At 39.2% G+C, this 252,129-nt stretch overlaps 21 protein-coding genes across 28 annotated transcripts; 6 read left to right on the top strand and 15 right to left on the bottom strand.

The window, feature by feature from the left end:
• The first annotated feature begins 2,408 nt into the window (after nt 1-2,408).
• plvapb (plasmalemma vesicle associated protein b) lies at nt 2,409-5,496 on the top strand. The gene is made up of 5 exons (XM_072660931.1): nt 2,409-2,972; nt 3,081-3,156; nt 3,285-3,931; nt 4,051-4,132; nt 4,790-5,496. The coding sequence occupies exons 1-4, from the start codon at nt 2,586-2,588 to the stop codon at nt 4,105-4,107; spliced, it is 1,167 nt and encodes a 388-aa protein (XP_072517032.1). The 5' UTR covers nt 2,409-2,585; the 3' UTR covers nt 4,108-4,132; nt 4,790-5,496.
• Nucleotides 5,497-7,695: 2,199 nt separating this feature from the next.
• Nucleotides 7,696-21,619, bottom strand: gtpbp3 (GTP binding protein 3, mitochondrial). Its single transcript, XM_072660169.1, has 9 exons — nt 21,361-21,619; nt 21,015-21,274; nt 19,711-19,797; nt 19,221-19,423; nt 15,640-15,712; nt 12,890-13,033; nt 10,662-10,827; nt 8,511-8,819; nt 7,696-8,183 (listed from the first exon to the last, which is right to left on the bottom strand). Exons 1-9 carry the CDS (start codon nt 21,408-21,410, stop codon nt 7,952-7,954), a joined length of 1,524 nt encoding a protein of 507 aa, XP_072516270.1. The 5' UTR covers nt 21,411-21,619; the 3' UTR covers nt 7,696-7,951.
• A 4,115-nt stretch (nt 21,620-25,734) lies between these two features.
• On the top strand, nt 25,735-53,452 carry ano8b (anoctamin 8b). Of its 3 annotated transcripts, none has more exons than XM_072660456.1 (17): nt 25,735-26,231; nt 35,798-35,908; nt 36,868-37,000; nt 39,029-39,167; nt 39,437-39,533; nt 39,747-39,863; nt 40,065-40,192; nt 40,986-41,147; nt 41,274-41,426; nt 42,476-42,602; nt 43,858-43,913; nt 44,316-44,390; nt 46,950-47,693; nt 48,326-48,517; nt 48,608-48,739; nt 48,897-49,007; nt 49,138-53,452. In XM_072660456.1, exons 1-17 carry the CDS (start codon nt 26,099-26,101, stop codon nt 49,855-49,857), a joined length of 3,330 nt encoding a protein of 1,109 aa, XP_072516557.1. In that variant the 5' UTR covers nt 25,735-26,098; the 3' UTR covers nt 49,858-53,452. The 3 variants fall into 3 exon arrangements, with proteins under 3 accessions (XP_072516557.1, XP_072516556.1, XP_072516558.1); XM_072660455.1 differs by having other exon boundaries at nt 49,135-53,452; XM_072660457.1 differs by lacking the exon at nt 25,735-26,231 and adding an exon at nt 26,647-27,027 and having other exon boundaries at nt 49,135-53,452.
• A 1,060-nt stretch (nt 53,453-54,512) lies between these two features.
• On the top strand, nt 54,513-60,964 carry dda1 (DET1 and DDB1 associated 1). Its single transcript, XM_072660167.1, has 5 exons — nt 54,513-54,866; nt 56,161-56,241; nt 58,182-58,233; nt 58,387-58,448; nt 58,932-60,964. The coding sequence occupies exons 1-5, from the start codon at nt 54,858-54,860 to the stop codon at nt 59,034-59,036; spliced, it is 309 nt and encodes a 102-aa protein (XP_072516268.1). The 5' UTR covers nt 54,513-54,857; the 3' UTR covers nt 59,037-60,964.
• Nucleotides 60,965-65,477: 4,513 nt separating this feature from the next.
• abhd8b (abhydrolase domain containing 8b) lies at nt 65,478-68,664 on the top strand. Its single transcript, XM_072659984.1, has 4 exons — nt 65,478-66,175; nt 67,193-67,363; nt 67,478-67,694; nt 68,374-68,664. The coding sequence occupies exons 1-4, from the start codon at nt 65,478-65,480 to the stop codon at nt 68,662-68,664; spliced, it is 1,377 nt and encodes a 458-aa protein (XP_072516085.1).
• A 979-nt stretch (nt 68,665-69,643) lies between these two features.
• rps15 (ribosomal protein S15) lies at nt 69,644-71,803 on the bottom strand. The gene is made up of 4 exons (XM_072659985.1): nt 71,745-71,803; nt 70,942-71,027; nt 70,368-70,602; nt 69,644-69,794 (listed from the first exon to the last, which is right to left on the bottom strand). The coding sequence occupies exons 1-4, from the start codon at nt 71,745-71,747 to the stop codon at nt 69,681-69,683; spliced, it is 438 nt and encodes a 145-aa protein (XP_072516086.1). The 5' UTR covers nt 71,748-71,803; the 3' UTR covers nt 69,644-69,680.
• Nucleotides 71,804-73,919: 2,116 nt separating this feature from the next.
• On the bottom strand, nt 73,920-87,250 carry dazap1 (DAZ associated protein 1). Of its 2 annotated transcripts, XM_072661197.1 has the most exons (13): nt 87,108-87,250; nt 86,268-86,308; nt 85,636-85,802; nt 85,416-85,481; nt 85,075-85,182; nt 84,785-84,833; nt 81,539-81,621; nt 78,648-78,801; nt 78,297-78,326; nt 77,817-77,969; nt 77,431-77,598; nt 75,602-75,691; nt 73,920-74,670 (listed from the first exon to the last, which is right to left on the bottom strand). In XM_072661197.1, exons 1-13 carry the CDS (start codon nt 87,173-87,175, stop codon nt 74,498-74,500), a joined length of 1,350 nt encoding a protein of 449 aa, XP_072517298.1. In that variant the 5' UTR covers nt 87,176-87,250; the 3' UTR covers nt 73,920-74,497. The 2 variants fall into 2 exon arrangements, with proteins under 2 accessions (XP_072517298.1, XP_072517297.1); XM_072661196.1 differs by lacking the exon at nt 75,602-75,691 and having other exon boundaries at nt 73,921-74,670.
• Nucleotides 87,251-90,761: 3,511 nt separating this feature from the next.
• Nucleotides 90,762-94,351, top strand: gamt (guanidinoacetate N-methyltransferase). The gene is made up of 6 exons (XM_072660453.1): nt 90,762-91,176; nt 92,056-92,201; nt 92,839-92,902; nt 93,012-93,079; nt 93,259-93,369; nt 93,700-94,351. Exons 1-6 carry the CDS (start codon nt 91,002-91,004, stop codon nt 93,838-93,840), a joined length of 705 nt encoding a protein of 234 aa, XP_072516554.1. The 5' UTR covers nt 90,762-91,001; the 3' UTR covers nt 93,841-94,351.
• A 1,496-nt stretch (nt 94,352-95,847) lies between these two features.
• ndufs7 (NADH:ubiquinone oxidoreductase core subunit S7) lies at nt 95,848-99,842 on the bottom strand. Its single transcript, XM_072660260.1, has 8 exons — nt 99,771-99,842; nt 98,302-98,338; nt 98,079-98,147; nt 97,111-97,228; nt 96,845-97,024; nt 96,665-96,711; nt 96,361-96,449; nt 95,848-96,111 (listed from the first exon to the last, which is right to left on the bottom strand). The coding sequence occupies exons 1-8, from the start codon at nt 99,802-99,804 to the stop codon at nt 96,014-96,016; spliced, it is 672 nt and encodes a 223-aa protein (XP_072516361.1). The 5' UTR covers nt 99,805-99,842; the 3' UTR covers nt 95,848-96,013.
• Nucleotides 99,843-100,963: 1,121 nt separating this feature from the next.
• On the bottom strand, nt 100,964-105,896 carry ctdspl3 (CTD (carboxy-terminal domain, RNA polymerase II, polypeptide A) small phosphatase like 3). The gene is made up of 11 exons (XM_072660535.1): nt 105,639-105,896; nt 104,345-104,465; nt 104,014-104,130; nt 103,596-103,704; nt 103,349-103,466; nt 103,029-103,115; nt 102,818-102,880; nt 102,535-102,614; nt 102,319-102,445; nt 102,105-102,200; nt 100,964-101,707 (listed from the first exon to the last, which is right to left on the bottom strand). The coding sequence occupies exons 1-11, from the start codon at nt 105,753-105,755 to the stop codon at nt 101,642-101,644; spliced, it is 1,101 nt and encodes a 366-aa protein (XP_072516636.1). The 5' UTR covers nt 105,756-105,896; the 3' UTR covers nt 100,964-101,641.
• Nucleotides 105,897-108,869: 2,973 nt separating this feature from the next.
• On the bottom strand, nt 108,870-146,955 carry arid3a (AT-rich interactive domain 3A). The gene is made up of 9 exons (XM_072660743.1): nt 146,704-146,955; nt 131,985-132,637; nt 131,483-131,771; nt 119,728-119,800; nt 117,512-117,695; nt 116,385-116,626; nt 115,756-116,058; nt 113,378-113,467; nt 108,870-113,211 (listed from the first exon to the last, which is right to left on the bottom strand). The coding sequence occupies exons 2-9, from the start codon at nt 132,326-132,328 to the stop codon at nt 113,078-113,080; spliced, it is 1,659 nt and encodes a 552-aa protein (XP_072516844.1). The 5' UTR covers nt 132,329-132,637; nt 146,704-146,955; the 3' UTR covers nt 108,870-113,077.
• A 1,654-nt stretch (nt 146,956-148,609) lies between these two features.
• LOC140537690 (G-protein coupled receptor 54-like) lies at nt 148,610-152,195 on the bottom strand. The gene is made up of 5 exons (XM_072659865.1): nt 151,787-152,195; nt 151,378-151,502; nt 150,800-150,935; nt 149,893-150,131; nt 148,610-149,338 (listed from the first exon to the last, which is right to left on the bottom strand). Exons 1-5 carry the CDS (start codon nt 151,986-151,988, stop codon nt 148,991-148,993), a joined length of 1,050 nt encoding a protein of 349 aa, XP_072515966.1. The 5' UTR covers nt 151,989-152,195; the 3' UTR covers nt 148,610-148,990.
• Nucleotides 152,196-153,723: 1,528 nt separating this feature from the next.
• Nucleotides 153,724-161,378, bottom strand: r3hdm4 (R3H domain containing 4). The gene is made up of 8 exons (XM_072660607.1): nt 161,162-161,378; nt 159,767-159,921; nt 159,493-159,611; nt 159,302-159,416; nt 159,060-159,145; nt 157,938-158,023; nt 157,326-157,381; nt 153,724-156,645 (listed from the first exon to the last, which is right to left on the bottom strand). Exons 1-8 carry the CDS (start codon nt 161,200-161,202, stop codon nt 156,542-156,544), a joined length of 762 nt encoding a protein of 253 aa, XP_072516708.1. The 5' UTR covers nt 161,203-161,378; the 3' UTR covers nt 153,724-156,541.
• Nucleotides 161,379-162,926: 1,548 nt separating this feature from the next.
• abca7 (ATP-binding cassette, sub-family A (ABC1), member 7) lies at nt 162,927-193,519 on the bottom strand. 3 transcript variants are annotated; one of them, XM_072660954.1, is made up of 50 exons: nt 193,432-193,519; nt 191,018-191,145; nt 190,827-190,920; nt 189,452-189,593; nt 188,797-188,918; nt 187,718-187,836; nt 187,413-187,607; nt 186,384-186,476; nt 185,409-185,643; nt 184,815-184,954; nt 183,966-184,082; nt 183,619-183,816; nt 183,205-183,410; nt 182,933-183,109; nt 181,274-181,496; nt 180,737-180,958; nt 180,241-180,445; nt 179,851-179,964; nt 178,762-178,933; nt 178,522-178,653; nt 178,117-178,256; nt 177,888-178,025; nt 177,455-177,663; nt 177,303-177,360; nt 176,913-177,115; nt 176,387-176,501; nt 175,588-175,611; nt 174,581-174,726; nt 174,256-174,380; nt 172,459-172,551; nt 172,170-172,365; nt 170,989-171,083; nt 170,869-170,901; nt 170,680-170,785; nt 170,454-170,528; nt 170,189-170,358; nt 169,442-169,619; nt 169,230-169,345; nt 168,863-169,007; nt 168,168-168,291; nt 167,811-167,940; nt 167,495-167,621; nt 167,253-167,315; nt 166,563-166,669; nt 166,292-166,433; nt 166,003-166,137; nt 165,749-165,852; nt 165,509-165,601; nt 165,107-165,350; nt 162,927-165,007 (listed from the first exon to the last, which is right to left on the bottom strand). In XM_072660954.1, exons 2-50 carry the CDS (start codon nt 191,081-191,083, stop codon nt 164,573-164,575), a joined length of 7,041 nt encoding a protein of 2,346 aa, XP_072517055.1. In that variant the 5' UTR covers nt 191,084-191,145; nt 193,432-193,519; the 3' UTR covers nt 162,927-164,572. The 3 variants fall into 3 exon arrangements, with proteins under 3 accessions (XP_072517055.1, XP_072517056.1, XP_072517057.1); XM_072660955.1 differs by lacking the exon at nt 193,432-193,519 and adding an exon at nt 191,871-191,941; XM_072660956.1 differs by lacking the exon at nt 175,588-175,611.
• A 1,033-nt stretch (nt 193,520-194,552) lies between these two features.
• On the bottom strand, nt 194,553-202,238 carry LOC140537820 (amyloid-beta A4 precursor protein-binding family A member 1). Its single transcript, XM_072660079.1, has 11 exons — nt 201,957-202,238; nt 199,069-200,255; nt 198,929-198,965; nt 197,578-197,723; nt 197,220-197,306; nt 196,867-197,043; nt 196,537-196,716; nt 195,989-196,201; nt 195,597-195,716; nt 195,356-195,496; nt 194,553-195,173 (listed from the first exon to the last, which is right to left on the bottom strand). The coding sequence occupies exons 2-11, from the start codon at nt 200,146-200,148 to the stop codon at nt 195,102-195,104; spliced, it is 2,253 nt and encodes a 750-aa protein (XP_072516180.1). The 5' UTR covers nt 200,149-200,255; nt 201,957-202,238; the 3' UTR covers nt 194,553-195,101.
• Nucleotides 202,239-202,479: 241 nt separating this feature from the next.
• On the bottom strand, nt 202,480-207,183 carry pex11g (peroxisomal biogenesis factor 11 gamma). Its single transcript, XM_072660404.1, has 5 exons — nt 206,874-207,183; nt 205,499-205,687; nt 204,304-204,482; nt 204,046-204,117; nt 202,480-203,955 (listed from the first exon to the last, which is right to left on the bottom strand). Exons 1-5 carry the CDS (start codon nt 206,934-206,936, stop codon nt 203,730-203,732), a joined length of 729 nt encoding a protein of 242 aa, XP_072516505.1. The 5' UTR covers nt 206,937-207,183; the 3' UTR covers nt 202,480-203,729.
• A 1,088-nt stretch (nt 207,184-208,271) lies between these two features.
• On the bottom strand, nt 208,272-225,558 carry LOC140538270 (FYN-binding protein 1). Of its 2 annotated transcripts, none has more exons than XM_072660741.1 (16): nt 225,440-225,558; nt 216,795-217,359; nt 215,053-215,116; nt 214,573-214,658; nt 213,878-213,915; nt 213,731-213,765; nt 213,126-213,252; nt 211,948-212,107; nt 211,099-211,246; nt 210,977-210,996; nt 210,815-210,875; nt 209,609-209,672; nt 209,270-209,432; nt 208,978-209,011; nt 208,846-208,883; nt 208,272-208,523 (listed from the first exon to the last, which is right to left on the bottom strand). In XM_072660741.1, the coding sequence occupies exons 1-16, from the start codon at nt 225,440-225,442 to the stop codon at nt 208,477-208,479; spliced, it is 1,653 nt and encodes a 550-aa protein (XP_072516842.1). In that variant the 5' UTR covers nt 225,443-225,558; the 3' UTR covers nt 208,272-208,476. The 2 variants fall into 2 exon arrangements, with proteins under 2 accessions (XP_072516842.1, XP_072516843.1); XM_072660742.1 differs by having other exon boundaries at nt 210,977-210,993.
• Nucleotides 225,559-227,043: 1,485 nt separating this feature from the next.
• On the bottom strand, nt 227,044-233,791 carry slc35e1 (solute carrier family 35 member E1). Its single transcript, XM_072660884.1, has 6 exons — nt 233,413-233,791; nt 232,179-232,249; nt 231,874-232,011; nt 230,623-230,748; nt 229,913-230,158; nt 227,044-229,757 (listed from the first exon to the last, which is right to left on the bottom strand). Exons 1-6 carry the CDS (start codon nt 233,738-233,740, stop codon nt 229,542-229,544), a joined length of 1,125 nt encoding a protein of 374 aa, XP_072516985.1. The 5' UTR covers nt 233,741-233,791; the 3' UTR covers nt 227,044-229,541.
• A 570-nt stretch (nt 233,792-234,361) lies between these two features.
• On the bottom strand, nt 234,362-239,062 carry LOC140537972 (mediator of RNA polymerase II transcription subunit 26-like). Of its 2 annotated transcripts, none has more exons than XM_072660332.1 (3): nt 238,798-239,062; nt 237,443-237,520; nt 234,362-236,574 (listed from the first exon to the last, which is right to left on the bottom strand). In XM_072660332.1, exons 1-3 carry the CDS (start codon nt 238,867-238,869, stop codon nt 235,060-235,062), a joined length of 1,665 nt encoding a protein of 554 aa, XP_072516433.1. In that variant the 5' UTR covers nt 238,870-239,062; the 3' UTR covers nt 234,362-235,059. The 2 variants fall into 2 exon arrangements, with proteins under 2 accessions (XP_072516433.1, XP_072516434.1); XM_072660333.1 differs by having other exon boundaries at nt 237,443-237,517.
• Nucleotides 239,063-240,302: 1,240 nt separating this feature from the next.
• Nucleotides 240,303-243,145, bottom strand: smim7 (small integral membrane protein 7). Its single transcript, XM_072660536.1, has 5 exons — nt 243,077-243,145; nt 242,855-242,896; nt 242,694-242,752; nt 241,176-241,266; nt 240,303-241,085 (listed from the first exon to the last, which is right to left on the bottom strand). The coding sequence occupies exons 1-5, from the start codon at nt 243,100-243,102 to the stop codon at nt 241,070-241,072; spliced, it is 234 nt and encodes a 77-aa protein (XP_072516637.1). The 5' UTR covers nt 243,103-243,145; the 3' UTR covers nt 240,303-241,069.
• A 1,296-nt stretch (nt 243,146-244,441) lies between these two features.
• On the top strand, nt 244,442-251,914 carry tmem38a (transmembrane protein 38A). Its single transcript, XM_072660485.1, has 6 exons — nt 244,442-244,740; nt 247,321-247,477; nt 247,757-247,941; nt 249,648-249,735; nt 249,945-250,062; nt 251,149-251,914. Exons 1-6 carry the CDS (start codon nt 244,617-244,619, stop codon nt 251,362-251,364), a joined length of 888 nt encoding a protein of 295 aa, XP_072516586.1. The 5' UTR covers nt 244,442-244,616; the 3' UTR covers nt 251,365-251,914.
• Nucleotides 251,915-252,129: the final 215 nt, after the last annotated feature.

Genomic DNA, 252,129 nt, shown 5'->3' with positions numbered 1-252,129 from the left:
ACTCAAAGCACTGGACCAGTTTTTACCAAGTGAATCAGTGTCAAAGAACTGAACCAATGTAAACGTCAATAAATCAATAACTGTTTGTGAAACTGTGCCCTATTCACTTCTACTATCTCCAACCTGCAAAAATTCTAGCTCACTATATAGAGCACTATTATAGGAAACAGAATTCCACAAGGTCGTGAACGATTCTGAGCACCTTGCTAAGCATGCAAGCTCATTGCTGTGTGAAGGCAGATTATGTAGCATAAACAAAATATATTAAAGTTATAATTTATTATATAAAATAAATTAATCTTCAAACCAAACAACATAATGAATGAGGGTATTCCATGTCCAATAGGGTTCACCACTACAAAATTGCAGAACCCTAAAGTAGTGCACTATATAGTGAATAGGACAGTTTCAGACAGAGTTCAAAATTAGAAACCTGAACCAGTGTAAAGGAATTTAATAGTAAAGAACTGAATCAATGAAACTGAAGCACTGATATACTGAATGAATAATTATTAATGACCTGAACGACATTTTTGCACCATGTAAATTAGATTTAGAAGGTGCAGAATGTGCAGAATCCTCTGTGTAGGATGTGAACTTATTTCCACATAGCAAATCATGTAATTGGACCAAGGCTACCCAAACCTTTTGCATGAAACAAATTGAAATGAATGAAAATGACTGTCAACCACTTTATTAGATCACCTGAAAATGCTAACTGCCAAGAAAAATATGAGTTCTTAACACCCAGAAAGCTTTTTCACAGGTCCACCTTCCTGTTTTTGCCTTAAAATTAATTTGTGATCTTTACTCACTTTCTGTCATTTTAAAATGCTCCCATAAATTACACTTTCCTGCTGAGGACAGATTGGAGAAAAGACAATAGGCTGCAGGAAAACCCCTGGCTTTCGTTATTTTCCCTTTTCACACCCCTCCCTGACAGGAGGGCCAGCTCTGAACGTCATCGCTGCAAACAAGAATGCAGAGGATCAACTGCCTCCTGCACTGTTGGGAATATTTGTTATTCAGGCCTTCAAAAAGGTCACCATTGTTGTGCCTGTTAACTCTATCGATAGGAAATTGAATGGAGATGGCTTGTTTTGGTCACCTGCGTTCATGCACCGCATTTGATCCAGGAAGAAATATAGTAAAGCCTAAGGTTTAATATTTGTTCTAAAGTTACCCTTCTCGACAGCATCAGGATCAGGTTGGACAAAGGTCATATTCTAGGAGAAAAACATCGAAAGCTTGAGCAAATGCAATGGTCGCGACACAAACACTATATATATGTACGATCTGAATGTCAATGAACTGAATGAAAGTTGGTGAAATGAATTAGTGTTAATGAACTGAAACATCAAGTAAATTAATGTAATGATTAAATTAAAAATAATAAATTAATTAATTAAAAAATTAATGTAACTGAATTAACATTCCATAAATGAACCAGTGTTAATTAACTGAATCAATCTTAAGGATCTGAATCAGCGCAAGAAACAGAACCAGTGTTAACAAACCAAATCAATGTTAAGAATCTAAATCAAAGCTAATGAACTGAATCACTGTTAAGAAACTAAACCAATCTTAAGAAACTGAATCAATGTTAAGAAACTGAACCAGTGTACGGAACTGAACCAATCTTAGTAAACTAAATCAGTCTTAGGCTATTGAACCAAAGTAATGAACTGAATCACTGTTAAGGAACTAAACCAATCTTAAGAAACTGAACCAATGTAATGAACTGAACCAATCTTAAGAAACTGAAACAATATTAAGGATCTAAATCAATCTAATTAACTGAACCAATGTACTGAGTTAGCGATTAGAAACAGGACCAACATTAACAAACCAAATCAATGTTAAGAAACTTCAAAGTTAATGAACTTAACCAATGTTAAGGAACAAAAGCATTGTTAAGGAACTAAACTAATCTTAAGCAACTGAGACAATATTAAGGACCTAAATCAATCTAAAGAACTGAACCAATCTTAATGATCTGAATCAATGTAATGAACTGAACCAATCTTAATGATCTGAATGAATCTAATGAACTGAACCAATCTTAAGAAAGTAACTAATGTTTAAAAACAAAAACACTGAACCAATGGAAACTCAATGAAAATTAAGGACTTTAAGAAACTAAAGCCATGTTAATGGGCCGAATGAATGTTGAGCTGAGATACTGTTAATCTTTAAAGTGTGGTGTTCTATCGCTTCACTAGTTTTAACTCTTGTTCAGAATGTCAGCTGTGTTGTGATGATAAGGAACGATGCTGAGGGAGGGTGTCCTTCTCCACCCAGTGTGAAGTACACGTAACCTCTAGAGACGTGCTCGGAGGAGGGTCAGGAAAGAGCTGCTTTGCAGGATGTGTGTGCCAGCATATATAAGCACCACATTGATGCACAACCATGTAGTGTTTACATGCTCCTGTCTCGGCTGATGGTGCAAATTGCTACTGAGAAGCAAACACCGAAGCAGGGGGCTTCAACTGTGTATTAATACTGTGCATTTTTGCAGTTTTTAGACAACAAAAGTGCAATCCTACACCAAGTCAGCTTAAAGCAACAACTGATTTTTGGCAGAGATGTACAACAACAGCTACAACCGGCCCAAAGTTGCGCTGGAGAAGAAGGTCATTCACAAGTCCAAGGGAAAAAGCTGTGGTTATTATCTGCGGATTGTGTTTTTCTTCTCTTCGCTAATACAGTCGCTCATCATCGTCAGTCTGGTGCTCTTCTTGGTGTACGGACAACCTGAGAAGACTGCTGAGGAGAAGAGGGTGGAGGAGCTTGAGCAGGGCTTCAACAGGCTGTCCCAGGACAACACCAAGCTAAGAAAGGAAAAAGCAGACCTCACCACCTTACTTAAGACAAAGACAACAGAGAAGGCCGCAGCTGACAAACAGCTGGCAAAGCTCATAGCAGAGTTGGATGCCGCCAAGGCAAATAACACAAGACTTCTGCACACACTGGTAAGTCCTCATTTACGTCTACTACAGTATGAAATGCAGTTTTCAGATGCTGGTATCCAAGGGATATCAACAAAAAATTCATATGCTTGCATTTTCTGTTTACTGTAGGCTCTCTGTAATGCAAATAAGCCATCGCCAGCTCGCCTTGCCCCAGTCCCCTGCCCTGCTGTCAGCACCTCAAATGGTAATTTATCTGATAGATCATTTAAAGTCCCAACACTAAAGAATAAAGTGGCATAGATAATACACACTCTGAGCTAAACTTATTCAAATGTGTTTCTGTGAAAGTAATGCTGACCCTTCTTCTTGCAGCTCACCTCAAAAGTTTACAGACTCTTTTGGACCACCAGAAAGCTCTGTACCTCATTCTTCAGAGCAATTTCAGTCAAACGGTGCAAAGCATGAGGCTTGATTTGGAACGTGTGGTGAAAGAGAAAAGCAAGCACGAGATTGAAGCAACACAACTGAAGCAACGAAACGGAGACCTGACCACCGAACTTCAGCTTTACACAAAGAAGTGCAAGGAGGACTTTGTCGAATCTCTGCAGGGCATTCAGACCGTTACCACCACCTTCCTGGCAAAAATCGACAACCTCTTTCCCGACAGCTTCACTTTCCTCCTTACCTGTTCCAAGCAGCAGGAACAGATGGAGCGGATCCAGGCCAACTGCACCAACCTGTCCCGGCAAGTGGAGAGCAAGTTCCAGAGCTACTTGAACGTTGTCGGTGACAAGGTCTCCAACCTTCAGGCCCAGAGCAGCCGGCTAGAGGTGGAGAACAGACGGCTGACTTCGGATCTGCTGAAGTGCAGCCAGAGCCGCACCCAAGAAACCACACAGTGCAAGAAGTTGCTAGCAGATGCCCAAGAGACTCAGGACAAACTGCTGGAGCCATTGCTGCAGGCCCAGAAACAACTGCTCCAGGAAAAGCAAATGTTGCAGGCTATGTGTGCACCAAAGGTAAGGAAGCTGGAAGTGAAAATGAAATGAAATTAATAGCAGCATCAGTCTGTTGTAAATATAATGATGTTTTGCAGTGAATTCTTTCAAGTCATCAATAACTTTCTTTTCATTTACAGCCCTTACAACCCCCTATGCCAAGACCCTCTGGACTGAACTTACCTGGAGCTGCATAAGGCAGGCAGCAGTCAAACATAGAAGGTAAATTTCTATCATTTTTTATAGATTATATTATTAATTATAAAACCACCTGCAATCGCTACAGTTTTTGTAAAAAAATAAAATAAAATAAAAACTGCTCGTATCTACAAAAAGCCCTCTTAGCTTTCAGTGGAATCAGTGTAAACTATTTTATTCATTCATTATTTAAGTCATTTTGGAGCATTTCTATTTGTCAATCTATTGGGAAAATTCTGACACAATGTAAAGAACAACTGGCAGTTTCACATTTTTCACCAAAAAAGTGGAAACTGAGGTTTTCACATGGCAGCAGTGATATAGAAACAACACTGTTATATTGGTAATAGGGTCATTGGCCTTATTATTATTATTTTTTTTAATGCATTTACATAAACTTAAGACTCCATAGTGGGTTTATCACATTTTTAAATTCCTAACACAAAACACATGTATTACTTCACATCTTTAGAGGATATACTATGTATACATACACACACACACACACAATATGGCAGTTAATTTTCATTAATTTTAATCATATCCTAGTTTCACATTATAACTGAAACATTTTTATGTTTTATGTTATAATGTTATTTTTCAGATGTATCTGACAATTTGAGATTTATTTGTATAAACCTCATAATAATGTCCTTTAAATTCTCTATATTGCTTGTACAGGTAAGGTGAGCGCCAGTCACCTTCAGCCTCTCATGCCGAAGTTTGGAGTTTTGGCTTTCATGGCTTTTTAGTAAAAAAAGATGAACTGAAAAAGTTTACTGAATGTTAGCTTGTGATCATTTGTTAATAAAACTGTGACAGGAATGTTGTACATTTAATAGAACAAACTGTTGGTTTATATCAACTCATATTTATGTATATTTTGAACATTATGGCACCAGTATAGAAAAAACTGTTGGTCACTACTGCAGCAAGTGACAGGAAGCCTCACTGCTACATTAAAGTGACTAGAGGTTAGACAAAACAGATCATACATGGAGTTTAAACTCTTGAACAAATAATATCGTGCCAACATTTATTCTGGACAAAGAGCTTTCCTCTACCGACTACAAAAGCTTCTTCTATCTTTCCCTTTTTAATAGTCTCTGTGAGAAGTATGAAAATTGTCTACATCTGTCCAAAAGACCTCAATGTAAGCTTTGTAAAATAACGTTAAATAAACTGCAGACTTTCCTATTGAAGAAATGACACTTTGACATTTTGGAAAGTAGTGTTTTGTGTAGGTGTTGGTGTTTTTGTAGGTGTTTAACTGTATAAATTGTCCTCAAGTATTTAAATTGTGTTTTTTGTATTTTTTCATATTTGTCTAAAATCATATGTATTACCAAATTTGTGTTATTTTTTCAGAATAAACAGTGTGAACAGTGTGAATTTGATTGTCTTTCTAAATTCCACTTCTCAGAAAAGACATGTGCTTTAAACTATAGTTTCTCTGACCACCCTTTATGTAAGACCTAATCCCCTTTTAACTGTTGGCATTATGCTGGTTACAAGCAAACTAAAATAGATCTAATAAGTGATTTCATTTCCAGTTCTTGGAAATTTTTCACAGGTCTAACACCCCCACACCAGACCACTGAATAAATGTAGCTTTATTTTGCTGATAGTGTTTTATTTAGCTTAAATGATGTGTAATGAGGTTTTCTAAAACACACACACACACACACACACACACACACACACACACACACACACACACACACACACATATATATATATATATATATATATATGAAATCAGCAAGACAATAAATGCAACATTCATAACAATAAAAATGTCTTATATACTTCTAATGGTGAGATTTTAGTTTTGGTAGCCATTGTGCACTGTGTTAGCCACTAATTAGATTTTAAAGAAGGAAACAGCTGGAGGGCCCTGAAGAACTTGTTTTTGAACATATTATAAATGACTGCAAAACATAGAAAAAAGCAGAGGTTGATTTAAAGTGTTTGTGCGATTTGGGTGGATGAACTGGAACTTGGCTGATTCTGTGGTTTTGCTTGGTCTCATTTTAATCAAATCATTTATTTGGACAATTAAACATCTTGTCTTTTATAATAACCACAGCTGAACTAACAAAAATATTTTTACCATGCTTTCTTAAGCAAAGCAAGTGCCAAAGGCCATCTTATCCATCACTTGAAACAATCAGCTTTCAGTGCTACTCAGGAGGCCATCTGCTTTATGAATCAGTGTACAGTGTGCATTATGCTGACTTAAACAAGCTTGTGCTCGGTGTGATTTGTGGGACCTTTATAACCTCTGTAAATCAAGCAGCGGACTATGCGCTGCATGACGTCATTGGGATGAATAGTAGGAAGAGGTAAGGGTACGGCTTGCAGTGTCAAGCTCCTTTCTGCTGCACACAAGGCAATGCCATCAGAAAGGGTGAGGAGTTCAACAGAAGAACATAAATATTTAAATGGAGGTCAAACTGACAGGAGAACAAAGGCCAGTGGGGTCTGCCATTAAATCGTGTCCTTCCTACACAACCTAAAAAAAATCATCCAAAAAGTTCAATAAGTTCAGGAAAGCACCCTCAAGACCTCAAGTGCAACTCAGGAAAACAAACCAAAACAGGCCTGAGGCAGGTCACAAATTGTAAATAGGAACTATAAGCTGAATCAAATTTCCAAGCTCTATAAATTTTCTCTCTTCAAACTCCTCAAAGTAACCATCTAAAGATCAAACGTTATTGATGCCCATGAGGCAGGGGAAGGCTATAAGAAGATAGCCAAGTGTTTCAGTTTGCTATTAAGTAATGGCAGTTTAGGGGAACTGTGAGGATCAAGATGAGATCTTCACAGAAAACAAATCTTTTCTGGTGAGATGAGCCGAAAACCTGCATTAAAGTTAACTCAGTGAGGATAGTGATGCACAGTTCTACTGTGCACATTTGCCGGCATAAATTTTAACTGCACCCTAATCACAAAAAAAAAGTTTGTATACGCTATAGCACTGATCTGTCCCTCAGAATAAATAAGTACATAGACACAAATTCATCAGAACACAAAGCCTTGGGTTAGTTCAGTTACAGTAGACAGTTAAACCTTTATTACCTTGTTAGTTTGTGTTCTTATATCAGTTGAAATGAGGATTTATCATTCCTAATGTATTGTCCCCTGAATTTAACTCATAACATTTATGTACCAAAAATAGTCCAACAGGTTCCAACCTTTCTTCCTTAGAACAGCGGTGGTGGCCTTCAGAATTAGCTATCTTCCATGATAAAGCGCACTAATAAATTCTGGCAATGAATAGCTGTTGAATCAGCTGTGTTTGAGTAGAAAAAAAATCACCAATTTCTGATTTGACTAATCTGCTGGCTGGCTAAACTTCTATAAACACTATGAACAATATACCATAAATACGGATGTAAAAAAAATGGTTGTTTTCAAATGTGCTTGCTGGTGATGCCACAACCATCCATCCCTCTTCCATCACTCAGTGCAATGCTAGCCAATGCAGGTGTTTATTTGCTTACAAAAAAATAATTGTATTTCAAGTGCATTCAGCTGTCCATAGCATTGTGTTAGCAGCAATTCTAAAAAAAAGAAGCACATTAACGTACGTAGGTGGGAATTGCAGAGGGAAAAAATCAGTGAAAAAGGGAGTGAATGGTACATTGTAAATAAATGTTTACATGGTACAACAAACCCTTTTATTTGGGAAAAAAAGCAAGAAAGATGTTATTTTCCATATATTCCCAATTTACATTATTTGTATTAAAATGATTTATTATTGTGGCAATATATAAACTAAAGCATCAGTAAACATTTACTTTATTTGGATATAATAAAGTTACATATATCACAGTAGCATCATTTCCCAATGCAAAAGTCTCTAAAAATCACATCCAAGATTTCCTCAGCTCCCACCTTACCAGTGATCCTGCCCAAGCTGCTAAGGCCTAAGCGCAGTCCCTCTGCTGCTAGTGCCAGGTCTACATTCCTGTACTGATAATATTGATTCAAGGCATCCACACAATTCTGCAGGTGAGCTCGGTGGCGGGTTTGAGTCAGACTTGGGCTGCCGGCAAGCGGGTCTCCGCACCTGAAGCAGGAAAATAGGGGTGATTTAGCATTAAAGCAGTAGCTTGGCAATTTATCCCACTTTACTCTAAAATGCTGCCAATCAGCAAAGATATGTTTGGTGTTTAACCTTTTGAACCCCAAGGGTCTGTAGTTCAGGGTCTCTTTTTCATAAACACATAACATTGTAATTTCATAATAGCAGAAATCCCATTCAATGTAAGGAGTGTGGCTAATGTAGCTAACACGCAAAGAAAGCTTAAACTCTACCACTTAGCAATAATCACAATGTTTCTGGCTGAATGATCCTGTGAAACTGTTACAGGAAAAGTAATAAAGCATCACTTACAATGTCTTTAGTCTGTCCTGCAATAATGTGAGGAAATGCTCCAGCCCTTCTCTGGTACGGCATGACAAAACACTGACCGGGGCCATGTCCGAAATTTCGGTATCCAGAACATTCTGGATAGTGTTAATATGTTCTTTAGGAAGGAGGTCACTTTTGTTAAGGATAAGAAGACAGTGCTGTTTGTAGGTCTTTCCACTGGGCAGGACGCTGATCAGGTGTTCCTTTAGGAAACCAGATACTTCTTCTTGAGGTTCTTGAGGAAGTTGCGTTGAGTCGACCAGTACCAGAGTCAAATCTGCCAGCTCCACCCTACGGACAGAAGTATTTCTGAATAATCTGCATTGCACATGCATTGCAGTCACCCCATGGTAACAGCATAAATAAGTTAATGAATCCTCTACAAGTAACAAATGTAAATACAGAACTTTTCGAAACATTTTAGAGCTTTGATCACCGATGGCTATAACATCAAAACAAGTGAAGTGGAAACACTGATTATCTTGTTACATTGGCACCTGTGAAGGCACTGGATGTGCATTAGGCAGCAGGTGAACAGTCAGTTCTTGAAGGTGATGTGTTAAAAGCAGAAAAAATGCATAAGAATCTGAGCCACTTCAGAACATCTCCAAAACATCAGACAGGTCTCGTGGGGAGTTCCAGGTATGCTGTGGTCAGTATCTATAAAACAACTGCTCCAAGAGCAATGCCAACCAGTGAACAGGTGACAACCAACGTTCACTGATGTGATCCATGGAGGCCCCACCTCACAACTTACAGGCCTTAAAGGATCTGCTGCTAACATCTTGGTGCCAGATACCACAGGACCTCTTCCGAGGTGTTGTGGAGTCCATGCCTTGATGGGTCAGAGCTTTTTGTTTTGGTGTCATGAGGTGGTTTTAATGTTATGAAACAGAGGCATATTTAAACATAGAACCCTCTTAATCTTCAGGCCCAGATTTAAATACTTCACTCATTCACTCCCACTTCTATTACAAACATGGAACTAAAAGGGGTTCTTTGATATTATATCTTGTAGCACTAATTTCTTAAAAACAAAAGTGCTACAAAAGGTTCTCAGAGCATTGCCATAGAAGAACCACTTTTCTTCCCATTAAGAATGTGAGAAATATGTATTAAAGATATTAGAGATATGTGAGTGTGGAACATTTTCCTTTTCCAATTTAAAGGTTTTTCACAATCACCAATCTCGGTTACAAATCTGCTTCTATATGGAACCAAAAGTGGTTCTTCTATGGTATCGCTCAAATAGCCCTTTGTTCCAGATATTATATCTTAGCAACGATCTACACTCTTAAAAATAAAGGTGCTACAAAGGGTTCTTTGGAACGAACCACTTTTGGCCCCATAAAAAAATTTGAGAACCTTTATAACAGAGATGTGCGAGTGTGAGGAACCTTTTGAAGTTTTAAAGAGCGTTCACAATCATGCATCTCCACTACAAACATGGTTCTTTAAGAAAGCAAAAATGTTTCTTCTATGGCCTCGCCTAAATAACCATTTGGAGCAATTTTTCAGAGTGTATCCTGTATATATGCTTATTCTTCAAGCCTCCTTCCTGAAAGAAATCACCATGTTATGACTTTTCTGGCCTGGGACCAAAAAAATCCTCTCCTAACATGAGATTGACACAAACTTCCTCAGTAGCTCAGTCACCCCATAGTGCAAGAAAAACGCTCTGGTGAGCACAAGCGCTCTGGCTGCTCTCTGACAATGCCATGCAAAAATAGGAACAGCAGAAGCAGCTATCTGAGATCTGGTGTGAGAGTTCTCACATCTTTGTTGTTATTCTTTCGCTGGTTCCTTGGGAAAACGTTATGCAACCGGACAGCTCTTATAGGGATCTTGTCTTACCTTCCACTGTTACAAAGTGTATGTGTGTTTGTGTTTGTACATTTTCAGTAAACAAACCTGTGCACAGGAAAGGTACCTGAGGCTAATTTTATGACCAGAAAAACACAAAAGAAGTGACTGCTTCCTCTGGCTCCACGCAGTTTATACGGAAACTGTGAGGAGCACATTTCCTTCTACGTGGTTTCTATAAAATGCGCCACCTCGACAGCATGTCAGTGTTTAATTTAATCACTGTTCTGTTTATTTTGTTCCCCGTTTTCCCCCGCAGGCGGTTCCTACATCTGACGGGCGCGGCGGACACCCTCTTTCTCCACGCAGTCGCCCGTGTCCCTCAGGCCCGCCGTGTCGCTCAACAAGACAGGAAAGCCCCCAATGTCCAGAGAAGTCTCCACAACGTCTCTGGTTGTTCCTGCTATGGGAGATACGATGGCAGCGGGACGCTGGCCTGCGGTGGGAAAGAACAAAAATCAATGTATAACAAAAACACACTCTCATATCTCCTTCTCATATCTGAACAAACATTCCCCGCACATTCCATCTAAAGGCCCTGAGCTGAAATGTTAGGAAGCAACACACAGTTCCTTATTGTCAATGAATAAGTTGTGCAGTACTAGTGAGGCCTACAGCCCAGTCTGAACAGTATGTTCTAGCATAAACAGAAAAAAGACTGAGCTCTACAAGTCTGAGCTGGATTGGAAACAATAACAGGAATAAATCTGTGAACTGATGAATGTGGGTCACTCGGGGCAGGAAACCCAACGATATCCACACATCCCCCGCTGTGCTCTCTGCTACTGTCATTATTGGCCATAGGTGAAGTAAGCTCAGCTGTTATCTCCAGGTACTCTAGATAAACCCCTTATAGGTTCCAATTTTTCACTTTTATATTTTGCATGTTCACACTGTCATGTAAGGGGGAGCAGAACATGTTTTCTTGGCTAAATAATTTGAAGAAAGTTTTTTCTACCAAAAAAGTTTCAAGAACAAATTGGTCCTAAAAAAATAAGCCGTAAGCCATAAGTGTGTGTGAATGTTACAAATGTTAACCCTAGATCATTATATTAGACAGAAGGAAATAGTTTGAAACCTGGAAATAGGTCTGGTAAATTCATGCAGTTAATGTAAAACTGAATTGGAGAAACTTTTTAGCTGAAAACAAAGAAAATTAACCATTTGGACAAATACTGAATGCAGTTTTCCACAGGTTTTCACCCATTTTGCCACCTTTTTTTAACACTGCATGAATTAAACAGCCTCAATGTATGATTGTCTTGCTTTTTAAAAACAATTACAAAACTACAATTTAGAAATTGTAGTTTGTTCTGATTTCAGATGACTTGAAGTGTTGTAACTCTTTGCAAATGTAGCCCCTCTTGACAATTCAGCAGAAGAATGTCTGGCCATTCTTGGGTCATTCATGGGTCATGCTTCCACACAGCTGATATCTTTGCTGCATTTAAAAAGAACGCCTCACTCCACGCTGGTTGCGATTTCACCACATTATCAAAATAATCAATGTCTTCACTTATTTAATTTAATTATGGTTGCTGAATATTCGGTGCATCCCTACATTCAATGTAATTCTAAGTTCTCTGCACAAAATTAGCTTTTTACATCACTTGGATGGTCCATTGTAGATCATCTATTCAGTAGAAGTTAATCAACTCTACTTTAAATCTAATACACTTTGTGTTGTTTAATGCAGCGGTTCTCAAGCCAGTCCTTAGCATTCCTCCACAAAGTGTCCACATTTTTGCTCTAGGTATTGGGAGCTAGGATAGAGCAACTGTGGACTGTCTAGGGTGTGAGGACCAGACCCACTGGTTTGGGATAGGGCAAAAATTATCTTTATTTTTTAGAAATGTCAAAGGTAATTTTGCTCATGTCTGACAGTCGTTTGTTGCAATTAAAGTTTGACTAAACACAGTCTGACTTCAAATTCTCAGTCTATAGAAATCTAGCTTAGAGCTTCACAATGAAGAAAATAGATAATATAATCTATTTAGTTCACCAATTTAATTTGGCTCTTTTTAAGCTACTTTTGTTATTTTAATTTTCATGCTTATTGTACAGTTTCTAAGCCTGTGTTTTTTCACATGGTTACTGTGGCAGTAGGAAGCTGTGTGGTCTGAGTAACTACCGGCTAGTCTTTCAGACTGTTCCAAAAGAATATTTACTATGAAGTGCTGAAAAGGGAACAATAGTTTGATGAAGAAAAACTGAGCCAAGTAATAAAACAATTACAGGATTTTACCTTGAGACTGAGAATCACTGGCTCAACGTGTGAGGAAACACTTTTACAAACAGAGGAAGCTCATTTATCTTAGCCTTACCACTTTATTACCAATAATGACAACAGAATGCCAATTCTAGAGAATGCAGAATAAATCATCACCATTACTCAGCGGCAGCACCCACATTACACTGAAGTTCATCCATTTCAAACAGAGAAATAAGTAAAGAATTAAAGCAATACAGGCGTACATCAGTGTCAAGCTGTTTCTTACACAGTATATTGAAAAGGCTGCTTTTGCCCGCGTTGGTGGATCCTGCTATCACCACCTGCACTCCACTGCGGAGTCGTTCCCCTCTCCTCTCATCGCACAGATGCTTCTCTATTTCCATCTGCAGATGAGGCACATCCATGTCCACTGCACAGATAATAAAAAGAGAGCAGTGGGTCAGAAAAACAGATAAACAGTTCGTCTGTGGTGGATTTAAGAATAAGTTTGGTACAATTACTCGGTTATATATGTATGTGTGTATATATATATATATAAAATGGCAACTTTACAGGAGAAGATAACAGCCTTCTACACTTTTAATAGAGGTAAATGTAAAATATTTCTATTGGTCCTTTCTTCATGAAGTTCTGATACAATGTAAAGAACAACAGCCAGATTCAGATGATGTCAAAAAGTAAAAAACAGCAAAATAAGATGTAAGATTTTTGTGTGACAGTGCAAATACATACACTGCACCTTTGAATGCATAACTAGCCTCATCCTATAGTTATTTTAATGATCTTATTTTGAGAAATAAAAAAGATGATTCAATACAAATTCAAAAAAAAAAAAAAAAAGAAAGGTAACAATGGAGTTTATACGCTTAAAGGATGTATTTCTGATGTGGCTTTGTTCTCTAATGTAAAGTGTGGATTCTTAAACTCAGAAATCCATGTAAGCAAATGCTGAAGTCACTGAACTATTAAACAAAAAGGTGCTTTAAAGGGTTCTTTAAGCAACATCATACAAAATATCATTTTATATAATAAATATAGATATCAATGTGAAGAACCTATAAATTGGTTAAGAAGCTTTACATCAAGTTATTTAAACCTTGAAATGTTTCACACATTTCTATTACAAAATTGGTTCCTCTTAGGCTTTGCTCAAAGAACCCCTTAAAACAACTTTCTTTGAAAAAGTGAATGATGCTACTGATGGACTGCTTTTATATACTATAGTTCAAGTAATGCTTTTGGTACTGTTGTACATATAACAATATGGATATGAAACTCAACTTTAATAATCATCTGGATATTAGGGCTGCATCTACACAGTATTGCTTAAGAAAAGGTTACTGATTTAATACAATATGGCATCGAACAGCACATTCGACAGATTAAAAGAAAGTTGCATTTGGTTAGAGTATTAGCTCTGGACTAGAATGCAAGTTCAATTTTAGATGAAAAACAAAAAATAAAATGAATCAATTTGTTGCTGTCGCTGTTAAACTGATGTGATATTTTCAGGTTTCTTTTTTTCATACTGTGACACATTAGTTTTTGTTTGATTTTAAGACCCAACATTAACACTTAGTTTATGTTTAGTATTACTTTTAAGAAAATCTGAATGAAATGGATCCAAATCCCCTATTGTGCTGTTCTAAATAGTGTCTATTTATACCACTGCTCTATAATATAATGCTCTATAAATGCTCATGAATTTACCCCAACTTCAAAGGCCAATTACCCAATTCCTATTCATGTGAACTTCCCTCTCACAAGCAATGTCCCCAACACTAGGAGGGTGAATACTAGTACGTGTCTCCTCAGACACAAGTGAAGTCTTTTCAAACTGCCGCTGATGCAGCTATGCAAGGTAGAAAGTGTGACTCCCCATACAACAGCTAACAGACGCCTGTGCTGACCAACATCACAATAAGAGTGATGTTGGGAGGAAGTGCCATCAACCCACCCCTGTGAGAGCAAGGCCGATTGTAAGTCAGTTCCTTAGTCAAATTCCAGTCTTTTAGCAGTGCAGCACAATTACTAGAACATTCCCCAGAACACAATACCAGTAAATAGTTGACATATTTCAGAAAATACACATTATTATTACTACATATTATAATAAAAAATGAATACAGCAGTAAGTCTTGTAATATTACCACAGTTTTAACATAATGCACATTTTCATGCATGTCTTATTCTGCTGTATCAACAGTGTATTTTATTTTTTTTGAAATACCTCAACAACCTTTCTAACTAATGTTCGTAAGGTGGTGTGTGTGTGTGTGTGTGTGTGTGTGTGTGTGTGTGTGTGTGTATATATGTGTATGGAATGCTCATTCAACAACCACAAAGTGTTCCACAGGAGTAATGACAACACTAAAACTCAGTTCAAAGCTCTACAGCAATAACGAAAAGCGCCAATTTCCTTTTGCATGTGCGACCTCTAACTGGGCACTACCGCTGAGCACATGTCACTCAGAGGAAGGACATGATCTGTGACAAACTTCTTCCTTGACGCACAACGAAAGCCCTAAAATCTCTCGAGATACACATCAAAACATAACTACAACGCTCACCAAACACAACAGCTGCAGGGAGGAATGATAAGAGATACATAAAATCCTTGAGCTCCTTTGAATGACCACATCCTACAGATTATTATTCAGTAACTACATGGAAAACAATGCAAAAACAAGAACTGAGTTCTTATTCACCAACAGTGATGGATGTCTGAATCCTTCAGTGCATCTATGACTGCTATGGGGTAAACAAAGATTGCAGTTCTGAGATATGATGGGGCTGAGAATCCTTCTTCAGACAGACGTGCGCATGCTGCAAGTTCCTTTGGCAACTTTTCCCAACTTCCTTGAGGAAAATGACGTTTCAGCACTTTGACTCAGATAATTTCTCCTTACAGTCATAATGGCGTGTTCATCCTGGCGCAAACAGGACGTCCCTACAATGCACTACGGGGGAAAAATACCCCAGCTGTTTTTCATTTTTCCAGAGGTGGAGACGTACCTTGATTTAAGACTCCATCCTCTATGAGCTCACCCTCACTGAAGTCAATGAAGGCTTCCACATGCGCCAAACACTGCAATTAAACAACAAGCAAGCCTGATTACAAATCATTAGTCTTGCCTTAAAACAAACTAATAGATACAATAGATTATTTCTGCACCAATTCATCAAGATAAACATTTACTTAAATGATTCTTGAAGACACCCCCCCCAATCTCTTTCTATTGTGTTTGGATTTTTGCCACAGGTCTAATAAAAAAAGGCTTAATAATCGTGACAACAGAGAAAAACTGCTCTCAGTGCAGCTAGATCAGTATCGGCTAAATAGCTGGGCCATTTCCAAATGAGGGAATTTTTTGTAGTTCTCCAGGGAAAGAGCAGGAAACACACAAAAATCCCATGCTATCCTAAGGCACATATTTGTATTAAAAATGAAGACAAATCCATTAAGATGAGCAGAAGAGCTTAAACTTATAGACATGTTGTATGTATCTGCAGATACTTATCATATTAAGGCTTACCACGATGTTCAACACACAAGATACACTGTTGTTGAGAACAGTCTAAAACCCCATCACTACATTTTAGTCAAGAGAGTTGGAAGAGTTTTTTTTATGTTTAGTATTACTTTTAAGAAAATCAGAATCAAATGGATTCAAATCCCCCATTGTGCTGTCCTAAATACTGTTTATTTATACCGCTGCTCTATAATATAATGCTCTATAAATGTTCATGAATTTACCCCAACTTCAAAGGCGAATTACCCAATTCCTATTCATGTGAAATTCCCTCTCTAAAACACAAACTTAGTCTAAATCACTACATTTTAGTCAAGAAAGTTGGAAGATTTTTTTTTTGACAGCAGATTTTAGTGTTTTAAATGTTGTTGATCTGATCACTTTCATAGCTCTATGTTCTTATTATACGGGGGGTGCCCGGATCGGAGTCTCTTAATGTGGAGTATCAGCCGATACCTCCCTGGACCCAGGTCCTTTACATTCAGCTCCCAGGTCCTTTACAACACTGCAGTCAAGTCACTTAGTCTGTGTGTGTGTGTGTGTGTGTGTGTGTAGTGGTACATAATGGTAAATAGCTGATTTCTAGTGGGTGAATGTGCTATGATTTAGGGTTTTTTTAGCATTCTGTTAGCCTCCTCCCAGTCCTGAAGAAAGGAGTCACCAACTGCATGTAGGAGCTGTATGTTAAATTTCCAAGTTTTTTACCTTCTCTCACTCTTCAAACCTTGTACTAAACACTCAACAAACTCCCCCACAAAGCAGGAGAATGCAATAAATACGCTATAAAATATAAAATACACTCCACAGTGAATATTGTTATTATTCAGGGCAAATGTCAAGGTCAATATGAGAACTGGGAGTCCAATAAAATTGAGAGAACTGCTTATATGCTGCCAAGACAGGCAAATAAAAACCCGCAGGAAGGTTTAGCTGGACCCACCTGGTCAGTGCCCATACAAGAGGTAGCAAGAAAAAAAAACCCACAATGCTACCATATGCCAGGGCACTGAGCAAGTGGTCCACTATCTAATAAACTACATGGCTTTAGTGTTCTAGGACGATTTCCTTTTCACACATAGAGCACATTTTAGAGCATGAGCACCTTTTCTCTGGTAATATTAATTTATTAAACTGATTGAATTGATTAAACTGAGACCCCTATTTACCCTTCCTACATTTCCTCCCCAATGTAACCATTTCCACCCAGTTGAGATTCTCACGTCACCGGTGCTACCAGCTTTTCTGTCTCCTCTAGAATTCCATGATTCTGAGTTGCTATAAACTAAGAAAATGAGTTTCACTTTAAGGTATTAAGATAACAAACTTAAATAAGCACCCCACCCATAATTTTATATGTGACTCCCAAGTGTGAACAGCTTGGAGAAATTAAGTCAACATCTGCTTTGGCAGATGAAATAATTTCAGCTCTGTAGCTGGGAAAAGGGCTAGGAATTAGGCTAGTTCTCATATTTTAAGCCACAACAATTTTAATATCAGTACCTTCAACCTGGGTTAGTGCAGCCTAGATCAGTGTGCCCAGAGCATGCACACTATAACTCAAATAGGCCGCAGAGTAAATCACATTACAGGGTTTGCATGGATCCAACAACACATAATTTATGTGCCCCCTTTCTCTTAGATGATTTCCAAAAGACATAAAGTTAATGCTGACATTTCTTTAATATGTTAAGCAAGATTACTAACTTATGTCCTCCTTCTATTTTAACTTCATCAGTCCACAGGACTTGATTCCCAAATGTAACAGGGTTGTTGGGATGTTCGTTTATAAATATGTCATTACATTATTTTTTTACATTACAAACTGAAGAAAGGGCTACTTGTTGCAACAAATGGTTGCAACAGTATAAAGTTTCCATGGTATGATAACTGTCTCAGAAAATATTGTGGGTTTTATCGTATCACACTATACAGTATTTCACAATTGTTCCACTTCTTGTTCTCATCCTTCTTATTATTATTTATAATATCATACAAACCTTAAAGGAATGAAAACAGGGATTTTTTATTATTTATTTATTAATGTCATTATATGTAAAATGCCTCCTTTTTGAGATGGATAAATAAATAAATAAAGAAGGGGTGAAGCTCTTTTTCCAGCTGATTATTATTTTTATTATGGATTAATCTTCTGATTAATTTCTTCTTGGTTGTTTGGTTTTTAAGCTTTGAAAATAGTACAAAACTGGTATTTTTCCCCAGTACCGCTTTTAAGCAAATGGGCACAGAATAATAACCATCAATTTTCAACCCAACGGTATACCGCTGCAACCCTACCTACATTTTTTAATAGCCTTCAGCTTTCATTTTTCCCCTACTGTAGAACAATACATAAAACAATACACTAACCCTTCTTAAACTGTTGCAAATAACATTTCATCTTTCATTTGATGGCTTTCAGAGATCAGCTCATCTTCTACTCACATCACTATTCAAAGGAACAGAAATTGTAACCAGGGGTGCCCAAACATTTGCATGCAACTGTACACCAACATAAATCCCCCTTCAACCAATTTACAGGCAGTAAGGAGATTACTCCAGGCTTCCAGTTAAAAACACCAAAAGACCTCTTCCATCTGCACACTGAGTTCTGGATCACTCCCGTCTCCCGGCCACTAAAGACACTGCCTAGACTAGGAGAGTCTGGCACACACCCAAGGCAGGATTTCCTGTCTCCTGACCTCTGCTCCTAACCTACCGAAGAGTTCTGCATATGGCACCTAGCATTTAGACACAAACAGTCAGTAAGTCCTGACATACAGACAAGAACAGGACGTAGATGGACGTTATATAAACAAAACCTCTAAAATGTGCCTATAAAAATGAGAAATTATAATCACAGTTTAATCTGGGCTCATATTGTTTAGTTTCAGAGAGACAGCTCCACCTGCTGGGAGGCTGAAAAATTGGAATGACTTAACTTCAATGAGGAGTTTCATTATTCTCTAGTCATCATCATGCCCATTTTTTGGTCTCAACTAAATTTCTGTATGACAATATTCTGTAATGTTCACTAAACTTTAGGATTATGTTTTTTTAACATACTCGCTTAAGTTGCTGACTCCAGTCATTATAGAGTTGACCCAGGTCTCCCGCCATCTGCCTGAGTGCTTGCCTCCTCTGGGCTTCTGTCTCAGCGTGGATAAGATCCCCCAACCCCTCCACTTCAGTCAGGTCCAACTTTCCGGCATGGAACGCACGTTGGGTAAACTCGCCTGCCTCTGCCGGCCGCAACCCAGGTAGACTGCCTGAGACAATAAATAATTTTAAGTGACAAAAAAAAGAATTTTTACTCTGGAGTCCTAAACCAGAGGCAAGTTATGGTGGTAAAAATGTAAAGGGCCTATACAATTAAAGAGAATTCTTTCACTGTTCATTTGAAAAGAACATGTTATAAAGGCATGTTATATATGCAGGCTCAGAAATATTCTCTGGGAAAATCTCTCACTGCCACCTTGTGGTTAGAGAGGATTCAGTCATCCTGCTCAGTAGATAATTGCACATCTACACAAAGTGACAACAGAAACGAACTTACCAAGGGCTTGCAAGACACCATTAATGACAGCAGGACCACCATGTATGTGAAACTCTGCAATGTCCTCTCCAGTAAAGCTGTGAGGACCTGAAAGGAGGTGTAACACACATCTTCACAACTAAGAACTAGTATTAAAAACTGATAAACAGTACTTAGTTTTTACTAGCCAGCTGATAAGCTTCTTCTCTAATGCAATAATATGTTTTTTGTAACATTTATGTCGTTTATCGTGTTTATATTAAAACATGCTTCTCTGGTCAGCCTTCACTCTGATGTTTTTGTACCATATATTTTTTCCTATAATACATGTTTTAATTATTATTATTATTATTGAGTCACAGAATTCACTCCTATATTACTTTAATTTCTCTCTTGGTATCTGGTATCTGGTATCTTGGTATAGCACTGTCAGAGAGCAAATAAACAACTCATATCGACAAGGTGTGGTTAGTTTTAACACAGCATTACTAACACATACTATTCAATGGTCAGTACTAAGCCTATGACAGAAGTCCATATGTTCCCCATATGAATTCAAAAATATGTGCCTTTTTAAGATTCCTTGGATATTATGTACATCAGTTTTTATTGTGTTATCTTGTATTGATGAAACAACAAAAAAAAAACAGAAATGTTATAGATTGTTACAACTATATCTTCAGCATGTTACTAATAACCCCACCTATGCTTTTAAGTGGTCTCAGCTTTATCAAAAAAAAAAAAGTCGGCTGCATAAAAATGTAGATTTTTAGACTTGTATGAAACCAATAATGGGCTCAACCATTAAACCGCACAATTGAGAAAGCTATTCTCCTGGATCAGCCCCAGTCCAATAGCTTAGCCTGGGTTACACTATGACGGTGACCACTCAACAGTCCCTAAATAACATCCACCCAAACATCAAAACATATCTTAGAACCATAACATGCACACAAAACTACAACTAAAAGTAACTTGGACAGACCCTTCTCCTCACTTAAAACCAAGTACACCTTCCAAAGACCCCCGAAGCATCATAGGAGTTTTGGGGAAAGTAGGTTTGCTGGCACTAGTGAGCTATCAACGTTTTATTTAATTTCTCAGACTTTGGCTTACTGTACACATTGTGAAAATACAGAGAACCCCTCATTTTATACTTATTACTTGTAAATGAACAATATGATAGAAACACATTATTTCTAGTCATTCATTTAAGGACAAACACTCACACACATTTGGAAAACCGGGCCCAGTTAATTAACTAACTAACTGTCAGGATCTGCACATGGGGAACTGCAGGACCACCTGTTGTGCTGTAAACAAACCTGGAAACCACAGAACCAGTCCCCGGTCCAACACCTCCTTGGATTGAGGGTTAAGGATGCTGCGAAGAAGGGCGGTTCGAGGGGCGGGGAGACCGCGGCTCAGGCCGGCCACACTGCGGAGAGCCCCGCCTGCAGCTGGTCCGCTGACCCGCACCACGGCCACTCCACAGCGGCCCTGCCCAGAGGAGAGAGCGTAGATGGTGTCAACGGGGCCAACTGCGCTGCTGGCTGAAGAAGCACATCTAAAATCCACCCGTAATCTGCAGAGATCAGAAACAGAACATCTGTCATCTATCACTCATTCAAAACCTCAGCACCAGCAGATCAGGGAACACATCTCACACACCTGACTGCGTTTATGAGGAGACCTCTTCTCCAGCAGGCTGCCAAAGCCATGCTGAACCTTTGGTTAGTTCATTTAGCTGTTACGGTGTGAGGGAGTTCGGCCTGTTATATTTTCCAAAGCACCGTTTAACATCGTTTCCCCCCTCCTAGCCGTTTTGGGAGTCGTAGCTAAGTAAATGTGATCACTTTCTCATTTCCAGGTCGATCTGTTCCGTCGCTCACATGTGATCCGAGTTTCTGTTTAAAGTCTGTTCGGTTTGTTGTTGTTGGTCTTTAGCGAATCTGATTGGTTGACGGTATCGACTACGTAACTCTCGAAGGGCTGTGATTCGCCTAGGTGCTGTCAATCAAATAAAGCCACGCCCTCTGCGCGCTCGCGTAATGTCTCCGTGTTGACGCCGCAAATGAAGCATATGGACAGGTCCGGATCTTGGAGGCCAACAAAACAAAATCGTTTAAATATAAATAAATTATTTATTATTTATTATTGAAACAGTGTTCAGCCTTCATGGCGCCAAATGCTTTATAAAAAAGAAAACGTCAGCAGAATCTGTTTAAAAACCCACAATGCTTTACATGTTTGTTCCTGTTGTTGTCACACAGAAACCTTGTATCTCCAAAATTGCGATAGAACAGGGATAAAAAAAACTTCGTACATTTCAGTGGAAGTCGGTGTTAAAAGATTTAATTGCAAGTTGTTTTAGAGCTGTTTTATTGGTCCATTCGTTATGTCATTTTGAGCTGACGGATTCAAATTATGGCAAAAAGAGCAAAACAGCATACAGATTTTTTGTTTTTCCTCTAAAACTGCTGTTATTTTTTTAACAGCATATCCGTGTTACAAATCCTTTGATATTTATCCCAGCTTTAAATTTTAAACTGCCTATTTTCTATATTTAGCATTTTCTATATTTTTACATGGCTGCTTTGCAATTTCTCTTTAATCCCTTAGAATTAACCAAGCTGTTTTTGTTACTGCGCCTTTAAGACATATGTAAATGTTCTCTGTTTAGATTGGCTGTTCGGTACTACTTCGAAAAGCAGTCCAGAGTGAAACGCATTCTACAGGCATATGAAGTCTTGTGTTTCCACTGACTGTTGCTGGATCCTGTGGATTTTAAAGCCACTAAGAACATTTCTACATCCAACGACAAACAAGCAACTGGACTACCACATTAGACACTTAGACTTAGACATGCTTGTTTGTGTGGAGGACTGTGTGGGGTATCAATATTTCATGCTAAAACATTGTGCAGCAGTGTTTTGTGCATGTTGCAATATTCACAATATTTATAATCTTGCAACTGAGAGCTTCTAGTGACATTCAGAGGGAAAAATGCACACAGGGATAATCATATCTGGCTTAGAATGCTTTTGTTCACCACAGGACACCATAGTGTCACCATAGCACAACAAAATGCAGCCTACACATTTAACCTATTTGTGGTAGTGAACACACACACATACAAGTGACAAGGGCCAGTGAACACACACACACACACACAGAGTCAAGCATCTGGGAGCAGCCAGGGAGCAAATAGGGGGTTAGGTACATTCCTCAAGGGCATCTCAGCCATGAATGTTGAGGAAGGAGAAATTGCTGATCCTTCACTCCCCCAGCTTCTTGTCGGCACAAGGGATCGAACCAATGACCTCTTGGTTCCAAGGTTGCTTCTCTGAGCTTTAGGCAACAGCTTCCTTTTTGTCAGATAGAAGCTGCTTAGATCTGGTGTTACTAACATGGTCATTGTGCGGTGTGCAGAATTACACACCACGTCAGAAATCTAGCTTCAACATAGGCAAAGCTTTAATCGATTTTCCATATAGTTGAACATGTTGCTACCAGTTACAAAACAAATATACAAAAAGTGATGAAATGTGAGAACAACCCTGCTCTGAAAATTGCTCTGTATCATGTGTTTTTCATCTCTTGAATTGCACTTCATTCTGAATGGTATATAGGTTTATTAGCCTATGGGAAATAATATGTCAACACGTATGAGCAATAGGACACTTGATCTATGACCTGAGAGCAGTTTTTCCTCCGGGCTGTTCAGTTCACTGCAGAGGTGGTGAGACGTGGATGGTGAGTAAGCAGAAATGATATGGCTTGGCTTCCTCTTAGCAGAGAGCAGAGAGCAGAGATGGAGGGGAGGGGAGGGGGGGCTGCTTAGTAGCTGTTGGCCAGTAGAGATAGAAGTACATATGGACTTTTCAGTAGTGTGAGATTTAGACCATGCTTTAAATCTGAGCACTAATGCTCGTCTATGCCCAGCACACACAAACTCTAGTATTTATGTTAAAAGGATGAATAGTATCTGTGTTAAACATCAAACTGGCTGGCAGTCTTCTTTAGTAACCACAACAGCAAGTTATTATTATATTAGTTTATATCATATTTAAAATAATACACACACAGTGTATGTATATGTTTATTAGAGGAATGCTAATATGGAAATTGTGGGCTGATGCTGATTTTCAGGATATGGTGATACATAAACATTCATAAAAATCTCAGAATTGGGACTAGATCCACTTGGATTAAAGTTTGAGGCAAATATTAGAGAAATCTTTCTCTCTACTTGAATCGTGCAAAAAAATCTTCAGCTCAGAGGATATTTTTTGAGCTGATAAATAAATCATATAGCGCTTCATCCTCTCAAACCGGCTGAGTCTCATTAGCTGCAGCATTTTTGAGCCTGCACCTGCATTGAACAGGCTGCAAACACACCACACCAGCTTGAGAAATAAATCTCTGGTGTAGACCAAGTTTCGGCCTCCACTCAATAATCATTTAGGAACTGCTGCTTATTTGCTCTTTCTTGATGAAATGTGCTGAGTGACAGCAAAAAGTAAATTATAGTACAAAGCAGTTATGTTTTGGAGGTAAGGTGGAGTGAGGTGTTTATTATGGGACAGCAGGTAACCGTGAACATAAGGGGAAAACCTCAGCTGACAGTTTACAGTTGTATTGTTTCTAAATTAGTAAGAGAGATGTAAATAGGCCAGTTAAAAAAGAAATGTATAAAATAATGTATAAACGTTTAGAGGAAATGTAAAAGGAGAATGTCTTGCCATGTTAACTACATCACTGTTTCATCTTAACTGTGGCTCAGTATGACCTCTTCTCCCATGATTAGCGTGAAGCTTTAGATTTGTAGTCTGTAACTAAACTAACTGAGCATCTAATGGCTGTGTAGTTAATAACAAGAACTTTGTGAGGAATAGGTGAACAATAAATCATCCATATCACTGGTGGATGGATACATATACAGTGGATGGATCTTGTATAATGTGCAGTATATTATTGGTAGTGATAGATAGATAGATAGATAGATAGATAGAGAGATAGATAGATAGATAGATAGATAGATAGATAGAGAGAGAGAGAGAGATAGATAGAGAGATAGATAGATAGAGAGATAGATAGATAGATAGATAGAGAGAGAGATAGATAGAGAGATAGATAGATAGATAGATAGATAGATAGAGAGATAGATAGATAGATGGATAGAGAGAGAGAGAGATAGATAGAGAGATAGATAGATAGATAGATAGATAGATAGATAGATAGATAGATAGATAGATAGAGAGATAGATAGATAGAGAGATAGATAGATAGATAGATAGAGAGATAGATAGATAGATGGATGGATAGAGAGAGAGATAGATAGAGAGATAGATAGATAGATAGATAGAGAGATAGATAGATAGATAGAGAGAGAGATAGATAGATAGATAGATAGATAGATAGATAGATAGATAGATAGATTGTAATTGTTCTTAGATCTCTTTAAATCCCTTTCCTGCTCCATAATCATCTACAACCAAGCTCTTTGGATCTCATCAGTCCACTCACTTCAACATTCACTGCCAAACCAAACCAAATGTCTGAGGTTTAAATAAGACAGGCTCCTCCAAAATCCTCTCTAATGAGGTTCTGATCATCTGCAGCTAATGTGGTGCGCCTGATTCTAACTTTAGACATTTGGGAGTAGTAATAAATGTGGTGGAAAATGGAGATCAAATGTCTTTATGTTTAAACATGTTAAAACAGACCCAGGTTTTCAGAAGGTGTGCTATTTATATCCTTTTTTTTTTTACATCACTGTAGATGAACAGATACAACTTTTGGAAACTGCAGCTAACTGAGGTCGAGAATAGCTGTGTTGGAGGAAGGGAGACAGATGAGGAGACGAGTCTGAAAGACAAAATGAGGCAAAAAGAATTAGAGAAGAAAAGAGACAAAGAGGGGTGTTAGAAAAAAGGAAAAAGAGAGAGAAAGAAAGAGGAGAACTAGTGAGAGTGAGAGAGAGAGAGGGGGGGGGGCACCAGAGACAAATAAAGAAAGAGGATGCCAGAGACAGGGGGTTAAAAAAGAAGTAGAAGAGTGAGAGGAAGAAGTACAAAATACAAGAGCAGTGAGACTGGATCTGTAAAGAAGCCAGAAGTACAGAGACCGAAGGAAGAGGAAAAAGACAGAGTGAGTGTGTGTCCTCCTCCTCTTTGTCCCTCCTCCCAGCGCGCTCAACCTGCTCTCATCCCCCCGCGCACACACGCGATGCCCGGCAGCCGCCTGCCGTCTGCGTTCCCCTCCATTTAGCACCTCATCCGACCCGCGCTGGACGCTTCTGGGAGTTAGCATAGCACTCTGCATCCCCTTTCTCTTCCCCGGGAAAGAGCAGCCGTCCCCCTCCCCGCCCCATCCACCCCCGTCCCCGGTCCCTCCGCGAAGCAGCATGCCCGACACGGCAGCGGCGTCCACCGGCAGCGGCGGCGATGCCGAAGGCTCCAGACACCGAGGCCGTCAGCAGGGAGCCGGAGACGGGGAGCCCAGCGCGTCCTGCCCTCCAGCGGCTTCTGGCGTTCTGGGTGAGTATTTTTCCGCCATTTAAACCGCAAAAAAAAGAGCCTGGGAAAGACGAGCGGCCCGAGGAGCATGTGGATGTGAGGGGAGAGCATAATGAGCCGCTTTTCACCTCACACACACAGCCTCCTTTTGTGGTATCAGTCCAGCACTGCCAGCTCAAAACGTGACCGTCAGGACGAGACGAGAATGAATAGTCGTGGGTATCTCAGGCCTGGAAGGTCACAGACTGTATTGTGTCAACATTACTTGAAATTCGCCATTAAAACGGGGGAGAGAGCGCCAGTCGGTGGTCAGCGTCAGGCTTAGTGCTCGATGAAACCGTCTGCTGCTCTTTTTGAGGCAGGTTAAGTTTTCTGAGGGACGCGGTTCGTTCAGTTCAGGTGCTTTTTGGAGGGGTGCAGTATTGTAGCCATATGCAGGCTACAGCCATGCAGCGTTGCTTTCCTTGATGTGGCTGGCTGGGAATCAGCCAGCTTGTGATGGCGTTTTCTAAGACATTAAGTGCCTATATGCAGTCTGTCTGTCCTGTAATGCGGATATGATCGCATGCTTAGTCAGGCTACAGCGTTCTGAAGGATTTTGGGACACCTGTTTTGGCCCCATCGTGTTGTTGTTTTCTGCTCGCATCATCCTGCACCCGTGTTTCAATGCGGCGCAGCGTGATGCAGTCAGCTAAGCCAAGACATCTGTAGTGGAAAGGACGGACACTCGGCTTACTGGATCACAAGTCCGGCTGCAAGAGTTAGTGATGTCACGAATATGATGTCATTGTGAGATGGGATCACCTGATGGGTGCAGGTATGGTCGTCTCTGCTGCTGCTGTTGCTGTTGCTGCTGCTGCTGCTGCTGCTGTTGCTGCTGTTGACTTTTGGGCATGGCTTGTGTCAACAAATGGAGCTGGAGAGTCTGTCAAAATACACAAGTTTTCTTAGCACGATGAGGTGCAGGTGGGAAACCCTTCACAGTAAGGACAATAATATGCAAACTCTTAAAGCTCATAGTGAGACATGTAAGGGGTTTCTTTTTTGCATTGTCTGCATGGTGGGTGATGAATGGTAAAGGTGCATGTATTTGTCACTGTACAGCGAAATGTGTCCTCTGTATTTAACCCATCTGTGGTAGTGAACACACACACACACTAGTAAACTAGAGGTAGTGAGTACACACACACACACACACCCAGAGCGGTGGGCAGCCAACTCCAGCGCCCGGGGAGCAGAGAGGGTTAAGGGCCTTGCTCAAGGGCCCAACAGTGGCAGAACCCACAACCCTGTTATCGATAGCCTGACGCTCTAACTGCTGAGCCACCACTGCCCCTAATCAGTAGAAATGCTCCAAAAATCTTTTTTATTGAACGTTGAGAAGGTTTGATCCCTCCGCTGCAAAGTTGCTGTTTTGGAGAAACGGCTTGTAATGAGAGGAATTTTATAAGAACATCATGAGATTGGTGGTCTTAGCGTCTGCAAGTAATTGATCTTCAAGATAAAGTGTGTTGAATCCCGTATTTCCGGCATTATTGCTGATTTGCCTCAGAATTATTTATTTTTGCAACATCTTTTGGCTATGATTATGATTAGGTTGTTGTTCCACACCTCATCAAGGACCACTGAGAGAAAGGATATCCAGCTGAACGCTCTTATTTCATTTCATATTCAATTTTTAAAAATGTAGTCATTCAGTCATTCATTCATTGCAGTTTTTCTAAAATCTAAATTTCTTTAGTTTAACAAACATCATCTTAAACCTTTGAGCTTGATGAGAGTGATAATACCTCTACCACATTGCAATAATCTGGTTGTTACAATGATGTTGCTCATCTCACACCAGCTTGTCATTATTAATGCAAGCGGCTTTTAGCAACACACTGGAGCAGTCGAATCAATGTTTTTTTCTTTCTAAAGTTTTTGTCTCTGCATTGTAAAGTCGTCCCACCATCACTGGTCATTTAAAAGTGTTTTAAACAACAGTAATCAACAATGTGATCATGGATGTGGGTGTTGTACTGTGACTAAATTAGCTTAAATTAGATACTTGAGAGTTATCCATTCAAGATTCAGATTTGCAGCATGCAGCCATCTAGTTGTTACTGTAAGCAAATAATTTCAAGACTTTTCAAGACTAAAACCAGTAGGGAAAAAATCCACATTTATGATGCAGTTTAGTTCAAGCCTAGTCTAGACATGTGTGCTTGGAAAACTACACTCTAAAGGTTTGCAAGGTAAAACCAGCACAAGAAGCAAACGTCAAGACTGATGCCTGTGATCAAGTACATCAGTAATGATTCATCACACCTCTGTTGTTCTGTACACACTCATTCTGTGGCAATGCACACATTGCATTTCATAGTGACAGAGTATTTGTTTGCACAGTTACATTGTCCAAATTTAAATGCACCCGTGGTTGACTTTGCACAGTGTTTCTGAGAGCTGTATTTCTTTGCCAGTTGTTTTTATTCCCATAGCCTTTATATTGGCAGACGTATGAAGAGAGCAAGGGCAAAAAGGTTGAACACAAAAGATGTGAACAGTAGATGCAGAAATATAGTTCTGGAGATACGGGTAATGTTTACTAAGTAAATCACATGCCTTTTTCCCATGTAAAATGTGGCTCTTTAGAATAGAATATAGTAAAAAGACAAGATTTATTTCAAGCCTATTGGAGACACTGTGTTGAAACATGGTTTCTATCCTCGTCTCTCCTAGTACAACGCTCAAGGTCACATATGAAGTACAATTACAGCAGCTCTTGTCATTTGACACCATTAAGATAGAGCTAAAAAAGAAGACACTGGAATGGATTTGCATATTAAAACACAGGAGCCATGAGGTAATTTTCTCCAGTGTAAATAATTTAGTATCTTATTTCTTGCTTTAATGTCTATTATTATGCATTAATGCAGGTGTGTCTCGATTAGATACATATTCACTACAGCACAAATAAGTAGTGCCTGAAAATGTGTCATATATTAATACACTTAAAAAATGAACGGTAACTGTATAGTTAACCTTTATAATCTATAGCAGGGGTAGGGCAGGACAGGCAGTGCCATGTAAGGCTAATTTAATTACGTTTTTTGCAGGTTGATGCAAAATATATCTACATTCTATGACTTATCTACCAGAAACCGATTGTATCCTCCCAGTATCATTAAATTGACCCTAATCTTATACAGAGTGCATTATTCATATTGTGACATGTTGGATCATTGACTTCTGGTGAAACCTGGTGAAAATTCCTGTATTTTTTAATATTGCAATATATATTGCCTGAAAAAAAACTATTGCAGTGTCATTTTTTTTAATATCATGCAGCTCTAAGCAGTGGTTACCACATACCACCCACGATCAAACTCAAACCTCCAAGTACACACAGTTCTACACTGTAGGTTAGATGTGGTCTCCACATATCTTACATGTAATCTCTTTTGCCAATGCTATTTCACCAGTTGTGTGGAGCATACCCTCTTTCACAGTCCGCTAGAAAGTATAGTAGGATGTTTAATTGTTGTTTCTGGCGATTGCAGGATGCACACTAAGACGTGTCAGAAAACGCTGAGACAGAGAAAAACACCACAGAGCAGAAGATGATGTACACTACAATGCCTACATAGCCTTTGCAGTATTTTTTATTAAGCACTAAACATGAACAAATGTTATGTAATGCAAAGTTCAGATTGCAAAACATTCATTAATAGTTCAGCGCATGCAGCTAATTTTACAACCTTGGGATGCCAAAGTACCACTGATCTGTAGTGTTTCCTTGCAGTTTATAGCACTGTTGCTGTTGCATTGCTGTCCCCTCAGTGTCCTCTTGGTGCAGTGTGCAGTTAGCCAGCTAAAGATATTATAGCCAGGTTAGCTTTTAGCCTTGCACCTGCTTGCTTCTCCAAGTTTGCCTTTCTGGAGTCTTGCTAGGAAAAAAAGAGTTTAGATCCAGTTTGATCAACTGAGATAGTCCTGTTTGGGAGTGGACGTTAAAGAGAGAAGATGGCAAAGGCCACTCACATTTAGCCAAGCTGAGACTGGCAGTGATACACTGCTCTCCAGTTTTGCAGGGAATCAACAACACCATATTCTCCTGCAAAGGCCGTCACGTTTTACAGCGTTGCTGTAGTTGTGAAAAAGCTTTTGCTGGAGGACTTTGTGTGTGTAGAATTTTAGTTCGCAATTCACACTGTTCTCTTTTTTCATGGCATTACATCAGCCCAAGATAATTTATTTTTATTGTATCCAATATTGGAGTTCTTTATTGATATCACAACATGTTTGATCACCCATGTCTGGTGAAATCTGGTAAAAATTGCTGTATTTTTAATATTGCAGTATATATCACAGAAAAAAAAATCTGTTGTCAGTTCTCCAAGTCTTGCAGCCCTACTCAATATTCTAAAATTATGATTGATAATTATGTCAGAATGGGACTAAAAGCCAGCATTGCCTGTAGAGGATATCATTTTTTCTGTTGTTTGAATTAGAAAAAGCAAACAGTATTAAATATGCATGATCTACATCAGAAGGCGAAACTTCTCACAGACTGACAAATCCCATTCTACGTATTGCTTTCTACTCATCAGCATCTTCTTGAAGTACTTCCGTGGGATTCTGAGATTCAGGCTGATGTTCATGAGTCAGACTCACTTGCTCATTTATAATTTGAGTGCTTGCTCACAATGGCCTATTCACCCTGTTAGATAACCAGGGACTGCTTCTTAACAAGCACCCTAGTTCAGCAACTAGAAAGAGCTTTTTTATGAGGACAGCATACTTAGCTCACTGTGGCTGAATGACCGATAATTCTTTGGAAGTCACATCTGAGTACCAGTGTAATTAAGCATGTGGAAGCTAATAGTTATGCAAAGTATTTTGAGTTCCTTTTCTTTTGAGTGCATACCACAAACCCTGTTTGAATAGTCAGCTAGTGGTCAGTTGGTTATTTACTTGGTACACCATTCCCCAAGAACAGGGAAGGGGAAACTCCAGCCTGGGAGGTCGGATTGTTGCATTGGTTTGTGCTTTTCCTGCTTAAACACACAGGATTCAACTCATCTGTTAATTGCTAGGTTTAGGAGGTGTGTTCGATTAGGGAAATCAGCAAACTGCTGGACTTGGTTCTCCACCCCTGCTTAGAGCTTGCTTGTTTTGAGGATCTGTATCATTCTTTCTATCTCTAGATGTTTTGAAAAGCGGTGTATTCACAGACACACTATGAAGAACAGGAGTCATATCAGTCTTTATATAATGTTCCCTTCATGGATATTGGATGCGTCATCAGTATCTTCCTCTCCGAACACATTTCCAGCTAGAAGAGGCCGAACAGCTGAGCCGCTGTGCCTGCTGTAAGTAGGTGTGGCCTTCTAATGCGGGCTGTTCTTGGAGCATTAGCTCATCATGCCTGCCTGTCATCTCAGTTGTTTGTCTACATGACACAAAAGACCTTTTCTCTCCCACTCAACGGTGCAATTGAGGTCAAGTGCATTTGCCTTGCGATTGAAATACACCGGGAACGGCCTCGTTTCAGCACCTTCAACACTTGGCTGTGTCCCAGAGTATACCTGTTGTGGTGCCCTAATTTAATATGCGGCTCAAATGGGCAAAACGAGGCAGAATACACACATTAGCAGCAGTCTGTGAGAAAAGCTGTCCCTGGAGTGCCACATGAAGGAGTTCAGATGGGTTCAAACCAGCATCAATTCATCAGTGTGGCTGCACATTTCAGACTTGAATTTTCAGTTGCAAAAAAGGGAAGGAGTGCAACACATTTCCTGTAAAGTGGATAGTATGTTAAAGAGGGTTTAGCAGTGTAACACATTTTTGCCCCTCTTATATTTTTGCTTGCTTTGTAACACATGCAGTGAGCCACCACAGATGCAGCTCACACAATGCCAGAGGACAGCTGAATTTACTCTGTTGAAATGAAAACATTTACTAGTAATAATAGTAAAATATACTGTGTACACACACACACACACACACATATATATATATATGTGTGTGTGTGTGTGTGTGTGTGTGTGTGTATGTGTGTGTGTGTGTGTGTGTGTGTGTGTGTGTGTGTGTGTGTGTGTGTGTGTGCTGCTTTGAATTCCAGGTCATGCTGCTAGCCATCAGCAGCCAGAGTCAGAGAGTGCACAATTGGCCTTGCTCTGTGGGTTGAGTGGGTTGATGCCTCTTTCTCACCACATCAGCCCTAGTGTGATGTTAGTGAGCACAGGTGTCTGTTGTATCATGGGCTAGGGAGCCGTGCTGTCCTGTGAGCACACTGGTGGCTGTGCAAATTTCAGCCAAATTACTCAAAGCTGCATGTGTTATATAATTTCTTTCTGAACTTTGCCCAGATAGAACATAAAAGTGAACCAAGGTGAAATGCTATGCTGATTTTCTCTGGGTAGCAATTAAGGTTATATTTGCATCTCATCACTTCTACTTGCAGAAATGTCAGCAGTGTTCGTGAGTGCTGGGTCAGAAGACGACAAAAACAACTGTTAAGAAAGTAATACAATTAATTAAAGTTGAAAAATCTTTAGCCATTATGCTGTGCTAGAGGACAACAGCAGTGTCATTAAAGTAACATTATGCAGCAATTTTAACCTAAAATAACAGCTTTAAAAAGTGGCGTCTCTGACATTGCCACTCCAGGTCCAGAGCACTGCTTCTGCACTATCGAACTTTGGCACAGCGTGCATGAGACCTCTGGCAAGAACTTTGTAGTGCCGTGTAACCCGAGTCACATTTGTGTAAAGCCCTGTAATATTACTCTACCAGGCCAGTCCACATGCTTCTTTCACTACATTAAATCTGTCACATTTATTTCCTTCAATTGCAACTACCATAAAGCATACTGGCACATTTTTTAGCATCTCTACAGTCATTTACCACTCGAAGACCATGCATTCTCACATTTAGAGTACAAATTGCTGCCGCCATTCTTTTATTAAAGTGGTTGCCAACATTTCATAGACTCTGTTTACATATCTGTGGATGTTGGATCCATGCTAGCTGATTATTTGACCCAGTGACAGCATATACAAGAGTCAACCAAGTATAAAGCCCTGTGGGAGACCACAGAGAATCTCATATCTTTCAGAGCTATATCCATCTAGGACAATTTAATACAATTCCAGAGAGAGCAGTTCACTTGTATACGTATATAGACTCAGCGCTTATTATTTATTTAAAGCTGCTCAACTGTCCACCAGGGAGGAAAAGGCACTACTGAGCAAGTAGCACTTCCTGAAAACTGAGTACATATGTGTCATCATCAGAACGCAATTATAGATTCATTAGCTTTACAATGGCCTCTTATGCCATCTTCAGCAGGGCATTTAAAAAATGCATTAGACTCACTGGCACGGAGTGTCTGCTGGACAAATGCTCTGATGCTGTAAGTTAGATAATACTTCACCCACAGCACAAAATGTTACACTTGCAGGTTCTAAATAGAATGTAATGTATTTCTACGTGCCTCCTAGAAAACAGACCATGGGGGAGCTAAGTGACGAGTGGTTGATTTGACAGGTGTTTATGTGGAGTTATGGGAGAGATGATATGATATCGCCTGTCTGCGCTTGCAAAGTAAATAGCAGTCCTTTTGCCCTTATGAGAGAGCAAGAAAGCCCAGCAGGCAGAGTGTGAGATATGTCAAGGGTTTAGTAGACAATATACAATATAGGCCTACTATTTATTATATTTCAGTGCAGAGGGGATCCCTATATAAGCTATATAAGCTACGTCTATCTGCCTCATGAGTGAAAATGTTCTTGCCCAGTAAAGTAGAGCAAATCGTTGTGCTGGTTATTGGGGCATTTTGTGGGACGTTCCATTAAAAAGCCCTGAAGATGATGTTTAGTTTCAGTGTCAAATGGCTCAATTAAGAACCATATTTAGAGACGAGAAATTACGGTTTTATGGTTGCTTCTGTTGGGGATCGAATCACAACAGATGATTTTCTGAAATGCCTAGACAGTCATTCAAAATGCAAGAGAGGATTGTTTGTGGAATGTGGCCCACTTTCGGAGCGGTAGCGTTTCAAATGAGCGTCTCTAAGGGCCTATGCCTCAGTGAGCATGGAGCCACAGCAGTCCAGTAGGCTTTTACACACACACTGACCTCACATGTACCATGTCACATGGGCCAGAAAGCCTCATTTTAAACGCTTTGCCCTGCACTGTTTCATAGTGAATAGAAAAAATCCAGAAAAAATCTAGTACTGTGCAAAGGTGTAAGGCACCTACGAAAATCTAAATTATTTTTTTCAGAAATGCTTATTTGTTTGTTTGCTGTTTGTTTGCTTAGTAAACACTAATATTAGACTAAATACTAATAACATTCATACAAAAAGTACTACTTTTCACTACATCACAGTGTTCATTAAAACAGCTCCAACGCTCTTCTCATGGGAGTGTCATAGTATTTATAGTTGTCATCCAACACCTGGTTTAGTAAATCAGCGCTTGATGATGTTAAATCAGGTGAGCTGGTGACGGAGTTGGACAAATCCATGCGCTGGCTGGAGGCATCCAGAAGAAATCTAGAACCAAGCTTTGCTCTTCATCCGTTCTAATGTGATCTGATGTTCTTATTCAAGCAGAAACACTCTTAACGCCCAGATAAATGGATTTAAACAATGTGCTTAGGTGCATAAAACCACTGCACAGTAGTGTATATTTGAGATTTGCTTTGGTGAGTCCAACCATGTATGAAATTAGCTTACTCCATAGGCTACTTTATTGCTGGTGTCCACAAAAAAGAAAAAAACCCTGCAAACTGCAGCATAACTATAAAATGTACAAATATACAGGTTTGCCAGTAATGTAGTTGCATTTGCTTTGTCTTTGTCCTCGTTCCCTTCATTATTTAATTTCCTCAGCTTTGAGTTGGAGCAGAATGCAACAGTTTTTTCACAGTTCTCCTCTGCTGTGTGCTAATCTGTAATAGTGTGCATATCCACCCACCAGCTTCCTGTTAACACTGGGACGAAAGAGCAAACACATCCAAGTCTACAAGATTTAAAAGATATTCTTCACAACCCCAAATGCAAACAGTTCCTCTCTCCCTCGTGAGACCTCTCCCTCAACTGGCTGAGGCTCATGTTTCATCCTGAGGAAGGTGTAGCCAGGGCTCCTGGGAGAGAAGAGTTAAGCTTTTAGGTTTCAAATTTCAACTTTTATTTGTCACATGAAAGGAGCCGTACAGTGCATTGTTCTTGCTGTGTAATTCTAGGCTAGATAGAGCTCCAAAGCTGGCGGACATATTAGACCATAACACAAGAGACAACAATAAAGTAGTATGGAGTATAGCATAGCACAGGAGGCAATAAGAAGGTGGTCGAGTCTTATTCTTGCAAAAATCAGATGCTGCAAAAGTCATGCCTTGTCATCTCATGTTGCAAGAGAAACGTGGGTGACATTTTAACTTGGCAAAGAGACATGGGAGCTAGAGTGTGTGTGTAAGACTGTGTGTGTCTGTCTATCCATGGCAACATGGCAAGGTGACTGACTCTCAATCTCTCTCTCCCTTTCTCTTTTTCTCTCTCTCCCTCCCTCTGCCGATACTCTTTCTCTTGGCCACAGATAAACTGTTTGGGAAGAGGCTGCTGCAGGCCGGGCGGTACATCATGTCCCATAAATCCTGGATGAAGACAGTGCCCACAGAAAACTGTGACGTCCTCATGACTTTTGCAGGTGCTGCCATTTCTCTCTCTCTCTTTCTCCTTTCTTTCGTTCTCTATCTGTCTCTTTCTCTCTGTCTGACACTCACTGTGCACTTTCTTAGAAGGACTTCACTAATATTGGGTATGGCCTCCCTTTCCTCTCAGAACAGCCTCAGTTCTTCGTCATGGCATGGATTCCACAGTGTTGGAAGTATTATTTTAAGATTCCAGTCCATTGACTCTCCCGTTTTATGGGGGTATCTACCGGTCACCAGGAAGCCACTGAAGAACATTGAACTCATTGTCATGTTTAAGGAGCCAGTTTGAGGCAGCTTTTGCCTTGCGACATGGTGCATTGTCATGCTGGAAGTAGCTGTTAGAAGATGGGTAAATTGCAGTCATGAAGATATACACATAGTCAGCAACAATGCTCAAATAGACTGTGGTGATTTTTCAGACCAGGCTACATTCTTCAGTCTTCAACTGTTCAGTTTTGGCGAGCCTCTGCACACTGCAGCCTCTGCTTTCTGTTCTTGACTGACAGAAGTGAAACCTGACATGGTCATCTGCTGCTGTCGCTGATCTGCCTTTGTTTGTGCTCTCAACACATCAAACTGTGTTGTCAGTGAGAAATGTAAAGATGTCACAGCTGGGGGGACAGTTGGCCTGACTCCCTAGGGACCCTCAGAGGGCCCACACTAAACGGACTGCTTTGGTGTATAATTACACAGAGACTGCATTTGCACATGAAACGTATAGAACTCCCCTGTGCACTAACAGAGACATTTATTCAGAATTGAAATCAATATGAATGATCTACTGCTTTCACACATATATGTAACATTTAAGAATCCTGGCTTTGACAGAATGGCTGATCTGTAAGAGAAAAACATATGAAACAAAGTTTAAAGTGCTTTATGGGAACTTTGACAGACTGCATGATTGTGTATCACAATAAATACCAAACCTGGGTTGTTTTTATTCTCACAGACACCACAGATGACCACACGCTACTTTGGCTGCTGAACCACATACGCCTTGGCATCCCAGAACTTATCATCCAAATACGACACCACAAGCATACCAGAGTCTATGCGTTCTTCGTTACAGCGACATATGAAAAGTAAGACACCTCGATGGCTTAATTTCAGCTGAGTGTGTTTTGAAACAGAACCGAGGTTCGATGGTTGTCCTATGAGAGGGAATGCTGTCAAAGCACTTTCAGCAGTTCAAAGGTGTGCCCTGGAGTTGAGGCTCAGGTTTTGTCCTAGCTGTGACTTTGTGATCTGTAGTTGGATGTCCCTACCACATTCTCAGTTGAACCATGCAGCACAGTGTCTGACCAGAAATCTGCATTTCTGCTTAACAATGCTGCATGCTTGCTTGGTTTTCAGTAGGGGTACACCCATCCAACTTAGTATTGGTATCTGTCTGATACTGACCAAAATCACTGGAACAAATGTCAGAAGAAAAACAAGGATAATCCGATCCATTACCCTAAACAATCACATAAAACATAGTTCTACAAGTCTGCATGCTGGTATTCTAGGCTTCATAACTCAGGATCAGTATAACTTAGACAGATACATATTATAACAAGCAGCAACACTTACCCTATCTAACCTTGTTTTGTATAGTCTTTACAAGCAACTACTCCAATTATAGGCATAGTAAATTGATGGTCAAAATATGGTCAAATTTGTACAAATATGACAATTTGTTAATATTTCATATTTTATTAATATCTCAAATTCAGACATATTTAAGCAGCCTATGATCTCCTAAAAATAACGTCTCATAAATTCTTTGGAATTTTTAGGCAAATATAGTTATGTCAAACTATCATAAAAATGGTAGAAAAATGGTAATGGAATGCTGATTGATTGTTGGATTGGGTGGTAGATCATTCTCACAGCAGTGCTGTCTACAGAGTGTCAATAAAGTGCAGAAATATGGGAAAATAAAATAGCCAATGAGTGTAAATAACCAGTAAACTCAGTCTATATTTATATTCCAGTATAGCATTACTATATAGCTAGCTATCTAATATTCAAGAAGTTAATCAATCTAGAAGCAAAAAACCCTCTTACCTACATGAAAGTTAAACATGGTGTTTATCCGTATGATATGACTCACTAGACTCCATTCAGCTTGGAGCCCCCTGCAAAACTGTGATACAATTATAAAAGAAGGTGTGGCAGACACATTATTATTTCAGTGTACTGCCTGAGGCAGAGGGTGGCTGAGCAGATGGTAGATTGATGCTTACTGTCAGGTTCAGGCCCAATTCTCCACAGAACATCAGGCAAGAGTCCCTCACCAAGAGAATGTGCACATTGAATTAGGGATAGTTAGCCATATTCGAATGGGATTCGTTTTACATGGGAAGGTGGGGGGTAATGTAATTATGGAAAATGTTCCTCCACATCCTGTGGGAAAGAAGTTATTTCATGGGTTTTCTCAGGTCTGGAGGTACTCAACCTGGCATTTAGTCATGTCACATATATGTGATGAAGTGAAAGTATACCTGCAACAAAAGCACATATCAACCACAAGCAAGACTGTGGAAAATGTGGAAAACCTCAGGTGTTGTTTGATGCAACATTCAAATCTTGAAGATTTTCTAAAGGATTCCTCAGAGGATCCACACTAGTGGGTGATCTAGTGCGGGTTTAGCCCCCTACACTCCCCCAGATTTCCTGTGCTCCGCAAATAGCCAATGAGTCATCAAATCAGTCATTAACATCACAGACATCCTGTGGTACCCTGCAATGGACTGCACCCCTGTGCATGGTGCATTGCTGCCATGCGCCCAGTGATTCCGGGTAGTCTCTGGACCCACGCGACCCTGACCAGAAAGAAGCAGCTAAGAAAATAAATAAATATGCTTTGGTAAAATCACACTGCCTAACCTTCTTATGTAAATCTAATCATGTTGAATAGGGCTTGAGAAACAAGCTGATAATGAACTAGTTTCAAGCTCCAGGGCTGCTCTGTGACACTGCTTTGCCATTAGAACTCTTTAATTCTAGGAGATTGAGTAATGATCGATTTATTACACTGAGTCTTGCTAGTGTCACCATGAGCAAAGTGTTCTGGATCAGGGATTGATTGTTGTCTTTACCCTGGTAAACACGGGTGTTTTGTTCAGTCTGTTGCGAGGAGCAGAAGAGATGGGTCTGCGAAAATCAGTGAAGCCGGAGTTTGGAGGTGGCTCTCGCAGCTTCTCTTGTGAGGAAGACTACATTTATGAGAACATTGAAAGTGAACTGTGCTTCTTCACATCACAGGTGATTCACATTAGCATACATTCTCTTCTATATGTGAGTCTATATTTTAGCTCTTCACTTTCAAACTTATATGTTATTTTTGCGTTTTACATAAGTTTTGTGTTTAAGATAAGTTACTAAAAATGACCTAAATAACAGTCCTTAAAATAAAAAAATATATTGTTGCAAATGAAACCTTTGTGTGTAATTCTTTTCCTATGCACCCTGATCTTGTCTAAGATTATTCAAGCTGTTATATGATTTCTCTGCCTGGATACTTATCTTCACAGGAACGTCAGAGCATAATCAAATACTGGCTGGACAATCTCCGAGCCAAACCAGGGGAGGTCCTTCACAACATTCACTTTCTTGAAGGGCAGCCCATAAGTATGTGTCCTTTCCTATCATGTAGTGTTGCTTAAAAATAGCTCTGCAAAGCATTTCGCCCTGTCGTTTCTAAGCATGTTGTTCTGTGATGAAATGCTCCCAAAGCAAAGCAGAACTGAGGCATGTTCTGAATATCTGTAACGTTTATGAAAGGGATTTATGAGTATCTGCCCATGCTTACTGGTTTGTATCTCTCTGTATGTGTTTTTGCAGTTCCAGAGCTGAAGGCACGAGGTGTGATCCAACAGGTCTTCCCCCTCCACGAGCAGAGAATTCTGGGTCAGCTAATGAAGTCATGGGTGCAAGCAGTGTGTGAGAAACAGCCTCTAGGTTTGTAATTATCACCATTATTGTCTGCTGCCTGATAATGCCTGTGCTAAAACTTTCACAGGTGATTACTCATCTGTTAAGACAGGAATTTGGCTTCTACAGTCTAAATAGCTATTTGTGTAATCGCCAGTTTTTCTATCATTCTCATTATATCCATTATATCTCATTATATTGTTTCCTGTGTGTTTCTGCCTCTGTTAGATGATATATGTGATTATTTTGGAGTGAAGATTGCCATGTATTTTGCCTGGCTGGGTTTTTACACCACCTCTATGCTGTATCCCGCTGTGATCGGCTTTGTGCTGTGGATGCTGACTGAATCTGATCAGGTAACAAAAAATCATCTTAAATGGCGTTTTGGTGGTATGCTTGCTCTACCATTTACCATGTAGAATAGTTTTACTCAAAAAATGTAAACAAACTGAACCTAATTAAAAAAAAAGTCAAACATGCTCGTATACAGTACTGTGCAGATGTGTTAGCCACCCAAGCATGTTATTTAATAGTATTTACCTCAGCATTAGGAGTGGTATTGCTTGTAAAACCTCCAGATCACATTAGAACAGATAGAAATAAAAATAAATGCAGTAAAAAGTTATGAAGACTTTATCATTTTGAAAGAAGTTTGAAGAGCAAAGCCCCCATCTAGCATGGAAATTTGTTCAGATCCATCTTCAGCTTTAACACCTGATTTAACATCATTAAGCAGATTTACCAAAGCATGCCATTGGATAATAACTATAAATAATACTAGAACTCCATGAGGAAAGCTTTGGATATGTTCTAATGAACAGTGTGATGTATAACCACTACTTTTCATATTTTACTACTTTGTGTTATTTGTATTTATTCTAATATTAATGTTGTACTAGTTAAATAAACACTCACTGCCCAGATTAGCAGCTTTTTCATTCTTATTTTCACAACTTTTACACAGAACTGTATACTTACTATGCACCCATCATTAAGCCCATAACTGCTTGTGAGTTAAAGTGAATATACCTAACACTAGAACTGCCTTTTGTTTTCTTTTATGTAAATCTGATCACCTATAGCTTCATTACTTTTCATTATGTTACTTTTTGTTTCTGAGCAATGATGCCGATGCTGTTTCTCACCCAGACCAGCAGAGATATATGCTGTGTAGTCTTTGCCCTCTTCAATGTGGTGTGGGCCACACTGTTCTTAGAGAGATGGAAGCGAAGAGGAGCAGAGCTGGCTTACAAATGGGGCACACTGGACACCCCGGCCGAATCACTGGAGGAACCCAGGCCTCAATTTCGGGTAGGCCCATTGCTCACTGCTCATTGCATGATCACTGTGGACTGTTCTTATCGGCCCAACAGTTTATTTATTCAGAGCTACTGCTGAGTAGTCTTTTGAACCCAGGATTGCCTCTCTGTTTTTCAGGGTGTGAAACGGTGCAGCCCGGTGACAGGCTGTGAAGAGTTTTATTACCCGCCCTGGAGGAGGAGGCTGTTCACATGGTTGGTCAGCTTTCCTGTCTGCATCTTATGCCTTTGCTTTGTCTTCCTGGCCATGCTCATCTGCTTTGAGCTTCAGGTTAGTGGCAACATCTAACTCATTCTGATACTCAAGTATGAAAAGAATCAAAAGTATCCAATCTTTTAAGCTGCATGTACATCTGAACAGATACACTGTATAAACAAAAGTATTGAGACACCTGCTTATTCATAGTTTTTTCTGAAATCATTTTTCTGATCCTGCTTTTGTTGGAGTAACTATCTGTACTGTCCAGTGAAGACGGCTTTCTACTAGATTTTGAAGCATTGCTGTGAGGAGTTGATTGCATTTAAAGACAAGACTGTTAGTGAGGTCAGGAAATTGAATGATCACCACTCTACCTCTTCCCCCCGTCATCCCAGAAGTATTGGATTGAGCACCATCATTCCAGAGAACACAGGTTCACTGCTCCACAGTTCAATGCTGGGGGACTGTATACGCCTTCAGCCTAGCGCCTGGCATTAGAATCATTAATCCTTCATTAACACACAAGCTATTAAGACAAGTAAAATTTATACGACATAAGTTAAAGACTATACACATTATTAAACTAAAGACATAAATAAAATAAATAAGTAGTCTAAATCTTAATTTAGGCCAGCAGGTTTGCCAGCATGTTTTATTTACTCCAGAGAATCCTAATCTATTAGCAGTACTTTTCTACAGGGACTAGACAGGGTGTGTGCATTTGCGCATCTGTGTCAGCAATGGGTGTAGTAGCTGAATGCATTCATTAGAAGTGGTCTCCACAAGCATTTGGACAAAGTATATGTATATGCCTGCCAAACACATATTAAGGCAAATTACATTTTAAGCTGCTCCCTCTCACATATGTAGATCGTGTCCACAGTTATTGATAGACAGATGTTTTGTACAAAAATTGTGGAGTTCGCCACTTGTGTACAAGGTGCCATCTCCTTTAAGATTAGTGGTTAAAAAGGCATGATTAAATGCAGACATAATGCATCCAGTGGTACTTAGTTGAACAGACTGTAGTAGGTAGATGTTTATTTGTAACTAACACAGTTCAATTTCAGTATGGTAGTACAGTACAGATATTTAACTAGCTACGTATCTGTGGTTGGCAGGAATTTGTGATGGGGATTAAAGAGTTGCCGCGGGTGGCAAGGTTTATCCCTGAAATCATACTGGCCATCACTGTGACTGCGTGTGACGAGGTGTACAAAAAGATAGCCTGCTGGCTTAACGACATGGGTGAGTCTTCACTGTTTTTATCGGGAACATTAAAAAAGAGATTATTTGATCATGTGCTGTATTTGTTGTGGGGAATTTTTCACTAAATCACTAAATAGATGCAGGGCTGGCAACTCTCATGCATTGGGCTGTGGAATTCATACAGTTAGATCTAATCTTATGCTCACACGGCACACTAGAACATTTCTCACGTATTTTCTAACAATCCCTCATTTCTCTCCAAAACAAGCTCTGACTACGGCTAAAGGTTCCTATAGCTGCTGCTCCGATTGCACTGATTAAACACACCCTCGAACGGCAACATTGACTTCATGAAAGAGTAAAGAAGAGTGCGCTAACTAACTACTCAGTCACAGCTGGTCCGTGTGTTTGTTTAATCAGGGTAGCAGACCGGTACCCATAGCAACCACAAACCAATAAGGAACCTCTTACAAACTGAACAGTGCACTCGCATGCATGGTGCATCAAAGGGAAGAGAAAACATTTAGTAAACACGAATGATACAATCCGAGTACCTTAATGCTGACTGTCGGCTGATACTGATCCCATCTTTGAGTTTCTATAAATTATGCAGTCCCACAACTTAGATAAGATGTGCTGTTAATAAAAACTAGTGAAATCAATTAATTTTTACTGAACAGATTCTATAATCAAACAAAAGTCTAGACTTTTTAAAATGTTTTAAACCTCTTTGTGTTTTTACTATTATATAATCCAGTATGACCAACCTACCTGACCATTTAGCTCAGTAGTCAAATGTGGCCCTGGCCAAGACTGAATGAGCTAGGATTTGCAATTAAGTCTCACATGCACACTGTCTAAGGTTGTTTTCAAACAAATGAGAAGTTCCCGATCCAGTGGATTGCATTGGAACATACCTACTAGCATCCAAATAACTCTCATATATTACGATATCACAATTCACATTAAAATTAAAACTTGTCTGTATCAAAAATTGCTGCGTAATGCTGCTCAATGCTTGCTACAAAAACGACCATGCACCTTTCCACCCCTGCCCCAACCTTTTGGGCTGTGTAAGCCTAAATCCCACCTCCAAGATAATTTAAAAGGTTGGCAGCCCTGACAGATGTGTAAAATGAATAAAGACCCTGGTCAGGAATTGATGTCTACTCTGTTCATTTGTTCCAAGCTGAAACCACACAAATACTGCAAGAGTGAATTAAACAGTGGTGATTTTGCACTGTATGTGTTGGGGGTTTTAGTTCTAAATTGTTGTCTCCTTTTTTGTCTCCAGAAAACTATAGACTCCAGAGTGCCTATGAGAAAAATCTCATCATCAAAATGGTTCTTGTAAGTAGGACCTTTTTATACAGAGTGGAACAAAAAACTATTATATAGAGTTATGGATATGACCATATTGTATGGATTTTTTCTAGTTCTTTGTCCCCCTCATATATTAGATTTCTTAATGATTTGCTGAAGTGAAGAGTTCATTATAAATCAGCTGCAGTTAAGATGCAGTCAGATGCATTAAGCAAAGTATAATATGTCAAAAATAAGAACTGATTGAACTGTAGTAACAAAGTAATTATTGTTCCTAATACAGTCTCAATATTCTGAGTTTATAACCTTGACTATATATTTAGACACTTCATATTTAGAGTTTGAACGTTTTTGTCCCTGAAAGAACACAGCCGTAAGTCCCTTAATCAGTTGTATGTACATTATGTTGTGCTCTCTTCTGTCTTTCAGTTTCAGTTTGTAAATTCTTATCTCAGCCTTTTCTACATTGGATTCTACCTCAAAGACATGGAGCGTCTAAAAGAGGTAAGAGTCTCCCGCACAGGTGAAACCTTGGCAGAGGTTCCCATTCAGATGACTCTTGTCTAGAGATGCTTCATGAGTCACTTCCTTGACTTATAGCTCTGAAATGTATAGATAGCTCTTGTTGCATTAGGGTAAAGTGTTGTCCTCTGAGCATTGCTCTTGGTACTGCTATGGGTGACACACTCACAATCTCCTCGGGGAATGCTCCATCCTCACAGCTTTCCTTCCCGTCACATCTGTCTTCCTCTCTATCTTGCCATCTGTTTGTTGGGTCCTCCAAACTGTCTGCTGGGCTCTTTCTCTTTAGTTGCTGAAGTAGCTCAGGGACAGTGTGCCATGTCTTCATGAATGCAGCGTGGGATCAATAAAATCCATCAGCGCTTCTACAGCATCTACAGTACACAGGAGCACAGTCAGCCCTGACAACTGCCCTGTGTTTTGCACCGGGTTAATCTTTGTTTGACATGTCAGCATCAACAAAAGACTGGCCATTCATTTGCCCTTACACTATTTCAGGAGCAGGAGCTGTTATGTTTACAGCTGTCATTGTTTTCATGCTCATGCTGGCATCAGAAGAGATGTCTGAGCTTTTTATGTCATCATAATTTGTCCCGCGGGTCTTTGACACACATCGAATGAGCTATCTCTGCATGTGGACTGATGAGTACTGCAGAGCTTGATCTAATTTCAGCACAGCACTCCTGGCTGTGTAATTTTAGGGTAGGATTCATCTGTGTAAGGTTTGATGAAAACAACAAAGTCTGAGAAATTGAAGTGAATTATAGTCATTGGAGCATTTGGAGGTTTGTCTCTGCATCTCCCTTGATTAAAAAAAGCATTTTGAATGGTTGGCCAAGATTGAATGTTTTCCAATCTTTTAAATATTGCCAGGCTTTGACCTTACCTCAGGCTCCAAGATGCTGAGAAGTTGACTCATGCTTTTATTTTCTCTTGCCTGGCTTATTAAAATGCATCTTTACTGGGTTTAGTAGTAGTAGTAGATTGCTACCGAAAGAAAACGCCCAGGGGTGAGTTTCTCAAAGCCTTCTGCAGCTGAAGTAATCCATGAGCTCACTTGCAAATGTGACCTGTTTGTTATTCACAAAGTGCTTTTTAAAGGTTTTTTTTTCCTGGAGCTAAATGCCAGAGGCCACTGATAATTTTGGTGGAGGGATTCCTTGTTCTATATATATATATAGATATAAATAATAAAAATCATCATCATTATTCATCATTTATTAATCATTTATTATTATTTTTATGAAAACAATTATTATTATTGTTATTATTTATTATTTTATCCATTCTGAAGGTATTGCCTTAAAAAACATCAGCAATAATTATAAAAATAATAATAATAATATTTGTGCCAATAATGTACATTTCTGCAGTCGTGTGTATTTGAGTTTAGGAATCACAGAACTGATTCTTTTCTCACATCTTTCGGTAGTTTGTTCGTTAATCCCTAAGATTGATCACCTGAAACTCAGGACCAAAGGATTACTGGACTTCACAATGATTCTGCCATCTCCCATCACTGATCACTACATCTGCAGAAGCACAAAGTTTCAGTGTAGTCGTAGAGTTATTGTTCTCAAGTCATTATTGTTCTAATTTCTCCTCTGCAGCATCTTTTCTAGAGAGGGCACCCAGGTGCTTGTCTAGCCATTTCAAGACTTGACTACTGCAACTCAAAACGTGTCTTCAATGTTCCTAAGTTTGGCCATATAAGTCCTCTGCAGCGTTCTCTTCACTGGCTTCCTGTAGGAGCCAGCATCCCTGACACTGGCGCATTGTAGGCCACCGTCAGGGATGCTGGACAAGAATGGACCAGCCCCTCTGTATTTAATGGCATTGGTTAAAATGATCTGTAACTCTGTGATCTGTGATTCAACACACCATCACACCATCCCTTAAGATGCAAGGAAGACAAGCATTCACACTGTTTTTCTGTCCTGGCATTTAAGTGGCCTAAGTGGCGAATTTGCCCTGGGAGTCCAAACGGCAGAATCAATTGTTGTCGTCAAGCGCTGACTGAAGACTTATCTCTTTCAGGAGTACTTAAACCAGCACTTATCTCGCACTTATTAAGGTTTTCGATTGTATTCAAGTCTTACTTGATTTGTTTGACATTCAGACATTCAGAGTGTAGTATGCTGAGTATTGTGTGTTTTGAGTGTCCTTAAATGTAACTGTAAACGTAAATTGATCGTTTTCAAGAAACTCACCCCAGATTATTTACACAAATTTTGTTTTTTGTTTTGTTTTAATAATGTTTTTTTTTATTGTATATATGTTGAAGTATTATTACAATAATCAATGATGTTTTTTTCAGGTCTTTTTCTATTTTCGATATTACTTCTATGATATAGAAAATGTTTCCTATTATTTCATACCATTTCTCAGCCCTGACAGTCAAGAATGTAGAATGAAGAACTGACTTATGGCAGGTCCTTTCAGGATCTTAATCCAACATTATTATTAATATATTTTTGTATATAATAATATACTCATATTAATATTCATCATGATATGTTTTACCCTGTTTATGACCTGCAGATGCTAGCTACACTGCTGATCATCCGACAGTTCCTGCAGAATATGAAGGAGGTGCTGCAGCCATACCTGTACGAGCGCCACCGTCTCGGAGAGCTCACGCTGCGTGCCGTCTGGGACCTGCTGGTGTCTGCTCTGGTCAAATATGGGCGGCTGGCGGCTGGCAGGGCTCAGGTGTCCTCCACTGACCCAACCATCCCCGGTCCGGGTCTGCGGGGGAGTCGGCATGGCCTTTTGGGCCACCAGGAACGTCGTGAGCGCAAGTGTCTAAATGGTGGCTGTGGGGTGCCGGATGAAGATGGGGAGGAAGAACTCGGAGTGGAGAGACAGAGCGAGGAGGAAAGCGAAGAGGAGAGCCTGGTGGACTGTGGCCTCAAACTGCGCAAAGTCAGCTTTATCGAGAAGGTGGAACGCAAGTCCATCGGCTGTGTCAGCCCCATGGAGGACAACTTCCTGGAGGAGGGAAGCCCCACTATGGTGGAGAAGGGCATGGACCCCGCCTCAGTCTTTGAGATGTGTGATGATGATGATGATAACGGTGTCACAGAGCTCAAGGAGCTGACAGCAGAGCCGCCACCTCCGACAGGGTCCGAGAGCAGCGTGCCTCCTAGGCTCCGGAGAAGAGGCCGCAGCCTGGAGAGGGCTGACAGCAAGAACAGGAGAGAGTCATGGATGGATCCACCGGGGGAGCATGTGACCACTACTCTTACCCAGGCTGAGATTGAGAGCTGCATGCAAACATATGAGGTAAAGACACAACTACTATAAGATATACAGATAGGACCCTGCTCATTCATCAATTCTGCCAAAAACAAGGCTAATAAAAAAGAGCCTATTCTGATTTTGTTGGAGTAACTGTCTCCAGGAAAGGCTTTTTACTAGAGTTTGGAACATTGCTGTTAGGATTTGTTTGCATTTAGCGACAAGAGTATTAGTGAGGTCAGGGGGTTGGATGATCACCACTCCACCTTAGGCCCAACTCCCCAACTCATCCTAAAAGTGTTGAATGGACCACTATCATTCCAGAGAACACAGTTCCACTGCTCCACAGCTAAATGCTGGGGGCTTTATATCCCTCTAGCCCATGCCTGGCATTAGGCATGGTACCAATAGGTTTATGTTTATCTGCTCCAGAGAGTCCTATTCTACTGGCAATACTTCTCCATCTGTTTTTTTACTGATGTAATGTTAAACAGAAAGCACTGCCTAGCTTTATGTAATAGCTTCAGGCCATGAAAAGAAGGAAATATTAATTTAACCTGAAATTAGAGAGAAAAAGGAATTTTAACAAATATGAAGAATCTGTATGCCCAGGTCTATCATGTTGCGACTAAATGGCTGTAACAGTTTTTACATTCTATTCAAATGTTTCTTTCCAGGACACATTTCAAGATTACCAGGAGATGTTCATCCAGTTTGGTTATGTGGTGCTCTTTTCTTCTGCCTTCCCATTGGCCGCCATGTGCGCCCTCATTAACAACATTATTGAGATCCGCAGTGACGCCTTCAAGCTGTGCACAGGCCTACAGCGGCCCTTTGGCATGAGAGTGGAGAGTATCGGACAGTGGCAGGTTAGTACAACGTATACTTTTAAGAAATATCTTAACTTTTAAGAAATAATGAAAGATGGATCTGTGACTGTATCTTTTGTCATTGCACAGACAGTAATGGAGGTCATGGGGCTGATAGCAATCATTGTGAACTGTTACTTGATTGGTCAGTGTGGGCAGCTACAAAGGCTCTTCCCTTGGCTAAGCCCCGAGATGGCCATCATCTCTATCGTGATCTTAGAGGTACACACACATTCTGAGTTCACTTTACTTTTTCTCCTGTAAGCTTAAACTCTAAGGACTCAGAAGGGATATCACTGCTACACTACATTATATATGTGCTCAGTCAGATGTTACATACCTAGTCATGCCTTTATCTAATCTTGTTCTTTCTAAACAGCACTTTGCTATTCTGCTGAAATACGTCATTCATGTGGCAATTCCCGATATCCCCAGTTGGGTGGGAGAAGAGATGGCCAAACTGGAGTTTCAGCGCCGGGAGGCATTCAAGGTAACAATTTGCTCTTTAATAATCCATCAATAATCCTAAAGACACTTTCTGAAGTTTAATTATCAAAAATGTGTTCCATGGTCTGTGCTTGCTGGTATGTAATCTCTTTGTGTTCGGTCGCTGCCAGAAGCACGAGCGCCAGGCGCAGCAGCACTTCCAGCAACAGCAGAGAAGGAAGAGGGAGGAGGAGGAGCGGCAGCGGCAGGCCGAGTACCAGGCACGTCGCGAGCGGGATGATGGCCGTTCCGACGGCTCTGGGGGCGATCACCACCATGACAAGAGTCAGGGGGGCAAGTCCAGACCGGGTGGAGGAGGGGGAGGCTCAGGGAGCGAAAAACCGAAAAGGCCTAGCTCACTGCTGGCCAACAACAATGTCATGAAGCTCAAGCAGATTATTCCACTGCAGAGCAAGTTCTCCTCTGGCACAGCCCGTTCCCCACAGTCACCCACGGGGAGCGAGCCCAAACTACCGGGCTTCCTCAGCTTCAAGTTCCTCAAGTCTCCAGAAAATAAGAAAGAGGCAGCAGCTGCCGCTGCCGCCGCTGCTGCGGCTGCTGCAGCAGCTTCAGCAGGCAGTAGTGCTATTGTGGCTGCACCGGGCCAGGAGAAGTCTCAGTCTCCCAGCAAGTCCTTCAACCCTGGGAAACTCTTTAACTTTGGGAAATCAGAAGGTGGGGCTTGTGTGAATGGGGCGCAGCCCTCAAAACCAGGGGAAGGGGCACAGCCTTCAGAGAAGCAACCCACAAAGTCTGACCTGAACGGGGTCCCGGACGAAATCCCATCTCCAGGGGGAGAGGAAGGGGAGAACGGAAACTTGTTAGACTCTGACTCCTCAGGGCCTAAAGTCTAATCCTAAATAAAGCACCCGTTGAGGGAAAAGTGACAAACAAAGGGTCAAAGGGAAGCTCTCGATACAGCCTTCAGTCTTCTCAACACTCTCCAGTGCAGTGGAGGGCCTGGAAGCTGTTGAGTAATACTGCAGATGTGGAAAATGGAATGGTGTTTTTTCTTTTGCTGAGGAACATAGTATTTTCTCAGTATGACTCCCCTCACACACACATACACACACAATGCCTTTGTCTACAACACATACAGGAATGCATGAGCTGCGTTTCTAATCCATTTTGAAAAGGTGTTCCAAAAAGAAAAAAAGTGCAATGTTACGTTACCCTAGTCTGACAATTGTAATACGCATTTTAGTGCCCTCTATAGTATTTGAAAATATTTTACCACCAGTTTTATATCACATGGTGAGACCTTCCCAAAAAACACCACAAATTGATAATCTTAAACATCTGCATCAGTTTGAACTGTGAGTGTTTTTAGTCCTGAAAAGTTTTGTACTTCTTTAAAGCAGCTGGTTTAGTTTAGCAATAGTAGTGTTTCACAGACGACAAGATACTTCAAAACCTGTGAGCTTTATCCATGAGTTAAAATAATCCCTGCAAGACTAAAACAAATGGTCAAAAGAAATCAAAAGAATTGCAATATCTTTGTTTTAAGGACAGTGTATTACACATAGTCTTGTGAGGAACAGTCTGGAGTTGCTGTAAAAGCACCCATCAACACACACAAGGATGAGTGTGATGGAGTGTGAAGGTACCATGTACAGTATGAATGGATAAAGAAAGTACAGTGGCAATTTGAAAGTATTATTTCACCCAAAATACAATCTCAAAAAGGGCAGATGCAAGATTTCTTAACTGTACTTGCCTGTTGAACAAGCTTTCTCCCTTCGTTATTGTAGCCCGAAGGCACAGAAAGGGCTGGAGATCAAGACTGTAGTAACACTGAGATCCAGCAATCCTGATTTTTGGGTATGATACCTATGATACCTACTGTGCATCTTCATATGGCATTTAACCTCAACACTCACTGTTCTTCAGTCCTTAAACATAGTTCTTCTTACATCATGAATTTAGGGTATTCCTTTTCGATTTTGCAACTCAGAAGCCTGCTAGATCAGAGGATCAGAAAGTACTGGTATCGTCCCTTGAAGGGATTCTGCGGGGCACTGTAAAGAATCGTAGCATTTCCTTTTCCATAGTTGCATACTAGTTGCAGTCTCGGAGAACATTTTGCACTAAAAACCCTACTGCCGGTGAGAGGAAAAGACTCTGCTAAGAAAAGGAGAACACCAGCCTGCCTCATTACATATGCAAACGCTCGATTATTGTTTTCATTGCAATGCACTACTGAAGCATTATATTGACCCATCCAGTTTCTGTACATCTGGGTGCTTTGTCTAACTTTTTATTGCTAATTTATTTGCCTAATTTATTCATGCCTACCTTAAGGTTTCTTTAGAAGTTTCTTATTTCATTACTTGCCAAAGCAAAACTACCATGAACACTGGCAGTGCCGAAGCGTTTCTTTGTAAAGCCATAACTTTTAGGTATTTTTTTAAGAGAAGTTATACGTTTAGTTCCGCGAATCCATCCTCGCAGCTCTGGTGATGAGGAGAACGAATATGGAAGAATCCGTCCAAGCTTTCCCTCATAGCTTCATTCAGTATTATGGTATTCTGCTGCTGGAGACAGAGCTGGGGCTCAGCTCTGTCAGTCCAGTGTGAATTGATTAAAGTAACGTTTGGAAAGTCAGCTTTAAAAGGCATAGGATTTCAGAGTCAAGCAAGTTGGCTGAACTGAACACGAATGAGATGAAAGAACCTGGAGTGTTCAAATGGAACTGACCTCAGACTGGACAGTCGGTATGAACACATTTTTGAGTTGCCCACTTTACCCAAGATGAAGGACAAATGAGGTGATAGGAATGTCAAGCCAGTAATAATTTTTTTCTGTGTTCATACGCCCTAGAGCGGGTTTCAAGAGCAAGCAATCCTGTTTAATGGCAATGAAAAACTTGTGTTTGATGATGTGGAGAGTGAGTGACAGTGGCAGTGCCAGTGATCAAATCAAAGAAGAACATTTGAAGGTTTTACTTAGTATTATCAAAACGTGTAATACATAACATGAACTATGCACTAATTTTGCTCATTTCATTGACTGAATTGTCTCAAATAATTCTTGCAATAATACTTCGGCCTGAACAACGATTCTGAATGGGGATCTGAGGCGTCGTGTCCTAAATGTTGAGTAACGTCAAAAGTAAATATCAATCGAGCATCGGTGACTGGTCACCTGCCACGTTAATCCTTCTGTTTCACTGTTGTTACGGTCCATCTGTACACAGTCGGCTCTGAATCAGTGTGCTTCCTTTGGGTCTTAATTAGATAGTCTAAATTTAGAATCACTCTCCAGAACCTTGAGTGATTTCATCTCCTAAACCTGTTCACAATATTTTCAAATATTACACGCTCGGAATGACAAATTACATGTAATCGCGTATCAAAGATTCCCTCTCAAGTGTTACATATCTATATATAATTATCAAACCCGAGGACACTGAAATGCTTCTTCTTTGGCAGTATTAAATGCCTTAACACACACTTCTGCTAAAGAAGACTATATACATATAACATGGTTCATCATAATCAGGTTTATTCTTGAGCCTTGACTCTTTGTATTTATCCACATGTTTTGATTCAGTAAGGTACAAAGATGTTATCCGGCATTGATTAGACTTTGACCACAATTATGTGGTAAATACTTTGCATTCAAAACCGAGTTAGATATTACTGAGAACCTGGAATACTCTTGGGTATTAGGGCCACACGCAAGTATTTTTTCTGACCAAGGTAGAGGTAACTGTGGTTTAAAATAGATTTTCATTTCGTTTTCATTATTTATTAATGGTAATATTCCCTTGACAGCAGAAATCTCTTACTGCGCTGTCCTGAAAGAAGTCTTTGCTTTGTGAGATGTGAGATGAGACATTCACATGTAGCCCATAAAGAGGCCTGATGTTCCACATCCCATCCGAGGTGACATTATAAGCCGCAGTTGATGCTACATTGTCTTGTTGAGTTTTTTTACTTGTCTGTTTCTCCAGTGCTCTCTGCAGCGAGGCGGAGAAGGCCTGTGAAGGCTGAAATTCATATCTTAGTTTGATTGAGGAGCCACTCGGATGCTGCACGGTTTCTGTCATGTTTCTGTCATCTCTGTGCAGCCATTCATGTCCTCACCACCATACTGTTAGGATCAGACTTCTTTCTTGTACTAGTCTGAACAGATTCTTTGTGTGTGGTTTAGAAACGTTGCTTTACGTTCAACCCAACTGTGAAATATTAAATGGGCTACTGATTTAGAGTTTTGAGATTATGCCACTCTTAAGCGGAATTTGTGGAGTTAGCGACGGTGGAAAGAGAGGCAAGTAGTGCTGAAGTGTGTAGACTTCCTTCTCTGAAGGCAACCTCACAAACTAACATGCTCTTCCAATATTACCACTGTAAAGTTTTTTCTTTTCTTTTTCAAAGAAAATGATCATAGAAAAAGGGGTTATTTATTTCTTTTGATTTATTTTGTCATATTTTTGTAAGACCTGAAATGAGATAATAAACAGTTTTAAATTTACACAGTTTTGCTGACTATTTCTGTACTCTTTAATCATTCACAAATCAGGCCTCCTTCAAGGTCCCCAGATGTTGCATGGTTTACTCTCTCCCCAGCAGGCAGTGGATGTTAGTTTGACGTCAGAAAGACATTTGACTCTGATGTCAGACAGGTGTGGAATTTTGTTGACATCAAAACCCAACATTCAGATGTTGAATTTTATTTTCGAAATCAAAGTTTTACTTCGGGTTGACAAGACATTCCAAGATTTAGCAGACATTGAATTTTGGTTACTTTACTCCATGACTTAAAACCAACAACACTTTAACATCTAACAATGTAAGTGTGGATGTTAACATTATGACGTTTAGCTGTTTTGATCACCAGACATCACAACTAAATGTTCTTATTTTAATATGCCATTATGACGTCGGCATATGACGTTTAAAAGACGTTGGACTCGGGTTACTTACATCATAATTTGAAACGGAAAGAAAATATCAACGTCAGCTGTCGTCAGCGTTCTATGCCAATTTGACGTTGGCAATAGACTATTAAATATTCGAATATTCGTCCCCTGACGTCACGACACTACGTTCACCCGAATAACTGGTGGCCAAGTGTTGGTGCCTGGTGGCTTATGTTTTAGCAGTGAGTCTCAAAAGTGTGGACTGCTTTAAGAACCATTGGTTTAATTGGCAGTATTTATTTTATGAATAACAAAATCTGCTATTTTTATAGTCAGACGTGCTCATTAACTAATATATTAACTGATGTTCTTTGCCTGTCCGAAATCTGTCCGATTTCACCACATAATGTGTGACTTACAAAATAAGAGGTGAAACAGATCTACAGAGCAATTCCTCGCTGAAAGCTATATTTATTAATTATCATTTTTTTTCTTGAGCAAGTAATTATTGTCTAAATAGTCCAACAAACTGGGTTCGAGGTAAGTAGGCTTCAGTTTGTGTGAATAAAACGTGTGCACCACAGATGCCAGCCACTTGCCTCGCTGTATGGAATATCAATACCTGGCAACCCGCGGTCACAGAGCTGTAGCTAACTTAGCTGGTGGCGTATTGAGCGCAGTGCGTCTGCTTGACTTCGCAGATCTGTTGTTAGGCTCCGTTTTCTCCGAGCCTCAGTTTATTCCGCGAGGGACAGATAATCAGCAGACGCGGACGTGGTCAGATATTTGAGCCCCAGCTGTGTGGACAGTTGTTAGATTTTTTTGTTAACGTTTCTAGGTTTGTTGTGTTGATTTGTCTGAGCTGCGGTGTAAAGTCCCCCCGGTGTAGGGGCGCACTGGGCCCTGTGCTAGCTAGCTAGCTTTAGCGTAGCGACAAGCGAACCATCCTCAAGGAAATATTCTAGGATTTACTACAAAAAAGGCGATACGATGGATAAAGTAAGTTCCTGCCCTGTATGGACCCTCTTTTGTAATATTGAAAAACAACGTTAGCTAGCCAATTAATCCAGCAGCTGCATGTAACGGTGGCAGTCAGACCTCCAGCTAGCTAGCTAGCTAATGTTCACTTGGGTCGCACGCCTTGCTTGCGGCGTTAGCCAGCTAGCCAACTTTAGTTGTCAACTTAAACTTGTAGATAGCGCGTATTAGCTGGACTGGCTGTCTATGCTTGGGCTGTTTTATCCTGCCTGGGTTACTGGTATTAGAAATAAGTTAGTGGCAATGTAAGACCGCATTTGGTGCGGGCTGTTTACGTTGGCAGTGTTTCTTAGTTAGCGCGACCCTTTTAGCTGCTAGCTAGAGATAGCTTTCTGTCAGATTCGCCCACCCAGGCTTCTGTTAGCTACACAGGCTATCGTGATCGCAGCTGTCGTGCAGCGAACTGTAGCCTTTTATTTGCTGCAGCTCAGTGCTAAAATATAGCGAGACTGTAACTATTTACAACCACCAGACTAATGTGTTTTTTATGAAGCTAATTGGCAAATACAGGGAGCGTTGGTTATCACATTAGCGGTGTGTTCAGCTGGTCAGCTAGGTGCCTGTATTGGATTGGGAACGCCCAAGATTATCAATGGACTAGCTATACTATAATAACCTGCCTAGCCCAGTTCATTACAGTCCAGATCACATACAGAAGCCGGCTTATCTGCCATGTTTGTCAAAACATGGCCAGGCCATTTGTATTTGCATTGCTGCTTAGGTCTGAAATGTCATCTACATCTTAGAGAGATGCCTTTTTCAGACAGTATGTGACAATTATGAGAACATTAGCTACTAATCTTTCTGTCTATTCAATACGTCAGTCAGGTGTTAGGCTTTGAGATTTTGGGTCTTTCACCGAAAGTTTCAGAGCCTAACTATCGTTGCATCTGTCCACAACTGGATAATGAGAAGATTTTGTATGTACTTCTCATGATCAAGATGCTGTTTCACAGGAGAACAGAGCACTGAGGAAATTATTAACATATACATGTGGTATTTTGATGCTGTCATGCAATAACCTTCACATTGGAAAATAAAACACCCTTATCTTTCAATGGAAGGCGATTTTATTCCATGTAATATTGGAGAGTTTCTATTGATCCACTCGGCATGACACAATATAAAGACCAACTACCAGATTCAAGTTATGCTGGAGTGGGAAAACTGCTAAAATGGAGATACAAGGTTTTTGCATGACCCCTACAATTTGTTTGCTTTGATTTAACCTTTCTCTTAAATGATTTGTTTGCAGGCGGATTTCCTGAAAGGTCTCCCTGTGTACAACAAGACCAACTTCAGTAGATTTCATGCAGACTCTGTGTGCAAAGCATCGGTAATCATTTTACTTAATCGCTTCAAAATGTGAAAAACAGCCCCAATTCCAAAGGGACAGAGACTGTAAATGAAATGCAACAAGAACATTAAGAAAGGGGTCATTTGGGAATAATAACAAGGTAATGAGAAATAGATGAGACACTGGTGTTAGAGCCAAGAAAGGCCTAGTCTTTCAAAAGCAAGGATGGGTCAAGACTTGCCAATACACAGACACGTCAGCGGTTTGAGAACAATGTTCGCCAAAGATTAATCTCTTAAGATTTTTGGCTTTTAACCCTCTAGAGTGCACAGTACACTTGCAAGATTCAACCTTAGTTAGCGAATGCTATTCACTTCTGCATCCACAGATGCAAGTAAAGGCTTTACTATTCAAAGCAGATGCCATACACAGAGTTTTCTGGACCAAGGAGGAAATGCCCATCCAAGCTGTTTTCAGTGTCACATCCAAAAGTTGGGGTATGGGGTGTGCTAATGTCATAGGTAACGGCCAAGGGCGTAGAATTGGGTATGGACGATGGGGACAGGTCCTTACCGATATCCAGCGACTACTGAATTGTACCTAGCAATAATTTTGTTAAAAAATTAAAATACAGCTGCCCATCAGTCTCTAGTCTCTGTATTTGCTAAACAAACAGTTAAAATGTCTCTTTTCCTATTATGGGTTCTGCCTCCCTGATCCACAACGCTAACAGGGGAAAAAAAAAAAAAAAAAAGACTGGCTTTACAGTTTCTTGCTAACATGTGAGAGGCTGTGGTTGTAAGAAGTGCCAAAGCTCTGTCAACTTGATGTGCACGTAGACTGAGTGAAAGGTGTCTGTGTCTGTGTCTGTGTCTGTGTCTGTGTGTCTGTGTGTCTGTGTGTCTGTGTGTGTGTTGGGCAATTAACCTAACTTGGTGATGTGCTCAGTCAGGATGGCAGCCAAAACACAAAGGTGGACATTAGCATCAAGTCAAAGTGTAAATCAGAAAAAAAAATAGCTGTTGTTAATGTGTAGAGTGAGTCTGGTAATGGTAATTGGTAATAAACTCAACAAAGCCATAAATATTTCTTTAGTATAAAAAAAGTCAATCCCTGAAGAGTGTTGTTTTCCGGTTGTGAATGTTGGCTTGTTTAGAGGTTCTAACATTAAGTACAGAAGGGTAACTGTGATGCTGTTTGTTAACATACTGGCAAAAAATACATTACATACATCATACTGGTAGGAAAAAAACTCCCTTTTTAAGTGTGTACCACATCTAAAAAAGTCTTTAGATGCTGTGAAATTGTGGTTAGAGGTCTATGTAAATGCAAAAAGCTTCAGCTCCCGTTGGGGTAAAGGCAAATGCTGCTATCCAGTCGCAGACTTTTCCCGATATGTTTCTGCCTTTTCCTTCAGGACAACACCTAACCACATTTTGCCACAGTTGCAAGTGTAGGTGCTAGATTGGCCTGTCTGCTGTCCTGACATGTCTTCGATTAAGAGTGTGTGGCACATTATGAAGCACAAAACACAACAATGAAGGCCCCATAGATTTGCGCAGCTGTAGACCTGCGGAAAGAACAAATAGGGTAAAATTCCACTTGCAGAACTCAGCTGGCTTAATAAGTGATATTCAAAATGCCACACAGTGGTAGACAGTGGTAAACATTCAGCTTTGTTGGAGCATGTTGTAGTCGTGATGCCGGAAGCGTATAATTTTTGGTAAAACATGTGTTTCCAGTGTAATACAGAATCATTTGTTTATTATCATAATGTATTCATAACAGATCAACAACAGATCACTCCTTACTGTCTCAACGTTTTAGGAAATACCATTGTAGCTTTGTATTTGTTGATATTTTGAGCCCCTAAATGTATTCACAGTTCTGTGAGAGGAGTATTTGAAATGTATAGTAGATATTTCATGGAATGCAGTCAACTGTGAAATGCATTGTCAAAGTACTGTTATCTGTTACAGAATAGAAGACCATCAGTATATCTGCCTACACGGGAATACCCCTCGGAGCAAAGTAAGTGCTCATGCAAACTGTCCTTACATAATTCTGAGGATAAACATCACACACTTCATTTATGCAGTTGGGCTTTATATGGCAAAAGTAATGTTTTCAATTCAAATCCATTGTGAATTAAATTATTGTTCTTTGTTAATTATGTCTCTACAGTTATTGTTACAGAGAAAACAAACATTCTTTTGCGCTACCTTCATCAACAGTGGGACAAAAAGGTATGTGCTTCATAATATTCTAAGAAGTGGGTGGCATAGCTTCATAGGTATAGAAATGTCTTCAAATGATCTCCATGGGTATATGGTTCTAATAAATCACTCTGTCTAATATCTGAGGGGAAGTGGTCATTCCTGGCAAAGCATTTACAAAAGCAATCTGCTTGCCAGTATAACTACCCCATTAATCTTTGTGGATGATAACATTTACCTGTATTGATTTAAAATATGCTTTTATCCAAAGCAGCTACCCAACCTCATATATTTATCTGTTTGTAGCATTCAGTATATGATGTGTAGCCTGTATCTTGTTTTTTTTGCTGTAAAATTGATGTGCTTTTTCATTTTTATAAACTCATTGATTTTGAATTTTATGTACTACATTTTGGGGCTCAACTGAAAATAGGATTTACAGGATTCTCTTTGGACCTGTTTTGTCATGCTCTTTCATCCTAATGTTTTTGTGCACTGTATTTGTGTATGCAGAATGCAGCCAAGAAGCGGGAGCAGGAGCAGGGTGAAGGAGGAAGTCCTGCGCCTCCACGCAAAATCGCCCGGACTGATAGTCAAGAAATGAACGAAGACTCCTAAATGGGATCATTGCCGAAAAGCACAAGGACAGGCACAAAAATGGCAGCAGTTTCAGAAGTTCATAATACCCTGTCTACATATTAATGTAGACACCTGCACATGAGACTGGGATTTACGTAAAAAAAAAAAAAGAAGAAAAGAGAGAAAGAAAGAGAATGAGAGAACAAGACCCTTTTTTATGGTGTGCTTTTTTTTTTATTTTATTAAGCGCTTCCTGTCAAACTGTCCCCTTTTGTGCATCCTTACAGCCTAGTGTTAAACACTGGGGGGCACTGTTAGCTTCCACTGCCAGATTATGTGGGCCTGGTGTGCTGTAAATTGCTCAGGTAGGACGGGGAGACTTGAGGGCAAGCTATAGGATTCATCAGAAGTCTCAGAAGTATTTGGCACGGTGTGGAAAGCTTAGACTGCATCACACAGTGTTGTACACAAGTGTGTGTGCAAATGATATGGTCGAACACTGATTAGAGGGCCACTTTGATCTCTGATCACTGAGGTTCTAGTTTAAGAACCATTCCCACTAGCTCAGCTGTGGAGTTTTGTTTTTTTGTACAAACACCATCTAGCAGACACTGTTCATACATGTAAAGCAACTTTGTTTTGGAGAGATGTAGATTTTTAGAGTGTTGGTGTGTGCCTTCCAGTGGATGCACTAAGATTTTGATTCCTGGCTTCGATCATGTCTTGGAGATGTCCCATTGGTACTGTTTTGGATTTGTAAAACAATAAATCTACAGTCAGAGAATTTCTTTTTCCCCTTCCTCTCCCTGTTATTGAAGCAAGTACCTCAAGCTGATGCAGAGTGATTAAATACGCAATGCCCACCATTGTTGGCATTGATCTTCGGATTCGGAAGCATTTGGATTTCCCCTCCAGTGCTTCGTTCAGATTGTTTGACTTTGATGGACAGCCCTTTTTGCCTTTTGGTAGTTCTCCCCAGTTTAAATAACAATAGTGCTAGTTTTAAAGACCTGCACATTCTGCGTTTTGCTCCAGTTCCTGAGGCACTTGGAGTAATGCAGGGTTTGATTGTTTTTTGTTTTTTTGGTGGACTTGACTCAGTGTGAATGTGAATAGTCCGGTCAGAAACGTCAGTAATAAGTAACAGCAGAAAAAGTCAGTTGAAGGAACTCTGTGCATGTGGCTTACCTGTGTGTGTCTCACCTGGTAGGAGGTAAACGCAGTGTACCCGAACTGTGTCCCTTTTACTGTGTTCAGACTACTGCGCTTGGAAGTGTTATGTGAGGAAATGCTAAGGTGTCTCAGTAGTTTCTCTTTAAGTGCTCCTTTACCCCTTTTGTTATGTTTGTTCTGTCATTAAAGTGTATGAAATGCAGGTGAAGCCAGACGTGTTGGCTAAAGCATGTATGTTCTGTGGCTGCAGCAGGTGATTTGGGTTTTGGCAATAGAAGGTGATGTTGATTAAAGGCTAGTTTGTGAGGAAAGGGGGGATTTGGTTGCTTTTGTAACTATAAAGGTGAGCTCTTATTACACACAATCCACTAATACACCACTCACTCACCTTAACCTTACTGTGCACATAGTTTACCCTCAACCATATTAACCATTCCTTGAACACTGAACATCAGTTACATGATAAGTGGTTCAGATCAAGCTCTAGGGGTCTTCACAAGGCTAATTACCTTGCAAGCACCACGGGTCGTCATCACTTTCATAGTTTGAACTTTTTGGCACATTGTGATGAGTGTAGCATGCCCCCCCCCTTTCCTCAAAAAAACAGCTTAAGTTCAGATCCTAATCCAAATTTTGTAAACACACCCAGCTGCTACAGTTTTTTGATTCTAGTATCCTATTGCCTGTTTCTGTTTGCTCCGACCAACATGCTCAAGAATATACAGCTATGATCCTGCCTTATTCAATGTGTGGCGTGCATTCAGAATACAAACTACCAAGATGTTGCCGCAAAACGTCCCTTGTCTCTTTCATAATTGTGTACGAGTGAACCTCCTCTGATTTGTATTTTCTCCTAAAGGCCTTTACAATTTCTTTATATATTAGGTCAACATTGTTCTTTTAGGAATTAATAATAATAATAATATTACTGATGAAAATAGGTTTCCCTGTTTCTGATTATTAGAATCCTCTCACTGTCACAAGTAGAGCAAAGGTGGCTGCAGTAACCTCAGGAATCCCCAAGTTTTGTACATTTAGTCCTGTACAACACTTAAACAATGTTCATGGTACTGTGTTACTGTGAAACTAACCTGTTATTGTCTGCAGTTTTAACTTTAGTTGGTCCATGTTTTATCTAAACTTGCCAAAGCACAGCTCTGAAATCTGAACACAAAACTTTTCAAATGTAATAGAATTGTTTTTTAATTAATTATTTAATTTATGGTTGTCTTTTTGGTCATATGAGATTACTGTTTTTGTTTTTAGACATAACATGAGAAAATACAAGTTTAATGCTAAGCATTAGAGCACTAATGCTGCACTCTTGTGGAGAGGTCTGCCTGATAAGTCAGATATATGAGGTGTGAGCTATTAAAATGATGAGTATCACATGTAGTCAAAAACCGTTAAACCTGTTAAAGTTATCATGCTAAAGATTTCTGGACACAAATGTCTTCAACCTAAAAGATTAAGTGAGGAGCTAAATACTGAAATTAAAAATGAGCTCTTTCCTCACAAAACAACTAGGGTTAAACTATTAGCATTTCATCAATGTCATCTCCACAACATATAAAATAAATAGCTAGCTAAGTAAATAAACACAACTTTTTAGGAGAAAGAAAAAACGTTCTTAACGTTTAATTGAAGTCAATGTAAAGTGAGGTCTTTCATTTAACAGTACTTCTATTGATTCATTCACCATGAAGGCTTGACACAACTGCCAGATTCATAAAGCAGCTAATGCCAACAAGTGAAAAACGGCAAAAAAAAAAAATATTGAAATATTAATAATTATTTATCAGATAAATCCTCTCTGACCACATCTCCGGAAATACTTCACGACATTCTTACTCACCTGATTAGTAAAAAAAAAAACTTGCCTCACTACAGCAACAGCCTGGTAACGGAGACTGGTGGTCATGTGCTATTGGTCCTCCGAAGGTCGGTCTGCGTTGCTATTGGCTCGTTGGAGGGTCAGTCAGCGAGCACGAGGGAGGTCTGCAGGTGCAGAAAAGCAGCGTAGAAGACGGAGAAGCGGCTGCGGTGTCAGCAGGTGTCCAGCAGGTGTCCCGCAGGTGTAATCCCTCACTAATCTGTAGTTTTGCTGTCAGTACACCTCAAACAAACATGGGCATGCACTGGGCATAAAGGCGAATAACGATTCGTGGTTGTTCGAAAGTCTCCCAGAGAGAGTAAATGAAGCTGTGAAGCATCCTGAAATCTGGCACAGATGAACAGACTTCAGTTAGATTAGATTATTGGATTGACTACAACAGATTATCGCTCGTCTTTTTCCACAACACCAACTGGGGGAAGAGCGAGTAATACGACGTTCCTATGCATTGACTGTGAAATTTATCAGGTAAGTTTAACATGATGAATACCAGCTAAATACTGAGCTAATTTCGTGTTTTTTTTTTTATTGTACCATTAAGAAAAAAGGTCTTTGCTAACATTAAACGGATTCCTATAAGAATCTTAAAGGCTATTCTGGACAATGAGCTGCCATAGTTAACCACAGGCTTCTGCACAAGTATTACAGATGAATATAACGCTGTTAGATTTAAATATTATATGAAGGAAATATACATGATTACAGAAATAGTGGCGTACAAGTGCCAATTTTATTAAATATAGGTTTAAACAGTAAGTAAACAACACTGAGCTAGGCCTCTATATTTGTCTATATTTAGCAGCCAGTGGCCCTGAAACAGCAACTGCTAGAAGATTGAAATGGTCAAATTCCAGATAATAGGAGCCTTTATCAGCAATGGTCAACCTAAAAAGATATAGCCTGTATTTGCATCCATATAAAGTATAACGGTTTACTTGTTTACTTAATTATGCAAGAAGCAGCCATTGTGTAATCACCAGTGTTGTAGTATGTAATTAAACTCAGTAGTGTTAAGTAGTCTTGTAATCAGACCTCCCACACTTCAGTGTGCAGAAACCCATGGCTTGTTCTGCATAACTGAGCAGCGTGCTCTGAATGTCTGCTATAGCACCATTCATTAAGCCTTTCCTTATGTACTAATGATTAATGACACGCTTTCCTCTGATTATACATGCATGAAAAATGTAAAAAAAAAGTACTAAAATAATGAAAGGAATGAATCATTTCTTAAAGCTGGGCTCTAATCAGTAACAGTGCACTAGGTGATAACACTCCACCCCACACTTCACTCCACTGTAACTTCAGTGCAAATTTCAGAACTCGTTCCACTGATGCTGAAATTAGATAATCTTCACTTGTGAGGAAAATAACCACAGTGAGGTCAACAGTGTACGCTGATTCGTCATTATGAGGACTGAGAGACTCCACGTCATGGACAGCTTAAAGTCAGACATGCCAGAACAGTGGATATCTGCTAATACACAGTGTTGTACTGTATGGTCTGACTCCAGTGGAACAAAACGTTTATACCTACAGTGTTTCCTAATCCAGGCTTTGGAGACTCCCTCCATGTGTTTACTCATTTCCAACTCCTTTTACCAGTTCACAGCTTTACCTTATTCTGTTTTGTGTTCTCCATTCGTTCAGGTTCGCTTGGGTTGACATCATATTAGGGTAATATTATATAAACATTGTCAGTATAATAACATCTTATTTATATGGGAAGCTGGTATGATTAATTGACAATGCTGAAGCTCATCTGAAGCATTACCTTGCGATGATTTATGGTAATCCTGCAGGTTAATATAACTTAATCTATAATATTATCTGCAAGAATTATTATTTTATTTTTTGCCTCTTTACAACACATATAGTTTTCCCTTTTGGGAAGCACAAGGCTTTATGTGTAAGATGGTTTAATGTTGTATTATGATCACATGCCATCCTGGTACAGTTTGCATATATTTTTTTATACACACAAAATAACTGATTTACAAACAACAGTTTAGTTTCTTTTACAGTTTAGTTTTTTCATAAATTGTGGAACTGCAGAACTGTGGTAAATGGAGGTATAGTGGACATGATACACTGATATAAATAAATAAAATAACTAAAAATAAAAGGAGTTAAATTTAAAATAGTCAATTAAAACACAAACATAATATTTTAAAAGAACATTTTTACTTGTGTATGTGTGCATTGTGCATCCTTAACATTTTTAAATTCCAGGTTTCTAAAGCTTTTTTGTAGTCCTAAAACAGTGTTATTGTGCTACATTTTGTTATTGTGATAGACAGTATCTTCACTGTCCAATAAAAACATGTATCTCCTAAATGGTGACTTTACAGGACAAGGAAAAGAGGTATTTACCTTTGAATGAAAGTTAATGTAAAATAAGAGTTTATTCCAAGTAGTTTAGAGCATTTCTATTGCTCTGTTCATCTAGAATTATTTACACAGTGTACGGGGCAAAATTGGAGATACATGGTTTCCATGGACAGCAGCGATATGCTTTCTGAGTATAATGTGGATATTGTCAGTACTTTGCTACATAGAGTGAGTCCTGTTAAGGTGGATGAAGTTCAGCAATTTTTGAAGACTTTTTGATCTTGAAAATATCTTTAGTTATCATTATATAATTTTTTGTTTTTTGCCAGATTTGTCCACACACATCATTTGGTCATGCCTGTGTGTGATGGTGGTGTATTGGTTTACTAACAAAATATATTGAAATATTTATATATTAATTATTTTCATTGGCATGAAATAAAATTCATAAAATTCATTCAGTAAATGGTTATTAAATAATGTTTTGACATAAGCTTGAATCTGCTTCACCTGACATTACCATCCTTTCCAAATTTGCGTAATACTTCCGGATAATCACATCATTGTGCACGTAAACCTGTCACCTGTATCTTCATCGATTTCGTCATTTATTTCGCTATGAAAAATGTTGCTTTGGACAAAATGTGCAAACCTTAAAAGGCCATTTGGCTTCTTCTGAACCATTCACAGCAGATGCATGAAATTTTCAGGTGGATTTTAGTTGGATGTTTGCTGTTTTATGGCTTATTGAAAATCCAGGAAAAACAAAAAGCTAAATTTGGCTAAAAAATCATGTATTTCTGCACTGAAGAACAGTACATGAGATCATTCATATTTTGCTATTTTGAGAATGCCACAGCGCTCTTCCACCAATTTTTAAAAGAGCCATTATTCAGTGTCTGAGATGTAAACAAAGTTGTTCAGAGATGTTTGGTGAGAAATTGATTCTTACAGACTGCTTTACATTGATAGAAATCGGGGCGGCGGGGGTTGTAATGTCTGCACAATTACCCAATTATAACCAGTTATTAAATATGAAATATTATGAGTAGATAATGTGGAAATTCTGTCTGCAGGTGATCGATATGTTGACCAGCTTCGTGGATGGAATCCTCTGCTGCTTAACAGGGAAATCTGCCAATGTTGTGGTTCCGATTGAAACGTCAGAGCCTGCGGATGGTTTCGAGTTTGTGGAGGTGAAGCCTGGCAGGGTGCTGCGGGTCCGTCACATCATCCCCAACCGGCCAGTGGTGGAGGAGCCGGGCAGTGGGGAGGGAGGCAGCGTCAGCTGTAAGAGGAAAATCACAGTATACCGCAACGGACAGTTACTGATCGAGAATGTGAGTGAAGCAACACATCCAGAGCTTGTGCGCTGTCAGAATGGAGACAGCACTGCAGAGGTGGAGGATCTGGACTCAAGGCAAGCTGTGGATCCCAATGCAGCTATGCCCCAAGAGCAGCACCAGCGCAGGCGGCGCAAACCCAAGCGCACTGTGATGATCGACTGTGAGCGCAAAATCACCCGCTGCAAAGAAACACACCCTGATGTGGCCTTGTTCTTCATACATGGAGTAGGAGGGTCTCTGGACATATGGGGGGGTCAGCTGGACTACTTTGCACAGCTAGGCTATGAAGTTATTGCCCCAGACCTCGCTGGCCATGGTGCAAGCTCCGCCCCTCAAATCACAGCTGCCTACACGTTTTACGCCCTGGCCGAGGACATACGGATAATATTCAAGAGATACGCAAAACGCAGGAACATTCTCATTGGACATTCATACGGGTGCATGCTTATTTCTTACTGTGCTGTCAAACATCGAAGAAGTCAGGCATTATCTGCAAGGCCTTCTTAAAAGAGCCCAAAGAAATCTTGGTATCTGCTTTTTAGAGCTGCTTTCCATCAGCAGCTGGAGCCTGAGGGGGCACAAATGGCCTTGCTCTCTCTGCTCTCTCTGGATGGATAGATGGCTCTCTGTCTCTCCCTATATCAATTTAGTGTAATGCTGTCTGCTAGCTGCTGGCTAATGCATCAGAGCTGGGTACCTGGCACTTTCCTCAGAGCGCATTGGTTTGCCAGTGACGTTGCAGTGGCTGTGCATGTGGCGTAGGAGGCATGTGGCATCAGTCCTCACCCTCCTAGTGTCTGGAGCATTACATGGGAAAGAAGGAGAGAGAGTACTAATGAGTGGGTTGGGTAATTGGGTATCCAAAATTGGGGAGAAACTTTGGGGAAAAACAGTACTGTTTGGGCAACTTGTCTTTTGGCATTATTGATATTAAATGCATTATAACTTTCTCATATTGTTTTTAATAATTGATAATGCCATACACTCCAGCTCAATTCTTCAATCTGGACAGGAGAAAGTTACAGTACAGTTGCAAAAGCCTTAGGCAGTCGATTGCAATTACAGTTGCAATTGTTTCAAACTGTGTATCTCAGCAGTATGTGTGTTTTTTACCTGTAGAAACACTATACAGTCAGCTCCATAAGAACATTTCTTTGCCTCTGTACACCATCCTAGTTGATTTAAAAAAAGAAGCAATCAAAAATAAAGCTGTTAAAAATGGCTAAATTACAAAAATTGGCTCTGTTTAAATACTTCAGTAATTGAAGTATTTATGAGTATATGAGTAATTGAACAATGTTTGATTTTTTATTAAAGTTGATAAGTTTATTATTGATTGATATGTGAGCAGCTCTACTGATTTCTGTACTGTAGGACTGTTTAGATAAACTAGGAATTGGACGTTTACTGTAGATACTGGACTTCCTAAATACTGTCTTGTTTTTTTTCCCCAGTGTATCATTTTGTACCTTCCTGGCCCATGAGTATCCAGAGCAAGTTCACAAAGTGGTGATGATTAACGGTGGTGGCCCCACAGCTCTGGAACCCAGCCTCTGTTCAATCTTCAACCTGCCCACGTGTGTGCTGCATTGTTTGTCGCCGTGCCTGTCTTGGAGCTTCCTCATGTAAGATACTTTTCTATCGTTACTGTTTCTTAAAGTGATTTTGTCTAGTAGTCATAAGCAAGCGTTACTGTTGCCTTTACATCCAAACCTCTTACTGGGGTCCGTTTCTCTCAGGGCTGGGTTTGCCCATCAGGGGACAAAGGAAAAGAAACTCCTAAAAGAGAAAAATGCCTTCAACGTGTCCTCCTTTGTGCTGCGGTCTATGATGAGTGGTCAGTACTGGCCAGAGGGTGATGAGGTCTATCATGCTGAAATCACTGTGCCCACTCTCCTGGTGCATGGCATGTATGACAAGTTTGTGCCAATACAGGAGGACCAGCGCATGGCAGAGGTAAACATTTCAGCCCTGTCTGCTAGCTTTTACAGGTGTCCAACCCTCATCATTCCGTGCAGCGCTTTCCTCCATGGGTGTAAGCGTTTTCCTCTAAATGAATTCAGAAGTAGTATTTCAGCGTTCTTTTTTTAACCTGAGTATTACAACAGTGGTGTGTGATACAAAGAGTTGACAACTCTTGTTGCTAACAGCAGTACTTAATCTCCAGTAAGTAAAGTCTAATCAGTTGATAGACCAGATTGCACTAGATCCCAAAATTTGAACGAGAAACTTTAACTTTAACATAGGCAATGGAAACATAAATGATCTGTAATATTTTAATGTCTATTATAATGATTAACAAAATAAAAAAAGGAAAAATTCCATTCAACATGAATGGAAAACAGTTTGATATCATTGTAACCTTAGGGCTTTTTTAAACCTTGTTTGTAGGGAGGAGTCATTTTTAATGCATTTGAATTTATTGCTTTACATATAACATATACTAATACTTTTATGCACATTTTTGTGAATCTATTAAGCAATTAAACGAAAGTGCATAAAAATAGTCTGCTAGTCTGATAATGTGTGACAGGGGAGTTCACGCTAGAGGTTAGGGAGTCTATAAAATGTGCAAATGAAGAAATGACAACGTTTGAAAAGCATATATTTAATGGTTTTGATTTCCTCTCCACAGATTCTGCTTCTGGGCTTCCTGAAGGTCATTGATGAGGGAAGCCACATGGTAATGATGGAATGCCCTGACACGGTCAATACCCTACTGCATGAATTTTTCCTCTGGCAGCCAGCCACCACCTCCTCCAAACCTAAACAAGAAACAGCACTTCCACCAACCGCTAACAAGACCTCCAGCACTAAAGAAATGGCCAGGCCGACAACCGCCCCAAAGGTTACAACCTCGAAGCCTGAACATAACCTGGCGAGGCCAACAACTGCCCCAAAGATGAACCACGAGGGACAGAAATGAGAAAGCAGAACAGTACAACAGCGCCAATTTGGCAGCCATTCAGATGTTTGTATAGCATATGGTTCATGGACCTTCAAAGATTTTTATTCCACCCATCTATACAGTGGCTACCAATTAAAAAAAAAAAAAAGGTTGTAGCATCTTTGCTGGTAATTTATTCATTTTCAGTTTTATTTTCTCATTGTCTGGGTACATTAAGGAGTTATACCAATTAATCATAAAAGTGCAACTACCTTGTTTGTTTTTGTTTGTCTTTGGTGTGCACATATTCAGCATAAAAGCGGTCTTCTTTTAAGCAGATGAATGTAAATAAACCAAGTTTCCCTCTAAATTTAGTTTTCAGATGTTTAATAATAATGGAAAATGTTTTTCCACACCACACACATCTGTCACCTAAAACAATTATTCACTTAAATATGTATATTTGTTTTTTGTACTTTGTAAAATAAAAGGATTTGTTACTTGAAACAATGAAGTCATGAATTATTGGTTAAATGACTTCTAAATGCAATTCCCATCTAAGCTCAAATATTAATGAACATTCACAACCATGACACCAAGTAGAAAGCTTATTTTAACCGACCAATAAAGCGCCCCTATATACACACATCAAAACAAGCTTACTTTGGACCACTGAAAGCCAATTTCTCAGACCCTGATTAAAGTCAAATCTAGACCAAAACCAGATTTAGTGATGAACAAATTGGTGATAAAAGACAAGCCTTTATCAAAGTCCAAAAAAGCAGCCCAAGACTAAATTTGCACATTAGTATGACCCCAATCTATATTTTTGGCAGACATGGATGACCAGCTACTAATGGGTAAATTAGGTGAATTTTTAAAGGAGTGTTTACCATATTGTCTCATTCACTATGCTTTAAGCTGACAAAACTAGCAAGGCCTACCTTGAAGCTACTCTGAAGCTGCTTTTACATGCACAGATATCTAGAAAGGACAATAAAAATAGAAAAACTGCAAGTATGTTGGAAGTCACTTTTATTTACATCAATCACTTTTTACTTCAGAGGAATGAAGCGAGAGGAGTGGGTGGCTCCAATACCAGGACGACCGTGCTTAACAGGCTTGTATGTGATGGAGAACTCTCCAAGGTAGTGACCAATCATCTCAGGCTGTGGAGAAACACAAAACACCAAATTAGTTACAACATACACTGGCTCAACTGTTCGTGTAAGTCCTGTGGATGCACTAGGAGTAGGTAAGGATGCTCAGAAAAACTGGGATGATGCAGATGCCAGTTGGAACTACATCTACTTGGATGGCTATTATGGAGATGTACTCATGCAGATAAATGAACAGATTAAGCAGGTCTGCTTTTTTAATGTAGTTCCTCAAATGTCATTATTTTTACCAAATATCTGAACCAGTAAAGATGATCGATATTGTGCATCCTTACAAATGCACCTAAGCAAATCAAGACAGCACGCTCATGCTTATGAAAGCACCAGTTCAGTCCTTCCCTTCCAGATCACCAACACATTAATACTAGCTGTTTTCACATGTCTGAAAGAAAGCAGGATCTCTGAAACGGACTAACCTGACTCCCAAAGTGAGGCTAGTTTGGGACAACTGTGATTTTAGGCTCAGGTTATCTGGCTAACTGCTTTGTAACACACTCCCACAGCCCATTCTCATCTGAAGGCCTGAAGCCACAACACAGTCCAAAACATCTCCCATTGCCATACCTTAATTTCAACCTGGTTGAAGGTCTTGCCGTTGTACACGCCGACCATGGAGCCCACCATTTCAGGCAGGATGACCATGTCTCTCAGATGGGTCTTCACCACCTCAGGTTTCTCCATGGGAGGGGCCTCCTTCTTGGCCTTGCGCAGGCGCTTCAGGAGGGACTGCTGCTTCCTTCTGAGCCCACGGTTCAACCTCCTCCTCTGGCGAGCACAGTACAGCTGCATGAGCTGCTCACTGAAAAACAAGACAGTCCTTTAATTCCCAATGGCCATTTCAGACAAACTTCACAGTGAGGACAGTCACTAGCCACAGTAGTAGTGCAGACTGTGGATCTAAAAAGATGAACTCTCTATGACACTACTGATGGACATGCTTTTGGTCTCCAGAAGCCAACAGCGGAGTAAGCATACAATCAATGCATGCTCTGCAGTCAGCTGTCCAGAGATAGCATAGTCCTGGGCTGAGGACATGCTCACCTAAAGGAAATCGTAGCCCTAGTCAGATTTCTAGGTGTGTCAGGGCAAAATGAAGTCTTACCCTGACATGACAAAGTTTTAAAATCCAGTTACTCACTAGGACATGTCCAAGAGTTGGTCCAGGTCCACACCTCTGTAGGTGAACTTCCTGAAGGTACGCTTTTTCTTCTGCTCAACGTCCGCCTGCAAAGTTGGTAAATTCACATGAGACATAAGCCAGGAGCTTTCAGAGCAAAATGTGAAAAGCACAATACACAAAACAATGACTCAGTTTTACATTTTTATAATTCCAACCTCCTCACGCAAAATACAGATAATTGGGCAGCTGGTACTTGATGCCTTTGGATTATAAAGAGGCCATTTGTGCTTTTTGGTGGCATGGACTGACATTAGCTACTTTCAAACCCCACACATCTCGACTCAGCTGAACGTCTGCGTTTCGGCTTAGGTAGAAAATCGAGGTGTTGTGTTTTTGGTGCTCATTTAATAGACAAAACACCCATTTAATAGACATAGAAAAGAAAATGGTCAAGCAGTTTAACAAGTACAGATGAGCTTCCTGGCGCCTGTTCACCCAAAACAACCCAACTTCAACAAACACCAGCACAGATTTCAGTGCTAAAGCAGAGTGCCGCTGATCTAAAGCCACTAATTTGAGCTGTTAAGCGTTTTAAACCGCAGCACACTGTCGGGTTTTAAAGGCTAAGTGGAGTCGAAGGCGCTTAGGAGACAACTATGGCCCCGATCCCAGTAAAATCGCCGGCGCCTCCACAAAATACCGCCAGGAACGTGTCCAGTAATGTTATTTTACACCAAATATACAAAAACAGTTGAGAATTTAGTCGTATTTGCTGTGGATTAGTTTAGATTTCACTAATTCACGAATAAAACAGCACCCACCATCTTGAGAGATTCACCGGAAAAGGAAGGTCCTGCGCCTCGGTCGTGTTGAAAAAGCCCCTCGGTGCTCCGCTGACAGTAAGAGTCGCCCCCTGCAGGACGGATGCTGAATTACGGCACAGGCGCACTGGCGACAGACAGACAGACACTTTACTGACAGACAGACAGATACTTTATTGATAGATACTTTATTGATCCCGAAGGCAATTTAGCATCCAGCAGCTTAACACAGTAATACACTATAGGAACCGGTACAGACAGGACACTGATACAGACACAGATGCATGAATTACATAGAAATACGCACCAGGGGGCGCCAAAGGCTGGCCTGCTAGATTTCTGTTATTGACTGTATTTTATTATTTATTAACTTTTTTTTTTCATTCATTAATTTTGTTCATTCAGTACTACAGTACGTTTCACTGTAGTAAAGTAATAATATTATTTATTACATGATAAGTAGTATTATACACACACACAATATATATATATATATATATATATATATATATATATATATATATATATATATATATATATATATATAATTCCCTTTTTGTATTATACCTTAATTTATATTTTTTGTTATTAAACATAGCCTAATGCATAACTTACTCTGCTCATATTAGTAAATTGCAACTGTAGCAGTTTACTAATATGAGAAGGAATGCTGAGGTACCACTGCTTAAGCCTAAAATAATTTGCACAGGAATGTGCAGGGATGCACAAGCATGTCTGAACATTGGGCCTACATCACAGACCAGGGGTCATTAATTCTGGTCCTGGTGGGCCAGTGCCCAACATAGTTTGGTGATCTATCTGCTTAGGATCAGGTAATTACTGGGTTTAGTTGGTGAATTATAGCATTGAAATAAACAAACTGTGCTGGGCCCTGGCCCTCCAGGACCAGAATTACTGACCCCTGCAAATCTCCAACGCTGAAGAACTGAATGAGGCAGCTATACATAGCGCTATAAAAAAGTACATGTATATAATGCATTTATGGCACTTGGGTGATGCTCTTTTATCCAGAGCGACTTATTTTTGAATAATTATTTAATTAGTGTAGAGTGATGTGTTTTTCCAGCCAGGAAATCGAACCTGGTGTTATTACTGACTGCACTACAGCTGTGGTTACAGTCTTATGCAACCGCGACCAGGTGGCAGTTTTTGTTGATATTTTAAGGAACTTTTAAGTAAGTCCTCTATGAACATTAACAAACTTAAATGCAGCACTTTTCTGCCATATATAGAGCACAGTGTCTAATTATCCAAAAACATATTCAAAGAAAATAATCTAAAGAAGACCAAAATGTAATCAAAAGCTAAATGGGAGAGATCATTGTGTATAATTATGAGTTACCGTTCAGGTGTTTAATAGTATACTGCACTACACAAGTCAGGTAATTTCCTGCTCAAACATAGCTTGTTTGACTCATCACTTTTAGGAGGTGTGTTTGAGCAGGCAAATCACCAACTGTACTGCATTCCTGTACAGTGTTTGAAGCCGAGTTCTGGAAGTTGCACCGCCTGCGCTTTATCACTATGTGCTTCCAGTTCTGCTGTCTGATTCAGTTCCTCGGAAAGCCACAGTGTGGAACCAAAGAAAGCAGAAAGTGGCAGAATTTTATTAGATACTGCAACAACACAGACATTAAAAACAATTAGCCTGATGAAGTACTGGAGCAGGAACTCTAGACGGCTTTGGCCAGACCATGTAAAAATAAAAGCTACTAATACAAACGTAGCACTAAATACTTTCACACTGAACAATGAATTTACTGTCTCACACGTCTCCTTTATTTTTCTAAACCACAAATAAAAAGAAACACTTTATATTTATAAACTTTTTCTTAATTTTCACATCTTTTAAAATTGTAAATATTTTTGAAAGTTAATTAAAGAGATTTATGAAAAGGCTTTTCATCCTTTGTCTTCATGGTTTGTTAGCAAATGCATGAAACACCAAGTTATGTTTAAGGGCCGATAGCTATTTAAGAGTTTGGCAACTGAATGATTCATAATCTAAATAATAGATTATTCATTTTAATAGTGTAATAATCTACTGATTATCAAAAGCCATTTATTGCAGCCCTAACCCTTATATTAACCTGTCAATATTAAAAAAAAAAAAAACATAAAACATTACACAAATGCAAGCGTTTCTTTAAATCATTTATTTCAAATAAAATTCCTCTCTTTTTTTGCATAAGTGCAAAGTGCACTAAAACAGCCACCTGAGGGAACATCTACATCCTTAAATAAAATAAAAAACAAGAAAAGCGCACATAGAGTAGTACAAAAGTCATTTAAAAAATTGCACAGTTTAGGTGTATAATACATATTCATAATTTCTATTTCAAACAATTTTTTAAATAAAATGGTCAAAGGCTCAGAGAGTAAACAAAATCCACAAAATTCAAAATAAAACATTTTGATAATTCCCTAATTGAATTAAAGCTGAGGAGACCCTGTCACTCCGTGTCTGGTGTGGTTCTGTGCTGATGTTTCACCAGACAATTAAAAATCTATTGCTATGTAGCTCTGTCCTAATAGAAAATATATACCACGAACATGTTCTCCTCATGTAGGAGTCACTGTTCACAATTTACACACACGCAGACACCTTCCAATCACATTTGTAATGTTCAGCAAACACCGGCCCCAAAACCCAGCGTCGTCTGGGATCAGAACGTCTTATTTCCCTGACAAAATTTGTATTGCATTGTGGAGGTCGGGATGGGGGGAGACCCTCAACGCCGGTACGGATGGAAGCCCTGTACATTGTGGTTCTGTCCACGGCCAAAACTGCTCGCCGCCTGCTGCGGACCTGACGAGGGCTGTGCGGTAGGGGTGGCGTAAGAGGCAGTCTGCTGGCTGGGGTCAGCAAAACTATGTCCAAAGCCACTCAGGTCCTGCCCATAACCTGTTAAAAAACAGATACATAAACACAGGGGCTCAAGATGAAAAAGACAAGCATGTATGCGTTAGAGAAAAGTTTGTTCCTCTTTTTTAACATCATGTTTTTGCAATAATAGCTGTTTAAAAGCTGTAGAACAAAATTAGAGAATTATCTAAACCACTGACAAAAACAGGTGTGATGATGGGGAAAAAATATAAAAAGAAAGCTACTTAAAAAAATGAAAGAAACGTTTGAACGATACACAATCTTTCCAAAAATCACATTTTCATGTTTTTCTTTTAAATGAAAACACATCAGACAAACAGGAATAGCTTGCTGGTATGGCCACAAATAAGGTAAATGGATTATGAGCTATAACACTGCATTTTATGTTCAACTTCCAGCATATTCAGTCATCTGGAAAACTGCAAAAGCCACATGAAACAAAGTAGCACAAAACACAGGAAAAAAAACAACAGATAATTGACTAAACATTAAACCATCTGTTACAATTAGATCATCCTTTTGCCAGCAAAGCAACGCAGAGCAGACAATGCAGAGACAGAAGACAGAAATAAAGTTGAAGGAAGCCTCTTAGGTATAGTAAACCACAGCTACGATGCCACAGAATATTTACTACTATTGGTTAAGAAGAGTTTGGCAAATCTAGATTTCTTTCTAATTACACAACATTTACCAATGTTATGAAATTAGAGAAGTGGACCTCCCTTTCTGGCTTCTACAAGGACATGTAGCTGTAATTAGTATACGACAGAGAAATCTGTGTGATGTAAAATATGTTTACAACATATGAACATGGTATGCGCACCACTGGAGTGTGTAAAATGTATGTAAGAAGAAAAATAAAAGCTCTCATTAAAGCCTCATGAGTTTATGCACTATTGCATCTGCTATTTTTATTGGGTGGTTGTAAAATACAGTAGCTCACACCTACCTGCACTATATCCCTGCTCATCCTGACCATAACTGTGAGAAGGACGCGTTGGTCCGTAGGCAGAGGGGTCCTGAGGATAGTTACCCAAGCCTATCAGGGAGATGAGGAGACCAGGTTGACTAAACCCAGAGAGAGCCTACTTTTAACACTAGCTCTGGGGGAGAGACTCCTATCAATCAAGGCGAAGCCTCGACCAATCGATCTGCTTTCTTTGGTAAAATTAGCCTGCCCTGAGACTTGAAGATCTAAAGACGCTGAATCGGGAACAGTTAAGGTGAATGGACTAGTCTTTTTACCACCTTTGAATAGTTAAATACTATGCTTATCTTAAAGGCATTCAGCCCTAATGTTGATGAATTTTGATGAATGAAAGCGAAGCATAAGCATGGCACACTGAGGCAGGTGAGGGGAACACTGCTGCGCCAGGTTTGACCCTGGTTCACTCGGCTAATGAGGCAGGTCAGACTCAAGACGTGACTTCTTAAGACCTGGGATTTCACAGCCGAGGCACAATGCACTGCTTGTTTAACTGCTGTGTAGCCTCTCTGTTCTTATCAGCATCTGAGGCTCACTGGTAATTCACTCAAATGCATATAATGTGGTTTAAAGCAAGGAACACAACTAGGCTGATCTATTAGAGTTGTAGAGCTATAAACTACATGGCCAAAGGTTTTTGGGCACCTGCTTATCCAAGGTTTTTACCAACATCAAGGTTATTAAAGAGGTGCCTGTTCACCCCTTTATTGCAGTAAATGTATCTACTTCCACTAGATTTTGAAATACTGCTGTAAGATTTGATTGTATTAAGTCACAGAACCATCAGTGTGGTCAGATACTCATGTTGGATGATTCGTTTTTGAAATGCCTCGCCAAGAAGGTTGTTCTGGAGCTCCATCACTCCAGAGAAGGTTGTTCCAGCTCTGTGTTGGGAAAGTTTACACTCCTCTAGCCCACGCTTGGCACTGGGCATGGTGACCTAGGCTCATGTGGGGCAATGCTTTTCTATGAAGGTTTTACAGGCTGTGCTTGTGCAATCTGTGTAATTTAAAGCTAGCTCACTCATTAGAAGTACCATCCACAAACCTTTGGCCATATAGTGTACCTGTAGCAGTGTATCAGTAGTAATATGCAAATGGATGCACATTTGTTTTCAACAATATATCTGAAAAGTCTGAAGCTTAAGTCGTCAAGATGTCTACCACTAATAACCAAACTGTACTGAAAGGAAATCAATTTGCAGCACCAGAAAAAACAAGTAACTGTTCAGTCAAAACTATTCAGTTTCAGTGATTAATAGGAGCATCATTTGAGCTTACTGATGTGAGTTAGTTGTATATTTATTTGCTCTTTTTGTTTTCCTTACATTATTTTACAGTAGTAAAATAATGTTAAGAAGTCAATAATTGACTTTTGAAGTCAATTTAAGCATAAAAAAGCGCACCATCTAAAAACCACCGACATTAAATGAGGCATCCCACCATCCAAAAAGCAACACTGCAACACAGGATGATCCAATTCAAACAAACAACTGATTTCCATTCCACACTATCCTAATGCACAAAGACAACTATAAACATGTATTTGAGCATATTCACAAGAGTTGTAGTAGATGCAGTGACACCTGGAGGAATTGCCAAAAGTGAGGATTTGTATGCAAGCTTGTGTGGGTGTAATGAAGTCATGCCAGTTCAGCCATGTGGTATAAAGAGCAAGCTTTTGCCTGTGTGAGGATCGCTGTAATGAACTGCAACTAAGGTGGTTTAGAAAATGGATCCACTCAACAGTAAAAGGAGAAGACATGACCCAGGTGAGGTTAGCCCTTTACTCACCATACTGGCTATAGGAGAAGTCCGGCTGTGCTGGAGGGGCTTTGCTCATATCCTGAGTTGGGGTGGTAGCAGGGGCAAAGCCCAGAGGTCCTGTTCCAGGAGTTGTGGGAGGAGGAGGCATTCCTTGTGGTACAAACTGGTCACCTTGAGGTGCACCAAAACTGTACCCTGCGTTTGGAAAAAGAAAACCTAATGTATGAGGTTACTAAGACCGCAGACTATCATTTCAGCTGCTGATAGCAGTTGCAAGATTATAATTGCTTTTCTTACATTATGTGCTACATCAGGTCAAAACCTTAAAAGCTGAAATAGAAGTGTGACAACCTTCAGATAAAGTTAAATTTAAATGATGATTTATTGTGTGCATGTATTCCAAAATGACCTACCAAACTGAGGGGGTGTGCTATAGCCCTGCTGAGGATATCCCTGAGGTGCCCCAAATCCTCCTGCTGGGGGTGCTGTGACTAGGAACGCATTAAACGGAGAGGGAGGCTGAGCAGGGGCTCCTCGTCCTGCTGGCAAAGGAGGGCCATATCCACCTGGGACGAATATGAAGGGTAATAAATCAACGAGATTACAAACTATAACAGTTGGCTGTTGATGTTTAACAAAAAGACGCAGCTGGAAATGTCACTGTTTCATGCTCAACTGTCATTACTCACATTCATCTCATTAGTACTACTAATTACTACATCTCATTATATATTATATATTATATATATATATATATATATATATATATATATATATATATATATATATATATATATATATAAAATTCAGTCCAATTATCATAATTGTGTATATAATGGAAATTAAATGTACATATATCATTCAACAAAGATACCATAACAAACAAAACCTACCTAAAGGTTGACCTGTGGACACCCAAACTCCTGTCAGAAAGACAAACAGTGTCAGTGTTTTCTTGTGCATGCTGAATAGTTAAGGTGTTACTTATTAAATTAAAGGTTGCAGTGATCCTGGCTTTATTTCAACTCAAGCTTACTTTCAGCTTGAATGGCTTGTATATTCGTTATGTGAAAGTAGTCACCCTTACACTGTAGACAAACCCACTGTGGTTTCGAACAGATGGCACAAACAGCGTGGCCAAAACGGAGGCAAACTGCAGCTCAGATACCAGTTGGCGTCTCTGGTATCTTTTTTCACACTAGAATGTCATGTTCCCAGAGGGAGACCTTTTCGCCCTCACTCACCCTGAGGCCCGTAGCTTTGGTGCCAGCTCTGAGCAGGCTGTGCAGCCCAGCCATTTGCTGCACTTAAGATGGCTCTGGGTCCCCACTGATTGGCTCCCAGCTGACCAGGGCCAGGAGCTTTGCTGTCCCGAGGCTCAGCCTTCTTCACTTCAACCTGGACAAAGGACAAAGACAGCATAACTTGAAAGGGCAGGATTCAATGACCAAAGTGCCTCCCTCATCCCATCAATTACTTAGCTTGCAGTTCAGTAGAGATAGTCTTACTTAGGTTGAATATGATAGCTCAGTACAGATATTAAAAATATATTCTGGGCTTCTTATAGTTGATATCTTTAAGCAATGTTTCTACGGTACTTCCAAATGAAAACACATTTGCATTCAAATTAATTATTTTGAAATATATTACAAATCTATTCAACTGAAGTTTATGGATATAGATTTTACAAAAAGAGCAAATTATGCACAGTGTTTGAAAGTGTTTGAAAAATGTACCGGAGAAACATTGTCCCTGCATTTTTACTGTATCTTAAAAACTGCTGATAGAAAGTCCACACTTACCTTTCCCTGGCTAACGTGTTTAAGAACCTCAATTTGGTCAATTTGGAGTAGAAATATGATGACAATTATATCTAATTGTATAAAATAATAAACATGCAAAGAATAATGGAGTCATAAGTCTTTTCAGAAATGAATCTTCATACCGTGTCAAACATGAAAAAGAAAACAATGGCAATATGATAGTCATCTGATGTGAAAAATAAGACTATTTATGAACTACAGTCACCTGATCAGAAACAATATTTTTTCCCCCATTACTTTCAGTGCCCAACTATAGATGTACCAGCCGTTCAAGAAAAGCACACACACCAGAAGTGTAAAATGGGTAGGACAGAAATAGCACAGCCTCTAAATGGGTTGAGTTATTGGGGTCACCTTGAATCAAGAGCAAGGCGCGATATTTTTCTGCTCGCAAAGTAGCATAAAACGCAGTGACTTTCTTTCTCGCCTTCCCTCTTCCCTCTCTGTCGACCTAATTAGGCACTAGTTTGAGCGAGTGGTCTGTGGCCCTCCGCTCACTACCTAGGCCCTCTCCCGCGGGCTTCAGGGCTCGGAGTGATGGGAGGAAGCGCAGAAGTCCTGGCGTCCAACTCCAGAGCTGGGATTTGCAACACAGTTTGATATGCTCCAGTTTCTAAATTTATAACGTATGGCCCCCACCTCCCCAAAGTACTGTAGCAATAATGTCATATCAAGAACAATAGCCTAGGTACTGGAGAACCTGTTTTCCTGAAGGAAAACAGGACACAGCCAAGGAGAGAGAGAGAGTGGGTACCAGAGAATAAATACAATGTAGGACAGCAACTCGGCGCCTGCACAGAAAACTATAGCAAACTTCACGGAAGTGGTTCGTCACTTTGAATCAGCACACAGCAGTGGCGAGGCAGAGACAGAGAAATGCCAGGGGCAACTTCAGATTGGTGAGTAATAGATATGCATCTTCCAGTACAGATTGCATGGCTGAACAAATCAAACATTCAGTACTGAGCCAGTTTGCTCTATTCAAACTTATCAGGGTAGTTAAGCAGTGCAAGATTAGCTGCCGTTTAAAAGCTAGAGTAGTTTCCCAAGAGCTTCCCTACAACTGAAGTCACTACTTTACTGTTTTATTTTAAATTTGACTTAGGTTATTCTGATAATACCCCTTCTTGTTTGTACCCCTATCTAGTATGCACAGCTAACTCCCGCACTCCTCGCCACATTAAGCATTTTATTACATTAGAACACATGCATTTATTTTTAATTGGAAAGCGCACAGCAAACACACTTCTTTAACACCATTTTCTAAGCTAAGGAGAACCAAGCATTAGAAGCTGTGTCCTTGCGCAGAGGCACAAATGCACTGTGCTTAAGGCTGGGACATTCTAATATAGGAGTTCCCCATCCTGGTCATGCTGACCTACCTAGAGAGTATAGGTCCAACACACCTGGCTGTATATAAGGACTTGATTAATTGAATCAGGGGTGTTAGTTTATGGTTTACTTTACCAGGGTGGTAGATCACAGAACCTAGTAACACAACTAGCAGCCATCTAATACACGTCTGCTTAACAAGCAAAACCTTGTTTCCAGTGAGAACGATTAAGTGAGCAATCTACTGTCCTTGTTTTATAAACACCTCCACATTAACTGATCAATAGAACGTAATAAAATCTATGCCAAAAAAACAACAACAAAAAAATACGACCGCTGCTGATGGCCAACCAACCCAGCTTAAATTGAATGCCACTTGTTTTAATTTAGAGGAAAATCTGACACAGTATGGAGATTCTTAACCTGAGGTCACTTAATTGAGGCTTTGCTTTCTTTCTTTTTTTTTTCCTTCTTGGATAATGTCAAGAACTCAAACAGTAAGTGACCTGGCAGAAACAAAATGAATAATAAAAGATGGAAAATGACATTGACCAGTCCTTTAGGTGAAAAAGAATTACAGATAAAATACTATGCAGGTATAAAAACTCACCTCGCTTAACTCAATAAATAGGCCACACAGAATCACCAGCATAAAACCACCTAAAGGAGTGGTCCAGATAAACTAAACCTTGGGCGACTGCAGAAGCTGTGCTTGTTATGACTCACAGTCAGTGATTCATTGTCAAAAGCTGTACTTTTTTTTGATGGCTAGATGCTGAAGTTATATATTTGAGCTGCATTAGAGCTGCACCAAAAGATTCTCAACCTTTTAAATATGCAACACAGATTCATTTCTGAATGTGTGTCTCTTTTCTGGGAAGAAAAGCTGAAATTGAATTTTCAGAACTAGTATAGAACACTATTCCATCGCCCAAGCTTCAGTTTCTGCTTTAGGGTAAAATAAAACTACAACTACACACTTTTTTGCCCATGATGTCGTGAAAATGCATGTTGACAGCCTGGTCCACTGATTGTTCGGCCTCGAAAGTAATAAATCCAAAACCTAGCCAACGACCAAAAGTGAATCAAGGTAGCAGGGTGTTGGGACAGAACAAGGTGAAGAACAGTTGAGGGGGGGGACCAAGGGGGCACTGGGGGCTCGGATGATGTTGCAGCCTGTGGCACAATAACAACAAGTGACAGGCCAGGGAGTCCAGTCTTGTCTAGGAAAAAAAGTTACATTGTTCTCCATCTGTGCAAATGAACCTTCACTTGATTTAATCATTAACAGATGAATGAGCAGTGTCACTGAGGGCAAATGTATTCAAAGCCAGGACAAACAAAGAAACTGTCCATACATTGGAAAATCTGACAACAGAGATATTATTTCAGAAGCTATTTGTTTTCAATCTTTCCCTTCACAGTCTCATCCGAACCCCACTTTGAATGTCCCCTTGTTATAATCTTGTACAACAAAGCTGGCAGCAGCCACAATCATTAACGCATAACAGAAATGATGAATAAAACTAGTACATAATTTAACAAAGGTTTCTCAAAGCCTTCCCAAAATTACAGTACTTTGGGCAAACTAAGAGAACATAAATTTACAACACAGCTAAAAAGGCACCACAGAGATAAAAGGCCAAAACGAAAACTAAAAAAAAATCTATGTATGAGAAGGCTTTCATAAGGTGTAACCAAAGTTAATCGATTTTTAATCCAGTCCGTTTTGATGCCCTAAAATCAAAATGGATGTTTTTGTATAAAGGAAAAGGAACCACTGTGTGTTGCCTCATGAGTAAGAGAGGTTACCTCAGGAGGACATTAGTTTAGCTGAAGAAGAAAAAATGACAGCAAGTCCAGTCCCCCTTTTCAAGGTGACTTTTATGATAAAGCAGAGCATAGAGGACACCAGCGGAGTGAGGGTGCACAAAGTTCTGCTGCCTCCTCAGCACCAGCTCCAGCTCCAGCACCACTGTGTGAACTAGTTTCACTCTGATCAAATAACTGTGTGGCAGAACTGGGTTGTGAGAATCTCTCCACTTTGGGATCTAACCCGATTCCAATTAAGCATCCTTTGAGACCCAGAGGGGGATCTGAGATCTCTTGTACTATCCAGAGCAGCCCCATCTGTTTCAATTGGTACTAAATATACTCCTGGCCTGCCCCTAATCAGAGGACCTATCTTCATTAAAGCAATACAGCCTTCTGTCAAGTTCTGACACTGCTGCATCCACCCATCCTAGCTAGCTGCTCAATCCATCTGACACGGGTCACAAAATGAGAACAGCAGAACGTTCTACTTTTCAACCCAAATAAAAATGGGGTTTTCTTTTTAAATTAAAGTTGAAAGATTACAGCAGAGAAAACAGGGCCTGCTTTTAAGGACCCAAATTTGCCTAAAGCTCTACTTACACCTAAAAGTACAGGTGCTACATAAAAGAACCACTTTTGGCTCCATTAGTAACCATGTCTGTAGAAGAGACAAACCTTTTTTAAAAGGTTTAAAAGTACCTTCAGCTGATATAACTTTAAGGGTTCTTCACACTCACTTCTTTACAAACATGTGCCCACCTTTATCAAACATCTTATAGTACACTGCACTTTTACACTGGACAGGACCAAAGGCAGTAATGAATACTGATCAGTGTTCTCACTCTGCCACTTCATAAATATGGTCTACGGCTCTTCATGGTGTCAACACTTGTGGGTCTACGTCATCTTTCAAAGAACGCTCTGCAGCACTGTTATTTTTAAGAGCGGTCCATTACAAAGCAATGTGACTGCACTGTAACAGTTTTAGGGCACGACAGAAGTGTTGTAAGATTGACTGATCTTCTGTATGAACTCTGGTTACACCTCCCAGTCTCACACTGCTACACAAATTTACTTTACACATCTTTCCTGGCCTTTATCTATGTGGTACCACTCTGAGCACTACCTGAAAGGAAACAAAAATAAATCTGAAGAAACAGTTAATTACATTCATACAGTTGACAAGGAAAAGGGATACAAAAGAAAGAGAGGGCTTACTTAATTTACTACATATGGAAAAAAAAATCATAATTCATTTAGAATATCAGTTAAACAGGAAATGCATAATAAAACTTACTCAATGCTACGGTTAACAAAAAGAAAGTTCAATGCCAGTTATTCAAAATGCAACAGAAAATGTTCAAATGACAAACTATTCCATGTGTCCACAAAGAGACTGATATGAGTCCTTAAGAATTGGGGTCTATTTTTGTTTTTGTTTTAAGCAAATGATGAAGAAACAGCTCTGTGCAATACACACGTATTGGATACTCAATATGCATGAAATGGCGCTTTTAATCATTTTCACTTTTTCTACATAAACTGCAATTATCTTTATGCTTGCATGTGTTACAAGAACCGTCAGAGAAATACACCACCCACACCATCTATGTATTTGTTACCTTCAATTCCACAGTATGAAGGTGAAATGGCCTTAAATGGTCTTTAATGGCCTTTAATGTGTGCTTAATTTGACCTAATATTTCTCCCTGACTCCCAAATATTCAATTATTACAGTTTACAGCTAATTACATTGTGATTTCACAGCAATTTTCCTGTAAAATTGAATCAGCACAGTGAAGAATCCAAACACTATAGCAAATTTCCATACAATAAAATGTCCTCTAATAAGCCGAACAATTACCGCAAACATCTGACTCCACAAGCTGGCTGTAATCTAGGGGGAAAAATACTGTCTCAGCCATTATTCATGACGTTGCTTGACTTACGTAACTTTAATTCAGTCACTGTAGTAAAAGCAGCTGGACAGTTTGCTACATTTTGCTTGGATATTGGATTCAAGCAATAGCAGTTATCTTAAAATCCCGGAAATCAAGGCTTTGGAAAGAGAATAAAAGAGGCTCAAAATATGAACAGCAGGCATGCAGGTTAAGACCCTACTGCAGGTCTACGAATCAAGCAAATGCATCAGAAGCTGATTCAGTGACAGATGTTTTTAGACAATGCAAAAAAAAGTCTGCACTTTATGTCAATGCTGTCGATTTGCCTTCTCACCATGCAGGAGCTCTGCAACATGCCAAATACAGCATCAGAGACATGGGAGTGAGAAATGATATCAGAATGTGCTCTGCTGAAGGACATAGAGTGAGACTCCTTTCTTTGGGTCAGAATAGTTTGTCATGAGCATGAAAGATAGATGAAATGGGGAACAGAACTAGATCAGCTTTTACCTCGGGGTCTCTGTTTCTCCGCATCATAGATCATTACCACCTCTGTCACCTTCAAGGGAGGAAATATGACAAGTGGATGAGTGGCTGAACAGAGCGGCCACTCAAAGTTTGATCTAAAGGCATCCATTATAGTTAAAAGAAGCCAAAGCCAGAATCCTAAAACTGAAATCACATATCAGCGTTTGTTACCATTATTAACATTTTGCCAGCTCTCTCTCACCTCTAGTGATGGCAAACTTGAGCAGAGGACTAAGACTTAAACATCTAAATAATATGATAACCCATCTTACCACTCCAAATCTGTTAAAATAGTCCCTGAGTTCAGGCTCCCCGCAGTTGTGCGGAATTCCACCAACAAATATCTTCTTGGATTTATTGCTGTCACTTTTACCTCCTTTCTAAAAATGTATACAAAAAAGAGAGTTAAAAAGGAAAGAACTATACAAATGTTTAATGTGCAATCAATCATAAACATAACTTACATGTAGCTTAGCAGGAGACACCCATTAAAATGACAGCATATACATTTACAAACTGGTAAACCCTGCTTGGCCAATAAAAACATGATCTGAAAAACAAATGGCCTGAATTACGACAATTTCACACTCCCTCACACGTTCACTCTGCTTACCCAGCCATCCTTTGCTCGTGTCTTCTCGGGCTGCATTCCTCTGGGAGTGCATGGCTTGGGGTCAATCTACAAGTGCAAAGAATTATCTCGTAACATTAAAGCCATATTAAGTTTACTATGCCATCATTATTGTCTGGCACCACATATACCATTTACTTCATAACAGCATCAACATTAGAGCTAAATTCCTCAATTTCAAACACAAGCCTCTGGTTCTCACATTTCTACCATCGAGGTTATGAGGTTTGGTGTCCAGTACTGTCCGAACGCAGTTTGGGTCCTTGAACTTCACAAACCCAAAGCCTCTGGACTGATTTGTGCTTTTGTCCTTCATGATGACACAGTCCACAACCTCTCCATACTGGGAGAAGTAGTTCCGTAAAGTCTCTAATGAGAGAAAGAAAAAAGGCGATGATGTCCTACAGCTGTCAGTTCGTACTTGCTGGAAACAAAATATGCATTCATTTTACTATCCAAATGCCTTCCCTTGATAGCAAACCTCCTACGTAAGAACCTATATAATCCATTGGTAAAAAAAATCAATTATAAGAAGATGTCAGGGCATATTTAAACAAGAACTGATAAGTGTATTCGGAGTGAAACAGAACCTGAAGGTTTCATTTTATCAACACTGTTCTTCTTACACAGCGTGCAGGTCAAACAGCAGCGAGAGGAGAAAGCTGCTGGAAGCATCTTATCACCTGCTGTTACTTAAATTCAGTGCTCGCAGTGTGAGAAGCATTGCCAAAGAATCAAATGCTGCTTTCAAGAGCAATAGGATATTCAGCACAAACTGGCCTAGGCTCTCAAAGCCAAAAAGCTTCAACATCATAACTACACACGTAAACTCACCTTGAGTAGTACTCCAGTCTAACCCACCCACAAACAGCTTCCTGTAAGACAAGTGGATGTTACAGCAAGAGAATATATGTCAAGCAACAATAGTAATGTAGTTCACTGTGAAAGTACAGAAAAGCACATTTATCCAGCTAGCACTGCTGCTGATGGCAAAGCTGGCTTGTCTTGTCACTCCCAGCTGGTTTATCACGAATGTGCAGCTTGTCTCTTAACTCGTCATTCTTGACTTACTGCCCATCAACCAACACTAATGTCACCTCAGCCCGGAGACACATTTCTCAGAGAAGTGAGCTTAGTTTCGGCATTAACGTTACTGAAACTGAACAGAAATGTTAGCTAGCTAGTTTGAGCACCCCAATTTGACTATTTACTGTCATTCCACTGGAGGTCAATATTCAGCCAATAACAATAGCTCGCAAATTAACGAGCTAACAGTTGCTAATGTCGTTAGCCTGTAAGTGAAGACACTTTGACAGCTAGCTGTGAAAATAACTGGGTAAAGCCTAAAGTCACAAAATGCCCTGCTCTTTCAGACCACCACCACTGCTTCACCAAGTTCCACTGTTTAGTTTCTGGAACTGGTCGGTCACCTTGCTGACGGACAGGTAAGTTGGCTAACAGCCGAGGCTAGCTTTAAAAGCGACGGTTGACTGCTCCTCCGTTAGCTCGCTGTACGCTAGCCTGCAACACCGCCGTTTGTTGTTGCAGCCTCGCTCGCTGCGCAGGTCGGTAGCTACCTCTGTACTCCTCTACGGTGATGGTGTGCTGATGAGATTTTAATCTCCCTGCAGAAAAACAGAATCGCTGTTTGTAACAAAATGGTGCCTGTCTCACCCGATTTCGTCTCCCGCTAGGTTGTTGTTCATTTCTGTAGCAAGAGTTGTGGACTGGAGCGCTGACATCAGTTTGTTGCCTCAGTCTCCTCCAAAGTAAGCCGTCTCTCCTCTCTCCGACTGGCCCGGGAAGGTCACTCCGCTTTCGGTTCAAACCCGGTCTGCGCAACGCTGACGCGCCGCCACGGGGGCCCCCTGCAGGGGAGGGCGTCAGGAACACGGGCTGGGAGTTGTAGTCCTTTAAGTTCACAACAACATGCTGCGCTTCAGAGACGAAACATCAGCCAGTTCTTGTTTTTACCGTCAAACAGGTTCACTCATATAATAATAATAATAATAATAATAATAATAATAATCGTTTTATTTTATACAATATACAATTACATTTTATAATATTTTCCCCCATTGTTAAGTTTGTACTTGGTAAATAATAAGCTTTTGGTTTGAGTTGTTTTAAAGTGGAAAAATATTATAGGGGTTTCTATTCTGTATGGATTATTTCCCTCTCTTTAGAAGGCCGTTTATTTATATTATTTTAGGTTATAAAAGTTAATAAACAACAAAGCCTTTTTGCTCAAGCAAGTAGTGTGTGAAAAGCAATATATACACATATATTTATATATAGAAATGAGTTTGTCTGGTAGGTCAACATCATTAGTCAAATATTGTGACAAATTCTTACTTATTTCATTGTAGCTCCAGTCAAAAACTAAAGACTAAAGTTTAAATATATGTCTACAGTTGGGGTTAAGAGAAACATAACATTCTTTTAAGCCATCATAGATTTGCATCTTGCACTTATTTGTTTGGTAGTGCTAATGCTAAAACATTCACTGAGTGCTTAACCAGGACTGGAAAATATTTTACGGCAATTTATTTTAGGCACTTTAGGTAATTGTGTAAACTGTGGCATACTAATCATTATCATCTGCCAAACATTTGCTTTCATCCTTATTCAAAAGGGGATAAAGATCTATGCAAGCAGAGATCAGATAAAGTATCGTGAATGTAGTACAAAGGCCTTATCCCTTCCTTGTTACTGCATTGGATTCCCTGACCTAAGGTGGAGAGATTAAAGTATAAGATGTGAAAAAAGCAAAAGAGACACTAAACAGGGGAAAAGGGGGGTTAAGACAGATGGCAGGTAGAATAAGCAAGATAACTGGCCGTCATACAAGAAACTAAGGTAAAAGAGCAGTACAAAGACTAAAGGGTAAAGTCAGTATGGACACACACACACACACAGTCAGAAGTTACAGAATCAAAGCCAGACAACATTGATTTCCACATAAACATGTTCAAATTATACCTGGAACGCAAACGGCCATGTTCCAAACACACTAAAAAAAATGCAGGTGACCTAAGACAACAAGATGTTCAAAAGTAATAACGGTAAAACACAAATGCAGAACCTTTTCTGTGAGACTTGTCCACCACTCTTGAAAGTTGTTTAATTAACATCATTACATGATGTGTGGTTTGACACAATATTTTCATGAAAGGATGTAGCATGAACAGGTAGTGTAAGCATTTAGACCAAGTCCAACTGCCACAGGTGTTTAAAATCAAGCACCTAGCTATGCAGTCTTTATTGCGAAGTAATGGGTCACTGAGAGCTCACTGAATTCCAGCATGGTGCTGTAATAGGATGCCGAAAAGTCAGTTTGTGAAATTTCTTCTCTCATAGATATTCCTTGTTCAACTGTGAGTGCTATTAAGGACAAGTGGATGCATTTAGGAACCACAGCAATGCAGCCACAGTGTGGCAGACCACATGAAGTTACAGAGCGGGGTCGTTGAGTGCTGAGACGCATATTGCATAAAAGTCACCAAAGCTCTGCTGACTCTGCAGAGTTCCAGACCTGTAGTTTCCAGACTCTTGTAGGTGTAATGTGTAGGTATTCAAATACCTTTGTCCATAAAGTTTATGTTACGATAATGCATTTAAAGCAATATTATATATATTATATACCAATTCACATATAAACCAAAGTGGTCTTTGTGCGATTTTTTATTACAGTTTAGTAAGTGTGGTCTGCGTGTAAATCTGATGCTTAAAAGGAGACTATTGGCTGAGTTTCTGATAAGGAGCTGTATAGAAAAAATCAAGATGTGGCAAGTTACTGCACACACAGCATGCATATGCAAAATCCCTTATCTCACAGTGATGTACTTTGACTTCTCAAGATGTCCAGAATCAATTTTCAGCCATTGGAATGTGACCATGTGTTGGCCTCCCATTCACTAGTTTGAAGAAGGAGCTTTGGTAGGGACATATTAACCTACTAATTACTAAGGGGCATACCAGTACACCACACTGTACTATAAGCAGGATAGGGTTAAATAGGAAAGAGATGATCCCTCTGGTTAAAAAAATATATAATGCCCCTAGGAAAACTGACATACTCACATACTCACTCAACCTTTAAGATTAATATGATTAACCCTTAGTCTGTAATCATGTTCTATACAGCATCAAGACTTCTTTTTTAATGTCATGCATATTTGAGATCTGTCTTCCAAGATGCTTCAAATGTATTAGATATTTAATTTAACTACATACACTGTATGTTTGTGGATCAATGAATGCATTCAGCTACTTTACACTTTAACAACTTAAGCACTCATTGCAGACACAGATGTGCAAATGTACACACACACACACACACACACACACACACTCATAACTTGTTTAGTCCCTGTAAAGAAGTGCTGCCAGCAAAATAGGACTCTCTGAAACAGATGCCAAATGCCAGGCATAGGCTAGAGTGGTATAAAGACCCCCCTGACATTGAGCTGTGGAGCATTGGAATTGTGTTCTCTGGAATGATGGTTGGTGCTCGATCCAATACTTCTAGGATGAGTTGGGGAGCTGGGGATGAGGTGGGGTGGTGATCATCCGACATCCTGGTCACACTAATGCTCTTGTCGCTGAATTTAAGCAAATGCTCACAGCCAGAATCTAGCGGTCTTCCCTGGAGAGTAGAGACAAAAGCAACTTCAACAAAAGCAGGATAAAACTTTTTTTTCTTTTAATACTATTGATTACAGAAAAAAACTATGAATGAGTAGGTGTCCAAATACCTTTGTCCAAATACTTTATGTGAACAGTTGTTTTCTATTGCCAAAATATTGCATATATAGTACTTTATTCTCTATCTTCACATCATTCAACTCATTATCCCATTAAAAGCTCATTAAACCATTCCTTTTAATAAACCAATTTAAATGGACCAGCCAAAATTTCACTGTGCTCAGAGATTGTATTTTATAATGCTGAATGCTTTTAAAAAAAACTATTACAAATAGTTTAGAAATATGAGCATTTTAACTTTATTTTATTAACGTTTTTTGTTCTGTATCTAGAAAATGTATCTATACATTTGATGTATGAATTCTGTGATATTTTTTCCTTGCTAAATATGCCAGAAACGTACATGTCAATGTATAAGTCAGCTATTTACCCTGAGGTCATTTGCTCTGTCACCGTTACATAACTTTATCTACAGTTAGATAAATCAGACACACGGCTGCTATCATTTTAGCCCACTGTAAAGACCAAAAGGTCAACATTAAACGAGTAAATGAAGTGCAAATTGAAGAAACTATAATTCAAGAGGTAGAAAAGGAAAACACGGAGCTACGCTGAGAGGTAGCCATGCAGGCCTAGCTGTCTTAGCTATGTGACCTCCCCCTTCTCCTCAGGCTGGTGCTCCTTATCAAGGAGGCCTAGCTGAAGTGCACGTTTACCACTTTACTGCGTCTTGCATAATCAGCACTTTTTTCAATATATAACACCCGTGCTAACGGTAGCAGTCTCTTTTCGGCCACTGAGTCCGATCACAGCACATCAGCTCCCCTTTCCCCAAGTCTATTATTAGCATTAAAAACAGCCATGACCACCGCACAGCCCATTTTCTCTCAAGGAGAGGACTGCAAGACCGGTTGGCACAACGCGAACGCCGACTACAATGCAGCCGACACACATCTGGAGATTTTGGGGAAGCCCGTTATGGAGCGCTGGGAGACTCCCTATATGCACTCTTTGGCCACCGTAGCTGCATCGAAAGGTAAAAACACATGGTTTTGCATGGATTTAGGCTGCAGGTCATGGCAAATCTGGTTCAAAATAACATATATCTGCATGTAGTAGGTTTGTTAGAAAGTCTGCAGCTATTACTCTCGTTGTTTGGCTAACTGCACACACTTCTGCACGTCAATGAGGCTAAAGTTGGCTTTTTAGCTCGAACTATCAGTTCCACCTTAAATGGTGTGGCAGTAACTGCTGCATCTGTTAAGGTGGAACGGAAATTTAGGCGTCTCAGAAACTTTGGGAAGCAGATTAGCTGGTTTTAAGATTCCAGATTGCAGATTTTGCAGCTGAAATGTGCTCGAGTTTATCGCAGTGACGTTGGTGTACCCTGACCAGACCCACACGTAGGTAAAGGTTGGCCTTGGCCAGAGGGCACAGGTGCCAGATTCCCATTACAGTGGGTAAAAGCAGGACGAACAACTTCACTGACTAATGAAAGGGAAGCATAATCACGTCTATGTGGGATCAGGCACATTTATTTTCTAAAGAAAAGTAGGCTACCAAGATGTAAACAAGCTGAAAACAGTGTACTTTACAACAGTATAGGGGGCCAGTTCTAATAGTAGTTTGTGGTAAGGATCCCCCAAATCCCATTCATTCCAGAAGGCTGGGGTGAATGACCTCTGTTTACTATTTCAGTGGTCTATTTTTACTCTTCTCTGAAATACCACTCTATACGACTGCCAGGCATGACTACTCTGACCTGTAACATATCTCACGTTCAAGTCTAACATGGCTAGACTCAAACTGTGGAGGCACTGAATGAATCCAGTTTCCCCAGTACTTATAAAAGAGGACTAACTGCATTACTGGTATCTGCAAATAAAGTATAACATGTCTTTATTCTTTCCCACAGGTGGTCGGGTCCTCGAGATTGGCTTTGGAATGGCGATAGCAGCCACCAAAGTGGAGTCCTTTCCCATTGAAGAACACTGGATTATTGAGTGCAATGATGGTGTTTACCAGAGGCTGCAGGAGTGGGCCAAGTCTCAGCCACACAAAGTGAGAAAATAGTGTCAAACACTTAAACATGACTATTTTCCAACCACTTTTATTGCTAATAAATAAAAAGGTTGTTTTCGTTGCTGTACTAGGTAACGCGCTGTATTAAGAAAGCCCTTACAATGTCAGTCTGAATGTGCAGGGATAAATCACTGCATGCTGAATAGACAGATATATATTAAGGCGTTGGTTTATGTGACATTTGTAGGTTCCAATTGAGACATTTTGCGGCTCAGTATCTATATATGTGCTAATTAAGATTTTTGGACAGTCCTTCTGTCCTTCTGTTCTCATAATATGGGCCATTTATAGTGTTATTAAAATCCCTTGTGCCAATCATGGAATAATCCCTGGTGATTATGTTGTTTATGTGGTAAACTACTATGAACAAACTGTATTTACTGAAGTAAATTTTGCAATTGCAAGTTTTGTAATAATTGTAATAATATACTATTTATTGAACACTGTGTTACATCACCCTGTGTTTTGTCCACTTGACACTTGACCTTGACTATCACTAAAAATAATTAAATGCCAAACCTCCCATGGCTTAAAATGGCTTAACATGACTTAATAATTGCTGATTGTTATAATTAAAGTGTAATTTCTTATAACCACATTATATTCACTCATACAGGTTGTTCCTCTTAAAGGCCTGTGGGAAGATGTTGTGCCCACCCTGCCTGATAACCATTTTGATGGTCAGAATAATCTCTTTCAATTAAAAGGCATTTTTAATCCATTTTTATTTCATTGATAGTATAATGATTGTATGCTTATCTGATAATATGCTTACTTGTTTGGTTACAGGAATCCTTTACGACACATATCCACTGTCAGAAGACACGTGGCACACTCATCAGTTTAACTTCATTAAGGTATGTTGTTGCTGTGTCCTTGGTAGACAAGGCTTTACATGGTAGAAAAGTGGGAAGTATAACTGTATGAAACATTTCCTTTTATAACAGCACATTGAGATTTATACATAAATGAAAGGTGCAGTATTATTACAATTAATCTGTATTACTATCATTTATTATTATTATTATTATTACAGGCCCATGCTAAGAGGCTTCTGAAGTCTGGCGGTGTCCTCACCTACTGCAACCTCACCTCCTGGGGTGAACTCCTGAAGTCTAAATATGACAACATTGACAAAATGTTCCAGGTAAGCAATTATGTCCATGATGCAGGCCATTTTTAGCAAGTTACATATTACAGTGAAGGGCTGCGCAACACATTGCTTGTTAACTGTTATTGTGACATTGGCCTTTCCAATGCTCCTAGCGCAAAAGACTGCACTGTGCAAATGAGCCTCTAACCAGTCACTGTTCCAGATGAGAGTTTCTGTGGATGCTGTAATGAATATGAATCACATAATTCAATCCTTAAAATTATTTTCTCTGAATGCGGCCCAAATCACACTATTGCTACTGGAAGTCAGTTGGACCAATACTGTATAATCACTGACTGCACTGGCGTTCATTTTTCTTTCCAGGAAACACAGGTGCCTCAGCTGCTGGAGGCCGGATTCAAAAAGGAAAACATCAGCACCACACTGATGGACATCAGTCCGCCAACTGAATGCAAATACTATTCCTTCAACAAAATGATCACACCCACAATCCTTAAAGAATAAGCTACAAAACCAAGCTACCTTCTTCATGATCATTCTGCTGTGCCTTTAATGCCTCTTCTGTTTTAGACTGGTTGTCAAAATGTTAATTTTTTGATCTCTTTTAAGTTAAAATTGCATCACAAGATGTTTTATAGTAAAAAAAAAAAAAAAACTAAACTAATTCATAAATAAGGAGCATATGGAATGTGAATTACATCTAAATAAATAAAGAATACAACACTGTGAAATAGGAGATTATACCAACTTATACCAAATCATTTTTAAGGTGATGCCGTAAATCTGTGTCCAAAATCACCCTTGAAACTTTGAAACTAATGTAGTGTCCAAACTATAATGACTAGAAGTGCTGAACGCTACTGTGAGTAAATGCCATATTGTGATGCTTTCCTTTTTTTTTTTTTTTTTTTTTTGTTTTTTAAATACTGCTGTTAATAATATTGGAAAATAAAAAATAAAATGTACCCAAACAGAGACATGAGTATAAAAATAGAAAAGGTGCATTTTGGAGAGTTTAAGGGCACATACTGTTAAAAACTGTAAAAACACAGTTCAAGTTGCAAAATGGACCATTCAGCTCATTTGGAATGTTTTTTTTTTTTTTTTGCAACGTCACTAAAACGAGGACATACATACACACTTTGGGCAAAAGTATTGAGACACCTGCTAATTAATTGTTTCTTCTGAAATCAAGAGTATTACAATGTTTATTCTGTCCAAGAAAGGCTTTCTACTAGATTTCAGAGTGACGAATTTGATTGCAGTCAGTGACAAGAGCGTTAGTGAGGTCAAGATGTTGGATGATCACCACCCCATCCCATACCACTGGTCCACAGCTCGGCATATGTATATGGCATAGTGACAAGTCTTGTTTACTTGTCCAGAATAACAAAAAAGGTTAGGAAAATGATAACGCTAAAAATAAAGGCAAGGCAAGGAAACAAAATAAGAAAATACAAAAAAAAAAAAAAAAAAAAAAAAAAAAAAAATGGTATGATATCTTGTAATCATATGTCTACCTACTGCAATTAGAGTATAGTGTCCAACATTAAAACACATTGCTTTTTTTTTTTTTATGTCAATATTTGTGAATGCCTTTTCTGTAATTGGCCACGATGCTCATAGCACACCATAAAACATTCAGTGTTTGGTTAGACGGTCCATCTGCAAGTGTTACTAGAGAGCCATCTTAAATTCATACATTTAACCCTGAGCTTTAAAAACCCCCCCAAAAAAACAAAAACAAAGTGAGTGAGATTCCATGAATGCTCTTTTATACATGATCCATTACACTCCTGAACTTCAGAAATCTAGTAAAACACCAAAGTTTACATTAACAGCAAAAGGGTTACTTATTGTTTGGGCTTCCAGAACTAACCACCGTTACTCTTTACAGCTGTCATCAGTTGTGTGTGAACACAGACAGCTGTTATACTTTACTGTCTGGTCAGAACACTTCTGGCATTCGTAACTGTAGATGCAAATGCTCTGCATTTTTTTCCCAGAACGTGTCAAGCAGCCTTCAGTGTGCCTAGAAGACATGTACATGTCTTCCGCAATCATTTTTGTATAAAAACATTTACAATCATAAATATGAACCAAGAAAATCTTGCATATGGCTGCTTTAAAACATATCTGATCTAAAATACAGCTCTGTTTCTAAACTCACTTCATCAAAAACCTGACCTTCCATTACACAAGTGGTATTTTAGCTTGATTTTTTTTTTCTCAGGGGCTCAACGCCAGCTGTGCCTGGCGTCTTTGTGACACATCTGGTAGCATTCTTAGTATTCCCCTGTATTCTGAAACACAAAATTCATTAAACATTTGGTGAAAAAAGCATAGCCATTGGCCTTTCCAACTGGTTTATTATAACACACTCCACTGGGAGAACACCAGGCACTGCAGCAAAGAGTACAGTTCAAATCTCATACACAATTAGGTCACGTTCCATATTCTATATGTTTCTATATTGTCTGGCTATGGGAGGTAATGGAAACAGACTCGGAGTAATGATACAATGCATGTCTTTTATTGTAACTACGAAGAGGAGATAAAGCTCAACCCAGAGCAACTCCTGAGAAGATCTTCCAAGTACAACAAATGACCACCGTTAAATAAAACATTTACAACAGCCAGAAACATATCACTTGTGATAACACCAGCCAGACACACCTCACTTCCGATACCAAATGCTTATTTTCTTTTCCCGCTTAATTTTCCTTTGTAGCTGCAGGGTTCCGTAAAGCAGAGCCTCTGCAGTGGGCGGGCAGCCTTGAAGGAAACATAGTGAAGAAAAAAAAAAAGTAAGTGTCTCAGTCCCTGGACTGCAGGTTGAATGTCCAAAAAATATCTCCACACAATTTATACAGCCATAATTAGTGTACTAAATATAGTGTACCTGGATATTCTTTACGAAAATTGAGCTGAGTCTACCTTGCTTTGATTATAAAACAGAATTTCACATAAAATGCATGCGAAGTGAAACATTAGATTGAAAATAAAAGATTAAGTGACACAAACCTGGAACATAAATGTCCACAGGGACAATTCTGTCGCACCCTCTCACCACTGAGTAGGAGTAGTGATAGTAGCCTCCACCATTAGCACAGCTACAAATAAAGGCAATCTTTATTTAACTGTACAATAAAATGACTGTATAATATAAATAACTGTGTAATAAAAAGAAACCTGACAAATATCTAATGTAAAACGTGGTTAATTTATTTAATTAAATATTTAATGTGTAAACAAGCAGATGAACTGGGTTTATTCAATTCAAACAAATAATTTATATATTTTTTAAATAAAAGATCATTTTCCGTACCTTCCCATGGAAATCACATATCTGGGCTCAGGCATCTGATCGTACACCTACACACACAGCTGAATGAGCAAAATACAGCAACTACTTTTTTCTAACATACCTCAAATTTGCAGATGTAAATATACTGTGCCATCGTGACCTGTCTGTAGAATGTTCTATAACATCCACAACATACTGTACCTTCCGTAAAGCAGGGGCCATCTTGTTCGTCAGTGTTCCAGCAACAATCATGACGTCAGCCTGTCTAGGGCTGGCTCTGAACACAACGCCAAAACGATCCATATCATAGCGAGGTGCAGCCATGTGCATCATCTCCACGGCACAGCAAGCCAAGCCAAAGGTCATGGGCCACAAGGAGCTCTGCAAAGTTACAAAAACCCAATCACAAAGTTAAACAGGCTTGAACACAACATCAGGTGTATGTGTGCCAATATTTGCATACATACTCTGCGTGCCCAGTTCACCAGGTCATCCAGCTTGGTGACAACGTATTCACCCTTGCTGCTGACAGCTGAGGCTGGTTTGGCTGCCACAGCGGTGCTTTTCTCCCTGAATAAAACCAGGCTGGAAACAGACAGGATGAACAGTTGATGATACAGCTCACAAGAACTCCTGAAGCAAGGATTTCCACAGAGTTTAACCCACTGAACCCGACAGCCAAGAGAAGTAGAGCGTTGCTTGGTTAGATCTGTGCGCATGTCTATGTTAGTCATGGTGAAAGCAATTTTCCACAAGAAACCAACATGTCAAATATGCAGATTCTAAGCCATGGGTGTGTCCTGGAAAGCTCTGGTGCTGGAAGGCTGGTTCCTTGCACCGTTTTGTGCCTTTCCTTTTCAAGGACACCTCACTCAACATTGTGAGTGAGTGTGTTAGAAAAGGAAAAATCAGCTAATTGTACTCTGGACTCCTACCGTTGGTTCACACCCATGGTGCTAAGCAGTTTTGTGTTTTCCATCGCTACATAACAGACAGAACATCATATTGGTTTTATGAGATAACTGCATTTAAAAAACAATAGAGAGATGTTTAGATTTGGTCAATATTTGATGATAATGTTAAGTGTTTAGATGACCTTGGGCTACTGCGCGAAAACATCTGCATTTCATTCACTCTGATGCATGTGTAACCCAGCATAAATAAATGTATGCATTTCTTTGTAAGGTTCAAGGTGGAATTCCCAATCTTTACATTTCATAAATGCCATCAGCTTCTGCAGATATGTACAAAATAAATATTGGATATTGGCACAGGCTATTGTCAGATTAAATATAGATTTTTTTCCTCTCTTGCAAGACAGGTCACCTTGTTGAAATTACAATATTCAACAAATGATGAATGTAATGCAAATTAAACTACACTGTGCAGCCCCCTTAAGGCTACTTATGTGAACAAGACCAGAACCTTTGCATACCTTTTAGCATCTTCATCCTTCTTGTTCTTGAGCACAACCTTGTGCTGAGCAGCAAATGATGAAATTGGTCTGTGATACACAGGAATATTTCATTAGAAGACTCTGTCCTACTCATTACAGAACCACTCATTAAATGTAACAGAACTTTAGTTTGAGTGAGTATTATGGTGCTTTATCCTGTAACCTAACTCTTACTAACTAACTATTTTTGGCTAAATCTTACCTTACTGAAAAGGAGCCAAATGAGGCAAGGCGAGGAGCTGAAAAAGAGGACAAAATCATAGTTACAGACAGACATGGATATCAGTAACAGAATATGAAATTCTTTACCCATTAATGTCCTTCAGGCACCCAACATTGACAGTTTTATAAGAGCAGCTAAAATTAACATTAGAACAGATACAAATAAATGACACCAGGTTTAAATACCGCACCTGATTTTATGTAAAAAAATGACAGATTAAATAAAGTGCATTAGATTGCAACTATAACTATAAAACTATAGGTCTGCATATTACGTGTATTTATTCTGGACTTCTTTGAGGCGATTTAGGAAATAGTTAAACAACATTTAACAAACATTAAATCATAATGTATTGTTTATTTACTGTTAGCATTTAAAGTCTAAATAGATAAGTGACTGGATAACATGTCTTTCTTGTTTTTGTGAGTGTTTGATTTATTTTTTAAGTAGTTTTAAATATTGTAAGTTTCCTTTAACTCATTTCTTTCTTCTTTCAATAAACACTGCAAACATTTTGCCTTTTATGGTTTGCTTGTTTTAATAATTTAAACATTTTGCATGAAAAGTGACATATAGCAAACTATTATTATTATTATTATTATTATATATTGTTATTATTTTTTTTAAGTGCCTTAAAAACAGTTAAGCCTGCTGAAGCTTATAGTAGAGCTGTTAACACACATCCACTCGGTGTTTAGGGTGATACATAATGTATCTTGCATTTATAGACTTGTACACATTATGGATCTACTATACTCCTGGGTAAAATAACCATTGTGTAAATCACTGTGAGATTTTCCAAGTTAAAGAGGAGATTAACGTTTTGTTATCATCAGATATAAAATAAATACATGATTCTGACAGACTCGCACAGCATTTTACAATCTAACTAGCTAGCTAAGTAACTACACTGGCCTTCGAGCTCTGCTTCAGACACCATCAGCCAGGCTGATGTAGCCAGCACTGCTAGCTCCATTTACTGTAAGGGAAACCCTGCGTAAAATCAGTGCACATTTTCCTTGCTGATAAAGACAACACAGTGAAGACACCAGGGCACTGCGCTTTCGTGTAGGAGCTTGCACAGTGACCAGCAATGCACCAACACATTACTGAGGCATGAAAACTAATGCAGCAGCTTGTATCGCAGAAAACGAAACCAAACCATTTCTATATTTGTTCTGTTGTTCTGAACTGCTGAGCTCGGTTGTTTCTCCTATATCTCGCTAGCTAGCGGTCTCTGTAACTGTAAGCTAGCTAGCTCTGCTAGGCGGCTAACAAGGTCAGTGAACTAAATCCTCAATAACACTCCCCGCTAAGCCGACCTGCCCCTCCAGTTTTACAAAAGACTGCTGAGTCGTGTTCAACTCTTGGCCATAACGCGATACAACTGGTAGAGCTGCGTTTCTGCGACTTAAACACAAAACTCATTTCGTCCCGAAGACACTCACCAACCAGCGCCGCCATGGTTGCATAACGAAACATCCGGTCGTCCTCAATTCTTCATCCTCTTACAGCCATGATGTTTACAGAGGGAAACAGCGCCACCTCTGGAGAGTCAGGTAAAGAGGTACACTTGCTGATGGAGGTGGTAGAGGAATGTATATATTAATGTAGCCTTGAAATATAATCAAAAACATGTTTTTTTAACTAATGGAAATGTAACTGAGTAAAAATACTCATAAAAAAGGATTCTACAAATCTCCCAAAATAATATTAAAGTACAGCAGTGAAACGTCTTCCATCCCATGGTAGCAGTATGGAGCCTAATTATGTATGTACTTCCAAGAGAGGGCTGATGAGACCTTATACTGTATAATCGCTGCTGTCCACTGAAAAACATGTATCTCCGTTTTATTTGTAGCTGTTTTGTACACTGTGTAAATAATTCAGGATTATTAGACCAATATGAATGCTCTTATTTTACACTGACATTTATTCAAGGTTAAGAGCATGTTTACATTTTTACTTAGGTTATTGCTGAAACAATTCCAGCAATAACCTACAGTTTACATACTCATCATGGTCATTAAATATCATGGTGTTTTAGCATTTCAGGGATTTCTTTGAACTTGGTGTTATTTATTTATTTATTTTGGGGTGGGGGGTGTTCTGAAACCATCACAGGGTATAAATTATAAAATATATAGATACTTCCACTTAGATTGTTAATTCATTAGTGTTGAAAGTTAAAAATATCTTGTAACTTGCCAAGCCCAAAGCCTTGTAACTTCCTGCTACTGATCATGGATCATGGACTCTTGACTACAGCTGTTAGTTGCTTTGTGCCCACATAAAAAGGGTTAACTATGCAAAGAATGAACAGGTCAGTCCTACAGCATGGTAACATATTAAACACACTGTAAAATGGTGATTTATTAAAGAAGTACCAAAATTAGTCTAGCCCATCACATTGTTTAATTAGCTTCACATCATACCTGAATTGTGTGCCTGTCATGTATATTAAAACACAAATACTGGACTGGATACTCAGCATTAAGATACTTAAATCAATACAGCAGGTTAAAAACTCTGGTAAAAATTCAATGACCCCTACTGCGAGATCTCAAACACTGCATTGGTACTGTATAACAAAATGCTTCACTTCTCCCAAAGCAGACAGAAAGGCAGGCAAACAGGGCAAGACAGACCAAAATTTTATTTTTTCACTGTAAAAGTTTGAGTAGTTGAGAAAGGCTTTTGAAAAGTAGGTATCAGAACATAACATACATATTTGAAGTGTCATGTAAAAGCAGCAATGGTAATAAATAAACAGCAAAATGAGACATGGCAAAATAAGGATTTAGCAATAAATTACACTTAATGTGTCTAATTAAAGCATTAAACCCAAATGAGGCTCAGTGAAGGTACTTTTGAGGAGTTTACTACATTGTGCCCTAAAATTCAAGTCCTTTATGTCTTAACGAGGAATGAGTTTTCAACTTGCAACATTTATGACCACTGCAGAAAAGTGAAAACACAGAAAAAGAACAGTGTTTAGCTGCATCTATGACGCACTTTAGAAGCTGCTTGCGGCTTCAATGTTGTTACCTGTTGAAGATTTCTGCAGATGTTCTCTTATGCCAACAGTAAGGCCATATCTAACAAGTCAAGGCAGCAAAATCCCCTTTAAGCATGTACAGTTAAAAGTATAATTAACAATTATCAACATACTTCAGTCTTTAGGCAAAACTGAAAGAGGGATTCAAATTGGTAGATCAAATGAAAAATACAATTATTTACATCTATCAAAAAGGACGGCAATAATATTTACATAGAGGAAAAACACCACACACACACACACACACGCACACACACAACTCTAATCCTCAGAGAGCAGCCTGTGAAAGTGATCAGTCCTTCTCTTTAGCACAGTCCTGAAGTCGTCCTAAAAAAGAGAACGGGGAAACGTATGTTAGGAGGAGGCTACTACACAATTCAATGTGTGGATTGTGTGTGACAATTCTTTAAAAACAAACAAACAAAACACTTCATGAAGAATTTCAGAGAATGGTCTAATAAATAAATTCATCGTTTGGGAACAAAAGGAAGGAGTTCTTATAAGGAAGGAGTTGTTTAAGTCTTTTGAGCAGCTTAAAGAGGAATAAAATTTGTGCAATTTACTTATTATGGTGCCAAAACATTGGTGCTCTTCACTCCTCCACAGCACAGTAAACAAATTGCTAATTTGTACAGTGCAAAGGTTAAGATCATAAATTAATTGGCACAAAATATTCCCTGCAGCCCTATTACAGAGCACAAGGTAAAAGCAGCTGTCAGCTTACTGCTTGGACGAGCTTTTCCAAGTAAGGTATGAGCCTGTGGAGCTCCTTGTCATCTCTGTCTCCACTCCAGCTCTTTATGGGAATCATGTTCATAAGCTAGAACACAGAAAAAAAATAAATTAGGAATATGTCCCATCTGAACTTTTCACAAAATGGCTGGTGACATGACAACATAAAGGGTAACCACTACAAAAAATTTAAAAAACAAGCATACGTGGTATGGGAAAGTGTGAGGAGCATTGTCCAAAATGACGGTTTTTGAAAGGTCTCTTTCCAGCACCCCTAGGTCCTTAATATAGTGTCCAAGAACACATGAACAATCATCCTGGTATAAACGATGCCTTGGAAAAATGGAGAAAAACAAAGAAATTAATTTCAGATCAAAGTAATTCCATTTTTTTTTCAACAAATGAATAGTAAAGCATCTCACCTAAACAATTTTTTCTTTGGGTCCAATATATCCACAATCATTTCTGCATATTCCTTTTTAGCAGAGGTGTAAATAAACATCTAGAAGTGACAGAAGTGACAAGATTAAGAAATGCTGAAAAGGAAACATACAACCATACAGGCTACATTCTAATGCTCCATTTCTAGCCCTGAGACACAGTAGTGTGCAGCTAAGTTTGACCTTATCTGCTGACTGCTGTTGAATTAACCAACCAATTGAATGAGGTTTGTATAATAGTCATTGCCAAGTCAAGTCACTTTACCTCAAAATGCTTTGCCATAGCTTGTAGAAACTCCATCACATATGGTCTGAGAACCACATACACCTATGAAGAAAAAAAAAACAAATTAAAAGGCATGCTTTTTCCTTATTTTAATAATCAGAGTATGTGCATTAATACAAAAATTTAAATAGAGCTAAATTAGCAAATGGGTTGGTAAATGGGTAGATGCATGAATAATAAGACAACCAACCTTGTACTCTTGGTCTTGAAAGCATGTGTTAAACGTGTGCTCTGCATCCTCAATCATATTAAGTGAGCTGAACACAAGTGTTTCATCCTAAGAAATAGCATATATATTAGTTAGAAATGACCCAGATTAAAGACTTTTGTTACAGATTGTCCAATGCCAATACCAGATTGCAACGGATACTGAAATCTTGGCCAAAGTAAGCCTTCATGTTCAAGTATGGACGAAATACACAGCACCACAGCACATCTGTAGCCTGAACAGTGTTTCACAACTGTAAATGTGTTTTTAAAATGTATCTATTTATTTGTATTAAATCTTACCAAGTCAAGCACCATTGTGGCTGCAGGTGTGCTTCTTGTCTTTGGTGGTATGTCCCGAAGAGCAGAGGCTGATCTGGATTGCTGCGACTGGTTTGGAATGTTTTTGATGAATGTAAACCTATAGGAGGGGAAACCCACATTAAAATAGGTTTTATTTTCAAAATTATAGCAGGGAAGCAGTAAAATTTAAATTTCCTTACTATACAGGCAACTAGGGGAGAGAGGGGAAAAAAAGCAACACACTTACGGACTGAACACCTCATCATTCTCCTCATCTTCTGACAGAGGACCAGTGGAGCTATAGCCAAACACACACTGTTCGGGGCTGAACACTGCACCACTCCTGGGACGTTCATCTATGAAACAGAATGTCCAAAATTCTTTGTAAGATGATGCAAATGCCCCGATTCATCAAAACACCTACATAGACATCTGTGGAGAGTCAGGGAACACTAGCATTTTTAACATTAAACCAAGTAGTGTGGTTTAATGTACACGACAGGTCCATCTAGCATCAGAACCTTCTAATTATTCAATAATACAGACTACAGTATACAAGTCTTTGCTGTAAAATATGCAATATAAGCCATTGCATATGCTGCACAGATTTAACACTGAGTAAACACCCTGTCAGTCAATAGTGAATCACAGTTTAGGCTACTTACGGTCTTTGGTGGGAGTGAGGAAACGCACTATGGGAGAGTAAAGACTACGTGCAGCAGGATTGGCGGATGTGGAATGTCTCTCTCTGCGATGCCGTACTGGTGTCTTGAAATCAGATTCTGCCGATTCAAGAGCACAACTCAGTCAATACTCCTTACCCTTACAACTTACCGCTCCTTTGTTAAGAATTTCCAGTCTGAAGCATTGAGTTACAAGCCAGGTCACTAAAGTGCTTCATGCTTAATCAAATAGGTTTTTAGGTAAATATGGCTACTTCACAACAAATCAAACATTAGACACTCTTTAAATCACCATATATCAGCATGATTTTACCTTTAAACTCCTCGACTGGTAGAGCCCTTGTCCTTCCACGTCTTAGGCGTGGGTGCTTTGCTGCAGTCGGGACGGCATCACAATACAAATTAGAGCGGTCCTGTAAAACCTCCTGCACATCCTACATTCATTCACAACCATAAAAAAAGAAGAAGAAAAAACTGAGCTGTTAACATCTCTTTTCCCCAAATAAGTGTATTAAAATCACATCATCAACAGCAGACAGTACTTAAGGTCAATTAAAGTCAAAAACAATGTCAAAAGTTATCAATCAAATGTATGAACGTAACACAATTGGGCCATTCAGATGAAGCATAAGCATTTGAATTTAAATTAAGCAAACATGCTCAAAAACCATCTGATTTATTACAAATTCTTTGTCAATATAGAATGACCTGCAATAAATTTCACACACATTTTAGTACTTTTAGTAATTACATTTTGCAAGTTGTGGTATGGAAAGATTATGCTGAACAGGAATTGTATGTTTTGCACTGCTACTATATATAACTATAGATAACTTTTATCCCTCTAGGGTAGCTATATTTGTTAATGGGGGGGTTCTGTGATTGGTCACATTTCACATCCTTTAAAGGATCCAATAAAAGGATAAATTCAGTTGTCGTGCTGATAACTGTTGGATGTACCTAGACGTCACACAGCAGCTCTAGTAACCTGGTAATACTGTTAATTATAAGTAAATTAGATAGATAGATAGAGACAGAGAGAGAGAGAGACAGAGAGAGAGAGAGAGAGAGAGACTTTTACTTAATTTAGATTACATTACCCGAATAAAATTGGGGAAAAAAACCCTAAAAAAAAAACAACAAACCTAAAACAGCGCCACCTCTCCTCTGAACTGAAAACAGCTATAGCTGGCAAACGGCTAACAAATCTGGGTGCAGGCCCAGTCGTGCTAATGCGAAGCATTTAGCTTAACGAGTTAGCTAGCTAGTTATCATATTACTAACTATCAGAACTATAGTAAACTACATCCGATGTTACGGATATATTGAATTTGCAATCTAGATAAATACAGAATTCTAGCTCCGGTGGCGAACGCTAGTTAGCTAGCTAGCACTAGCACTAGCTATACTGCATCGCTACATTAGCTAGCTATGGTTAACGACTTCAGCAACGACAGGCTTCATTCAGTCCGCTAGCTTAGCCAGCTTGCTAGCTAAACACTTAGATAGCTAACTTCACCCTAGTAACATCACGACCCACCGATATGTAGCTAGTTTATTCAGTCATCTGTAACTGTATTTTCCTGAGCGACTGAGTGTGGACTCACCTCAGCGCGACTTCGCTCAATCCGCGGAACTCGAGTTAAATCCGCCCGACGACGACACGGAGTCCTCGGTTGAGGCGACGGGCTATCAAGAGAAATAATTCGCGACCGAAGTTTCATGTTGCTAACTAATAACTAAACCGCGATACTGAAAGGTAAACACGCTTCATAAGTCCGTATTTAACCCCGGACGCCTGTTGTTGTTGTTGTTGTTGTTGTTGTTGTTGTAGCTGCAGGCCCAAACTACCGCACCACACTTTCTGCTCGCTCTCTTTTAATTATTTAAATATGCCGGTAGCGATCCTACTGAGCTTCAGCCAATCACGGCGAAGGGTTCGTTTAAAGGGCGGAGCTTCGAATACAACAGGACCAACGTGAAGCAGGACTCACGTTGGGAAGTCCGAAACAGTCAAGGCTGGAAGCTTATCGGAACCAGCGGGAAGTGGGTTACCATTAGCTTAATACTCGGTTAATACAGCGACCTCGAGTTTACAACACTTTTTCAGGACAGGCAGGCGAGGCAGTGTGTAGCCTTACACTGCTAGATATATTTAAAAGTATACAAACACTCCTTCTGCCTATCTATTTATATTTATCTCAGACGATTGCTGTAAATGAGCGATGGCGTCTGCAGGCAAAAGGCTCATAAAGCTGCGAATGCTTCACACAATTATAGCTATTGTATAATTCTTGGGATGCTAGTTTACGATAGTTTTGAGAAGGTCTGAAGGTCTAAAACAACAAAACAAAACAAAAAAAAGTTCCCCAAAAATCCCCCATTACTTTATCATCGTCAAGATTACATCTAAAAGAAATAATAAAATAATTTAGAAGACATGTGTAGGCTCACGTCATTTTGGATAGTAAATAAAAATAGCTATATTTGGATTGAGACAGCTGACTCTTCCAATTACAGAATTGTCAAAGCCTAAGGCATCCCATAATAAGCAACAAGTGAACTGATCTTCTTACAGTGGCATCTGTCAAATGGCAATATATTAAGCAACAAGTGAACAGTCAGTTCTTGAAGTTGGGGTGTTGGAAGCAGAAAAGTGGGCAGGTGTAAGAATTCTGACCGTTCTCACAAGGGTCAAATTGTGAGGACTAGATGAAGGAGTCAGAACTCAAACACATCAGACAGGTCTTGTGGGGTGTTCCCAGGTACGCAGTGGTCAGTACCTACCAAGAGCTTCAAGGAAGGACAATCAGTGAACTGGCGACAGGGTCATGGGCACCCCTCACATAGAGGACAGGAAAAGATCTGACAGGTCAGAGCTGTTTGGCAACACGAGGGGGAGCAGACAATATTAGGTAGGTGATTTTAATGTTATGGCTGATTAGTGTATGTTTTGTTAACCATTAACTCTGAGTGCAAAGCCACACATTTCAGATCTTAACTGCATTACTCCCACTAGTCCTAACATAGAACCCTGTGGGACGGCCAAATAATTCAGAATAGTTTCTGCAGTGGGACAAAAAACTGTATTCTATGTTTGGCAGAAATGTAGTATGTAGAAATTTTGTGGCATTCCTCTTTAAAATGTACACCCACTGCTAACCCAAGTCTTTATATGATCTTCATAGAAATTCACTGCCAATAAAATGTGATGCTCTAGAGAAGCTGAACACGAGTTAAGAGAACTGTTAGAAGAGTATAAAGCCACTCCAAGCACTGGTCTGTAGAGCAAGCAGTTTCTCTGCACAGTTCCATCCAGTACCATTTGGGAGGAGTTGGGATGGTGTCTGTAATTCAGAACTAAAAACTTCCAGCATGGGTGGCGGAGGGGGCTTAATGGTTAATGTTATAAGCAAAAGTTTTTGGACACCTGTGTCTTGTTCCTGTTTTAATGTGTGTTTAAAAAGGAAGGAACTTAAATATGACGGCTTTGCACAACTTTAACCATCGTCATGCTGAATTTTACATGCTGGGGAAAAGGTGCATCTTTTCAGACATCAACAAAACTGGTCAGCTGACCAGAGACATTCAGACCTTTGCATATGACTGTACTGTCTCTATAGCACGACTTGTCTTCAACACATTAAATCGTTACAACCAGCATGATCAAACCAGACCTGCATTTTATTATATATTCATCTTGGTTTACAGTTGGAACTCTTTAAGTTATGATAATTAGCCAAAACCTTGAAACAAAGTGGTGGCAGATATAAAATGTAAACTTCTCAAAAAAAAAGGATTACAGCCTATACATTTGCATTAAAATTGAGCAAGAAATGTATAGCCTACTGTACATCAAGCAGGACATGGTCAACACATCAGAATGAAAGAAGAAAATAAAACAAAAACACACAAACCCTTTTAACAGAAGTTGACTGTAATTATTACATTACAGATCAACACAGCAGATCAATCCTGTAGAGAGTCAGTTCCAAATGTGAACTCATCATTATACAAGGTTGTGTTCATATGCATGTCTGAAAAGGAGTACAATTCATAAAATAAAAGCTACACAACCTAAAAAAAGGAAATAACTGCACTTCTGTCGACATTCTCTGAAAAGAAATTATATTTGATATTTATATTTCAAATAAAGTTAATTATTCACACAAACACATCTTGATTAAATAAGTAAAGACTTAGTTTTTTTCTCTCCCGTTCCCACCCACCCCTTAGAGAACAATTCAGAGCTGTCAGGAGGCTGTTACAATCCCTTAAGATACCAAAGAAGTCGTCAAAACGTCACAAAACACGAAGACAGATTCAAATGATTAACTCTGGCGATCCCTGTTCAAAACAGCAGGACAACTTTGACCATACTCACGCTTCTCTCCAGTTCTCAGCAACTCCCATAAGTGGAATAAGGTTTTATTCATAAATCTTTTATTTAAGGGGAAAAAAAAACAAAACAAAAACACAAAGAAAAAGTATCCGAACGTACTCTTTCACACGCACACACACACACACACACACGAGACATTCTGTAACACCATTACAAAGATAGAATTCATTTTTTTCCATGTACTAAATGTACCAAGCTGTGACCATAGCCTTAAAATGAACATGTATCCATAGATCTGGAGGTAGAAGTGTATTTCCTGAGAAGACTACAAATGCCTTGATTACAAATCCAACAAATATTCACATATATGAACACAAGCAGGCCAAGCAGATCTCATTACCACGTCTATTTTATTACAACGTAGTCGCTGTTGTGAGAAAACCTAGACGAAAATATATCATTTATATTTTTAAGTAAATTTGATCTCTCACACACACACACACACACACACACACACACACACACACACACACACACACACACACACACACACACACACACACACACGCCAATTGAAAAACTGATGCTCCACTTTTTGCCCCTTGGACATTTTTACAGCTCTTGCAATTTAAACCATTTCAAATACTATGCTTTTCCCATCTGAAGAGCTGCTGTTGTGATGATAAAAGGCTTTCTCTTGACAGCGAAAATTTGTAACTACTATTCAAAAGTCCACATTTAACAGCTGTCCAGCTGTTTACATCAGAAAAAAAGTAAAGAAAAGAACTGCACTAGTCTTAGTGTAACATCAAACTGTAGGAAAAGAAAAAGGTCAACAAAATTGTCAAAGCATAAGGCATCCTATAATAAGCATGAGCACGTTCATATGATTTAAAGTAATTCAGGTTGTCTTTGCAATATACCGCACACAGTGTCCTCCAAAATGGATGGAAATGCTCAGGTTCAAATATGAAAAGATTAATCCGAGGGAAAACAACAGAATGTAATCTTCCCAACATACACCAATAAGCCATAACATTAAATCCACTCACAGGTGATGTGAATAACAATGACTTATCTCCCTACAGTGGCATCTGTCAATATTAGGCAACAAGTGAACACTCAGGACAGGACATAGAGGATAGGGAAATATCTGACAGGTCATAGCTCATTTGGGGACACAAGGGGGCAGACAAAATTAGGTAGGTGATTTTAAATGTTATGGCTGATTAGTGTATGTTTTGTTAACCAACCTAGTGCATAGACCCACACTTCAGTTCTTTACTGTATTACTCCCACAAGTAGCAACAGTCCTAACATAGAACCCTGTGGGACTGCCAAATCATATGTGGTTTCTGCAGTAGGACGAAAAACTGAACAATAAACCTAGAGTTTAATGTGTTAAAAAGGGGTTCTCTAGGAAAGGTAGTGGATCTATGCAGAACCACCTGGATGGTTAAAATGTTCTATTGGTCATTTATAGGCAATAAAACCCTCTTTTATATTGTTCTTTAAAAGAACCTTCATTTTCAATCCTAAGCTGGTGAGCGTGCAGTAGGAATCATTTAACTTCACTAGTGCTTCAATACATTCAGAGGACACTGTGTTTTTTTTACTTTGAAGGCTCAAAATAGTAAAGGTTCGCTAATGCTGCCCCCCTAAGATTATTCCAGAAATCCCATCTGCCCACTAAATAAAAACAGGATACAGGTAAGGAGAATTTTTTAGGAGTAGATTTTTTTTTTTTTGAGAAGAACATAAGGAATGAAGTGTGAATTCAACTGGCACTGAGGTCAATGCTATACTCCATCCACAAGAGGGCAGCAAGCTATCTGTTTACTGCTACCTCAAAATCAAAGTTAAGTTATTTGAGTTCGGATTAACATTAAGATTAAAAATGTTAGTCGTGCCAGGAAGCTGAAGGCGGTCTGGCATCGGTTTTATACAGACTCAAACTTTCATGAATGACATACCATAAACAAGACTCCTAAACCATGTTTAAGAAGCCCTACAAAGCCAAAAGCTACAAGGCGCTCTACAAATGGCACAAATGTGCTCTGTGAGTAAAACTCATGAGAAGACAATATGAAGTTACATTGTACATATGCTTTGTGTGTCGTGTGTGTGTTTGATGGTGTTGCTGCAGCTGAGTAAAATGTTTTATTTGAGGTAGTGAGTGAAAGTTCAACAGTAACGTGCCTATAAACCCATGAGGTATGCTGTCATTTCCTGATCATCATAAAGGAGTAATAACAAAAGTCTTCCCTGAGATTGGTCGGAAATGTTGTTCAAGCAACTTCATCTAAAACTGAGGCACCTCTGCCTGTGCGGAAGCCAGAGTACTTTATATGCCAAAGCGTAGGAGAACTACACCTAAATGAACGTGAGCATATAACGAACCAAGCTAAGGAGTCACTATTTCAGATATTTAGAGCTGTGGCTGAGAGAGAAAACACTGGCAAAACCTTGAGGACATGGTTATGCACAACAGGCCTACACTATGTCCCTTCTACGTAAACCTTTTCAGCCTTTCTCTGCTTCACGGTGTCCTGAAAGTACACAGGCCACAAGCCCCTTAAACAAACTGTTCAGTTCTACTTCACCATGCCAGTGAGGTAACCACACTATTTTATAGCTGAAAGATTCCAAACCTTGATACTGATTGCTGAAAAATTAGCAAAGGTCCCTGAACGTGGTGTAACACTAAAATCGGTACAGGCAACTGCAACCATATCCCAAAAAGCAAATCCCATGCTATATGACGACAGTTTCAGTTTATCTGAACTAGATCTTTAAAAAAGAAAAACATATCCTATCGCTCTAAAAGGTACAAGCGTGACATCATCTCGGGTGTACTGGTAAGATTCAATCATACCTTCATTCCAATCAGAGGAGTATGGTGTGAGAAATGCTCGAAGCTAAACAAACCCGGTGTGTGGCAATCCTGTAAAACCGTTAGTGTACATACCCATTTCCTCTACCTAGTTCATAGGTTTATTTAGTCCTATTAGATGATTAGAACTGATCTAGGTTGAGGGCAAAGCCCCGTTACTGTGCCTAGAATATGAAAATCTGTTTGTCTGGGAAAAGTAATAAAAATAGATTTTATTATTTATTAATTTTGTCAACATTTTTATACAGTGATGTCCAAAGTCTGAGAGCACACTGGAAATTAGAGATATTTTTAATTAAACTTGAAAATAAACAGTAAAATGTAAGATGTTACTTCCCACAGTCTTTGGATGCAACCCTAATCCACCCTACCTGCCTACCCTAACTACTGCATTTAGAAGTCCTTGCTTCAATAGGGTGTGTTAGGTTTGGGTTGTAGGTGTGAGAGGTAATCCTGCAGGAAGGTAGCTCTTTACTAGTGGTCTCAGACACTGAACCCCACTGTAAGGTCATATGGTTGTAATATGTAAAATAGTTGCTCTTAATTAAATATAAATATAATACATCCTGACAGAAAGCATGATTATCACATTAGTATTTAGATTTGCTTTAGCATTTAGGTTTAGATCTGGAACTTCTATTGCAAGTTAAAGTGAAAACATGAGTCATGACACTCAAGAAAGTCAATGTCACTGAACATACAGATTGTGTTAGGAACATACAAGGCTCTTTTCTGGTACACAGATGCTTCCTGTACATCAGTGCATTAGACGATCAGATAACGTAATAGCAGGTGAGTTCCAGATATTTAACAAGTACCCATATTTAGCGCACAGACGTTAGAAATGTTGCAAAACATCACAAGATTTGGTTCAGATCCACAATATGAAACTAGGTGGTTGCAGTGTCATTTGCTAAACTACTTTGGATGAATTTCAACTTCCATTTTCATTGTTAATTCATTTCATTGTTCCATTTTCTTTGTTGACTTTCAAATGCAATCTCAAAACCTCAACAAAATCTTAGCATGGTTAAACATGGTTTATATACATAGGTAATCTACACCCTGGCTTGCAAAAATATATCCTCTGTATGTTTATAATGCACCCCAAGGATCTATGCCACGAGATGCCAAATAATTGGCGTTTCACTTCTGTTAACCTTGAAGCTGTTCTCCACAGAGCTTTCTAAAATGCAGAGTAGTCAGGCACTCAGCACACTGCATCAGAAACCAAGCAGAAAGTCTGATACGTTTGCGTTGGGAAGAGCTTTTGAGAGCATGTGGTCAAAACTGTCGAGAAGTTGTTTTACAAGGCACTCTAGATATACATGAAGAATACATGTAGAGTTTAGAACCTTATTTACATTGTTTTATAACACTAATGGGGGGAAGAAACTGTATTTAAAAAAATGTTCTTGTTTTCTCCTTGTTAACAAGAAGCTTCATTGTCAGTCAGCAGGTGTGTAAAAAGTGTAAACAGTGTGCTACCGTTTCTAGTTTCTACTCTTCTACTGATTTCAAGCATTGTGTACCCAGAAAAAAATAATAAATTATTCACAGGTTTGCATATATTATTTAAGTTTATATTTACCATAAACTTTTTCTTTTCTTTTTTTTCTTTTTTTTTTTTTTTTTTAGTTCATTTTGGCTACTGAACAAAAGACTAAAAGTAATAGAACCTGAGATAGTGTACGTTAAAATGGTCTGAGAATCTGTTATTCCTGCATGTTTTTTTTTTTTGGCATATTGTTTAGAAAATGAGGTTGATTTTTGGCTTTAGCTAGCTTTGAGATGAGGAGAATGTGAGGCCTTTAAGGTGATGGATTGGTGGAAGTGGATGAGGTAGGTGTCTGAGGAAGTGGCTGGGAATTGCTGCGGCCCCCAGGAGTTTTGTTAGACGCTCCTGATGATGAAGTTAGACCCGCAGCTTGAGCAAAAAGCACACCTGCAGGTAAGCAAGAAGAGGTACAGTACATAAAACTAGCAAGCAAATGAAATTAATTCCTTACTTTCAAAATAGCACACACACACACACACACACACACACACACACACACACACACACACACACACACACAAAAATGTGACTGCTCTTGAAATCTGCCACTCACCAGTGTAGACAACCCCATTGAGTTCCACTGACATGCTGATGCTGCTCATGCCGTTGGTGGTGAGGTTGAGGGCTGAATCCTGTCTGCCATCTAAAATGGGGAAAAGAAAACATTTATTAATACATGGATGAATTAACTTATTTGATGATCAAATGTGATTAAATGAAAACATCAATTACAACCTTAAAATCTACACATTCTTGATCAACTGACACACAAAACATCATAAAAAATCTTTTCGGAACTCTTCTTACATACAAAACACAATGGAAGAGTCTTAAAAAAACAGATGAAGACAACATAAAACTCTGAGAATCAGCAAGAGATACTTTTGCAGAAGACAAGAGCGGTATTTTATAAAATGAAAACTTTATATTATTAGGGGTTGATCTCATGGTTTGGTTTGCATTGCAGCCAGTGGCACTGGCATAGGATTCTGTAAGGGAAAGGGATCCTGTAAGGTGTACACAGGCCACACTAATTATTTAGCTTTTGTTAGATTTAGTTTTATGTTTGGTTAGCTAACGAGGTTGCATTTACTTTGTTTAACATTAATGGCCTACACTGGCTACAAAAATATGTTTTATCCAGCGTAGGCCACTACAAAAGCCTGAATGTACAGGGTCACAGCAGGGGGCATCATCTTCCCATTTCTGAGCAGAGAGAGACGAATTCAAATAATGCCTCAGAGTATTGCTCATTCGCGCACGTTTTACTACGAAACGTGTCCCATAAAACCACAAAGTACTTGAATCACTTGCATTTGGTTTACACCAAATAATGGATGTTCCACTGTTTGTCATCATGGGGATTTCCCCTCATACGAGTCTCAGAGCAGCAGGTGAGAAGTGGGTCAGCACCTTATTTCCTTCTTACTAATCTCTGATGCTATCAAAATCTACAAGGACTTCAACATCTGAATGCTACTCAAAGCTTATCAGAGTTTCTCACAAGTACAATTTCACCCATTCCCCCCTCGCTCAGTATCGTAACACAGTAAGAACAATACTCTGCACTGCTTTGAGCAAGTAATCACAGTTATGAGTACACCCAGGTCAGTAACTAAGAAGCCATATGCAGATAGATGAAAAGGCATGAATGAGAAGCTGAGACAAGCACATTTCTGTGTCATATCATGAAACAAAAGAAGAACAACTGAATGGTGAGAAACCTTTCAGAACAACTTAGTGATAAGAGATGCTCCTCCTGTATGGAGGTAACAGGCTTGGTTTCACTACACAAGAAAACTGTAAAATGAATGTTCAATGAAAAAAAAAAGGAACATTTCAGGTAGATCTTTATCACAACATTTCAAGAGAAGTGGCAACAGATTCCCCTTCACCTGCTGGAAACATTGTAAGGTAATGAGAGAGAGAGGAGGGAAAAAAAAACAAAACAAAACAAAACAAAAAAACACACTTGCAGACTCTAACCACTAGAACAGGAATCGGCCTGCCCATTGCAAGGAAAAAGGCTATATTTTTTACTAGTGTATCACAATCATTTTCTTCCCCCTCACAGTGAGGGCACACAATCAAGCAGACATGCTTCATTCAATTCCCCAAGGAAACGATGACTTAGTCATCCCAAATTCATGCAAATAAAAATTAAACCTCCCTTACCAAATTAAAAATCTTTATAAATACTCTCCTCAAACCGTGTCCCAAGAACCTGTTGTCATGGGCTCCTCTAATCAGCTACTTCGAACTCTAAAAATGTAAATAATTAATGCCCAAAAACCAATTACACTCCCACTCCCAATTGTTTTTGGTGTTTTGTTTTTATTACAGTGATTTCTTGTCTTTATACTTTTAGTTTTGTTTTAGGTCATTATTGTTTTCTTGCTCAGGGCATTTACGTTACTTCTTAGTTCCTTATAGGATTTAAAGCAACAGGGCTCGGCAGCATTACACAGTGTTTGTGAATGTGTGTGTGTGTGTGTGTGTATATATACATATATACATACATACATACATACACACACACACACACGTGTGTGTGTGTGAGCGTGTGCGGGGGCATGAAGCACTGTGGCATAAAAACAGCATGGTTAGAACTGTCAAAAAGTCAAAAAAGGCACTTAACAGAGCGTCAAGTTGAGGTCTGCAGGACCACAAACATTTTCAAAATGACTTAGCACATTCTAAAATGGCGTTTTACTGTTCTACTGTGCAGCAACACCTGCACAAATATAACCTTTTCTGCATCTTCATCACAAAATGCAACGTCAGGCATTTTCAAAGAAACATTTGAACAAGCCTGATGCTGCTCCTCCCCCGCCTTCCACTGAAGGAGTAAGACACTGTCAACACCTTATAGACTGACATTTGGATTGTGGCGGCATTACTCACAACACTAAAGTCAATCTTCTTTGTTACCTTGACTATTGATGCGGATGTTCATGGGCATCTGTGCAGTCATTGCCAGCAAGTTTTGTTGCAGTGCTCTCTGGAGAAGCCGCTGGTGTTCCTCTGCTGCTGGAAAGGCCATCTTCTTCTCTGGAGGTTCACCGGCCTCAAGCTTGTCCCGCAGCTGCTCCAGTGCGGCTACCTGAGCGGCCATGGCAGCCTGTGCCGCTGCAGCCTGAACTGCTGCTGCCTGAGCCGCAGCCACAGAGTGAGGGGCCAGAGGCCCTGAAAGCCTGCTGCTTGTAGCTGCGAGTGACTGACCAACATCATCTTCTATATGGAGAACAGGGAAATGTAGCAATGGGAAGCGGGGAATGGAAAGAGAAGAAGGTCAGACAGAAGAGATTTTAGGGAAACGTTAATGTATAGGCATGTATGTTTGAATGTTCGGAGACTGAGATTAGTTTGTGTATTAAGGATGTGCTGTATTTAAATATTTAAGGTCATTAGGTGATCTCTTATTTGGCTGCTAAAAGACTTTAAAAAAGACCCCAAACAAGATATATAAAGACAAACCATTTACCAAGGCTTTGGGTAATAAATTTACTTGACAAATTAAAATAAAACCAGTTCAATAGTCCAGTCAACTCTGGACTTACCCTTCTTGACTTTCTGCATGGAAGAAAGTGAAGCACCGTTGGTGGCCATAGAAAGGCCAATGCTGGGCATAGAAAGTTTGGTGGAAGACAGCATGGTAGGTGTCCCATTTGGGGAGTAGATGAAGAGGGAGCTGCCTTGCCGGCGTCCCTCGCGGCGGTTACTGTCTATGGCAGCCTGGAGTTCGTTAGGGTTGCTGAGACCCCGCTTTTCACATTCATAGGGATAAAGGTACTTCATGTATCTGAAAAGACATGAAAGTCAAACTTCAGTTAACTCAGATTCTCACAAATTAGACTTTAGTCTGTTGTCTGAGACTTGTGCTTAATGACGTGGCCAAAAACTGCCAATTTTGGCAAGACCATTTGCCATTTGACTAAACATGCAAACCACAACCAAGGAACGCCGTTTTATGCTAATGTGTAGGCGCAGGCATTTCGCAAAAGGAAGCTACAACTAATACAGCAAGCAACAAACTGGTATGTGTCAGCAAACAACTGTGAGGATAGCATGCTAAAAAATAAGCAAAATGCTTAAAAATAAATTAATCAATCAAGTTGGTTTTCTGGGCTGCAATTAAGCCTAGTTCTAGGCTACACAGAACAGACGGTGAGAGCGATCTTAAAATAACATGTAAAGTTATACCTTCTGTGTAGCCTTTCAAAAATAAAAGTGCTTTAGAAACCATGCTTGTAATAGAGGCGTCATCATGTGTGAGAGAACCTTTAAATCTTTAACCTTCAAAAGTAGAGAACCTTTACAGCAAGGGTGGTTCTCTAGACCTTTAAAGAGTTCCTCACACTGTCCCATCAATATTACAAATCTGGTTCTTTATGGACGGCAAAAGACCATTTAAAGCACTTTTAGTTTTAAGACTGCAAAGTGCCAGTTTACTATTGAACTGGATGTTCATTGCAGTTTGGGGATAAGTGTTCTTCTGAATTTTTAAACGTTCATTTAGTAAGATCTTAGTATGTACCTTCTAACACTGTATGTTGCAAAACTTGCAATCATATTCATCAACACACTGTATACAGTAATATAAATGCTTCACCATGCTGTTGTGAAAGTCATTACTAAAAAAAACTCTTCTTTATGTTCTTCTCTGCATTCCAAGTAGAGCACTCACTGTGTCCTGAGAGTGAAGGCTGCACTGGTGATTGAGGTGGGCAGGTTCAAGCCTTTGGTGATTTCCCTCCACAGCTTCTTATTGATGACCTCAACCAGCCCCCCCTTCTCTGTCACCAACTGGTACAGCATGTACAAATCCAACACCTGCTTTGCCATGATAGGGATTCTGTTCACAGGGGTCCCTGAGAGAAAACCACACAACACAGTTCATTGGCAGCATGTCCTTCCAGTATGAAGTTGTACATACCATTTTTGCTTCCCATTTTAAGAACTCTGACTACAGCTAACAGCTTTACTATACTCACATAAAAATGGTTTATTTGACAGCAAGCATTGGACTGATCAACACACAGTTCAATGGGAAAGTCTAAGGAGCTCAGTGCACATTAAATCCACCATACATAATTACAAGTTATTAGGAGGTGTAGTTACTTTGCCAATGTATGAAAGAACACGCAAACAGTCACTCTCAGCTGACAGGAAATGGGTTCATGTGGTCAGGAACAACCCAAGAACCGCCAAGGCGCAGGCCTGCCATGAACTAGAAGCTGCTGGAACACTGACATCACTGTCTACAGTCAAAGCGAGTTTTACATGCCATAGACTAAGAGGTTGCCGTCAAAGAAAGAAGCCTTGGCTCAAGAACGGACACCTAAAATCCAAAATCCCAATTCTACCATAAAGAGTGACCAAATATCCAGCCAAAAGCTTGTCCATAGAAAAAAAAAAAAAAAGCATAGTGTTGATTTCAAAACTTCTGCACCAATTCTTTTTTTTTTCCCCCCACAGAAATAGAACAGTTTACAGAAATGGCCTAAACACCAATATTGCCAATATTACATGAAATGTCTATTATGAGTGTGTCAACTTCCAACCGCAACCTTTTTAGCTATGCTACATATTTTGTCCACGTTTAAAACGTGTCATATACGTGTCAAGTTTAACACCAAATCTTACAGTGATTACGGTGAGGCAAGTGTGATAACTTGGGCACGCAGCTCTGACACATCTTTTTATAAAGCAACTATTATAAGGCAAGGCCCAGCAAGTCACAGTGTGCTTTGTATGGGCTGGTTAAATTTGTGTTTAGCTGTGCATAACGACTTAACGACTGTTTTTCCTCCAGGCTCGACTGCCTTTTATGTTTTGATAGCAGTCACATTTCTCAGCCCTAGGGGGCAGCGTCAGGCCAAATGAGCATAAACATGTGTTCCATTTGTGTGGACAAAATTCATTCAGGGGGCTCAAATAAAACATTTTCTCACTTCAGCAGCACCTCAGTCATGCATGTCTAAGAAAAACAACTGTGTGAATGTATGGTGAGGCTCCTATAGCAGAAGCAACCAATGATAATGCTTTGATAGCCCCAAGGCCATACTACAACATGTGCTCATGTTCACACACACACACACACACACACACACACACACACACACACACACATACATACATATATATATATATATATATATATATATATATATATATTTATATTTATATTTATATTTATATATGATAAAAAAAATAATAATAATAAAAAAAAAAAAAAAAAAAAAATATATATATATATATATATATATATATATATATATATATATATATATATATATATATATATGATAGATAGAATGTTTTCTATATTCTATATGATTATTCAAAAGTCATATATCCAGTTAAGCACATGGTAAACAGTAAAAATGTCAGCAGTCATAAAACAGTCAGTCATCTAAGAAATAAATACTGCTCCAGTGGGCTGAAACCAGAGCTGGGTACTCGTGCGTCACAACACGACAACAATATGGGTATAGAAGTAATATCACTCACAATGTGTTGAGCTAAAGGGTCACGCATTACATTAGATTTATATGAGATACAGTTGCAAAAAAAACAAACCACCACCAGTACCCCCAGCAAAAGGCAACTTTACAGGAGAAGGAAAAAAACCTTCTTTACCTTCAATGGAGGTCAATGTAAAAAGACTTTATTACGAACAATTTTGGAGCACAATTCGCATATGCTGTCGGATTCACATTATGCCAAAAAATAAAGAATTGGGGGGAAAGAAAAGGACATTCAAGGTTGTGGCATGACAACAAGGATATATGTTTTTAATCAAAGCTTACCTGCAAGTACCCAGACAGCAGGAAATGTAATACCCTCCTGCAGGTTAATTAAAAACAGTATAGGAATGCAATTTCTGGTTTGATGACGTACCTCGCTTCTGCATGAAGGTGAACAAATCGTCTAGGAACTCTTTCCTCTTTGGATCGTTGTCAAGTTCATAAAGCTAGAGAAGAAAAAAGAAAGTCACAGTCAGATGCACTCAGAACTAAGAACTGGACAAACCTGCTAAAAGAAAAGCAGTTAAAGGCTGTGCATAAAAATGTAGTGGCGAAAATAACACGATGAATCACACAATTAAAAACAAAGACATGCATAAAAGTTTGATTTTTGAGTTTTGCAGCAACCAGTTTCATCACCAGTGTGTATGTGTGGTACATCCGAATTATTTATTATCAAGTAAAACTATTTCATAGGGGTGTAATGAGACAATACTTGATTGAATAAAATCTGTATATCCTGTATATCCCCCCCCAAGAACTTCAACACCAACACCAGAAAACAACCTCTAAAATTCAGGATTGATTTATAAAAAGCCCAGCCATTTGAGTGTGTGTGCATAGCATAAGCCCCTCACCCTCCCCAACCACGTTATTCTCGACAGGCAACACCAAGATGCCAAGTTTAGATAACAGACAGCGGTTTACACAATAGATGTTACATGAGAAACTCTGTGAAAAGACTAAGGGCAGACATGAACCCGTTAGCATATATTGACATTTCCTACAGTTCAGTAACAAAAAAAAGAAAAAAATTGACTCTGTTACCATCATGCAAAAAAACAAAACAAAAACAAACAAACAAACAAACAAACAAACAAAAAAAACTCTGTTCTTTACATTTTTTTGAAATTTCATGATGAATGGACCTATAGAAATGCTCCAAAAAATTAAGTGGAAAATTAAGGACTTGTCCTGCAAAGTTGTCATTTTGGAAATACAAGGTTGGGTGACAGCAATGTTATACCTGGTTTTGACCCCCCCCCATTAATGTTTTAATAGTATTAAATTAAATTAAATTCATTTAAAGTGATGCTCCACTGACTTTAATATGGAGAATAGTGGCTGCTATTCCAGACTCAGCAAGCTAGCTACTATGTAAATTTGGTAAAGTGGAAAGGGGAACGCTCAGGTGAACTGTGTAACCATATTTGTGTAAAGTTCTTCTAATATTACTCTACCGCCTTAGTACTCATGCTTTTTTCACTTTCTGTATTGTTAAGATTGTAAAATCCTTGGCTACAAAGCACAACTTGTATGGAGTGGAGTAAAAGTGAAGAGGAACCTGGGAGGAAAAAAATATACATCAATTCTCACATAGTGCTGTCAAAACCCTGGTAAGGTGACCTACGAGACAAGATTGAGTCCAGCACTTCTATACAAACGACTCCAATATGTTTACTGTCTACACTTGGGAAGTCCAAATCAATCCGATCAGAGTACTCCAATGCTGACCGTGGGCAGATTACAATCTGATCTTTGTCTTTATACAAATAATACAACCCCACAACTTAAGATGTGCTGTTAATTAACAGATGCTTGGAAATAAAAGTACTTTTGTACAAATCCCTTTACACAGCAGGGAGGTTTAGTCATGCAGTAGTGATGCAAATGAAGATATCTGATCATAAAGGTACACTTAGTGCTGAGCGTACGATGACTAAGCAATGATATTAAACTCTTGAAAGGTCAAACATCCTGAAAATCCGGTATGAATCAAGCCAACATCTTTCACACTATCGTCTGCAATGCGGGCAAAGAAAAAAAACTGCACAATCCGCAAGGATATCCCAGCCGGCTCGCTCTTAGGTCGTGACAGTCACGCAGACTTTATTTCCTATATAGGAAGCGATAGGAAAGGTTAATTATTACATCCCTTGGAAACAAAACAAGGAGAGCAGTGCTTTAGGTTTGATAGTAGTTGGGTGAAGCAGTCTCAGGGGCCTACAGAAGGAGGGGGGAGGGAAGAGAGGGATGATGGACTGAGTAAGAGGGGGATGGGCTGTAATGCAGCCCAGGCTTAATTACAGGATGCATGCATATTTGAGGAGTGCCATACCATAAATCTCCCAAACTGCTCCCCTTCGTCTCTCTCTCTCGCTCTCTTTCTCTTGTTTTCTAATGGAATTCCATCAGTGCAGTCTTCCTTTAATTTACAAACAGGCTTCCTGTTCCAAGCATTCTTGACTACCACAGTGACAGAAATATACATCACAGATGTTTTAAACAGATTTTTTATTTTAAAATGTATTTGTTGAACTTTATTTATTGAACCAGAAGAGCACTTTGTTTAGGCAACAAAACAAAAATCTGCTTTTTATTCTCTGAATTGCATTTCTAACTCTTCACAAATATGTGTCTATATTTTACTATGTAATGCTAAGCAAGCATGATGCCATTTTGTATACTCTGGCATCTGCACACAATTTCTTCCCCATGTACAAAAGGGTCCTATCTGGGCACTTTTATTTTGTTAGGAATGTAGTAGCAATTAAAGCAATTAGAAGTTAAGGGTTTAAGACTGTTCAGCCGGAGTATTCTGCAACAAATCTGTGTCTAAACCGCAAGTTATTTGTCTGTGGTATGCTTTCAAAACGTAGAAAGGAGTTTTAAAGGCAGTTTTAAGGGTGGAAAGTTCCCAAATCACACTTCTTGCTAAAAGGACAAACAATTTGCCATTTACATCCTAGCAATTTAGACATTGGTTTGCAAAAACAAAATCTTACCAAAGACCCTGTGTCAGATATCCAGCTCTGCCTCTTTTTTTAATCTGAAAGAGTGATGTAATGCTGCAGAAGAAAATTTTTAGATCTATAAAAAGCCATGCTTGTAAAAGAAATGCATGTCATCCAAACCCTAAAAGAAGTTGGTGGCATTGCTTAAAGAACCAATTCTAGAAAAGTTTTAAGGGTGCTGTCCACTGCAGACCCTGCAAAATCCACATCTTTCCACAGGATATAGTTGGAAATATAGTTTCTAGCAGAATTCCCTCCAATTTCTGAAAACAACCTTATTGCTTGCTTTAGAAAATGTCTATTACACTAGCTGCCATCAGATGTCCACAGAACGTAAAAGGCAGCTGACATTTTCAATGCTAATGAAATCAACAATATATAACAGTGGTTTCAATACAGCTGACCCCAGCACTTCAAAATGTACCCACACAATAAAGCTATTACTCCAAACATCTGAGCCTTCATGCTACTGTTGAACGAAACTGCAGCTGTCAATCAATATGCAGAATCCCATACTGAACATAATGGTGGTTCAGAGGTCAAGAAAAAGTCCTGCAAAAGTCTAATGGTGTGAATGAAATAGCAGAAACGTGCCAAAGGGTTTAACAACCGGTCTGATCAGCACTGTCAACACCCACATAGCAGGAAAGGCCTGTCAACACTTAACAGTCAAATAGTAAAACCAAACAGGGGCCAACCGACTCCAGTCCAATTGTTTCTCAGGCCTCCCCTCACAGCGTTCATCCTTTATGATGAGAGAGCTGTGCCAATACAACCGACCCTCTCGTTGAGCAGAAGAAATAAATCTATTCATATGCTGGGGTCTAAGTGTATTTATATAAACAGACACAAATCAGATAGGAACTGTGATGGAAAGTCCAAAAGCAAACCACCCGTGAGAATGTACTGCAAGCAATATTTAAGCTGATGTTAGCATAGCAATCAGTCTATTCCAGTGTGTTCATGTGTTAGCTATGGGCGTTTGCACAGGGTGACAATATACTGATCCACAGTATCCATGTGCTGGTGTGCCAAACTGAGAAAACTGAGAACTGCTGGAATTTATTTTATATTATTTTCATTTGTTCATTTCCAATTTGTTATCTTGATGCACTGTGTTTTTGGGAGTATATTGTAGATATTGTCAGTACTTAAATGATGCTGCCCACCTTTCCGGACCTCTGCTACTCAAGGGCCCAACAGTGGCAGTTTGGTGAACCTAGGTATACAACATACAACCCACCACTACCCCTACTACCTCGACAAATGCTGATATATTTAATACATTATGTAAAAGTGTCAACATACCACATCCCTCCCTTTACCACTGATATAGCTGTTTGTCAGGTTTGTGTCTTTACCTAAGGACTGAAGCTACGAGGCTAAAAAACTAAACAAGCAACTTAGTCATAATTAGTACACCCCACTAATTGGCACTATGCAAACTCCCTAAATCATCACACAAAAACTAAACTTTTGGCTGATCTTCGGGAAACATAATGTAAACTAGCCAAACTGTCAAATTACATACGTTACTATAAAAACAAAAAGTGCCACACAGTATTAGCAGCCTGACTGAAGTCTGAAAGCAAAGTCTGAACACAGTGAGAACACCGTATTCAATCCTCTGCCACGGACACTCAAAAGATGTGGCGTTATGCTTACGGTGACATACAAGCCACTGGTCTTAATACCCTGTAACGGCATTTCACTCTTGCTGATCACCTCGGAGAAACTGCAGTTTTAGCAAAACAGGCAAGATTTTGCCGAACTTGCCCTAGAACGGATAATGAAAGTGTGTTACAAGAGCTCCACGCCTGAATGCAGGGTGGGCCCTGTAAAACGTCTCTTTGATAAAAGGGAGAGTCATTGTGGGGAAACAATGGTACTGGCTTCTATAACCAAGGCCTCTTTCTCTGAAATGAAGTCAGTGATAGAAACGAGCCTGTGATGAACACCTGTTTAATGAAAAAGTTATTTTGTATCACTCTTCAGCAGAGCGAAACTCGAAACTCCCCCCAAAAATATTTAATAATTCAAATTACTTTTGAATTTAGCAATCTCGCAAGTCATGCGTTAAGTGAGTCAGGTTTATCTCCCTCCAGATCAGGAAATGAAATTTTACATCGCGGTATGCGCAGCGCCGTGTTCTTTCCCTTGAGACGTACAGATCTAACTGAAATGTTGTCTCTGGGTTGCCATTTATACCCCACTAGATGTTTTTCTGTCCAGGAGCGGCGGGCTGATGTCAACTTTCAGGTTAAGACGACATATTTGTCACAGATTTCAATTCACTGTAAACACAACAGGGCCAGTGAGCCTACTGTCTTTTTAGCCATGTTTACATTTTCAGCCTTATTGCTCAATACTGAACATTTGTGCACATACCATCTTTCTGACCCATCTCCAAATCAATAAATCACACGAACAAACCTATGCAGTGCACCAAGTACGTAGTAGAGAGCCATTTGAGATTCATCAGCCTCCAGTAAAACAGCAAAAGCCATCAAATATAATTTGATTCAAACTTGAGCAGAGGCGGCGTTTCTCAGCAGCATGACAACAAGGCTCAAATGATTAGAAACAAAGCTAAAACCCAACACATTGTTTGCTCCAGCTCTAGGACAGTGAGGAAACGCTTGTTACTAACTGTAACGTGTGTGTAAGGGCATACATAAATCATGGATGGTTTAAGGGAAAAAAAAAAAACAAACAAAAAAAACCCCACAAGAACGGTTGTGCATAGTTTATGATCATTTATTTAGAATAGTCCTGCAAGTTGCTGAAGAAAGTAAGTTATAAAGGCTTTGCTAATTGTTTTCCAGAAAAAAAAGGAAAAAAAAAAAAATCTGTATTCAATTATATATTTGATTCAATAAAGTGTATGATTAATTTCCAAATGAGAGAAATAAAAAGCATCAATTCAGGTCTAGCTGGAAAGCGGGCCAGCCCAGTACAGTAAATGGAGCAAACAGCTGCAGGCAGGGGCCTGCTCTGTTCTGACTGAATTCCTCCTCCTCCATCAAATTCCGATCAAGCTGATAAGGGACAAAGGGACAAAGCAAACACAAAAGAATCCACAAGTTGGCACAGCTCCCGCTTTTCATGTAAAATGAAAGCATTTGCATGGCCTGCAAAAGCAAGATTTCCTGCACTCTGGGAGATCCACTGTTTCCTCACAGTCAGTTTGCACGAGCCAAATGTTAGCTGTGGAGCGGTAGTTTTAGTTCTGATTTTTACCCACAAACAAACATGCAAATTTCAGCATCAAGATGTCTCGCAACTGCCAACTTGCAAACATCTTCGGATGTTTCGACTGGATCAACCAAAATGGCAATAGTTTACTTCTCAGTTCCCTTTTCGCAGGGCTCTGCACATACAGACACAGAACTGCATTCTGCTGTACAATCTGCTCTTGAAACGCATATACAATCAAGATCCAGATCCGGAAAGGTTGCAGTGCTATTCATAATAAATAAATAAATAAATAAATATTTATTTGCTATCTAGAATACCCAAGACCCATTAAAGATGACACAAAATGCACACCTGGTTATTTTGTCTTTTATGGTGGTGCTCTTATTGGCTAGTTTGTCACTGCGACAGCTCACCGGAGCCACATAGCATAGTTTTATTTTTATTCAATGTAACTAAGACACTGTAATAAATAATTTTTTAATTAGTCCCTAGTATTAAGTAATAGAGTTGCTGTCTGCTTGGTTTCTTCTCAGGTGTTCCCTCGGCATGGTATGTGGTTAGCTAGCTAAAAAGATTGTAGCAGTTTTAGCTTTTAGCCTAGCTAAGATTGCTGCTGCTCGCTTTCCTGGCTTTAGCCTCCTGGCTTGTCAAGTCTGAGTTCCCCGGTTTCCGAGTGGTCTAGTGAACTAAGGTGTTGCCACTTTGATCGAAGATGACTGGTTCAAATCCAGGTTCATGCTGCCTGCCATCAGCAGCCGGAACCCGAGAGAGCCTCAGAGCTTGGTACTTTCCTCTGAGCGCAGTGGTGAAAATTTAAAAAAGGTGGTGGTGACTGATTGCACATGTGTTAAAGGAGGTATGTGTCAGTCCTCACCCTTGCAGTGTCTGGAGCATTATATGTGATCGGGGCAAAAGTATTAATGATTGGGTTGGGTAATTGGTCTAATCTAAAATTAGGGAGGAAAACTGGATAAAAAGGTCATGAGGGCTGGGTTTCATAGCAAAGAGTTTTCTATGCATGGTGGCACTGCACTGCTGGTCTCTGAAAACTAAACTGATAAACAGTATAAACACCATAGGCTAAGGGTTTAAAAAAAACAAAAAAAAAAAACATCAGCAGTAAGCAAGTTCATACCGTCTAGGAGAAGAGAAGAGGAAGCGAGGGAAGTGGAAAAGAGGGAGGAGAACGAAATGTGACAGAGGGGGTGACGTAAGTAATGTTATGTCTGGAGAAGAAGTGCCCTGCTTCATACTGGGTCAGCCTGCTTTGTTTTTGCAGAGGAGCAACTCATGTGTCAATAATCGATGGCCCATGGCCTACTGAGGCACCTCCTGTGGCCTCGCCTAAATGTCACAGTGCCTGGCATGTGCAGGGGCCTCCAACAACAAGGATCAGCTCACATGGCTCAATTGATAAGAGGATGGTCAAACGTTTAACCTTTAACGACCTCCTGATTGGTCTGCTTCTTGTCAATTGACACACCCCCCACCTTGCAGTCATACTAACAGTTGGATGATAATGGATTTTTTTTTTAACCTGCGTTATACAAGTCCTTATAATCCAGCCTGCATGGAAAAATGAATTTGGCAACAGTCCTTTACAGTGCGTTTTTCAAATTTCAAGATGAATGGACCAATATAAATGGATTTTCTAGCATGTAAAATATGATTTTTCTTATTCTGGAAATAAGATATATATTAGTTATTGCAAATTTACAAAACAACATGTAGGAAAAAGCAAAAAAAAAATTAAATAAATAAATAAAAATAAAAAAAGGGAACATGCAAAAGAGCAGCTGAGAAAGACATTGTGCTATGCCAAGCCTTTATGCAAGCTCTGTTTATGTTCCAGCAGCTCGCCTCTCCTTCTGCTCCACATTGAAAGGCTGCCAGTTTCTAGAATCCCAAGCTCACACATCCCTCTGACAGCAGCCTGACGGCAGCTTCTGAGCAGTTTCCAACTTTTGGCGTCCCTGCCAAAAAGTGATTACTCACTGCAGCGTGCACTACAGCCATGGTTCAACCCTTTGCTCCATGCTGCTTTTTAGAGTGAAAAGAAAAATTATTCTTTTGCTGTCTCATTATACCTAGATTTTTTTTGGAAGTTATAAGCCCCTTTAACTATTTAAGAGCTTAAACTCTATCTGGGAAAAGATCAGCATGTACCTTCCCATCAGGACTATCAGAGCAGCTGCAATCTTCCAACAGGCAATACAGGCACCACAAGTGCAGGCCTGTAGGTCTAGATCAAATTTAGATACACCAAGAAAAAAAAGACATAAATGTATAAAATAATATAATGTATAACTCAAGATAATGACAAATAATAATGAAGAAATACAAAAAAAGGTTTCTGATTTTCTCTACAGCACTTGCAGTACACCGCAAAGAAAATGAACCGGAATAAGGATAGTTATATGCAATTTAGTGCAAAGGGTTTCAATAGCCACTGTTCTCATCAGCCCACTACAAGCATCAATGTTTAATACAAAGTCTTTCAAATGGAGGCTGGCTATAGAGGGTGTAATGAATTTTTAAAGACATGCCTCCTTTACTGTCCATCTGGGTTGCATTTGGCCTGCTGGGGGCATTTACAATACGGACATACAGATGAGACATCAAAGCCTGTTTCTGCCTCTTGGTTTGCTTCAGGAAGTTTGTGTAATAGGAGACTGTGACCAACTGACACTGTGTATGACATATGGGGTAAAGAGGGGAAAAAAAGAAAAGCATCCCAGTTTCTAAGCAGTTTGGGTATAAAAAAAAACAAAAAAACACCTTTATTTCAATAAATAATACAAATTTTAACTAAATTATAATGCCATATACAAACGGTTTTAAAGATAATTTTTACTTGTTACTGGGTCAGAAGTAAGTAGAAAAGACTTCTTTATACACTGAACATAATTAATATTTAGTTTTAATGTGCATATACAAACAAAAGCTGACCCAACAATGCCTTCAATATATGCCAAACATTTTCAGGAAGCAAAAGTGAAGCTTTAAAAGAAAAAAAGAAAAGAAAAAGAAACTACACCCATGCCCGACTGTAATCTCCTTGTTTAATTAAAACCACAGACTTGGCTTGCAAACTGCACCAATACAAATCAGTCCTCTTGGCAGCGGTTACTGAACGCTGTTAAATTTTGATACCAGTGAATAAATCAGTTTCATCTCTTCATTCAGCTACAAGGCCAGGCCTGATAGTTTTATCAGAAGTAAGCTGGCAGAATGCCTTAATGTGTGATTAATTATAGCCGTATCAAAATTAGAACCCTGTGGGGCGTGCAGATAGCCTTCACTGAGCTTCGCATAAGCTTTCCCCCACTGCAGGGTAACCTGGCCTGTGTCAGAAAGAGCCTCTGATCAAATGGCATGTTTGATATCCATTCTCCACCTGAGATATTACGTTTGGTCACTCTGGGCCAGAGTTCATTTGGGAGGGGTTATAACTGACGCTGGATAAGAGAGATGTGTTGGTGAGACCCTGCTCAAGTCTCTGTCCAGAGTTGGAGAGATTATCATTTTCCCTTCAGGCACATTCCAAACTGCCTCCACCCACCTGCCCAAAATAAACTGCCATGCATTAACCCTGTGGGTTTGAGTAGGGCATCTACCAAACCTTTCAGGAGACCAGCCCTGCAGGACTGGAGTTGTGCACCCTGGAGCTAAAAGCATGGGTGTGGTCTTATTCTCACATAACTAAATAGAAAACCGTAGAAGTGTAGAGTCCAGAAATTTAAGCAGTTATTTTTTTAGTTTTAGTTTTTTTTTTTTTTTAATAAAAGGTTATTACTTGTACTTGAGAAGCTGTTGTCTCTCTGAAGAGTGCAGTCTTAATAGGAAGACCATAGGCATATGGCCAAGTTTCCAAAGATTTATCTTATTCAGCAGACCTCTTTAATGCAACTTCAGTTCAACTGAATGCATTAATGCCACAAATGTGAGTTTAACCTTCGTGTTGAAAAGTTTACTCTCCTCATGTTATGCTACTGCAAAGACTGAAGGGGGGAGGGGACACAGGGTCTCGGCTATACATTACACAAGAGGCCCTACACAGTGCTTGCGTAACATTATCTTAACGGACAGAGCACAGCTACTGTTGATTAACAGTCACCAATATCCACGTTTTCTGGTGACAGGAGATATGGAGATCTGTCTACAAACAGAACATTTGATTAGGTCTTAACTGCATTTCTATACCATTCGATCTACATGGACAGAACAACTGTCAACCTTTGCAGCTCACATGTACTTTACACATCACATGACCAGAGGGACAAGGCTCAGAGCATCAGGAACAGCAGCAGCTTTCATTCAATCCTCACAAGCCACAAGCATTTGCATTTGTATCGTTTCGGCCACACGAATTTTAATCGGGGGGAAAAAGAAATTATTCTGGGACAGACACCTGCTGTTGCAAAGAGCAAACACATTCCATATGATAAATATAAAATATACACAGTGGATCAATACAAGTCTCTCAATGTGGTAGGAGAGTATTGAACAACACATTTAACAGACTGCAGCAAATGAAAATGAGGAGTCTCATTTTAATACCGATTACACTGCTAGGAGCATATTAGACCAGCAAGTCTAAAGTAAAGGCAGACCATTTCTCCTCTGAAACTAAATATTTTACTATTAACAACAATAATAATTTTATATATTAATATTAAAATATGAATATATCAAGTAACAGATCACATTGATTGTAAAAACACCAGGAAAAAGCAAAACACAGTAAAAAGTCACTTGTGAGCTAGTTTGAAGAACAAAGCTTTCTCCTGAACACCCAACATGTGGATCTTTTCCATTTTCATCACCAGCTCATCTGATTTATCACCATTATACACTGATTTACCAAACCAGGCGTTGGATGATAACTATAAATAATCCTAGGCTCTCATTAGGAGATCTTTGGAGATGTTTTAATAACCACTGTGATGTAAAACCATGACGTTGTGTATAAATTGTCTTTGTATTTTATCTAATACTGGTGTTTACTGAGTAAAAATACACTGACTTTCAATGCCAATTTGCAAAGGCAGTGTAAGACACCACTACTACTACTACTACTACTACTACTAATAATAATAATGATAGGTAATTAGAAGGTCAGGTGGAGCTCTGTGTGAAACACTAACTGGCTACAGCGGGTTTAGACTCGGCTATTAGAAACAAATGTAGCATGAGAGGCTCTTTTTTTTTTGCACAAAAGCATGAAATTCGAAATCAGCTGCATAAAATCAAGACCACGTGCCTTTATCTAATTTATAGATACCATAACATCCCACAATTACATGAAATCGGTTTTAAAGTTATCTTATTCAATTTAATCCAGCCACAGTGGGGCAATGCATAAAGGCCTTTGTACTAGACATCAGTCACCAGTGCGGTTTACTATCGCAGTGTGAGGGTGAGATTCTGTGAATTCATTGTTTAAAAGTGCAGAGACCACAAACCAGGTTACAGTGGTCCTAATGTCAGAAACAAGTTTGAACTCCTGTCTTTTCCTGAACACTGAACTCTTTCTATGAACCTCTGTCAAGGGATTGTATGGCTGTCACTATTGATATATTAGTAAAAGGTTATCCACTGAATATTATTAAGCATTTTTAAAATTGTTGACTAGAAAGGATTAATTGTAAGAAATTTTTACAACTGCAGTTTCACAGTGAATCCTTTGTTAAATACTTTTTAGGTTCTTCCCACTTCTGGATGATTGAGTTTCAAGTAAATAGTTTAATTTATAATAGCTTTTTTTTTTTTTTTTTTTTTTTTTTTAAAGCTGGTTAAACAAGTTAAAAACCACCTCTTCAACCATCTCCAGTAGCACTACTACACACTTTTATTTACATTTTCTGAGCAACTAAACACAAAGCTGCTACAACTTTAAGAGTCTACCAGGCCTACCTGTCTAAACTGCTCCTCGTAGGTCCAGTCTGCATGGTCTTGGCCATGGAGCTGGCTGTGTGAGGGCTGTGCTGGCAGGCTGGAGGCTCGAGCCTCTGGTTCAGAGCCCGGCCGGGGTTTCAGCAGCTGCGAGTGGGGATGAAGCTGGCGATGAGGCAGCAAGAGAATTCCTCGGCCTGGTGCTACAACCTCACGGCCTGTCTGCAGACTTTCATCAGCAAGGTCATCATCATCATCATAGTCCTCCTCCATCTCGCCTTCAAAGTCATCCTCATCCCACTTCTGTTTTCTGTTTGCAAAACAGAAGAAATATTAACAAAAACATTTTAAGCTTTAATGTACAAAGTTGAGTGTGAGGATTTAGCAATGTAGCCTGTCAAATGCTAACTAGTGTAGAAAAATCAAATTACATGCCTATTCATTCCTTCAACAAACTGATTAAGCCAATGTCCAAGTCCACCTTTGGTCATTAGCCTTTATTAGCATACAACTGCCCACTTACATTTGCTCCTCCTCCTCTGAGCCCATCATGTCTTTGTATTGCTCCTCTCCTTCCTCCTCCTCCTCTGCTTCGTCCTCATCCTCCTCACAGGCGCTACTGTGCTGCGACATGGGGCTGTCGGCCATCGGCGGCCTTTGCAGTCCAGCCGCCACGGCCCTCATGGCTGCCAGCGCTGCTATCTGCGCACGTTCTGCCTCCGAGGCAGAGCTTAGTTTTAGCTCCTCTCCCGCTGTGGAGGCGCTCTGCAACTGTCCTACCTGCTGTTGCTGCTGTTGCTCCATCTCCATTAGCAGCTTAGCCCGCTGTTGCCTGTGCAAGTTCTCCATCACTGCCTGTAGCTTCATCTCCAGGCAAACAGGACGCGTTGGGTGACACCTCCTTTGCCTCCTCTCTTCACCAAAGAAATGCCAATCAAGCCTGCTGAAACCACTATCTAAAATGGATGATTTTGAGGTGTGGGGTTTTTAATCCCAAAAGTTGAATACTTATCAGCTCTGAGAAGAGCTTACAGAAATGATTTCTCCTGCTAGACTGATACTCCTGAGTGTTTGACAGTATATAGAAGACAAGGCTTTTGCCCAACACTATAGAGAGCAGAAGGCTTCAGAGAGGAGGATCACCCCCCACCACAGAGCGGCAAGCTCTACCAGACCCTAAGATAGAACGAGAGAAAGAGAGGACATGTAATGGTTAAAAAAAAGGGTCTTTTATATACAGACAATGGGTGCAACTTAAAAGTAGCTGAATGCATTCATCACAAGGGGACAACAGACATGTTCTTACTACTATTCAGAGTATTATCAATACTTCCAGAGTACTGAACAATGGATCATAAGACATTGATCCTTGTACAGTGTTATACAGCAGTTCCATTAACTATGGTTAGGGTTAAGGATGCATGGAAAAAATACATACTGATGAATCGAGAAATTTTCTTTTCAAGTATAATATATAATTTGTCCCATTATCCACTTATGCTTTATAGCAGAGTTCCACCCATTTATCTATACACATGTCCCCATTTTAGAGAAGCTTATAGCCCGAACTGTTCAGTGGTGGTAATAGAAATTTGACACTTGAACTGTTCAATACTTTATTGTATAGTATTGTATTATATGGTGATTACCGATTTATTTGTTTGCGCTTTATAAGACAATAAAAAAGTTTTTGGAAAGCATATATTTAATTAATTCATGGTGAATAAGATGAGATGTTTTTTTATGTAGATTTACCACCATTTCATAATCATTAACATTACATATAAAACTCACGAAGTATAATGATATAAAAGACTCATGACACTCGGTAGAACAGCTGAAATCAAGGCCACAGGTGAGACAGAGCTTTACTTGAAGACTTACTTTCTTCGAATTTCTTAGACTTAAAGCAGAGCAGGTGGTCATTTGAGTAAGTATCATCTTGTTCATCAAACTACACTTGCGCAACATCTACACCACAAGATTGCATCATAAATTGCTACACATGCTACTGCATTCACTTTGGACAGTTTGTCCTTGGTCTTACTAAACTCAACAGACAATGCCTTGAAATGGTATCAAATACATCACACGATGAAGTACGTAAAACATGTATCCGACCAACAGGTCTGACAAGCAAGAGAGTACGTGCGAAGGGAGTATCTACCACGTCGTTGCTCTCAGAAGAAAACATTGTATCTCTAAAACGACATCTTTACAGGCAGAGTCAGTCCATTTATTTCTCTCACACACACACACACACACACACACACACACACACACACACACACACACACACACACACACACACACACACACTTACACTTACACTTTCTATAACACAAATACGCAAGCGAGATTACCAAAACGTGCCACACTGCAAAAGAACAGTGTCCTTTAGGAGGCCTTACAAGACTGTAGCATTTCACATTGCATTCATACTACACAGCCCAGCACGCCACAGCTTAATACTATATCACAAATACACTACTAACAGCACATGCTCATGAGATTCCTAGGAGGTTAAAGACAGTTTATAGGCTAATCCTACTTCCCCCACAGCCAGAGTGAGAAGGGGGTGGGGGTGGAGGGTTGGGGGGACGAGGGAGGAGTGGCGAAGATTGCAAGGTCTGAACAAACAGGACGCGAGATAAGGAAAGTAGTAAGGGTCTAATTCCACCTAGATAAGGATACCCACATCCACATCCCCAGCTGTGTGATGGCCTATTAGTGCTTTGCCATAGCAGACTTAATCAGAGGAAGAGCTACAGGAAGAAAAAAAAATAAATAAATAAATTTTGCATTTTGTTACTTTGTCATTCAGACTGATATATGCAAAAAGCGCCACTCTGATTGGCTGCCCTATTTTGCGCCTTATTCAAAAAGCAGTCGGACTGAAACCAACACTTGAATGGGCGGGGCTGTTGGCTGAATAGGTGGATTTATGCAAGTGCACTTTTTTTTGGGACATCCCTAAAACATATGGACTGCATGCAAGCTGAGTTTGGATACAATATCACAGTTTCTTAATAAAACAGATGAACAGATTTCCCATTCTCACTTACAATTTTAGGACCCTGAATCATACAACTGGCACTTTTCCAGGCAACGCAGTATTGTTCAGGGGGCTAATTCAAATCTGGATTATAACATCCATAGCCTAGAAAACAGGAGGGATTCTGTAGCTCTAGGAGCCTCTGTGCGGGACGATTGATTTCTTGCTCATCAACACAGCATCCATAATCATCCATCATTTAGTCAAACTGCTTTTAAACAGCAGAGTACATGCTGGCTGTGTTTAATGCAGTAATGATGTCCTACCCAGTGCTAAAACAGTGTTTTAACGCTGTATAAGAAGTGTCCCGAGGCCAGCAGCCTTTGGCTAACATAAGTGACATGGCTAATTGCTTAATGCGTCTAGCACAATGCTGAAGCAGGAACAAAAATGGTGATTCGGTCCAGAATGAATCAAAATGAAATATATTTGGCTTAAATAATATCAATACTGCTAAATTAGCAACCCTCTTTGCTGTGGCAGTCAGCCCAGAAACAAATCACGTATATTTTGTTTTAGGGGATGTTGAGAAATTAACTGAAAAACATATTTAGTTAAACCTGATGCCAGTATTTACGGTAAACACACAGCAAGAGTGGCGGCTGCCTGCCTCCAATGCTGACTCGGGATGACTGTTCGCTTTCTAGCTCCACCTATACATCCTGTTTCAGTTTGCTTGGTACCCCATCGCAAGGGCCAACAAAATCAGCGCAGGTACTTGCATTCGGTGCAAGTTGTTCTGCAGTGGAAGTAACCAAATTGAGGGAAAAATAATTTTTTTTTTTTTTTAAATCGCTGCTTCGAAGCCATCCCACAACACCTGATAGAATGTCACCAAATGCTGCTAATGGTGCAAGACTATAGCATAGGTTCCCTTCAAGTGATGCTGCATTTTTAACTGCGGCTAATGTCATTAGGCCGTTGGTATGGGGGAGTGACTCCTGGTCATGGCTGGTGTCATTACCAGGAATCGAACCTGTGATCTCCCTATACCGTTTACATTACATAACGTGTCTTGTAATCACTGTGGTTTGCATACTACATGACTGGTTAGCAGTCTCCTAACCAGCCTTATAAATATAAACATGCAAGACAAGATTTTTTTTCTTCTAAATGCCTGTAAAAAAGGAGTAATACAAGCAGGCTAGGAGATGTATATAGCCATGCCCTCATTGCTTCATTCACTGCCAGTCACAACCGTGTGCATTCAACACTATGAATGCATTCAGTGGCTTTATGTTGCATGCACTTCTGACACAAATGTGCAAATGCACATACACACACACAGCTTGTCTAGTGCTTGTAGAGAAGTACTGCCAATAGAAAACGACTCTCTGGAGCAGATAAACATGAACCTATTGGCAGGCATGGGCTAGAGGGGTATATAAAGCCCCCCAGCATTGAGCTGTGGAACAGTGGATCTGTGTTCTCTGGAATGATGGCCTTTTGGAATGGGCTGGGGAGTTGAGGATGAAGTAGGGTGATGATAATCCAACATTCTGACCTCACTGACTGCAATCAATTGAATCCTCACAGCAATGCTTCAAAATCTAGTAGTATATTTAGTAGTAAAGGTAATTACTGAAATAAAAGCAGGGTTAACTTTCTTTTGATAGAAGGAAAAATTGCAGGTGAGCAGGTATCCCAATAATTCTTCCTATATAGTGCGTATGATCCGGATATTAAACTAAATCTGGTACCAAATTTGGCCTAGGATGCTTACGGGGTTGATACTGAAAAGCCTTGCGGAGGCGAGCTGTTTGTTGTTTACTCCATTCAGCCCTCCTTTCAAGGACAGGATGCAACGTCACAGGCTTTCACCGCACGCTTTCAACAGGAGTAACACGACGCTAGCAACACAATGTGACATGCAGCAACAGCAGAGCACACACTCCAGCCAAAGCAGTGTGTGCCACAGAGAAAAGGAAGAAAAAAAATAACCCATTCATTCAGCTCATTCTGCTGGAGGAAAGCACACAGTAGCCCTTCACATTCCTACAAGCATTACCTCCATCGAACACGTTAACACCGCAGAGATTAATCAGTAATTCAGCAACTGGCCGCCACACACACACACCCACACACACACACAATAGAGTCAAGACCTGGTGCTGTCCGCTGTCTGTCAGAGGGAAAAGCCAATCTGATTACCATGCCGAGCCATGTAAAGAAGGCAATACTTTCGGTAATCTTATTTACACAGCTCTCCAGATATTCTGCTCAGGACTGCCATGACCCCAGCCTCAACCATAAACTCTACAGTGGCATGACAGGTCGTTAGTCAAGTTAGCTCAAAGTGAAAGGTCTAGACTTTGCAAAACATGTATGAATGCTAATTCAACTCCACACCATGCTTTCTATCAGTCTCAGAGCCTGTCGACTTGGGGTGGGTGGGCATGTACAGTTTAATTACATATATAAGAGACATAAGGGAACCTACTTATTTGTAAATGTCTGTATTAGAACTTTGTAAATGTATTTTAACACTAATGAGCCGATATCCTCAACAGCAGGGGTTCTCCAACCTTTCACTCCATGGACTACCACAAATATATTTTACAATGCAATCAAACTGTTCAAATGATGGGCACATTAAGCACCATCACTTTTAGCAACCTGCTGAGCTACCAATAGCATCAGTGCTCATTTGTATGAAAGACTGTGCTCCTCTTTCTGGTGTTTAAAGGAAAAAAAAAAAAAAAAACAACCCTTTTGTTTGGTTAGTATAATCAGGGCGTTTGGTAACCACATCTAGCTTAGCTGCTTCATGGCCTCATTTTATAGAACCGTGAGACAGATCATAGCCTGGCCTGTTTTTACTAAAAGCAAATATAATGTAATTGTCATCATGCCTAAGGGTTCACTGGGTTCAGACGATCTACAAAGTGATGAGCAGAGTGATCTTGTGGTACTTCTCATATTGTGTTTCATTTTCAAGTTTACATTGATCCACAGACAATCAAAGGGGTATCTATGCGACCACCTTGAGAACCACAGCTTTATAGAACAACACGTCCCTTTGAGGTTCCAGCATACATTATCTAGTGGCTGTGAAACTGAAGCAAAGTTCTTTGAAATAAATATATATTTCACACTTGGATGACGTGTAAAAGAACTTTAGGACATACATGCTCTCAGTTCTAACCTTTGCACTGCAGTACAAAATAAATGCAGCCAAATGAGATACACAGACGTCTAAAGTCACATGTAATTATGTAGTTGGAACTCCAGGTCAAGGCTGGATTTCTTTGACAGAAATGAGAGTGAGAGTTTTCAAATATGCTTAAATGTAGCTCTCTTCCCCTCATTTCTAGATATATGCCTTATTATACTATTATAAACTGTTTTTTGTATCCCACAAAATAATATTTTTTTCACTACATAAAGGCACAGTTACCGTGACGGACATAAAAACTGACAAATTCCAGTTCTGCAGGTTTGCTAGGTAGTAATTAGCCTTTTCCATCACAACAAACAGTTTCATCTGGGGATCGTTAGACGACGACTTGTAACAAAAAGAAGTCTAATTTATTCAAAGACCTCCTCTGGCAGAAAGTTTTTAATAATTAAAGAAAGAGATCACTATGAAAAATATTAAACAAATTAATTTAAAATGTTCAATTTACTGTAGGATTTTTGTCTTGAAGGTCACAGGTTTAAAAAAGCAAACAAACAAAAACCCAATATAAATGAAAAATAAAGAGGTAAAATAGCATAAAATTATAACAGTCAAAGAACTAAATTCTTTCAGCTCATTCAATTCTATTAAGTTATTCCAAACTAATGGAATGAAAACCCTAACAAAACACAAGATGCATCCATAATCAAACCCTTTCTGCTTTGTTTTCCTCTCCCTTCTTCTGCTACCCACGATCTTAAGGAATGACAAACTTGGTGTTTTAGCATAATGCCTAGAACAGTGGTCTCAAACCCTGCTATTGGAGAGCCACCATCCCACAGTCTTTGGATTCAACTAATTACTGCTTTAATAAGACCCGAATTGGCTGCATGAGGTGTTTGATTTGATTAGGAGTTGAAATTTGCAGGAAGGCAGCTCTCCAGAAGGAGCTATAGAGTTTGGAGGCAGTATGTGCAATGTCAGGTGCAATGTTAAATATCAAACATCATGCTATAGCTTTTTTTGCTACTTGAGACAAAGACAAATGTGCATGCTTCTCATCTTCCAGGACAATTTAATTCCATATGAGGTATAATATTTCCACCTCATATTATTTATTTTACTCCAATCTCAGATACACAGAGTACATTATTAATTGTATAACATGTCGGATCATTCTTTTACTGTGGTCATTTTTAAAATCATAGTATATAGTGCAGAAAAAAGTTTTTTTTCCAATATCGGGAAGCTCAAGTCAAGACAATGTGCTGTCCTAATGTACTTACAGTGGTTCCTCAAAACGTTTGCCAAGGGCTCAGGGTCACCATGTTCTGTGAAGAGCAGGTCACGTTTCTAGCTGTCTAGAATTAAAGTGCCACATTAACAGATGACTGGTGTCCATAGTCTACTTCTTTTGGTTAATGTATAGAAGGGTGTGACACACACACACACACACACACACACACACACACACACACACACACACACACACACACACACACGAAAATAATAATCTGAAGAAGGGTATTCTATTCCAGTCAGATAATCTACATTCTTATTTTGATATACAACACTACTGTAGCGTTTCATGTTTGTTAACACTGCAATATTAGATTCTGACATTTGATTCTGACTTCCTGGTCAATGGACAATGTACCAGTGTGTAAATATCTTCACTGTTAGAGTATTTAGCCTTGCTATCGAAAAAGCTGTGCTTGCCGCTTCATGTCCCTGGGAACTAGTACGAAATACCAGTGTTGTAGCACAGACTCTCTCATTATACTATACTATACATGCTTGCTTCAACTCATGGACAAAGACCTGACATTCTCTTGAACAATTCTCTGATACAGAGCAGAGGTCACAACCCCCCACAATGGTAGCAAGGCCTGCTGATCCAGATACAGCAAAGCATCGTCAAAACATCACACACTGAATACTAACGATACCTGAGGAAAGAGATACCTGCAGTTCTTTTAACACTGTTCTTTGGTTCTTTGTCACTTCAAAAGAATTTTTAAGAGGTTTTACAAGGGTGGAACCAACTAAAGGACAGTGCAATTACATTTTCCAAATGGGCAGATTGAGTGTTGAGGCTTTTATTTATTTATTTTTTTTAAACAAATACATGTATAAGACATGATTTTTCACAGCTTTTCAGAAGCCACTTTTAATCAGCCCTCAGTGTCAGTTTTATGCACCAACTGAGTTTGGATGGCAAGCACTTTTTTTAAACCCTGTATGTAAGGAGTCATTTGAGATTTGGCCTGTGACTGTAGCCCTCATTTAAATACAGCTGTAAGTTATTTCCAGCTACTGCCATGCTGTGAATGTGTTTATGATGGAAGTACATTGAGTTTGATGTATCATTTACAAGCAAAACACACCACAGATGCCGGCAGCACGAGCAATATCAGTAACGTTAGCACTGGAGACGCTGTATGAGAGTGTGAGGGTACAATCACAGATGGGCTGGAACTATTGACTGTATACAAGATATATGCTAAATATGATGTCTATAATACAAACAACTGGGTTGACAGTGGAAATCACATGATGTTTAGGTCCATGTTCATTTAAACCTTTCGTTCACCTAATGAAAACAATGCTCTGCAATTACTGATATAGAGACTCTGATTAGCTTGTCCACTCAGGTTTTCAACCAGGTGGAAAAAAATTGGTCCAAATTTGAGCAAAAAGAAGACGGAATGATTAACTGTGATTAAACATTTACCGACTGTTATGCAAAAACCTTGTATCTGCAAATTTGCTGTTTATTCTTTACTTTGACATAATCTAGCACTTCTAGTTCTTCTCATTTTGTTAAAATTTCCCCTTCCTGCGAAGTTTACGTTGTTTTTTGTGTGACCGCAACAATTTGTTAAAACATAAAAATGCTGTTTAACTGAACTGTATATTTTCTTCATCCTACCAAAATGAAATATGAACACAAATAGTCATTTCAGTATTCAAATACTGGCACCTTAAGCGATTGATTGCATCAAGTACAAGTACCTTTGCACATCCCTGTTCCATTCCATTCACAAAATCTAAAACACAGAACTAAAACTTGAACCTAAAGTTAGTACAATGTAATAATCACATTCATGATCCTCAAACAAGAGTCAGGACAAAAGCAGACTACGCCATTAAAGAGGAAGTAAAGGGAAATGTGAACACAGCACACTTTCTCACACAAATTCTATGTGCATGCCTGATATTAGCCAGCCATTTACTGATCAAACAAGCGAGGTTATGTCCACCTCAAGACCTGAAAGCAATAAACTGGATGAACTTGTTGGAGGGTACTGGCTCTGGCAGTTAGGCTACATCCTTTTACTTTATCATGATCTTAAACGAATCCAGACTTTCCGGTATAGAACAAGCAAGTGTGAAAAGTGCTTGCTGTGCACGGACAGTTCAGCAAACTAAGGAATTAGTCAAGGACAAAAGCCAAGGAAAGCACAGCCAAAGGATCTGAAGTGTATAGATTTAATCTACCGAGGCAACATTTCTTCTGACCATTTTGAGTGATTAGAGAGCAGGAGGGGAAAAAAAAACACACACACACACACACACACACACACACACACACACACACACACACACACACACACACACACACACACACACACAAAAAAAAGAGAAGCGTCACGTTCCTCCTAGGCAGGATTCCCTCATGGCACGCACCCAGAACATAAAATCACTGCCTTCCCCTCCTAGTTTTTTTTGGCAGGAATGTACAAATACCGTGCCAGAGACAGTCAAACAAGTGAATATTGGCAAGGGAACAGCTGAGCACTGGCCAAGCCACTATTTCCTATCCTTTAGCAGTAAAACAGACAGGCCTGTACAGAGGCCAGCTACTGCTTCGCAAACACTGCTAATCTGTTACAGCTTACTCTGGTGCTACCGGACAAAGCAAAGCGGCAAGAATGTACAGCTTGCCAAGCATGCCGTGGCACATAACCAACAATTTTATTTGAGTTGTAAACCCATAAACAACTCTCTTTCTGTTTGATCATGCAAAATGCTTCCAGGCCTAATACCCCTGGTACCTCAAAACAGCCAAACTTGACCCAACATATATCAGATATATACGGTTGAACGTAAAGACAGCATTCTGCCTCCAAGTGCGGTTAAGAAACCTGACACCAATTCTGCCTGGTAACACACCAAGCAGAAACTTGTTTGGCCAGCTTTACGTGAAGATTAGAGAAAAAACCTAGAAAAACTGGCTTGCAGCCCCCCCCCCCCCCCAACCCCACCCAACCCCACCAATTTGCCTGGTCTTATCAATACACGAAACCATGCACCCCACCCCCTCTTTTACAGAAAAGCACCCCCCTCTTGGTTGAAAAACAAACACCACACACGGCTAATTTATTTACTCCTCAGACACCTGCCTAATTTGAATTACAAAGTTGGGTAAGAAACAAGTCCTTGAGCCAGTTTACCCCATACAGGCTGAAGGGCAATTTCACAGATCGGTCAAAATTGTGACAGAATTAAATGGGCAGGACGTAAACGGTCATTCAGATAACTCAGTAACTTGCTTGAGTCAGAAATGTTCAGTGGGGGTAATGGAGCCAGACGTCAAAAGTGTTTGGGGTCTCTAAAAGCTACAACACAGAGAACGTTCCCACAAAATATAGTTATGAATACAATACAAGACACTGCTTTACAATTGTTCTGTGACAAAGTTCCGGTATAAAACATTTTTAATCAATTAATGGTGAAGGTGAATTCAGTGTAATGTAAGAAGAAGAAGAAAAAAAAAAAAAAAAAAAAAAAAAGACTCTGTCCTATTGATAGCTAACTTTCTGCACATCTACTAGTGATTAAAAAAAAAATTATAATAATAATAATAAATCCAATGGTAGTTGCCCAGCAACTCATTTCTATTTGGCCCTAAACACATTTTAAGTAACGACATCATTTCCTGCAAAAGAGTGCTGTAGCCCAAGTTTTAATTTAGCGATACAAAAAGTTTCACGTTTCTCAAAGTCTGTACCGTTGGATTCCCTGATGTCCCCAAAATCTACTGATCTTTCTTCCAGAGCAATTTGGCTACATATCTTTTTTTTGCTGCTCTTTCATTTAGAGCAACTGCAGCCTTTTCTGGACCCCTCTTTGTAAGTACTTGCGCTCGGTTTGGGACGCAGACTCTGCATTTGCTCAAGAGGAACATGAGGTTAATCGGTCACATGGAACTAAATTTATTCGTAACTAGTTTCATTTTCCCCCCCTCAAGAAAAATCTTTCTGGCACTGACAAGATTTAACGAAGCTTTAGCAGATAAATGATTTAAGACAATTTCCGTTTTACATCAACAAATTTTCACCAAAATCGTTTGGATGGAAACATAGCTACTTAACGTCAGCATTAATGTTCACTGGTTGTTTGGGATGGTAAATAAATTGACAGTATTTGTGTCGTAGACATGGGGACCTCTGATTCCTATCACCACCACTGTAAAAGAAATCAATGTCTGTAAAGTGCTCAGCAATGCATTTCACAGCAAACCATTCCAAATGACCTTTTTCACATCAACAACGAGTTATGCAGAAAATTCCTCTTTAAGCCTTAACAGCACAATTCTCCGCTACAAAAACGCTACACATTTATGTTGTAGATCTTACTTTCCCTACTAAATTTACCTGCAACACTTAATTTGTTAACACTACAGATAGCATGGATTATTACTTAAGTCACGGTCTTCAATTCAAATAGTTTCAAATGTCCAAATGCCCCATTTGTCTGCGCCACAGACAACACTCATTTACCTATGGCAAAGAGGTGGCCAGAGGTGACTGGCTGGGACCGTTTCACATCCAAGGTGTTCTCTTTCAGTTCTAAGCAGGAATATCACATACACAAGGTTCTCTTTTCTGACATAAAATCACATTTATATGCCCGTGTAGGTATTCAAGGAAATGATCACATACTCACAGGTCTAAAAATTCACAAACCTGCACATGTAAAGGCCAAGAACATCTAAGCACCACATCCTGTGGTCTAAACTGAACCAAAGAAAACTAACGTGAAACAAAAATAGAAAGGGCGGCCACGAATTCACGGGCAAAAATGAGCCCTGGGGTCTGCAAAGATGAAAATATTAATTCAAGTGACAGACATTTCACCACACCATGAAAACGCCTGCCGATGTGAAACACTGGACTTTCAATTGTAGCAGGTCTTGTAAGTCTTATAGCGAAACGCTGTTCACACACCAAAATTACTTGGAATATTTTTTACATCGTCTTCCATAGAAAATTAAGGTTTTCCTCATTCTGTCAAGTTGCCATTCTAAAAGATACATGTTTTGTGTGTGACAGCATCAATATTCTCCTTTTTACAAGGCATGTTATTCATTAGACAGCCTTTATTATGCAGGCCACCGGTTATAGACCTCAACTTGATCGCTGACCATACGTTTCTAATCCACTGAGGGCCAATCACAGACCAGGGCTTTGCTCACAAGGAACGCTGGGCACCTGAAAACAGGCTGTTCTTATTTTACTAGAACCATCAAACAAGTCCAAACAACCAGAGACACTACGAGAACAAAGATGAAAGCACTTTTGACAGATTCTGGAGGCGTTTTGCTTGATTACCAATTCTTTAAAATCCAGTAACACTTACCATCAGTTATGCTGAAGATATACTTTTTCCCTGCAGTGAACTAAAGTCACCTTAAGAACATGCACATGAACCTGTATTCTGGTAAAATCATCTGGGATCTTTAATCTCTGTTCCTTTAAATCAGTTCTAAAGTTGATTGCTGTAAAAGTGAACATGTTACAAGCGTAGTTTTTTTGACAACTGAAAACCGTAAATGCAAGGAAGTGAAACAAAACGCTGTTTATTCCGACTTTCAACAGTCTTAAGGACCGGATTTGTGAAAATAAGGATGTGTAAAGCACCACACGAGATATGCAAAAGTTTGTACAACCCTGGTAGAACAGCATTTCAATCAATTCTCTACAGGAAACAAACTTATATACTGCATTTTCTACCATTTCTAGAGCTCTGCAGATGCCATGTGTTTCTGTTCTCCTAGCTATATTCAGCAAATAAACAGTGATTGTGTTTTCTATAGAGGATATGTACTTTTTCCCCCCATTGATGGAATAAAAAAAAAAAGAAAAGGGAAGGAAAAAAGGCCATACCTGATTTAAGCAACAGCCATGTACATATACACACCTTTAATAACCTTTAATTAAAAATAAATAAATAAATAAATAAAAAGCTGTCAAAAGACTTTTGATTAATATATTTGACCTAAATTACATATGAGATATTTCCCAGGCAAGGGACAGAAAGCTGAACTTACACTGCTGAAGTCTTCATATAATATATTCTATACAAGCCTTTCAGACCATGCTGTCGAAACTATGACCTACACTGGAAAATTTCTAGGAAGCTGGTTAATACATATGAAAGACATAAACACACTACTGGGTACTTTTTTTCTTCAGACATCTTAGACACAGCTCATAACATGAGAGGAAATGTGTGCTTATTTGGGATAATCCCGTGTGTATGTGTGTGTATACAGACTAAAAGGTATAAATGAGTTCAATACAGAATCAAAAATAGGTCCTTAGTGTCTTCTCTCAGGGACACTACAGTCAATAATCAAAAGTAGGGTGTCTGAGTGCATACCTCTTATTTTTGGACTGTTTATTGCTCAGTTCTGATGTTATGTTTTTGTTCTGATTAAAACTGAGAAACAAACTGATGTAACATTCAGAGTGCTATAGACTTAAGCCATTTAACACATAAATACAGCAAATTAATCTAATTTTGGCCTAAGAACAAACAACTAAAATACAATACCAAAACCTGTAAACGTGTGCCTTGTTACACCTCTAGGAGCTCTAGGAGCTGGAAACACTACATTTTCCTTTGGTTATGATCCAGAAGTGGTGACAAGAAGCCAGTCAGTCCACACGTGGTCTACATGCCTGACACTGCTCTTATATTTACGTTCAATCAGTGTACTGTGAAGGTAGCCAACTCACATACGGGAACCTACACGAATGAATGAAGGTTTCTCGTGTCTCTCCTACGTCGTGGCTCTATAACCCACATTTGTAGCCTATTAAGGCTCCCAGTGAGCCAACAGGCAAGACAGGCTCCTACCAGGAGTCCCAACTAGCCTAACAAGGCACTCATTTCTGAAATGTAGGCAGAATTGAAAAAAGACCACCACACACAGCCTTTAATTAGCCTGCATTTGTTCAGTATCATATCTCGCAGCTCATTCAGAGCTTCTGTGTACATTTTTCTAAAAACATATTGTTTTTTGTTTACGTTACAGGACTAAACTCGCAGCCTAGCGATTCCCATTTAGCTCGTCTAACACCGCGTATTTTCCAGCAGCACTTTTGTTAGCTAGCTATCCATGCACTTGTTTTCATGTTTTTTTTTTCTACACCCGATGAAAAAGTTCAGCTCAGGGGTTTGCTCTTCTCCTCAGGACACATTTGGGAAAGTGTCCAGCTTTAGATATGAACAGAAATCAATATTTCACTTCCACAATCGAAGAAGCACAGATAAGCGATTCAAATCACCTGGGCTTGAAGGTTTTAGTAGTAAGGTTAGCTACTGATTTTCACAAATGTTTTAGCTCTAGACCATCTAAACTCTGAATAATTATTAATACACAAGCCATCCATAGTTATTAAGGTTCGTGGTCAGGCATACGAGAACGGGACTCTTTATTATCAATAGAAAATAGCTAGCTAGAAGTATTTCTCCATTTTTAATGTGTATTTGATGAACCGGTTCGTGGTGTGTGTGTGTGTATATGTGTGTGTGTGTGTATATATGTGTGTGTGTATGGGTGTATGCATGTATGGAAGGACCAGCAGGGCAGGGCTTTATAAATACACCACAACGTTAAGCGATACGAAGCTTGAGGGCTAGTAAGCTAAGCTACGCAGCTAATTCTCGGGCTAATTTAGGAAATAACAAAACGCACGAAGCAGAAATAAAGAAATAAAGTGACAAAAATGAGACGAGTGTTACTTAACATATGTTTATAAAATGAAAGACACTTACCAGTTCAGTTCTGCCTTTATTTTTTGCACTCTTGGAAACCGGAAGACACATTCCTGATTTCCCCGTGAAAACAACAACTGGTCGCCAGGCGGCTGTTCAGTGTCGGATGCTGCTTTAATTTATCATGAAGTTCCTCCGCGCAGTGTGGGGTTTAACTCCCGTGTGCATGCCTAATACTCTCTTAATTCGATTTGATTTCGACATCGGATATCATTTGTAACGAAGAGCGCATCTTTACCTAATCTGAGGCGTGTCCTCGGCCGCTGAGGGAAACTATTGGTTGACAAACAGCGATCAGATGCAAATTCCAAACCTGTGAATCAGTGGGAGGCCACCTTTCCCCCATCACTAGGAAACGTGTGCAAATGGCAGTTTGTGTTGACCGCGCGGTGAAGAAAACTAACGCAACTACTTAAGTAATATCAACATTTAATAATGTATAAAAAAGGCAATCTACTGGCAAAACAGCAGCCCTTAATGGTTCTGTGAGCGTCGGGTCCCGATATCGTGAATAAACAGGTTGCCGCAGTGCCGCAGTTGAACCAACACGCAGCTGCAGAGAGCTGGACGGATCTTTTGGCGACGTTCCCTAAACCCGAGAATAGCCTCTTTGACCTTGCTTTCAGATCAGCATTCATAAAAGTCCCCCAAACATGAAGGAAAGTTATCTGACGTTATTGGGAAATGTTAGATGACCCACGCATCATCAATACTTATCATCAATATTAACATATCATTACCGAAAATAAGAAGACACAGTTTCTTGCTCACATTTAATGGCAAAATAACAGTATGTCAATCAGTTAAACAGTAGCTGAATGATTTATGTGTTTAATATTTAAGTCTTGCACAGGGTGGCTGAGTAGAGATACGCTTAGAGAAGTTCAAACAAAGAAACAACATGGTAAATGTCATAAAACTGTGCACATTAAATTAAACGTATATTAAAACATATTTATGTGGGGTGTTTGCCAATAAAAAGAAAACAGGGTGAAACAATTTAATCAACTGAATCATCAGACAAAAAACTTCTCTAATTAAACCGAGGCGACTTATTTCGAGCAATAGTTTGTAAGACATTTTGCAAAACACATAATAGTCACTTGATTATCCATTTTATTCATTTTTAAAATGTTGTACTTGATTTCAAACTAATTAACACTTTAAATAGGCTTGACTTTATTTAAACTATTTTTTTTGGTGAATTCCTGTTGCTTTTCCAGCTCAAACCGAAGCCATTTATTTTTATGCCGCCACGCTGCCACCTACTGGACACAGATACTATTACAGTGACATTTGAAATAATTTAATTTCAACTTGAAAATATAATTTATAAAAAATATTGATTTGTTAGATTGTGATTAGATGTTTAATGAACTGTGTTGATTTATTTAAGAATTTCTGTACAATTTAATCAAGATGTAAAAAGATCATTTAGAGTGGTTGGATGAAAAATGCTTAATTCTGGAGACACTTACAGTGAGAATTATTTACTATGGTGGTGATCAGAGCCAAATGTTCAAAACATTGAATGTCTCTAAAAGCTCCCTCACAGAAGTAATACAATATAATAAAGAAAATGAAAACATATACATTGCCTGATACCAGGGACACTGTTTTATGATAGTTTTGTGAGAAGGGGCTAAAACATTTTTTTTTTATCACATTCAGGGCACAATAAAGAAACATAGCAGCCAAAGAAAACCATTTAACTATTACAAATAAATCAATAGTAGGCATATACATTATAACTGGCCCATATAAATAAATAAATAACATAAATGGTTTTTAACTTTCAATGGAAGTCAATGTAAAAAAGATTTAATTTTAAGACATTTTAAAAGTTCTATTCATCCTTTCAACATGAAATATTAATACAATGTAAAGAACAACATCCAGATTAAAATCATGTAAAACAAATGAAGATGTGTTTAGGTTTACTAGTTGTTTTGCCAAGCAAATTAAATGTCTGTGTTTGCATGTAAACTGTAACCACTGACTCCTACCACAACCATTGTACAGAATACAGAGTCTAAATTTCTCTAGAATTTCTCTGAATTTACATCTCAACCACTAAATTCCCCTTTAAAGCAGCCACATCACTTATTAAAATAAAACATCCGATCTTTTTTTACAGTGTAGGGACATTATTCAGGCAGTAGTGAATGTTTTCAGAGTCACATTTTCTAAGCAGTGACTAAATGAAGTATCTTGCACCTGACTGTAGTCTACTTTAACCTCACTTTACTCCACTTTACAACACATCTACAAATGTTATAGACAGCTCCTACGACACATAGTGCATCTCTGTGTTTGCATTCACGTTGGGTTGCTGGGCGACTGATACCCGCTGCCTGAAACGGCAGTGGAAAGTTCTCTTGAAGGCCTTGCGGAAGTTGGCACCCATGAAGGCGTAGACCATTGGATTAATGCAGGAGTTGCTGTACGACATACAGTGCGCCCATATCTTCACCTTGTAAGTGTGGTAGTCCTGGCGGAAGTGCGGACTAAAGGCCTGCGCCATGATGAAGAGCTGGATCGGCCCCCAGCACAGAACAAACAGTAGTACGATCACCAGAACCATGCGAGACACTTTAGCCCTCACAGCAGCGCTACGCTCAGTCTGAACCTGTAGCTGAGAGGACACAGAGTGGTAGAAACGACAAAATCAGTCCAGGGCATTTTACCAATTTGAATTTAGAACAGTGAGCAAAAACAAAACGTCCACAATTTATAAACATTTTCTGCACAGTTTCACTGTGTAGCACTACATAGCCTTCATAAAAGACTTCATCATAAGAGCGAAACCTCACCTGCAACCTCATTACCAAACTCAACAATGAGTTGAGTGAAGTATGCTTCAGGACATTTAGAGGAGGTTCCAGGGTTTGGAAACAAGTGCTGTGGACTGATGAAGTAAAAACAGAACTCTGTCCACCATGGTACATTTTGGGGGAAAACGAAACTGCATTTCATGAAAAGAACACCTAGCCAACTGTGAAGAATGGGGGTGGATCTATCATGCGTTGAGGTTGGGTTGCTGACAATACTGCATTGGTGGAAAGAAGAGTGGATTCCCCAAAATACCAGCAAACCCTAAATGCAAATGTCAAACCATCTGTTAAAAAGCTGAAGCTGAAAAGAGGATGCCCCCTCCCCGACCTAAACATCATAGGAAAAAAAATCTACCTGATAGTTACTGTCAACAGGTTCCACAGTAGGACGGCCCATCTGGTACAGCATGACCAGGTAACACACACAAATCGTCACCAGTGGGAGCATATAGACGGCCAGGAAATTATAGAGGATGAAGACTTTCTTATGCATGGCTGTAGGAAAGCTCTCAGTGCAAAAGACCTGAGGCCCGTGCCATTCTCCAGCTAAAGTCTGTGTATACAGAGGCACTGGCACAGACACTAAGAAAGATCCTGGACAAAGACACAAACACAGCAGGTTAAAATGCAATGTTCCAAACATTATCTATGTCGAAAGGTTTGAAGAAAACACTTCTAAGGAGTGAATTTAACTACTTTAAGGTGAACTCACTGCTAACATAAGTGTTGAGTTGTGCACACAGCTCGTACAAGCGGCAACAAGAAAAAGCCAACAGAATGGGATGCTATGGAGCAGTCACAGATGAGGCCAAGGCCACTGTGCCCAATGCCAAGCATCAATTCTGGAGGTATAAAACCCTCTAGCATTGAGCTGTGGAGCAGTGAACAGTGTTTTCTAGAGAGATGGCACTTCATCAAATACTTTCAGGTTGACTTGGAGTGACTGTTCTCCAGAACCTACTAATTAATAGCAATACCTGACCTCAGTTGTACCTGACCTTGTCTTGGCTGACTGCAGTTAAAACCTCACTGCAATTTTCCAACATTTAACAAAAAAGCCGTCTCAGAATAGTAAAGTCTGTTTGTGCAAAAACCAAATATTTATAGTATATAGTATTTATTTACTATATGCTTTACTATATGCTTTGCATACATGGTGTCAGCGAAATATTCCAAAGCACAAGGTGAAACGAATGCAGAACATAATGTATATTTACTGCTAATGCAAATAAATAAACCCGAGTCACATGAGAGCTGCAGACCTATCCAGATTCCCAGGCTGACCGTGGTGGCAACTCTCGGGGTTCGACACTGCAGAGAGCGTAGTGGGTACACAGTGACATACCAGCGGTCCAAACTCATGACGGTCAATGTCACACAGGTAGCCTGTGCAGAAACCTATTACATACATAAAGAACAACAGGGAATGGGCGATGGTGAGTCAGCACAAGTAACTCTTATTATAACTCTTATTATAGTTATATTTTGCAATGAAGGGTGAAATCATCAGATCATCAGAGGAAAAGAGGGAAAGAGAGGAGATCACAAGGAATACCAGGATGAATATCCAGGATGATTTAATCCTATAACAAATCTAGCCTGAAATTGCCATTCCAGCCCAGTGTGCTGCTAGCTGTGTTTCTTACTGTGGGGAAATGAGGACTTTGAGCACAACATGAATACTTCAATTAAAAACAGCTCATTTTCAAGCTCAGTTCTTCTTAAAGAAAACATATCTTTATCAACCGATGCTCAAGAATAGAAAATGTGCTTTCATGTCATCTCTAGTCCTCAAATTCCACAGCGTTTTCAGAGTTCACTCACTATAGGTACACCTCACCTGCTGGATGTAGCTCACAAATTTACACATGAAATTTCCAAAGACCCAGCTGGGCAGAGGGTAAAGCACAGCAGTGAAGGGCACACAGCACACCAGGAATGTGATATCAGTCATCGCCAGGTTAGCTGAGGAGAAAACCCCCAAATCCATTTAATATCACTTAAATCTAAATGGGCTTTAGCTCTTTTTGCATCTTCAGCATGAATTATTAATATTAATAATATTTGACACTGATATTTTGAAATTACTGAAAAAATGTTATTGTAATTGTAACATTGTGTAACATTTTATTTTATAATATTATATTTTTCATGATGTACTCGTCTCTTTTATAGACTTGAAATATCTTTTTTTTTATTAGTAGTAGAATTATTAATATTATGTGTTTATAAAACGAGGCAGCACTCACCTATATAAAAGTTCGTTGCTGTCCACATTTTCTTGTGCTGGGAAATGACACAGAGAACCAGAGAGTTTCCAGCGAGTCCCACCACCATGATGAGCCCGAAGACCAGCGGCACCAGCCAGGCGTCCACCAGCAACGGCGCCTCCTCCTCTGCGGGAGAAGGAGCTTCACCGGAGCCGTTACTGGAGTTCACCGACACGTTCATGGTCAGGTTTACTTCTTAAGCCCACACCACCACTGACCACGGTCAGATATAGATAACACGGAGTTAAAAGGGTTCTTTCCGGACGCTGCCGGACAGCAAACGTCGCCATTGCGCACAGTTTATCATCGCTGGGCTGTTTTCTAGCGTTTGGTGGCTTTTATAGGGAAACCCTATAAGCCTTCAGCAGAGACGCAAGAAGGGCAGCTGTTAGTGGACGCCGCCCCCACTGCCCTTCCCATCAAAGACCCGTTATACTGAGACTAACACTCCAACAACATTTAGACTCCATGTGTTTGTAAAATGGTTTCATTTTACAGCTAACACTAAGGCTAATATCCCAATAGAAATGCCAATACAAGTAAATGTGGGCATCAATGTAATGTTTATTGATTTGGTTTTGACAAAATCTCAAAGTTGGGCGAAAACACTTTTTGTTATTTCTACAGTAAACACCATGAGCCACTTTCCCAGACAGGGACTAAGCCTAGTCATGACCTTTTCTGTTCAAGATCTTTATTTTGTATGTATAGCCCAGAACTAAGTTTACTCTGGGAAATCAGCCCTATATTAATATTAATAATTGTAAAAAAGTGTCAATATTAAATTGCCAACGTATTCCGTTGAATATGAAGTCCTAAAGAAAACATTTTTAGGCACAGATGAACTTTCTTAGGCTCCTGAGTGGCGCTGCTGTCTAATTGCTGGCCCTGGGGGCAGGAGATTGCTGGTTCCGTCATTAGTATCCAGCTGCAGAGCAGCAGAGCCATCCATTGCCTGAAGCCCAAGGGTGTGTCGTAATTGCGTACTAATTACTAGACTATGACTATGAAGTATGTAGTAGAGTGGAGTCCAGAGAGAAGTGTCGAAGTTGAGTACACTCAAATGTCCACAATACATGCTTTAAACCGGTCGCAAATTGAGTGTGGTTACTATTGACACTATTTTTTCCGTGATACGGAAAAGGGAGGAGTTACTGATGTCTGGACCATTTAAAAAAAGGTGGATCTCAATGGCTTTTGCTGCTTAGCTGGGAGGTCAACGTCCTCTCTACATGTGGTGCAAATCAGGAGAAAAAATAACCCACATGCACCAGGCCGAGCCAGACAGCGAAACATGTTGCAGACCTAGTGTGCATAGAGCATGTTTACTGGAAACACTTGGCGGATAAAGATGCAACAGCATCATTTGCGTCATCAGAACGTGCAGTGATGTATTTTGTCATAGCAAGACTTCATCACTTCCTGTTGGTAAAAACAGGTTGGTGCATTGATGTTTTGTGTACTCACCTGCCAAACCTGCACTATTAAGATTAGTATATTGTATATACCTTGTAGTATTAGTGTGTATTACCCAATTGGGACAAAAACGATTGCCCTCAGTCTCTCTGGAAGATCAGCTAGCTTAATTTCTCTCTATATATATTTTAATATTTAAGTTCTTAAAGGCAAAATTGCTCCAATATCTGATTTAATGGCTCCAATAGAACCAAATTAACTAAAATAAATAACGATGTAGACAAAAAATGCCATAGGTACACAAGTACACAATGTATAATAATAGATCATGCTACAAATGTGAGCATATGAGGTCATTGCATAATTATTTTTATTTTCTCATTTACAGTTTGCGCAAAAAGCCAAGAAAGAACTGATATTAAAGTGATATTTCTGGACAGCAGTGTGTGGGGCATTGTGGTCACTTTTCTTCAGTAGGCACAACACACTCGAAGTCAGTACCTGCTCGACTAAGTATTTATTCCAATGTTTACATACAGACATGGATAGATCAGACATGGCTTTTGTCCGTATTACACAACGTTCATACAAAATGATCCTGAAATTCATCTTGGTAGCAGTCATATTTACCTTTTTTCCCCCCACCTACATGTAACAAGACACATACTTTAAGGCTCCCACGCTCCGTGATGTATGATGCTAACTCTTTGAAATGAACACCCTGTGATGTTTGAAGCTAACTATCTGCAATGAACTACCGATATATTCTAGCAGCCACCTAGAGGCAGACAAATATAAATAACATACAGAGCCAGCCCAAAGCCCAGCATTCACATCTACAACTAAATATGAGACTCTGGGCCTCAGGTGAATAAAAACGTGTTCAATGCAGAAGTGAGTGTACAAATACACAATCATAAGGGCTGATGCCTGAGAAAATGAGTCACCACACACATACACAAACAGACATGCGCACTTGCACTTTGGTTTGCAACACCAACACACTAGCTGGTTAAGGATCTCCAGCCTCTTTGAAGTATAAAATGTCACAAAATGTGCTCAGACTGTAAACCACAAGCCTTGATTTATAAATGTGTTATTACAAAAGAGCACATTTCTGACAGGTTGGCATGCATGTGTAAGGCATAGTTGTGAGTGCAAGTTGGTAAGTGGGTGGTCTGTCATAACAACCGTGTGATAAAGGGAAGGGGGCTACAAAAATGTTTTGCGCCTTAAAGAAACGATTTACTGAATATTTAATTTACACAATTTTCTCTTTACCGCAAATGTATTTGATTGGACAAGACATAAAACCACAATTTTCTGTTAAGTTTTGCACAAGAGGTATGAAGCTATGGCAGTTATGTGCTGGCAATTAAACAGGAACAGGTGGAGTGTAAATATAAACTGGAGTCAGAAACTGACTGTATGAGAATATTAGAGTAGTAGAATACCCTGTACGTACTGGAGAGAGCTGTGTTTGTTTCAAAGTCAACAGATAATCGGGAAAGGCTGTGCAGTCTAGATCACAGCCTGCAAAGTGGAATGTTTCTGCACTGATTTTGTCTATGAATTAAGTTGTTTAAAGTTTTGTGACTGGTAAAACTGTTTTTGAGAGAAAATGGCATGGAACTAAATTTCTAATTAATAGATTTGTAACTCTGCTGCAAAAAAACAAAAACAAAAACCCAAACAAAACAACAAACCAAAAATGTATTTTCCAATCAACTACATTTGTGGTTAGGAGAAATTGTAAACTTGATTTTTCATGGAACCATTCACTTAAAGCCGTCTTTTTCAATTCCAGCCCTAGGGGGCCAGAGTCCGGCAGTTGATGATTTCCCTGCTCAGGCACATCTGTCCACTGGTTTATTACTCATTAATTTTAGTAGTTGTGGTTGCGCAAGAAAAAAGGCATGACCTAAAATGAAGAACCCTGCTTTAAAGGCTAGCATAGTTTTAAGCATAACCTTGTACAGATTGCCGGCAACTAAGACCTAATTAAAGTAGTGCAGCACATTACTGTCATTCGTCATCATCAATATTTTAAACAGCTCAAAATTCAATGAGTCAAGTTCTTGCATTGTAAACAGTTCTTCCGTTCTATTAGAGCTGTGTGTTGCTTAATTTACCCATCAGGATTCTTTTAAAAGTTCAAAACATACAAAGATAGAGCACCACACATGGCAGAATTCCTGATAACAGAAGCATCACTACCATTGCCTTCATGCATGACTTTGCCAAGAGAAGTAAGCATACTTATAAGATCACAAAAAGTACATATTTGGTATCTTTTTTTTTCTTTTTTTTTATGAAAAAGTAAGTGCCTAGTACAGACACACAGATGCTGATTTAGGATAAGTGATAGGACATGCAATTAGAAATGCAAGTACTACTGATATTGTTTCATAGATTTCATTGATAGGATTTTGTTTGTATTCCCTCAGTTTAAATGATTGGAATCTCAACTAAAACAAAAGCAAATTTTTGTTAATCTTTGAATTTTTTCCCCGTAATCCCACTTTTTCTAGACCCTTTTACCGTTAACTGAGTGCTAAATCTCATGATTTGTATCAGTATCATCATTGTGGTCTTGAGAAAGCAGTAAAGGTCGCGGTGGGGAAACATTTGATAACATGAAAATCAACAAGATATGTAGCTGTTTCGAATCGAGCCTCTTTAAAGGTGCTATCAGTAACACTCACTGCTGTTTTTGTTACTTCTGCTAAAACAGTATGCATCATTAAACACTTTTCCAAGACACTACATACCTACAGACCTCTCTAATCCATATTTCAAAATCAAATTGATGTAAAGAATGTATAAAACATGCTTTATCTTTTCTTACTGAATCAATGTAGGCAAACTACCAAATAGAGTTCTAAAATCTATATATATAGCACTACATTTTAGGTATGTTCCTATTTAGTACCAAAGATGGGGCAAAAGAATGGCAAATTCACTGATAGCACCTATAAAAGCCCTTTGTGACAAAACAGTACACCTGCCAGGACAGGAATATGAACATGGACTGTACAGATTTTGTGCTTTATCAAAATAATTACATAGAGTCACTTAAAAATTGTTAAGTAAATGTTTCCAGTACAAACACTAAACTCACTGAAAAAAGTTCCAGCAACTGACCTTTAAGGTAGCTAGTGCAGGAGTCTATTAAAGAACACGGTGGCCCACTCTCCTAAACAAAACCTTTCTAACATAATTGGCAGACATCAGGCTTACAAGCCCGTTTATTTAAAGCTGCTTCCAGAATTCATACTGGCCAGATTTATGTGGCAGTGATAGAAGCTGGCAGTCCTCTTAGCTCATTTGTTCCAGGTAGGCTGACAGCAGCGGGCAAGGCGGGAGGAACTCCTCCTGTTTGTTCACAACCTTTGTCTGCCGAGCTCCATTACAGTCAGAGCCTGCAACACAAGTCATGCTGGTGTGTTAGTGGTGAAGTTAATAAATACAAAGACATAGACACGTGTATAATAGGGGTTTAATATCGGACCTTATGACATTATTAGTATAATTAATTTCTATATATTTACAAAAACAATTCTTGGAGTTCTGTTTTTCTGCATTTCTGAGAAAAGCCCAATCATTTTATATATTCAAATTGATATACACCAATCAATTAGTTCAAAACAGAAGAAGGCAATTAAGATACACTGAATTTATTGTAGTAATCACACATGACAATTCAGGACCAGCAATACGTGTCAAGTTCAAAATCCAAGAAGATAACTTCTGTTATTTAAATGCTAAAATCGAGTGAAAACAAACTAAACTACAGACCTAATTGCAGCTGAATTATTTAGCTTAACAACTGTAAATTCATGTAAAGTCCCAAAATGTCTTTTTTGTGGCCACATATCTATTGCAAACATTTCACATCATTTGTGCTCTACTGGGTCCATAGTGGCACATAGTGCTTTGGTCCCCAGTGATTGCCACTTAAAAAGTAATCTGACGGCGGATGCTCAACTCTCATGACGGTTATGACAGCCCATCGAAAACAATGCATCTACATCAATTTCAGACCAAAACTAAATAGGCAGTGAGTTTGCATGCATGAGTAACAACTGCTTGATCTACTTACTGGCTGAGACAAGGTCCATATACTGGCAGATAGCATGAAGCAACAGCCTTTCAAAACTGGTGGATAAATATTACATTATTAGCTTTGATATCAGAAAAGAAGTCTGCAGAATACATACTTACACTACCAGTCGAATATTTGAACATTCCTAATTTTCCTTATTTTACAGTAACAGAAAAACAACACAAAAACACCAATATGGAATTTTATAGTTACAGTTACCCAGTGTTTTTGTTATTCTTCACACTAGACCCTGCTGTACTTGATGCAGCTTTACACACTCTTGAAGCTTCATAAGGAGACATCTAGGATATTTTTTTAAACAGATGTGAAGACCTTCCTAAAGCTAAATATGTTACATATGCAGAGCACTTGTTAGCTACCTGAAAACTACTTGGTGGTGGAAGTTTTAACTGTTTACACTTAATCAACTTGATCTTATACGTCAACTTTTACGCCAACGTTTACTGAAACAAATTTCAAACGTTTAAGCACAAACCTAAGATTAAAATATAACAATAACACATTTTACCATGTGTCTTCATACTTTTCACTGTTACATTTTAGCTCACCTATAAATACAATGACATTTCTTTTTTGTGAACAAAATACCTGCTGCCAAGTTTGGTGATGTAAACAGAGTGTGGTTGTGCCCCAAAGAAGGTCAGCAGGTTGGTCTCCAGGAGCTCCAGTGTCCCCTTTAACAAAACAGTTCATAAGCATTAACATATGTTTTTGGTGATAGGTTCACTTTCAGATTTCACCTGCCCACATTCAATACAAGTGTAAACAGAATCAGATCTGATCAGATTCTGTCAGGCAAGCGGTGATATGTGTATTTAAAAAAAAACAAAAACAAATAAACAAACAAACAAAAAACTGTAAAATACAAGTAATAGTTACAGTGGATCTTGGCTTCTCCCTCTTGCTCCATTCCCTCACTCTTTGACGCTGTGTGTTCGTGCTCACGTTTGTACCTACCTTATACCATCTAACTGACAGCAGTCTGAGAATTGAGATGAGACAGATGAGAGTTTGTTCTCCTCTGGTTTAAATAGTCTGTTGCATTTTCTAAAAGTTGTTTTAGGAATGTGGGAACCATCTATTATTCCGGGGTGTGGTAGAAGCCCCCACAGATCTTCTGATCTGTACACTTTCAATTTTAATGAGAAACTGCTGTTTACAGAAAGAAAAACAAAGTGATGTACCCATCAGTGTCCTTTTTTAATGCAAGAAAGTAAAATCTGATCTCATCTGGTCACACTGGGGATGCATTTTAATGACAAGTGTAAAAAGAATCTGGTCAAAGTAGATCCAGATACCACCCAGACACAAAGCGCATGTTAATGCCAAGTGTAAACAGCGTCATAGTGTGTTTATGTGATCCATATATGGGCGATATGGTAAAGATATAATATCACAATATTTACACATTTACACATTTTCACAATACACAATATTAAATCAGTAGCCACAGAACCTTACAAACTACTATTCAAATACTCTCCCATACTTAGTAGTGTTTTTTTATTCAGAATGTGCTGCACTTAATCTAATAAAACAGCACTAATTTCACTGTCTGTAAAGACAGGTACAGTTGATCAGTGTTCTTTAAGCACTGATAGAAAAGCACAGTGTGTATCACAATAACAAAATCTATCATGATAGCACCATATTGCACCCCCCCCTTTCATATACACTACAGATATGCAAACAAAGTATTCACTGGCTTACCACTGGAATGTGTCTTCGTTTCAATGTTGCTCGCAACCTCCGATCAATCCTTTGGAAGCATTCCTGAGCTGTGAAGGCAGGGTTCACTAACAAAACATTAACAATTAATAAGCATTTTACAGATATTTCACACATCCGCTTATTGATAATCTAATACATTTATTGCCAACCCAGCAGAAATTCCAAATCGGGGTATTTTTAGCTAAATCAAGTCATATTATTTGGAGTGAATGGTGTCTCACACTCTCTCTGATCTTTGGCGGTCTTGCTAGAGTTACTCCTTCTGGCCTCTTCCTCCAGCAGGGCCAGCAGTTTCTCCTGCTCCTCTCCCGAACGGTTCATGAAGTCACTCCAATACTGAGAGAGACAGGGAAGACTGTTTTACAAAGGCCGCTGTGTGTTTTAACCGAATCACCGGAACAGGCTGCTGTACCTCCACATAGTTCTCATTGGTGCACGCTTCAGTGAAGACAGAGGGTGAGGCTGTCTCAGATGCTTCACCCTCATCCTTGGAGCACTCATCTTGCTCCAGAAGATTAGCCAGGTAGCGAGCTATTTTACAATTTGATTATAAGAAAAGGAGGAAATGGGATCAAAACTGGATCAAATCTAGCGATCTGCAGTAACGGTGACACATAATGTGGAATACACCTGACAATATGAAAATTCATTAAATAAAAAAAAGAAACAAACAAACAACAACTTACTGTTCTCCTGCCTCCTCTGGCTTTTTTTACCCTTGGCTTTAGGTGTGAGGTCAGAGTTGCGAATAGCCTGGCTTATGAAGAACTGCTTCTTTTTGGCAGGAGAGACTCGTTTGGCAGGTGAGCTGGGCAAAGAGGAACAGCGCTCTTCTATCAAGCTAAAATATAAAGACAGATGCTCGTTAATGTAAAAGTGAACATCAACATATACTTAGCAGATTCATATCTGTTATTCATTCGACACACTCAAAAATAAGAGCATTGTATATTTATGACAATAACATTACTTTAATTCCATATTGTCAGTCGAATTACTGGAAGATTAGGTAATTGTCCTTAACTGGTTTATAAAATTAGGCTTGTAATTGCATTTGCCACCTGTCAGTCGTTTTTATTAAAAATGCTGGTGTCTTGTGAAGGTTTGACAATAGTTGTATTTATGCACTAGGTTATGATCGACAAGGTTAGGACTGTGTGTCTGAATACAGTGTAACGCACAGACTCCCTCAGCTGGGGTAAGGCTGCTCGCTCTGTAAAACACTAACCTACTTTTCTGCTGTTTATGTCGGCCATGGCTTATTTTTAGCTCTGGCCTCGGGCTCAGGCTCAAGCCAATGCATCAGGTTTAACAAATGGGTCTGTCGACAAAAACATCAAGGGATGCAGCATTAAGACTAGAATCCTACAGATCAACACCTCAGTAAACAGGCAGCGTCAGTTAACCTGCGCTAGTGTTTTTAGAGGCGTTATGACCCGTTTTGTTTTGAAGGCGGGGGTCTCTGTGGATCCCATCACTACAAAGACCAAGAATCCCCACTAACCCCAAAGGCTGATTGTGTAGCCCACTCTGGAAGCCAATATGTTAGTTAAGGGACTTTGCTCGCCGAAAGTATCTAAGCCAGTCTGACAGCCGGGTAGCTAGCTGCTTTTTCTGGCGTTAGCTCGCCAGCTAGCTAGCATATCTATTCTGAACATTGACTTGTTGGTAATTTTATACTGTCACGTCTCCAAATCTATTTTGCTGGGAGTTTATTTAGCCTCAGTTTGATCAATATGAATCTAGTCTTAATGTACCATTGGCTTCCGCAGCGAAACAACATTGATTAGTAGCTAGATAGCTAGCTAGTTGGCTAGCACCGTCTACGTTGCCCATTTATACAAGCTAATGTAGCTAATAGTGATCACATAGTGACTAGCCAAGCACTATCACTACCTAGCTAGTAGTCTTTTAAGAGTCCCGGACGCTGTGATTTAATCAATAAGTCTGACTTTAAATGTCTTCTTGTCTAGCATGTAAACAAAACCCCCGGCTAGCCATCGTCAACAGCTATCTAGCGCTAGTTGCTAGCTAGCTAGCTAGCTACCTCCCTGCCAGCATTAATACGCTGAGATACTCACATTACATCGTGTTCTTCGATGTTGTCATTAAGCACAACCATCTCGCCGTCTTCGAGTTAAGCAAGATGACACGACTAAAAAAATAATTAGATGGGCGTCCTGTGAAGAGAAAGAGATGAACCTTAGCTGATGTAACCAGCCACCAGGCTAACGTTACCCACAACAGCCCTGTGTACTGCCGGGTGTTTGTTTGGGGGAAGAAAGAGGCGCGGCGCTGTAAAATTAAATGGCCTGTCAGTCCGCGCCGTCAAAACAGGCCAACGACTGGTAAAAGGTTGATCAGTTCAAGATTTGATCTAATATCCTTTATTTATTTATTTATTTATTTATATTTTTTTGTGAGAATGGAAATTGAAAGGGTTTAAAACAGTCTAATTTCATGTAAGATGTCCCTGCCCTGTCCCTCCTGGGAAAAGGGAAATGGTTGGACTACTCAACCTGATTAAGTTGGTAGAGCAGTTTCAGGGCAGTTGTAGCTTTTTTGTGCCAATCCCCCACATTCCCAACCTTCCCCATTTCTGTCCTTTCTCTACTCTTGCTGACTTATAAGACTATGCTTTACTAGACGCAAAGCACCTCATGAACATGGCCTGTAATTAACATTGACGTTTAGAAGGCTATAGATTCTCCTCAAGGGGGCGCAATTAGTACCCTACTCCACCAGCTTATAGTGCTCCTTGTTTTTATATGATAATTAAGTAATTTGAAAATGTATTGATTAATACAATTTGTTTTATGTTGTTTGATATACATTTATATTTGACTAACCTGACATTTTAGTACATATTTGACGAATCAGTGAAGAACCACAATTTAAAACACAATTCATTAAATACAGTTTATGTTACTTAAACCAGACGAGCCAAATATGAGTACAGTATAAATATTCTGTAAAATGTATTTTATTAACCTGACATCTGTAATAACTGTGATGAATCAGTGAATGAAACATCCAAACGATAATCTTTTCAGAATTTAATGGGGGGGGGGGGGGGGGGGTCTTAAAACTAACCCCACCGTGTGGAGGCTGTTAGTTGTATGCTTTAAAAAAAGGTGTTACATGTTAGCCTACATTAGTTTTTTACTTGAGTCATTCAGGATATTATAGTTATCTTGTTTATCTTGGTTATTTCTATTAAGACCTGTGTGGATGCACACATGAAAAACCAAACAGAAAATGGGTTCCTGTTTTTGCTCGGAAATCATGCAGCAAACTTCCAATGATACATACATGTCATATTTGAGACGATATGATTCTGAAGTGAAGCAAAAAGGGTCTGCAATAGAAGCCAATAACACATTTCTATGTATCTCAACACCAAGAGTGCAGCATTTTGCAGGCGGAACTGAACAGCCTTGAGCCTTCCTGGCAGGGTCAGGGTGACCACATCAATGGCAGTGGAAATTGCTGAGTAATTGTACCGTTTTCTGCAAGAGGTACTTAAAAAGATTGAAGCATAAGTGCTGTTGTTAGTGAGAGTCACTCTGCTCCTACTGACGCTATAACTTTCATTCAGAACACTTCAACTTTGGAACAGTAAAAACAAGATTTTCCTTTTACTTGTTAAAAATTTGAGCATAGTTCAATCTCTGAGAGGTAAATACACTTAAAGGATTTTAGGTGTGGTTTAGTGTAAAATAATACATTGTAGAGAAATCTGCCTGTTGTACTGTTGATGGGAACCATATATACACACACACCAATATACACCAATTACATTACTTTGACCATATATCCACTAAAAGCACACAAACATGACCTGCATCCATCTGTAGGTTTATTAATATATATATTATAGTATATATTTCAATAGATTATACATAAATATCAGTTGTGAGGTGCACATCAGTAGTCAAGTGCATAATCATAGTAACATCATTTACAACATTCATAGATTGTTTTGCATAAATACCTATAATCTAATTATACAGTACATTACGTCAGACAGCTTCTAAAGCCCATCAAGCATCCAGTGATATGCATGACTTTGGGTTTCCAGCTACTTTTAAGCTAAAGTGCAACAGAGTAAAAACAACATGTCTGAAAGCATTCCTAAAGAGAAATAGAAAAAGGTTGACCTACTTAAAGGCAGCGTTTGTGTGTAATACCTCGTCTGCATGTCTGTCGTTCAGACAGATACAGAGGGAGTTCGAAAATATATCATAAACTTTAAATACAAAAACAAATGTCACCAAAATGGATTCAAGTGCAATTAACATCTTCCAGATGTCTGCAGATTTGTTTTATATAAGGATCCAAAAAAAAGAAATGAAGAAAATGACCAATTTCAATTCAAGTCTTCAAATCAAGGAAACGAAAACACACATGAAGAGCTGCAGAACTGAAACAGTTGCCTAATAGTCTAAGGTAACAGCATTCAGTTTTGATTGACAGATGAACAAGATAGACAGACAGATGAACAAGGCACCACACAAATGAGTAATACCAGCCAGGAAAAGATTCAGAAGCTCATGAGCCATTGATTGTAACTGTTTAAGAATCTATCCAATCACTACTTTCACGTGCAAGGTGAAAAGTATCAAGGTCTTTTAGAGCTGCTACAATTGCCATGATCCAGTGCTCAAGTGCCTGACCCTCAAACATTTATCTCTTTGTATGTGTACATTATATGTCCAAATTTTTGTGGACACCCCTTCTAATGAATGCATTCATCTACTATAAGTTGCACCCATTGCTGACACAGATGTGCAAGTACACACACACACAGACACACACTGCTTGTATATTCATGTCAATATACTGTAATAGGATAAACATGCCCAATGCCAGGTGTGAGCTAGAGGGATACAAAGCCTCCCCAGCATTGAGCTGTGGAGCACTGAAACTGTGATTTCTGGAATGATGGTTGGTGCTCCCTTCAATACTTCTGGGATGAGTTGGGAAGTTGGGGATGAGGTGGGGTGGTGATCATTCAGCATCCTGACTTCACTAACACTCTTGTTGCTGAATGCCATCAAATCCTCACAACAAAGCTCCAAAATCTAGTACAAGGCTTCCCTGGACAGTAGAGACCGTTACAAAAGCAGGATTTGTTTTGGTTTCGGAAGGTGTCCCAATACTTTTGCCCATACACATTTACAAATGACAATATCCAATATCCTGTTATTAAATTGTTGGTATTGGTACTGTCCTTATTGATGATCATTTTACTGAATGTGTGGGATTTGGTTAGTTAATCAAATCATTAAAAAAAAACTGGTGGAAATATGACAAAGTGGTGAGTGAGTACCAAGTATTTAAAAAATACTGATAGACATTCTTAATAGTCTGTTTTTTTTTTAAGATTTTCTTTTGGACTTCCAGTGTATATGGCAAAGATAAAACTGGTGCTTAATTTTCTGTCACTGCATTTTTGCCATTGATTTGTTTGTTATTCCCCTCCTAACTGTTCACATCTTGCTGTCTTGTGGTTTGGGCTTAACCAGAAAAAGCTTGGTAGGGTCTTTGCTCTGAGAGCGCTCTCCGTCTGATCGCTTCGGTCCATTGCCTGAAGACTCCAGCATAGGCTGCATTTGTATCTGCTGAGGCTGCTTTGCTTCTGACTGGCCGCTACGTTTGCCTTCTTTACTCTTTGAGCCTCCAGCTTTTGGCTGACTAGATTTGCTCGGTGATTGGGGACGAGGTGGTTGAGCTGCCCTGACTGGGGAGGGTGACCTGCTGGGTTCAGGAGAAGCACTAGGAGATGGTGTAGTGGTCGGATGAGGTTGGATGCTACGTCTGGATTGAGGTCTGCGGGTTTGAGCTGCCACTGGTCCACCGTTTACTGCTACTCCACTTAGCTGGTCATCGTCATCCGTCTGCTCTTTGGCAAAATTGACAAATACCTGTGGCAGAAGGTGTGAGGATGTGTGAGGAAATCTTACATTTAGCCTTAGTTATAGCCAGCACATCTTGTATTATTACATGTCATCATATTTTCTAACCTGGTCCAGCGTCGTCTGAGAGATAGAATAGTCTGAAATTCCCAGCTCTTCATAGTTGTTTGATAGAACATCAAACACACGTGCCAGGGAGCAAGCATTAGATGGCAGCTGATACTGCAGAACATTGTGGTGTCTCTCCTTTAGCTCTATTCCAGGAAAAGACTTTTTGATATAGGCATCCACAGGGCAGGGTTCCTTTGAGGGTGCAGACAGGCGAAGGATAATAGTGTAGCCATCTCCAAATCTGTTTAAATGAGAAGAACAAAAGGAGCCTTAAGATAGTCTTGCAAAATGGGACAGCATGTTAGATAATCATTATCATGCAACACACAGACATGATGATTATTTTTTGCAGGAATTTTTTTACAGATTTGGATTGTTCTACAGAATTGTGGCTGGTACCTGTTCTTGAGATGCTGCACTGAACCTAGGCACTGGAACCTGCCATTGACCATGATGGCCATTCGAGTGCAGAGTGCCTCACACTCTTCCATGCTGCACAGAAAAGAAAAGAGGATTCAGCACAGAGGACAATGCTGTTCTGCTGTAAACTTTATTGATTGGTTTAAGACAAGTCCTAGACTACACAGAATGCTGTCCCTTTTCTGGAAACCAGCACTAAATGTTGGAATGCCAGAATACCTATGGGATGTGAGAACGACAGCTCGGCCTTCTTTGATAACACTGTGGATACAGTTCCACAGAAAGCGCTTAGCTTTTGGGTCCATTCCTGTTGTGGGCTCATCCTGAAATTCACATGCCATGAAAAAATATAAAATAATGTAATACATAATATTATAATTATAAAAAATAAATACATGGTAAAATATTTTTTTAATCCAAAGGTTTACTGAAAGAAAATCATAGCAATCATGATCATGTGAATCAAAGCTAACCAGAAAGACCACAGGTGGAGCTCCGATAAGAGAAATGGCAGTTGAGAGCTTGCGTTTATTGCCTCCACTGTAACCTCCTGCTTCTCGGTCAGCGTACTGGGTCAGTCCCAGCTTTTTCACCCCCCACTGAGCGACCTATGCAACAAAGATCAATTATTAATGTTGCTGAGGCATCAAAAGGCTGACCATCGTCTTTTATTCATTCTCACCAACTTAAAAGTGCTGCAAACTGGACTAACTGCTTCTTTATATACATACAGCAATGTGTTCTATTTCAGTGATCTAGTACCTTTGCCACATATGCTTCAGGGACTCCTCTCAATCGAGCATAGAACTCCAGGTGCTCTCTTCCAGTCAAAAGGTCATTAATAGCATCAAACTGAGGACAGTAGCCCATAAGCTGATGGACCCGATCCATGTCAGTCAGCACACTGAAGTTTCAAATAGAGAGACCAGGTTGCCGTTAAAAGCAGCGCTAATACTGCAAACATAATACACAGTCCACACATAGTCAGGGACTGTATTTGTAAACATGTCAATATGTAAAAGATGAAGCTGACCTGTGGTTGCAGAGGAAAGCATCTCCATGGGTTACACTGGTGTCTCCCGTCAGCATAAGGAAAGTAGAAGTCTTCCCAGCTCCATTTACTCCAAGCAGCCCGAAGCACTGACATACAAAAACAAATGCAAATATATATAGTTTAGTATATATAGTGCTACCATCCCAATAATATAGCATGTTATAGCATTATTGGCAAAATTGGTATTGCATTAAAAGTCAAGAACCTGTATTGCATTAATACATTTTATTACAATTTTAAGGTAATAAAATGTACATGCAAAATTTTATTACATTTCTTGGCATTATTACAAAATTGGGAAATTATGAATATATAAAGTGCTACCATCCTACCCACCCTGAGACATTGGGGCTATTAAAACTCTCTTGCCACTCTCTTAAACTCTCCACTGCTAAGGACTGCTAAGGAACTCCTCTCCTGACGATGGATTGAAGGCCAACATTTTTTAATGATTTTATGATCTATGTTTTAACATTTTTATTATATAAAGGTATTAAATATTTTATTATATTTTTATGCTAGTAGGTAATCATTCATAAATTGCATTCACAGTCTAAATGTGATAGTGAAAACCCTGTACATTTAAGTTATGGGGAAAAACTATTTTCTATCCACTTTACTCAAAGTTTTCACTGACAGTTTACATCATACACTTCGCATTTCTCACACCTCTCCTCGAGGAATGCCAAGACATAGCCGGTCCACAGCTGGCTTCTTTCCGGCTTTATACACCTGTAGAGATATGAGAAAGGAAAAACTGTACACAGTGTAGTAGGCTAACTTAACTTAAGTCATAATTAAATAAACTAGGAATTTACCTACTATTAAGTTATCTACTTTTAGCTAATTTACATATCATTGCTATCTGTCATAATCCTTAATGTTTGGTATTTTGGCTGGAAATCACAAACCTTGCTCAAGTCTATAAGAGTGAGAATATCATCCTGAGTCCTTCCATTCTTAACGCGATCTCTCTCCCGCCCTACATCCTCATCCTCTGGTCCCAAAGGTGGCAGGACAGGCTCAAGCCATGGCAGCCTAGGAGAAATCAGTGTTTCCAATAGTACAAAACCTACACAACAAGATTCTACAGACTGTAGATTATTTTACAATGATTAAGAAAACTACAAAGCATTAGGAATGATGTTAATAAAACAGTAACGTATGAAATGTTATATGAGAAAATATTTAGTATTTCAACACTAGGTTCTAAAACACGTATTATACCTGAAACGTATAAAAAACTTATATTGTAACAGTATGGTAAAAATGAAGAAGACTATGCCCTCCACAGCCATGGCAAACAAGTTCTTCCCCACAAAATCCCACGCCAGTGGCTCCAGTGTCTGCTTGGTTCCTGTGTACAAAAGAAAAAAAAAAAAAAAAAAAAAGCTATTACTGCTTTTACAGCAAGCAACTGAAACCACTGCTTTGAATGGGCAGAAATACATCTTGGGCCACTTGTGTGAGCAGAAAGGAAAAAAGCTTTTGACATTCACAAAATGAAACACTTGTCCCAAAATAGTTTGATTGCATTACTGCTTATCGGTGTGGCTACAATAGGACTTGGCATGTAGCATTTACCAAGCCTCTGGAGAGCATCTGCCATTGCCTGGTTTTTTGCCATGTCAATAAGACCTCGACCAAGACAGAAGTGAGGAAATATCAGAAAGACCTTCTTTAGGATCCTGTTGACCTCCTTTAAATGCTGAAAATAGAAGCAAATGTTAAGAGAACAATGGTCAGCAAACTCTGCATCTGAGCTAGATGGAAAATCTCTATTTTAATCTCTATATTTAAAAAAGTCTATTACTGTCTTGTTCTCGGTTTTACCAATAATAGTGTTTTGCCATTCATAGCTATGACAAAGACCCTGTTTACACCTGGTCATTGCATGTGACTAAAATCTTATCAGGATGCAATCCAGATCCTAGACATATGCAATTACACTCAGTAATCAATAGCATCTCCATTTAGTCTGTTTCGGTTGTACTGAAAAGAGCTTTGGTTGTCAAATGCATCATGGAGAGATGGATGCTATACTGCTATAACATGTGGCTCAAATGCAGCTCAGACCACCTCCTGAAGTGGTTAGAGTGAGTCTTTTTTTTTTCATATAGCGTCTTGGGTGTGTTTACACTTGCAGTTTAATGTGGCTTGGCCTACTTCAGATATAATCCTGTTACTCATGAAGTAATCAGGTGTAAACGGGGTCAAATAGTATTGCACTGACAAAATACAGCTTAACAGGGACCTTTCTAATGTATGCCTTTGTGTACCTCATTGGTGAAGAGCTCCAAAACAAAAGTGGCTATACTGCCATTAATGCCGATGAAGAGGTTGATGGAGGTGAGCGTCACGTAGGCCGTGCTGGGCACGGAGAAGACAAACGAGGCAGGGTACATGAGTGGAGTGATTGCCCAACTGCAGCAGTAAATAGAAATACACACTTTAGTTATTTAATATATGTACACTGGCTTTTTACTGAAACTGGCACTGAGTTGTTAAGTAATGATCTTTACTGATTTTTACATAATAGAAGCTTCTATGACTTCAAACATGCCCTAGGGTGAAGAAAAAAAGTAAATACATAAATGTTCCAGGTGCCACAGTTATTATGCTACTGTTCAGCTATATTACCCTTACCCATATAGCAGGAGCAACAGCACTAGCGCAGGAAGGTTTTTTTCTGATACATAAGCCTGCTGCTGGAAGCCAATGAAGATGAGGACCACCAAGGTAGCAGGCACAGTGTAATTCAGCTGCTCAAATAGAAGACAAACCAATAGACATGAGACAAAGGAATTACAGCTGTATTAAATATATGACTGTGTATGAAAAGTCATGTAGAAACTGACCATATCCCAGACAAAGTTTGCAGTCCAGTACAGAATAGGCTTGACCCCACTAACAAACTGGAGATGTTTAGCCTTGCTGACTCTCTCCTCAATCAGAAAGAGCACGAAACTCGCTGGCACAAGGGACATGGCAAAAATCACACATATGGACAACAGGACATCCACTGAGGTGGTCATCCTGAAGAAAGTGAGAAAGTGAGTAAGAGAGAATATTACATAAAACATCTTGTGCTTTAGGAATGTTTCTTGCTTTCAGCAGTAATCAGCTGATATGAGGCTAAACATGTGCCAATATGAAAATATATGGGGCCCATATTCCCATACACCCCCTTTGGTTGTATAACGTTCTTGAATGTTATCAGTCCACAGGACTCATTTACAAAATTAGGCTTGTTTAGATGTTCATCTGAAAGCATAACAGCAGCTGATTGTTGTTATAAGGTTTGCGTTGGGAGTATTTACTAAAAAGCTTTGAAATTGGCATCACCTGGCCTTTGCTTACAATTACTGTGAACAAGCCATAGTCTTTGCAAGTACCTTGGTTAAAGTTATCTGAAAGCTCAAATCTCTTGGAGTGCCATAACCTTTGCACAACATTGCAAAATTGATAATAAAAAATAAAAATACAATAGGCAAATGGGCGAATCTGAAGCAATAATGTGTGTTTTTAATGGTGCGATATTTATTTATAGTCATTACTGAGTATCAGCACATGTCTAGCAATGACACATAAAAAATTGTACATACAAGACCATATCTGTGAGCTGCTCCTTGGTGAGATTCAGAGGGTGGTTGTAGGCTGTTATTCCATGGTTCTGTCTGGCTGGTCCAGGAGGGAGGCTAGCCCGCAGCAGACCGTTGTTCATGATGTTAACAAATGACACCATCGCATGCCAACCTTTGTTGTTATACCACACCTAGAGGACAGAAAGGCAAGGCATCACTTTGCATTGGTTACATTTTACTGGGTTGTATAAGTAGGTTTCGTCCACTCTTGTCTCTTTTTTTTTACCTTAACATTGTTTTGACTACTGAGGCCAGTGAAAAGGTCTGGTAATCTGTCCAAAAGCTGATTCAGGGAGCTGTTCTGTAAAAAAAATACAAAAATAAGGCTTTCAAATTGTCCAACACTGATCCCTGCTGGTGCTTTGCTAACTAGATTTGATTCATACGTTCAGGTAAAAAAATCAATCATAAGGTCTTATAGTTTTAAGAAGTCTCAGATGTTAGTGATGTACCTCTGTTATCTTGTACTGTGTTCTGATAGCCATTACAGACTCTTCCAGCTGACGAGAGTCTATCAGAGTCTGAGAACTTTTACCACCAAGAGAGAAACCTCCATACCTGAGAACAGAGTGTGAAAACACTTATATGATATCAGTTCTTCTCAAGTGTTTATTAAATAGTAAAGATTTAAACTGCCTCACCTGAACTCATTCACCCATTTTTTAGTCTTCATGCTGGAATGATACAGAAACAGTGTGTTCAGTTGCGTAATGAATGTTCAGTTTGTTTCCATAGACGATACATTTGAATGGAGATCTGACCTTTTTTTCAGGATCTGAGGATAAGTCTTGATGAGGTAGTCAGATATATTACGCCCCGTCAAATTCTGCAGTGTGTCACCTGTTGATCTCTTTATCTGTAGAAAAAAACATATCTTTTAAAGCAGAGGTTCTCTACTGTTTGGGGATCAAGTGGCGGTTGTAGGAGCAGCAATACACCAAACACTTTATCTAGAAGTTAACTTTGTTATGTTTCATACATATCATTAACTGCTTATTCACTAACTAGGCTACAATGTTTGCAGAAAATATTTAATTTGGTCCTCAATGATTTGTGAAAGAGTTGCTCATTGCTTCCAAGTATTCTTATACATTTTAACAGACATTGTTTATGATCAGAGATGCCATATCCTCCATGCATTTGGAAAAAAGAAGAATTAAAAGAAGCTGCCGAATAAAGATCCAGCTTCATAACACATCCATATGTTTTCCACTGTTTTTAATCTAAATTATCCAGTTTATTTTACCACCAGTTTATTCTTCACTGCCCCTAATGGTAAAAGTTGAAAAAACATAATCCTTGTCAAGATGTTCCACTGTGTTCCTCAATACTGTGTAGCGTAATCATAGCATTATTATATTAACTGTATTATTTTTGTCGACAAAGAATTCACCAATCTGATTTGACTAAAAATAGCAGACATTGCAGACATTTTTGCCACTGTATCAAATAAATGGAAAAAGTTAGCCATGGATAGAGTAAAGGTTTAAAGTTTAAACAGTAAAACAATGCAATTTTCTGGTGAATAAGTTTACTTTATAATAAAAAAAAATCATTTTTTATTTCAAATCTGCCAGTAAAACATAGTTCTACTAAAACTATAGGTGTATAAAATTAAAATGCAAAAAAACATTATTGGTTCTGAATAATCAGAATAGCCCCTTGAACTTTGTATCTGTGTCAGTCAGGCCCTTATTCTAAATAGTTTTTCCTTTCTGTTGAAGCTATGTGACTATCTATTCCACATGGTTTTGAACAGGGCTGATTTTTTTTCTTTGACTGGATATTCTACTGAAAGCTGCAATAGTCAGCATTAGTGTAATTTATCCAAAGGAAGGAGCCTGACAAGCTGTGCAGCACAGGTTATGCTTCTGCTTTAGTGTAACTGTTAGCTAACGTACTGTTAGGCAGAGTAACCAGGGCTGTACGGTTTGCTCATGACCTGTGGTGGTGGCAGTCCTCCTGCTCCCTCTGGGCAGTCAGGTAGCATTCTGCGAACTTCTTCAGTGCTGCACACGCAGGCAGGAGATGGCTGATCTGTCGTCCAGTTGGGCTTGTTAAAGAGCTTCCACATGCTGAAGGGGATCTGAGGGGATTTGAACATGGTCCCAGCTTTATCCTCCTCACACTGGGACTGCCTGAAGATGCAATATCACACCATTTACATACACATCACACTACAAGACAATAATTTGTTCATGCAAGCTGATAGAGAAAGAGGATTGTCCTACATATCTGAGGCCATGCATTTGGTCCCAAACCCTGGAGGGTCCAGAAGAGCACCAAGGAGATTTTGCATGGCAGGGTCCCGTGGGGCATCATTGCTGTTGGGGGAACAAAAATCAGGGGAGAACAATGAGAAGGGTCTGGCTGTTTATGGGGAACATAAAACCAGGCACACATTGTATGATTTGAGCCAGTTTAATAACATCAGTTTGAATTTCAGTTCCTTTGAATGTCTGATGTGACTGATGTGAGGGGTACAGTGATGTTTCACAGTGGATTGTAGATATACCTGGCTACTGATGTCACATTTTTGATAGCCAGGGGTTTAATGGTGTCTAAGTAGGCAGGTATACTGTGTAGGGCTGCACAAAAACTGACATTGCCATATTTCTTTTTTTCTTTGAAATATATGGCGATATTAAATAACACCATTTATTTACCAGAAGTCAATGAGGCAACATGGCATAATATTAATAATGCACTTTGTGTATCCAAGACTGAAGTAAAATGAATTATAAGGGGCAGGTATAACGCCCCTTGTTCTTACACATCTGGTTCTTACACTATATGGACAAAAGTACTGGGACACCTGCACGCTCATTGTTTCTTTTGAAATCAAGAATATTAAAAAGAAGAGTTCATCCTGCTTTGTTAGAGTAACTGTCCCTGTCCTTTCTGTGAGGATCTGACTGCATTCAGTGACAAGAGCACTGTGATGTCAGGTGTTTGGATGATCACCCCCCCACTTTAACTCCCCAACTCATCCCAAAATTATTGGATGGAGCATCATCATTCCAGAAAACAAAGTCCCACTGCCCCACAGCTCAATGCTGGTAGGGGCTTTATCTGTTCCAGAGAGTCATATTCTCTACATGAACTACACAAGTTGTGTGCATGCTTTTGCTCAGCTGTGTCAGCAATGGGTGCAACTTAAAGCAGCTGAATGCATTCATTAGATGGGGTATCCACATACATTTGGACATAGAGAGTATGTTATGAAAAATGAGAACAGTGAAGACTTTTCTTTTATATCAAGTAGCACAAAGTTGTAACAGTTGTGTTAAGATATAATCTGACATTGCCCCAGACATTCCACTTCCTGCGATTGCGGACTACTGGCGGACTAGTCCCATTTGAGGAGAACATTTGAGGAGAATACAGAAGGGGCATGGCTAGAAACAAGCAACATGTGGAAACTCTAAAGAGCTGGCAGTGCAAGGGCAGAGGCAGAAGGAAAACAAAAACATAGATATGGAGAATGGAGCACATGGCAGATGTAAACAAAGTCACGAGGCACAAAGTGCAAGACAAAAAGTGCAAGGGAGGGTTACATGTTACAGTTCTCTACATCCTGGAAATCACAGGATGCTAAAACTGGTCAGCATCTGCAAACTGCTAGGATGTGTCACTTCTTTGAGGCTATAAAATGCTTTAAAGAAGGTTCTTGAAGATCTGGTAACTTATATAACATAATCCTGCAAAAGAGCAACCAGATAGATAACAGATAGCTAACGGGCTACAGTTTTCACCAAGCACTCTGGGAGCAGCCATTGTTTTTCAAATAAAATGGTTTTACTGGAAATATCTGGACTATCTGTAGACATAAGCACTAACCTGTCCAAAGGGGTAGCGTTTCACATACAGTGCGAACAACCATGGTTTGTGCATCAAAAAATCATTTATGTTACACTGGAGAATATAAACTGTAGGATTTAGTCACACATAAAGGGTGATGTTTCTACATTTGTACATTGTATGCATGGCTTATGTGAAAGCCAGTTGGACTGTGACTGTATGGATACCTGAAGAAGGTGAACTGTTCGCCATACATCCATGGTTGCAGCTCTAGAGCAGGATACTTTCCCATGGGTGGGACAATGAGGCTGAAGAGCAGATCAATCAGGACAAACAATGCAGGCAGCACAATCTGAAAAAAGTCAAGCATTAAAATTATATTTAATAAACAAGAACAGCAACCATCTTCTACCATCTTCCAACTCATTTTGAAAGCAGCTGAACTCGAAGCTTGAAGTGCTCCAGGTTTTGGCTTAATATACCGATGTTGCCTCATTTTTAATTATCAAAAATAAGCTCTGAAAATAAACTAACTCTGAAGTAGTTCTGTACCTGCGCTACGAATCCTCTGCGGCTACGGAGGGCGTACAGCAGCCTCTTGGTAAAGAGTGCTCTAAGTTGCTGCCAGGTCAGCCCCCAACCTGTAAGGGACACGCTGCCCCGATCGTCACCGCTCAGCGGGTCCGTCTCCTGGGCTTCTGTGTACAAGAGAGAAGCCTACTGGTTAATTATAACTTACAATCTCTGCTGGGTCAGCCGTCTGCAGACTTAAGAAAGAAAATAAATAAATAATAAACTAAAGAAATAAACTGTAGAAAGCTGAGAGCTAAAGCTCAGAAAAATGATAAGAGCTATAGATGATTTCTATAAAAAAAACATACAGTATTGTATTAAACCATCATCCAGAATGTTTCATGGTTTAAAAAAATATGATCAAAAGCTGATAGCGCTGAAAGAAATGACTTACATACAATATATGTCCAAAAGTTTATGGACACCTCTTCTAATCAATTCATTCAACTACTTTAAGTTGCACCTTTGTGCACAGATGTGCAAAAACACACACCGCTTGTCTAGTTCCTGTAGAGAAGTAATGATAAACATGAACCTTTTGGCAGCATGCTTAATGCCAGGTGTAGCCTAGAGGGGTATAAAGTCCCACAGCATTAAAATGGTGTTCTCTGGAATGATGGATAGTGCGCCATCGAATACTTTTTAAATGAGCTGGGGATGAGGTGGGGTGGTGATCATCCAACAATCTGACCTCCCTAACACTCTTGTCGCTGAATGCAATCAATCAAATCCTCACAGCAATGCTCCAAAGATTAGTAGAAAGCCTGTCCTTCCCTGGACAGTAGAGACAGTTACTCAGACATTGTCGGAAGCAACAATAAATGAGCAGAGCAGTGTCCCAATACTTTTGTCTATATAGTGTATATAATCATTTAAAGTTGATATCACACATACAAACTGAATAGCTATTCATAAGCCAAGCTTAATAGGTTGTGTTGAGTGGTAGTGGATGAGTGGTTCTGGAGAGCAACATGGCTGCTCTGTACCTGTCCTGCTTGGCCGTTTCCATCCTTTTGGCAGCGAGGGCAAAGAGAGAGATGAGAAAAACACTTTTTAACCACCATACACAGTCACAGCAGGCGTCCAAATCACATACTGCTGGTAGAGTTAGGTTTTACAGGTAATACTTTGTCTTAGGATCCACCTGTAAAACTTAACTCTACCGGCAGTATGTGATTTAGATGCCTGCTGTGTTTTAGTAGACTCTGGGAAACGTCAGCTGTTAGTAAAGCTCAAAAGTATCACATGAATACGAGGATTATGATCATAAACATCTCAAAAAAGCACAATGCTTCAGAGGACATATGAATGTGACTTTATAATCCTTCCCCGAAAAAGTCTAGTTGCTAATAATGAAATCTTTGCTCAAAATCTAACCATATGAAGAACTTCCTGCTTTCATTGGTGCTGCATTTTAATGGGTTTACATATTTGAATTTAAATTTTCTTCATTTAAAATGCTTTGGAAACCAGCCCTATATGTATAGACTAAACAAGCAGTTTCTTGAAAGGACAGTCAGCCTTTCCTTCACGCAGGTTTAAGGTTTTTCTGATTGATTCCCCAAAGACAAAAAAATTAACACACAATAAATACTACTAACATTTCACATGTTTCACATTTTGCCAACACTCCACACAAAGCATCAAGGAGCATAAAACTAAGGTGGATAGAGAACCAGCTAAATTAAATGTGACCATAAAGTGTTAATTATTGTCTCTTTGAAGTGTAATAATTTAGTGGTTAAATGATTCAGACTTAGGAAGGCAGAACGTGGTTGAATTTACCTGCATCCCTGTCCTCGGGTGGCTCCCCCTGCTGGCTTGGAGACTCTGCAGGCTGGGTTGCTGCCTCATCCGGCTCGGCATCAACTCCCGTCTCCTCTGCCACCTTCAAAAATATCTGAAATGTGCGTGCGGAGCTCAATTAACAGATGCGATACTTCTCCCCTGCTGCTCCGGCTTACCAAGTGGATCAGTAAATCCATGACAGGGAGGGACATGGTCACTTTACAGCAACAGCTACACAAATAGTCTCTGTATTGAATGTATTGTACTGATCTTATGCAGGACCAAATCATGCAAATTTAATTTAAATTTTTAAATAAAAAAGGACCTACAGAGGTTCTTTTGTAAACAGACAAGTGGTTATAAGTAAGGGAAAGTAGACCACTGGGTTACAATACAGGAACTAAGGTTTCACTTTGGCTGTGTGCCCTTCAGCACCTCACGATTTAGAGAGACTAAATCCTCTTAAGAGGCCACAAAGTGGAGGTGACTGATGGAAGCTCCTGCTCAAAATTAACCTCCTTACCTCCTCTAGTGTGGTGTCTGAGAGGCCATAACTGACAATGCCAAATTCCGCCTGACGTTTGTCCAGCTCTGCCAGGAAGAGGGCCAGCGTGCTGTCCTCTGAGGCAGCGTGGGGGAGGTTAATGACCACTTCCCTGCCAACGTCCTCCACCAGCCGGGCCCCAGAGACATAGTGCTGGGCCAGAGCCACGAGGCCACTTACATCTGGAGGAAGACCTTATAGTTACCTAAAATTCAGGCACTGAACTTCACGTCTACTTTTAAAGCCCTCTTGATCTGGATGGCTCAAAGGTCTCTTTCTCAGAAACAAAATCTTTCTGTTTTTTTTTTTTTTTTTTAGTGATCATTTGCTTCAATTAAGTCTTCAACGTAATTCAGACTCTGCACCCACCTGAGCTATTGACCTCACTTCCAAGTCCAGTGTCATCACTCCTGGTGGAATCGCTGTCCTAAAATACAGAGGAACACAGTGTCACTGTGGTCAAAAACCAAGCATGTATTACTGAGCTTTGGTCTTTTAAGCTGAGATGGGCTCATCTTTACAGGTGCCAAAAGCTTTCCGCTGGCACTGCTTGGCGTCCGGCTCTGGAGCTCCTTCTTCACCGCAGTGAGGTAGTAACCTGTACCCAGGCGTGACTTTAGGAAGAGTGAAGAGCCACAGCAGCACAGCTTGCCCTGAGAGATGATGGCGATGCGGTCACCCAGGAGATCAGCCTCGTCCATGTAGTGTGTAGAGAGAATGATTGTACGATCTGAAAGTGACACAGGCCTTTTTTACAGTGACTTGCATGCTATTGAGCAGATGCAGTGCAGAGGACTCAGAGACGTTCTTGTTGTTCTTACAGTAAATAACAGGGTGGTAAATAGGCTTGTAAAACCGCATTTGGGCATTTTTTCCCCCCAACCAAGGTTACATACAAACTGAAATTTCAGAATTTAGTAAACAAAGAAAATGTGCAGAGTAAAATGGAATGACCTTTGCGGTATTTGAGCAGCAGGTCCCAGATTCCACGTCGGGAGTAGGGGTCAACACCAGCAGTGGGTTCATCCAGTATTACAACCTTTGATCCTCCTATGAAGGCTATAGCCACTGAGAGCTTCCTCTGCATGCCCCCTGTGAAGAATAGAAAGAGAGTGATAAAGTAAGCACAACAGTGCACATGGAAAGTAGGGTGCTTTTTAGGGAATTGTGCTGGTGTGAGCACCTGAGAGGTTCTTGGTCTGTTCGTGGCGTTTGTGTTTGAGTCCCACGTCCTCCAGCAGGGAGGCCACCTCCTCCTTTACTTCAGCGCTGCTCATGCCTTTCATGCGGCCATAGAACCACACATGCTCCTCCACAGTCAGGCTATGGCAATCCAAGAATATTTACACTTTTAGCAAATGGTTTGCTTTTTAACCCTTCGAGGTCTAGAGTTACTACTGTGTTAGGACTGTATGCAACCCAAAATACTTCTTGAAGGTTCAAAATCTGCACATTCAAGAGAATTCCTTGGCTATGTGTAAAAAAATAAAGAAATATTAAAGCATATGTGCCATGAGGGATGTATTGACCAAGGCTAAAATTATAGAGTGCAAGATATGCACTACTCCATGCCACAGTAACATCTTACATATCAAAAAGGACATTGTGCTGGGGACACACTCCCAGCGTTCTGCGGATTTCATTCATGTCCGTGCGGATGTCCATGCCTTTAATGTACACCGATCCAGCAGTTGGGGGGAACAACCCGGTCAGGATAGACCTGTCATAAGAAATGATCCGACAGTTAGTGAGTTAGAGGTGTTCGTTGTTTAAAAGGTGTATTTAGAGTTAGAAATCTAATACAACTGTTCAAGCTAGGGGCTCATACAGTGTGGTTGTCTTGCCAGCTCCATTGTGCCCCAGGAATGAAGTGATCTGCCCCTCATAGAACTTAAGGCTCAGGTGATTGACAGCAAGTTTGGCTCCTTTTTTATAAATCTTTACCAAGTTATGTATGGCTACACCAAGGATAAGATCAGAAGGCTCAGCTTCGATTCGATCTGCAAAACAAGCAAGTGAACAGAATTTGCTTCAAAATGACACAAAAATCCTTTATTCATACAGATTGCCCCCTCCCCACAGTTCGGGACACACTTAAACTGTGGATTAATTGCTGAAGTTTAACCATAACAGTGTGGAAAACAGTTTTACTGCTGCTGTTACTTTTCACAGTAATCCTTTCCTAAATTTGGATGCAGAGCTGCAGTGAATACATACAGACTGAGCAGCTGTCTGTCACATGAACAGAGCATACAGATAAACCTTTACGTTTTTCAAAACATTGTGGAACGAGAGCGCATCAAGCATGGCCAGACATCTACAGTGAAAGTGTGTATGGAGAGCAGAGTTGTATTAGTGTAAGGCAGGGGATTTTCATATGGACATGGGCACACTCGGACACGAGTGCAAAAAGAAAAGAAAGGGAAAAAAGGGAGCGCAAAAAGAAGAGAAGAAAAAGAAAGGCAATCTCTCCACTCAAGTGCTACATCACAAACAGGCTGTGTTAAAATCAAAGTCACTAATACAAATGAAGCAGTGACAAAATACTTCCAACTGGAAGCTAAATTTACTGTTTCACATTTGTCTTTCTTTTTTTGCTGATCTGAAAAACTATGCTGATCTGATCCATGATTCAAAACCCATGATCTTATCCATTACACCACTAATTGAAACAAATAATAATTAATTCCAAATGTATTCAGTCTGCAAAGATGTTTATCGACTGAAGCCTACTTAACTTTTTAGCTAAATCAGTCTTACAATTTCAGTGCTAAACTACAGAATTGTGGGAATTTCCCCACTGCGGGACTAATAAAGGACTATCTTATCTTAGAATTAAACTAGTTTTGACTGGTGAGCTATATTTGGGGTTGGGGTCAATTTTTCCTGTGTAACCATAGTTTGCTTGTGTTCTTACTGTCTGCTTCATCTCTGGGTGCAGGAGGGATGGGCAAGCCAGCCTCCAGCAGAGCGCCACCCCAATAATTCAGCTGGAAGACAAAATACCAGGGTCTGGGAATTCCATACTGCCCTGAAAAAAAAACACCCAAAGTCATACATACATCAGAAACACAAAAAGGTCATACAAACAGCAAATTAACAGCTTTATATCACTAAATAAAGACATCTTGTTAAATAATAGTGTAAATTCATGTAGGCTTAAATGTATCTGGAGCACCCATCACTACAATGTAGTAATACTACAACAATCAATGGATATCAATGGACTTTAATACCCATGTATACATTTATTTGTTTATTATCTTTTTAGGTTCAATACAAGTTCTGTTAAATGACTACTACCAACCTGGAAACACAGCTTCGATGTACCAAGTAGCCACTCCATAGATAAAGGCGTCTACATACAGCATTATAATTGAGGTAGATAAGCTATACTTGTCTCCTTCAGTAGGGCTGGACCACATGTTGGACCACTGGATGCCCAGCCCCTGCTCCTCATACAGAGATAGGTACTCGCAGCCAAACCCAAAGGCTACTGGCGACAGAAAACTCTGAAGGACAAACAGAACAGTTGAATTATTACAACAGCTACTTTTCCTTTCTGTTTTTCCATCTAGATCTTTAACTATTCTTCTACTTGTATCAGTGAGAAATAATAATTACACCATGGACTTGTAATCGCTGGAGATAATGCTAAAGATAATGATGGGGTGTAACGATTCTCATAATTCATAATGATTCAATATGATAATTCAAAATGTTATTCAGGAAAATAGTCCAACCTAATATGCTTATACTGTTACAGTAGTACTACTAGTTGTGCCACCCATATCATAACTCACTGCTAGTATCCTGTGTGTGCTGGTAAGGTATTCCCTCCAGGACACACACAGCACATAGGGCAGGTAAAGGGAGAAGTATGCAAGGTCTCCGCAGGCTGCTGCCAGGTTGGCCTGGGAGAAGAAGGTGCTGATGAGGAAGCACAGCATGATGGTGGCTGTGGCAAAGGCAGACAAGAAGAAAAAGACCACCGCAGGGTCGCTATAGGGCAAGATGTCTCCCACCTACAGCAAAGAAAACAGCATTCCTTTGTTTCACTGTTTCAACTAATATTGAGATTTATAAATGACTGAGATTATAAGATGATTTATATAGTTATTATTAATAGCATGTAAAGTTTTTTCTTATATAAAAAAAATTGTGAACACCCCTTTTTGTAAATGCATTTAGCTACTTTAAGTCACATTGCCTTGCTAAAACTGTCTAGTCACAGTCTAGTCCCTGAATAGAAGTACTGCCAATAAAATAGGACTCCATGCCTAATGTCATTTTTCAACAACAATGACCCATAAAGGCTGATTTTAATTACCCAAGCCCACCTTTAGTACAGTGACGAGGAGAACAGAGCTGATGAGGAACTGCAGGTAACTGCTGACAAACCAGCTGAGCCAGAGTGTGCCTGAGCTCAGTCCCATGATCCTCATAGTCTCCTTCAGCCGCGCCTCCTTCTCATACACCACACACTTGATAATCATGGCAACCGAGTAGGTCCATGCCAACGTCAAGAAGAGAGGAAGTGAGCGATTCAGCACCCGCAAGAAACTGATGGGGCAAGAAACAGAGTGAAAGGGAAAGTGTACAGGTGATGATTTCTTCTTACTTTAGATTCAGAGAGGTCATTAGTAGGAACTTTACAGTAGTGTTACCTCATAAGTAATAATTAAGTAATAAAGTAATAACTCTAGGTGCCAGTATGTGCTTGGTCCTAGATTTAGATTCCACACTCTCATAATTACTAGGGGTCCCATGATATACATCTTAATGTTAATTTTATCAGTGGGAATATAATATATTAATATACAATATAATAAAAAATTGTTTTGATTTTTATGTTTTCAATGAAACGGCATCAAAAGATCTGAACTATTTTGTAACTGAGCAAATTAAACCTAATTAAGTAAATGAATACAATTTGTATTATACTACTAATCTTTTAAATAATCATAGATTGCACAATTAGCAATATAATAGATAGAATAGACACCACCTTAGATGCTACATACAAGCATATACTCAAACACATACATATTTCCACCAGTTTCCACCATTCTGTTAAAATAAAAAAACACATGCTCTGCACACAACTGATGATTAGAAACAAATGTTGGCTTTTGTTTTTACTTCTCTATAAACATTTATTGTACCATGGTGTTAAAGCAACAAAACACTGTAGTATGAAATGTGTTTCCATGTATTTCTATTTGGACAGTTTTTAGTTTTGTCCATGGTAAAGTCTCCTAAAAAGTTACTATTTTGGATGGTTATGATATCCACATTAGGTGCCACTTAATATCAGTCTGAACGATTGATCTCCAATACCAATTTAGAATTGGGCAAGTGCTTTCTAAACCTCAGTCAGATATGATAGAAAAAAAAAACAAACTGGCAGAGCGTAGCTGGAGTACAACACTGGCTTTAATGAGTGGCTGCAGCCGTGAGCAAATTCAGTAGTTCCACCAACGGGTGAACAAAAAACGGCAGTGTCCTTAACTTGCTAATATTATCTGATCCGCTCCCAAGATTTGCTAATCAGAGAACTACCGACTGAATCAGTTAATAGCCTATCTGTTTTTTCTATTTTTAATTTAGATATGCAGGCATGACATTTAAGGCAGCAATAGTGAGGTAATGGTGCATATTTTCCCGCTTTGAGTTTGGGCACATGATTTAATATAAAAAGTGTTTATAACAGCCTGTCATCTGGTCAATTACAGCAAATAATACGCAAGGCATGGCTATGGCGCTGGAGTTGGCTGCCCACCGCTCTGGGTGTGTGTACTCACTGCCCCTAGTTCACTAGTGTGTGTGAGTGTGTGTTCACTACCACAGATGGGTTAAATGCGGAGGACACATTTCGCTGTGCAGTGTACACTGTACAGTGACAAATACGTGCACCGTTTCACCTTATTATGAGAATGGGTCTACTGAATATTGTACAGTGCAACGTCTTGCAGAAAGCCATTGAGATGTGAACTCACACATCATCCACATAGCATGGGTAGGGCATCTGCTGTACATATATCCCAGTAGTTGGCTGTTTGCCGCTGAGTACGTGCGTTATTGCACGCTCCACTATATCCTGCACATAGACAAAGCCACCTCTTATGTATCGCATGTCACTGAAGGGGTCTGCAGCTGGACCTGGGTCCCAGAATCTAGAGAACACAGAAACTTTCAGTTAGCTCCATCAGCACACAGACAAATCCAATCAAAGACGATCTAAAAAAAACATGCACTGATTTAATCGTACTTGTCTTTGATTTTATTTGTGCGTGTAACATCATCTACGTCCATCCGGATCTTGTATTTGATGTGAGGGGGGAGGTCTGGGGAGGAGGGATCCGGGAGGAGGAAAACAATTCCAGCCCAAAACTGCCGATCCTCCAGCAGCTCCAGAGCCCGCTCTACCATCTCGTCTTCTGTAGCCGCGCCCTCCAGCTTATTCTGGGAGAAACACTACAAGAACAGATTGCACTTTAGAAAAGACTTGAACATTTATCACAATTGTAGCACATGTCCTGCATAAATAAGTGTTTCTCAGCTTTAACAGAACCATCCCTGAGCTGAAGTGGGTTTGTCAGAGTAAATTAAGCTAAAACTAAAATGTGCAGGGTGTGGGTACTCCAGCATCAGGGTTGAGAACCACTGCAATGAGTAATGGTACCTTTGTGAGTTGTGACAAGGTACTAAGGCTGCTATTGAAATCCTGATACAGGTCCATCCAGGTGGGAGGTGCTCCTTTTCTCCTGGGAGCGTCTGGTTTAGGCGTGGAGAGGAACTGAGCAAGGCGAGATGCTGTCCATGAGGTGTTCTCCAGACGCAGGTTCACCACCACAGCCACCTCAGGCCGCCTCAGCAAATCCTGAGCACAGAGAACAAAAGCTTCTTTTCAGTCTAAACACATTGGATGCTGGTAGAGACTGTTCCATCACAGCGTTCTCTGTACAAGACTACAGTTTCACAGTTTGACAGTTTCTGCAAAAACCAAACAGGAAGATACTGATGACTAACCTTCAGTAGTTGGATCTCCAAGCTGCTCGTCATGAACCTCTTGATTCTGGGTCCTACCTCCTCCCATGCTCCATATACCTCCTCCAGAATGTCCAGTGTCTGGAATGTCCTGTTCACCTAATGAACATCTCAGCTTATTTTTTATTACTATTTCATGTTTAAAATGTTGGTCAATGTGGTTAAATGTTTGTCCTCAAATAAGTAATAAATGTCCTTCTGTTAATATTTAATAAAACAGAGAGGTCGACCTCAATTTTAAAATGGCAACAGCTCTGCAGAGATGAACATTTTTCCCCTTTTCTAACACTTAAACTCACAAAGGCCTTGTTAACGAGTTGATTAATGTCATTAGAAAAGTAATCCTGACATATAGACCCTGTTTACACCTGGTCACTTCATGCGCCTTGAGTATCAGAATTATATCTGGATAAGACACATAAAAATGCAAGTGTAAACACACCCAAGATACATTTAAACCAGATACAAATCCCATCACGCAAACCACTTCAGGAGGTGGCTTGAGCTGCATTTGAGTCACGTTATAGCAGAGTAAACATATCCGTCTCTCTGAGATGCATTCGACAACCAAAACCCCTCCCAGTACATCCAGTGATAACCCCAGTAATAATTGCAGCAAGTCTGCATATTTCATCCCACACATCAATATGAGATGCATTTGACTACAAAGTGTAAATGCATGTGGCTAAAATCTAATCAGGACACCAGGTTACCAGGTGGGAATGGGGTCACAGTACATGACAAACAAATGTGAATGACTTATCATTACTGTACTTCACAATAAAGAATAAAAGATTTATTAAAAAACAGAAGCTAAGAGCAAAAAAGCACCTCATTCATAATACGGCGTGTAGCAGGAGTGTCCGGTGTGTAGAGAATTTTTCCAATGAAAAGTGGCTTAATGCCTCTCCACACCATGCGAGAGACAGGATTTGATTCAAGGTTTTGAATCAAGCTTTTACAGAATGGACCTAAAAGATACCAAACAGATAAAAACACTCATGAAATATCATTTGAAAATGACACAAGACATTTATCTGATATCACTACAAAATACACGCAGCTCTTCTTTACATACACAGCATGGCCAAGTAAGCCAAGTTATGTGGACTCTCATTGGAAATCTTATTCCAAAACTCATCCTGCCTTTAACAGCCTAATGTCTTCTGGGAAGGCTTTTCACTAGACTTCTCCTCCATTCAGATATAAGAGCATTAGTGAGGTCAGGCAGTGTTGCTGGGCAATAAGGCTTGGCTTACAGTCATTGTTCCAATTCAGCTCTAGGGTGCTGGACGGGGTTGAGTTCAGAGCTCTCTGCGGGCCAATTTTTTCACTCCTGACTCCTCTTGTAGAATTTCTACTAGCCTTTAAGACTGCTATATTCAATATGAGTTTAAGCAATATGAGTAGGAATTTTCTACTTACTGGTAGTGTTGTTTTTTGAGTCTGTTTCCTCTGACTGGCTTCTGCCCAGGAAAGACTTGATATCTTGGTCTTCATACCAGTTAAAGGAGGGAATGCTCTCCCCATCTGCCTCTGGATGACCACACATAATCCTGGAGAAGGCTCGGAAGCTGTCCTGAGGCACTGCTGAGCCATTCACTTGAAGCAGTACACTGAGCTCTGTGTTCAACTCAGAGAAGCTGGACAGAGTGGATATCTGGAGAACAGAAAGCAGTGACACATTCAGAAGCATATTGCACTAAAGGTGTATGTTGGCTAGGACATACACAGATCAACCATAACATGAAAATATTAAAACCTACTATTGTGTATTGTGTACATTGTGCCACCAAAACTGAGGCATGGACTCCACCAGACCTCTGAAGACCTCTAAAGATGTTAGCAGCAGATACTTTAAGTCCTGTAAATTGTGAGGTGGGGCCTCCATAGATCACTTAGCAGATAATTGCCCTTGCCCATTTCTCTTCCATTAACTTCAAAAACTAACTGTTCACTTGCTATCTAATATATTCCACCCTTTGCAATGAGAAAATCAATGTTATCCACCTCCTCTTTAAATGGCTTTAATTTTTTGGCTGATCAGTTTATATGTAGTCTGTATTAAAAGTTTTAAGCATAACCAGCTTTAAGCATAAGCGTGTCAATATCTCAACATATTAAATTTTAAATAACATTAGATATTAATGCTCAGTGGCATTTACATTTGCTAAAAGCCTTAGCACCTTGCAATAAAAACATAATTAAGCCAATGTGTCCAAAAACATTTTACAGGCACAGCATGAGGAGTTTGACGCAACAGACTACTAACAACATTTAGTCCCATTTCAAACATGAATATCAAAACTGTACCATTCTATACTTTTGGTAACACAATGAATAGATGGAAGCAAACAAATAGCAAGAGCGAGAAACTAGGGGATTTATAGTGGTGCCTACATTGTCCATAATGGAGGCCAGTTCCTGAGCCACAGAGGCGGTAGTCTGGCTGAGCAGCCGCAGATCGGTAGCACTGGAAAGGAGACGCTCCCTCTGAGAGGAACATGGATGCAAATTAGTATGCAAAAGGGTGATTTATGGTAAAAAGGTCAGAAAGCTCACAAAATTAACATCAGTCTCCCAACCTTTGAATTCTTTTTGGTTTGGTTTGGGAAAATGTCAGACACATCTGATTGAGTAAGTACACAACCGCATAAACGTATGAAATTCCAAAGTCTGAAATCAATGTTTTAATGATCTAACAGTGGGGGTGTGATAATGAACAGAACCATGAATATTGCAATGCAATAACCCAGGACAAAAGTACTGGGAAACCTGCTTATTCATTGTTTAAATGAAGAGTTTCTCATGCTTTCTCATGCTCTCATGTAACTGTCTGTACTCTCCAGGGAAGATGTTGGATGACTTTAATCAAAACATAGTGTAGCTGATGCAAATAAATTATATATATGTATGTATATATATATATATATATATATATATATATATATATATATATATATATATGTGTGTGTGTATGTGTGTGTGTGTGTGAATATTTATGAATTTACTCCCAAAAATGTCTGACAAACAAAACAAAACAAAACATGAGCCAATAAATACTCAGCATATGTGGAACATTTAGGAACAACCAGTACACTGCCCACATACCCGCCAATTTCATGTCAATATCATAAATGTGTTGAGAATGGCCCACCACCCTATAGAGGTCCCAGTGTAATAGCTTTAATGAGTCTTTTGTTACTCTAAAAAGTGGAATAATGATAAAACTTTATAAGTATAACTATATAAAAAATTATAAGCAAGTGTGTTTCAAAAAGCTACATTTTTTGGTGGTGGTACTGGTACTGCATTACCTCATTGTGCTGATGACAGGAGGTTTTTTTTTCTTTCTTGTCACTACTGCACAAAACATCCAGAGAAGAAAAGCATGGCTATGACAGGATGAAAGCAGTCTAGGCTACTGACCGTAAAAATCTTGCTAAAGTCCATCTGTGAGAGGAAAATCTGTTCAGCTTGTTGCAGCAGATCTGAGGGAACAGCACATAGGTCTCTCTGCAGCTGGGTAAAGGAGGTGTTACTTTCCACCGTGAGGTAACGGCCAAGGACAGTGGCATTACAGACGATGTCAGACAGACGTAATCCGGAACCTGTCAAAGCAACCTGCAGAACAAGCAGAACATGAAGAAAAGAACTTGAACAGATCATTGTCCATAGAGGCTGTAGGAACACTACAGTATTAGTGCAAAGAAGTATAAACCCAGTATTCCCACCTGGAGATTGAGACGCGCCTTCATTAACTGATCCACAGACTTGGAGGGAACGCTGCAGTTGGTGCGCAAGAACGAAGAAAATGTCTCGTTGGCTCTGAGGTATTCTCCCACTGGGAAATCTTCAATATAAAATTTGAGAACATGTCAACACATTTTCCATGATATGCTAAAACATCTCCAGCAATTTATTACTATAAGTGAAGGCCACCTGTCAAGTTCTTTCAATGCCAGTGTCTCAACTATATATAGAACCCACAGAAAATCCCTCACTAAATCTCTAGAAAATGACCTAGCCATGCTCCATCCACATCTGTGTTCTATTGTAGCTATGGTTGTGGAGTTGGTCAAGCTTTACAGAATGTTGAAATATCCTTCAATTAACTTCAATTAAGACTGCTTTATTAACTTCTAATTACACTGATTTTGTCTGTATGTGAAAGACCATAGTTAGGTCAGAGCAAAGAACATTAACACATAAGCAAATTTTGTCATTATGGGGCCTCTTTCACCAATATCTTCCTAAAAATTCATGAGAAAAGTTCTCACAAAAGTCTATAACTATGCTATACTTATAATGATAGATCCCATTGTGCTAGGAAATTTAACAAATCCCACCCAAATAAGAAAACATTGGTTAATCTCAGAATCTTTGTAAGAACTGCTTAAGTGGGTTTTAAGAAGAATTTATTTTTAGGAATGGTTGATGAATAAGGTCCAGTGATTCGGACCTCCCTGGTTTCAATTAACTACAAAAGGACAGTTTTTCTAGAACTTGATCGTTTCTGCCAAGCTTGTCCAATTTAGCAACCTTATCCAAAAAAGAACACATTTCTGGGCTAAGCCTGAATAAGTCAATTACGCAACAATAAAAAAGGGGGGAAGAAAACATTTTGTTTTGGATATACACAATGAGTCAGTAACTGCTGCCATGCCCACTTAGTATCTGGTTGAACTACACTCAAGGGGATTACATGGACTCTCCCGTTCCACAGTAATGCTTCTGTGAAAGCATTATCCCTTTCATTCAATATGTATTGATTTATATGTGCCTCTCCAAGCCCATCAAAATCAGGTCTCACTTGGCCAAGCATCCTGTCTCACTGCCAGCCTCTGAACAGCAAGCGAGAGGTCATCTGAGAGGGCTGTCCAATCACTGGTGTTGGTAAGGATATTTCTAGCATCCACTAACAGTTGAGAGAGTCTATGAGAGATAAGAACCAATAATCACCTTCAATTGAAGACAGATTAACAATATATATTTAAGTTCATTCCAATCAATTCAACTTCCAGTAAATATTCTTATATATTTAAACACATACAAATACACACACACAGTCATATTAGAATATTATGACCTCCCCGGAGCACTTTTTAGTTCTTTTTTTAAGTACAGACTGTAGTCCATCGGTTTCTCTGCAAACCTTGTTAGCCTCCAGTCACCCTGTTCTTCAGTGGCTACAGGACCACCACAGAGCAGGTATTATTTGGGTGGTGGCTCATTCTCAGCACTGCAGTGACACTGCCATTGTGTTGGCATGTTAGTAGTGTGTGTCGCACAGGTACGAGTGGATAAGTATGCAGAGAAACAGATGGCCTATAGTCTGTAATTTTAGAAGTACAAAGTGCTCCTATATGGTGAATATAGCTTATAAAAAACAGGGGTGGTCATAAAATTATATATATAATGATTTTTTTGTCCACCCCTGGTTTGGTATATAAACACTGTATACTCACATAGAGTTATTAAAGTTGCCCAATTGTCCCGGTCTCTCTCCTGGAGTTTGGTAGTGGAAGCATGGGTTGTTGACATTGCAGATAATGCCCTGCACCCATGCTAAAGTGCCTGCAGATGGAAGTGCCTTGTTGGGGAAGTGGCCTGAAATAAACAGATATTTTTTTTCTTTATACACTATATGTCCAAATATTTGCAGTCACCCCTTCTAATCATAATATTCAACTATTTTAAGGTGCACCCATTGCTGACACAGGTCCTGTATAATCTCCACATAAAGGCAGGGCCAAAAGAACTGGATGTTCTGAAGCAACTGCACATAAACTTACAGTCTATGTGAACAATTTCTTTTGGGATGAGCTGGAACAAGCATCCGACATCAGTACCTGACCTCAATAATGCTCCTGTGGCTGAATGTAATCCTCACTGCAATGTTACAAACTCTCATGAAATACCTTCTTTAAGGAGTAGAGACATTTGCTGTAGGAGACTTTTGTCCATATAGTGATTTAGTCAGGATCAACACAGGTCTGTTTTTGCTGTTTTACAGGTTGCAGGTTCACTATATAGTGACGTTTCCGGATAAATTTAGCATTCAGTGTAATGACTTATTATTATTATTATTATTACCAAATTCAACATTCTAACGGTACCAACCAAAATACTATACCAAAATATATACAAAACCAAAGTACTATTTTGAGTATTGATGTATCATGTAATTTAATACTAATTTATTATACCAATGCAGTGCACCTTATCAGCATCTCTGAAACAATACGCTTGTTTATTCCTAAGTCCAGACTGCTAATAGACTGTCTAAATTACATTCCACATGGATGTTATTACCATAAGCACTTCTTATTCGCTCTCCAATAATTGCTGCCAGTACATTTTGGTTTAGAAGTCAAGGTATTGGGTCAGTGTCAAGCAATTCTGAGCAAAACCCAGCTCCATGAATGACAACATGAGGCCTAGAACTGCAGACAACTGACAAATGGATTGGCAAAAACAATGGTTCTTTTGGTCTGGCCATTAATAGGAGAGCTGTCATATGTTTATTATGTGCTAAATCTTGATTTTATACTTCACCTCTTGTGACTGAACTCATTTTAAGGATTTTGAGACTTAAAATATTTTTAGACTTTTCACCTTGGCGGTGTACTGAAGAACGTACCAGGAACCAGTATGAAGTTAAAACAAACAAACAAACAAAAAAACAACAATGTAAAAACCCAGGCATGGCACCCTAAAGTACTGTTGTTGCAGCTAATCAGATTAGTTGATTTGGCTGCTATATCGGTGGGGGAGGAACGGTTAACAGTAAGCCGAGCGCATAGCGTGAGAAGAGTGGGGGTCACACGCAGGGTCACTTACACTGGCTCTGTTTGTAAGGTGGGTGAGAGTTGCGTACGGAGATGAGAATGAGGAAAAGGAAGAGTGGCCAGAGCAGCTCAGTGATCAGCTGGACCTGTAGAGTGAAAGATAGTTTACTGTACTGCTCTGGTTCACACTTGAAAATCATAACTTGAAGATCAAGGATGATTCAGTGGGGCAAATAGACCTACCTTATTCCTCCTGCGGTAGGTGAAGTTCTTCCACAGCAGGAGGTACAGCTGGGTTCCTATGGCCATTGTTGAATGCACAGATCTAAACGGCCATGACTGTTACAAGTGAGGAGATGATGGTGCTGGTCCTTCAGGCCAAGATGAAAGAAATGATGAAAGAAAAATCAAACACATTAAACTCTATGTCTCCGTCGACCACATGTAAGCAGACAGGCGCAGTCAATGGAAAAGTTGTAAAAGGTTGAAGGACTTGATCTGCTCAGGTCTACCTGTGACTGGCTGATCTTGAAATCCTTATTATGATAATTGGCTTACAGAACTAAAGCAAATAAATCTGCTCTCATCAGGGCATGAAAACAAATATGTATATTTAGTATACAGGATTCCCCTCTGGAAACTTTGTAAGTAGGTTAGGGATTATAAACCATTACATTAACATAAAATATTATAAACTACAATGCAATTAAAATGGCAATAAACACAATGCCCTCCACCTGTTACGTGAGACGGTAGGAGTAGAGGACAGCTAAACAGCATGTACACATAAAACATAATAACTAAACATTACCAATCGCAGAACTACTGAACTAAAGAAAGGTTCTGGATCTATGGAACTTCTATATTCCTTATAGAAATCAAAAATGGTTGGTTGATGTTTTTCGTGACTTGCAAAATGTGCTGAATCTATAAGCCGCCCTGCACTTACACAGAAGAACAGGCTAAACCTGTTAGCATATGATGCTTCCGGTAAAGAAACAAATCTATTACACGTTTAATGCTATTTTTTAGTCATCTACAGAGACTACAGACATGTCTCTACCTACGTTTACGAGGAAAACGAGCGCTTGCTTACCTTTCGTGTGCAGCTAGATTATACTGGATCTACGCGGACAAGCTGTTGAAGCTATCCGCACCGAAACCACACATGCGCGTATATCAGGAGAATTACGGTAACGCACTGCTAACGCGTTGTGCTCTCGTCTCCTCCTCAAAACACTTAGCTGATACTTAATCTCCTATTCTGACATTATTTTAGTATCCCGCAAGTGATCCTACCTGTTTTGAAATAGATCTATAGTGAAAATACTGGGTTTTGGCTACTCAGTGCTCCGCAGTGTATACTGTAATAGGCCCAATGTCTCCCATTCTGACTTGATTCCATGTGATATTCCCACACAGTGCTAAACAGATCTATGGAGGAAATATTTTTTGGGTATTTAATATTATGACTCTGTAACCTGAAGGGATGATTACTTTACAATAAACCATGAAAATAAACATAAAATCAGTGAGGTTTGAGGGGTATCTAGCATGAACTGCCCACTTCAGGTCCTGCCACAGCATCTTGACTGGATTCAGGTCAAGACTTTAACTTTATCTAAAACACAGGTCTTATTTCTTTTGAGCTATTCTTTAGAGTTGTTTAAATACTTTAGGAAATTGTTGTTGTTCATGTTGGAAGACCTACTTTCTCCAGGTTTTTGCATTTTAACAGGATTCTGATCTTGTATATCTTGGTAAACAACAGAATTGATGGTTAGTGATGTAGAGTTGTATTGGTCCAAAGAAGAAAGAAAAGCATCCCAGGATCTTAACAGTCCCACAGGCACACTTTATTGTTGGGACAAAGTTGGAACTTGGTGGTAAGCATGGATGGGTTTTCTCCAAACATACTGACTTTCAGTTTATAATTAAAAAGGTTAGTTCTGAATCCACTGGTCCAGAGAACAGACGTCCATACAGTCTGGAACAGAGGCGTCTTCCTGCCAAACTTCCCATACATACCACTTAAACCAGTGTTTCTCTTATCACTGAAACATGTGTAGTTGCCAAAGATCTAGCAATAGGTGGTTTGGGTATGTTTGGGTTGGCTTTTACCTAATTTTATTTTTTTCTTATAGCTCTTGGGGATTTTGAGGGGATCAAGTTGCTTTCCTGTTAAAAGCTCTGATAATTAGATGGTTTTTAGTCTTCCCCAGACTGATGTGCTTTCAGGTCTACTTTAATTTGGCATGGTGTGTTTTGTAAGAGCATCATTAGCTCTATCTGAGTCCTGCCCAAATTATTTTGTCATATCTCATGTTTGATTGGTCAATTAGTTTACCATATCATATAATTTCATATCATATATTATAGATTGCATTTAATAAATATATAAGCCTTTAATAATTACTGCATACTGTAAAGTGAAATTATTTCGACGTATTTCTATAGATAACATATTATAACGTTTGCTGAAAAGTCTTTGCAGGGAGAGCAGCAGGCGGGCCTACAGCACGTCCGCCGTGCACTACCGTACTTCTTCTGATATTTGCCCACTGTAGTGTTACGTACGTTGAGCGTTTTTTTTACCCAATATACAAACTACATGCACGTCGCTAGCAAGGTTTAAGAGGAAGATAAACTTGTTTTACCCTTCTTGTTTGTCAGAACCGCAGTGTTTTGCTGTAATCCTGTACTGGGGTTTGTTGCCGGTGCCGCTCAGCAGTGCTGCTGCTAGTACAGACCCTCTCAAAGTGGGCGGAGCTGACACTGAAAACAAGGCCGCCGCGTTCATTAGTCAGCCAATCACAGTGACAGATGTCATGTAGCACCGCCCAATGTAGTTGATCTTCAAAACAGTGTTGTGACGAATTCCGACTCCTTTTGGCGTGCACGCGCGTCACGCTGCAGTACGGGCCCAACAAATTACGCTCGCGAGTCCTGTAGTTTCTGTTAATAAATAACCATTAATCCAAGGTCTTATTCGTTTAAAAACTGAAGACCATTATTAGAGCTTTTTTTTTTTTTTTACAAACAGCGCACACTTCTCAACTTTAATTCTCAGATCTGGCACAAACACAGATACCCCCCCCCCCCATGCTACCATGCGAAGTAGTTAAGGGCATGTTAAACCAGCATTAACGTATGGTGGCTCTGCAGCCATGGACTTTAATCATGCATTTCTAAATAGATCTGAGTCTACGGTGGTATAGCACAGGTGCATAGAGAGATTATGTCTACATCTGCAAAAGAAAGTACTGGTATGATGAGCAATTTGAATGAATAAACCCAGCTAGTGATGTATATACCATCAGCCATGATTGATCCTGCTCCTGCTGTCTGCAGATTCAGTGAAGCCAGAGGAGGCAGTTTCGTTTCCAGTCAAACACGCTATTGCAGAGTTCCTGTTTCTCACCCCACTTTCCTCTTTCCATCTCTTTGATGCTGGCAGACTTCATCTGTTTACATACACAGTGTCTGGTTAATGTAATAGCATTTTTCAGCATCATGGTGGCCCATTACCTCCATTACCTTTGGTTAATGTCTGGTTAATGTAATAGCATTCTTCAGCATCATGGTGGCCCATTACCTCCTTTTTTTGATCTTACCTAATGCAATGACGTACAGGGTGCTACAAAGCACCTGTGCAGAGAGCTTTGTCTAATAAAAAGTACATCAATTCCCAGAGGGGCAACTGAACCCAGTTTTGAGGGAATCAAAGGTTACACCTTAAAAACTCATTACACTGATTAAAACATGTCAAGAAACAGTGTTCAGAATATATCTTTTTAATAAAACATCCAATACAGCAGCTGTTAAAATAGTCCTATGGCTAAAATCAGATACCTTGAAACAACCAAAGTTACTGATTCTTTTTTTTTTGAGGCACTGAGGCTCCATTACTAAACACAGCATGCAAGGCCTCACCCCAATGATCAGGCCACTGAGCTGCATTACTCCAATATGTGAATAGTTTTGGTAGACGTTTGCGCTGTTTACAGTAGCTCTGTGCCACAAGAAACATACACATTAAAATATTTCCACACTTAAGGGTCTCCAAAGGCATAGTGGGAAAACAAATGTGCATGCTGTGTGAAATGTACCACAGCTTCTCCTAGTGCATTACTTAGCGGAAATTCTTGCTGTTCAACTTGACTCCTGCAATAAGCCTAGCTCCAGGGTTTCAGCGCTGACTTGCATACAGATCGGAAAGAAGTGTAGAGTGACAGGTAATACTCAATACTCTTTGCATTGGTGTGTCGGAGTGGTTTTGAAATGAAGAGCTACATCCAATGGCAAAGTCTTCTGCAAGTCAACTCCTTTAGAGAAACACAGGCTGCTCTTGTCCGGTTAAAAGACGATATGTAGATGTTGGCATGGTCTTCAAATGAATCTGTATTCAAAGTAAAATAAACATTTTATTATTTATTTTATATATTTTTTTAAACTGTCAAAATACCAATTTGGGAGGCTCATGTATACACTGTACTTGAATTTCCTACTATATTTGTTCTTAAGAAATTAGCATTGAAATAAATTAATTAAATAATAAGATCAAATCATTTGTACTCTTACCTCTCCCACTGCGTTACTGAGGATCTGGATGATTTTTTCATGAGGTGTGGCTACTACACTTTGTCCATTTATTTCAATAATGCGATGGCCAACCCGAATACCACCCCTCTCGGCAATGCCTCCACGCATTAAACTGCAAATCTAATGAGAAGTAAAAACTCTGATGTTAAAATGAATCAGACATATAGTATATTGTATTGCACTGGTGTTTATAATAAGGCTTGTCAACAGTGTAACATACAATGCCATCCTCCACGCTGAAGCCCAGTTGGTATTTAGGGTCTGGTCGCTTAATGATGGCCATGGTTACAGGGGGGCAGTGGACTATGCTGATCTTCACCTGGGCTTGATTTTTCAAGTCCTGTTTAAATAAAGGAGACTTTATACTTAATATGAATTCATCTCAAGATGTCTGGTAACTAATGGCATTCTAATATGCAGGTTAGGGAATTTAAATGTAGATCCATATAAAACCACATGAAAGGTTTACTAGCCAACTACCCTATCTTAATAAATAATAAATACATTTATTTCATAAATAACTTGATATAATTTGAATTTGAACACATTCATAGTTACCGTGTGATTCCAAAACAATGGGATTTAAAGAAGAAGATTTCAGAATCATCTTACCCGGATAATGTTGTGGCAGGTGGTGATGGGCAGGCCCACCAGGCTGGTGCCATTCACAGACATGATGCGGTCTCCGATGCTTAGCTCTCCTGAGCGTTCGGCGGGGCCTCCATGCAGCAGGTTGGCCACCACAACTGTGGGCAAGATGGAGCCCCACCCAGATTCTACCACTGCCACACCCAAGATCTCTCCGATCTGCTTCTTTATACAAACCTTACCAGCAAAGCATGTGAAAAGAAAAAAGAAAAAAGAAGGAAAAAATATTAAAAGGCTTCATAAGTGAGCTAATCTTGTACATTATGCTGCTGTGAATTGAACAGAAGGCCTCTCAACTGACAACTCTCAGATTTACTAAACACTTTCAGGGAATGATGACACTGTGCTCAAAAGGTTTAACCCTGATCTTCTTTAGGTGGAATACAAAGGCTTTAGAACTACTAGTTGGTGTATAGAAACTTTGGGAACACTCATTATGGGGCACGGTGATATTTCTTTCAAAAGTTTAGATGGCCAGTACACTAAATTAATGTAAAGATGTCACGCCTTACCTCCCTGATGTTTTCAGACCGGGAGAAGTGGACCAGGTCTCCATTATACTGTTCTTGTGTGCCAAGATAGTCGCTGTACTCCCCTGGTCGTAGCTCACCTGCTTTAAGTCCATTTTCTTGTAAAAACTGCTGATATGCGACTCCAAAAGCCTGACCAATTGCTTGAGCTATAACATTTGCCTGCAGCGGAAAAGAGCACTGGTATGTATCAGTACTATTTAAAATGTAAATGTTATAAACAGTACAAAGTCAGATCATGGAGTTATAAGGTATATTACAAGGTAAATCTAGACACAGTCATCCCAGGTGCACAGGGGTTTTAAAACTCACATCCTCAGAGGAAAACACATGGCAGATCATCCAGCATTTTTTGGGTGGTGATGAAGAACTGGCTTCTGCATCTGTAGGTTTGCGAGGTGCTGGCTTCCTGCGTGCCATCAAGACCACAATGTTTCCAATGTCAGCTATGTAGGAGATCATCTGCAGTGGATGGTCCATCATGGCCTCCTAAAGAAAGAAAAAAAAGAGAAAAACACAAAACAAAAAGAAGACCCTTGAAAACTCACAGACTAAACAAATGAATGCAGATCACGGGGTGTAGAAATGCAGCAATGCAGGTTGAAGCACTGATTGTGAAATATTACAAAAGTAATAAGAAGAAAAAGCTAACAACTGTAACAAACCTGTGAGTCTGCACTCAACACCTTAATTCTCTGGGTAGAAATGAAGAGGTCCACCTCAGTCATCGGCTGAGACTCTCCTTCAGGTGCCTGGTTTTGGAAACAGAGACAATTTTGTTAAAAGTACTTATAAATGCAGAAAACTGAACCAAAAATAAACTACACTTTCATTTGCAGTGGGGAAAAACCACTGTCCAGGAGAACCCTTCAGATAGAAGTTTCAAGGAGAAGATAGCAGGGTTCATATAAAGTATTTCAGGCATAATTATTGACACAATAATGCCTTGCTGTATTAGGCAAAGAAAATGCTACAGAGCTGGGAAATGTAAGGGTGTTCTGAATACCAGACTACATATTCTACCTTAATGCGGTCAACAGCTTCTTGTGCCTGAGCCATGCGAGCATTGGTGGAGGGATTCCTGTCTGATTGTAGCTGCGTGGAACCCAGATATTTAGCTCCAAATATAACTCCATCCAGAAGGTCCTCAGGATCACAAGGACCGGGCACTATCCCAAACAAAAAGAGAGCTTATTATTCACCAATCAGCCATAACATTAGTACAATGTGCAGACAATTCCCTTCCCAAAAAAAATATATGACAAATTTGAATGGACTGGAATGGACTCTACAGGACTTCTGAAGTCTGTGGTATGTGGCACCAAGATGTTAGCTGCAGATCTTTTAAGTCCTTTTGCCGGTTCACTGGATGTCCTTTGTTGGACCACGTTTGATAGGTACTGACCACTGCATACCAGAAAGCCCCACAAGACCTGCCTAATGTTTTGGAGATGCTCAGATCCAGTTGTTTAGCCATCACAGTTTTGGTTCTTATGCTTCTCCATTTTTCCTTCCTTTAACACAACACCTTCAAAAACTGTTCACTTGCTGCCTGATGTATCTATCCTTTGACAGATGCTACTGCAGATAAAATAATCAATGTTTTTCACTTCACTTTTCAAAGAAGTCCAGAATTTCCATCCAATATCTAGTTTATCTAAGAAATCATTAAAGTAAGTCAGGTGTGCTGCTGGTGAAACTAAACAAATTCATACTGTGGCTGAGAACTGTCAACTAACAAAATGAACAACATGAATAACAGCAGTAGTCAGTTTGTCAGCAACAACAGGATCTATTTTATATACATAATTTATTATAAATTCTCTGCTGATAGACGTTTACACATCAGTGCTTCATGATAGGTGGACCACACAATGATAATATGCTCTGACAATACATGCACAGTTTATTACATTACGGTGAGGTCAATTTGAGGACTAATTGTTGTATTATTTTACAATTGTTATTACAATTGTTGACTAATTGTTGTATTACTTTATTACCTGACAGGCCTCATTCATCATTAATTTATACTGAAACAAATAACAAATCTTGTTAAGAATCACTTAAATTATGTACCTATGTAGAACTTTATCTTGCTTGATTACTTTTATATTTTTGGCAAACACTAGCAACGTACAATTTTCAGTCATTAATTGTATTATAGGGGGAAACTAACCACAGGTCTTAAACATAGGTCATAAACATAGTCTTTCTCTATAACTCTTATTGGTATAGCATGGAGTGCTTGCCCAGGCCAGGTATTGAACCCTAGCCATATTAGAGGCGTCAATGTTATGCACAACGCTATACCAACTAACATAGGGTTTCTATTACCATCTGTAATGGACAATAATGTGAAAATATTTTTTACCATCTTTATAAGAAGGCTGGGTTTCAGCTTCAGCATTCTGTTAAATGAAAAAAAAAACAAATAAAACAATGTTCACAGAATTTCCTGTATTACAGTGTTCTTTTACTACCTGTGTGAAATCAGAATGAACATTCACCTACCACATCACCACTGTCGGAAGACACCTTGTCTGAGGACAGACCTTTGGACTGCTGCCACTGTTCCAAAACCTCGTCCTTGGAGTAGCCAGAGACCATAAACTCATCCTCAAAGGGGCTGTGCCACATATCTTGGCCGTACGAAACAGAGACCATTTCATCAGCCTCACCACTCTGTGATATGTACCTTGTCTGGTGGTCATTTAATTGTGACATGTGCCCAATATGACTGTCAACAGAATGGGCTGTGTAAATCACCTGAGGTTCCTTAGACTCTGGCTCCTCCAGGATCTCTAAAAGATCTCGCTGGTGACTCTCTGTGAAAAGAAGACCAGAGGCTATGTTCCCCTCAGGGCAAGTCGGTAACGCACTAATCTCTGGCAGCAAACACGGGGAGAAGTGTCTGTCAGTTAAAGTGTCAGGGCTGGAAGCTGGCCTCTCTTGTTCTGGTTCTTGAGTAATGTCATTAGGAGAAGGTGTCGGGTGAAACAACTGAAGCTGAGTAAGCAACGTTTGAATATGGGAGTGGTCCAGGTCCTGTCGCCCGACCTGCTCTTTTGGGCTCTCCTCCTCCTCCTTCTCCTCCTCCACTAGATTTGTCTGAAGTGTATTACCATTTGAATCATCAATTCCCATCTCTTGACTTGTAAGATCTTCTGAGGGTGTTTCTGTTGGAGTACAGCTCATGTTCGGTGCTCCATAGTCACTCAGTTCCTCTAATGGTGCATCCATGGAGTCAGTATTGAAAGATCCTGGATCGTCAATATCCCGAAGTGAACATTCACTGGAAGAATCAGACCTCCAGTCCAGTGGAGGGGGCTCTATTAGGTTAAAGGAATCCAGATCCTCTAACTGAGGACTTTTAAGACTGTTCCCAGCTTCTGGGGATTTGTGATGGTTATTTTCATCCGCAGTGACACTTCCGGCCTTCTCCATCACCACGGTCAAGGTACTGGTTCCTGCAGTTACTGCTGCAGAGGCTATTTTGTGAGAGACACATTCTGATCTCTCCATGACCTCATCTTCAGAGTCTTCCAATGATGTGACATAATCACTATGAACAATGTCTGCCAGCTTCTCCATGCCAGGCTGATAAGGTGTGATGAGGTGAGAAGTAAGCCAAAGCCTAAAGTCCTGCTTGTCACAGTTGAGCTTGTAAGTCTCTCATTTCCTACAGAAATTCCTTAGACCTGTGACAAAGAAAAAAATGTGAGGACAAACTGAAAATTAATAAATTATCTATCAGTTTTTAAAGAAACAATTTAAGGACTAGTAATGATTAGGCAACGAGGAAATTCACCTTCTGATGACATTTTTTGAAGGTTTGGGGTATCTGCTCTGTGGTAGTTTTATTTTAGCGTCCTTGCTTTAGGCTTCGTACCTCTCAGTTTGGGTTAAAAGTAGAGCTGGGCAATTTGACAATATTTTATTTTATCGTGATATATGTTGTTATTGTTGTACACAATATGCTTTTATTATTGTAACATGGATATTGTCAGTCCTTAAAAAGCACTGATTAACTGCACATTTCCTTACAAAGAATGCAATCAGTCTTATTTAATTCAATAGAATGAAGCATCTTTTGAGTAAAAATCACACAAAAATGGTAGAGTATTTGGAAGGCAGTTTTGAAAAATGTACACTGTTAGTGCATTTTGTCTACATGACAAAATATTGAGTTAATATCGTAAAAACAAAATGTCTTTAAATATTGTGATGTAGCTTTTTCCCCCCTTATCGCCCAGCTCTAGCTAAAAGCCTTCAGGCCATGGTTATATCTGCAGCGTAACAAATGCTGCCTACTCAGACAGCAAAGACAGAGTCCTAATAAAGAACCTAGTTAAGTCACAATCAAGTATCTGTATTAAATATTGCATGAAGTACCTCGGTTTGATTTTTGAGGCCATTAAATGGTCAGACATAACCTTTTAGTATTTCCCCAAAGTCCTTATACCTTATTAATGTGTTCCAAACACAATATGGTTGCAGGTACCTTCACTGCAACACTGCCTTCTACAACACTGACTTATGAGACAGCATGGGCAGAAAAGCACTGGAGCAGCTATGATCACTTTCAGACAGCCACTTTACATGTATTCAGAACCACTTTATGTAATAACCATATGAGGTGAAATTTAGAGGCATTATCTCTGCAGAAGTCTGGTTCGTTTCACCAGTATCCGTTCTGAAGTTTGACAGCTGAGGTTCTCCAAAACGTCATCAAGTTTTCTGTGGCTTAGACTTTGTTTAAATCTTTGCTTGTATTTTTTGCCATCTTTGCTAGAAATGTTGAAAATCAGGGGAATCTGTCTTTAAAGGTGCCACACTGGATCATTATTGGATCACTAGATTCACTCTTAAAATGATGGTTCAGAATCAAACTCATTCCACCTTGAGAGGATGAGGCTGGGTCTTTGGAGTCTGAGCATTAAAAATATTATAATAAATAATACATAAATATTTCCATGAATAAATGCACACACTTTATGGAAATAAAAGAAGTAGACATTATTTAATGTAGTCTGAAACATCCCATACAGAACCAAGTGAGAACCTCACCCACTCATTTTACAGTAACTCTCCTATGTAATGAACATTATCAGCCAAAAAGCACTGCAGTATCTTCTTCCCTAGTCCAGTAACTATTAATAATTAGAGTAAATATTTCTCTCTGTACAAATAACACCCACAACTGACCTAAAAGCAGGCTGTGAATAATGTGATACGTAAGGAAGGCATTCCTTCCAGACTGCAGTCAAGCTTAGTTATAGGTCGAAGTTGCTGTCAGATGAACAGCACTGAAGGTAAAACAGCAAAAAGAGCTTTTACTGAGGTCTGATTCCTCAATCAGGCTGAAGTGAAGATGAACGAAATCAGAGGAAACCCTTCACCTTTCCCAACGAGCTGGAAGTTTCAACCGGTCAAAGAAAGTTGAAGCGGTTCGTCTCAAGGTTGCCTTTCCAGCTGCTTGCATATGTTTGGTTTCCTATAAAAACGAATGGCATCCGTCAGCTTAACAGCGAAGCTCTGATATTCGGCATTTATCTAAATACTGAAGTCAACACTCTTAGCATAGTTCAGCTCCATTTCTATACAGCAGACGCTGCTATGAGCCCTCAACGCGCATGCGCGCAGAGCAAAGCCCTGACTAATCGATTGCCTGATAAACCTCATCTTGAGTTCCGATCGTTCTTTCTCTGTGCTCTTCTGGATGTGGTGAAGTAAACATAATGAACATAATTGTTTATAACATAATGATCACTATATCAGCTGCTTTTTCTATTTTTACTGATTATTAACGAACCAGAGTCAAATAGTGATTTTTTAATTTTTTTTTTTTTTTTTTAGTAAATCTGGTAATCTGGTAAAAACACCCCTAAACATCCTGCAAAAACTACACCACTCACAATGTAATTAATTAAATAATGTATTTGATAATTCATGTGTTCATAATACGTACTAAATATTATACAGTATCAACAAAATAAATCACAGAATTCAGTTCACATGTATCAGGTCAACTACGCCCTTGTTAACGAGCTATTAATGAATGTACAGTCATTCAGATGTAGGCAGTTTAACAGATGTAGGCCAAGCATGAGTTAGAAGTTACATACCATTTAACCTGCCAATATATTTTCAACTGCTTTGCAAATCTTTCAAATGTGCTCATTCAGAAAAGATGGAACCATAAATCATCTGGTTTAGTCCCATTGCTTGGGTGACATTGATTGTAGGTCTCTGTATTCAGTACATTCATTATAACATAGGGGGATCACGGTACACATTCATGGTGGTTTGGACACCACTGGCTGGTTGGTTACTGACTTGCTAACGGCTTAAAGCTCAAGGCTCAAAAGTTCCCAAACTTTTTCATGCCAAGACCCACCTGTACTCCACATCTACTCAGTTTACTGTTCTACAAATGCTTTTTTATAATAAAAAAAAAAAAATATATATATAGGACTATTTTTGTTCTATATGTAGATTTAATCCATTTAGCTGTAATCTGCAGTATGAACACATTATTACAGTTCAGAGATATTTAGAATATTTGTTTTGTTCAAACTAGTTCTGATCTATGTTGTCAGCTACAGAGCTGGGTTTCCCTCTTAGCACAAATGAAAGATGATCTTAATACTACGCTGCTGTTGAGAAACTGAGCTGAGGTCAGATACTTGACTGTTCTGTGTCTGACCCCCCATACTGTCGGCATTCGTTTCACTGCTGTGTTACTGGAAAATAGCCATTCACTGCAGACAAAAGGGGGCTGTTGTTCACATGACTCTAGCAGCAGTGTGGCATGAAGCAAAAAGGAGCCTTTTACTCAGGTAGGCGCTTCAAGCACAGTCTCTCTCTCTCTCTCTCTCTCTCTCTCTCTCTCACACACATACACACACACAAACACACACACACACACACAGAAGTGCAGCAAACCCGTTCCTGGTCCCACATTACGTTCTTCAAACCTTGCACATATCTGAAGGCTGTGCATCAAAGCACTACACTTTTGTTACAGTGTATTTTAATAGTTAAACTATGTGTGATTACCATGATTGGTCAAGTGCTGTTAATAGTGGATTATGTTAAAGCATTGTGAAGCTTGAAAATTTAGCAGGTTGCAAATGAAGGTGGCCAAGGCACCAAGGCCCACAATCCAGGATTTAGACAGAGGCATTCTGGTCACTGGAACACATCTGCAGCATTCCAATCAGAGATGAAAAGGTCCCCATTAATCCCACCAGCCAATGGGGGAACTGGCCAGCCCACAGAAATCCAGGTGGCATCCAATGAATAGCGTTGCTCAGATCTGCAAGACTGCTCAGAACATTCAAAACCTCTTCCCAAATTTGCCCCTGAATGTCAAAAGTGATGGCAACTCCGTCTTCCCTAAAAAAAATCAACCAAACCATTTCAATAGATGTGTCAGTCATAATTATTGTCCATAGCATGGTTACTTCATGTCAAAGATTGACTGACCTGTGATTATCTTGTCCCGCCTGTCTGCATTTCCGTGCCTTTCTCTTTAATGTTAGGATCATTCTAAAAGACCTGGAAACAGTTCAGGACAAAGGTGTGAATCTCTGATGTCATAATAATATAATAATGATTATAGAAATGTTACCCAATGTATCACATTTTAAATTAATATATTGGTGAGAGTAATTTGTGTAAATACGGGCTTGAGAAAAAACTATAAAATAAGCATTAATAAAAATATATATATACTGTTTTTACCTGAGAGTGCCCAGCAGTAAGGACAGGCCCCAAAAGACACAGCTCAGAGTCCACCATTTGTCAGATTTGACTTTAATGAGCTCTGCATCAGCTGCCCATGCGATGTGCTCACAGGGATAATAAAGCTGGTCAGCAACATTAATCAGAACTGAAATCCACCGTATCACTTTGTCCTGCTCCTGTAAAAGCAATTTTATATTATGTGTAAATTCCTGTTTAAGAAATTCAAGTCCAGATGCAGTCCATCAGTCAATACACGCTTAGTATCCAAAGTTTTGATTTGTTAGTTTAGAACGGGAGATGCTAGACCAAGTTAATAACCAAGCTAATAAACACTAAACTTGCTCACCTTGCTCATACTTACCTCATCTACCCAAATATATGCCCAAAATGCATCCAGAACTTCATTTTTTTCAAACAGAAAAAGTAATGTAGTTAAAAACAAGACTTACATAAAAGAAAGAGCTGAATAGTGGTCAGCAATTGTAAGTAGCCGTTCCAACCCATGTTGCATATCCACTTTGCACTTGCTGCATTTGACAACTCGTCCATTCACTGTACATTTATTTTTTATATTTTGTGTAAATATTGTGTATATATTGCTATTTTTATTCTTATATATTTGTTATCCCTGTATATATTGTTTTATACTTCACACGTTATTTGACAATTCTATCTTATAATCTATTTCTACCTCATATTCTATTCTGTTGTTTCATGTGAGTGGACAGGTATCAAAGCATTTCACTGCTAGCTGTACTGTGTATAACCATGTATATGACAGATAAAACTTTATTATTTAAAATTTTAGCTTAAAATTGAAATAAGGTCTATCCTACTTTACTCTATTTTACTAAAGGTTTTATTTTTTAATTGCAGGAAATAATTGAAGAATTTAGCATTACCAAGATGAGATTGGTAACGGTCCAGTGTTTGTTTGCAATATTAGCATCTCCCGTTCTAACCTAAAGCAGTTCGTGATGCGTTGTGTTAATTCAATATTTTGCTGAACTGAAGGTTAGAGTTAGGGTTAGAGTTAGAGTGAGAGTGTGAGTGAGAGCGAGAGTGTTTGTCTCACGATTTAAAAGTTACAGCACTGGGGACCATCAAAATAAATGATTGTTTGTATTATGTCTGACTAAAAGATTAGACATTAATAATCCCAACCAGACAAAAACAGGAACTTGTACTTTACCGTGGCTCCTAAACCATAACTCTGTGAGTAAGCGACCATAGAAAGGTCATCAAACAGCCGCAGTACTGTTCGACAGTGGCTGAGCTGAGCGGAGAAGAGCAGGAGACTCTTGCCAAGCTGAGAGGAGTCGCCAGTCTTCTGGGCCAGGACTCCACCAACCAGCTGGGATCCATAGCAAAGTGTTCTTATCTAAATCCATGACCAAAAACAGAGATAAACACATTACCAAAGAAGCACCAAACACACTAAGCAGTGTTTTTCTGTTGTATTCCCCCTCTATGGATTCCGACTGATTAAGAGACATAAGTAGCTCAAACCATTTTACATCTTTGGTGATGGTGGTGGTGGATGGTCTGCCACACTAGGCTGTTCAAACATCCCTTGTGTGTTCAAATAATGCAGATGCATTAGATGTCATGATAAATTAGATGTCTATTCTCAGAGGGCTCTAGAGTGGTATGGTCTCTCTCTTTGTGAGTTGGACGGTCCTCTCTCCCACATCACTAGCACCACCATGATGCTGAACTGTCTCTTCGCTTATGTAAGAAATTGGAAGTTTTTTTTCCTGTAAAGGCTGTTGAATTGTCCAATGATATTGTGCTAGCAGCAGCAGTTTGCTCATAATTGGGAATGTGGTGTGGGAAAGGGCACACATAGCTAGTGGGTGGAAATTGGTTACAAAAAGGGTAAATAATAATATAAAAAGGAAATAAAAACAATAAATAAATTGTAATAATAATAATAAAAATAATTAGAAAGGAAGAAAGAAAGAGCAGCTGTTTTCTATGAAGCATGATCACATTTCCATTTTCACATTGGCTCTCTTTGTAACGAAACAGGTGGTTGTCTCAGTGTTTTAATGTCTTGACCATATTAGAAGTGAGGTGTGATGTAATTTATCAGTATAATAAAATATTATAAAGCTACCCACCTGGCACAACACTGACATACTAGAATCAACTGTCATGAAGAACCACTGATAGGACAGTTCAGCTGTCTATCTCAGAGTCTTAGTTCACTAACTAGGCCTAAATTGAAAAGTCCAGCCAGATTCACTGAAAGTGCCAAATCTGAGTCTTTTCTGGATGCCAGTATGACATGAACATGAATACCAACAAATCTAACTGACAGACGTGCAGCTGGATAATACAGATTAAGTGAATTGTGCTATTCTTTCTAAATGGCAGGTGAACATTAATAAAAGCTCCTATTGCTAAGAAGTTCGTAATGAACATTAAAGAGCAAAGCTACTTTGGGGGAATCACTGCAGAACATTTAGGGTGTAAGTAATAGTTTAATAACTAGTGTAAGAAGATAAGTAGATATGCAACCACACACGTTTTACACAATGTAAACAGTGCTGTTAAACACTCACCACTTTATCTCTTCCTCTGTAGGACTCCAGTAAATTCACCACGGACTCAAAGGAAGTCTGCATGCTGGGCTACGAGGGGCTCCACATCAGTTACTGACAAACTAACGCACTGACCACTGACGCATCACGTGTTTAATTCAAAGCGGGGCGAAAAGACAAAAACGTATTTAGCTACAGCCTAGAGCTTTGTTGTTTACCGAAAAAAAAAGATCAAACCTTGTACTAAACCTTTACACAATAAACAGTTCAGCTGTTTTTCGGCTGATCAGACGCTCCACTAGATCACTGACTGCACTTTGGCCAGGATATTGTTCCCCCAGACCAAATCAGTCGATCACCTACTCGGGAATCATCTTAGAGTCGGAACGACGTTTCTGTGGAAGGACAAACTGGCCTGGCAAAAGCAAAACCCACATAAGTAATACAGAGCTGAAAAATGAGCCATTTTACCCCAAAACTGTCAGCTTATCTTAGCCCTAGTCAAAGCTGTGACATGGTAAAATGCACCGGCCGTGTCCTGAAAGTACGGTGTCACTGATACTGAACACCGAGGAGCAGCACATCACTGCCAGACGCTGCTAGATAGTGGAGCATGGGTTGCTACTTAAGCCAGGCCTCATTCCCACTGCTTTTCCTTTCACAGTATCCGAAGAAAAGGAGCGTAAAGCCAGGGCAAAGCGAAAGCCAGGGAAGTGAGTGTGTAAAAGAAGCTATGCCCAGAACCGGCCCAAGGCATCCTCGAATAACGCGACTGCTTAGGGCCACAACACCACCAGGGGCCCCCCAAGAGCACCAAGATATCGATAAAAATACATATATTTAAAAAGAAATACCATTGAATGATAAAACAAAATAGTATTACAAAGCTAAAGACGATTTATATATATATAATCATTTAATTAATTTATTTTTTGAAAATGCTATGGACATGGACTTGCTTCTTTGGTATTTGCCCTTTGTTTGTTACAGTGTATTGCATATTAGACCAGTGTATGTTGTATTCATCATGCTACTCCTCAAATCAGTATACAGTATGTGACAATAACCATTATGTACTGTGCGCTGTATTATAGGGCAAGCATCTACCAACATCAGGGACTGAACCAACTGGACTGATCCCAAGACCCTTTTTCTTAGCCCTCCAATCAAATTAACTTTTGTCAAATATTGAATATTAATTACTACATAGGGCCCAATCAGTACATAAGCAAGTAAGTAAAGTAAAACACATCTGAGGACGATACTGCACATGTTCACAGCAGCTGGACACATACTTCTGATAGGGATTTTAGGATAGGGACTCTTATATTTAGGAGAATGTGAGTTCATAGCTCACACTCAATAGCAAATACTAACCTAGTATTTAGAAACCTAGTAATAAATAAATACATAACCCAGTTATTTATTTAACAATGTGCATTTATTTATTCATATACATAAAGCTTTATTTGCCCAGGCCTGGCCCACCCAACACCATATTCTTTGGCACTTCTATCCTCAGGAGTGAGCGATTTCTTGAAATAAGCATTGTCTCAGTGTACTTCAGCTGTTTTTTAGTTTCTTTTTAATGACAGATTCCCCACAATGGTTCTGTTTCTGGCCATCAAGACCTCAAATGTCCAGGTGTGCTGGCATCATTATCATAAACATCTGAAAAAGAAAAAGAATTATTGTATAATTGTATATGTTTATTGTATATTATACAATAATAAAAAAATAAGTACAAATATTCAGACAGGGAACCAGGGGTGCATCGAAACATGTCATTCATTCTAAAAGAAAGTAAAATGGACCCCAGCCATTAAAGCTAAAGCATGGACAATGGTAGCACTGGACAGATTACATGGAGCTAAGCTGCAAACATCTATTATTACAATCTCTGTGTTATTATTATTATTATTAATAAATACGATCAATTATTAATTACTGTAGATTACACAGAGAAGCCCATTCTAATTTTGGATTCACATACCTATGCTGTTGTCAATGTCATCATAAATCTCACTTTCCCTGAAACAGAAAAAAACAGCATGTGTTCATAACTACTTTGAAATCAGATGAACATGAAATAATAAAATGACAGTAAATACAGAGTGATACATACGCCTGCAGAAGATAACTTCTGGGCACATATCCATCTGAAAGTAGAACCCACAGTTAGTGTACACAGTATATTCACAGCACTCATGTTAATCAAGTTAAAACAATGATAACTTTAATTATAACCTTAATGCGAAGCTGGCATTTAAAGTAAAATGACTTAAAATAGGGTTTGATATGACAGCAACTAAATGCTTTTCTCAGTTCAAGATATTTCATGAATAATGCAGAAGTAACCAGCTTTAATAGCATTAAGGTGTTGCAGTGTTTCTCACAAGAGGGCGCACAACACATACATTTGCCCTGTTCGTTGCGGCAGAGTACTCTCTTCTCGTTCGTCTGCTGAATGACCTCCAGAATCTCTCCCCGCCTGACAGACAGGTCCTTTCCACTGCTCTTCTTTATATTAGCATTCGGGTCCACCATCATGCAGCAAAGAACCTTGATGGGTCCATCAAGCTGTCATCACCAAAACACAACACATATTCATGTTTAACACACAGACTCTCCTGGTCTTGAATTGTTCTCTGCTCACAAGACTTACTGGTTCACATATTCAATTCAAGTGTTTTATGGTCATAGAGAGCTGCTTGGCTAATAGGAGGAGAACTAAACACAAATAGAAATGAACTTACCTTAAACTTTTTCCTAAACTCCTTCTCCTCCTTCTCCAACTTCTTACTCTTCTTGGGATCATGACTGGGAGATGATCAGAAAGACATAAAGAGTATAAAAAAAACTGTCTCCAAAATGTCAGCTTCACAGTAGAAGGAAAAACCTTCTATGCTTTTTCTATGTTGATGGCTTGTATGATGTACACAATGTACGTATGACATAGTACACAGACAATGATGTCAGGACATGGAACAAAGCTTCTTTCTCTGATCTGTGGCCATAAAGTTAAGCATTAACAGGCAGAGAGAGGGGAAAAGGTATTTAGCTGTTATTTAACCAGGAAGTGGTGAATAAAAGTTTGGTTCACAGGTTGTCCTCATAGCATACTCTGGATTTGTCATTACAGCGTAATAGAAGCAGAGGGAGTCTGTCTGTAAGCTATTATTGTTTTATGTACTTAATGTGATCATGTCATCAGCCATAAGAATTTATGGCTATGTTATATGGTCATATAATTACAATGACACAGATATGCATGATGCATCAATTTGAAGATGGTGAAGTGTACTCATTTCTGGAATGTTTTTTTTATTTTTTGCTGAATTCTCTACTATTTACTCACGTAGTTAGGTCTACTGAGTAAATTGCTTTGTCAATGCTTTAAAGTTACTGATCACAAAATGTCAGTGGACAGCTAAGGCCTGTCCACACGTATTCATTCTTCACAGTTCTCAAAAAGCTCCACCCTGGAGCTGTTTTCAAAATTTTTTATAAATATCTGGATATTTGTGTGGATGAGGCCTAAACAGGCTTGGAGGAGAACAATAACTGGCACTAAAGTCTGAAATCGAATTCAGTCGCACTGGTTAGGTAGTATTAATTGAGAAGGAGGACCATCCTATCCACTAAGACCTATGACTCCCAACTGTGATCACCAGAAACTGAATTCCCCGGCCCTTTATTAGCAGGTAAGCAGTCATTTTGTAGTAAAGTAGGCGATGTGTGGCTGCGATTTAGCAACAAGCAGCAAGCGACACAGCAACAGGCATAAGCATTTTTAAGCAAAATTAAATGATTGGCTTCAGCAAACCTTCCAGGCCCTGGACCTGTTTGTTGCTTTTGGCATTTTTCTCTTATTCTAATACAATGCAAGAGACTGTAGGACAAAATAATGGCCCTACTGAACATGGAAAGTGAATACAGCATGAGCTTTCACTTATAGTTACCATATCTCAGGAGGGGGAAGAGGGAATTCATCCGGTATGACATCTACATCATCATATACCTCTGAGAGAGGTAAAGAGAGCGAGAATGAAGCAACATCTAACACATGCACCAACTGACTGCAGATAAGTGTTTGGATATACATTAATGATCAAACCACTTACCACCGCCCATAGTGAAACTGCTACATACAGAAAAACAGAGAACACAAGACTTAGGACATGAATCCCTGCTGTCTTATAGCCCTGTCTGCTTCGAATCAGCAACATCGACAATAGAGTCTGACCTGTTCAGGGATTCTGAGCCGATGTCATCATAGACATCTTCGTCCTCATGGACTGGAGGAGGTAAGGAAGAAAGGGCAGCACTGTGGAGCAGCTTCCTCTTCACTTCTTCATAATCCACATCAACACATGTGTTACTGATATAACCGTCTGCAGAGTAAAGAAAAGGAAAAAATGCTGCTTACTAAAGACATTTAACCAAGAGGGTTGTTTTTGACTTAACTTAATTGGAAATAAGCAGTGTGGCCAAAAGTTTGTAGACCCATGCTCATTAATAAATGTTTCTTCTGAAATCAAGGGTTTAATAGAGAGCTTATCTATCCCCTTTTACTGAAGTTACAGTCTATACTCTCCTACGCAGGCTTTGTACTAGATGTTGGAACCATTGTGGGGAGGAATTGATTGCATTCAGCTACAAGAGCATTAGTCAGATTAGGTACTACTCCATCACTCCAGAGACTGCTAGGGTGCTTTATGTCGCTCTAGTAAGGTTTGATGACCTTAGGTTCAGGTGCGGCTGCTCCAAAGTGTCCCATACACACTGTGATCACCTGTGTCAGCAATGAATGCACTATAAAGAAGCTAAATTTACTAATTACAACGGTTGTCTGGATACTTTTTGCACATATTGTGTTTATTATGATTAATGTTAATACTTATATATTTTCCAATATTACTGCAAATTATTTAGTAATTACTATAAAAATAATACAGAATGAAGTAGGTATTAGAGTGAAGAATTAAAGTGTGGTGTTTTTAAAATATTTTGGCATTTCGGTAGTTGCCAATGGTCTCAGACTAAGCCTAAATCAGACATGCATTGCACTCATTTTCACTGCAGATAAACTCACATTCTCCATTCATGTTCCGGGCCAGCCATTTCCCCCCAGGATTGTTCTCCACTCTGACAATCTCCACGTTTTCGCCCATCCGCACACGGAGGTCATTCTTTCCTCCCTGCCAGTCCTCCCTAACCCGAGCCATGTGCAACACCTCCACGTCTCCAGTCAGCTACAGTAAAGAACAAACATGTAGCATCAGCAATCAGACACAACTAAATTAGAAAGGCACCCATAGCCCTAAACTAAACACAGGTGTTTAAAGGTGTTTAGAGAACTCAGTCTTTTGTGGGTTTAATGCTATTAGTTTCTGCAGGTCCTGCACATGAACTGCTTTTCAAGGAAGTAGGTTACATTTAGGTTAAGGTGTAGCATGTTAAGTTTTGGTTGAGGGTCAGGTGTTGTAGGTTAGTTTTAAGCTTAGGTTAGGTGTAGCAGGTTAAGTTTTGGTCAAGATGTAGTAGGTCAAGTTTAAGCTTAAGTTTAGGTGTAGTAGGATACGTTTTAATGTAGTTTGAGGTGTAGTAGGTAAAGTTTGAGTTTAGGGTCAGGTGTAGTAAGTTAAGTTTAAGTGAAGTGGGTTAAGTTTAGGTTTAGGTTGAGATGTAGTAGGACAAGTTTAAGCTTAGGTTTACGTGTAGCAGGTTAAGTTTTGGTTTAGGTCTAGTAGGTTAAGTTTAAGCGTAGGTTTATGTGTAGTAGGTTAAGTTTTATTTTAAGTTTTGGTTGATGTGTAGTAGGTTGAGATTTGGTTTAGGTTGAGGTGTAGTAAATGAAGTTTAGGCTTAGGTTTAGGTGTAGTAGATTAAGTTTCAGTTTAGGTTGTAGTAGGTTACATTTAGGCTTAGGTTAGGTGTAGTAGGTTAAGTTTAGGTTTAGGTTGAGGTGTAGTAGATTGAGTTTAGCTTTAAGTTTATGTGTAGTTTTTTTTTTTTAATTGCTTTGTTATATTCTCTAATCAAATCGTTTAATTTCTGCTTGCTCGGGTTGTGTCAGTAAGTGTATCTGCACAACGGTCCAACTATGTTTAGTACACACCCTTGTACGAACCCTGAAGTGGTCTTTTAGTCCAATATGTACAACCCCCTTTTGAGATGTGTAGTATGAACAGGTGAGTATGAACTTTTCACAATAAACAGCAACTGTGTAATACACACTGTGAGACAGCTAGACAGTAAATTCTGACTTACTTTAAATTTTTTACGATACTCATTTTCTTTTTTAATTCTTTCCTTTTGCTCTTTCTTTTCCAGCTCTTGCTGTCGTTTGAGATCCTTTTGTTTCTTCTTGCCTGTGATGGCCGGCTGTCCATCCATACTGCAGAACAGTTCAGTAGAACAGATAAAGGGAAACAGATGATTTAATTTTAGAACTCTGAACTGAAACTCAAGCTTAAACTGCAGTCTTATTATTGGGTTATTCATTTTAAAAGCCAGAGAACACCGACTAGACAAACCAGCACGTACATCTGGTTGGCATGCCATACCTGTGTTTCATAGATAAACAAACCCTATGTTCAGTTTAGTTTCGGTGGCTTCTCAGTTATTTATTTGAAGGCTTAAACAGTGGAATGTGTTTTATTTGTGTTTGCCTGACCAGTGTGCTCTGGCCTTTATAAGACCTATCAGTAATTTCAAGGAATTACTTTCTTGACTTACTTTACACTACTGTGAGGCTTATGCAGGTTATGTGGTTATGAGAGCAAGGGACTTATTGTAATTATTACTATGACAAAAACTCAACCAATAAACCTGGAGCAGTGAAGTTTGTTTATAAATACAGGACATTGACTTACTCGATACTCTCATACGTTTCACTTTGATCACTGTCCTACAAACATGTACGAAACATAAGAAACAGGTTTACTAACACGTTAACTAATTCACTGAACTCAAAGTAATGAAGAAACTGTGAAATCATAAAAGTGTGAAAACACACTCACCTCTTCAGCCAGAGATGAGAAACTGTCCGTGCCTGATTCTGTATAAGCACAGTGTGTGTAGGCATACATAAATTCAAAAGAAATGTGTGTTGACTTCAAATGTGCAACATTGTTAAAATTTTAATAATATTTAAATATTGCAACTGCTGAAAATACATGAAGTGTTAAGGACAGATGGATTTATGTCATTATGCATCGTTAGCTCAAAAAACTAATTTTGGAGCATTTTTATTGGTTTTATTGGTTTATTGGAAATTGGTCTACTGGAAATTCTTTTCCATGACAGCAAAGATATATTTCTACAAATTATTATTTTCATATATCTCAATCCATAAACATTTAAATCAACCAAACTGTGTGTAGCCATCAAAGATTTTCCATAAAGTCACTTGCAAGCCAAGTCTCCATTTTTGCTCATCCTACACTTTTTGACATAGCATGAATCTGGCAGTTGTTCTTTACAGTGTGACGGAATTTAATAATAAACAGACCAATATAAATGCTCTAAAATAAATGTTTTACATTAACCTTCATTAAAAACTAAGAAGGCTTTTACCTTCTGCTGTAAAGTTGCCATTTTGATGGTACAACGTTTTGGGCTCAACAGCAACAATATACACAAGAGTTCACATTTGGACACTGATCTGTGAATCACATCATTATGTGGGGCAACTCATGTATTTTATGTTGTTTACCTCTGGAGAACAGCTTTGGAGGAGGAGGTGGAGGTGGGGGTAAATCTATGTCGTCGTACGTGTCTTCATGATCATGATCAATGTTTCTGTGAAACAAAGAAATTAACACGAACTCTGCTTTTTGATCTGCATTGTTTGCAGGAAATTCCACAATTTGCAGTGCAATTACCAAGCATGCACCCACACAGCATAGGTGTTTACAAACTTATTTGAAATTAACACATATTATCACTTAGTTTACCGCTCTTCGGTGGCATTTTACCGCTCTTTGTGGCAAAATGAGGCAAGCTTTATAACATCCATATGATCCTTGAATTACCCCGTCCGTCAGACTCATAAGTAAGCCACTGTCTGGTATTTGTAAGCTTGTGTTGTATCCATTGTGGTCTCATTGTTAATATTGACATTTTAGCATGTTGTTTTAACATTTTCCAATTTTAGCGAAAAAGTGAAAAACAACAAGAAAAAAAAAATGCTTACGTGTTTGAAAAGGAAGATTTATTTTGTGCCAGCATGGTGGGTTTATTTGGTGGCCGCTCTGGTGCTATCAAACATACACACACACACACACACACACACACACACACATAAAAAAGGTCAATATTACATAAAAAAAAATAAAAAAATAAATTATATATATATATATATATATATATATTTTTTTTTTTTTTTTTTTTTTTAACTAATATTTGCAACTAAGACAGAAGATAATTGGTTGAATGTATCATTGTATCCCATGTTGTGAGTTAAAACAAAAGAAGCAAACTGCATCAGTTACAACCCAATGTTTCCGGCAAGCTCTGCACTAACAAAGCCTGAAAAATCATGGAAGACAACTAAAATGGTTGAGAATTCTTTCCTTGGTGAAATAAAAACATCACAACATGTAGTGAAGTCAAGAACACTCTCAAGTATGTAGACATATCACAAGCACACAATTAAACATCTAAAAAGGCCTTCCCATTTCTATGAAGATCAAACCAAGATATGGAAAAGGGAAGGGTTCACGATCTGATGCATACCACATCATCTATTAAACAGGGTGGAGGCACTGTTATAGCATGGGAATGTATGGCTGCCAACGGAAGTAAGTCACTGGAACTGGATATTTATTGACGATGTGACTGTTAATAGAAGCAGCAGGATGAATTCTGAAGTGTAAGTGAAGTCAAATATGGCAAAACTAATAGGATGGTCCACTGTACAGATGGTTAATGACCTAAAACACAGCAACTCAATAGCTTCTTAAGACAAAATCAATGGAGTCAATCAATGCTTAATACCAGAAAAGATATAAAGTAGATGCATATATATGCAATATAATATATTGTTTCAGCATCGCCACTGCAATGTGCACATGTGCAACAGTCACATCACAGGATGTGTCAGAATATCAGGAACAAATATCATATGTCATGTTGTCATACTTTTTTTTGCTGCTTGATGTTCTCATTTCCCATGATACATCTACCAGAGGCAGATTATATCTGCCCAGTATCCTTTATTTTACTGTAATCTTGGCATATATCATATATCATGACATGTTGGATTACTGACAAGGAAATCTGGTGAAAATTCCTGTATTTCACAATATATATTGCAGTAAAGAAATTGCAATGTCAGTTATGTCAGCCTAATAAGTAATATTTCTGTCTGTAAAATGGAAATGTAACATGGTAGTTTCATTTCCTAACCAGCTGTAATTCAAAAATGAAAACCACTTGACATGGGTTAGGCTTAAAAAAAGCTGATACTTGTTCCACTGGATTGATTACCAACATATATATCTAAGTTCTTGTTTTTTGTGGTGATGATCCCATTATTTATTAAATTGCTTGCCTCAAGAGATGGGGTTTGAATGGGAGCATACTGCTAAATCTACAAATCTAAACATTACAATATTAAAGCCTCACCACTACAGCATTTTATTATGACTACTGGAATATAAACTTACCTTCATTCGACAACCTGTAATGCTTTTCATTTAAACCCTGTTTAGACCCTTCTCTAAGGCCTATCAAAAAGGCCCTTATTTCCTTCCTCATTTTCATAACAGTACTGTGAAGTAACTTAAATTATGAAATTATGAACATAGACTACAGTAGTAGTTAGTGAGTAATACTCCTAATGATTAACAAACTGAATATTAATCCTGGATCTTATGGGGGTAAAATTGTAATGCCCCCTAAAAGTAGTGTAGAAAATTAAAGAGATGTATGTACCTCTAGAACTTATTGTCTCTTGCCGTACTGGAAGTGATGCTGTTTTTTTTTTCCGCCAGTAATCTAAGTTGACAGATGGAGGTCGCTTTGGCTTCGAAGGTCGCTGCCCGACAGTAGGAAGTGGCTTTCTCAGGGGCGGCACTTCAGAAATGCTCCTTTGACTGGGCAGTGGAAGTCTGGGTGATGTATTGAGCTTCCCATCACCATGATGCTTAAGCATCCTGGTCTGGAGAAGCTCCCCTGTCTGTTTTACTCTCCCTGGGACTTCAGGCTGTGTGAGGGGTGTCATAGCCTCCTCCTTGGCTCCCATACGGTGAAAGGGTGGTGGTTTGGGGTAAACTCCATGTGGAGGCTGGATATTCCTCTTGGGTTCACTGGTGGAGTTCAGTGGAAGAACTTGCCTAGGAGGCGTTACAGGTTTGTTTCTGACCACTCCATTGGCTGATAAGTCCGGCACATGGCCAACCACAGAAGATCGTGGAGAAGGTCCTCCTCCTCCAGAAGACTTTTGTGCTTGTGTCTGTGCAAATCTGGCCCTCAAGGCCTTGACGTCCACATTCTCCCCCTAATAAAGAACACAGGATTTATGTTACTACAACAAAAGCAAATCCCCAGGAGAGGTGGGAGGTATACTAGTAAAAAGGTGCATATCTGCATGCTGTTGTCTCATTATATAGATCTTACATAATAAAGGCAAGAACAGTGAATGCAAAACAATACCCAATACACATTAAAACAGCTAAAATCATTCTTACAAATAGCAAAAATGGTAACATGCATGTTGGTGCATATAATAGTTTTTTATTTAAACTTTTTACTTGCATTTAATAAAGCGATTTAAATTGCTTGTTACCACATGACCTTTTTTTGGGGTACCACTTTTTTTTGGTTATAACTTTCCAAGGCTTGGGGTACTTTACGACCAGGTTTGGGAACCACTGAAATGATACAGGACCTGTTTGGTTGCTACGGCAGAGAAATTCAAAAGCTCAAAAAATAGCAGCCGGTTTTAAGAGTACTGTACCAAAATCCACTGTCTGAAGTGATGGCAAAAACGAAAAAGGGGGGAAAAAAATCCAGATTACATGAATGCACTGGGTTGATGGTTTTCATTCTGGTCCATAATGTTACATTGTTGCAAAGTGCTTAACTTGTAGGACAATAAAACAGCCTGCATTAACTACAGCAAAATAAAATATCATTATCATATAACATCATATAATTAAACTTGTGATTTCATAGTTATTCTTGGTAAAATACCATGATATAAATCTACTGTAATTAATATCTCTTACTCAGTCAGCCTGATGTGTGGTCTATTTAGCAATACCAGCTAAATACCAACTGCAACAGATGGGACACAGTCAGTAAGTATAGAAGAAACCGCACATACATAGATGCATGTAATAAAATGCCAAACAAGTGTATATCTTTTAACCTTCTATGAATTAGTGTGAATTTGTTAGCTCACAGTGTGGTAAGAACTCTATTCTCACGGTAGACCGTTTAAAGCATTTTTGATGGTGTGAATGAGGTTTTAAATATCTACGCGGAGAGCAGCTTTTTCAGGTCATGTGCAAAGCAGAACTGTATTCGAAGCTGTGAACTGATAGAGAAGCTTCACTAAGCTGCACAAAAACGTTATATCTACTGTACTGTACTGTACTGGAATACAAACAGATACATTTCAGTGCTGTGAAAGCTTGGTTTTATCCATATCAGAAGTCAAATGAGTACTTTAAATGCAGCAACACAAAGCAAAATCAATATTATACATCAACTCAAACCTCAAAATAACCTCCAATCAACTTCTTTCCTGGTCCACGCTTTACTGTGAATGCTATGAAAATTAGGACGGTTGCTTACTGAAGAATACAACAGTAACATTCATGGTTCAAGAACTTAGTTTTGCCTCAACATCAAATACACTGCTTTGTGCTACATTGCATTGCCTTATGCACTGGGGGTAGATTATCTGGGACACGTCTCTAACCTGACACAGATCTGTCAGTTTTTTAATGCCAGAGCTACTCTCCTGTTTTGTAGAAAAGCATATGGAAACCATGTGATCGCACCAGGTGTGTATCTATGTGGTAGTGGGGGTTTTATTGGGAGGAACGGCTGCAAAAAAAACAACCCAATTTTTTTTTAAACAATTTTAATTTTCACTTTTGTTTTATGACTGAAGATTCACTTTCTATTAACATATCCCTAAACAGCTTTGAATTCTTAGTTGTTGTTTTTTATTAAAGCATTAGGCAATTAATCAGGGCATAAGGATGCCATATATATTCCTGGTCAATTAAATAAAGTAGAAATGTACAGCAAAAAGTACAAAAAGTCTAATACCCCCATTGCCTAACATTGAATTAATATTATTACATTACTTAAGATCCGTCATCAATATTTTAGTACCAATGTCTACAACTCATATTGAGGAGTTGCAATAAAACCACTTGACAGGCCTGGGTCTTCATATCATACCAACGAGTATGTAGTAACACATATATTTATTAAAGTGCTGGTTATGTAGAAAGATTTGCTTTTCATTGGTCAGATTCATTATTCAGTATTGTATTCAATAGACTTTTGACAATTCTCCCAAAGGAAACTTTGCCTCCAAAAGCATGAGCTGTATTATCACCGCTGTCATACAAAACACTAGTAACTCATGCTTTCCCGGTAAGGTCCACTTATGACGTTTGTGTGGTTTTATGAACAGTCATAATTCCTGTTAACACAACCATTTTCCAGCCTATCTTTATCCCTTACAATTATACAGTCTGTTTCAGTTACTATGCCTTTAAGACTTTATCTAAAAAAAATTCATTTTACAGAAAAGGTGAAAACATTGCTCTTAATGTTTGTTCCTATAACCTGATGTGTGCTCCAAGTAAGGATTTTTCATTAAATATTCACACAACGTAAAATGAAAAATCAATACTAATAGAGACACAATTGGAACAACAATGATATGTAAAAAACACTGTTCTGACTGGCTGACTTATATACAAGCAGTATGATCTGAGACACTATGGGCGATTTCCCAGATAGGTATTAAGCCTAGTCTTGGACTACAGAGCCTTCTTAATGGTGATTCTTTATTGAAAGTGAAATTTAGTCTAACACTCCCTTTCTGGGAATGCAGCCCTACAACTGTGACAGTACAAGCTCATCATTTGGAACCGCATAATTTTCATACGTAGACTGGGGAAGAGCAGGACGTTTCGAAACAGTGCTTTTGTAACAATACTAATATCAAGCTTTATTATTTAAAAAGGGGAGGAACGCTTTGTGGTATGATGCCTTTAAAAACATGTTTTTTTTTACAGTGGTAAAAATATACAAATTGTAATATAGAGGAGATTAATAATGTACAAATATATTAAAGAAATGAGACACTTTATCATCATTGTTATGTGTTTACAGACAACATCTAATCGGGATTATGCAAGCTTTTTCTGTAGACAGAAGAAAGAAGTAGAGAATATCTGCAGATTAAGCTTTATTAGGCTAATAAAGATTTAATATTGGCATGTTGAATTTGTTAGTCATGTTAATTTGTTTCTGTATCGTTGTGTGAAGATAAACCATTCTGTTTCTTTCATTTTAACTCTGTAAACAGATCATGGCCTGCCAACAGGCTGAAAGTGTTATTACAAACTTATATCAGAATAGCCTCACAAGTCTGTATTGAAGTCCATATAGTTACTGAATAATACATCTTAGTGTGTAATAAGCTATTCTGCATTAAGGAGTTTATCAGTATTAATCAGGACAACCTCTTAAGTAATCTGTTGCAGTGGTTATTTCGAAAGGAAATGATTTTCTGTGAAAATGCATAGGTAAAACGCTGAAAGCAAGATGCAACAGCCAGTATTATATAAAGAACTGCATTCAACCACTGTGGCAATGGAGCAACTGCTATCAGGCAATTTATTTAAGTTAGAACATTTCTAATTACCGATTATTTCTTCAAACAGCTGCATCAACATCCTCAGTCAGACGGCCATACACAGAACATAAAACACATAAATTATAAAGAGCAGAAGGCACTGGACATCGCAGTAATAAACAGATCTGAGAAACTGTGGCCACTAAAATGACAAAATGTCCAGACAAGCTCCTTCACGAACAGCAGAGTACAGAACATTCGCACACACAATGCGAGACATGGTTCATTGTTCTGAGTGGTACATTAAATGCAGAAGATGCAGAAGCTTTGCAGAAGTGTGTCTTCTCCACACCATCTGACAGCGCAGACAACCTGTACCTGTAAAGCTATTCTCGCCTGACCTTGGAAAAGTCCAATCTTCAATGTCAGTTTATTATGGATACAGTGGATCCTGGACTTGGTGTGAGATAAAATGAGTGGCAACCACTTTAATCCATGTACAATGCAAAGTTCTTGGTCATGTAACTAAATGACTTATTTCCGAGCATGTTAGTAATATACTGCATTAAGGGTGAACTATCGGAATGGGGCAGTTTTGGCTCAGTTGATCTGTTCTGTGGGTGTTTTAAAATGTACACAATTTGACCCAGTACATGTTCTGCATTTATCCTGTACTTGTAATACATCACAGTTGATTTGTTTATGGGTACAAGGGGCAACAGTTTGCACCTTAAAATTAATTTTGCCTTTATGCCCATATTTGTACATGCTACATTTATTGTATTATTATATTATATAATATCTTACAATATACAATGCAATATGTTTTTTCTAATTATTGTTTTTTGTATTTACTATGTGCCTCTACATACCTTTTTTGCCTTCTTGTGTTTTATCTATTGTCCTTGCACTACTGTCCCTTGTTCTTTATCTATTACTGCATTGGAGAAGTAACTTAACAGTGTTTTATTGTACTGTGCAACTTGTATTGACAATGTTATAATGACAATAAAGTTGAATTGAAACGAATCTGACTGTAGAACTAGGCTGTTAATGCATTTTCCTATGTTAACCCTTTGAACCATGCATGGTTTTAGCCTGAACAACACAACCTGCCTTCACACTGTCTGTGGCTCTGATAGAATCTGTGTCTGAATCTCAAATGGCTCCTTACTTCCTATAGCGTATGTCACGTAGCGTATAGATGTAAGTCACGAAATATTAGCTTCATCCAACATCCAATTATGTTTTATACACCCTACAAATAGAAGAACCACTTTTGGTCCATAAAGAACCATAAAAATGTATTTAAATTGGTAAACATTTACACAAGTGAAGGTTGTTTAAATCCCTAAAAGGTTCTTCACCCTTGACCTTTCTCATCAACAAAACCTTTCCGTCTGCAGAACTGCGGCTCACTGGATGTTCTTTGTTTATTGTACTAACTCTAGAAACTGTTGTGCTGAAAATCTCCGAAGATCAGCAGGTCTAGAAATACCCAAACAACTCCATCTGGCACCAACAATCATGCTAGTTAAATATCATTAATATCATCACATTTGTTCCTCATTTTGATGGTTGTTGTCAACATTATCTGAAGCTGCTGGCCAGTATCTGCATTGTTTTATGAACTGCACTGCTGCCACACAATTGGCTGATTAAATAACCGCACACATACATGTACAGATGTTTCCAAAAAAATGCTTGGTGAGTGTAAATCAGTCAATTTTAATAACCCACCAACAACCCATAACATTGTGAAACCTAAATCATTACTCTGTTGCCTCAAACCACATCAAGTTGTTGTTTAAAGGGAACCCTGACTGTCAAGATATGCAAGTCTCAAACAGGTATACATGTCCAATATTATTAAAATATGTATAAATCAAGAAAATACTTTACGTATTAATAACAAAAGACTTAAAAAATTAAGTAATGCCACAGAAGTACCACTTTACAACCCTTTTACAGCAGCTGAGGAACATTACTGATTGTCTTATTTACCATAAGACCAAAAAAGGGCTTCAGATGTCTGCTGCAATTGTTTTCTTTTGAAGGCAGCTATATGATACACTGCTGTTTATTTCTATAGATAGCAGAATGTTACATCATACCAGAAACCACAAAACACCCACATTTAACACAGTTTGAGGCGTGTTTGGTGATTTAGCCTTAAAGTTTATAATGTGCTAAAACAGGAACTATACACTTCCATTACTTGTTAAGCAACATTAGCCTCATAGCTTCATACAATTCACTCATTTACCATGAATTTGCGACGCAACAAACCCTGTAGATCTAAAAGGAACCTTTCCTATTCTTGCTAAACAATTAAAACATCTGCCAAGAAGACTCATGAGTGGGAGAGTTTTCGTGCAAATGTAGACATCTTTCATGATGATAAAGAGGTTAGGTGCAGGCTTAAAACAACAGCGAGGCACAGGAAGTGCCTTCAACCACACACCTTTACACTACCATGCATGCATCACTCAGCAAAGACTGACACAAAGTGGGAGTCCATGGTAAACCAATCAGCAGCATGCTCTGCTACAGAGACTGTCTGTAACAAAAAGACAAAGGAAATGGCGAGGTCTTTTATCTGCAATACAATACACTTGCTTATATAAGACAGAATCAGACCACAGTCTTACATTTGTAAAAAAGGGGGAAAAGTGTGTTTTGTGGCATTTGGTGGAAACAGGTAATTTTATGAAGAAGAAACTGATTTTCTCTGCATTAAAGATTTTATGAATAAACACACAGGGCGTTTACAGTTAGAATTGTTCGCAGTGGTGGTGAGAAAATTCCCCTTACTTTTAATCATTATAAATGGGCTCCCTCATGCCTAAGACATTGTGTTATAATACTTTTGTGACAGGATTTTGACCCAAAAGATGTTTTTCACAGCCCCCCAGAACTGAACTTGCCCACCTCTGTCATAGAAGAACCACTTTTGTTTCCATAAAGAACCATTTTTGTAATAGAGATGTGACCATTAAATTAATAAAACAACCTTTGAATCAAAAGAAAGGTTTTGGGTCTTTTAAAGGTTCTTTACACTCACACATCTCTATGACTGGCATGGTTCTTTTTATAGCCAAAAGTGGTTCTTCCATGGCATCGCCATTTGTTGCACCTTTATTTTTAGACGTGTACTTCACCATTAGACACACTACATAAGAAATCACTGATGTGTACATTCCCTGAACATTTTGTATAGTAAATGAATGGCTATATGGGCTTTTCTAGATGCTATGACCCCTGGTTTCTATTAAAATCAGAGTTGGTACTCTGATTTCTCTATTATGCACCATTTCACTCCAGACCACACTCTGAACGTGTATCTCAGCAGTTGAGTTACACTAAAAAATAGGTGGAATTCCATTTTAATAAATAGCATATTTTTTCTGATTGGATACATGTTAACTTGGTAATTGTCCCACTACACAACCTTCTTCTCCTTATGTGCAAAAAAAGTAATAAACACTACTTTAACAAAGAGCTCAGTCATAGAACAAGGGCTTAGCTTCCAAATCCTCAGGCAATCTTCTTCTCTTCCATTTCCATTCCTTACCCGAGCCAGGTAAGCATGAACTGGATAACAAATGAGCTGGACAGTGATAAAATATGGTCTAGCTAAATGTCCCTGAGGACTGCAGTGAAGTTTCCTGCAATAAGACGCCTTATTACATAAAGTCATAGTGCATGGGTTGAATCAGATGGGTTAAATGAGGAACACAGTGTCATGCTAATGCTGTGGTCTTGAAATACTTTCCTAACCCACCACACCCCACTACAAAAAAAAATAGACCATGGGTTTTGGGAGAACTACATACTACATATGAATATAATTGCCCTATTATTACCAACTGCTAGGCTATCTCCTAATATTACTTATACTTATAATAATAACTACACAATGCACCAGTTTGCTCTTAACAAATTCAATAGTTCCTTGTGTCCTTTTTATTGGTTCAGTTCCAGGTTTCTTTACCTGACTGAAAATATACAGGCACCTAAATCCTGCATTGACCTGTGATGAGCTTTGTGGTACCTTGCATTTGTCTTACTGGAAAAACTAATCATTTTCCATGGATGTCCACCAAAAAGAAGGCCCAGGTCCCTTCTGTCAGTGTGACAAGAAGACGGCTATAGTCATATATAAGCCTATTGCATTTATGGATTACATGCAAGTTTATGATCCACAAGCATACTGCCTTTTAAACTAAAGGCACTTTCTGGAGGAAACAGGTCCATTTAGCCCAAATCTGATTTCTCGCTCTGATTTCTTACATATTTATTTCACTATTTGAATAGATGATGATCAGTACTACACAGTCAGAATCATTCATAATTATTATTTTTTACTTTAGTTTTACTCCTTTGGTATATTAGTGAGGAAAGAAGTCAATCTTTTCTCAGTTATATTTTATTCATTCATTTTCAGTTTGTAATGATTTTATTGGTGTGTGTTTTCTTGAATTTCTTAATATTTGTGATTATTTAGGCTGGCTCAGATCGCAGATTTCTTACACTTTATTTTAAACCCAAAGTAGCACAATATGCAGCACTGTAGTTCTTCTCAGTGCATGTATTTTTATTTTGAATTATTTAATGAATTTTTACATTGATTTTGTGGTTGTTATTTTTCCTTCTACTTGAGTTAACATCTCATTAAAGTAGCACTACTTTTCCTTAGAACGACCTTTTTACGAGAAAGCTCTCAAAATCGATAAGGTGTTTGTCTTACCATGGATTTTAGAGTAGAGATTTAGTTTCACGCAACTGCCATGACATCTTGAGTCATCGGGAAAGAATATGCGGTTGTTTTTCTGATGAACGAGGATCTCTCTCGATGGATAACCAGCTTCAAACTGTTACAGCTTCACCTTCCCCCACCTGTATTCGAACTAGCCCCGCCTCATCCACCCACCCCTGCGTTACTATAGGCTGACAGTCTCTCGGTTCGTACGCTACGATTGGTCATAACTGGGTCACTAGGGCGTGGCTTGCCGGAATGTGGGTGGGAAAAGAAATAAAGCGCCTCTGCCGCACATCAGGAAGCAGCGTAGAAATGACTGAAATGAATTAAATAAAACAGCTTTAACTTTACTGTCTGTTCTCTTTTTGGATTATATGGCCAATCTCATTTCAGATAGTCTTAAAATTGTTTGTGTTTTATTTAACTGTATTCAATTCTGTTTCTTTTTTTATTTTGTTGAACAAATGCTGTATAACATTATGAATAATTTTAGAGGGGGTTACCTGTTCATTTCAGAATGTAATGTACCCTTTAATCATGGTTTCCTTTTACTTTATAGCACGACACCACAGTTAAAAAAAACTATTCTTTAGTCTCAGTCATCAAAACTTAACAGCTCTCGAAAAAAGGCAGAATTGTAGATGTGAGGTAGACTATTGAGAGCCCATTGGGACAGAAAGATGAAGCAGCAGTTTGTCTCCCTCTGCCTCCCACAAAGGGAATTGCCCCTTTTATAGTATTAAAAGAAAAAGGGATAGGAAATTTTGTTTACATGAATAAAAACCGTGTCAGACTATGGGGAAATTATAGGTCGTTTCTAAGCCTCTATATAATTTGTGCCCTAGTATGGAAACTGTATTTTTTTTTTCTTGGAATGGTTTAAGGATAAGATTTCATCACATTAAAGTGACAAACCGTGAACCTCAGACAACGTATCGCCTCTTCAACAAAACATGACTATAAAACAGGGCTGTGGAACGGGACAATTCCAAAACATGTTAAATAAGATAAGATAATAGAAAAGAAATAGAAGACACATATTTACGTCCCTAAAATCTACATGTAAATGCACACAACCCACTAGAAACCCTGTTTGTAAAAAGCTGTTGAGATTTCTGCAGCATCAATGTATGTCAATGTGTGTAATGTGTGTAATGTAAATCTGAGGAAACTGCAGCACTAATCTAAAAACATTACACATCACTTCGGCTCAGTAGTGCTTGGACCCTGACTGCTATGATGAATTCCGCACAAAGACGAGTCTGTATAAATTTGTAATGGAGACCGGCCCTATTAGGCCATTCAGATATAACCCAATCCTGGATCAGGTTTTTTCTTTTTTTTTTTTACTTTTCTTGTCAGGTGATGATTCCCAGTGAGAATTCATGTCATGGTCAATTATGGACTAAGGAGTAAACTGAGTTCTGAGATGTTATAACTGCGTAAAATATAAAAGTGTTTAAAAAAATTATAACTTTTTGTTTGTATCGTTAAATATTAAAACATTAATCTAAAATGGGTTGCTTCAAAGAGTTGCCCAACCATAAATTAAAGTAAAGGTAACACTTTACAAATTCTTAAAAATGCACAAGTTATAATAATGATCATTTATGTATGGTCTAATAAACACTATAATCATTTTCCTCATATGTGTACAAATAAAATCACTATCAAAAATGAACAACATCTGTCATATCTGTAGAAGATAACAATATGATTTCTATTCTAGAACACAAAACAAAAAGAAGGAAACAAATTTAGAGCCATGAACTCTTCATTGTAGCTCAAATACCAAACAAAATGGAAGGATTTCACTTTTCAAAACTGTTCGTCTGACCCAGCATCATACCACCCCACAAAAAACTAAATCATGAAGCCCCATTCCTAAAATAACATACAAAGACTACAATGGAGGTGTATTCATAAAATGTAGGGCTTCATTTACAGAGTTCTAGGCAACCTGACCTGCAAAAAAGCTTGTTTTTTGCAACAAACCCAATACACGTCAACACAAGGCCTTTCCTATGACACCCTTTTCTATTTTATGAACAAAAGGACCCCAATGAGTGTGCTTTTGATGGATACACTTGCACACGTCTGAAAGAACAACAATAACATCCCACATCCAACTTATCTTCTTTATGAAGCATTCTCTTATCAGTTGGACAGACTTAAAAGGCTAAAATCATGCAGTTTCTCTAATTTAATTGGCATTGACTCAAAAAATAATTACAAAAATTTATATTCACTTAGGAAAATCACACCAAGCAGCTATTATTCTCCCTTTTAAGCTGCAGAGATGAATGTACATGCTCTTCTTTAAAATTCTGTCTTAACTTCCCTGCAGTCAGACAGAAGTTTTAACAGGCAAACTCTTTCCCTCCAGGAGGAAAAAAAACCCCAAACAACTCTAAACTAGAAATAAAAAAACACATACACACATCTCTACTACATGTTCATGGCATGTACATGAACCCTAAAAAGCTGAAAGAGAAAACAAAGACAGCCAGTACAGGCCCAAACTGACAAAATTATAAAACGTGTATGAGAATGAAAGCATCTGTTGAACACAGATGACAAGCTAACTGACTACAGGACAGTTTCTGGATTGCACCTTTTATCACAAGGCCATGATAGACAGGCAACGTTCTGAGGCAAGCGATTTAAACAGTAGATATTGCCAGTAGTTTAGTTCTTTAAACCAAAGGTTAAAAACAACAAAAAAAGTTTTTAAAAAAATGGTTGTTTCTAAATATACAGATATCCATAATCCAACTGCGACCAACAGGCTTCTCTGAATGAACTTCACACCACTGGCTCCGACTCTATACACCAGCTCAATGTTTTCCACAGCTTAAACCTAAACTTGAGTGACAGTTTTTCTTTCTTTATGATAACAGCTTAAATGGACGCTCCATTCCAAATTAGATTTGTTGTAAACATGCCTGAACTCCAACAATGGTGCCTCTGCTTTTCAGGTTTACACACTGCAGAAAACCCCCTCACTTCTAATGCTGAATCTTGAAGGTGGGAGGAACCTTCAAACAAACATTCTGGAGAAAGTGACTGCTTAAAAGCCCAAAATTCCAGCTATATTTTTAAGTCTGTACATCAGATGCTAAGGTAACAGGTAGAGCTTCATCATTGGGTGGGAGTTGTCAATTGCTTTATGACTTACTGTTTAACATCAGAAAACACTGATTAGAATTTTAATATTAAGATTGCTTCAAAAACGCTGAAAGATTGTATTTCCTGACAGGCATTGAGGCTTTTCTTAAAACTTGCACAGTAAAGCAGAAGCACTTAGTTTTGGCTCAAAAACACATTTCTAAAATCCTTTAAAAGATTTACCCTAGGTCACCTGAAACATGACTGACTAATGACATTAAAATCAAACTACAACGTGATTCATGTGGGTCTGGATAATGACGTAAAACCAACCGTTAAACACTGATCATCAAGAAAGTACCGATTTGAACAAAAGAGCATGGTGAACAGACATCACACATTCATAAAGGTTTCCATTCATGATAAAGCCATGATTACGCCTCACTCAGAACTTCTACAAAAATAAATACATGAAAATATTTACAAACTACGAGCAATATTCCAATTTTGGAATTTAAGAAACCTTTCATGAAGGTCAAACGATAATGCATGTTGTCCCAGTGTGGCAGTTACTGAAGTGTTTCAACTTCCGATGTCATAGCGATCTCTTTCTGAAGTACTCTGAGAGCAACAATCACATCTTAAAATGTATAGATTTGTAGTATTATGACAGCAGACATTATAAATTAATAATTAGAATGCTGAAACGTTCTTGTGCAAAACAAAAACCTTGATTTGTACTAAGCCACTGTTCAACTTATATGTATTCCAACATGGTTCAAATTAACTCCGCACCTTCTTTTTGAGTATTTTTGCAAACAAACAAACAAACAAACAAACAAACAGGTGTGAAATAAATATGAGGACCTGGCCCAGAAAACCTAAAATGTGAAAAGAACCACCACTGGTTTCAATACTTCAGGTCCACACAAAACAAAGTGTCCTTTTACTGTTAAACAGGTTTGTTTATCAGTTTGTCCGCTTATACGACATACTGGTTGGAGCCGTAGTTCATCGTGTAGGTCTGCCGGCTGTACTGAAAGTGGTCACTGAGAACGTTACTCCGGCCATACTGAAGGTCTGAGCCTTGTTTAAAGGACGCTGAGCCATTGGACAGGGATTTGTCGAATGAAACCATGTCCTGTGCAGAGACTGGCAGAAGTTTCTTCTTGGCCTCCTGGTTGGAATCATATTTCGCCTGGCGGACAGCAGAAAGAAAAACAAGTCAAAAACAAAAGTGTTTGGACCTTACGCAGATATCATGCATTCCACCAAGCATGGTTTAAACAGCAAGATAATCACAAGCTTTATTAAACAACAACAACAAAAAAAACACAAATTAAAAATACCTACCTTATTGTATAGAAAGACACCCAGGATGGCTGTCAGCATGCCCAAGATATTGGAGAGGTTGACTGGGTTTCTCAACATCAGTAAGGATATGGTGATGACCATGATCCTCTTGGTTGCGTTGGCAACCGCATAACTAAGCGGACTGACAAGGTTTAACACACTAAAGGCAATCATGTTTTGTGCAAAGTTGCAGATGCCACTGATGAGAAGCAGCACTAATGTTCCAGTCCAGTTGGAAACCTCTGACTAAAAAAGAAAAGAAAGAAAGAAATTGTGTTAAAAATCATTGTTAATTCTCCAGATTTATACAGCTCTAACCCTCCTCTACTTCGGAAGTAACTCAAGGTGGCGACACTCCTGTCCTGTTCACAGTTGGTATTTACATCCATCCTGACTCCCTGATTTAAAGTGTACAATGAGACCTATAGCAAATCCAGGTGGCTTGAATGTGCCTCCAGACAAAAAAAACAATGCATTTTGCGCTGGGTGCTTCTTTGTACAAATACTTTTGCTATTGCTGTAATGACTCCATTGATTACTCGGACCTACAAACGCTAGTGTGTGGGTGACTGATACTTGAGTAACTGTATTACAATGAGTCTCCAAGACTCACTGAATCCATGAACCTGTACGTACCCTGAGCTCTCCTAGTTAGCACACGTTTTCATCCGTTATATGGACTAATAACTGCTTCGAATAAATTTACTTACCAAGTCTCCATCGACAAGAAATGAAGATAAGTCGACTAAGACCCATGTGGGCAGCATGAACAAAACTGCATTGAAGCCAAGGATGTTGAGCAGACGGAGGTGGTGGACTCTTGTGTCACGCAAAACCTAAGAAATACAGTACATTAATCTCAACCTTTAAAAACTTGTACACTGAAGTAACCACTTCAGATGCTTCTAGAAAAGGAAAAAGGGTGAAAAAAAAGCTTTCATGTACACTTACACAATTACAAATAAGCTACCACATCTCTTATGTTCACAATATATCATCTTGACATACAGATATAAATACTCCACTCTTGGAAAGTTCCTTTTTACTTGCAAAGAGCATTCAACTGTACAGCAACAGGTGCGCTGCTGATTTGAACTGACTGCCTATGCACATCATGCATTATGTACCATGGTGTTCATCTTTTAATTTCACAAGCAGTAGGGTTTGTCCCTTTTTCTGAGTATTTTCAAACTGTAATACTTTCATACACTCAGAGATGTAATCTTCATACTGTTTCATTTAAGTCCCATTTCAGCAGCACTTGGAATAATTTAATGTTGCTCATCTCACTTTTTAGCTACAGCAATCATTGTAATCGCATCTTAAAAAGAGTTGCACAGTGCTAGTCAAACCTCAGTCCCTATGCTATTAGATATGCTAAGGCAGGGTTCACATTACATTTCCCTTGAGGCAGAAATTCAAGGCATATTGCACAGCCTTTATTTTTGTCCTGGGGGGTGGGTGGGGACTCCCAAGCTTTTCTTTTGAACGCTGCTTCTGTCTGTTCATCTACTTGTTGCTAAACAACAGCAGCACTGTCACAGCCAATTAGCTGTTCTACCTAACTATCACTGGTGTGAACAGAAAGAAAACCAACACTTGCCTTTGCCCACTTCATTTCTGTAGCAGTGATTGCCAGTCCTACTGAGCTACCATTGCTCTGAACATGTTAGAGTTTTCTCTGCTGAACAGACCAGGTGGAATAAATTAAATAGGGCCTAATTAGTCTTTCCTGAGGTGAACTGGGTGTGTAATGGAAAACACTACAATGCAGGGAATACAGGACAGTGTTACTCAAGGATCTGGACTCAGGTCTCTTGTAAGCAAGCCAAGCGTGTGTATTGCTACTCATTCAATCTTCCTAAATAAATATTAGATTTAACACGCAAGTATAATTTTGCGAAACTTTATAGACACAGGTTACTGGCTGAGACTGAATACAACTGCATTAAAGCACCTACCTTTTTTGAGAAGATGTTTTGTAAAGAAAAGCAAAGCGTAGCTGCTAGAGCACTGACTAGTCCAGAGACATCAAAGGAGAGTTCTGTGACTGTGGCCAACAAGACCCCGCCTATGATGGGTATAAGTGACACATAGACCTATACAGACAAAAATAAGAGGTGGGGGTGGGGGGGGGGCATCATAACACAACAAATTGGCATGTTAAAACATCTTAAAACACAGAAAGTCAAGTGAAAACATTTCACCTAAAATTAAAACTGTAGCCTGGAAAAAAACTTCAGTAAACATCAGTAAAATCACTTACTTTTGTGGTTTGCTTCTCTTTCATAATTATTCTTGATAACAACACAACCCATATTGGCATGGTGGCTTTCACTGTGAACAGAAGTAAAGAGGGAATCAGGGCATGCCTACAAATCTCAAAGAGCAACAGTAACCAGTATAGCATGGATTCATAAGGCTGCAAAACACAGACTCAGACTAAATTAAAAATCTCATATCACATTGGCTTGGGGCAGTTTTACTACACTGTCAAATGTATGACAACACCCACATATCAGAGATGCTTTCCTTCCACGTTAAACTAGTCAGAGATCAAGTGTCCAGATTGTCCACATTGTTTTACACCATCCCTGTAGGGCTAGGCGATGTATCATCAACACAGACGTTACACATCATAACATTAACCTCCAGTTTTATCAAGATAAATATTAACATTTGATCAATATTAAGATTTATTCCCATAAAGGCACTGGTTCCTGTTGACAAGCAATGCAGGGAGCTACCGTAAATGTACTGAGTAACTTGGACTGCTTTAACAGAACTGCTTAATTTTCAGAAAAGAAGATTAAGAGCAGTTTTACTCTCTAAAATGTGCTTTCTGTGTAGCAGATCATTACAATAACGTCCGCTGTTTTTAAGACATTTCTCCACAGCATTGTAGCAGTACTCAGGAAGTAGGAGTCCATCACCCGATCACGTGATGTCGTGATAACTTACTAAAATATCGTGATATTAAATTGTACATTTTATTGCACATTCCCGTCACCAATTTTTATTTTCGTCGTGGATTCAGAGGGCAAAGTAAACAAAAACATGTTCTGACAAACACATTATCGTCCAGTTAAGTTTCAGTGATAAATCGGGCCCAACTCTTTTGGCTACGTAGCTGGACCGAGCCGGAACTTGGGCACTTTCTTCAGATTTAGCTGTTAGCTAGTTAGCTAAGCTAGCACCGACCGCTGGAGTTGGTTCCTGACAGCTGGTCATATTCCCTACAGGTTTTACTCCGAGAAGAAAAACAGAACACAAAATAAAAGAGTCATTGACAGAAGCTAAAAAGGATCATGCCAACGTTGGTCGATTTAATTTAAGGCTGAATTCAACTAGTGGAGATCAGTGAGCGGGTCTAAATTGGTAGCACCGGTCTCCAATTGACGTCGTCAGGCTAGCCACATGCTAACAGAGACTCGTGTTGACTTAAGTGAAAACGGCGAGAAAATCCAAAAAGAGGGACATGGGAGACAAAGAAAACTTACCAGTGTGAGCGTACGACACGGGCACCTTCCATATGCTGAAGTGAGCCGACACAGAAGCGAAATATTTCCCAAAAGCGAGAGGGAGGATGTACCATCGGTAGTATCTGCCAGGTACTTCAGACTTAGGGACTCCCCAGGCTCGCAGTAGCGGCGGTAGAAAGACGACGATAGACATGATATGGAAGAGAGAGACGGTGACCGGGTATGGAAAGCTATTCAGGATTATTTTGTTAATGACGTTGCCGCCAGAGCTGACGGTATACCAGCACAGGCAAAGGAGAGCGATCCGCACTCCCTCCTTCACGGGCGGACGCTCCACCGCAGCCATCTTCCCAGTGTCGGCTCACCGGCGGCTGCAGCTTCTTACGTGGAGCTCAAACTTCGTAATGCAGAGGGAGGGGAGGGGAGGGGAGGGGAGAGAAAGGGAAGGGGGAGGGATATGGAGACCAGGCTATATTCAAGACATTCATCTGTTGCTAATGGCTCTACTCCAGCTCTAGGGAGCTGAGTTTAGCTTTTGAAGGAAGTGTGATCTATTTTTCTGAGATGTCTGGATATTAAGGATTCAGTGCTCCGTTACAGATAAACCTACCGAGTCAGACTGGCTCACAGTGCTGATGATGAGACCCCAGACGTCTGAAGCGTTCAGTGCATCTAAAAGCTGCACCAAGCTGATGACCAAAGCTGTTCCCAATATTCATTGACTACTAATTTACAATGATCAGCATTACATGCACATTTCAAAAAGCATGTGTACCGTCCCTGGTGGGTTTGATTAATACATAAAATGGATTATATTAGTAGCTATTGAAACCCCCGTGTGGAAGTGGATCCCACTACTACACATGCATGGAAGTCTTGAACCTGGAAGGTTCTGTACAATGCACAATTTCACATCAAACCACTGTAAATGACTAACACCTTTCACAAAATGAAAACCACACACGGATAATATTCCTAAGGACATGGGAGGGACACTTTATTGATGAAAAATCATATTAGTAAATTCTGTTATGCCACTGTAAATAAAATTCATGATTGGAAAATGTGATACATGTGAGACAGACATTTTATAGGCCACTGAGAGAAAATAGGGCTGTAAACGTAACTACACAAACCCTTACATATTATGATTTGCTTTAGAAAACCTGCAGCAAACTTACTTTCATTGCACTCTTAACATAATGTCCCTGCTTGGCCACTTTTATTGCTGCTAGCAGCTGTAACAACTCACGTACTTGAACAGAAAAGTGGGATTTGTTTAAATCATAGGTGTCTTTTTTTGTCACCATCTTTTGTAGCCACCTGCATACCACACCCATCCCTATTGTTCTTATACTATCACAAAAGTACTGACAACCCACACAGACACAAAGTCAGAATAAATAGGTCAAAATCATTGGAAAACGATACACTACGCCATAAATCTGGACCAGACAAAGTGTACCAGTGGCACATTGAACAGCTTTTTATTACCGGTTTTAACAACCCATTTTTACTTATTACCTGTTTTAACAACCCAAAACAAACACAAACAGTGAGAATAAATAGATACAAAATGTTAGAAAACAATTAATATAGAATCATAAATCTGGACCAGGTCTAAAGATTGATCCTGAGACTCACTTTTTTACCATGTAAATGGTTTTAGTCTATGCAAACATATGGCAGAATATTGAGTTTACTTCCATCCCCGTATGCATCCAATGATATGCAGTCAGTCCAACCAAACCAGTTGCCCTTACTGTCATAACAGCCATTAACCCCTGACCAGTGCTGATTGTGTATTTTGTTGAGGTCTTCTGGCAGGACGTCTCTGCTTTTTCCTGGAAGGTCCGTCTCAGAAACACTTGGCACCAGCAGACAGACTTTGTTCGAGTCAGTCATATGGTCTTCTTCATGTTTCAAGTACTCGGTCATTCGGTCAAGAGAGTGTGACCCTGGAGTTTGACTTCCAGTCTTTAGCAAGTTATTTTGAAGGTTTAAGTAATATTTCACAATTTCATTCTGTGATAAATCTTTCCAGTTTGTCTTGTGCAAAATGCTGGGTGAAGAAGTAGAAGGGCTTTGCTTCAGGTTGTCCAATTCACCAACATCTACCGCTGAACTGTGCTGCTCCTCAGTCTGGTGGACTGATGAAGGTCTAATTTGTTGTGTGAACGGATCAAAGGTTAATTTACGATTTTTTACTCGAGCAGACCGACTGTCTTCTGCTAAATGCCCTTCCTGATTGACAGCATAGTCTCTTGACTGATGTTTCCTTCGCTTTGCCTCAGAAGGTTTGACATCCTTTTCAGTTTCTACGTTGGTGACCTCACTGAGTAAGCCTGGGTTAGGCCGCTTTAAGCCTCTGGACTTGTTTTGCATATTATGCATGTGTTCAAGTGTCCGTTCATTGTTTTCAAAAGGTTCGTTATCTTTATACTGTGGTAAGGCATCTATTGTTTGCAGACTCTCCGTCTGCTTACCATGGACAGAAGAGTTTAATGAAAGTGCGGAAAACGGTTCAGAGTCAGAACCTGTAAATGCAGCTGGCCGTTTGGACGCTACCACTGGCTTTACTGTTCTAGGACTAGGAGGAGTGTGGTGACTTTGCAATTTTTGCTGCTCCTTCTTAGTAGCAGCTCTGTCCCTCTGTCCATACTGTTGCAACACTGAAGTTCTAAGGACGGCATGAGCATTAGATTGTTTGTTGAGTTCAGGAGACGGGAGATGAGGCTTGACAGTACTGGCCTTTACTGAAAGAGCTGAACCAGGAAAAGTATCTGGACCCCCAATATTTCCACTGGCTGATGACAGTGCAGAAATCTGTCCATAGGCTGATGTTTTTGAGACCTTTAACTTGTGGCCTGAGTTGTCTTCTGCTTTTTGTTCACTTTTGTGATTAATGAGATGAAACCGGTCTGTGTTAGAAGAGTAGCTAGTGTGCAAAACTGGCTTCTTGTCTGTATCTGTGGCACTCTGGACAGATCTGGTAACGGGCAACGGTTGAGCCTGGATGCATCCATTAATAGTGCTTGAAAGTTCTTTTGGCAATTTCTCATTCTGCTGTGGCTCAATCAGCTTCCTCCAAGTACGCACAAGTTTCTTTGCACGCTTAGCCAGGTCTTCATCGCTGGTCCACTTCCTCAAGTCATTTATCAGCTTCCCAAGCCGGGTTTCCTTGAACACAGTCACAGGCAGTCAGACTTTAACTGTAGTCAATATCAATAAGCCACAATTTTGACAATAAATAAACACAAATGCCCTGCTTTACAGAATGTTTATATTACGCTTTTGCATCCTAATAAACTGGAAAACAACAATAATTAGAGATTCACCTGCTAAACTCTTCTGTGCATAAAGGAGTAGAGTCAGAGTATGTTACTGTGAGGATTCAGAGTTAACCTGAAGTGTACTGCACATTATCTCTAGTTTGCTGAGCTACTTACAGGAGAACAGCCGCGTGTGACATTTAAAAGGCAAAGATTAGTTTGTAAGGATCATTAACAAGATGGATAAATTCCAAGAAGTGAAATCTGCATCCTCTCATTATTTCTGAGGGCATTACCTGCCCACATTATTTATTAAGAACTTGGCAAACCCAGTCAAGAGGTCCTGGCTTATGCCAAATAACTGATCCAAATTAAAGATAATATACTGATCAAACACTGAATTTTGCATGCTTTAATTTTGCTCTGCTCCAATAATTCAGGACTGGTGTTTTGGAAAATCACTTTTATTATTATTATTATTATTATTATTATGATTATATTTATTTTATTTTAATTCACAAATAATAATTCTTTAGTAATATTTAAATTAAATTAAAATTAGTGAAAAGGATTCACACACACACTCATACGGGCTGTAGAATGCAACCAGAACAAGTAGTAATGATGACAACTGACACAGCCGAATGATAATCATATTTGTAGGTGTAATTACTAAAAATACTATGCTTGAGACTTTGCCCACTTTTTGCTCTTTATTGAATATAAAGTGGAACCCAAACAACCTTGAATTTAGTTACCACCCAAACATCACTTACCTCAAGTGCCTCCTTGGTGATTGGATATTTCTCTAGGTTGGATATTACATCCAAAACAGCCCCCATGTTGTGGATCTGCTAAATGACAGCAATAGAGGGGTGTTTAAAGTTTTAAAAAAAGGAATAAGCATGTGTTGCCACGTATTATACAAAAAACATTTGCTTCCATACAGTTTTTTAGAGATAGTGTTGGAACTGACCTTTATTTTTTCTTTTTGAAAAAATACACTTCAGTCTCCACAAATTAATTCTACAATGAATAACTGGGTATGAACATGAAAAAAGTAATAACAAGCTGAAATCTGACCCAAAGTCTGAAATAAGATCACGTAACCATATAATCTTTTATACTTGTAATGTAAAAAATTGCCCTATGATTTGAGCAGTGACTGATTTTTCTCAAGTGCTCAAGTCAGACATTTCTTTGCCTGGGGCATTTTTTAAACATTTATCCTGGGAAATGATCTTGTGTCTTTCTGAGCCCCAGAAATGAAAGTTGAAGGGTTTCACTGCATTTAAATGAACTCTCAAAAGTGCACCTGCAAAATGTTGCCAAAGTTTCAGGTTTCTGTTCACTCTGTTAAAAACATGCAAATTTGACTCACACTCCAGTAATTACACTATTTGTGAGAGAAGTATGTAAATGCTAATCTCTAGATTGGAAGAATTCAACCACAAAGCGTTGAAAAAGCTTAAAAGTAACATACGATAGGCATGTAGGTGGTGTAGATATAAAGTGTCTGCTGAAGCCTTGTTAACATTCCTTGTGATTTGGATTTAGGGGAATCTCTAGCATACCTCTAATGTGTTTAGTTTGGTATGTATTCCAGTTCACATTACCTTGTCAACTTGTTAACCAAAAGCTGCGCCAAGAGCTCAGACTGTCTGCTAATGTGACATTAACTCAGTCTGTGGAAACGTGAAAGCTGGCAACTGCTATTTACACACAGGACTAATGAAGTAAATACAATACTAGCACACAAAACAATGGTTTTATAATATAGCCTAATGATACACAACAGACAAGCCTGTAAAACACACGACACCACATTTGGATCTACAGTTCCCACACTAAGGTTAGATGGTTTGTATACAGTAGGACTGTACATTGACTGTAATGACTAAAACCTTTCATTGTTTACACGGAGAAGGTCCCTCTCCACTGAGACTCAGGTAATAAGGCTGGCTTTGTAACAGTGGCTACCGCGGAAGTGCTAGCAGAACTGCTGAAGCACTACAGTAAACATTTGGACAGAGTAAAAAAAAAACACTTCACCTTCAACTAGCTAACACCAGACCCTCAGACAGCGGGTAACCGCGTGTTGTGTTTCAGACAGACCCGCTTCAGTACTTACATTACTCTGTTCATCTATAGCCTGCAGCAGTCGGTCTCTCAGCTGCTGAGGGGTTGTCGAAGCTGTTGTCATGGCCGTACCGAGATTTAGCTAGCGGTTCTCCGACGACCGAAGCCTCCAACAGACTGAAAGCCGTTGGCGAGACCTAAGATATCCGCTACATAACTTAAACCGTGTTCGCTGGACCTTCAGACGCGGACACGGCTGAAGGGGACAGAGGAGATGTGGACTGACGGCTGGCGACCACGCACACAGGGCCGCTACGAGCCGTCCTTTCAGTCATGTGATCGCTGTCGACCAATGCCCGTGAGGCGCCGCGCGCACGACGGGAAATTGCAGACAACGGGAGAGAGCCAAGGAACTTCTAGAAACGACATTGCCATGGCAACCGTAAGGTTTTTTTTGCGTGGCAGTGACAACATGGGGGTTTTTACATGTAAAAAATTCACAAGTAAAAAAAGTAAAAAAAATATTGATACATGTTTTTGCATGAAATTATTACAAATGAAAATCTTACATTTACAAATTCAGAGCTTACTTACAATAATGACTTTTAAAACATAGTTTAAATGCGCATTCCCTTTTTAATAAACAATAACACAATTATTCCCTTCTAAAATTAATTGGGGAATGCTAGGCTGATATATATATAGATATATATATATATTTGTTTTTTTTATTTTACTCATAAAAGTAAAAAAAAATCGTATAACTGCTTATTTATTGTATTTATTTATTTAGTATTTTCTGTTTTTACTAGTGCTAGTGATGTTTACCTCATTTCTGATACCTTGAAATTAAAACCTTCGTTTTATCACTTGTTGAAATAATTATGTATTTCCAGAGAGTCTTTACATTTCTTAATTCAACAGTTATGTTTTATGAGAACAGTGTAGAGACTTTTATTTTATTGTTTGGAGCTACAAAAACTGCAATTACACAACACTTATACTGTATAGACCTTTTATAGACTACATTTATTAACTTGTAGTATGACAGAAAAATAGGGAAATATGTGCTTTTGTGTCTCTCCTTTTTTAGACATTTTTTTTTACACCAAAATTGATAAACTGCCAATTAACCCCTTTATTCTCACGGTCACTTCAAAGTAAATAGTTAAGCAATAATACTTTCCTTTCAACATATATATAAAAAATATATATCAATAAACTGAATGAATGAATGAATGCTTCCTTCCTCCTCCCTGCAGTGATCTGGTGTTACTGATGACAATGGGACAGGACATCTCATATTTTCTTAAATTGAGAATGTGGGATACGTTGAAGTAATGCAGACTCACTGAAGTTTAAGCTCACCTACTGTAACATGTATGATGTGTAGGTGTAAGAATTTGTACACACTAATGCCCAATAATGGTAATGAAAACTGACCGGTTTTGCAGGGGTTTTTCCCCAACCAAGTCACAACTGCAAGTGAACTGAGAAATGAAAAAACCCCCTAAAAGAAAAAACTTGAAGAAAAAAAAAATGTAAGCATTTCAGGCATTTAAAAAAATACCACTTTAATGCATTTCATAAATGATTAAAGATCGTGATCTGACATGATGTAAATCAGTTTTTAATAAAGGTCACTGTTGAATTCCCTCGAAACAAAAAGTAAAGTCACTTTTGGACTTTCAGTGAACTACTTTGAACCAGCACCCCCCCCCCAAAAAAAAACCCCAAAAACAAACAGTATTTAAAGCAACCTGTTAAAGCATTCTAAACAACTGTGAAATTTTTCATCATGTTAAAAATGAACAATTTTTGTAAAATAATTAATATCATTTACATGTTTAGCTTGCCACTAACCCCACTGAGTAAACAGGAAAACAATTAGAGAAACCCCCAAGTTGGCCAAAAGCATAAGTTAATGGAACACTACCCAAAAAGGTACATTACTGCACCGCTGTATTAATTTATATATAATTAAGCGTGCAGCTGATATTCACAAAAACTTTTCATATCTGCCTGCGAACATGAGCACATCAACTGACATGCAAATCCAGGAGAGATGTTCAGTCAGTTTGACATTGACAAAGACAATATGGTCAATATTAATCTCAAACCCTTGACCTGTACGAATCTGGCTTACTGTCTGTCACACTGAGTACAACACATCAAATTACTGGCAAAACATCTTGCTCCGAGAGGTCGGTTGTTGGTGCTTTTTAAGAAAAGGTTTACCCAGAGTTTAACCCAACACCACAGTATCCACAAAGAAAGTGCAGAGGATTGTCCTTTATGTTCCAACTGTTCTCCAGTCTGGCGTATTATGATCCAAATAACCTGAAACAAATGAAAAGGGAAAAAAAGCATGAAACTACAAACAAACATTACACATAACATGTATACTGACCAGCATGACCAGATACTCACAAGATCATGCAGAACATTATGAAGATGTTCCACAGGGCTATGAATATGCGAAAGTACCTCAGGCTCAGTAAGAACTCTCTGATGTTATCACCTGTGTATGAGAAGTGGAAAGGTTACATTACAGCAGGGATTTTCATTCCAGTCCTTGGGGATCCCCACCCAGCTCACACTTTTATTTCATTTTATTCCATTTCATTACAGGTCAGGTAAGCAGTGTTGTACAGATTTTGATTACCTGGCTAAGGTATGAAGAGCATGACAATAAATATGTGTGCTGCATGAGGGTCAATAAGTTCTGTTACTACAACCAGAGGGGAGTAGAGTAGTGTAGAAATCACCCTACTGTTATGACCAATAATTAATTACAGCTATTAAAAACAGTCACAGGTTCTATAAGTAAGATGCAAAAAAGTCTTAAAAGTACTGAATTCTAAAAGTACTGAAAGTGTCTGACTTTGATATCAGTTCTGTTACCCTCTAGTTCTTCATCAGTGGTCAGTTTCTGACCACATGATCACTGTGAGCTTCAGATTATTTGGTTGGTGGACTATTCCAAATTAGTTTGATACAAAAAAATCAATGTAATATTCAACATTTATATATTATATATTTTATCATAAATAATCATATCATATATAGGAAGCATGACACCCATAGTGGTTACTACAAAACCCCACTGGCTACAGCCTATACTTAAAGATATATATATATACACACACACCAACCAGCTACCAAATGACATGTTTAATACTAAGTAGATCCCCTTGGTGCTGCCAAAACACCTCTGACTCATTAAGGCACTGACTCCAGGTCTGTCCAGATGGGCTAGCTTTCACTCCCATGCAAAACAATGAGCTTTGGGCACCACAGACCCCATCCTTCCTTGGACCACTGTTGGTACATACTAATACCCCACAAGACCTGCCATTTTGCTGTGATCCAGTCATCTAGCCATCACAATGCTTAATATTGATGACACCCTTCCTTGTGCATCTCACAACAGATCGAGCAGGTATAGACTCCACAAGACTGAAGGTGTCCTGTGGTATCTGGCAGCTAGATGGTAGCAGCAGATGCTTTAGGTCCTGTAAGCTGTGAGATGGGGCCTCCATGGATCATATCACTGAGCCTTAGGTGCCCATGACCCTGTTGCTTTCCTGACCCTCTTTCCTGAACCACTTTTGGTAGGTAAAGACCATTGCATACCGGGAACACCCCACAAGACCTGCCTGATGTTTTGGAGATGTTGTGATTCTTTCAATTTTTTTTTTTTTTTTGTTGTTTTTTACTGCTTTCAACACATCAACTTCAAGAACTGACTGTTCACTTGCTGCCTAATATATCCAACCCTTGACAGATACCACTGTAGATGAAGATAATCAAGGTTTTTCAATTACCTGTCATGTGATTTTAATGTCAATTTATATATATATATATATATATATATATATATATATATATATATATATATACACACTCTCTCTGAAATGTCTTACTATTAGCTACTACCAGCTTTACCTGTACTAGATCCGCCCGTTTCATCTCCGAAACCGTGCGTCTGCGACTCTTTCTTCTTCCTGCCAGCAAAGATTCAAAGATTAATATTAACCTAAACCATTACAGCTAATTGATCACAAAACAGAGGTTAAATAAGTAATGTTGTAAATGTTTTTACTTACAGTTTAAAGTTTAAAACCGCCCCAGCGTTCATCAGCAGAGTGCTGCAGAGAAACCAACACAAACACAGTGACGTGGAGGCGCTGCTACAGTCGACTGCCTGATTTAAACTCAACACACTCAAACATCCTCTGTTTCATAACGCAGCACATAATAAACAGCGAGATTTACTTCACATCCACTCTAAAACATGTAACGGCTTCATCAGAAGGAGAGACATTTACCCAAATATGAGCAGATCTCCGATCATCTTGCCACACAGCTGTGTCTTCTTCCCGCGTCATGTGACGATGGCGACGGAAGAAGACTGAAAACCCAGCACCGCCACCTGCCGGCCGTCCAGGGTTTAACAGAACAGAAGGCGATGCAGGAAAACAACCATATTCACCATTAGTGTTGAACACAGGTGGAATTAGACCTCTGCTTTTAAACCAACCGTGCAGTAAACACACACACATCACTGTTATGCGTGAACCCATATTAATGTATTCATTCATTTATTGATTAATAAATGTCACTCGTTAATGAATTCATTGTGAAACTGTCAACAAGACGTCAAATAACTTACAGGCTGTGTCACTGCAGAATTAAGATAATAGTAGGGCCCATGTCTATTCAGCCGCCTGCTGTTTAGCCCTGCACACTCATGCTGAAGCTACACAGAGTGTTTCAATGCTTTTAGAGTGACTGTTGGAGCAGGAAAGACCTGAAACTATGTAGAGCAGTGGGTCTCCAGGACCAGCATTAAGGGAGAAATCCTAATCCTAAGGGAGATTTTTTTTTTTTTTTTATCTACACGTGTCATAATGTTGACCATGGTAAAATAGTGGCAAATCTTTGGAGATTACTTGGAGATAACACCCTGCATATATCTGTCCACCATGACTGGATTTTTAATATATATTCAGGACAGAAACATTATCAGAACTAAACAGTCCCTTTAGAAAGGAGCATTTCACATCAAACCACTCTGGATCACCTTGTTTATTTCAGCAAGTGAATTGTGCAAAATTGTACATGTACATGTACACATTGGTGGGAAAAATCTGTAAAAAAAAATAAAATTGAAAAAATGGTACAGAATCATACAGAACATGAGAAAGTTGTTATTTTGGTCAGTCAACAGTTCCACTTGTAGCCAAAATGTAGATATTAAATTCTCTATAAGCAAACTATAACTTGTTGCCTTACTTTTCCAAAAGTATATATATATATATATATATATATATATATATATATATATATAGGTAATGAGGCACGTTAGCCTACACACACACACACACACACACACATATATATATATATATATATATATATATATATATATATGTGTGTGTGTGTGTGTGTGTGTGTGTGTGTGTGTGTGTGTGTGTAGGCTAACGTGCCTCATTACCTCAAGTAAGAAGTCGTCTGTCTTTGTTTAAGCATCTCCAGGTGTGAGAAATAGCCCGTTCATATTCTAGTGATACTAAACACGGTCATCCCAAAACAGCTTGCTGATTGTTGCACTAGGTTTCTGCAGGGCGGCCCATAGGGGGCGCTGCGCTCCTGACCGCAGCTCGGCGGCTCACTGCCATCCTGAAGCGGTGCGTTCAGCTCGGTGGTGCAGATGAGGTGCTGTGTATTAATAGGAGGGTTTATGTGTCCAGAGTTGCTTTACTCGAGGAGACGAACACAGGAGGCTTGAGGCGAGCCGCCTCAGTCTAACACTCTTACGCACTCTCAGCTCTCTGTACATGCGCTAGTGTCAGCAGCCGCACAACCATGGAGGTGTTGGATATCCTAAATTTGGGCGAAATTGCCCATTATTTTTCAAAAATGGCCATGTTTCCAGTTTTTGATCTCGCCTATTACATCGTGTCCATACTCTACCTCAAGTATGAACCAGGTGAGTCCGGATCCGCATGCCTCATTTATTGCCTCACCACTGAGAGACGCGAATGTCACAGATATGTGTCGGGATATGTGATTGGGAGATGTTCATGAGGGGAATATGAGGCAGTGTTACTGTTCCCATTTATTCTCTGAGGGTGCTTTCCTCAAGTGTTCTGCGTAAGCTGCACTATATTTGAGACTATGGCTATAGCAAATACTGTTTCCTGGATTTAAGTGAAGTGATGCCATTAACTTGATGCCATTAGCACTGATGTGCACTGAGACTGATAAGTTAGCTTTTCTACAGACTTCCCCCCCTACACGTTTTCTTCTTTTTTTAAAGTTAAGGCGACTCTCAGAGCCCCCTCCTCGAAATCTGATAGAGTGAGGGCACATAGCAGAGGGCAATAAATAGACTTGCCCTAAATAGACAACAGCAAGAGCGCCTCCACTGTAGCCTATTAAAACCACTGTAGGGGGTTGACGCATTAAAAAAGAGAGTAGCCAGCAGAAAGGCTAAGAAAGGTCTCAGAGCAAATCTTAGAGTGGTATTAATGAACTAATTAATTATTATACCCAAATTAAAAGATGAGTCTGAGATGCTGAGATGTCTCATTCCTTTATGTGGCTGTGAAGTTAAGACATATGTACTGTCATGGCAGTACACCAGCCATTTCATATGATATTCAGTTATTTTTAAGTATCTCATTAAAGGACCAATATCCTGGATATCCAAATTCCCTATGCTTTTTAGATTCAAAGAATTGTTGTGTATATTGTCGCTGTCCAATGAAAAACATCTCCAAAACAGCAACTTTACAGGTGGCTGGAAAAACCTTCTTAACTTTCAATAGAAATCAATATAAAATTTCTATTGGTCCATTCATTTAGAATTCTTTACACAGGGTATGAGGCAGCTACAGGGTCCAAACCATGGAGAAAACTAAAAACTGACAAAAATGGAGATACATGTTTTTCAATGGACAGCAGCGATATTCATATTGCACACAAGGACTGTTTACTCTCCAGTGCATACAGATGCCGTCCATATATGGAAACTTAACTGCATAAACAGCCCACTTTGAGTTCACTGTTTCTATGATGTCACAAAACCCAGCGCTTTTACATGTAACAGCATATTCAGCTCACAGCGTAGCCCCGCCCATTCGCGCTGAAGTCACAAGGAGGGTTTCAGCCTGGACTGCTTTTTTTGAAATAGGCAGCCAATCAGACCAGGGGCTATTTACATATATCACTGTGTCATAAAGGCATAGTATAACTGCCGCCTGATTAATTAAGAGATGAAAAGAGGTTGAAAAATTGACATGAAGATGAATAATTACTATACATAAAATCACACAAACATAAAGTGTATCTCAATGGAAATAATCCAATACAAGAACATATAATTTAACACATAAGAACATAATTACCAGAATGAAGATAAGCATAACTAGCAAGTTTTATTTGTCTTTCACATAAAACACGCAGTGATATTTGCTGTCCTTTGAATTATTTAGCATTAAATCCATCTGACATCTAACATCTAGGGTTTCAGGGATGAATCTTCAGTAAAGACATTTTTTAATGTTTTAATTTTCATCAGAAATGTCCCCTTCAGTGTTCATGGCCTGTGTGACAGTTGCTCTCGCATTCCTCACACCACTTGACAGGTCTCATGAATGAGCGCCGACATTTTGGGCGGGTTGGAGGTCAAAGAGCGAAGGGAGCCTGCCAGCTGCTACGAATGAGACGCAACGCGCTAACGTTTATTTTTAGTCAACATTTGATAGGATCACTTCTCTGTCAAAATGCCTAGCGAATGTCCTCTTCTGCCCAGGCCACACCTGTTCCATAAGATCTCTTCATCCATGGAGCTTTAGAGACTGGGAAGGCCTCTAAGATCTCAAGTTACGCTTGATATTTGCTTTAATGAATAAAACATTTAGTTACATTTGGCAGGCCCTGCTTTGATGGGCTATTAAGATGCAGTAATGATGTTGCAGGGTTTCACACACAAAAAACATAGTTACAGTTAGGTAGGCCGTTGTTATACATGTACATATTGTTGGGTGAGAGGTCCTATGGTGTCATGAAAATCATGAAAAAGAAATAGAAGAATGTGTCGTAAGACTTAATCTTGATGGTAACGGGAAGGATTGTGTAGCGATGATTTGGTAGTCCTAAACAGGAACAGAACATCAAGTAAACACATTACCTAAAAAATCATAATCTATGAATATGTGAATCAATGAAAATATAATTCAAATGAAATTAGTAACAATTAATTCAAATGTTCAAATGTCCATATCACACCACAAGACCTTAGTGGCCTTTTAATATTACTAAAGTATATTTTCCATCTACAGTATGTGGTTTGCAGTGCAGATGGCAAATATATACATTTTAAAAAACAGTGCCAGAAGAACCATTTTTTGGTTCCATAAAGAACCATTTTTAAAGACATTTGAGTGTTCGAATAACCTTTGGTAAATTTACAATAATGTGTTATTATTATGTAAGAGTGTACATGCTGTTTCTTTCCCGTATAAACATTTTAAATGAGGAGGTTGTAAGAGTGTTTTGTCTGCAGGCTCAGTGGAGGTGTCCCGCAAAAGCCCTGTGGCCTCCTGGCTCTGTGCAATGCTCTACTGCTTTGGGAGCTACATCCTCGCAGACATCATGCTCGGACACTGCCCCATCGACTATTTCCATAATAACAGCCACATCCTCCTGGCTTCAGCTGTCTGGTGAGATCAGTAATGCAGCTTTCTGCAGTAGATGGACTGATTTTCATAGGAATTTACATAGCCAGTTTGGGCCAGCTCCTACAGGTGTACATTATTTTGTACTGGATAGCCAAACTGTCATGCAGTGAAAGCTTCTATTCATGAGCTGTATGAATTGTATATATTGTAGCTGTTAAAATACAGCAAGTTTATCAGAGGAAGTGGCATTTGTTAAAATCTGTAAATGTAATGTAAAAACATTCTTCTGTTTTGTCTTTCTTTCTTGGCTGAACACCGCAGGTATCTCATCTTCTTCTGTCCCTTTAACTTGTTCTACAAATGTGTCGCGTTCCTGCCCATCAAGCTGGTGCTGGTAGCCATGAAAGAGGTTGTCCGCACTCGCAAAATCGCTGCTGGAGTCCACCATGCTCACCACGCCTATCACCATGGCTGGTTCATCATGGTTATTACTGGCTATGTCAAGGGTAAGTAAGTAGTTCATGTAGAAGATATAACAACTCTTTATACATTTGGTCTGATATTTAAAGGATCAATACTGGGGAAAGTCTTCTCTTAAAATATTTTCAGTTCCCAGGCAGCAGGTTTAAAAGGGAAAATAGTTAGTTCACAATGCTTTACGATTATATTTTGAGGTAAAAATCTAATTCACACACAATTTTTACATTTACCACAAGTGCCGTACTAACTGCATGTCTAAACCTAAATTAATTTAATTTGCTTGTGTGCTTTCTGACACTGCATGACATATGATCACCTATTAAAGTAAATAAAACTAAAGACAAAATCAGCAAGTTAGGATTAGTAGAAATTTCTGAAAAAAACAATACTGGGGGTCAGAGCTCTTTTGGTGAAACACAATAATAGGCATATGATTCTAATGTCATGGCTCATTGGTCTAAGCCATATTCAACTAGATCACAACAGAGTATCATAATAATAGAATTACTCTGGACCAGGTGTGTGCAGAAACCCCTTGTGGTAGAAGTGTGTAATTGTGTGTAAACCAATTATGATGGCCTATAATGGGAGTGATTGTTGACTACTGAGCTCAAGTGCTGTGAAAAATAAGACAATTAAATCCAAAATAATACTTGATGCAGTAACAAGCAGACTAATAAATACTTCAAAACCCAAAAAGTATAATAATAAAATACTTGAACAGAAGCAATGTGTTTGATCAGTCAAGGTTAAAAGGCTAATTGGGAGTTCTAAAAGGAAGTTGTTGACCATAAATAGCCATTTAAGGGTGTTGTAAATGTGCTTAGCCAATGCAGTAGCAGAGTAGTATTTATTATTGTTCACTGTACACAGCTGTGCATACACACAGTTGATAAATACCAATTCTCTAGTTTGTAGCAATGGTTCTTAGGCAAAGAGGTTCTACACATGATGTGATAAATTAGACAGATGAAATAGCTTAGCTATGCTGACTATAAGATTATGAAAAGTTTGATCAAATTCAAGCTTAAAGATGGCTGTCACTGATGTATTAGTTGTGTGACAGTCGTGTCCATTTGGAAAGACAGTTTGTTATGCAGAGTTGCAAAAAACACTAAAGCTAGCCCAGTTGTACATGTACATTTATGGCATTTAGCTGATGCTCTTATCCAGAGCGACATACAAGGCTATTCATATCACAGAGGTGGGCCAATGTAGTGTTAGGAGTCTGTGCCCAAGGACTCTTATTGGTGTAGCACAGCATAGTCACCCAGACCGGGAATCGAACCCTGGTCTCCCACATGGTGTTGTAACTAAGTGGCAGGTAGTGGTGTCATCTGTTGCGCCACACCAACCGCCAACCACGTACATAAGCTTCTGTTACTTTTTCTACAAGCTACGAGTTTTTCTAAGCAAACTTTGGCACCAAACCAGTCTTGTATAATCAACTATATTTAGAGTAAGGGGTCAATTGGGCAAGTTTGATGTTTTAACTTTGCAAAGTAAATTAAAATTAAGGTATTACTTCTTAAGCATTTTTGCTTCTGCTTCTTGATCTGACCCATAGTAAACTACTCTGTAGGTGTGGTAAAGATTTAGGTCCAGGACCTCTCTAAAAGTTAAGATGATGTTAGCACAAGACAGCATGCAGTGCAGTACTGCGCATTTCAGTGTTAATCCTGACATGGCTACTGAAGCATAACACTTTCTCTTTCTTATAATGTCCTTGTAGGGTCAGGAGTAGCTCTCATGTCAAATTTCGAACAACTGCTGCGTGGAGTGTGGAGGCCAGAGACCAATGAAATTCTCAGTATGTCATTGTAAGTGTTCCTTCCTCGGTTCTTTAAAGGTTTTGTGACTTTGAAAATATCCTGTTGCTTTAAGCATAACGAGTAGGCTCTTGAAAAGGCTCTGTTGAATCAAAACACATTCTGAGCCAATGGGCAGGTGCTAAAGCGTGTTTTTTGCAGTGTGGCACATTATCTCAGGGTCAGTAATTTTAATAGACCCATGCTGTATCCCATTCCAGCCCTACCAAAGCCAGTCTGTATGGAGCCATTCTGTTTACACTCCAGGAGTCACACTGGATTCCTGTGTCGAAGAGCACCCTCATCTGCGTCTTCACTCTGTTCATGGCTACTTCCAAGGTACAATCTCTACTCTTCATGGGTCCTGTTGTTTTGCTGGTGCATTTTTTTCAATTTTAATCTCTAAACTAAAACTAAATATAAAGAATGAATTAATGTTATTTTTGTATATACATTAACAGATATTAAAGGGGAAGTCCACCCATGGCCCAGAAATAGTGCATAATTCAGGCTTTAAGAAAAAAGGAGGGACTTTAGAGCAGTGATTTCTTGGAGAGCTATCTACTCACAAACTTTGGATCCAATCCTAACCCACCCCACCTTATCCAACTAATTACTGCTGTCAGAATTCACCCCTGATAGGGTGAGGTAGATTTGGGGTGGAGTTGAAACCTGTAGAAAGGATGCTCTTCAGGAGGAGGGAGATTATACTCTATAATATACTGTTATAGAGAAACCTATCAAATGAGAATCGTCTTCAATAGGAGAGATGAACTAATGAAACTAGACCTCAAAAGTGTTTAATGCTTCTAACAGCTACCTTACAGAAAGTCATTCCATGAAATGTATAAAGGTATGCTGCATGATGACTGAGCCATTGTTTTGAAATAGTTCTTTAATAAGGTTTTGACAAACATATTTTAAAAAATTAATTAATGGCTGGTTAATGGATTTTAAACATGCATAGCATTGTAAAGCCTCCATTAGGGTAATTCTAGGCATAAACTAATACGTGTTACAGAACAGCCTACTTATCTAGATAGCTGTAGCCATAGCTATTCAATGCACAGTGTTGGACTCAGCTATGATGGCTGTGGCACAGTATTACTAGCTGATATCCTGCTTTGTAAAGAGTAAATGACTTTAAAGATATGCAAGTCTGAAGGTATGAACACATACAATTCAGTCTAGCAAGGCAATTTGTGCACTGTTTGTGCTGAGCTAACATCAGCTGCGTTATACATGCTATTCAATGAGGGGAATAAGGTCAAACAGCAGAAGATGAGTTATGACAGCAATTTGATGTCGGAAAAAGATTGACCCTGTGGTTATAATGCATGTTAAAGAGTTGCAGAAAATAAGACTTAAGTCTTATGCCGGCCACCCTGATTACTGCAATGAAACATCTCTCCAACATTTTTGTAGGTGATAATGACCGCTCGCCACTCTCACGGATCTCCCTTTGCTCTGATCGAGTCCTGGGTGTGCCACCTGCTGTTTGGCTCTCCTCTTGGCGTTGAAGATCATCATGATCATCATCACACTGCTCCTGCGGCTGCCGCTGCCCCTGCATCTCCAGCCAAAACCAAGGAGGAACTGAGCGAAGTCACCCGCAAGAGGAAGTCCAAGAAAGCAGAGTAAACACCCAACCTTTTGTTAGAAGGCAAACAAACAAAAAAAGTCATCCAACCAGCTACTGGTGTCTCAAGTCCCCTCTCAGGCCATTTTTTGATACAGAGGTTTTCATTTGTCCGTGGAAAAGGGGAGGAGTCTCAGAAGTCTGATGGTAACCAATGCAAGTTTCTTAATGGTGCTTAAAGTGACAGATACTACATAGGGACTCTGTAAATAGCTCACCAACACTTCCCACTCCCACTATTAATATGCAGTCAGTGAACGTCTGTATTTATTATGTACATTGCTTTTTATCAGTGGAACTCTATTCTCCTGTACACCAGAGGCATGTGGTGATCTACAGTATGGACATTAAATCACTGGTTTATTAAGCCTAACGATAGGTGAATCTGTCCCAGCCCATTTAGATGCAAGAAAGCACATTTCAGGCAGCAAGAGAAATCAGAGTAAACCGCCAAAGTTATGACCTTAACATTACTGTACTTGGCTGCTTTTTATGTCATATTGCATTTGACAATACAGTATTTTCAAAAATAAATCTATTTTCCAATCAGAAGTGGTTTCTTTTGCAGATGCTTTTGACTTGCTGAAAATCTCTTATATTTTATAATATATTTTTCTATATTTATAGAAGAATACTGCATTAGTAAAAGTTAAAAGACTGTACAGAAAATTACTGACTTTTATTTTTACAGTGGTGGTGAGAGTAACCAGAGGTTGCAATGTCTACAACTGAAATACAGCCATTTAATTTACTAGTCTAAATAGCCA

Source organism: Salminus brasiliensis, chromosome 17 (assembly GCF_030463535.1).
Source record: "Salminus brasiliensis chromosome 17, fSalBra1.hap2, whole genome shotgun sequence".
NCBI lineage: Eukaryota > Metazoa > Chordata > Actinopteri > Characiformes > Bryconidae > Salminus > Salminus brasiliensis.
This window is presented reverse-complemented; position numbering and strand designations above follow the sequence as displayed.

What these genes read in the sequence shown, in the direction of transcription:
- abca7 (XM_072660954.1), bottom strand. Translation starts at nt 191,083, where the DNA reads ATGGCCATAGGAACCCAGCTGTACCTCCTGCTGTGGAAGAACTTCACC. An exon ending in GCTGCTCAAATACCGCAAAG is followed by an intron (nt 177,664 to 177,887) that starts GTCATTCCATTT and finishes TGTCACTTTCAG; the next exon opens with ATCGTACAATCATTCTCTCT. An exon ending in GTGCAGCATCTCAAGAACAG is followed by an intron (nt 165,351 to 165,508) that starts GTACCAGCCACA and finishes TCATTTAAACAG; the next exon opens with ATTTGGAGATGGCTACACTA.
- arid3a (XM_072660743.1), bottom strand. Translation starts at nt 132,328, where the DNA reads ATGAAGCTACAGGCAGTGATGGAGAACTTGCACAGGCAACAGCGGGCT. An exon ending in TCAGAGGAGGAGGAGCAAAT is followed by an intron (nt 131,772 to 131,984) that starts GTAAGTGGGCAG and finishes TTTTGCAAACAG; the next exon opens with AAAACAGAAGTGGGATGAGG. An exon ending in ACGAGGAGCAGTTTAGACAG is followed by an intron (nt 119,801 to 131,482) that starts GTAGGCCTGGTA and finishes TTTCTTCTCTAG; the next exon opens with CTTTATGAACTTGACAACGA.
- gamt (XM_072660453.1), top strand. Translation starts at nt 91,002, where the DNA reads ATGACCACCGCACAGCCCATTTTCTCTCAAGGAGAGGACTGCAAGACC. An exon ending in CACCGTAGCTGCATCGAAAG is followed by an intron (nt 91,177 to 92,055) that starts GTAAAAACACAT and finishes TCTTTCCCACAG; the next exon opens with GTGGTCGGGTCCTCGAGATT. An exon ending in GCCTGATAACCATTTTGATG is followed by an intron (nt 92,903 to 93,011) that starts GTCAGAATAATC and finishes GTTTGGTTACAG; the next exon opens with GAATCCTTTACGACACATAT.
- plvapb (XM_072660931.1), top strand. Translation starts at nt 2,586, where the DNA reads ATGTACAACAACAGCTACAACCGGCCCAAAGTTGCGCTGGAGAAGAAG. An exon ending in CAAGACTTCTGCACACACTG is followed by an intron (nt 2,973 to 3,080) that starts GTAAGTCCTCAT and finishes TGTTTACTGTAG; the next exon opens with GCTCTCTGTAATGCAAATAA. An exon ending in TGCTGTCAGCACCTCAAATG is followed by an intron (nt 3,157 to 3,284) that starts GTAATTTATCTG and finishes TTCTTCTTGCAG; the next exon opens with CTCACCTCAAAAGTTTACAG.
- LOC140537690 (XM_072659865.1), bottom strand. Translation starts at nt 151,988, where the DNA reads ATGAACGTGTCGGTGAACTCCAGTAACGGCTCCGGTGAAGCTCCTTCT. An exon ending in CAGCCTGGGAATCTGGATAG is followed by an intron (nt 150,132 to 150,799) that starts GTCTGCAGCTCT and finishes GTCTTTGTCCAG; the next exon opens with GATCTTTCTTAGTGTCTGTG. An exon ending in CTGTTGACAGTAACTATCAG is followed by an intron (nt 149,339 to 149,892) that starts GTAGATTTTTTT and finishes GTGTCCTCTCAG; the next exon opens with CTACAGGTTCAGACTGAGCG.
- ctdspl3 (XM_072660535.1), bottom strand. Translation starts at nt 105,755, where the DNA reads ATGAAACTTCGGTCGCGAATTATTTCTCTTGATAGCCCGTCGCCTCAA. An exon ending in ACCAGTCGAGGAGTTTAAAG is followed by an intron (nt 104,131 to 104,344) that starts GTAAAATCATGC and finishes TTGAATCGGCAG; the next exon opens with AATCTGATTTCAAGACACCA. An exon ending in AATGATGAGGTGTTCAGTCC is followed by an intron (nt 103,467 to 103,595) that starts GTAAGTGTGTTG and finishes CCCCTCCTATAG; the next exon opens with GTTTACATTCATCAAAAACA.
- dazap1 (XM_072661197.1), bottom strand. Translation starts at nt 87,175, where the DNA reads ATGTCAGCGCTCCAGTCCACAACTCTTGCTACAGAAATGAACAACAAC. An exon ending in CACGAGCAAAGGATGGCTGG is followed by an intron (nt 85,183 to 85,415) that starts GTAAGCAGAGTG and finishes ATACATTTTTAG; the next exon opens with AAAGGAGGTAAAAGTGACAG. An exon ending in TAGCACACCCCCTCAGTTTG is followed by an intron (nt 77,599 to 77,816) that starts GTAGGTCATTTT and finishes TTCCAAACGCAG; the next exon opens with GGTACAGTTTTGGTGCACCT.
- gtpbp3 (XM_072660169.1), bottom strand. Translation starts at nt 21,410, where the DNA reads ATGGCTTTGGCAGCCTGCTGGAGAAGAGGTCTCCTCATAAACGCAGTC. An exon ending in TGGTGTCTTGCAAGCCCTTG is followed by an intron (nt 19,424 to 19,710) that starts GTAAGTTCGTTT and finishes TTATTGTCTCAG; the next exon opens with GCAGTCTACCTGGGTTGCGG. An exon ending in CAGGACAGACTAAAGACATT is followed by an intron (nt 8,184 to 8,510) that starts GTAAGTGATGCT and finishes TTCCTGCTTCAG; the next exon opens with GTGCGGAGACCCGCTTGCCG.
- abhd8b (XM_072659984.1), top strand. Translation starts at nt 65,478, where the DNA reads ATGTTGACCAGCTTCGTGGATGGAATCCTCTGCTGCTTAACAGGGAAA. An exon ending in CTCATTGGACATTCATACGG is followed by an intron (nt 66,176 to 67,192) that starts GTGCATGCTTAT and finishes TTTTTTCCCCAG; the next exon opens with TGTATCATTTTGTACCTTCC. An exon ending in CTGTCTTGGAGCTTCCTCAT is followed by an intron (nt 67,364 to 67,477) that starts GTAAGATACTTT and finishes CGTTTCTCTCAG; the next exon opens with GGCTGGGTTTGCCCATCAGG.
- dda1 (XM_072660167.1), top strand. An exon ending in ACTCTGTGTGCAAAGCATCG is followed by an intron (nt 56,242 to 58,181) that starts GTAATCATTTTA and finishes TATCTGTTACAG; the next exon opens with AATAGAAGACCATCAGTATA. An exon ending in ATCAACAGTGGGACAAAAAG is followed by an intron (nt 58,449 to 58,931) that starts GTATGTGCTTCA and finishes TTGTGTATGCAG; the next exon opens with AATGCAGCCAAGAAGCGGGA.
- ndufs7 (XM_072660260.1), bottom strand. Translation starts at nt 99,804, where the DNA reads ATGTTTCGTTATGCAACCATGGCGGCGCTGGTTG. An exon ending in TTTGGCTCCTTTTCAGTAAG is followed by an intron (nt 98,148 to 98,301) that starts GTAAGATTTAGC and finishes TGTGTATCACAG; the next exon opens with ACCAATTTCATCATTTGCTG. An exon ending in TATGTGATTTCCATGGGAAG is followed by an intron (nt 96,450 to 96,664) that starts GTACGGAAAATG and finishes CTTTATTTGTAG; the next exon opens with CTGTGCTAATGGTGGAGGCT.
- LOC140538270 (XM_072660741.1), bottom strand. An exon ending in TCCAAAGCTGTTCTCCAGAG is followed by an intron (nt 213,916 to 214,572) that starts GTAAACAACATA and finishes GTGCTTATACAG; the next exon opens with AATCAGGCACGGACAGTTTC. An exon ending in CTTCCCCCTCCTGAGATATG is followed by an intron (nt 209,673 to 210,814) that starts GTAACTATAAGT and finishes ATCATCTCCCAG; the next exon opens with TCATGATCCCAAGAAGAGTA.
- tmem38a (XM_072660485.1), top strand. Translation starts at nt 244,617, where the DNA reads ATGGAGGTGTTGGATATCCTAAATTTGGGCGAAATTGCCCATTATTTT. An exon ending in CTCCTGGCTTCAGCTGTCTG is followed by an intron (nt 247,478 to 247,756) that starts GTGAGATCAGTA and finishes TGAACACCGCAG; the next exon opens with GTATCTCATCTTCTTCTGTC. An exon ending in TATTACTGGCTATGTCAAGG is followed by an intron (nt 247,942 to 249,647) that starts GTAAGTAAGTAG and finishes ATGTCCTTGTAG; the next exon opens with GGTCAGGAGTAGCTCTCATG.
- smim7 (XM_072660536.1), bottom strand. Translation starts at nt 243,102, where the DNA reads ATGATCGGAGATCTGCTCATATTTGG. An exon ending in GGAGATCTGCTCATATTTGG is followed by an intron (nt 242,897 to 243,076) that starts GTAAATGTCTCT and finishes GTTTCTCTGCAG; the next exon opens with CACTCTGCTGATGAACGCTG. An exon ending in GCGGTTTTAAACTTTAAACT is followed by an intron (nt 242,753 to 242,854) that starts GTAAGTAAAAAC and finishes CTTTGCTGGCAG; the next exon opens with GAAGAAGAAAGAGTCGCAGA.
- ano8b (XM_072660455.1), top strand. Translation starts at nt 26,099, where the DNA reads ATGCCCGACACGGCAGCGGCGTCCACCGGCAGCGGCGGCGATGCCGAA. An exon ending in CGTCCTCATGACTTTTGCAG is followed by an intron (nt 35,909 to 36,867) that starts GTGCTGCCATTT and finishes TTATTCTCACAG; the next exon opens with ACACCACAGATGACCACACG. An exon ending in GCTGCATGCAAACATATGAG is followed by an intron (nt 47,694 to 48,325) that starts GTAAAGACACAA and finishes GTTTCTTTCCAG; the next exon opens with GACACATTTCAAGATTACCA.
- LOC140537972 (XM_072660332.1), bottom strand. Translation starts at nt 238,869, where the DNA reads ATGACAACAGCTTCGACAACCCCTCAGCAGCTGAGAGACCGACTGCTG. An exon ending in CTATAGATGAACAGAGTAAT is followed by an intron (nt 237,521 to 238,797) that starts GTAAGTACTGAA and finishes GCTGTCATTTAG; the next exon opens with CAGATCCACAACATGGGGGC. An exon ending in TCACCAAGGAGGCACTTGAG is followed by an intron (nt 236,575 to 237,442) that starts GTAAGTGATGTT and finishes ACTGTGTTCAAG; the next exon opens with GAAACCCGGCTTGGGAAGCT.
- rps15 (XM_072659985.1), bottom strand. An exon ending in CAACTCTTGGACATGTCCTA is followed by an intron (nt 70,603 to 70,941) that starts GTGAGTAACTGG and finishes CTTGTTTTTCAG; the next exon opens with TGAGCAGCTCATGCAGCTGT. An exon ending in TCAACCAGGTTGAAATTAAG is followed by an intron (nt 69,795 to 70,367) that starts GTATGGCAATGG and finishes GTTTCTCCACAG; the next exon opens with CCTGAGATGATTGGTCACTA.
- slc35e1 (XM_072660884.1), bottom strand. Translation starts at nt 233,740, where the DNA reads ATGGCTGCGGTGGAGCGTCCGCCCGTGAAGGAGGGAGTGCGGATCGCT. An exon ending in AAGAGAAGCAAACCACAAAA is followed by an intron (nt 232,012 to 232,178) that starts GTAAGTGATTTT and finishes TTGTCTGTATAG; the next exon opens with GTCTATGTGTCACTTATACC. An exon ending in AAAACATCTTCTCAAAAAAG is followed by an intron (nt 230,749 to 231,873) that starts GTAGGTGCTTTA and finishes TGTATTTCTTAG; the next exon opens with GTTTTGCGTGACACAAGAGT.
- pex11g (XM_072660404.1), bottom strand. Translation starts at nt 206,936, where the DNA reads ATGCAGACTTCCTTTGAGTCCGTGGTGAATTTACTGGAGTCCTACAGA. An exon ending in TTACTGCTGGGCACTCTCAG is followed by an intron (nt 204,118 to 204,303) that starts GTAAAAACAGTA and finishes AACTGTTTCCAG; the next exon opens with GTCTTTTAGAATGATCCTAA. An exon ending in GCGGGACAAGATAATCACAG is followed by an intron (nt 203,956 to 204,045) that starts GTCAGTCAATCT and finishes GATTTTTTTTAG; the next exon opens with GGAAGACGGAGTTGCCATCA.
- LOC140537820 (XM_072660079.1), bottom strand. Translation starts at nt 200,148, where the DNA reads ATGGAGAAGCTGGCAGACATTGTTCATAGTGATTATGTCACATCATTG. An exon ending in CCAGCCTTCTTATAAAGATG is followed by an intron (nt 197,724 to 198,928) that starts GTAAAAAATATT and finishes TGTTTGGGATAG; the next exon opens with TGCCCGGTCCTTGTGATCCT. An exon ending in TCAGTAACGCAGTGGGAGAG is followed by an intron (nt 195,174 to 195,355) that starts GTAAGAGTACAA and finishes CTTTGAATACAG; the next exon opens with ATTCATTTGAAGACCATGCC.
- r3hdm4 (XM_072660607.1), bottom strand. Translation starts at nt 161,202, where the DNA reads ATGGTTGTGCTTAATGACAACATCGAAGAACACGATGTAAT. An exon ending in CCAGAGGAGGCAGGAGAACA is followed by an intron (nt 159,612 to 159,766) that starts GTAAGTTGTTGT and finishes ATTGTAAAATAG; the next exon opens with CTCGCTACCTGGCTAATCTT. An exon ending in AACGAAGACACATTCCAGTG is followed by an intron (nt 158,024 to 159,059) that starts GTAAGCCAGTGA and finishes GTTTTGTTAAAG; the next exon opens with GGGACACTGGAGCTCCTGGA.